Source organism: Buteo buteo, chromosome 12 (genome assembly GCF_964188355.1).
Source record: "Buteo buteo chromosome 12, bButBut1.hap1.1, whole genome shotgun sequence".
Lineage (NCBI taxonomy): Eukaryota > Metazoa > Chordata > Aves > Accipitriformes > Accipitridae > Buteo > Buteo buteo.
In genome coordinates this window covers 43,088,417-43,346,876 of record NC_134182.1, presented here as the reverse complement: position 1 = coordinate 43,346,876, position 258,460 = coordinate 43,088,417, and the positions used below count along the sequence as shown (strand labels likewise).

General features: G+C 61.5%; 33 protein-coding genes and 1 pseudogene across 64 annotated transcripts in view; 18 read left to right on the top strand and 16 right to left on the bottom strand.

Moving 5' to 3' along the window:
• Positions 1-14,144, top strand: part of CAMK2B (calcium/calmodulin dependent protein kinase II beta) — a 19,213-nt gene extending 5,069 nt beyond the window's left edge. The window contains exons 3-22 of one of the 7 annotated variants that reach the window (XM_075043788.1): positions 837-896; positions 1,420-1,474; positions 1,581-1,646; positions 2,545-2,617; positions 3,348-3,420; positions 4,016-4,118; positions 4,575-4,658; positions 4,924-5,018; positions 5,246-5,368; positions 5,467-5,550; positions 5,918-5,960; positions 6,518-6,592; positions 7,983-8,319; positions 8,404-8,475; positions 9,622-9,666; positions 9,998-10,046; positions 12,604-12,679; positions 12,759-12,853; positions 13,615-13,849; positions 13,943-14,144. In XM_075043788.1, coding sequence (XP_074899889.1) covers positions 837-896; positions 1,420-1,474; positions 1,581-1,646; positions 2,545-2,617; positions 3,348-3,420; positions 4,016-4,118; positions 4,575-4,658; positions 4,924-5,018; positions 5,246-5,368; positions 5,467-5,550; positions 5,918-5,960; positions 6,518-6,592; positions 7,983-8,319; positions 8,404-8,475; positions 9,622-9,666; positions 9,998-10,046; positions 12,604-12,679; positions 12,759-12,853; positions 13,615-13,847 — 1,841 coding nt within the window. In that variant the 3' untranslated portion in view covers positions 13,848-13,849; positions 13,943-14,144. The remainder of the gene's footprint in view (positions 1-836; positions 897-1,419; positions 1,475-1,580; positions 1,647-2,544; positions 2,618-3,347; positions 3,421-4,015; positions 4,119-4,574; positions 4,659-4,923; positions 5,019-5,245; positions 5,369-5,466; positions 5,551-5,917; positions 5,961-6,517; positions 6,593-7,982; positions 8,320-8,403; positions 8,476-9,621; positions 9,667-9,997; positions 10,047-12,603; positions 12,680-12,758; positions 12,854-13,614; positions 13,850-13,942) is intronic. The other 6 variants (XM_075043791.1, XM_075043790.1, XM_075043789.1 and 3 more) reach the window with 6 other exon arrangements.
• Positions 14,145-15,733: 1,589 nt separating this feature from the next.
• On the bottom strand, positions 15,734-23,654 carry YKT6 (YKT6 v-SNARE homolog). 2 transcript variants are annotated; one of them, XM_075043779.1, is made up of 8 exons: positions 23,560-23,654; positions 22,876-22,998; positions 19,934-20,016; positions 19,014-19,114; positions 18,340-18,444; positions 18,082-18,147; positions 17,425-17,526; positions 15,734-16,947 (listed from the first exon to the last, which is right to left on the bottom strand). In XM_075043779.1, the coding sequence occupies exons 2-8, from the start codon at positions 22,977-22,979 to the stop codon at positions 16,912-16,914; spliced, it is 597 nt and encodes a 198-aa protein (XP_074899880.1). In that variant the 5' UTR covers positions 22,980-22,998; positions 23,560-23,654; the 3' UTR covers positions 15,734-16,911. The 2 variants fall into 2 exon arrangements, with proteins under 2 accessions (XP_074899880.1, XP_074899881.1); XM_075043780.1 differs by having other exon boundaries at positions 22,876-22,993; positions 23,560-23,611.
• On the top strand, positions 21,107-31,760 carry GCK (glucokinase). 2 transcript variants are annotated; one of them, XM_075043770.1, is made up of 10 exons: positions 21,107-21,456; positions 28,168-28,330; positions 28,473-28,627; positions 28,874-28,993; positions 29,084-29,179; positions 29,428-29,527; positions 30,361-30,544; positions 30,859-31,014; positions 31,284-31,517; positions 31,616-31,760. In XM_075043770.1, the coding sequence occupies exons 1-10, from the start codon at positions 21,310-21,312 to the stop codon at positions 31,758-31,760; spliced, it is 1,500 nt and encodes a 499-aa protein (XP_074899871.1). In that variant the 5' UTR covers positions 21,107-21,309. The 2 variants fall into 2 exon arrangements, with proteins under 2 accessions (XP_074899871.1, XP_074899872.1); XM_075043771.1 differs by lacking the exon at positions 21,107-21,456 and adding an exon at positions 25,473-25,517.
• Positions 31,761-32,706: 946 nt separating this feature from the next.
• MYL7 (myosin light chain 7) lies at positions 32,707-36,031 on the top strand. 3 transcript variants are annotated; one of them, XM_075043781.1, is made up of 7 exons: positions 32,718-32,761; positions 33,974-34,084; positions 34,166-34,241; positions 34,813-34,917; positions 35,014-35,092; positions 35,200-35,248; positions 35,868-36,031. In XM_075043781.1, exons 1-7 carry the CDS (start codon positions 32,759-32,761, stop codon positions 35,967-35,969), a joined length of 525 nt encoding a protein of 174 aa, XP_074899882.1. In that variant the 5' UTR covers positions 32,718-32,758; the 3' UTR covers positions 35,970-36,031. The 3 variants fall into 3 exon arrangements, with proteins under 3 accessions (XP_074899884.1, XP_074899882.1, XP_074899883.1); XM_075043782.1 differs by having other exon boundaries at positions 32,744-32,761; positions 33,974-34,066; XM_075043783.1 differs by lacking the exon at positions 33,974-34,084 and having other exon boundaries at positions 32,707-32,761.
• A 127-nt stretch (positions 36,032-36,158) lies between these two features.
• GNLY (granulysin) lies at positions 36,159-38,291 on the bottom strand. Of its 3 annotated transcripts, none has more exons than XM_075043785.1 (5): positions 38,232-38,289; positions 37,588-37,722; positions 37,189-37,313; positions 36,934-37,059; positions 36,159-36,834 (listed from the first exon to the last, which is right to left on the bottom strand). In XM_075043785.1, the coding sequence occupies exons 2-5, from the start codon at positions 37,625-37,627 to the stop codon at positions 36,667-36,669; spliced, it is 459 nt and encodes a 152-aa protein (XP_074899886.1). In that variant the 5' UTR covers positions 37,628-37,722; positions 38,232-38,289; the 3' UTR covers positions 36,159-36,666. The 3 variants fall into 3 exon arrangements, with proteins under 3 accessions (XP_074899886.1, XP_074899888.1, XP_074899885.1); XM_075043787.1 differs by lacking the exon at positions 38,232-38,289 and having other exon boundaries at positions 36,159-36,355; positions 36,662-36,834; positions 37,588-38,004; XM_075043784.1 differs by having other exon boundaries at positions 36,160-36,834; positions 37,588-37,770; positions 38,232-38,291.
• A 30-nt stretch (positions 38,292-38,321) lies between these two features.
• POLD2 (DNA polymerase delta 2, accessory subunit) lies at positions 38,322-45,135 on the top strand. The gene is made up of 11 exons (XM_075043769.1): positions 38,322-38,441; positions 39,261-39,530; positions 41,786-41,907; positions 42,806-42,929; positions 43,007-43,121; positions 43,373-43,571; positions 43,709-43,789; positions 44,181-44,338; positions 44,458-44,585; positions 44,683-44,784; positions 44,892-45,135. Exons 2-11 carry the CDS (start codon positions 39,311-39,313, stop codon positions 45,047-45,049), a joined length of 1,407 nt encoding a protein of 468 aa, XP_074899870.1. The 5' UTR covers positions 38,322-38,441; positions 39,261-39,310; the 3' UTR covers positions 45,050-45,135.
• Positions 45,136-45,189: 54 nt separating this feature from the next.
• Positions 45,190-51,937, bottom strand: AEBP1 (AE binding protein 1). Its single transcript, XM_075043753.1, has 21 exons — positions 51,633-51,937; positions 50,977-51,408; positions 50,674-50,745; positions 50,477-50,548; positions 50,254-50,340; positions 49,631-49,729; positions 49,351-49,440; positions 49,139-49,216; positions 48,985-49,056; positions 48,776-48,885; positions 48,556-48,695; positions 48,370-48,454; positions 48,131-48,275; positions 47,935-48,023; positions 47,718-47,841; positions 47,423-47,619; positions 47,158-47,337; positions 46,737-47,079; positions 46,489-46,628; positions 46,304-46,403; positions 45,190-46,215 (listed from the first exon to the last, which is right to left on the bottom strand). The coding sequence occupies exons 1-21, from the start codon at positions 51,880-51,882 to the stop codon at positions 45,665-45,667; spliced, it is 3,456 nt and encodes a 1,151-aa protein (XP_074899854.1). The 5' UTR covers positions 51,883-51,937; the 3' UTR covers positions 45,190-45,664.
• A 696-nt stretch (positions 51,938-52,633) lies between these two features.
• On the top strand, positions 52,634-59,492 carry CAPG (capping actin protein, gelsolin like). 3 transcript variants are annotated; one of them, XM_075043772.1, is made up of 10 exons: positions 52,634-52,876; positions 55,165-55,227; positions 55,292-55,464; positions 55,544-55,698; positions 56,126-56,293; positions 56,973-57,122; positions 57,219-57,311; positions 57,576-57,708; positions 57,789-57,877; positions 57,964-59,492. In XM_075043772.1, the coding sequence occupies exons 1-10, from the start codon at positions 52,653-52,655 to the stop codon at positions 58,027-58,029; spliced, it is 1,314 nt and encodes a 437-aa protein (XP_074899873.1). In that variant the 5' UTR covers positions 52,634-52,652; the 3' UTR covers positions 58,030-59,492. The 3 variants fall into 3 exon arrangements, with proteins under 3 accessions (XP_074899873.1, XP_074899875.1, XP_074899874.1); XM_075043774.1 differs by lacking the exon at positions 52,634-52,876 and adding an exon at positions 54,369-54,531; XM_075043773.1 differs by lacking the exon at positions 52,634-52,876 and adding an exon at positions 54,428-54,513.
• A 134-nt stretch (positions 59,493-59,626) lies between these two features.
• DBNL (drebrin like) lies at positions 59,627-75,320 on the bottom strand. Of its 2 annotated transcripts, XM_075043766.1 has the most exons (14): positions 75,213-75,320; positions 74,119-74,174; positions 71,489-71,601; positions 70,861-70,935; positions 70,236-70,382; positions 68,947-69,024; positions 68,176-68,327; positions 66,971-67,025; positions 66,254-66,328; positions 66,050-66,152; positions 64,494-64,643; positions 62,901-63,007; positions 61,370-61,475; positions 59,627-60,815 (listed from the first exon to the last, which is right to left on the bottom strand). In XM_075043766.1, the coding sequence occupies exons 1-14, from the start codon at positions 75,293-75,295 to the stop codon at positions 60,676-60,678; spliced, it is 1,440 nt and encodes a 479-aa protein (XP_074899867.1). In that variant the 5' UTR covers positions 75,296-75,320; the 3' UTR covers positions 59,627-60,675. The 2 variants fall into 2 exon arrangements, with proteins under 2 accessions (XP_074899867.1, XP_074899868.1); XM_075043767.1 differs by lacking the exon at positions 64,494-64,643.
• A 3,781-nt stretch (positions 75,321-79,101) lies between these two features.
• TCF7L1 (transcription factor 7 like 1) lies at positions 79,102-99,025 on the top strand. Of its 2 annotated transcripts, XM_075043752.1 has the most exons (13): positions 79,102-79,184; positions 80,160-80,291; positions 80,377-80,437; positions 81,229-81,359; positions 93,323-93,406; positions 93,564-93,696; positions 94,330-94,432; positions 94,731-94,814; positions 95,258-95,401; positions 95,484-95,643; positions 97,253-97,360; positions 97,695-97,755; positions 97,829-99,025. In XM_075043752.1, exons 1-13 carry the CDS (start codon positions 79,143-79,145, stop codon positions 98,293-98,295), a joined length of 1,710 nt encoding a protein of 569 aa, XP_074899853.1. In that variant the 5' UTR covers positions 79,102-79,142; the 3' UTR covers positions 98,296-99,025. The 2 variants fall into 2 exon arrangements, with proteins under 2 accessions (XP_074899853.1, XP_074899852.1); XM_075043751.1 differs by lacking the exon at positions 79,102-79,184 and having other exon boundaries at positions 80,017-80,291.
• Positions 99,026-106,162: 7,137 nt separating this feature from the next.
• On the top strand, positions 106,163-113,222 carry TGOLN2 (trans-golgi network protein 2). Its single transcript, XM_075043750.1, has 4 exons — positions 106,163-106,310; positions 106,797-108,172; positions 108,883-108,966; positions 109,946-113,222. The coding sequence occupies exons 1-4, from the start codon at positions 106,250-106,252 to the stop codon at positions 109,949-109,951; spliced, it is 1,527 nt and encodes a 508-aa protein (XP_074899851.1). The 5' UTR covers positions 106,163-106,249; the 3' UTR covers positions 109,952-113,222.
• Positions 113,223-115,572: 2,350 nt separating this feature from the next.
• On the bottom strand, positions 115,573-118,666 carry LOC142037668 (caspase-3-like; annotated as a pseudogene).
• A 770-nt stretch (positions 118,667-119,436) lies between these two features.
• RETSAT (retinol saturase) lies at positions 119,437-127,207 on the bottom strand. The gene is made up of 11 exons (XM_075042148.1): positions 126,910-127,207; positions 126,178-126,360; positions 125,248-125,489; positions 124,407-124,608; positions 123,617-123,814; positions 123,399-123,518; positions 122,484-122,622; positions 122,208-122,317; positions 121,760-121,926; positions 121,257-121,416; positions 119,437-120,784 (listed from the first exon to the last, which is right to left on the bottom strand). The coding sequence occupies exons 1-11, from the start codon at positions 127,076-127,078 to the stop codon at positions 120,639-120,641; spliced, it is 1,836 nt and encodes a 611-aa protein (XP_074898249.1). The 5' UTR covers positions 127,079-127,207; the 3' UTR covers positions 119,437-120,638.
• A 680-nt stretch (positions 127,208-127,887) lies between these two features.
• ELMOD3 (ELMO domain containing 3) lies at positions 127,888-136,026 on the top strand. Of its 10 annotated transcripts, none has more exons than XM_075043739.1 (11): positions 127,888-127,946; positions 128,179-128,284; positions 128,707-128,776; positions 129,111-129,176; positions 129,544-129,635; positions 129,864-130,044; positions 130,743-130,865; positions 132,316-132,446; positions 133,085-133,161; positions 133,328-133,455; positions 134,276-136,026. In XM_075043739.1, the coding sequence occupies exons 2-11, from the start codon at positions 128,210-128,212 to the stop codon at positions 134,482-134,484; spliced, it is 1,152 nt and encodes a 383-aa protein (XP_074899840.1). In that variant the 5' UTR covers positions 127,888-127,946; positions 128,179-128,209; the 3' UTR covers positions 134,485-136,026. The 10 variants fall into 10 exon arrangements, with proteins under 10 accessions (XP_074899840.1, XP_074899846.1, XP_074899841.1 ...); XM_075043740.1 differs by having other exon boundaries at positions 127,898-127,946; positions 128,207-128,284; XM_075043745.1 differs by lacking the exon at positions 129,544-129,635 and having other exon boundaries at positions 127,892-127,946; positions 128,207-128,284.
• A 692-nt stretch (positions 136,027-136,718) lies between these two features.
• On the top strand, positions 136,719-138,507 carry ADRA2B (adrenoceptor alpha 2B). The gene has a single exon (XM_075042147.1). The coding sequence runs from the start codon at positions 136,983-136,985 to the stop codon at positions 138,126-138,128; it is 1,146 nt and encodes a 381-aa protein (XP_074898248.1). The 5' UTR covers positions 136,719-136,982; the 3' UTR covers positions 138,129-138,507.
• A 5,826-nt stretch (positions 138,508-144,333) lies between these two features.
• Positions 144,334-151,990, top strand: LOC142037664 (glycerol-3-phosphate acyltransferase 2, mitochondrial-like). Of its 2 annotated transcripts, XM_075042145.1 has the most exons (20): positions 144,334-144,531; positions 144,771-144,844; positions 146,097-146,207; positions 146,724-146,852; positions 147,782-147,881; positions 147,965-148,101; positions 148,253-148,352; positions 148,556-148,762; positions 148,866-148,976; positions 149,248-149,333; positions 149,421-149,539; positions 149,917-149,987; positions 150,102-150,366; positions 150,447-150,595; positions 150,712-150,789; positions 150,949-151,077; positions 151,166-151,286; positions 151,482-151,535; positions 151,674-151,729; positions 151,811-151,990. In XM_075042145.1, the coding sequence occupies exons 1-20, from the start codon at positions 144,418-144,420 to the stop codon at positions 151,925-151,927; spliced, it is 2,328 nt and encodes a 775-aa protein (XP_074898246.1). In that variant the 5' UTR covers positions 144,334-144,417; the 3' UTR covers positions 151,928-151,990. The 2 variants fall into 2 exon arrangements, with proteins under 2 accessions (XP_074898246.1, XP_074898247.1); XM_075042146.1 differs by lacking the exons at positions 144,334-144,531; positions 144,771-144,844; positions 146,097-146,207; positions 146,724-146,852 and adding an exon at positions 147,307-147,513.
• On the bottom strand, positions 151,951-154,361 carry LOC142038352 (oxaloacetate tautomerase fahd2, mitochondrial-like). Its single transcript, XM_075043738.1, has 8 exons — positions 154,272-154,361; positions 153,404-153,595; positions 153,106-153,322; positions 152,948-153,007; positions 152,704-152,863; positions 152,443-152,551; positions 152,268-152,355; positions 151,951-152,143 (listed from the first exon to the last, which is right to left on the bottom strand). Exons 2-8 carry the CDS (start codon positions 153,586-153,588, stop codon positions 152,081-152,083), a joined length of 882 nt encoding a protein of 293 aa, XP_074899839.1. The 5' UTR covers positions 153,589-153,595; positions 154,272-154,361; the 3' UTR covers positions 151,951-152,080.
• Positions 154,362-155,253: 892 nt separating this feature from the next.
• Positions 155,254-159,369, bottom strand: KCNIP3 (potassium voltage-gated channel interacting protein 3). Its single transcript, XM_075042144.1, has 8 exons — positions 158,625-159,369; positions 157,175-157,299; positions 157,008-157,077; positions 156,803-156,873; positions 156,217-156,324; positions 155,938-156,042; positions 155,750-155,812; positions 155,254-155,530 (listed from the first exon to the last, which is right to left on the bottom strand). Exons 1-8 carry the CDS (start codon positions 158,725-158,727, stop codon positions 155,483-155,485), a joined length of 693 nt encoding a protein of 230 aa, XP_074898245.1. The 5' UTR covers positions 158,728-159,369; the 3' UTR covers positions 155,254-155,482.
• Positions 159,370-159,773: 404 nt separating this feature from the next.
• Positions 159,774-160,795, top strand: COX5B (cytochrome c oxidase subunit 5B). The gene is made up of 4 exons (XM_075043737.1): positions 159,774-159,932; positions 160,064-160,137; positions 160,294-160,393; positions 160,497-160,795. The coding sequence occupies exons 1-4, from the start codon at positions 159,839-159,841 to the stop codon at positions 160,607-160,609; spliced, it is 381 nt and encodes a 126-aa protein (XP_074899838.1). The 5' UTR covers positions 159,774-159,838; the 3' UTR covers positions 160,610-160,795.
• A 1,545-nt stretch (positions 160,796-162,340) lies between these two features.
• PURB (purine rich element binding protein B) lies at positions 162,341-163,535 on the top strand. The gene has a single exon (XM_075043736.1). The coding sequence runs from the start codon at positions 162,349-162,351 to the stop codon at positions 163,390-163,392; it is 1,044 nt and encodes a 347-aa protein (XP_074899837.1). The 5' UTR covers positions 162,341-162,348; the 3' UTR covers positions 163,393-163,535.
• A 7,480-nt stretch (positions 163,536-171,015) lies between these two features.
• LOC142038349 (histone H2A.V) lies at positions 171,016-176,020 on the top strand. The gene is made up of 5 exons (XM_075043734.1): positions 171,016-171,195; positions 174,636-174,713; positions 175,186-175,299; positions 175,434-175,563; positions 175,811-176,020. Exons 1-5 carry the CDS (start codon positions 171,040-171,042, stop codon positions 175,870-175,872), a joined length of 540 nt encoding a protein of 179 aa, XP_074899835.1. The 5' UTR covers positions 171,016-171,039; the 3' UTR covers positions 175,873-176,020.
• Positions 176,021-177,829: 1,809 nt separating this feature from the next.
• MAT2A (methionine adenosyltransferase 2A) lies at positions 177,830-183,143 on the top strand. Its single transcript, XM_075043732.1, has 9 exons — positions 177,830-178,035; positions 179,892-179,969; positions 180,056-180,178; positions 180,262-180,374; positions 180,453-180,596; positions 180,717-180,935; positions 181,010-181,192; positions 181,271-181,404; positions 181,802-183,143. The coding sequence occupies exons 1-9, from the start codon at positions 177,945-177,947 to the stop codon at positions 181,902-181,904; spliced, it is 1,188 nt and encodes a 395-aa protein (XP_074899833.1). The 5' UTR covers positions 177,830-177,944; the 3' UTR covers positions 181,905-183,143.
• GGCX (gamma-glutamyl carboxylase) lies at positions 183,039-188,646 on the bottom strand. Of its 2 annotated transcripts, none has more exons than XM_075043730.1 (15): positions 188,542-188,646; positions 188,207-188,434; positions 187,439-187,597; positions 186,857-187,022; positions 186,337-186,415; positions 186,136-186,242; positions 185,882-186,045; positions 185,422-185,681; positions 184,720-184,851; positions 184,484-184,635; positions 184,237-184,406; positions 184,011-184,141; positions 183,772-183,919; positions 183,499-183,694; positions 183,039-183,420 (listed from the first exon to the last, which is right to left on the bottom strand). In XM_075043730.1, exons 1-15 carry the CDS (start codon positions 188,558-188,560, stop codon positions 183,264-183,266), a joined length of 2,268 nt encoding a protein of 755 aa, XP_074899831.1. In that variant the 5' UTR covers positions 188,561-188,646; the 3' UTR covers positions 183,039-183,263. The 2 variants fall into 2 exon arrangements, with proteins under 2 accessions (XP_074899831.1, XP_074899832.1); XM_075043731.1 differs by having other exon boundaries at positions 184,484-184,623.
• On the top strand, positions 188,629-191,357 carry VAMP8 (vesicle associated membrane protein 8). The gene is made up of 3 exons (XM_075043733.1): positions 188,629-188,909; positions 190,412-190,600; positions 191,130-191,357. The coding sequence occupies exons 2-3, from the start codon at positions 190,433-190,435 to the stop codon at positions 191,271-191,273; spliced, it is 312 nt and encodes a 103-aa protein (XP_074899834.1). The 5' UTR covers positions 188,629-188,909; positions 190,412-190,432; the 3' UTR covers positions 191,274-191,357.
• A 632-nt stretch (positions 191,358-191,989) lies between these two features.
• LOC142037662 (vesicle-associated membrane protein 5-like) lies at positions 191,990-194,584 on the top strand. The gene is made up of 3 exons (XM_075042143.1): positions 191,990-192,024; positions 193,267-193,398; positions 193,817-194,584. Exons 1-3 carry the CDS (start codon positions 192,022-192,024, stop codon positions 194,021-194,023), a joined length of 342 nt encoding a protein of 113 aa, XP_074898244.1. The 5' UTR covers positions 191,990-192,021; the 3' UTR covers positions 194,024-194,584.
• Positions 194,585-194,948: 364 nt separating this feature from the next.
• On the bottom strand, positions 194,949-196,374 carry C12H2orf68 (chromosome 12 C2orf68 homolog). The gene is made up of 4 exons (XM_075043729.1): positions 196,239-196,374; positions 195,990-196,105; positions 195,442-195,563; positions 194,949-195,172 (listed from the first exon to the last, which is right to left on the bottom strand). The coding sequence occupies exons 1-4, from the start codon at positions 196,331-196,333 to the stop codon at positions 195,050-195,052; spliced, it is 456 nt and encodes a 151-aa protein (XP_074899830.1). The 5' UTR covers positions 196,334-196,374; the 3' UTR covers positions 194,949-195,049.
• Positions 196,375-196,447: 73 nt separating this feature from the next.
• USP39 (ubiquitin specific peptidase 39) lies at positions 196,448-200,752 on the top strand. The gene is made up of 12 exons (XM_075043728.1): positions 196,448-197,051; positions 197,345-197,414; positions 197,537-197,631; positions 198,226-198,362; positions 198,448-198,600; positions 198,707-198,932; positions 199,014-199,091; positions 199,186-199,253; positions 199,339-199,670; positions 200,125-200,260; positions 200,356-200,442; positions 200,550-200,752. Exons 1-12 carry the CDS (start codon positions 196,448-196,450, stop codon positions 200,595-200,597), a joined length of 2,034 nt encoding a protein of 677 aa, XP_074899829.1. The 3' UTR covers positions 200,598-200,752.
• A 253-nt stretch (positions 200,753-201,005) lies between these two features.
• Positions 201,006-204,712, bottom strand: SFTPB (surfactant protein B). Its single transcript, XM_075041980.1, has 8 exons — positions 204,658-204,712; positions 203,955-204,079; positions 203,243-203,311; positions 203,038-203,163; positions 202,469-202,573; positions 201,824-202,147; positions 201,142-201,249; positions 201,006-201,041 (listed from the first exon to the last, which is right to left on the bottom strand). The coding sequence occupies exons 1-8, from the start codon at positions 204,710-204,712 to the stop codon at positions 201,006-201,008; spliced, it is 948 nt and encodes a 315-aa protein (XP_074898081.1).
• Positions 204,713-204,969: 257 nt separating this feature from the next.
• LOC142037522 (antimicrobial peptide NK-lysin-like) lies at positions 204,970-208,268 on the bottom strand. Its single transcript, XM_075041979.1, has 5 exons — positions 208,229-208,268; positions 207,378-207,526; positions 207,098-207,193; positions 206,447-206,622; positions 204,970-205,080 (listed from the first exon to the last, which is right to left on the bottom strand). Exons 1-4 carry the CDS (start codon positions 208,266-208,268, stop codon positions 206,452-206,454), a joined length of 456 nt encoding a protein of 151 aa, XP_074898080.1. The 3' UTR covers positions 204,970-205,080; positions 206,447-206,451.
• Positions 208,269-211,735: 3,467 nt separating this feature from the next.
• Positions 211,736-213,570, top strand: LOC142038342 (small ribosomal subunit protein uS3m-like). Its single transcript, XM_075043727.1, has 4 exons — positions 211,736-211,785; positions 212,494-212,562; positions 212,636-212,747; positions 213,230-213,570. Exons 1-4 carry the CDS (start codon positions 211,753-211,755, stop codon positions 213,511-213,513), a joined length of 498 nt encoding a protein of 165 aa, XP_074899828.1. The 5' UTR covers positions 211,736-211,752; the 3' UTR covers positions 213,514-213,570.
• A 10,932-nt stretch (positions 213,571-224,502) lies between these two features.
• Positions 224,503-236,616, bottom strand: MXD1 (MAX dimerization protein 1). 3 transcript variants are annotated; one of them, XM_075043776.1, is made up of 6 exons: positions 236,484-236,616; positions 236,289-236,382; positions 232,033-232,062; positions 229,307-229,421; positions 228,270-228,429; positions 224,507-228,182 (listed from the first exon to the last, which is right to left on the bottom strand). In XM_075043776.1, the coding sequence occupies exons 1-6, from the start codon at positions 236,554-236,556 to the stop codon at positions 227,992-227,994; spliced, it is 663 nt and encodes a 220-aa protein (XP_074899877.1). In that variant the 5' UTR covers positions 236,557-236,616; the 3' UTR covers positions 224,507-227,991. The 3 variants fall into 3 exon arrangements, with proteins under 3 accessions (XP_074899876.1, XP_074899877.1, XP_074899879.1); XM_075043775.1 differs by having other exon boundaries at positions 224,503-228,429; XM_075043778.1 differs by lacking the exons at positions 236,289-236,382; positions 236,484-236,616 and adding an exon at positions 232,698-236,035.
• A 914-nt stretch (positions 236,617-237,530) lies between these two features.
• On the bottom strand, positions 237,531-240,106 carry SNRNP27 (small nuclear ribonucleoprotein U4/U6.U5 subunit 27). The gene is made up of 6 exons (XM_075042142.1): positions 240,022-240,106; positions 239,248-239,368; positions 238,980-239,092; positions 238,746-238,825; positions 238,555-238,619; positions 237,531-237,939 (listed from the first exon to the last, which is right to left on the bottom strand). Exons 1-6 carry the CDS (start codon positions 240,056-240,058, stop codon positions 237,885-237,887), a joined length of 471 nt encoding a protein of 156 aa, XP_074898243.1. The 5' UTR covers positions 240,059-240,106; the 3' UTR covers positions 237,531-237,884.
• Positions 240,107-243,000: 2,894 nt separating this feature from the next.
• Positions 243,001-249,978, bottom strand: ADD2 (adducin 2). Of its 2 annotated transcripts, XM_075043726.1 has the most exons (14): positions 249,719-249,978; positions 249,101-249,239; positions 248,566-248,717; positions 247,828-247,908; positions 247,581-247,730; positions 247,342-247,485; positions 247,123-247,221; positions 246,535-246,711; positions 246,168-246,425; positions 245,567-245,686; positions 245,372-245,461; positions 245,109-245,265; positions 244,888-245,016; positions 243,001-243,855 (listed from the first exon to the last, which is right to left on the bottom strand). In XM_075043726.1, exons 1-14 carry the CDS (start codon positions 249,899-249,901, stop codon positions 243,554-243,556), a joined length of 2,181 nt encoding a protein of 726 aa, XP_074899827.1. In that variant the 5' UTR covers positions 249,902-249,978; the 3' UTR covers positions 243,001-243,553. The 2 variants fall into 2 exon arrangements, with proteins under 2 accessions (XP_074899827.1, XP_074899826.1); XM_075043725.1 differs by lacking the exon at positions 249,719-249,978 and having other exon boundaries at positions 249,101-249,707.
• A 1,458-nt stretch (positions 249,979-251,436) lies between these two features.
• FIGLA (folliculogenesis specific bHLH transcription factor) lies at positions 251,437-257,018 on the bottom strand. Of its 2 annotated transcripts, none has more exons than XM_075042141.1 (4): positions 256,741-257,018; positions 252,439-252,591; positions 252,024-252,179; positions 251,437-251,749 (listed from the first exon to the last, which is right to left on the bottom strand). In XM_075042141.1, exons 1-4 carry the CDS (start codon positions 256,909-256,911, stop codon positions 251,729-251,731), a joined length of 501 nt encoding a protein of 166 aa, XP_074898242.1. In that variant the 5' UTR covers positions 256,912-257,018; the 3' UTR covers positions 251,437-251,728. The 2 variants fall into 2 exon arrangements, with proteins under 2 accessions (XP_074898242.1, XP_074898241.1); XM_075042140.1 differs by lacking the exon at positions 256,741-257,018 and adding an exon at positions 253,263-253,487.
• Positions 257,019-258,460: the final 1,442 nt, after the last annotated feature.

The window sequence follows — 258,460 nt, the reverse complement described above, 5'->3', positions numbered from 1 at the left end:
GGTACAGCTGCACGGATGCACAGCTGCACGCACAGTTACAGTCACATGCAGGCACATGTATGTACACCTGCATATACAGGTACAACCGCACACTCATACAGTGGCAAACATGGGTACACATGTGACACGTGTGGCCACACATAGGTACAGCTGCACACACACAGAGGTACGCTCGCACACACAAGTACAGCCACATACAGAGGTACACTCGTGCACACTGGTCCAGCTGCACACATGGGTGCAGCCGCACACAGGCACACCTGCGCACACAGGCGTGCCTGCACATGTGTGCGTAACTACATGTACAACCCCCCTCCATGTACCTGGGCAGCCACGCATACATCCACACCTGCACACCTGCAACACATACACAACCACGTGCACACGCACACCCATACACACGTACAGCCGTGCATGCTTGCACACCCACACCTGCACACCCATCCGTACATGCACAACCACACAGATGTATATCCACACACACATGCACAGCTGCATAAACATGCACAACCACATACGCCTGTGCACACCAGCATACACGTGCACACCCAGACACACCAACACCCACGTGCACGTGCCCACAGGTGCACGCACACACACACTGGTACAGGCATGCACAGTCCCCATCGACACCCCCCACACCTGCACCCTTGTGCATGCCTGCACACCTGCACCCACCCACAGAGACGTGCACTCACACATGGGCACCTGCAGGCTCCTCCAGCCAGGGACGGGGACAGGGATGGGGAGAGCTGACCCCCCCGGTGCATGTGGGGCTGGGGGGTCCCAGGGTGGGGGCGTGGGATGGGTGTCCTGGCTGACCCCTGTGTCCCCAGACCACCAGAAGCTGGAGCGGGAGGCCCGCATCTGCCGGCTGCTGAAGCACTCCAACATCGGTGAGTGACGCCTAGCCCAGGACACGCGGGTGCCCCCCCGGGGGTCACCCTGGGGGTCTGCTGCGTGCCACGCTGGGATATGCTGGGTGCACACCTGGGCACGTGTGGAGTCTCACCCCTGGGGTCCTGCTGGGCGCCACCCCAGGGACGTGCCGGATGCCACCCCGGGGGCACGGCGGGTGCCACCGTGGGGGGGGTGCCACCCTGGGAACACGTGGGGTCCTGCTGCGTGCGCATCCCGGGGAGACGCTGGGTGCCACCCTGGGGATGTGCTGGGTGCTCCTCTGGGGACATATGGGGTCCTACCCTTGGGGTCCTGCTGGGTGGCATCACTGGGACATGCTGGGTGCCCCCCTGGGGTCACACTGGGTGCCCCCCACCATGGGACACGCTGGGTGCAGGCGTGAGGGCTGCGTGTGACACAGACACACGTGTGTCACACATGGCAGCTGCCCCGGGGGCTCCTGGGGCCGAGGCTGAGCCTGTCCCCGTCCCCATCCCCGTCCCCGTCCTGTCCCCACAGTGCGGCTCCACGACAGCATCTCAGAGGAGGGTTTCCATTACCTCGTCTTCGACCTGTGAGTGCGGCTGGGGGGGTCAGGGGGTGTCGGGGGGTCCTAGGGGCTTGGGGCCGCCTGGGGCACTCGGGTCCCGGGGTGACGCGGTGCCCCGGCTGCGTTGCAGGGTGACCGGCGGCGAGCTCTTTGAGGACATCGTGGCGCGGGAGTACTACAGTGAGGCTGATGCCAGGTGAGCCCCCGTGCCCCCCCCAAACACCCCTGGACACCCCCAGCCCCCCCCGGTGCCTTCCCCCACCCGGGGGCTGCAGGGATGGGGCAGCTCCAGCAAGGCAGGCAGGGGGGGCACCCAGTGGGTGGGGGGGTGCCCCCCCATTATCATAACCCCCCCACTGGCTCCATTCTGCTGCCGGGTGCTCAGTGGGCCCCCTACACGTCCCACCCCACCCCCCACGCTACCCCCCCTGCCGCTGAGGCCTGGCGCTGTCATGACATGTGCTGGGGGGAGGCTGATGGTGGGGGGGGCCCCCAGGGCCCCCCCCGTGCCGGTGCTGAGACCCCAGTGCCCTGTGTGCCCACCGTGTGCCCGTCCCCGTGGTCTCTGGGCTTTCACAACATTGTTTCTCCCCCTCTCTCGTTCCCCCCATCTCCGCCTCCCCCCCCGTCCCCGCCCCGTGCCCCCCCCCCGTTCCCCCCCCCCGTTCCCCTGTCCCTGCCCGTCTCCCATCACGCGTCGCTCGGGCTCTGTGCGTGTCCGTGTGTCCGTCCGTGTGTCCGTCCGTCCGTCCCACCGCTGCCCTTCTGCTCGCTGCCCGCTCCCCCCCGCCCCGGCACCCCCTTCCCTGTGTTTTGCCTCCTGCCCCCCAACCTGCCCCCCACCCTGGCCCACCTCCTGCCCCTCTACCTTCCCATCCCCTCTCCTGCCCCCCCGCCCCCCTCCCACCCCCTGCCCTTCCATCCTGCCCCCTCCCTTTATCCCCGTCCTGCCCCCCTCCCATCCCCTTTACCCCCTCCTGCCCCCCATCCTGCCCCCCCACCCCCCTTACCCCATCCTGCCCCCCTCTCCCACCTCTTCTCCCCATCCTGTCCCCCCAACCCCTGCCCCCCCGCCCCCCCGTTTTGTTTTGCAGTCACTGTGTCCATGAGCTATTAGCACGCGTTTCTCCCACCCATCACTTTGCCCCTGTGCAGAGGGAGCCGCAGGTCAGTATAACGGGGGGGGGCCGGGGGGGCCGTGCCCCCCGCGCTGCCCCCCGCCCGCCGGAGCATCCCGCTTCCCGGCCCCCCGCTCCCCTCGCCGGGACCCCGCTTTGGGGCTCTCTCCTCCCTCCTTTTTCTGACACCCGGCCCCACTTTTTTTGCACCCCCTTGCAGGGAGGTTGCCCCCCGCCCTCCATGCCCCAGCACCCCTAGCCAGGCGGGGGCCCCCCCTTCACCCCCATTTCAGCCTCTCATCCCCCTGCTCCTTCCCTCTTTCTTTCTTGTCTCGTCTCCATCTGCCCTCCCCGCACCCCCCGTCCCGTCCCCCCCCCGTGAGTCCTGTCTGGGGGACCCCGGCGTCCGGGCAGCAGCAGGGCTGGGAGGGGTCCCCACGGAGGGGGGGGCACAGCAGCATCATTAGGGTGACCCTCCCATGGCTCCATGCCAAGATGGGAGCACCCCGTGATGGGCGCCCAGGGGTGAGCCCCCCCGCCCCAGGCGGGGGCACGGGGAGGGGTGCCAAGCTCAGCACCCCCCCCACCATGTGAGATCACTGCTTGTTTTTGTAGGGTCCCATCCCCCCCAGGGTGCAGCGCGGTGCTGGCAGCGGGGCAGGGGGCTGGTTTGAGGGGGGGCACAGGTCCAGGCGCCCCCAGGCAGGGGGGGGTGCAGGAGGTGGTGGTGGTGGTGGGGGCAGCGTGCCCCTGACCCCCCCCTCGACGTTTGCACGCAGCCACTGCATCCAGCAGATCCTGGAGGCTGTCCTCCACTGTCACCAAATGGGGGTCGTCCACAGGGACCTCAAGGTGAGTGACCACCCCCCGGCCGTCCATCCCTCTGCACAGGGCACTTCTCCCCCCTCCCAGGTCTCGGGGTCCCTGGGTCCCCACAGCTTGGGGGGGGGGCCCAGCTCAGTGGGTTCCCGAGCCCCCAGGTCCTAGGGGTGGGGGTTAATGAGCTCCCCCTGGGGCTGGGGGGGGTCCCCTCTGCTCTGAGTGCCTCCAGCTGCCACCTCCCCTTTTTGGGGGGGGTGTGTCGTCCCCCCCCCCATTCACGGCACACTCTTGCGCCGAGTTGGGTGTTCACAGCGACCCCCGCCACCCCAGCTCGCCCCCGCATCCCCCCATTGGGGTGCGGGGTGGGGAGGGGCTCGAGCTTGGCTGTGGGGTGGGTCGGGGACACACACGGGGACAGGGTGACGCTGAGCTGTGGGGTTCTGCCACCCGGGGCACCCCCCGGCCATTCGGCACGGGGCTCAGCCCCCCTGCCCGCGGCACGGGGGGGGACTGGCAGGTGGGCAGGACCCTCTCGCTGGTGGCTGCAAAGCCCCCTCTGCTTCCCCCCCCCGGCCCGGTTCCTCCTGTCCCCCCCTCACCCCGTGCCTGGCGCTGCCCGCGGCAGCCGGAGAACCTGCTCCTGGCCAGCAAGTGCAAAGGGGCGGCGGTGAAGCTGGCCGACTTCGGCCTCGCCATCGAGGTGCAAGGCGATCAGCAGGCCTGGTTCGGTGAGTGCCACCGCCTGCCCGTGCCCACCGCGTCCCTCTCCTGTGCCCACCGCGTCCCTGTCCTGTGCCCACCGCGTCCCTGTCCCGTGCCCACCACGTCCCTCTCCCGTGCCCTCCGCGTCCCTCTCCCGTGCCCACCGCATCCCTCTCCTGTACCCACCGTGCCCCTGTCCCGTGCCCACCGTGTCCCCCCATTCCCGCCCTGTCCCTGTGCCATGCCGCATCCCTGTCCTCTGCCCACCGTGCCCTGCCCCATCCCTGCTGCATCCCTGCCCCATGCCCACAGCATCCCGCCCACTGCGTACCCCCCGGTGCCCACCGCGTCCCTGTCCCGTGCCCACCGTGTCCCTGTGCCATGCCCACTGCATCCCGCCCTGTCCCTGTCCCCGTCCCCGTCCCTGTCCCTGCCCTGCCCGCCAGGGCGGCTCGGCTCAGCTCCTGCCGTCTCCATCCCAGGCTTTGCGGGCACGCCCGGCTACCTCTCCCCCGAAGTCCTGCGCAAAGAGGCCTACGGCAAACCCGTGGATATCTGGGCGTGCGGTAAGAGCCCTTCCCTGCCCGACTCCTGCCCGAGCCCTGCCTGATCTCCGTCCCGGTCCCACCCCGTCCCCATCCCTCTCCCCATCCCGGGCCGCGTGCCCCGGCCGTGCCGCGCTCTCCCGGCCGGGTGGGTGCTGCCGGGGGGGACGGTGCCGTCCTGGCAGCACTGGGGAGGCTGGCGCGGGGACAGGCCATCTCGGGGACACCGCTGTCCCGCGTCCCCAGCCCCCCCACCCCAGCCCTGACCCCGCTCTCCCTCACCCAGGTGTCATCCTGTACATCCTGCTGGTGGGCTACCCGCCATTTTGGGACGAGGACCAGCACAAACTCTACCAACAGATCAAGGCCGGTGCCTACGACGTAAGTCCCCGGCGCCAGGCACCCCCCGCACAGTGGCTGGCTGGCCCGTTAACTCTGGAACCTACTGAGGGATGCTACAGCTGGTCACCACCGGGCAGAGCCTGGGGGATGGCTTTGGGCCACGTCTCCGGTGGCTGGTTGGGGACATGTGGGCAGGTGGAGGGACGTGGGCACTGTGGGGCTGCCCCTCCCCAGCCATCACCCCCCTGTGTCCCATCCCCCCCCAGTTCCCTTCACCCGAGTGGGACACGGTCACCCCCGAAGCGAAAAACCTCATCAACCAGATGCTGACCATCAACCCCGCCAAGCGCATCACAGCCCACGAAGCCCTCAAGCACCCGTGGGTCTGCGTAAGTGCTGTGTCCCCCCGTCGTCCCCCTGCCCTGGTGTGTGTCCCCCGGCCCGGTGGCCGCCGACACCTGGCGCTGATCCCCCTTGTCCCCTGCAGCAACGCTCCACTGTGGCCTCCATGATGCACAGGCAGGAGACGGTCGAGTGTCTGAAAAAGTTCAACGCCCGGAGGAAGCTCAAGGTGAGATCTTCTCCAGGGGGGAAGCCTGGGCTGGATCCGACCCTGGCCGTGCCCGGTGTTCCCCCACCCGGCACAGCACCATCCCTTTCCACGAGCACAGTCCCACTCTGCCCATGCCCGGTGCAGTATGGTCGCATCCTGGCAGCGCCTGGCGCAGCACCGGCCCGTCCCAGGCACCCCACGGTCCCATCCTGGCCACGCTTGTTGCTTTGCCAAGGGCCACAGTCCCATCCCAGTGGTACCTGGTGCAGCATGGTCCAATCCTGGCCCTGCCTGGCACATCACCCCGTCCCATGGCCCCATCCTGCTCCCCCCCATCCCACTGCCCTGTCCCAGGGCCTCATCCTGCACCCCCCCTCCCTTGCAGGGCGCCATCCTCACCACCATGTTGGCCACCAGGAACTTCTCAGGTAAGGGGGGGGGTCCCGCTGGCCAGGGGGGGCCGGGGGCCACAGCCCCCCTGCCCGCAGCCCCCGCCGAGGCCGGTGCCCCCCCTCCCCATCTCTCTGTCACTGTCTTTCTCTCTTTTTCCCACTCCCCCACCCCCTTAACCCGCCCCCCCCCTTTTTTCCCTGTCGGCGAGGATGGGGGCATGCGTTAGCCAAGGGGGGGGCAGGATCCGGCCCCCCGCCCCCCGCACACAGCAGCAGGTAGTGCCCCATCACTGTGTCGTCCCCCCACACCCCCCCCACTCCAGTGGCTGGCGGTGGAGGTGGCGGGGGGACACACACACGTGGAGGGGACACACACACACACACACGACGACGGAGCGGTGTCAGCCACCCCCAGGCCTGAGGCCAGGGTGATGGACACCCCAGGACTCGGTGTTGGGGCGGGTGGCGGGGTGGGAAGGTGGGGGTCCCGGCTGCAGCCCCCCCCCAACCTGCCCCCACCTCCCTAACAGGAGCTCTGCTCCCTTTCTCTCTCCTCTCTCTCTCTCTGTCTCCTGCCCGTCTCCTGCCCGCAGTGGGCAGACAGACCACCGCTCCTCCGACCATGTCGGCGGCCGCCGCCGGGGCCCCCCTGGGGCTGGTGGAACAAGGTAGACGCGTCCGCAAAGGGCCCCCCCGGCCCCCCCCCACCGGCCCCGCTTGGTTTCTGTGTGTCCCCCCCCAGCTCCCAGCCCCAGATCCTTTGTCCCTTGTCCCCCCCCAACCATCCTCTTCCTCACCTACACCCCCCCCAACGGGTTTCGGGTGCCCTCCTCGGAAATCGGAGCGCATGCATGGCCCCCCTGCATTGCCCCCCCCCCCGCACCCCCTCCCACTAGCCTCTCCCCCTCCCCACGGGGACCGAGAGATGCCACTGCCCCCACCCCCCACTGTCACCCCCCCCAGCTGGTCCCGGGGGGGGGTTCTGTGGCAGCCCCCACCCCCAGTGCTTGTCCTCCCCAATCCCAGGGGGGGCTGCTTGGGTGCTTGTGCCCTGCTCTGGGCCAGTGGTCCCTGATGGGGGGGGGCACTGTGGTGGCACCCCCTGGGGACACCCACCTGGGTCAGCAATGGGGAGCTGGGGGGAGCATAATTTTAGGGTGGTCCCCCCCCCATTGCTCCCACCCCATGGCACTGCCTCCCTGCCCCCCCGCACACAGGGGGGGCACACCGGCACGTGGAGGGGGGCAAACCCACTGCATGTCCCATGTGCCCCCCGTGCCCCCCCTGTGTCCCCCACCCTGCACGCCTGCCCCCCCGCATGTGCACCCCCCTGCATGCCCCCCCCCGCACAGCTTCCAGAGAGCTGCAGCCAGTGTTCGTGGCGCCGCGAAACACTCGGCGGGTCTTAAACCGTGCCCCCCCCCCCTCCCCGGGCTATAGCTGGCCCCCCCTGCCGGGGATCCCCGGCCCCCCCAATTCGGCTCTGGTTTAAACCCCCACCTCTCAGCGCCCGCCTGCTTTCAGAGGAGGGACCGGGACCCTTGGGGACACCCCGCCAGGGACCCCCGTGGGGACATGGGTCTGCCGGGGGGGCAGGGGTGTCCCCTTCCCCCCCCCATCAGCCCCCCCTCCCCATTGGGTGCTGCTCCGTGCCACCCTGCTGTCACCAGACTCGTCACTGCACAGCCCCCCCCCCACCCCATGATGCTGGTGGGGGGGGTGTCCCCGAGCTCAGAGAAGTGATGAGGATGCTCGAGGTGACACCCCCCCCCTCCCGGCCACTTGTCCCCCCCCCCATGTCCCTGTCCCCCCCCCCCCCCACTGGCCAGAGATCGCGATAGCAGTGACAGATGGTCCCCCTGCCCCGTCCTTGTCCCCCTCCAGGGTGACACTGGGGGGGCACAGGGGGCTGCCCCACGCCTGGACTCAACTCATCTTTTTTATGTTTTTTTCTTTATGTTTTCCCTTTTTCCTCCTTCCCCCCCCCCCCCCGTTTCTCTCTCGCCCCCCCTCTCCTCTCTCTCTCTCGCTTTCCTCTCTGCATTTCTCCAAGGTAAGCCAGCCCTGCCCCCCCCTGCGGGGGCCTTCAGGATGGGGACCCCCCCCAGCTCATGTGTGTGTGTCCCAGGATGGGGACCCTCCCCCAGGATGGGGACAACCCCAGAATGGGGACACCCCCCTCCCAGCGTGTCCCCCCCTCCCCCCCGACACCGGGGTGGTGGGTGCTGCCAGCACCCTGGGGGGGGCATCAGGGTGGGGGGCCGGGAGGGGGGTGTTGGGGGGGACACACACACAAGGTGTCCCTTGTCCCCAAAAGAGGAGTCAGCTGCTGATGCTCTCTCCCCCCCCCGCAGCAGCTAAGAGCTTACTGAACAAGAAGGCGGACGGCGTGAAGGTGAGGGGCCGGGGGGGTGGCGAGGGGGGGCTGCCCCCCCACCTCGTGCCACTGAGCCCCCCCTCTTTTCTCTTCCCCCCCCAGCCCCAGACCAACAGCACCAAAGGCAGTGCCGGTGTCACCAGCCCCAAGGGGACGCTCCCACCCGCCGCGCTGGTAGGTGCCCCCCACCCGTCTCGCACCCACCCACCCACCCTCCCACCCCCCCAGGCCAGATCCATCCCGCCAGCCCATCCCATCCATCGCCATGCGCCCCCCCCGCCCCCCCCAACCTCGTCCGTCTGTCTGTCCGTCCGGCTGTCCCTGGTGTCACTGGGGATGGGGGGTTGGCACGAGAATGGGGAGGGGGAGTGCAGGATATGGGCACGGGGGTGCCCTGCAAGATGGACGGCAAGGTGGGTGCAGGATACGGCCATGGGGTGCCCCATCACGCGGACGGCGAGGTGGGTGCAGGATACGGGCACGGGGATGTTGCGCCGTACAGACAAGGTGGGTGCAGGATACGGGCACGGGGATGCTGAGCACGACCCCGCCGGTCAGGTAAGTGCAGGATACGGGCACGGGGCGGCCTGGCTGGCACAGCGGGTGCAGGATGCGGGGATGACCCGGCAATGCGGACAGCAAGGTGGGTGCAGGATACAGGCATGGGGACGCCTGGCCGGCACAGCAAGTGCAGGATACGGGCACGAGCGTGGCTGGCTGGTTCCCTGAGCGCAGGATACGGGCAGAGGGATACCCAGCCCACACGGCAGGTACAGGATTCGGGCATGGGGATGCCCAGCCGGCACAGGGAGGGCAGGATACGGCCATGGGGATGTCTGGCTGGTTCCGTGAGTGCAGGATATGGGCATGGGGATGCCCGGCAGGTACAGCGAGTGCAGGATGCGGGCAGAGGGATGCTTGGCTGGCACAGTGAGTGGAGTACGCAGGCACAGGGATGCCTGGCTGGCACAGCAAGTGCAGGATATGGGCACAGGGCTGCCCTCCACGACCTGGCCGGCTCCTCCTCGACCATCCACGGGGTCCCGCTGCGTCTCTCTCCCCCGACTCTCTCCCCTCTTCCCGCCCCCCCCCGCCCTCCAGCCTCCGTCTTTCTGTGAATTAAACCATTTCGCTTTCGCTGGACTAATGACTCTCTGCTTCTCTCCCCCCCTCTGCCCCTCCCCGAATCCGGTCTGGGTCTCTCTTCGCCCCCGTCCGCGTGCCGCTCGCTCCGTCGTCCCCCCTGCTCCGTTGTCCCCCCTCCCGGGCTCTCGCTTCCTCCCCCCCCCCCCGCCTCTGTCTCTCTCCCTTCTCCCATAGGAGCCTCAAACTACCGTAATTCATAACCCCGCGGACGGCATAAAGGTATTGCTGCCTCTCTTCCCTTCTCGCCTCGCCCGCGTTCGTTAGCCCCCGGGGTCATTTGGGGCCCCGCTTTCCACCTCCATCTTCCCCCCCCCCCCCAGCATCAGCCATGGCGCAGGGCAGGGAGGGGGCTGACGTGGCGCTGGAGCGGATGAGGAGCGCGCTCGGGGCGCGGTGACGGCGGGGGCTCCCCTGCCCCGCAGTATCTGGCATCGCCGGGGTCCTGCCGAGTCCCAGCCGGGCTCATCCCCCCCTCCATCCCCAGCCCGGCCGGATTCTGACCCTCTCTGTTTGTCTCTCTCCCCCCGCACTGCCGCTGTCCCGCTGGCAGGAGTCGTCCGATAGCACCAACACCACCATCGAGGACGAGGACACAAAAGGTGATGGGGGAGCAGGAGGGCTGTGGGGAGCGGCTGGCGCTGGGATGCACTGGGCTGCACTGGGAGGGTGCTGGAACGCACTGGGATGGAGCTGGGATGCACTGGGAGGGTGCTGGAATGCACTAGGATGGAGCTGAGGTGCGGTGGGAAGGCACTGGGATGGCAGCAGGGTGCACTGGGATGCACTGGGATGCAATTTGACGGTGCTGGGATGGTGCTAGGGTGCATTGGGGTGTGCTGGAATGGCACTGGGACAGCACTGGGATGCACTGGGAGGGTGCTGGAATGCATTGGGACGGAGCTGGGAGGCACTGGAACGGCGCTGGGATGGCACCAGGATGCATTGGGGTGTACTGGAATGTAACTGGAATGCATTGGGACACACTGTAATGGCACTGGGATGCTCTGGGATGGCAGCAGGATGCATTGGAGTGCACTGGGATGGATTGGGACACACTGTACTGGCACGAGAACGCATTGGGAAGGCACTGGGGTGGGCTGAGATGGCACCAGGATGCATTGGGGTGCGCTGGGATGGCACTAGGATGCATTGGAGTGAACTGGAATGGATTGGGACACACTGCAATGGCATAGGGGCAGACTAGAACAGCACTGGGATGCATTGAGATGGCACTGGGATGCACCAACATGCACTGGGATTCATTGAGATGGCCTGGGATGCGCTGACATGCACTGGGGTAGCGCTGGAATGCACTGAGATATATTAATGTGGCACTGGAATGGACTGGCATGTCACTGGGATGCACTGGAATGATGCTGGGACACACTGGGATGGTACCAAGATTAACTGAGATGCACTGGATAGAACTGGGCTGTACTGGGATGTACTGGAATGGCACTAGGACACAGTAGATTGGCGCTGAGATGCAGTGGGATGCACTGGGACAAACTGGAGTGCAACAATATGCTCTAGAGCAGTACTGGTACACACTGGGATGGAACTGGGCTGTATTGGAATGTACTAGGATGCAATAGGATGACGATGGGACATACTGGGATAGAACTGGGCTGTGTTGGAATGCACTGGAATGGCACTGGAATGCACTGGGAAACATTGAGATGCACTAGGATGGCACAGAAGTGGCATTGAGATGCACTGGTATATAGTGGTGTGGCACTGAGATGCAGCAGAATGGCACTGGAACACAGGGTGACACAGGAATGGACTGGGATGGTACTGGAATGCACTGGGAAACAGTAGGATGGTACCAAGATGAATTGAGGTGCGCTGGAATGGCAGTGGGATGCACTGGATGGAACTGGGGTGGGCAGGAAGGCACTAGAATGGTACTGGGAAGCAGTAGAATGGTACTGCAATACACTGGAATGGAACTGGGATGTATTGGGATGCGCTGGAATAGCACTGGGACACAGTAGATTGGCACTGAGATGCAGTGGGATGTACTGGTGCAAAATGGAGTGTAACGATATGCTCTGGGATAGCACTGGGACGTACTGGGGTGGAACTGGGCTGTATTGGAATGCACTGGAGTGGTACTGGGGTGGCATCAGGGTGAAATGAAGCATTGGGATATAGTGGAGTGGGCTGCATTGGAATGGCACTGGAACACACTGGGATTGCACTGAGATGCACTGTAATTCAACAGCATGATGCTGGCATGCACTGGGATAGAACTGGGGTGAACTGGAATGCTTGGAATGGCACTGGGACACAGTAAGCTGGAACTGGGTTGCATTGAAATGCACTGGGATGGCCCTGAGATGTACTGGTGTAAACTGGGGTGTATCAATGATGCACTGGAATGTACTGGGGTGTCACTGGGATGCAGTAGGATTGCACTGGGATGGAACTGGGGCATGTAGGATTGCACTGGGATGGAACTGGGGCATATTGGAATGCACTGGGATGTATCGGAGTGCACTGGAGTGGCACTGGGATGTGTTGTGATGCACTTGCATGGAACTGGGATCTGTTGTAATATACTGGAATGGCACTGAGCCACAGTGGGATGGCACTGGGAGACACTGGTATGGAACTGGCTGTATTGGGATGCACTGGAATGGCACTGGAACGTGCACGGGTAACATTGGGATGCACTGGGACATGCTGAGCTGGTACTGGGATGGCACTGGGCAGCACTGGGACATGCTGGGAGGGCCCAGGACACCTGGGCCATGGGGGTGCTGAGACCGGTGTGGCAGAGCTGCGGGGACCCTGGGCACACGGACGTCCCTGTGTCTGTCCGTCTGTCAGTCCCCATGGCCCATGCATCTGTCCCCATAGTCTCTCTGTCCCCAAGGTCTGTACGTCTGTCTTCACGGTCTGGCTGTCTGTCCCCATTGTCTGTGCCTGCTCCATGGGCCATCTGATTGTCCCCATGCTCCCCTCGCCCCCCCCACATGTCCCTTCTCCATGTCCCGTGTCACCATGTCCATCCCCAAATCCCTTCCACCCATCCCCACAGTGTCTGTCCATCCCTCTCCCGCCCCCCCCCCCATCCCTCCCCTCCGTCCCAGGGGACCCCAGCGTGGGGACAGGGACGGGGTGGTGACACTGGCTGTTCCCCCCCCCCAGCCCGCAAGCAGGAGATCATCAAGATCACGGAGCAGCTCATCGAGGCCGTCAACAACGGGGACTTTGAAGCCTATGCGTGAGTGGGGTCCCGTGGGTGGGGCAGGGCGGGGCAGGGCGTGGCCGGGCAGGGCTGCTGCTCACCCACTGCCTTGCAGGAAGATCTGCGACCCGGGGCTCACCTCCTTTGAGCCCGAGGCCCTGGGCAACCTGGTGGAGGGCATGGACTTCCACCGCTTCTACTTTGAGAACTGTGAGTGCCCGGCGCTGCCCGCGCCCTGCCTGTCCTCTCCCTGTCCCCTGCCTGCCCAACCCATCCCCGTCCATCCTGCCTGTCTCCTTTGCTGACCCCTGCCTGCTCCCCCCCGCCTGTCCTGCCTGCCCCTCTTGCCTGTCTCCTGCCTGCCCGCCCATCCTGTCGGTCCCCTGCCCATTTGCCTTACCTGTTCCTGTCTGCCCCCCCCACCTGCCTGCCAGGCAATCTTGTCCATCCCCTCCCCTTTTTCTGCCTGTCCCTCTGTCCAGCCAAACTTCCCAGCCCTTGCCTAGCCCCTGCCTGTCCCCTCTCTGTCCCTGCTCGGTCCGTCTGTCCATCTATCCTGCCCATCCTTCCTGTTCCCCTGCCCATCCTCTGCCTGGCCACTGCCTGCTGCCCTGCTTATCCTGCCTGTTCCCCACCTGGTTCTCTTCTGCCTGTCCATCCTGTCTGCAGGTCCATCCGCCCGTCTCTGCCTGCTTGTCCCTCCTGCCTGCACCCTCCCTGCCCATCCTGTCTGCCTGTCCATCCACTCCTCCCTGCCTGTATCCCTCCCTGCCTGTCCCTCCTGCCTTCATCCCTCCCAGCCTCCCTATCCATCCTGCCTGTCCCGTCTGCCTGTCCATCCACCCTGCCTGCCCGTCCTGCCCGCTTCCCCGAATCCCTCCCCGCCTGCCCAGCCCCGTGCCTGCCCATCCATCCGCCCGCCCTGCCACCCATCGCCCTCCCTGCGCTGCTGACGGCCGCCCCCCCCGCAGTGCTCTCCAAGAACAACAAGCCGATCCACACGACCATCCTGAACCCCCACGTCCATGTCATCGGCGAGGACGCCGCCTGCATCGCCTACATCCGCCTCACCCAGTACATTGACGCCCAGGGCCGGCCTCGCACCAGCCAGTCGGAGGAGACCCGCGTCTGGCACCGCCGCGACGGCAAGTGGCAGAACGTCCACTTCCACGGCTCGGGGGCCCCTGTCGCCCCGCTGCAGTGAAGGTGAGAGCGGGATCGGGGTTTGGGGGGGGTGCGGTACCGGTGTACCCCGGTTCTGGCTCACCCCGGGGCGGGGGGTCCCCCCCATCCCCGCAGAGCTCGCGGTGGCTGTCCTGGTTCCAGCCCGACGGAGACGGCGATGGGAGCCGAGCCGGCAGCCGGAGCTGCGGCCCCGAAGCACGCGTCCGCATGCCTGTCCCCCCCTCCACCCCGGCCCCTGATCCTCCCCCCCTCCAGTGCCTGTGTTTGCAGAAAACAAAAAGACAAAAAAAAGACAAAAAAAAAAAAAAAGCCAAAATGACAACAACAACAAAAAAAAGGCAAAAAAGAAAAAAAGGGGGAAAAAAAAGAAACCAAACCAACAAACCCCAACCCAACCAAACACACACCCAAAAACCAACCCAGCCGCTCGGCCACAGCCAGGGGGCCTGGGGGGGCGCTTCTGCGCCCAGACCCCCCCGCCTGTCTCTGCCTTGGGGGGGGGTGTCTCCTGGCTGGCGGGGGGCGGTGGTGGTGGTAGCGGGGGTCCCGACCCCCCCGGCTGTGCTTGTGGCGTTTCGCTGTTGCTGGTGGTGGATGTTGTTCTCTGGACGCCGCTTTCGCTCTTTCCCTCCCTGGTCCCTGTACATAGAGAGAGCTCTTTATTTTTGAATTCCCACGGGGGGCCCCAGCCCCGGGGGGGGCTGCTGGGTGGTAAGCGAGGTGGTGGGGGGCGGAGGGACCAACACCCGACCCGCTCCCCCCCCCCAAAGTCTGCTGCTGCCCCAGGAGCGATGCCCACGGGGGACCGAGGCTGATCGTGGGTGCTGCTGGGGTGGGGGCACGGTGGGTGCCTTTGGGAGTGTCCCCCGGCAGGCACCCCCGTGTCCCCATCCCACTGACAAAGACCGGGCACCCAGCACCTTGCTTTTCCCTCCCCGGGCAGGCGGGTGGCTGGGTGCCAGCGGCTTTTTTTGGCAGGGGTAATGGGGTTGGGGGGAGAGGGGGGAATGTGGGTGCCACGTAATGGGGCTGGGGGGGGGGGGCGGCCAGGGGGCTGCGGCCCAGGCGGCGGGGATCGGGGCGATCCAGCCAGCACTGACGCAGCATCGAAAGCACTTTAGACTAAGAGAACGGGTCTCTTAGGGGGCACAGGCTGCTCCGCCGGGTGCCAGGGGTCCCCCCGCCGCTCCCCCCCCCCCCCGCCATGGCACGGGGCACCGGGCAGTGCTCCCGGCTCCGGCCAAGGGCATTTGCTCCCCTCCTGCACCCCTCCCCCCCCGGCCAGCACCCGGGGGGACCCCATCTCCCACAACTCCCCTTCCCCGGGGGAGGCATCACCCCACTCTGGGCGCTCCCCAGCTCAGCCACGCATTTTCCCCGGGGGTTCCCCTTCCTCCATCTCCACGTCCGGAGGCGCCATGTGTTGCTGGGGGCTGATTTTGGCTGGGGGGGTGGGGTGTGTGGGGGGGTGCAAGGGCGGGAGGGCCGGGGGATTTTTTTTTTTAAATTATTATTTTTTTCTGCATGCCCTTTGCGCGGGAGCAAACCTCGGGCGCTAACGCTGTATGTCGAGGAGCTGAGCTGAGCTGTTACTGTCCCATGAATGCTGGTGGATCGTTGCCAAATTTTTCTCTTCTCCTCCCCTTTTCTCTCATTCTTTTTCCAATCCCCCCACCCCCGGCATATTCCCCCCCACCCGACCCCTTCGTCTTTTCTTTCTGAGCCTTGTAAGTGTAAAAGATGACTCTGATTTCGTTTTTGTCTCGGGAAAACTGCAAATAAATTATGAGGAAAAACAACTGACAAAAAAAAAAAAATAGCTGAAGGGAGAAGGCTGAGTGGATCCATACCCAGGACAGCCCGTATTCCGCCGCCGGGAAACAGCAAAGAGAGGCAGAGATGGGCGACAACTGCCAAAAACAACTTTATCCCCGCCTGGCCGGTGCAGCCAGCGGCACAGAAACAATAGGCAACACCAATCACGATACAGTCTCAAGCGAAAGCTTTTTCCCTTCCGAAGGAGGAGGAAGAGGAGGCAGCGAGGGCTGTTGGGCAACTGGCAGGCGCTGTTGCCCCCCCTGCCCCAGGCTGATGGGAGCAGGGGAGAGGTGGGCTGTGAGGCGCAGGGAAGCCAGGTGAGCCCCCCCGGCTGTCCCCAGCCCGGGCCCTGGGAGCCAAGCACTGGGGCTGGTTTCCAGCCAGCCCAGTGCTGCCCCAGCTTCCCTTTCCCCACATGGCAGCTGGTAAACCAGAGGGGGGGGGGGGGGGGGGGGGCCTCAGACACATCCGCAGCTGGAGCAATGGGGGACAGACTGCCCCTGCCCAAACCAGCCAGGGAGACAGGGGGGCCACAGGGAGTGTGGGCTGCCCAAGCCCAACCTGGCTCTTTTCCACATCCCCCCACTGAAGCAAGGGAAGGGGCCCAGAGGTGACACCCCCCAGTCACCCCCTCGGTCCTGCCCCTTCCCCAGGGACAGAGGCCACAGCTTCCAGTTCACCGGCACTGGGAAAAGCTGCCCAGGGAGGCAACAGGTGATAACCCAGCAGCAAGCATCCCCCACCAGAGGATAGCACCTCTTCTTCCCTTCCCACCCCTCTCCCACCCCCCCGGGCTTGTTCTAAGGACACAAATACATAAAAGACCCCCTCCACAGCTCCCCCTAAGCAGCCCCACGCATCGCAGCGGGGAGCCCCAGCTCCTCTCTCCCCAACTCCCCCGGGCTGGCAGTGCTGGGACGCCGAGGCGCTGGCTAGTGTTACAGGTGTAAAGGCAAGGGTGGGCGCATGGCCGGGCACCCCGTGGTCCAAGTCACCCCGGGGAAAAGTGAGGGCGGCGGGTCTCCAGCACTTCCCCCCATCCCACAGGGTGCCAGCCTGATGCCGGCCTCGGCATCCCCTCGAGATGAAAAAAAACCAAAAGTCACGTAAAACCGCAGCGCCGAGGAGGCCCCGTCCTGTCCCTGGCCTCTGCAGTGCAGCCCAGGCCCGGGAACCCGCCCCCGGGCTTCTGCTTTCTGTCCTGGGTGAGGTCCAAAGGGGAGCGAAGGCCTGGTGGTCCAGAGCAGGAGACCCTGGGGTCCGCGTCACATGATTTCACAGCAGGAATTCTGCTTTCGGGCCTGGAAAGAGAAGGAAAAGCAGCAGTGACGCTCGCTGCAGGTCCCCAAGGGCCAAGGGGGGGCTGCAGAGCCCTCCTCCCACCGGAGGAAGCCAGCACGGTCCCAGCCCTCACGGCTCGCCACGAAGGCAAACACCCTGTGCCCCCACGCCGAAGGCTCGTGGCACAGATCTAACCCCCGCAGCCATCGCCCTAGCTGGAGCCTGCGCCAGGCATCACCACAGCCGGGATCGGCATCACCCTCTACTGGCCACAGGGCAAGGAACAGCCTGAGCTAGGGGCCAAGGAGCTCCGCAGGCGGAGTTTGGGCAACCAAGTTCCCTCCAGGTCCAAAGCAGCTGCGCCAGCGGATGGTGGTCCTTGCCTGGAACCCACATCCTCTGCCCCGGGAGTTTGCTCTGCCCTTCCCCAACCCCAGGCCATTGCTGGCTCCTCAGGGAGGGGGTGACCCTCCCCTGGGATGAAAAGCCGCACTCACAGTTTTGTAGAAGGCTTTGGACTGTGCCCCGAGCACCTCCGATTTGGAGACCAAGTCGTCCAGCTTCTCTCCTCGTTCCAGCAGCGACTCCATGGTGTTGTGCTGCCAAAAAAAACTGGCGCTGACCCACAGTGCTGGTACCCTGGGCCCTCCCCACTCCCTCCCCAGCCCCCAGCAGAAGATGGAGGTGCCACCGTGTCCCCATCCAGGAACGAGCCTCTGCCTTCCCACGGCCACCCCAGCTCCGCAGCAAGGGAGGGGGCAATGCCAGCCCCAATAAAGACGGGAAGGTCATAGAGACTGGGAGAAGAGCCCCCGGTGAAAACAGCAGCGCATGCAGGTCATTTAAAGCAGAAGACAAGTGAGAACGTGACACTGCGCAGGGAAGGGACCGCGGTTTGGAGGAGGGAAGCGGAGGTTGGGGAGGTGTCAGTGCCCCCAGGGTTGTGCTGGGCCAGCTTGGAGGAGCCCAGAGGGAAGGGAAGGGGAGAGGAAGCTCCCACAGCACCAGGAATGTCTCCAGGGAACAGAGAAGGCAGGATGGCCCCATCGCCCTGATGGCCACCCTACACCCCAACCCCCAAAAGGGCGTCCCCACGGCCCCGAGCAGACATGCCAGCCGGAGCATCCCGGTTGCGGGCCCTGCATCCTTCTCACCAGGATGATTTTGGTCTCATCCAGCTCCGCCTGCACTCTGGTCATCGGGTCGGCATCACGGGGGTTCTCAGAGAGAAACAAAACTGCCTCGGTACCACCGCCGCAGGGACGTTGGCGTCCCCTGGGCTGCAGTCCCGCAGCACCGGTGTCCCGGCACACGTCGGGGCGTCACACACGCTTCCACCTCCAGACCTGGGGGCCGTGGGGAGCGTTCCCGGTCTCTGCGTAGGATCTGCGGGGGTCCTGGGGAGGCCATACCTGGTATTTACTGAGGTATCCATCCAAGGCCGCATAGCTGATTGTCGCTGGGGATCCTGAAGGCCAGTCTATTTTGCTGACCTGCCTGGAGAATTCATCCAGCACCTGCGACACAAGGAATCGGGCAGTTACTGCCTGGTGGTTCTGCTTGCGGGGCCATGGCTGGCAGAAAGAATTTTCTCCTGGAAAAAGGACATTTTTCTTCTTGTTTCCTTTTGAACAAGCCAAGGGAAGAGACAGAAATCAACTTCTTCGGCAATGCCCACGCCAGGTAGGGGTGGCCGTCCCCAATCATCCCCAAAGCCCTGTGCCCTGCCAGGGCGGCCAGACATGTCATCGCCAGTTTTTGGCAATGCTGGGTGCATGGTTACACCCGGTTTTCCCACATAAAACCCAAGCCAGGCAGGGAGGATGAGGTGTTTGTGAGACCTATGCCTGGGCTGGCAGCAGAGTGGAGCTGGGACTAAGTCCCAGCAGGCAAAGCCAAGTCACTGCATGGCTTGGAAGTTCTTGGGCTGGCCAGATCTTGCTCAGCTCAGCTCTGATGTCCCCCAGCTAATGAGCAGGAGGGTCATTTCCTTGTCAGAGCATGAGCAAGAGATGTGGAGCTGCTCCCCGGAGCAGCCCCACTGCAGCCTGTCACCTCCAGTGCTGCTCCCAGGTCGCATGCTCACCTTGTCCAGCAAGGTGAAGCAAACCCGCTGCGGATACTCATTATCTGCAATCACCACTCCGGCCAGCCCGTCGTTCCGGACGTACACATGGCAGAGGTACTCTGGGCAGAGAATTTATGTCAGAAAGGCAGTGGGAAGGTCCAGAGCCTGGCCCAGCACCCGCTACCTCCTGCCCGGCCCTGGCAGCTCTTCCACAACCCACAAATTGCCCTGGAAAGTTTCATTCAGCGACTGCATTTCACATGATTTCATTAGGAGAGCGGGAAGGGCTCAAGGGAGGATCAAAATCAGCCCCACATTGTGCTTCAGCAGGTTACGGCAGCCTGGCCACATGACATGGGACACGACGCTAGCTTTCCAGGGCAGCAGGTACTGCCAGAGTTAAACAAAAACAGAGGGTGAATTGCTCAGCCTGATTTTAATAAATAACAACTTGTCACAAGCATGGAGTGTCATTAAAGAGGCTGCAGCGGCCAATTCCGGGCCGCACCCTGCATGTCTCGGGGTTCGGGAGGCACGTGGAGCAGGGTGGGGAGGCTGGAGATGAGGCCAGAGATCGGGGTACAGAGCCCAGACACATATGGCAGAGCTCAAGGGAGAAGGGAAGGAGGCTGCGCCGGCACAGCCACCCCTCTGGGAACAGGACGAAGCCAGCAAGCTGAGGGGCGGCGGGAGCACAGTGTCCCAAGGGTGGCAAGGAGAGGAAGAGAGCCCAAAGGCAGCAGCTGGCTGTCAGGCAGGTCCCTGTTCTTCCCATAACCTCTCTTGCAGGGCGGGCTGGGCTCTCGCCCGGCTCAGCAACCTCACGCCTTTAGTGCTACTTGCCTGGGTGCTGTTTTGAAGTCTCTTTTTTTAATTGTAAACAGACAAGAAAGGAAGCACGTGCGCCTGCACGTGCTGACCCTGGGTTGTTCTCTTACCTTGCTCCTTGACAGAGGCTCTGCTGCCCAGCTCCGAGCGCTCCACGATCAGCTGGCTTGTGAAGGTCATGAATTCCTGCACGCTGCAAACACAAAGCGTTGGCGCTCAAGTCTGCGAGGGGACCTGGCTCTGCGGGAGCTGCATGTGGCCCAGTGAGCTACAGGGGGTGCTGGCGCAGCAATGATGGGGGAGATCATCTGTCCCAGAGGCCCCCGGCATTTTGGGCAGACTGAAACCCTTCCCCACGACCCCACCACCACGTTTAGGTAGTGGGGACGTAGCTGAGCTGTGGGTTTTCCTCAGGGAAGAGGTCAGCCCCTGCACCTACGCAGAGCTGCAGCCACCACCCAAACACCTCCAGCTTCGCTGGGCCCAGGGGAGCACCCACACGCCTCCGGCCGCGGCGAGGGACTTGCATGCTTGGGCTGAACTTGCTTTTTGGTGATTAAGCAGAAAGTAAAACACCAGGCTAAAGCCTGAGGAGCAGCTGCGCCCTGCTCACGGCAAGGGGCTGCATGGGTGCTCCAGCCCCTTATCCTGCCTGAGCTTTTATCCTGTGCTTGGGGCCTTCTGGCATCCCAGGGAGGCTGTTTGACCCACAAATGCACCTCAGCTCCCTACCACATTGAGTCAAAGTTAAGGAAGATCCTTAAGCCAGACTCGCTCTAAGTATGGAAAACATTCCTGAGCCCAGACTCGAGTCCTGCCAAACAGGCTTCTTGCGTAAACCCTCCTCCTCACCCCACAGTAAAGGAAAAGAGGCCAAAAATCACAAGCAAGTGCAAAATAAATCTATTCCCAATGTACGCCAGGGATTAATGAACGTGAGGCGACAAATTCCCCACTTCAGCTGGAAAGTCCCAGGAAGGAAAACCTGTCAAAGGTCAGATTACAGAGTTTGCTCAAACACCCCCCACACCAACAGCTCCCACTTGGGAGCTTCACGTGACGAGGAGACGTCAACGAACATGGGCACCAGCGCGGCAAAGACCGTGGTTTCCTCCCTGCCTTCCACTGCTGGAAGCAATTCCAGAACGGGGATTTGCTTCTCACAGTTTACTTATTCTTTAGAGGTTTTTTTGCATTTCCCCCAGCCTGGACACCACGCGATCAGACACCGGCTGCAGACAGACTCCGAACCGATGGGTTTCCAGGCACTGCAGAGAAAAGACTGGCCCAAAGATTTCTTAACATCCAAGTTTAGCAGAAACAGAGGACCGAAACATTCCTCCTGGTCTGGGGGATCTGCTGGGAGCCACAGCCCCCACTGTCGCAATTCCATTATTTCACAGTATTCCTGGAGAAATCAGCCACCGAAGACTTCATTCCCTCATGCCATGTTCCTGACCCTGCCAAATGATACAGCAGAGGTTTGATGGCAGACACCCTGTGCTGGCACGGCCAAGCTGGCCCTGTCCCCCTGCCCAGCAGGCTCTCACGGCTCCCAGGAACCACAACCATGTTTATCCCAGATTCAAACCCCCAACCCAAGTCTCTGGTAACTCCACAGCCTCAAAAAAAAGTACATGCAGCATTTTTAACCCAAACTTAACTTAATTGCACCTTAAATGTCACACCTAGGTGGTGCTCACACAGGCACCGAGGTCCAAGCAGCCCCTCCGAGCACGACCAGGGAACCAGCTCAGGACAAGGATTAACTACCGGAGAAAAGTTGCGAGACTAACAAGCGCAGACACCACCTCACCCTGCACAAACAGCATTGCTGTTCCCCAAAAAACAAGACTTTTTTTAAGCAAAGAAACAGCCTGCTACCAGGGAAGTGGCTCTTTCAGCCATAGCCAACGGCAAAACCACACAGGGAAATTTCTCAGGATTTGGAAAAAGGAGAGCTGCGCCTATGAAGTGATTTGTGTTTTTAAGAGATGACTTCACCTGGTGCAATCCATCCTAGTTGCGTGTGTTGGCAGCACTGGCACAGCTTTTTTAATTTGGCTAAGAAAGTATTTTTTAAGACAATTTTACTTCAGTATTTTTCCTTTATCACTGGAATTGCAGAACCAAATGTACTCAAGGCTCCATAAAATCTTGGCAAGGATGGGGCATGGAAAATTCAAGTGCCATAGGTGAGTATTTCCTAAAGCCTTTATCATCTGGAGCTGGGTGCTGGGAAACAAGCTGTTTCACAGCAGGCACCTGCTTTATTTTACAGCTTTTGGAGGTTTTTGGGAGCTCCCTTCAGCTGCAAGCTCAAGGGCAGCTGCTGAGAGAGCTCTGCGATCTCTCTGTGTGCACAGAGCAGGCAGTGGGACATCCGGGAGCCCAGACTGGTGTTCAGGGTTAAACTGACTCACCCAAAGCCATCAGAATAACCCGAGCAGAGGTTTGCAGGCTGGAAAAAGTTTAAGATTAGACCAAACACCTAATTAAAAAGATACCGGAGGTGTCACGCGAGCCTTGTTAGTCTGACACAAAGACAAGCCTCTTCCCACTCGCCTCTCACACCCCAGAAGCCACCATGACTACTGGGTTTAGGCACTTGCTGGAGGGAGAAGAGCTGACCTGAGCACTCGGGGTGTTTTCCTGCACCCAGATTTTATCACTTGGCTATGGCAGGTGATTTACCGAGTCAAAGCTGACCTCCTGCTGCTGGCTGCGAGTGGCTTTTAGGCGAAACGAGGTTTCACTGTTCCTGAGGCTGAAAGATCGCTTAAAGTGGGTTTTGCAGCACTGAACGGCATGTGTAGGGTTACAGCTCCCCAGGGGAGTGTCTCTGGTGGGTTTATCCCTTAGGAGAAGCCTGTTACCTCTCCCACTGCACATCTGGTGACACAGGAGCGGAACAGGCAAGAAAATCCCCCAAAAGCTTCTACTTCCTCTCCCCAAGGTCCTGCCTAAGCCATGTGCCAGCCCCGCAGAGCACAGAGAAGATTTCCCCCGACCCCAAATCTCGCTGGGAGGTTCTGGCACCCCATGCACCCACCTGGACCTCTGGAAGAAGTTGAAGGTGGACACATCGTAAGCAGCTTTCAGTAAATGCACTTTGGGGTCACCTTTGTAAAGGACACTTAGGCTGTAGAGCCTCATCGTGGGGTCTCCCGCTGTCCTGGGCGGAGGAAGGAGACCCGGTGGGTGAGACGGGGGCCAGGCTGGGAGCCCAGGCAGCCACTGGGACCCCCCCCGCACGGCCAGGCCTCTCCCCTGGGCCTTCCCGGGACCCCTCCTCCTGCCCCTGGGACTGGGGGTCCCCCTGCTTCACCCAAACCTCCTCCATCCTTTAAATGCCAGCCCCAGGTACCCTGTGCTTACCTGCCCCACACCGCAGAGCCTGCCCCGACCCCCCACCCCTCGCCTCCCCCAGCCTAGCCAGGCCCCAAGCCCCGGCAATGCCCCCCACGTCTGATCTCCCCCTGTCCTCAACTAGCCCAGCCCCCCCAGTATAACCCAGCTAGCCCAGCCCCCCTTCTTCCAGTAAAACCCAGCTGGCCCAGCCCCCCCCCCCCAGTAAAACCCAGCTGGCCCAGCCCCCCCAGTATAATCCAGCGAGACCAGCGCTCCCCCCCAGTACAACCCATCTGGTCCAGCCCAGCCCCCCAACCCAGTACAGCCCAGCTCAACATCCCGTTCTCCCCACCCACCCCCCCGTGGCTAAACCCCGGCCCGGTACCGGCGGCTCCGGAATGGGCTGTGAGGAAACGGCGACCGACGAGGGGAAATGAGTGCGACCCGGAAGCAGAACGGCAGAGACCGGAAGTGACACTGGCCCCAGGCAACTGCCACGGGGCCTCGCCTGCTCTGCGCACACGCTAGCTCCGCTCCGCCCCCTCAGCCTCTTGACCAATAAGCGCCTGCCTCTCTCGCCGGCCTCGCCCATCGCCGCTCGTGGCCCCGCCTCCGGGCTGGGCGACCAATCAGCGCCGCCCTGGCGTCATGGGGCGGGGCCTCTTCCGCGGGACCTCCAGCGGGGGGCGCTCTATCCCGGCGTCCTTTGCGCGGGCGGGTCCTCCATGGCGGGGGGTGTTCCCTGTGGGTCCCGTGAGTGTGGTGGGCTTCTCGCCCCGGGGCACTCTGTAGGGCTGGCCTCTCCCCGTGGCTTGGGGACCTACCTGCGGGGTGAGGACCCCTCCGTGGGGCTGTTCTGCCCATGGGTGGGACCCCTCTGTGGGTCGGGGACCCTGCTATGGGGCTGTCCTCTTCCCCCATAGCGTGGGGGCCCACTGATAAGGGGCGGATGCACCCCCAAGAGTTTCGGACCCCTCTGTGGGTTGAGGACCCCTCTGTGGGGCCAGCTCCCCCCACGAGGTGGGCACCCATCACTGGGGCAGGGATGCCTGTGCCCTCCCTTGCCCCCCGGGTGCTCCGACTGTGAGCAGGGTAGGGATGAGGTGCTGTGGGGTGACCTTGTACCCCCCCAGGCCCTGCCGTGACACCTCCAAACCCTCTGCCCTCCTCAGAACACCCTCATTCCCCCATGGGGCTGGCAGCCCCCCCTAGCATCCATCCAGGGTTCCCAGAGACCCTTCCTTCTCCCTCCACAGCTCCATGTCCGAGGGGACGCTGCCACCACAGACGGATGCCGGGAGGTTTTGGGGTCCGCCCGTAGCCAGGAGCATCTTCTTGCCTGTCGGCACCCCCATAAACCACCATTTCCTCAGGTGCCCCCCAGCACTTGGCTGACGGCACCAATCTGGGGGTAGAGGGGGGTCACCATGTCCCCATTCCCCAAAACCGGCGTCCCTCCACAGTCCGCCGCGGCGCCTGGCATCGATCCCAGCACCGCCAAAGCTTTTCCCATCCTAGGGGCACAGAGCACTTCCCAGTCACCCTCGCCCCTCGCCGGGCGGCCGTAACCTTTGTCATCCAGCCACCGGCTCCTCCGGCCCGGCGCGGTCTCCATGGGAGCGTGCCGGGTTGCTAAGCCGTCCGGTGGAGTGCTTGCCACCACTGCCAGTACATCGAGCCGTTGATATGACAACTGGAGCGGGGACACGGGTGGCCCGGGGCGTGGTGCTTTGCATGACGGGGCCAGCGGCCCCCGGCGGGGAGGGGTCCCGGCCAAGCCTCGTCGCCACGCCGGGACTTCCCCGCTGGCTGTAAAAACCCACCAGGTTGGGCTGGCGACCCCTCGCCGTGCTGAAAACCATCCGGCACGCCAGTAAATAAATTTACCGGTGAAAGGAAGCGAGCGGGAAGAGCGTGACCTGCATCCTCCCCCGGCGCAAAGGGCCACAGCCCCAAGATGTGGGGTGAGAGGGCTGAGCCTGCCGGGGTGCCGGGCCCCTCTCCCTGCCCCTCCGCTTGAGGGTACGGAGGCCGGAGGGAGAGGGGGGGGAAAGATCAGGACCCGTCCTCAGCGGGTGCTGGAGAAGAGGCGGCTGCTGCCCGGCGTCGATGAGATAAAGCGGCAAAAGTGGAGCATCCCCCTGCGGAGCGAGGGACGGAGCAGCCCAGCGCCGGCCAGACGACTGCCGGGACGGGGAAGGGGGCTTGCTCCCCGGGCCAGGCACCGCGGCGGGGTGCCCGGGGATTGGGGGGGGGACGGCTCGGCCCGCAGCCCACCCCGCCCCGACGGCTGCCCCCATGCTGGATCACCGAGCCAGGATGGAGAGTGGCAGGAAGGAGAAGGTGAGGCTGCTGCCGGGGCGATCCCGGGGGGGCCTGGTGGGGACATGGGGTGGGGGCACATGGCAGGTGCAGGGAGCAGTGCAGACCCTCCTTGGGGTGCCAGCCATCCCTGTGGCAAGCGGCCGGGCGCTGCGGGCGTCTCCTGCTGGGCAAGGTTGCTGTTGGGGACAGACGTAGCTGGGAGGGAGGTTGGCTGGCGGGGAGGACACCAGCTCCAGGGGCAAAGCCGTGCAGCCTGGGGTCAGCCCCGATGTACCCGGGGGTCCCCGTCCCTGAGGTCACCCCTCGGCACGCTCCAGGAAGGGGGGCCAGCGCCGTAAGTCAGGGCTCTGCGTTTTGGTATGTTGGGTCTTGGCGCGGCACGGGTTGTGCCGCTTCCCCACGCTGCCAAGGACTCGGAACAGAGCTGGGAGTGTCTGTGGGACCCCGCTGCCTGGCTGGGATGCTCCCGCTGCCCGGGCATTGCCGACGGCATCTTGCTGCCAGCCAAGCGTCTGCCGTCCTCGGGATGAGATGGGGCCCATCACCTCCTTCGGCTGCTCATCACGTTATCACCAAGGCACCTGGCTCATCCCCAGCAAAACGTCGGCTGGGGGCAGCTGCTCCCATCTCCTCTCCCGGATGGATTGAGCTCATGGGGCCATGGGCGAGGACAGCGAGATGCTTCCCTGCTGTGGACCGGGACATCCAAGGGGACACTGAGGGGACACGGCACGTGCTGGGGGCAGGAGCGTGTGGTTGGCAGTCGGGCATTGCCGGCCACCACAGCCTTTGGCTGTGGAGTTTCCAGCTTTGTCCTCTTTGTGGGGTGTACCAGAGCAAACAGTTTCCTTGGGAAGTCGAGAGCCAGTTTCGATCACATGGGAACAGCCAAATCCTGCCAAGGAAGAGCCAAACCCATCGTTCTGGTGGCAAGAGAAGGGATGAGTTGGGGCATGCGGTGCCTGAGACGGAAGAACTATTGAAGAAATAAAACTCAAACCCTCTGTTGCCATCCTCGGGTGCCAGCCCCAAGGATGGGGACACTCCGGCTGCAGCAAATTTGGTGTTCGTGTGCTGAACGATGCTGCAGGATGGCTTCTGCATTGTGGAGCGCCAAATGCCTTCAGCCACCGGCTCTGGCGAGATGGTCAAATCCGGCCCTACGCTTTTCCTGGCAGGATTTTTCCAGCTAGCCCAGGCTGAACACCCTCAGGGTCATGGCAAACCTCACCACGGTGCTGCCTTGGGCTGCCCCAGCCCCTTTCTGGGGTGGCCGGCGTCATCCCGCAGCACAGCAGCATCCCCCATGGTGTAGCCGTGTCTTGTCTAATGGCACCTTGGGGGTTCAGTGTTAATGGAGCCCCGGGGCTCTGGCATCAGGGCAGACCAGGGAGGATGCCTGGAGAGGTGCTGGGGTGCTGGGATCAGGGGGGATCGGCTGAAGACCCCCAGGCATGAGGGCTCTGCAGGGCAGGAGCTTTTGGGGTGAGGACATATTTGGGATGAGCCCTCGCTTGGGGGGCTGGAGACTGAGGGGTGGTGTTTGGGGCCAGGTGATTTATTGGGATGCACTGGGGGGTCAGGGTGAGCAGCCGCAGGTTTGGCTGAGCCGAGGTGGTGGGTGTTCTCCCAATGCCAGGATGTTCCAAACCACAATACAAAGCGTTTTACAGAGCCCCCCAACCTGAAACACATCGGGAAATGGCAGCAGCCTCGAGGAAAACATCCGTCTGCCGGCAAAAGTGCAAGCGGGAGCATTTTAAGCTTGCCCGGATCCCGGTGACTAATGAGCCCTCTAATGCCGCCGGCTACATCTGGCCGAGCAGCGAGCGCTCTCTCCCCCCCGGCTCCATCTGACAGCTCGGGGCTGCCTGCCCCCGATTACGTGCCGTGGTTAATGGAGGCTGCGCCAGCGGCGGAGCCCGGGGTTGCTACGTAAAGGGTAAATACAGGTCCTGCTTCCCTTGAGTGGGCCCTGCGATTCTCCCTGGTAGCGAGGCAAGGGAGCATTTCCTGATAATACTCTTTATATCCTGCCTCCAGTCCTGCCTGCCTGCCTGCCTGCCCTCAGCCCCCCATTTGCACCAAGTTTGATAGGTAGAAAATGGTACCCGCAGTTCCTGGGGGGATACAGAGAGAGGGATGCTCCTGGCTCCCGGGGGACCAAGGAGGGTGCCAGCATCCTCATCACAGACATGGAGGGGTCCCACGTCCTTGGTGGGAGCCGCTGAGCTCCTAAATAGCATCGCTGGAAGTGCTCCTTGCTGGGAAAAACCCTGGGATTGGATGGGATGGGACGTCCCATGTCACTGGTCCGAGCCCTGCTGGAATGGCACCAGCTTCAGTGCAACCAGCTGAGCTCATGAAACTTCAACTGGCTGAAGGTGACAGCACGGGGACCCCTGTGCCGACCATGGATGTCTCGCAGGCAGCACCGGGAAAGGATTTGGAGCCAGCAGTGGCTCATGCTGGTCCTGCAGTTTCACTGTCACGTCTGTTAGGTCGGAGGCAGGATAGTGGAGAGATGGGATAAGGTGTTTCAGGGTGTCTGTGTGCTGATGGGGAAAACCCAGGCCAGGGGAAGGAAAATTTGGATTATTTATTGTGGTTCAGGCCACCTGCATCCCATAGCTCCCGTCCCCAGCTGACACCGTCCGTCCCACCACAGGTGGAGCGGATCCTGTCAGAGTTTCGGCTGAAGGAGGAAGACCTGAAGAAGGTGATGTACCGGATGCAAAAAGAGATGGACCGAGGGCTAAAGCTGGAGACGCACGAGGAAGCCTCTGTCAAAATGCTGCCCACTTACGTCCGCTCCACACCTGAGGGCTCAGGTACGGCTCTGCTGGCCTGGACGGGCATCGCTCCCAGCCCTTTGCACCATCACCTCTTCCCTGGACATCGCCAAGCTCCGTGTGGGAGGCTGAGACGCCCCCTGAGCTGGTCACCTTGTGTCCCCCTTCCCCGGCTTTGCAGAGGTCGGAGATTTCCTGTCACTGGACCTAGGCGGCACCAATTTCCGCGTGATGCTGGTGAAAGTGGGTGAGGGGGAGGAAGGGCAGTGGAAGGTGAAGACGAAGCACCAGATGTACTCCATCCCAGAGGATGCCATGACAGGGACGGCCGAGATGGTGAGCCGGGCACACGGGGCATCCCATCCCCTCCCGCATGGTCCCCTGTCACTGGGCAGGGACACACCATGCCGTGTTTCGGTGGGGACGCTGGCAGGTACATCCCTCATCCCTCCAGCTGGCAAAAGCCGGAGGGTGGTGGGGAGGTGGCCACGCTTGGGGGACCCGTGGTGAGAATGGTGGCCAGCTGCAGGCAGTGGGAGGATGGGGACAGCCCCGGTGAAGGCTGGACCTCCTCTCTTCCAGCTCTTCGACTACATCTCCGAGTGCATCTCTGATTTCCTGGACAAGCACCAGATGAAGCACAAAAAGCTGCCCCTGGGCTTCACCTTCTCCTTCCCCGTGCGGCACGAGGACATCGACAAGGTGAGGGGGTGGCTGGGCAGCCTGAGGACTCGGGGGTCCCCATGACCCAGCTACACCCACAGCCCCATTTTGGTCTTACCCTCTCTCTAGGGCATCCTCCTGAATTGGACCAAGGGCTTCAAAGCCTCTGGCGCGGAAGGGAACAACGTGGTCGGGCTCCTGAGAGACGCCATCAAACGGCGAGGGGTGAGATGATCATATGGTTTGTGCCAGTGCCGCAGCGGCGGGGAGACCCCCGCACCCCCAGATGTCCCCGCAACGGGGCTGCTGGAGCCCGGCGTGTCCCCGGGAAGGTCGTTCCATGCGTGTGCACACGCATGTGTGTGACACATGCATGCATCCTCACCCTCGGGGACCCCCCCACCCCAGAACTGCCTGCCGCGGCACAGCCCAGACCCCTGGCGAGACCCCGATGGTACTTCTCCCCTCCCCAGGACTTCGAGATGGACGTGGTGGCGATGGTGAACGACACGGTGGCCACGATGATCTCCTGCTACTACGAAGATCACCGGTGCGAGGTTGGGATGATTGTGGGTAAGACGGCCCCTTCCCACAGGGACACGCGGCAGGCGAGGTGGGGGGACCGTTCCCACGGCCCCAGTTACACTCCCCTGCTGTGAGCAGGGGCTTGTCCTTTTGCGGGGGGACACACCGAGGACAGGGGGGTGGCAGCAGCACCCTGCCGAGGCCTCCTGAGGTTGGGGTGCCGGACAGCATTGCCTGGCCCTGGCACGGTGGTGGGGGCACCTTTGGGGTAGAAAGGGGGTGGTCACCGTAACGGGTCTGGTCACCCATGGCACTGGTCCTTTCTCCAGGCTGCTGGTTGGCTCCAGCTTCTCACTGTATGGGTGGGGACCCACTGATGGTAACCAGTGCCGGCTGTGCCAGGGAGCCCGGGAGGTGGGGATGAGTTTGAACCCCGCAGACTCCTTTGCCCCCCCCCCCCAGGGGAGCAGCCCCCCACCACCCCATAGACCCACGCTATCTTTAGCGCCATCAACCACGCGGCCATCTGGGCTTTCCGCACCAGCTCGCACCATCCCCTCAGCCTGGGTAAACACGGCGCCGCTGGTGCCGGGCTGTTTATCAGCTCCTCCAGAAGCCGAGCTGCCCTCGCCACGCAGCAGCCGGAGCCCCTGGGACGCCACGGTGGGCGTCCCTGACACCCACTGGGGACAAGCAGCTGGCCGGGGCTGCAGGAAAGGACCAGGGGAGAGCAGAAGCCCTGAGCTTCCCTGTCTGCATCAGGATGGGGACACTGGCTGCCTCATGGAGGCTTCAGGGTGGGAGGGACGTGGATGTCCGTGGGTCAGCATTGTTGTCCCCCCCCGCCACCACCTGCTCCCATTCCCGGTTCCCACTGGCAGGGACAGGCTGCAATGCCTGCTACATGGAAGAGATGCAGAACGTGGAGCTGGTGGAGGGCGACGAGGGGCGGATGTGCGTCAACACGGAGTGGGGGGCTTTCGGCGCCTCGGGGGAGCTGGACGAGTTCCTCCTGGAGTACGACCGCGTGGTGGACGAGACCTCACTTAACCCCGGTCAGCAACTGTAAGGAATAGGACAGATCCAGTTCCTCTGGGTGTCGCCCCCCCACTCCCCGTCCCCAGCTGCGTCCCCTCTGCCCACCCTTCTCCTTCCCCCGGCCCACCCGCACCATGCTGGGCTCAGCTGAGGCCGGAGCAACTCATCACAGGTACCCCCAAAGCGGGGGTCCTTCGCCCAGGCCACTGTGCCCATGCGCAGGGACGTGTCCAGCAAGGGAGTGGGGGGGTGGGGAGGAAAGAGGGGGTGCCATGGGACGTGGCCCCCCCCTCCAAGTCCCAGCCCTGACGGCCGCCCCCTTGCCTGTGTCCCTCCCCCAGCTACGAGAAGATCATCGGGGGGAAGTACATGGGGGAGATCGTCCGGCTGGTGCTGCTGAAGCTGGTGGACGAGAACCTGCTCTTCAATGGGGAGGCCTCCGAGAAGCTCAAGACCCGTGGGACCTTCGAGACCCGCTTCATGTCACAGATCGAGAGGTACGGGGCCGACGGGGCCGCGGCGGGGGACCGACACCCCCAAACCAACGCGTTATGCTGCTCTGCGCTGGGGCTCTTCCATCCTGTCACCCCACAGCAGGCTGTCCCACATCGGGGTCCCTATGTCCTGTCACCCCGCAGTAGCTTGCTCTGTCCTGTAGTGGGGTCCCCTGTCCCGTCACCCCGCAGCAGCCCTCTACAACTGCCCCATATTGGAGTCCCCGTGTCCCCCGTCCCCTGGCCGATGCACCCCTCTCTCCCCGTCCCAGCGACTCCGACGACCGCAAGCAGATCTACAACATCCTGACGGCCTTCGAGCTGCTGCCCTCGGGGACGGACTGTGACATTGTGCGGATGGTCTGTGAGAGCGTCTCCACCCGCGCCGCCCAGATGTGCTCGGCCGGGCTGGCCGGCGTCATCAACCGCATGCGGGAAAGCCGGAGCCAGGAGACCCTCAAAATCACTGTGGGGGTTGACGGCTCCGTCTACAAGCTCCATCCCAGGTGAGGATCCCTGGGAGCCTTCCTCCTGCCACCACCCCCTTCCTCTTCCTCCTGCATCCCCCAGGCCTTGACCCAGTTCTTTTTTTCTCCTCCGGCAGCTTCAAGGACCACTTCCATGCCACGGTTCGGCAGCTGACGCCCGGCTGCGACATCACCTTCATCCAGTCAGAGGAAGGCAGCGGCCGCGGGGCCGCGCTCATCTCGGCCGTCGCCTGCAAAATGGCCTGCATGATGGGGCAGTGAGAGAGGACTCGGGGGGAGGATGAGGATGAGGATGGTGGGGGCGGGGGGGGGGAGGACGGTGGTCCCACTCGGAGCTCTGCGAGGAGCAGAGATGGACGCGGGAAGGGATTTGCCGCCGGCGGAGGCGGCTCCTGGCTCCCCAATAAACGGGGTTTGCGTGGACTTCTCCTCCGGGGCCGCTTGAGTGCTCCTAGTCTCCCCCATGCTCGCAGGCAGACCCCCCCCACCATGGGGCAGCCCCACACATGTGGGGCAGCCGAGGGTGTTCCTGTGTCTCCCCAGCCCCCTGCATCCTCCCCCAGCTGCAGGGAGTGGGGCTTCTGCACGCTCCCCCAGCCCCTTCGCTGGGGGTGAGACCCCCTTGGGGGGATTGGCCAAGAGAGAAGGGGCCGGTTGGGGGATACTTAGAGGTGAGGGGTGGTCGGAGGGGGCAAGGCCAGCCCCCACTGGTGAGCCCCAGGGGTGCAGAGACTAACCGGGATGGACCAGAGCTGTGCCAGATGCTGCAGGGCACCGATTTTTGGGGATCCCCTCCAGCCTTGTCCCCACAACGGGGACAGGGTGGGAGGCAGAGCCTGGGGGCACCCCAGCCTCCCCCCACCAGCACTGACCCCCCCAAAAGAGGGAACAGACCCCCGCTGAGGGCTAAATCCCGCTCCCGCCAGCAGCGGGACCCCCAAATCCAGCGGGTCCCAGCCCACGCCAGACAGGGGGGCACATGGGTGACCCCTCGCCCAGGGCTGTTTCATGCTCCGGGATGCCATGGCTCGGCCACCTTCCCAAGCAGCCAAAAATAGCGTGGCCCCCCCTCCAGTGACATGCGGGGGACCTGGCCTGGCTTGTGTCTGGCACAGCCCAGCGGTGTCAGCGCCCGGTGCCAGCACCAAGTTTGGCTCGGCTGCCCGCCCGCATCCGCCGCCCGATTTAGCTCGGGGTGATAAGGGGGGGAATAAAAGCCGGGGCAACCCAGGGACCCCTGGCCCAGGGCTGCGGCAGGGATGGTGAGTGCGGCCGGGGAACCCCCCCGGGCACTGGGGAGGGGGGCACCCTGGGGTGTGGGGATACTGCAGGGGGGACTGGGGGAACCCCAGGGTGTTGGGGTCCCTCTGGGTCTGTGGGAGCACCCCAGGGAGTTGGTGTCCTCCTGGGGCACCCCAGGGTTTCGGGTCCCCCAGAAGGTCTGGGGCAGGGTGTTGGGGTCCCTCTGAGGGTCTGGGGGCACCCCAGGGAGTTGGGCCGCCTTTGGGGGTCTGGGAGCACCCCAGGGTCTGAGACCCACTCAGCCTGTTGGACTCAGCCCCGGGGCTGTGGGGCCACCCCATGGGATGGGCCATCTTGGGGGTCAGGGGACACCCTTGGGCATCTGGGGCCACCACATGGGTCTGGGCCACCCCAGGGGGTCTGGGGCCACCCTGGGCCACAGGGGCACCCTGGGATCTAGGGACAGCTCAGGGTGTTGGGGTCTCCCAGGGTCCTGGGGCCACCCTTGGGCCCAGGGTCTGGGGTCACCACAGGGTGTGGGGCCACCATGGGGATCTGGGGTCACCAGGGGGGTCTGCGGCCAACCCAAAGGGCAGGGTCACCCTGGGGCTGGAGGGGGCCGGTCACCCTGGGGGGCTGGGGACACTGGGGGGGGTGCGGGGCAGCCCTGGGGTCTGGGTCACCCCCAGGGACGGGGCCACCCCAGCGGTGCCGCCCCTGAAGCCCCCAGACCTGCAGGTGGCAGCGCCGGGATCCCCCCACCTCATTGGAGGAGGGGAAGGGGATTCCTTCTGCTCTGATTGGCTGCAGCCAGCAGGATTCCCTGTGTTCTGATTGGCTGCGGCCAAGGGTTTCCCGTGCTCATTGGCTGTGGCCAAAAATGGATTCCTTGCGCTCTGATTGGCCAAAGCCAAACAAAAGGGAATCCCTGTGCTCCAGTTGGCTGTGACCAAAATAAAAGGGGGTGGTCCCTGCACTCTGATTGGGTGGGGCAAAAAAAAAAAAGGGATTCCCTGTGCTCCAATTGGTTGGGGGCAAACAAAAGGGATTCCCTGCACTCTCATTGGCCGGGCCCAAACAAAAGGGATTCCCTGCGCTCCGATTGGCCGGGCCCAAACGAAAGGGATTCCCTGCGCTCCGATTGGCCGGGCCCAAACGAAAGGGATTCCCTGTGCTCTGATCGGCTGAGGCTGAACCAAGCCTTCCCCCGCCGCCCCGGTTGGCTCCCGCAGGCCAGCAGGAGGGCAGGCCGGCGTGGCGTGGCGGCAGCCCGGCGGGCGCAGCGCGGCTCCTCCAACGTCTTCTCCGTGTTCGAGCAATCGCAGGTCCAGGAGTTCAAGGAGGTAGCGGGCGGGGGGGGCCAGGGTGGGGGGACCGGGGGCTCGGCCCCTCCTGATCCCCCCCCCTCGCCTGCTCTGCTCCAGGCCTTCAGCTGCATCGACCAGAACCGGGACGGGATCATCACCAAGGCGGATCTGAAGGAGACCTACTGGCAGCTGGGTCAGCGGGTGCTGCGTGGGGACAGGGACCGGGACCGGGATGGTGACAGTGCCAGCGAGGGGGGACAGTGATGGTGCCAAGTGTGGGACAGTGACAGGGCCAAGTGGGGAGGCAATGGTGATGCCAGACTGGGGACAGTGGCAGTGCCAAGCGGGGGACAGTGACGATGCCGGTTTGGGGACAGCGACAATGCCAAGCGTTGGGACAGTTGGCGATACGGTGTGTGGGACGGTGACAATGCCAAGTTGGGGACGGCGACGGTGATGCCAGTCACGGGGCAGTGACAGTGCCAAGGGTGGGAACAGATGTGGTGCCAGGCACGGGGAAGGGACGGTGCCAGGCATGGGGAAGGGACAGTGCCAGGCGAGGGGACAGTGACGGTGCAAAGCCCAGGGCACTGACAGCCAGGGCCACCCGGTGTGTGGGGAGGGAACCACTCCCTTTATCCTCCGAGGGACATGTCCCAGCGCTCCAGCTGGCATCGCCAGTGGCTCCCCTCCCCTCCCGGGGCCAGGCTGTCCCCCGTGCCCAGTGCCACGTCGCCTCGTCATCGTGTTCCCCACCCCACCAGGGAAGACGAATGTGAGCGACGAGGAGCTGGAGAAGATGCTGAAGGAGGGGAAGGGGCCCATTAACTTCACCGTCTTCCTGACACTCTTTGGGGAGAAGCTGAATGGTGAGTGGCCCCGGATGTCCCCCGACGTCCCTCAATGTCCCCCGACATCCCCAGGGGTCGGCCCCAAACTCCACCTAACACCCCCCCTGCCCCCAGGCACCGACCCCGAGGAGTCCATCCTCAACGCCTTCAAGGTCTTCGACCCCGCCGGCACCGGTACCGTGAACAAGGACGAGTGAGTGGGGGGGCGGCAGGGACCCTTGGGGCACCCGGCCGGATCCTGCGTCCCCTGGGATGAGGACAGGAGCTGGCCCCGGGCTCAGCCGCTCCCTCTTCCCACAGGTTTAAGCAGCTTCTCCTGACCCAGGCAGATAAGTTCTCCCCGGAGGAGGTGAGGCAGCTCCCCTGGCTGTCACCGTCACTGTCCTGGTCCCCTGCTCTGGCCTCTGCCCACCCTGTCCCCTCATGTGTCCCTGCACAAGAGGGGAAACAGGACCCTTGGGGGAAGCGGGCGTCCAGGACGTCCAGCTCTGCCTGCCCATGGGGAGACATGGGGAGGGGGACACAGCCCTTTATCCTCTGAGGGACATGTCCCAGCGCTCCAGCTGGCATCGCCAGTGGCACCCCTCCCCTCCCGGGGCCAGGCTGTCCCCCGTGCCCAGTGCCACGTTGCCTCGTCATCGTGTTCCCCACCCCACCAGGGAAGACGAATGTGAGCGACGAGGAGCTGGAGAAGATGCTGAAGGAGAGGAAGGGGCACAGCCCCAGATCCCTCTGTCCCCCCCAAAGACCCTGTCCCCAAGGTTCCCCGTGTGCCCGGCCCCATCCCTGCAATCCCACATGCCCCACAGGGATCCTGTCCCCAAGATTGCCATGTGTCTCCCACGATCCCTGACCCCAAGATCCTGGACCCAATCCCCAAGGTCCCTGTGTGTCCTCTGAGGTCCCTGTCCCTGCGTGGCACCCCACAGGGACCCGTCCCAGCCCCCCGGGTGTGTGTCCCCACGCAGGTGGAGCAGATGTTCGCAGTGACACCCATCGATGTCTCGGGGAACATCGACTACAAGTCCCTGTGCTACATCATCACCCACGGGGACGAGAAGGAGGACTGAGGGGACAGCAGGTCCCCTGCCCCCCGCCGCTCGCTCTGGCCAAATAAACCACCAAACCAGGGGATCTCGTCTGTCCATACCATCCCCAGGGAGGGAGGTGACTCTGCTCAGCCTGGGCTTCGCACCCTCGCACAGCTCCTGGTGTCCCCTTGAAGCTGGCATATCCCCAACACAAGGGACAGCCCACCCCCCCCGCAAAGGATGGGCTCCCAGGGGACCCCCAGCACAAGGCATGGCAGGGCCACTGTCCCCAGGAGATGCAATGGCCCAGGGCAAGATGCTTTATTGCACAGGGAGGGGGATCCGGGGGCCGGGGTGGCAGGTGGCGCTGGGAGGGGGTTCAGGGTTCGGGGGGTGGCACTCGGGGCCAGCTGCAGGGCTGAGCCCTGTGGAAGCAAGGAAGGAGTGGTGAGTTGGGGGCCACCGTCACCCCGTCACCCCAACTCAGGTGCCAGCAAAAGTGGCTCCTCCAACCTTCCCCCTGCCTCCTCCGGGATGCGTTTTGGGGTCCCCTGTCTCACTTCCACCCTACAGAGGCGCAGGCAGGTTCTCTCCTGGAGACACAGGACCCCCAAGTGCCCTCCCACACCCAGGACAGGCGTGGGGTGTGAGGTGCAGGTTACGGGGTGTGGGTGTGGGACGGAGGTCAAGGGACGGAAGATGAGGGACGGACACGGGACGCAGGTGCTGACCAGGCTCAGGACTTGCAGAAGCCGATGGCGACGCAGGTGTCCTGGGGCTCGTCGCCATTCTGCAGCGCCTCGCTGATCTGCTCCCGGTACTTCCTCACCAGCCGCTTGCAAAGGCGGCCCAGGCGTTTCCCCAGGGCCCGGCAGGCCTTGCCCAGCGCCGCCTCCACCGCTGCCTGCCAGGACCGGCCCTGGCGGCATCAGTGGGGCCCTGTGTGGGGCGACAGCCCCCCATTCTGCTCCCCCAAGCTCCCCCACCCCGGCCGCCCCCTCACCTCATCGGGGTTGTCGCCCGCCATCGCCTTGATCTGCTCCAGGATTTTGGTGCACAGGCTGCACTTCTTCCCCTTGCCAGGCACTGTCGCGGTCCATTCGGCCACATCCCCTCCAGCCACGGTCCACTGCGGGGTGGGGGACACAAAGCAGACCCTCAGGGCTGGGCTGGGTCCCCCACAGCATGGCCCCAACACAAGCGGGGGGCTGCCCCACGGCTGGTGTCAAGGCCATGGGGCAGCAGGGCTGGTGCTTACCAGGTCCAGGCTGTCCCAGAGGTCGAGGCAGTCCTGCTCCCTGTGGCACCGGGTGGCGGTGGCCACATCCTGGCACCAGGACGCGGGGCCACCCTGGCAGGGCTCGGGGACCGTAGCCTGCACCGCTGAGCGGGTACAGGGACGGTGAGCAGGGCCGCGGGAGTGCGTGCCCGTCACCAAGGTCCCTGTGTGCCCCAGGGGTGCCCAGACCCCGTCCCCACCAGCTCCGGGTGCTTGACCCTGCTCAGCCCCCGACCCTGCCATCCTGCCTGCTTGTCCGCCTGTCCTCCTGTCCCCCCATCCCCGGGTCCCCATGCCTCCCCCTCCCCTCCACCCCGGGGTGCCCGTCCCCCCACCCCCTCCTCCTCCAGGACTCGAGGCCAGAGGGACCCCCGTTACCTCCCACTGCCACCAGCACCAAGAGGAAGGCGGCAGCCATGGCGAGCCCACTCGAGAGGGTGACAGCGGGTGACAGCAGGTGACAACAGCCAGCGCGTGTCCCACCCCGACGGCTTTTATAGCCCGCCGAGCAGGCTGCGGGGACAGCTGCACCACTCAGCGCCACCGAAACCCCAAAAAACCCTTAAAATGGAGCGACGCCGGCTCGCCAAACCCCTTCCTCCCTCACACCTCCGCCCCCGCGGCCGGAAGGGGAGACGGGACCAGGGAGGGGGTGGGGAGCCTGGCCTGAACCCCGGGACCCCCCCAAAAAACCCACCCGCGGGACCCCCAGGGCGCAGGAGCGGGAGTGCTGCCGGTGGCCCCCAACCCTCAGCCACCCACGAGCCCCCCCAAAGTGTGGGACGGGACGTGGGTGTGGGGCCGGACCCTCCTGGGCTCCGTCCCGGTGCTCCCCCCGCCCCGTCCCCTCCCGGGCCCTGTGGGGTCCCGGGGCTCGGGCCCAGTGTCCCCGTCGTCCCCCCCCCGCAGGGCTCGGGCCCGGTGTCCCCTGTGCCCCGCCACGGGCTCCGTGGGGTCCTGGGGGTCCGTCGCGGTGTCCCCCCCATCCCCTCCGGGACTCCCTGAGGTCCCCGCTCCCCCACCTCCCCGGTTCCCACGGTAACGGCCTCGCGCCGCCGCCACCAGCGGTTGCCACGGCAACCCGCCTCCTTGACGCCACTTCCGCCCGGCGGCCACGCGACTTCCGGGCTTTACGGCGTTCGCGCCTTTTCCCACCCCCCCTTCCCGCGCCCCCCCCCATGGCGGGTCCGTGGTGCCGGGCTGGCGGCCCCCCCCTCCCGACCTCTGACCCCGTACGTGACCTGCGGCCTGGGGGGGGGAGCGGGGGGGCCCTGAGGGACCCTCCTGCCGGGTCCCGGGGGGGCTGTTGCCTTTTGGGGGTCCCTGGCGGGGGGGTGGTGTCTGAGGGGCCCTGGCCCGGGGGGGCTCCCGGGGGGACCCTTTGGCCTTTGTGATGGGTCCTGGGGGGACCCTGGTTGGGGGGGGGTCCTGGTGCCCCGGGGGGCTGGGGGGTCCCTATAGGGTCCTGCTGCCTGGGGGGGGTCTTGGGCCGGGGTGATTTTGGGGGGGGGGGTGGTGTTCTCGGGGGGGTCGCAGTGCTAGAAGGTGTCTTGGGGGGTTCCCGGTGCCCGGGAGGGGAGCTTTGTGCGAGGGGGGTTGTTCAGGGGGTGTCCGGGGGGCTGGTGTCAAGGAGTGTCCAGGGGGGCTGCAGAGGGGTCTTGGTGCTAGGGGGTGTTGTGGGGGGTCCCGGGGTGGTCCAGTGTCCAGGGTGTATTTTGGGGTGGGGCTAGGGTGTCCTGCTGGTAGGGTGTGATGGGGGGGCGGTCCTGGGGTTTTCCTGGCACCAGGATGAGTTTGGGGGTCCCCTGGTGTTGGAGGGGAGAGAAAGGAGGGGGGTGCTGGGGGGGGTGCAGTGTTCAGAGGGGCTAGACCTAGACCTGGTTTGTGTTTTGGGGGGCGAGGGGGTCAGTTTGGGGGTGGGGGCCACCTCCAGGGAGGGCTTCACGGCATTTCAGGGTGACGGTGATGGCCGAGGGTATGCCAGGCTTGGGGTTGTGCCATGTGCCGGCCTTAATTTGCTGGGATCCTTAATTTGCCCGTTTGCTTTCCAGTCCTGCCATTAAAATCCTCCTGTGTCTGCTGCTCCAGCCCAGCGCCCACCATGTTTTCAGAGCAGGCGACCCCCACAGCGCAGGGTTTGCTTGCCCCCCCCTCCGCCGAGGCCTCCACCTTCACCAGGGTGCCGGTTTCGGCATATGCCGACTGCTCCCAGCCCTTCCGGCTGGGCGAGCGCAGCTTCAGCCGCCAGTACGCTCACATCTATGCTGCCCGCCTCATCGAGATGCGTCCCATCCTGGAGGAGCGGGCGCGACAGAAGTGGGGTGAGTCGGTTTGGGGAATAAGCCCCCCCCTCTTCGGGGAAGGAAGGCAAAGCTTTATGGCCGACGCAGAGCCTGCTGGAAGCTCTTTGGTGATTTTTTTGGCACGTGCTGGCCATTGGTTCCTAAACTTACACACCCATTAAGGTGTTGAATAAGCCATGGGTGTTTTTTGGGGGATGTTTTCTCTGCCAGATGGTATCTGACCCAGCTGGGAGCATCCCTTCAACGTTTCTAAAATCACCTTTAAACATCAGCTGCGTGGGCAAAATTTTTTTTTTCTCGCCAGGCCAGGTCAAAGCTTCCACTCGCTGTCGTGAGCATGAGCTAAAGCACGAGGTCTGTTGGGGTGAGGGGCTGGCGGGTGCCCCGGCCAGGAAGCGGGGTGTGGGGGGCGGGAGAGGCGCCGCTTGCACCGGAGGGGGGGCCGCTTCCTCGCCTGGTGGGGACGCGTTAGCGGTTAGCGGGTGGGATCCTTGCGCTAGAGAGTTTCCATCCGAAGGCGTAACGGCAGCGCTGGATGAAGCAACTGCCTCGCCGCTGCCAGAGCGTGGTGGCTGAGCTTTCTGGCAGGCCTTGGCGTGGCACATGGTTCCCTGAGCGTGGTGAAAGCCTGTTATCGAATTTCACCCTCTCAGGCCAGCCAGGCTTTCGGCTTTGCCCTTCTATGGAGGTTTTCGGGCTGGCTGCTTTTTTTTTCTTTCTCTCTCTGGCCCCGTGGGCTGTGCGGAGCCGAGGGGAAGCAAAGCCCGTGCCGGGCTGTGCTGGTTCCACAGCGGATGTCGTTCCTTGGCCGGCCGCCCTGCGCCGTAACCCTGGATTTTGCCGAGGGTGGCAGGAACCAGTGGTTTTGTAAAGCTCTACTTCCCGGAGTCATGTGATGGGACGAGATTTCTGGGGTTTGTCTCACAGCAAAGAGCGCCTGCAGGCAAAATCTGGAAAGCGCAGCCCCCCTCCCCCTAAACACACACATTTGGGGGGTTAGAGCCAAGAATAAGAAACTAAAACTGGATTGTTTTTTCTGACTCCGAGTGTTTGCATTCCTGGGACTGATGAACCCATGTTTCCAGCTCCGCTGAGCCTGGGGTGCCTGTGATCACAGCGGGGTGCTTTCCACCGGACAGGAGTCACGTTCACCAGGCGCGTGATTAGCAAAGGGAGAGTTTGGAGGGGGAAAACCGTCACCCACCTGCCCGCAGCCAGAAAGGATGACCTGACAGAAGAGCTGGCATGGCAGCGGGCTTTCGCAGTGCTGTTCTGGGAGAGGAGTCCAGCAGCTCTTGCAGCACTAGCCCAGCCCGGCAGCCAGTCCTCCTCCCTCCAGGGCTTGAGGATCAGGATGGATGGGCTTCACAGGCTGATTTAAACAGGGAGGAATAAAAGTCCTATGTAAAGGATGGGGCTGAAGCATCTCTGGGTCCTCGTGGGTGAGGTGAGAAGTCTTGGGCTCAGCTTGTGGTGAGGGAGATGCATTTTTTGCTGTCTGAAAATGCTCCCCAGCCACAAAGGTGATGAAAAGTTGGGGCTGCAATGCTCTTTGCACCTCCTGAGGCACATGTTGGTTCCCCCAGTCCATATCGCCCTGGGACCTGTCTGTGCCTTTCAGGCAGAGGAAACCCTGCCGATCCCCAGCGGCCTGTCTTCATGCCAGGATCTTCCCAAACACCTGGTTGCAATGGGGATTCTGGCTTCCAGCAGGGATCCCGGGCGGAGGATCTGGCCCTGGCAGAAGCAGAGGTCAGACCTGGGGGTGGTGAATGATCTCTCCTGCCTGTCAAATCCGAGTGGGATGTTTGGGTCGTCTCCTGGATGGGGAGCAGGAACACCAGCCCCTCATGCCCAAGCACAAGAGTACCAGCTCTGTCCCCTGGCGGGACAATCCTGGACCCGTGCGCCCTCCCTTCCCGGGCAGAGCTGGACCTATGGGCCTAGCGGGAGCTCTGCACACTGTCCTGGGTGGTGGCTGGGAGCTGTGGGCCCCCCAGACCCCGGCATGACCCAGCTTTTCCCCGCCTTAACGCAGAGGAAATGCCTGCAGGCAGTGCTGGCTCTCTGGTATGCTCCCTTGGCCCTGTCTGGCCTACACATGTGGATTCGGCTCCGTGCCTTGAGGAAAAGTGAGAGGCTTTGCAATGTTCCCCCACCACCTCTTGCTGGCCTCGATGTTCAGGCCCTTTCAGCTGGTCCCGGCCAGCCTCGAGCCTTGCCTGCCCTCGCAGCCATCCCCGAGGCCGCCTGAGCCCTGTTTCTCTCTGCAGGGAACGACGTGGCACTGAGGAAGCTCTGCGAGCTGCGGGCGGGCGAGAAGTGCTGTGTGGTGGGGACGCTCTTCAAGGCGATGCAGCTGCAGCCCTCCATCCTGCAGGAGATCAGCGAAGAGGTAACAGCGGGAACATTCCCTCCTGTGGGCCCCCCCACCTCCTCCACACAGCTCTGGGGACATGCCAACACACATGGGGACCTCAGCCGGCTTCCCATTGTTTCCCTCGTGCTCGCTGTGGCTGAGCAAGTGGGAACTGCCAGGGCTTTGACCCGGGCAGCCGATGTATAATCTTCTCTGTGCCTACCCCATCCTTAGATGCCGCCACTCTTGGTACCACCCTTTTGTGCCAGCATGTATCATGTATGTGCCTGCTTAGTGTTGCTAATTCCTGCCTTTCGAGGGTTTGGATCTAGTGGGGTTGGCAGAGCAAACCCCCTTTTCCTGCTGCAGGGGAGGAGGATGAGGGGGGCATCCAGGGAAGCTCCACCATCCCCATGCAGTGCCAGGGGCCCATCTGCTCCCAGCCAACTCTCAGGGAGCACGTTGGGAAGTTTGGAGCCTGCTCGTCACGGCATGAGGTTAGCACCGTGCCTGCCGGGCAGGGTTCAAAGGGAGCGGAGTGCTTGCCCGGGCGGTGATTGCAAACACGTTTCCCAAGGCGAGCCAGAGCGCCGTCTCCCACTGCCTGGCTGAGCCGCTTCCTCCTTGGCCGAGGAGACGCGCTCGTGTTTGCTTCGCCGGGGCGCTGCGGGGAAGCGTTAAGTGAAACCAGCTCGTCCGGGTGGCGTGCAGCTGGCGAGCAGCGCCGAGAGCTGCTGGGGCCTCCAAAGTGCTGCCTTCAAAGCAGCAGCGGAGGCGTTGGCTGGGCCGGCGGTGGGGGGCCATGCCGGTGGCTCTTGTGAGTCACGCGCCCGCATTCTGGTTTCCACGAGCGGGGTTTGGCAGGAGGGGGAAAGGCCCTTTGGGGCAGCTTGGCCTTGCTGAGGCCGTCACAGCCTGCCCTGTCCCACCCCAGCACAACCTGGTGCCTCAGCCACCCCTGCCCAAGTACATCCACCCCTCCGACGAGCTGATCCTGGAGGATGAGCTGCAGCGGATCAAGCTGGAAGGAGCCGTCGAGGTGCAGAGGCTGGTGACAGGTAGGGAACGATGGCTCCTCAGTGGGAGCCACCTCGCGGGCCCTGGCCAGGGGCTGACTGCCTGCTCTCTGCCATAGGGACCATCTTTGCTGTGTACGGCTCTGAGCAGGACGACGGCAAGTTCCTGGTAGAGGATCACTGCTTTGCTGACCTGCCCCGGCCGCTGCCCTGGAATGGCCCCAGCTCAGACCGGTGAGTCTGCAGCAACAGGAGCGGGGCTGGCACCGTGTCCCCTGCCGTATCCCCAAGCCCTGGGGACCGTTTGCCCCATGTGCCCATCGGAGTAGGCGCCTCATGCCAAGTGAGATCATGGACAGGGGCTCATCCCCCCCCCACACCTGGCTGTCTGAAGCCCCTTGGTGTGGGCAGCCCTGGTGTTGCCATGCAGGCAGGGATTGGTACAGGCAGGGAGCACGGCATGCTGCCCAAGCTGCTCTGCCTAGGTTTGTCCTGCTGGTGTCGGGGCTGGGGCTGGGCAGCGGGAGCGGCGAGTCCCTGCTGAGCACGCAGCTGCTGGTGGACGTGGTGACGGGGCAGCTGGGCGCAGAGGGCGAGCAGAGCTGCGCTGCGCAGATCTCCCGCGTCATCCTGGCAGGGAACCTGCTGAGCCAGAACACGCAGAGCCGGGACACTATCAACAAGGTACAGTGGGGAAGGGGTCTTCAGCATTGACTGTGCTTTCCGGGGCCTGGATTGGCATGGGGAGTCCCATGGAGGTGGGGAGGGAGGAATCAGAGGGTACATGGGCTTGTTCCCTCACTGTCTCCCCGCTGACCCAGGCCAAGTACTTGACCAAGAAGACCCAGGCTGCAAGTGTGGAGGCTGTGAAGATGCTGGATGAGATCCTGCTGCAGCTTTGTGTGAGTGCTTGGAGCAGGATAGGGTTGGCCGGGGGATTGGGTACCTTCTGGGGGAGGGAGCCTGGCTCCCGAGGCAGGGAAGCAATGCTCTGCCAGCAGCCCGGGGGTGTAGGGTGGCAAATACCCCTTCCCCGGCCCCCAGCTTCCTTTTGAGCACCGCATATGGTGCCGTACAGGAACGCAGCAAGAAGGGGAGGCAGTGCGTAGCCCAGCTTCAGATCCCTCTCCTGGCATCTGGTCTCTGCAGTGAAGCCAAGCGGGGCTTCCTGCAGGAAAGTGGCAGGAGCCAAATGGGGGAGCAAGGCAGAGCCGGCAGCAGGCCACCTTTGCTCTGAGCCCCTTTGAAGGAAGGTGGTTTGGCTGTCCCTGGTAATCCCTGCTCTGCCCACAGACCTCCGTGCCTGTGGACGTGATGCCTGGTGAGTTTGACCCCACCAACTATACGCTGCCCCAGCAGCCGCTGCATCACTGCATGCTGCCCCTCGCCAGCGCCTACTCCACGCTCCAGCTGGTCACCAACCCCTACCAGGCCGATGTGGATGGCATTAGGTAAAAAAGCCTGGTGTGCCACCAGCTCTGTGACAACTGCTGGCAGCATGGGATTGCAGGGCATGTCACGGCAAGCACAGCTATCCGAATCTCTCCTTCCTTCCCCCAAAATGTTGTAGGTTTTTGGGGACATCAGGGCAGAACGTCAGTGATATCTTCAAATACAGCAGCATGGACGATTACCTGGAGATCCTGGAGTGGACGCTGCTGGCAGGACACATCAGCCCCACAGCCCCGGACACCCTGGGTAAGGCAAGGGCTGGGTGGCCACTGAGGCTGGGGGGGTGTTTCCCCTCTGAAGGGGCACAGGTGCAGGTTCCTCTCCTAATTTCCGTCCCTCCCAGGCTGCTACCCCTTTTACAAATCGGACCCTTTCATCCTCACCGACTGCCCTCATGTCTACTTCTGTGGCAACGCTCCCCGCTTCCAGTCCAAGCTGCTCAAAGGTGAGTCCTGCAGCCTGCAGCACTCCCCGATCCTTGCTCGGGGCTGGGACCTCGTGCCAGGGTGCTGACTGGGGGCTCGTCCGCCTTACGCCCGCCTGTCTTTGCAGGGGAGCACGGACAGCAGGTGCTGCTGGTGACGGTGCCCGCCTTTAGCACCACGCAGACCGCCTGCCTCGTCAACCTGCGCAACCTCAGCTGCCAGCCCATCAGCTTCTCCGGCTTCGGGACCGAGGATGATGACGGGGACATGGAGGTTGGGCACTGACTGAGCAGGCAGGGCACGGACTTGGTAAACCCCTGGCCCCTCAGAGGGTCCTGGCACCCATCGCCTTTGTGTCATTCCCATTTGGCCTCCCGGGAGGGCTGGTGTGGAACTGCCGGGGTGTGGGAGAGAAGAGATGCTCGTACCAATATAACTTGATTTATTTGTATAACAAAAAACTGTGTGGAGGGGACAGGGGCTGCGCCTGCCTCCTTGTGGGCCCTGCCCTGGAGAGCGGGACCACCCCTGCCAACCCTGCTGTGCCAGGAGATGGGGATGGGGCGAGGGCTAGGTCCTGCTTCACCCCCTCCCTTGCCAAGCAAGGGCTGGCACCGCCCAGCCCCGAGGGATGGGGCAGCATGTCCTTTCCCGTCTGGCTCTGGAGCCTGGCACGGGGGAGGCGCTGCAGCCGCCCAGCCTTTGGGGTGAGCATTGGCATGGCGTGCCCTGCAGTCCTAGGAAGCAGTGCGGGTGAGGAGCTGGCGCCCACCCGGAGCGGGCTGCCTGGGGCTCGAGGAAGACTTTAGAAGCGGATGCCGGAGCCTGTGGCAGGCGGAACCAAACTGGCTGCGAGCGTCCGGCCTTGGCTTGAGGCAGGAGCGAGGGGACAAGCATCTCCTAGTCACCAAAGTTCACGGTGTAGGTCTCGGCTGTAGTGAAGGGCTGCGCTGTCCCCGTGCCCAGCTCCCAGGCCTCTGTCTCCGTCACCAGCTCGGTGACCACCTCTGTTTCGGTCTCCATCTCCCAGGTGCCAGCTGTGGGTGGCTCTTGGCTCCAGGGCACATAAGCAGTACTGCTGAAGGGGAGGGGCAGGGCTGTGGTGGGTGGCAGGGCTGTGGGGCTGCTGGCAGTTGTGGTGGCATTGAGACGTCGCAGCCTCATCTGCTGCCGGAGCCGCATGCGGTGCCGGAGGCGCATACGCAGGCGCATGCGTTCGCGGGGTGTCATGGGGCGGCCAGGCACAATGCGGCGGATGGGTCGGTTCCCGTTCATGGCCATGATCTCCCGGATGCGTTTCCAGTTGGAGCGCGACAGGACGAAGTTGCACTGGGTGGCCCCAATGTCATAGAAGACGCTGCAGGTCTTGACACTGGGGTTGTAGCCCTCAGCCCGAGCCAAGACACGGTACTCGCCCGGGTTCAGGATGCGCCAGTAGTCCCCGCCGCTGGCTGCAGACAGTGAGGGGAGGCAGTGGGGTGTGAATGAGGTAGCGCGGTGCTGCCGGCACCCTGCCTGGCACCCAACCCTGTGCCCTACCTGTCTTGATGTTGTGGTTGATGCCCCCCACGACGATGGTGGCGTTGGCGATGGGTTCTCCCTGCTGGTCCGTCACCAAGCCCTTGATGCCCCGATGGACCTATGCAGGGAAAGGGAATGAGAGAAGCTGTGTGGGGCAGGCAGGGCAGCTGCTGGCTCCCTGCCCGGCACATCCCAGCACCTACCTGCTCCATGAAGGTGAGCAGCGACTCCTTGTTGTTCTCCCACTCCTGCTGCAGCTCGCTCTCGTGGGGGAACTTGTCGCAGCCCAGGTAGATGGAGAGCTCCAGGCAGTTGGTGTGCAGGTAGCTGAAGTCATTCAGGCCTGCAAGACAAACAGCCAAGTGCCCACCCAGCCGCTCGCTCACACTTTCACGTGGAGGGAGCATGGGGTGAGAGTAAGCCGACGCCATACGGCGTGGCACCCACTTACTGCCAGTCCGGGGGTGCCACTTGGCCCCTTGCACGATGCCCATGGCATTGGTCATGTCCTGTGTGTGGCAGCCCCCGCGGAAGGTCTCGGTCATGGTGAGGTGGGCTGAGGCGTAGGAGATGGCAAGCCAGCGGAAGATGGCGTGGTCGGGCGTCTCCTGCAGTTCAGGGTCATCGTCCTCATAGTCATCCGGTGGGCGAGCGGCAGCCGCCGGTGTCTCGCTGACAGGCCGGGCCGTGTCGAAGGGGTAGGACACCAGCTTCTCCCCACCCTGCAGGTTGGCTCCCAGCACGAAGGGGTTCTTGTCCATCCACGCCATGACGGCCCGCGTCTCCACTGCCACCTGCCGAGGCGGGCACGATGGCATGAGACATCACCTCCCCATCACTGCCCCGCTGCCGTGCCCTGTGCCATGGCTCACCGTGGCATCCTCAGTCAGGTAGTGCTCCGGGATGGGGATATGGTGGTTGGGGAACTTGTGGGGCACCAGCTTCCTCTCCTCGGCCGCCCACAGTGCCGAAGCCAAGTCAGGGAAGTTCTCAAAGAGGTCGTAGCCCTCCTCCGTCCAGTGGCCCAGTGCCCAGTTGCCCAGCTCAGAGCCCTGCGGGCAGCCCGGGGCAGCGGTGAGCCTGGGGGCTGCATCCCACCGCCCCGCCATCCCATCCCCTGCCTTGCCGTCCCCTTACCGCCTCTCGGGCCAGTTCATAGCCATCGGGGTTGAGGGAGGGCACGAGGTGGATGCGGGTTTCGGTCACCAGGCTTCGCACCCGGGGATTGCCGTCCTGGTACTCCTTGCACAGGAACTGCATCAGCAGGAGCAGCAGCTCCCGGCCCAGCACCTCGTTCCCGTGCAGCCCCGCCGTGTACCTGAACTCGGGCTCGCCTGTGGGCAGGTTACGGGCAGGGTCAGCATGCTACCCATACCCCTGCCTGCACCAGGGGCTTGTGGCCAGGTCCCCCCCCTCCCCTTCCTTTCCTCACCTGTCTCGTGCTCGCCCGGGTTGTCGGAGATCTCCATGGCGTAGATCTTCAGCCCCCGCGAGCTCTTGCCAATGTTGTAGATGCGGGTGATGGTGGGACACTCCTCGTTCACCACCTTCATCAGCTGTGGGCACAGGGGGGGTGGGCGGTGGGGGGCAGCACTCAGGGGGCTGATCCCACCCCCCTCGGAGGTGCCCACCACCATGGAGGTACTCACCTGCCTCATGTCCTTGTAGGTATGGTGGCGGAAGTCCAGGTTGTCGGTGGAGGTCACCTCGTTCTGTTGGGTGTAGTAGCTGCTGACAGCTGCAGAGGGGATGAAAACACAGTGGTGGGGGGCCAGGGAGCCGTAAGTCCCCCCCATAGCCCCCCCTATAACCCTCCCCAGCTGCTGCTTTGAGGGAGGCTCTTACTGGAGAGAGGGCAGCCTAGGACCTCGAGGCGCAGGCAGAGGCTGCCGTTCCACGTCTGGGGGTAGATGCGGATGTAACGGGCCACCATGGGCTCGGGGAACTCGGTCAGCACTGGCGTGTCCTTGTCCACGTTGCCATAAAACATCTGCCGAGGGAGGCGAGATGTAGCCGAGGGGTGGGAGAGGGTCCCTATTGTCCCTGTCCCCACCCCCCAACCAGCCCATTTTGGTGTGCTGTACCATCTCCTCGTAGCCGTTGGTGTACATCACCCAGTTCTGGCTGTCGTTGCTGAAGCCCACATAGAAGCTGGTGACAAAGTCCTCGCTGCAGGAGGAAGGGGACAGGTTGCAAGGGGGAGTCCCCAAGCCGCTCTCCCACCCCATCTCCCTGGATCCGTCCCCTCCCGCTCATCCCTGGCCCCGTACTGGATCTGGGAGTCGCGGCCCTGGGTGATGACGCCGGTGAACTTGGTGGTGCGGCGGGTGTCCACCTCGATCCAGTGTGCCCGGCTGTCATCCTCGGCACACCAAGCCCCATCAAAGAAATCATCCTCGTTGGTGCCTGCCTGGGGTGGGGACAGAGAGGGGGATGTGGGTGGGGGGGTCCGCCAGTGCAGGGGGTGGGTGCGGGGTGGGTGACCCTCACCTGCATATTGAGGCGACCGCGCTGGGCGCCCAGCCCATGGCGCAGCATGGAGGAGGCCAGGATCTGGTCGTCCTCGATGCGGTGGGACTCCAGGCCGATGGGGGGGCATCCTGGGGACAGTGGAGAGGGGGCGGGGAAGGTGATGGGCATCCCCCTACCCAGTGGGGTGCCCGCTCCCCCCCCCCGCCCCCGGGAAGAGGGACACTCACTTGTCTTCTCCGGAGGGGTCCATTCATCCTCATCTGGCTCCCACTTCTTCCCCCCTGTTTTCTTGGGTTTTCCTGGAAAAGGGGCACAGTGGGGGGGGGGGGAAAGCCCAGGGGGTCGGGTGCGAGGGGATGGGCGGGGGGGGCTGGCACCCACCTTTGCGGTCCCGGCCCTTCTCCTCTGCCCAAGGGTCCTCCTCCTCCTCCTTGCTGCTGCTGCCTTTCTTGGGCTTCCCTGGGGTGGGAGAGCGGCTGTTGGGGATGTACCACCCACCCCTGGGGACATGCCAACCACCATGGGGACATGCCACCCACCTGCCCCGGGGACATGCCACCCATCCCAGCACCCAGCCCCTGCCCATCTCTCACAGGGTTTGAGTTTCTCCTCATCCGTCTCCATCTCGTCCCCTTTGTCCGGGTTTTTCCTGGGCTTCGGTGGGGGGGGCAGCCCGTACGCCACTGCGGGGTGCAAAAAGGGAGGGGGGGCTGGGACACCCCTTTAGGGCCGGGGGAGGGCAGGGGCGGGTGCCACCAGTTGGAGCCCAGCTGGGTCCGGCGGGGGGAGATGGCTACCCGTGGGGCCAGGCAGGGCTCCCCAGGGAGGGGGGGTCTGGGGTGCCTTGCCCCCCTGCCCTGGCTTGTCACTCACAGTCATCGTAGTCGGGTCGCTCAAATCCCTCCTCATAGTCCCCTTCGGTCACCGGGATGGGCAGTGGGGGTGGCTGTGGGGGTGGCTCCTCCGGCTTCACTGGGGAGGGTGAAAGGGGCCGTGCTAGGGATGGACTCGGGGTACCCCCATGTCCCTATGGGGTCCCCCATGCTCCTGTGGGATCCCTGTGTCCCTATGGGATTTCCCATGCCCCCATGGGATCCCCACACCTCTACTGTGCCCCCGAGGGTCACCCATGCCCCTACAGGAACCCCATGTCTCTGCAGGGTCCCCTATGGCCCCATGGGGTCAGCATGCCCCTATGGTACCCCCATGTCCCTATGGGGTCCCCTGTGCTTCTGTAGGACCCCTGTGTCCCTATGGGGTCCCCATAGGATCCCTCTATATCCCCATGGGATCCCCACGCCCCCAGGAGATCCCTATGCCCTTCTGGGGTCCCCACACCCCTATAGGGTCCCCTGCAGCCCTCATGCAGTCTCCATGCCCGTCCCAGCTCCAGGCTGCCCCAAAATGATGCTCCCCCTGGGTCCCCAAGGCTGGGGACTGTCCCCCCCACCCCGAGTGCTGCCAGCCCCCTGTTTTCCCACTGTCACCCCACTTACGTGGCTCCTCGGGCTGGGGCCAGACTCTCTCGGGTTTCTTCCTGCTTGGGGGCTTGCGGGGTTTCTGCTGCCGCCGGATGTACTCGACTAGGGACAGAACGAGGGGGGTGGCACTGACTTTGGGGGTGCGAGGCGGAGGAGGGGGGGGACGACAGCCCCTCCCTCCCTCCCTCCAGGCTGGTGGACCCCAGTGGTCCTCCTCGCCTGCCCCCTGGCACCGTACAGTCCTCGTAGTCCTCCCGCTCCAGCTGCTCGTTGTAGTCCAGCGTCGGTGGCTCCGGCTCCTCGGGCACCTCTGCGGGGAGGGGGCACATGGGGAAGGGGTGCAGGGGGTGGCCCCAGGGTGCAGGGAGGTGGCATTGGGGCACAGGGAGGTGGCCCTGGGGTGCAGGGAGGTGGCCCCGGGGACAGGGCACTCACCAGGCTCGGGCTCAGGGCGATAGTCCTCCCGGCCCAGCTCCCAGGGCTCCCTTGGTGGCTCCTCCAACTCCCCTGGGGACACGGACACAGAGCGAGGGGCTGGTGGAGCCCCGCAGCCCCCAGCAGCCCCAGACGAAAGAAAATCCCGTTGGGGAGGAAGGCTGGTGGGGGCGGAGGGGGTGACCCCAGCCGGGACCCCCACGGGGTGCCATTGGGGAGCTGAGCTGGACACAGGGTGACACCATGGTGTGGCAAGTCCCCCCCAACCCGGCTGGTGGTGAGATTGGGCCCCCGAAGACTCACCTCGGCCACCTCCATCCTCCTCCTCCTCGTAGGGCAAAGGCTGCTCCGGGAACCAGGGTCTCCCTGTGTCATCCTTGCCCCGTGGGGGCTGCGGGGTGGTGGGGGGCTCCGGGGGGGTGGTTGGTGGCTCTGGCTTTTTGCTGGAGGGTTTTTTGGTGGCCTTGGGTGGCTTCTCTTTGGGCTTTTTGGAGCCTTTTGGGTTTTTTTCGGAGCCTTTGGGGGGCTTGTCCTTGGGCTTCTTGGGGGGCTTGTCCTTGTCCTTGCCCCTGTCCTTGTTCTTGCCCCGGTCCCGGTCCCGGTCCCGGTCCTGGTCCCGGTCTTTGTCCTTCTTAGAGCCCCGGGGTCTCTCCTTGGGCTTCTTGGTGGGTTTGGGAGGTTTTTCCTTCTTCCCCTTCTTGGGTTTCTCAGGCTCCGTCAGCCGCCCAGGGGAGCCTGGGGAGCGGGCAGCCGCCCCGCGGCAGGGTGAGGGTCGGCCAGGGCCGGCCTGGGGGGGTCCCCACCTCCCGCTGCCGCCCCCCAGCCCTGCCCCGCTTCCCGCGGCGCCCCCCCGCCAACCCCCGCCCCAGCCCCGCCGCTCCCCCCCGTCCCCCGCGGGACGCCGGCGGTGCCCGGTGCCGAGGCAGCCCCGACCGCCGGCGCCGGTGCCGTTCCCTCACCGGTGCCGGTGCCCGGGTCGGTGCCGGTGCCGGTGCCCAGGTCGGTGCCGAAGCGCAGGTCGGTGCCCTCCCCGTCGCCGTCGCCGTCGCCGCGCTCCCCGGGGCCGAGGAACCCCCGCAGAAACGCTTCGATCTCGGCGTCGGTCAGCGCGGGCGGCGCGGCGGGGCCCGGGGCGGCCCCGGGCGGCAGCAGCGGCAGCAGCGCGGCCGCCAGCAGGAGGCAGGAGCGGGGCGGCCCCGCCAGCCCCATCGCCGCGTCCGCCGCACCGGCCCCGGCCCCGGCCCCGGCCCCGGCCCCGGCCCCGGCCAGCCCGGGCGGGCGGGCCGGGGGCGGGCGCAGGAGCCGGGGGCGGCACCGACCTGCAGCGGCCCTGCGGGACCCGCTCGGCACCGGCACGGCGCGGGAACGGCACCGGCACCGCGCGGAACCCGGATGGCACCGGCGCTGCACCAGCTCCGGGACTGCCCGGGACTGGCATTGCACGGGGAACCCACGCCGAACCGGCGCTACGCAGGCCCGGCGCTGCCCAGGGCCCCACGCTGGCCGGGGACTGCATCTGGATTGCGGGGGGACTGGCACCGCGTCAGCACTGGCACAGCGCGGGAACGGGCGCCGCGCAGGACCTGGCACTGCCCGGGGACCAGCACCCCGCTGGCACCGCACAGGGCCAGCGCCGTACGGGGACCAGCACTTGCACCGGCGCTGGCACCGCGTGGGCACTGGCACCGCGTGGGAGCTGGCACGGCACTGGTTGGGAGCCAGCACTGCACCGGCACCGGCACCGTGCAACCACATCAGCACCGCGCGGGCACCAGCGCTGGCACCACGGGCAGTGCGCTGGCCTGGCACCAACGCTGCACCGGAACGGGCGCTGGCACTGTGCCCGCAGCGGTGGCACGAACACCCCGCGCGCCGCACAGCGCGTGCACACGCTGCGCCTCTTTGCGCACCCACTGCAGGCGTCGCAGACGGAGACGCTGCGCCCTGCACGCGGCCCGGGGTGCGGCCAGCCCGTGCTCATGCACTGCAGCCCCGCACGGACGCAGGGGCGTCGCGTGTGCAAATGGACACACGCACACACGGAGCCCAGGCGCTGCAGCCTTGCACACGCGCTGCACACAAACATCTCCAACCGGCACGTGTGCCGCTGCACGCACGACACGTGGGAACCCCACCACGGCGCAGAGCAGCGCGCTGACACGCTGCACGCGTGGAGACCCTGCACACGGGACACGCACTACATGTGAGTCCCTGCACACGCATCGCGCCCCGGCACACGGGACACACTGCGCATAAGGAGGGACCGTGCGCTGCACGTGGGATGCAGCACACATGCGCGGCACACGTGTGACCACCCTCCCCCCCGACACCCCCCACCCAACCCGCTCCTGGGGAAGCGGGGGCGGGACGGGGTGCACCCCCCACGTTGCCGACCGAAGCGCTACGGGGCTGCGGTGGGTGCCCCCCACCCACCCTGGCCCCGCAGGCTCCCCGGGCCGCGCGGTGGCCGGTGGGGCCACGTGGCGGGCTCAGGCCGCCCGCACTCGTCACACGCATGACCCCCCCCCCCCCCCCCCCAGCCGTGAGTCACTTCCCAGCAATGCTGCGGCTAGGGCCTGTGGGGAACTGGGGGGGGAGGCCCCCGCCATGCGCCTCCCAGTGAGCCTCTGCTGCAGCCCCCCCCCATGCAGTCCCCAGTAGTGCCCCCCCTTCCAGCTCTGCTCCCAGTACAGCCTCCCCAACCCATTATGGCTCCCCCAGTAGAGCTCCCCCTCCAGTACAGCCCCACCATTCCCAGTACAGCCCCCCAGTACAAACACCTCCCAGTGCAGCCCCACCAATACAGCTCCCATAATACCCCATCCACCCAGTTCAGCCTGCACAGTATAGTCCCGACCCAGCACAGCTCCCCCATTCCCAGTACAACCCCCTCCCACTGCAGCCTCACCAGCACAGACCAGTACAATCCGCCCCCCAGTACAGCCCCACCCGTACAGCTCCCAGTATACCCCCCCCAGTGCAGCCCCCTGTATAGAGCACCTAGCACAGTCCCTCACCCAGTATAGACCCCTCCCAGTACAGCCTTCACCAGTGCAGCTCCCAGCATACCCTTTCCAGTTCAGCCCCGTCATACGGCCCTCCCAGTATAGTCCCCCCCACCCCTTCCCAATACAGCCCCCCAGCCCCACAGACCTGCCCCAGCCCCTGGCAGGGTGGAGGGCTGGGACCCTCTCTGGGGGGGGTGGCCCACGGGTGGCACTGGGTCCCCTGGGTGATGATGGGTCCCAGGGGGTTGGGGGGGGCCCCAGGAGGGTGGGTGTCCCAGCAGGATGGAGCAGGGGCTCATCAGGGTGGCAGGGGTCCCAGGAGGGTGGGAGGGTTCCAGTGGGGTGGGGTCCCAGCAGTGGGGGGATGTCCCATGAAGGTGGGGGTCCCAACAGAGTGGAGAGGTCCCATAAGGGTGTGGTGGTCCCAGCAAGGGGGGGGGGGTGTCCCAGCAGTCGGAGGGGGGGGCAGGAGAGTGTGTGGGGGGTCCCAGGAGGGTGGGATGGTGCCAGCAGGGTGGGGGGTCCCAGAGGGGAGGGCGAGCCCAGTGGGGTGGGGGGTCCCAGCAGGGTGGGGGTCCCAGGGCTCGGTGTCCCCATCCCTAGTGTGAGGGGCCCCATGGAGGCTACGTGCACCCCCGGGGGGGGCCCACGTGGGGCGAGGCCCGTCCCCCCCCCCCGTCCCCACCCTTTCCTGCTGCCTGAGTCACAGCCGCTGCCTTCCGGGTGTCCCACGGCTGGCAGGAGTTTCTGCGGCTGTTGGGGTGTCCGTCTGTCCCGCCACGGCCCGCTGCCGTCCGTCTGAGCGAGGGGCTGTCCAGCTGTCCATCGGGGTGTCCGTCTGTCTGCCAGGGTGTCCGTCTGTCTGTCTGTCTGTGTGGTTGTCTGTCCATTGGGGGGGGGTGTCTGTCAGGGAGTCTGTCTGTCCATCCGGGTGTCCTGTGGGGTGTCCATCTGTCTGTCCATCATGGGATGTGTGCCTCTGGGGGTGTCCATCTGTCTGTCCTGGGGGCTTCCCACCCACTGGGGTGTCTGTCTGTCTGCCAGGGCATCTGTCTGTCCTTCCAGGTGTCCCCCTACCCATCAGGGTGCCTGTCTGTTTGTAGGGGTGTCTGTCTGTCCTTCCAAGTGTCCAGCTGTATGTCGGAGTACATCTGGCCATTGGGGTGTCTGTCTGTTGGGGGGTCTGTCTGTTCCTGGGTGTCCGTTTATTGGGGTGCCTGTCTGTCCATGGGGGTGTCCACCTATCCATAGGGGCATCCATCTGTACTTACGGGTGGCTGTCCATCCTTCTGGGTGTCCACCTGTCCACTGGGATGTCCATCTGTCCATTGGGGTGTCCATCTGTCCTTCTGGGTGTCTGTTGGGGTGTCTGTCTGTCCTTCCGGGTATCCGTTAGGGCGTCCATCTCCCTGTTGGGTTGTCCTCGACCTCCTGGCTCTCCAGCCCTTGCGCCGGCCATCTCATGGTGTCCCTCCATCCACAGGTCGATCCATCCACCCCACCATCACCGCCTCCCCGACGCCATGTACACCGCGCTCCCCAAAAGGTACCACCGCCCCCTCCCCACCTCCCCCCGCCCTCCCCAGCTCACGCCGCCTCTCATCCCGCAGCGGTTCCCCCTTCGGCCCCTCCGTCACCAGCCCGGGGCTGCACATCTGGCGGGTGGAGAAGCTGCGGCCGGTGGAGGTCCCCGAGGCGACGTGGGGCGTCTTCTTCTCGGGGGACGCCTACCTGGTGCTGCACAACGGGCCAGATGAGCGAGCCCACCTCCACCTCTGGATGGGTGAGCTCTGAGGGGGGGTGAGGGGGTACGGGGAGGTGGCGGCGGGAGCAGGGGGGCTCAGTGCTGGCTGCCGCCACAGGCCGGGATTCCTCGCGGGACGAGCAGGGTGCCTGCGCCCTCCTCTCCACCCAGCTGAACACGCTGCTGGGCGAGCGCCCCGTGACGCACCGTGAGGTGCAGGGCAACGAGTCCGATGTCTTCATGGAGTACTTCCCCCGCGGCGTCACCTACCAGGTATGGGTGCTGGGCGTCCCTGACAGGTGCTTGGGGTGCTCCCGGTGCTCAGCATCCCAGATGGGTGCTCAGCATCCCGACCAGGCTCTCAGCGACCCAATCAGCCTCTCAGCATTCTGGATGGGTGCTCAGCATCACCACTGAGCTCTCAGCACCCTCACCACCCTGCTTGTTCCCCACTGAGCATGTGGGACCCCCTCTGGGTGCTGGGCATCTCCAGTAGGTGCTCAGCCTCCCTAGTGGGTGCTCAGCATCCCCTCTGGGTACTGAGCATCCCTGATGAGTGCTCAACAACTCTACCATGTCCTCAGCATCCCTGATGGGTGCTCAGCATCATCTCTGGGTGCTCAGTACACATGCTGGGTGCTTGTCATCCCAGTTGGGTGCTGGGCACCCCACTGGGCACTCAGCACCCCCATGCCAGTAGGAGGGCGGCGTGGACTCGGCGTTCAAGCCCACCCACCCCAGCGCCAGCGCCAGCCCCGTGCACAAACTCTACCAGGTGAAGGGCAAGAAGAACATTCGGGCGAGCGAGCGGGACCTGAGCTGGGCCAGCTTCAACACCGGTGACTGCTTCATCCTCGACCTGGGCGAGGTGGGTGGGGGTCCTTGGGTGGCCCCGTCATCGCTGTCCCTCTCCCCGTCCCCCAGGGCCTTCTCACCTGGTGCAGGACAAAGGGCAACATGTCCTTCTGGGTGTCCATCTGTCCCCTGGGGTGTCCATCAGCTCATTGGGGTGTCCCTCTTCACTGGGGCATCTGTCCACCTGTAGGGCTGGCTGTTTGTCCTTCTGGGTGTCCATCCATTGGGGTGTCCATCTGTCTGTCAAAGCAGCCATCCATCCATTGGGGTGTCTGCCTGGTTTTCTGGATGTCTATCTGCTGGGATGTCTGTCTGTCCTTCTGAGTATCAGTCTGTTGGGTTGTTTGTTTGTCCTTCCAGGTGTCCAGCCATCCACTTGGTCACCTGTCTATCCATAGGTGTGGCTATCTGTCCTTCTGTATGTCTGTTTCTTGGGGTGTCTATCAATCAGTTGGGGCATCCTCCTGTCCGTAGGGGTATCTGTCCTTCTGGGTGTCCATCTGTCCATTTGGGCAGCCATTTATCCATCTGGGTGTCTGGGTGTCCATCTGTCGGGCTGTCCATTTCGCCATCAGGGCACGTCCCTGGGCCATCTTCAACCTGAGCGACTGCTTCACCCTCAGCTTGGGCTAGGTGGGTTGGGGGCCGCCATGGGATGGCTCCATCACCACTGTCCCTCTCCCCGTCCCCAGACCCTCTTCGTCTGGTGCGGAGCCAGGTGCAACGTGCTGGAGCGCAGCAGGGCGCAGGAGCTGGCCGCGGCCATCCGGGACGGCGAGCGGGGTGGCAAGGCTCGCCTGGAGATCGTGGCGGACGGTGAAGAGCCACCTGAGATGCTCCAGGTGCGTCAGGGCCCCAACGTCCCCCCTGGGAGGAGAGGGGGACCCGAGCGTCCCTGGGGGTGGCTCTGTGATATCCCCCATCTCTTCACCCGGCAGGTGCTGGGCCCCAAGCCCACCTTGCAGGAGGGCAGCCCCGAGGAGGACATCGTGGCCGATCAGAGAAATGCGGGGGCAGCTGTCCTCTACAAGGCAAGGCCATTGCGGGACACCACGGGGGCACCAGGGGTGGACGTAGCCACGGGTCAGCATGGTGGTCATGGGGCTGGGCATGGCCGGGGACACTGTGGTAGCCCCAGGGGCTAAATGGGTCTGGGCATGGCCGGGGGACACCGCAGCAGCCCTGGGGCAGAGCACGGACGGGCGATGCTGCAGTGGTTACGCGGGAGGACACAGGGGTGGGCACGGCCGAGGGACCCCGGGGTGGCCCCGTAGTGACGTCCCGTCGGCGGGCAGGTGTCGGATGCGACGGGGCGCATGGACCTGAGCCAGGTGGCCGCCAGCAGCCCCTTCAGCCAGAGCCTGCTCTGCTCCGATGACTGCTTCGTGCTGGACAACGGCGCCGGCGGGAAGGTCTACGTCTGGAAAGGTGCCCGGGGACGGGGACAGGGAGGGGGGGCGTGGGGACAGGGGCCCACCCTGGCGTGGGTCTGACGTCCCCGTCCGCAGGGCGCAAGGCCAATGAACGGGAGCGCCAGGCGGCCCTGAAAGTGGCCGAGGAGGTCATCGCCCGTATGGGCCACTCGCCCCGGACACAGGTGGGTGCAGGCGGCGAGGGGCGCCCGGGGGCCGGCACGGGCGATGTCACCCCGTCCCCGTCCCTTCTCCATCCCTGTCCCGGCAGGTGGAAATCCTGCCCCAGGGCCGCGAGACGCCCCTCTTCAAGCAGTTCTTCACCAGCTGGAAGTGAGGGAGCGGGTGCCCGTGGGGCCAGCGCCCAGCCCAGGGCATCACCAGGCTTGTGCCGGCTGTGCCAGCTCCCTGCCAATGCCTGCGCCCTGCTCAGCCATCCCCATCCCCATCCCCGTGCTTTTGCCCATCCTATCCCTGTCATTCTCGTCCCCGTGCCATCCCCATGCCAAGGCCATTCACATCCTTGTGCCGTCCCCAAGCCCATGCCATCTCCATTCCTGTGCCACCCCTGTGCCATCCTCATTCCTTTGCCCACCCCCTGCCCATGTCATTCCCATCTCCATGCCATCCCCAAGCCCGTGTCATCCCCATCCCCCTGCCTTTGCCCACCCCATGCCCATGTCATTCCCTTCCCCATGCCCATGCCATCCCAAGTCCGCACCATGCCCACAATAACACTGTGCCAACACTGCCTCCCCACCCTCGCTGCTGCCGTACCTCTGCCATCTGCACACCCTCACCACCTTGCTGACAATGCCCACACTGTGCCACCTCTGTGCCCCATAATTGTGCCCACGCTGTCCCCCTGCCCGCATCATCTTCTTGCCCACGCCACCTGTGCCCACGCCAACCCTGTGCCCACGCGTCTCCCCCATCCCGCGCTCAGGCCCTGGTGAATAAAGGGACGGTGCCGAGTCCTGCGTCTCGCTGCTCTGGGTGCGGTGCCAGCCCTGGGGATGGGGTGACACAGGCAGGGCTGGGCACAGGAGGGGACGCAGACAGGGCAGGGCTACAGCAGCGCGGGGGCCATGGCAGCAGCAGGAAGATATCCCCAGCACCCCGGCATTGTGCCACCCCACACGGCATCCTGTGTGTCATGAGTGCACCAGACGTCTGCCCCATGGGGTGATGCCCCCTGCTGTACCATGTCCCCAGGGGCTGGCAGCACCCATGGGTGCTAAAGTGACCGGGGAGCCCTGGTCCTTGCAAGAGCACCCGACCCTAGCATGGTTGGGAAAGGTGGGGGATGGCCTGTGGCACGCACCTGGCTGCCAGTCCTGGGTCCCCAGTGTCCCCACATCACTGGTGTCCCCACGTCCGCAGATGACCCATGTCCCCAGGCCCCTCATGTCTCCAAATCGCCAGTGTCTCTGCATCCCCAAGGTCCCCTCATGCTGGTGTCCCTGCAGCCTCTACATCCACATGTCCTCCAAGTCCCCCCCTCCACCATCTCCACAGTCCCTGCGTCCCCAATGTCCTCAGTGTTCCCAAACCCCCAGTGTCCCCCTACACAGCCATCCAGACCCCAGGACCCCCATCACTCCCTGCCCACCTCTGCTGGCCACTGCCTCCAGCTGCTTTTCTGACCGAACCTCCCTCGTTAGACTCAAATAACTAGGGCTGAGGCCAATTATTTATCCCATTAGCCCTGCCTTCGCTCCCTTCTCTGAAGCATAAGCCTGGTCACAGTGACCCGTTATGAAAACACGTGGTGATTCTCACACATGGCTTGGCTTCGCCTTATTAAAAGATTTCGTGTTAGCGCTCACGGCTGACATTAGGAATACATGAGCTCTGCCTGTCCCCGCACCAAAACACCGGCATTTCACCGCAATTCCTGCCTGGGAGCGCATGACCAGATCCTGCTGCATCCATCACCAAAGAAAAGCCCTTTTATTGTTACTGGGAGAGACGGGGACGGCACGGGAGGAGTGAGCGGTGGGGAAGGAGCCCACGGGACCCCGGGGGAACGGGCTCGGAGGAGCCGCTGCATCCCCCAGTGCCCACGGGAGGGGTGGGTGAGCCGGGACCCCCGGCATCTCCAACCCCCGTCCTCTCCTGCTACTTCTAAAGCAACACCCAGGAAAGAAACTTAACAAAGGGAGAAGGTGACAGCTGGGCTGGGCTCTTCCTTGTTCACAGTGAATTTGGGGTGATGGAGGAGGGGAGGGATCCCACGCTCACAGGTTTTGCTAAAAAAAACCCCTCAAACACCCACTTTGGCCTCGCTGGATCTCCTCTGCAGGGGAAGCTTGCTCACACATGATTTAAATCCCCAAAGCATGGTTTGGGGAGAGGGAAGGGAAGAGAAAACCCCTCCCGTGGGGACAGTAGGGAGAAACACACAGGGACACATGTGGCAGCCCCACTGGCGAGCTCTGGGATGCTCGGTGGGGCAGTGGCAACACTGCAGAGCTAGGTTTTGGCTCTCCAGGTGATGTTAGACCCTGTAAAATGCTAAAATCAATCCAGTGAGCTTCGTCAGCGAGCCGAAATGGGGAAAGTGGTTTCTCCATCACGGCCACGCCAGTTCTGAGGCCACGGGGTCAGAGGAATGCAGGGGAAGAGGCAACTTGTTCCCTGAAAATGCCCTGTAAGGGATTTGTCATCCCCTCCTTCAGCCCTGGAAGAGAATTCGCACTCCAAACCAGAGGGGGGAGGGGGGAGATCAGCACTGCAGGGGCTCAGGATGGGATCGGCCCCTTCCTCCCGACCAAGGACCAGCTACGGGGGACGGGAGAGAGCGGAGGAGAGCAGCGCCTGGGTCAGCCCTGCTGCCGAGAGAGCAGGGCAATGGCACTTCACTTGGAGAAAAGAAAAAGAAGAAATAAAAGCCACACATCGTTTGGAAGAATCAGGCAGGAGCCAAGTGCTCCAGGGGACGACGGAGCGGCTCTGGTCCCCACAGCCCCTGCCAGCCCCCTTACTCTATCAGTTCCACATAATTGGCAGGGAACATGCCGAAGTGGCCGTCGGGACCGTAGCCACGCCACCAGCCTTCGTCGATCATCTCGATGTTGGTGATGATGTTCTCTGGATCAAACGAGATCTCAGTGTCATCAGCTGGAATAAGACAGAGCGAGGGAGGGGGTTAAAAACCAAGCCGATCCCCACCAGGGACACACCCTGCCAGGCACGCAGCCCCCCTGCCAGACACCCCCTTGCTTAAAGAAAGGAGTCTGTGACACAGCCAGCTGCCCTGGGGCTGTGTCCTGCTGCAGCCCAAACCCCTTGACAGCCACTTTTCACAGGAAACCAGCATTTTTATGGCTGGAGAAAGCAAAGGCAGCTCAGCCCCACTGCTGCTGTGAAAGGCTGGGGGTTTAGTAAATTGTAAGATGTGAATATCCAGGTAAAACAGGCTCTGAGGCAGGAGGCAGGGGAGGGGCGACAGGGAGGAGAGCAAGAAACAGATGTTAGGGGGAAAAAGAGAAGCCAATGGCTTCCTTCACTTGCTCTTCCAGCTCCAAGTCGGGTGGAAGACACTTTATCTAGCACCCTGCCGTGGGATTGCCCAGCATGATGGGTGATGTCTCCGGTCCAGCTATCTGGAAACAGGCTGCGCCCAGCAAACCCCCAGCAGTTCAGAGAGAAAGCCAGAACTCTGCAGGTCTTACCAGCCTGATAGTCGTAGAGCGCCCGGGCACACAGCCCCTTCCCCGTCAGGTCCGGTGGCTGCTGGTACTCAACCGGGTAGTCGTATTTGGCATCGTCAACTTGTTCCTTCAGGAAGGAGAAAGGCAGAAAAGGAGTTACTAGCATGAACAATGCTGTGCCAGGCAGCTCGTGCTTCAATAGCCACAGCAAGGGTCTGCAGTCTGGGGTCTTGCCACGCCAACGCACGGCACACAGGGTGCACATCGCCCTACTCTGCTTCTTGCAGCTGTGCTTGGTTTCCCAGGTGGATCAGGAGGCGTTGCACGCTGGGAATTGCAGCAGAAAACAGTGGGAGGGAGGAGTACAACACCATCCAACACCCAGAGATTTAGATCAGCCCCCCCGAGCCTCGGAGAACCGCGTGCAGCAGGTCCCAGATGCCCCCCCCCCCCCCCCCGAATAAAAACACTGGCTCTGGGAGCTCCACGTGTCTCTGCTAGGAGATAAAGGAGATGAGTGTGCAAACCAGCCTTCCACCAAAGAGTGAAGGCAGCCAGCTCTCTGGTTCAACTCACAAACCGGCACCGATCCTGCAGTGCCTCCAGCCCAGCAGCCGGCACCACAACCAGAAATACTGGAGACCAGCAGCAGACAACCCTTCTGGAAGGCGATCCCTTAGGATCTCTGCTGCAGACAGCGGTTCATCACCCACACGTTTAAGACCATGGAAGCTGGACAAGCTCCAGCTCCTGTTTTCCAAGCATTTCTCTCTCATTTTGAGACCTGAGCTGGCTGCTTTTTACTTTTCTTTCGTAGAGAAAGACTGAGGTGATTGTTCAGCCCATCTCCCCACCCCTTTTGAACCAGCTGGACACTTCCAGACAAATTCAAGAAAGAGAAAATTAAGTATCTTTGAAATGCTTATGGTTTTGTGAGCTGGGGGGGGGGGAAGATGGATGAATAGAGGAGAGGAAACCAAACGGCCACCACATCTCCAAGGGAAACACTGCAGCATGACACAACCCCGCGATTAGATGCTGGAGAATCTGATACAGCACGCCAAGAATAGCTGGGCTTTGTCGGCTCTGCTGGTTTTGGACGTGAAAAGAAGGAGGAGGAGAAAGTCCTTTGGCAAAGAGGCTGACAAGAGCCTCTCCCCTTGCCCCCTCCCAGGGCTCCAGGGACGGGGGGGGGGGGGGCAATGACCCCAGCCAGAGTGGCCCCAGGGCACGGGACAGGTGACAGGGGCTCAGCACCAGCGTCTCTCGCTGTCAGTGCTGGGAAGGGACGCGGCAGCATCCCCTCGCCGTGCAGCTGCAGCCCCAGCACGTGTGAACTTCAGGGTATCTCAGTTTCAGACTGATTTTAGCCCAGGCAGCCGGGCTCCGAGCACCGGAGTGTTTGTACCCAAAGAGAAGAGACGCTCATGAAAGGGTTCCAGATGCATCCTAAAAGATGAGACAAAGCCACATTCTCTTGCATGAGGATCCTGGCCAACTCTCGGGTGCCCTTTTCCCTCTTGGGGTCCTCTATCGTCCCTCATGCACCAACCTGAGGGGGTTCTTCATAGATGGCCGAGGGGTCTGGTGGCTCCTCGTACAGATTTGCCTCTTCTGCATGGGAAGCCGGGATGCTTGAATTGTACACAGAATCTCGCCCTGCGGAAGAAACACACGGTATCTCACCATGATATCCGTCACCAAAACCTCTCCCTGTCCCCTTGTTCATCCAAATCCTGCTCCAGGCTTAAATGCCACCAAACCTCCCCCGGGTCTCCTGTCCTGCAGAGGGGACGGGGTCCAGCAAGCATGAACCCAGCTCTGGGGGGAAGCAAGGGTTTAGGGAATGATAAAAAGGACAAGGGAGAGACCCAGGATCTCCGATAGGGAAAGGAATAACCTTGCTCAAGATGAACCATTTCCAAGCTGCTACTCGTGGTGATGGGGAAGGGTTGGCGCAGAGACCTTGGCCGAGAGCAGCATCTAGTGGTGACTGCAGCCTGGGGACCGCCGGAGCTCGGCCGTCCTTGGACCCCAGCTCGTCCCTAGCCCCCAGCTTGTCCCTGGCCCCCAGTTGCTGGGGTGGACGGGAGCAAAAGCATAACAAGCTGCTCTGAAAAAAACGCTGGTTTTGCTCCACCAAAGAAAATCTATTTCTGGCTGAAGCATTTTGCTGAACCCAGTCACTCAAGAGCTTTGGGTTTTGACCAGGTACATCTTGGCTTATTTGGAAAAAGGCAGCTTGGAGGTTGTTTCCCAGCTTCCACCTTCCTGAAGCAAAGCTCCGGGGCAGACTCGGGAATGGGGCAGGGAGCAGCTCGGTGAACTGGGGCCAAGCCAGCACAGACATGAAACCACACAGCCCTTCAAGGACAAGGCAACTCCTCCATGCCACCCACAGAGACATTCCGGACACAGCCAGCCCTCCTCCAGACTCACTCTTCCCACCCAAACCACCTGAAAGGGGACAGAGCATCTCACTACAGGCAGAGAAAGCTCTTCATAGCCCGGCTCCCTCTCCCTGCCTTGCCACCCCAGTTCTGGTGGCGAGGGCAGGGATGCCCGGGCAGATGGGCACTGCCAGCCCTTGGATCCCTGCATCGACGACACGCACAGATCCTCTGGTCTTTACTAGGACGGCGAGACAGCCCTGTCTACCTGCTAGAGCTGGCTGCTGTCACCGCACTCTGCTGCCCAGAGGGAAATCAGTGCGTGGGGGATAGAAAGCCTCCCTTGCTAGGTCTCAAAGGCATTTTGGGAAGATCTGAGGGCAAACCTCAAAGCCCCTGCAGCGGGAGGTCTGGAGAGGGGCTCTGGGGGTGCACGTAGCTGAATTTCAGCCTTTCAGCCAGGAGATGTCCTCATCCCCTCGGCCACTGAACCTCCTGCTAAGGCTGAGGAGGAAATGAAAGGACCTTTCCACCAGGCAGCAATAGCTCTCCTCCTTTCCCAACCTCAGCATTGCACTCAGCCCTTCCCGTCCCCTCCGGCTGGTGACAAAAGCCTGCAGGTTTCTGGCTCTGCCGAGGCATGGGAAACCAAAAGAGAAACTCGGAGCCTGGCCTCAATTTGCCCAATTTTGGGGATCCTATTTGGAGAGGCGAGCTGTAAAGCTTTGGTTAGGCGAGGAAGCAAAGCCACGCACCTGCTGCAGGTACTGGAGAGGCTGGAGGGGTCCCCCAAGCAGAGGAGGGGGCAAAGGAGGCTGGGGGAGCATCCCGGGCAGGAGAGACGGGAGAGGCAGGACTCGGCACAGAGTTCACCTCCTTCTGCAGGAAAGGGCTGCGAAGCTTGCCTGGAAAAGGAGTTAAACATGTTGCAGGAGCCGGGCACGCATCGAGGCTTCCAGCCGCATGGCGACAGCCCCGTGACTCCCCAGGAATCACAGGAGTTAGTCACCGAAGGGAGTTGTCGGATGCTTTTTGCCTTAGGAGCCCCCTGCTCGGTTATCCTCCTGAGCAGGATTTTCCAGCTCTAATCCTGGTTGGGGAAAACAAGTTTGTCTACTGGTTACAGCAGTCATTGCAGTCAAGCGAAAAAATAAGACATAATATTGGGGAGGAAGAGTAGCTGGAGGACACCGCCAGCCAGGTCCTGCTCTCTGGGGTCTCCATGGTCATTTTTGGAGCACCCTGAATTTCACAGACATTAGGACCAGCAACCGGGAGGGGTACGATTCAAACTGGTTGCTGCCAGTCTTCTAAGCCAGCGCACTCTCCTTTGGCAGAAGGTAACTATTCGCTGTTATCTCCCCCATCTACGCCTCTGAACGCAAACAAAAGCAAAGCAGGAGAGTTAGGAGGCAAGCTCTACTGGAGTGCAGCAGTGAATAAACACCAAGACTTGCCAGCCTACCCTTAGCCTGTGGGTTTTACCAGTGCCAGGGCATTTTTCTTCCTTTCCTCCACTGAAAAACTAACGAGGGAAATCCCAAGGGATTTCTCACCCTCAGAAATCAGATTTCCCCCCATAGTGACGTTTAAACAGCAAGAAAGACATTTTCCCACCATGGCATTTCATCCTGTCCCACCGATGACTTGCCTACCCAAGAAAGCGTATTTGTGCTCATATCACAACACAAAAGTGCTTATTCCAAATTAATTCAAGCTACTTTCAAGGAGGTTGAGCTGACTGAGGAGGAAACATCCATCCAGGGTTATCACGTGTTCTCAGTGACTTCCTCAGCTAGTTTCAGCTTTGGTTTTCACAGCTTCCTGGTTTCTACCTGATAGATCAGATCGGTCTCTTCTAAAGGGACACACTCCTGCTTGGTTCAACCAGTGCAAAAAATTGGGGGGGGTTTATGACAGTCAGGATAGATTGTGACAGTGGTCTCTTTCTGGCTTTAATATATTTGATTTTCATTTAAAAAATGAAATTTAAGCTACACAAGTGGAGTCAAAGTATGGAAAACTTCAGTCTCGGCTGTTAAAACCTGGCGCAGCCCGCAGCAAGAGCCTTACCGTGGAAAACCACACAAGCTGGGTGTGAGACATTGCTCTGCCTACGGCTGAGAACACCGGGTGTGATGAGAGCTACCTGTGCTCAGCAGGAACCACGGCCTCACAAGTAACACACCCGTCCCAAACACGTGCTTCCCCCCATCGGGAGCACTCTCTGTGCACAGATTTACCCGGTGCGGGCACTGGGAAGCGACCCACGCTGCCCGACCCACTGCGAGTGTTGCATCTCATGCCGTACCTGGCTGGGAAGCCGTCACCGTGTCCACTGGCACTGACTTCTCCCTCTGCCTGAAGATGTCCCGGGGGTTTACCGCTCTCTGCGCTATCAGCGACGCAGCCTCCTGCGAAGATGAAGAGCACAGTCAAGGCACGGCAGCCCTGAGGCGGGGAGCTGAGCCGACGCAGCCCCCCCAGCAAAGGGCTCGGGCTCCTGGCAGCGTACCTGCGCTTTCTCCACTGATTCGCTTCTTTTGAAGCCCTTCCGCTGCCTGGCCTCGTACTCCTCGGCTTGCTCCTTCTGCAGCACAAGAGAGGGTCTGCTACAGCCTTGGTGGGTGCCAAGCCAGCCCCCTCCTTCCCCATCCAGCCCCCTCCTTCCCCATCCAGCCCCCTCCTTCCCCATCCAGCCCCCTCCTTGCCCATCCAGCCCCAAGGACCGGAGAAATGGTAACAAGGAACAGACATGGTGATGGAGGGTGAACGGGGAGGAAACCCCCTGGATCTGGGAGGGAGATGCAGGAGGTTTGCTGGGCTGAGGATAAGGGCTTGATTTCCTCCAGTGTCCCCAGGCTCTTCCCCAGAAAGAGTTTTTAAACTCTGCTTTCCCCAGAGGCTGTAGCTGGACCGGCCGTCGGGAGCATGCGGCCAGCGGGAGCAGAGATATGAAGTGAGATCCAAAGAAATCGAAGCCCATCCAATGAAACCGAGGATGGAGCAAGAGACCTGGAGAACCAGCCCAGGGCACCTCTTCTGCCAGAGCGTGTCTGTGGGTCCTTCCACATCCCCCACCAGCCACAACAGTGCGTGGGGACACCCGGGGTGCTCCTCCATCACCCTCCTGCCCCTGCCCGCAGCATGGTCTGCACCATGGCACCCTGTCCTCTCTGTTGTGGCGGATGCGTGAAGAAACCTCACCATGGGGGACAGCACTGAAGCTCACCCATTGCTGCTGCTCCTTGTCCCTGTTCTCTGCCTCCTGCTGCTGCTGGAGTCTCCTGCGGTGACAAACAACAAACTGGGGTTAACACGCAGGCAGGACGAGCAGTTTGCTCTACATAGGGCTGCTCTGGCACCTCACCCTGCTGCAGCTACACGGGGAAGACCAGAGGAAGGACATTGCCCCTCACCTCTGGGGCCAGATGAGGAGCCATGGGCCACCCCCGGAGCCGTGCAGGGGGCAACACAAAGGAGAGAGGGGCAGAGCAGCAGGAGCTGCTTCAAACAGTGGGACCAAACTGGGGAAATCTCTTCCTTCAGCGGCATGGACAAGAGCATCCGGCACGGAGGGGCCGGGCAGACTTCCCCATCCGAGCTCAAAACAGGAAGGCAGTGCCCACTGCTGTTCACAGAAGTGAGCTCCACCACCTAATAAGGCTCCCTGGGGTCACACCAGGCTTGGAGAGGAAGGAAATCAGCAGAGAGAGCACAATGCCGGTCCCTGCACACACCACCTCCTCTCTGCAGGGCGCAGAGCCCTGCACCGGCCGGCCCGGACCTCCGGCACCCCACAAACAGCGGCCACAGGTTTCAGCAGCAACCTGCAAGGGGGGGGTACCTGGTCCTGAGGGCAGGATCTGCAGGCAGGGGGACCCACGGATGATGCTGGACAAGCAGCCCAAGCTTGTCGGCCGTTGGGCCAGGGAGATGATGATCTCTCCACCCCAGGGGCTTGCTGGGGGACACCCAGCCGGAGGAACCCACGGGCCAGCCAGATCAGCCAGGCCAAACCTCCACCACCGCTCCAGGAAGGTGAGCGAAGGCGAAGGCAACTCATTTGCACGTCGGCAGGAGCAGACGGACGCTCGGGTTGCACGGCGGCTATCGGGAGGATCGGACCTGCGGATCGCGGTGCCCGAGGGCAGTGTGCCGCGACCCGGCTGAGCCTGCCCCAGCACAAGCCGAGGCAGAGCCCCTCCGCATCTCCTGCCTTCAAGGAGGTTTCCTGGACCTGCAGCGACTGCAGTGGCAGGGAACGCAAAGACACGATCTGCTGCTCCCTGAGGAACAACCCTCCGCTGGCAGCACAGGGGCTGGAGCGGGGACAGCAGCTCGGACGAGGTGGTGACAAGGATACACTGAGAGATCCCGGACAGTGGGATGGGGTCCAGGCACCATTACAAACAGTTGCCAGTGGCAGGGACTCACTTCTGGGCTTCGATTTCGTTGGATCTCGCTTTGTATCTCTGCTCTCGCCCTGCCGCTTCCTGCAGCTCCCGTTCCCGACGCTCTCTCTCTAGCCGCTGCCTCTCCTCCTCCGCTCTCCTCTTCTCCTCCAGCCGGCGGTTTTCTTCATCTTTCTGATGAGAGATGTGCAACAAGTCGTGGGTTTAATGCTGCCAGGTCTGAGGAACCCCCCCAAGCTCTTTGCACGCCATGCCGTGCCACCAGCCAGCACGGTGGATGTGCCGGCAGCTCCCAGGGCACACGGTGCCCGTAACACTTCCGCACCCTGACGGTTCATGCGCTATTGCTAAACCACTGTAAAACCCTGATGTAAAGCAACCTGAATGTGCAGCAAATACAGAGCAGACTTGCCCTGCTGTTCGGTCTCAGAGAGCTGCCTTCAGAAAGGTTAAAAACCAGCCCCCTCACCCAAATGGAGTTTGCCATCCACTGGGAGCCAGGCTGCAGCCCAGCTCTCTCCCCCTGCAACCACCCCAGCAGCCCAGAGCCAAATTAAGATGAGATAAAAAGCATCTTGCTCTTCAAGACCAATTTCCTCCTCCCCTTGTACCCCGAGGCAGCAGGACCTCAGCAGACAGCCTAGCTCTGCGCTGCTTGAGGTCTGGGTCCCTGGCTCTGGGCAGGAGAATCCAGGTTAGAGAGGGAAGATGCAGATGGAGAGAAATCTCCGGCTACATCCAAATGCCTTGTCCTACTCATGCCTGGCTGCTGACGAGAAGCGGCAGCACTCACCTCAGCTTTGGCCCAGAAATTATCTTTATTGACTCTCTTGATTTCGGACATTGCATTTGTCTTCTGGTAGACAGAGCCCTGAGGGGTGAGAGAAGGCAGCACATGTGAGTGGTAGTCACTGAGCAATCACAATTCTTGCATTCCTCTGCAGAAATTTGTCCCCGCAGCTTTCTGGCAGCTTTCTCCTGCTGCTACAGGTCCGGCTGGACCCTCTTTGCCTTCCTCTGGCAGAGGGCACCCAGTCCCACACAGCCATGGGCCAGCTGGCTGGGTTGAAAGGGTCAACGGAAGATATTTAGCATGAAGAATAATAAAAAAAGACACTTTGTGATAGAATATAAAAGCAAAACCAGCACGGTCCCACATTCAGCACAGTCTGTGACTTTTCAGAAGTTACTATAACCTGATGCTTTGCCCCAGACTTTAAAGAAGGGCCGGCTGAAGCCCAATGACGTGCATGTTCCCAAAACCAGGGACTTCCAGCCTAGTTTTCCTCTTGCCTCAAGCGAAAACCAGGTTGCTAAAGTGCTGCAGGGCCCAGGCTGGAGCAGCCAGCAAAGAAGTGACCAGGACACATGGGAAACCTGGCACTGCCACACCAAAGCAGGGTCATGGGGAGAGCAAGGGTCTTGCACAGCTCAGGTTTGCTCTTTACCCACATCTCAGAGCAGGGTCACGCGATTCACAGTCGGAGGGCATGTGCAGCTGAGCTTCTCCTTTGTACAGCTGAGAAACGTCGTTTGCTTGGTGTGTGTGTGTGAAAAACACACCTTCCTACAGAACATTTCCATGTAGACAGAAAGGAAGTTGCTGAGATCTCTGTGAAGTGTCAAACTTCACAGCACCAGGGGAAGCCTCAGTTTTCGTTTGCAAGCAGGTCAAAATGCTGCTGCACCGAAACGTCTTGTTCCCTGTCCCTCGGCTGCACCATGGCCTCGGAGAAGCCCCAGGCCTTGCAGATACTCTGCAAATTTGAAAAGCTGGAGCTTTTGTGTCTCTAAAAACTTGAATAGAACTGGGGGAGAATCAGTCCTGCTTAAAAAAGTGGCTGGGCCTATGGAGAGGAGGGCTTAGGCTTGCAGGTTTGCTGCAGGGACATCTCAGCTCTACCACCACCCCCATGCTCTTGCCCTGATTCACTCTGCAACGAGCCGGAGAGAGGAACCAGCCCTGCACACAATCATCAGGGCTTCCACAGCCACGCCAAAGCACGGGGAGGGTGATGTCGGTCCCAGACTGCCCAACTGCGAGGCCAGAGGGACCAGAAAGCCCCCACGGAGCCAACTCACCACGGGAGCTTGAGGGCCCGAGTCCTGGAACTTGCTGCTCTCCTTGTGGAAGTTGTAGTTGGCCCCAGAGGCCTTGGCAACCTTCTCCATGATGAGTTCAGGCTCCACGTCCTCCTCGGCACGAGCGTTGATGGTGACATGAGCCCCCTGACCAGGGAAAAAGCCGGCGCAGGAGTGAGAGTGCGACTCTAGAACGCACCATGCTGCTCCGATAGGTCCCGTCCATCCTCCCGGAGCTCCCAAGGGAAGGAAAAGGGCCCAGGTGAGAAAGAGGGGTCACCGGCCGCTCTAAGATAATGCAACGCTGGGAAAGCAAATGTTTGTTGGGGGGAGAAGAGGCTCGTTTTGCCCCCTCTGCAGTCCCCAGAGCTATTTTTGCCAGCAAGAGGTTTGTGTTGTGAATCAGCTCTGTAACGCACGCCTGGGCTTATCCTACAGCACAGGGAATATCGAGTGCCAGGGCAGCACTCCCCAGCCTCGCCTGGCCACAGTTCTGCCTGCAAACAGATGCCTCTGTGCCACCCCAAAAAGCAGCGTGAGCCACGCAGGGCGCAGGGTCCCTACGGCCATGACCTAGCCCGGAGCCCACCGATCCAGGGAGGACACAATGAAAAGAGGACCAGACCTTTAGGAAGTTTGCTACAGTGCTGACGTGGTTGGCGCAGGCTCCTTTTCTCACGTCATTCACGCCTTCACCGGTCTGCAAAGAGAAACCATCGGCACCTGCTTACCAGAGAGTCCCATCCCAGGCTGTTTTTATAGCAGCAGCACCTTGATTTAAGTCTGCAAATCATCCACGCTGGCCATGGTGAGGGCTTCACCAGCGCTTACTGCATGGGAAGAGACTCGGCTCTGCAGCAAGCGCTGCCCAGAGGGACATGGCAAGCCTCCTGCCCAGGGACAACGGCCACGCCATGAGGGCTCCCGCTGACCCTCAAGCACTTCATTCGACCCATCCTAGATGGGTTCAGAGCCATTTATCAGCAGCCTCGCTGCCAGCCGAGTGAGCTACATGGCCAAAGAGACGTAACGGGGACGTGAACCCTCCGTTCACCTGTGTCCACGGGGTTTGGACTATGCACCCACAGCGGTGGGCACGGTACGTCCTCGGTATTGCAGCTTGGTGGAGGGGATTCAACACGCTGGCTGCCGAGCTTGCGGCAACTACGATTCAAGAGAGAATTGAAGGGAGAAACCGTGATTCATCTCCACCAGGTCCCTCCTGGGAAAGGAGGAGGTCTGTCCCCACTCACCCAGTTGACGAGGACGTATTTGGGCAAGCCGGAGTTGGGATCCTTCACCCTACAGAAGGCATACATCACCTTCCCGCTGTTGAGCTCCTCCACCATCTCCTCCAGGCCACCATCTGCCCCGGGAGAGAAAGAAGAGGGTGCTAAAGACAAGCAGATCACACACACGTGGTGGGAACGGCAGAGCCCACCGAGGTTGCAGCCTCCCGGAGATTATTCCTGTTAGATTTGGAGTTGTCCTACACCAAGAGTATTTCGTGTTTACCCTAGTCCTTCCGTCACCTGCTTGTTTGTGCGGGAGCTGAGCCTCAGCCCGCTCTCGCCCATGCCCCCGTCCCCAGCAGCCTTTGCCACCAGAGATCTTCTTCCTCAGATTTTTGCTGTGACAAGCGCAAATCCACGTACAGAAAGATCCCGGGTCTGTAGCGCAAGTCAAGTAACGATAGAGAAGGGAAAGGAGATGCTCACGTGCCCCAGACTAAACAGAGGTTTTAAGCAGAGCAGGCAGCTGCAAACTCTGCCCACAGGTTCCTACACGAAACCGCACTGCGAGGTCTCCGGCGAGCTACTCCACTGCCGGAAAACAGCTCAACGAAGATTGGAAAGGTCCCGAAAAAGTGGCGGAGGAACCAGCTACGCCTCGTTCCCATCCCACCTTCTAAGTCTGGTGGCGGCCATGAGGAGCCCTGCTTCATCAAATGGGAAGTAGACAAGAAACCGAGAGTCTGGTGCAGGGTAAGGTCACGCTTGCCGACCGTAGGAGGAAACTCCTGCTCTCACGCTTTCCTCGCTGCTCTTAAACCCACAGGGCCCCTCCAGGCAGGTCTTTGCATGGGCTGCTCTCAGCTACGAGCCTGGGGACAAAGGAGGAGAGCCCACCTCTGCACAGAGGAAAAAATATTGTGCAAGGCTCAGCAGAGGGGTTGTGCAAGACGGGCGAGTGATGGAAAGTGCTATGGTGCCCCAGGAACCACAGCATTGCTCCTGCTAGAAGTGTATGCCAAAAAACTACCAGAAAAGGAGGAAAAACGCAAAAAACATGTGCTCTCAGTTCAAAAATATTCCCACAGACCACGATTCCTCCTACTTTGGTTTGTCTGACCCCTCAAAAGCAGAAAACGAGCTACTGCCTACCATCAAACACCGGCAGCAACTGCACAGCTCAGTCTGTTTTGTTCTGCACTGCAGCAGGACCTGAGATCGTTTTCTTCTCCACTATCAAATATTTATGCTTTGGCTCTAAATTTGGCACGGTGGTTTCCAAGCCCGGCAGAAAAGTTTAAGGCTGGAAGTCTGAAGCCTGTCGGCTCCCAAGGGCCGCGGGGCTGGGTGTTTGGCGGGTCAATGTTTAACGCTGTGGCGGCGGGTATGGAACGACACAAAGGGAAGTGCTGGGAGGAGCGGAGCTCTGCGGGGAGGTCAGGGCTCTGCTAACAAGGAGCGGCAGAGTTACACCGTGCCTAACTAAGCGGGGTCCCGTAGAAAAACCACACGGGACTTTTAACTTACACACAAAACTCACCAAGCAGCTAACGCCTGCACGGGCCCTAAATTCAGATCTCTCTTCCATACACACCTAACTCTTCAAGAGCGGCAAATCTGCACCTCGGCCCCACCGACAGTCCCCCGCAGCCACTCTCTAGCGCAGATCTGGTGCCCAGGCAGTCACATCCTCTGCAGCCTCCCTGAGGCTCCCTGCAGCCCTCATCTGCAGCTCGGTAAGAGCCTTTTGCTGAACAAAAGGGCCCAGCACCAAACCACCCACCACGGGGGCTTCGCTGGACTCTGCAAAGCTACCCAGAAACGTCTCACCTGACCACAGTTGCTGCAAGCTTCGTAGGTTGTGAGAAACACTTGCAAATGAGAAAGACAGCCAGCAAGGCAATACAGCCGAGCGCTGGAGGATGCAAATCTAGAGAGCAGAGAAACCTGCCTGGATGAGTTGCTTTTGAGCAGCTTTAGCTTTGCGTTGAGAAGCATTTGTGTGGGAATCAGCAGCCGGATAAAAAATTAAAAAAAGTCCCAGGAAGCGGGGAACCAAAGAAAGGAGAGGCACTTTAGCAGCAGCAAGCTGGAATCCCCAGCCTGAGAAAGCTGGCTTTCCGCAGCCTGAGAAAGCTGGCTTTGAAGTGCTTCGTGGTCCTTCCTTCATCCTGCGCTGAGGCCAGCTAGGATCTAAATACTTCAGGACTGCAAAGAGGTACAAGGACCCAAACTTTGGATCCTTCGGAAAAGAGGAAAATGAAAGGGAAGGAGAAGGCAGAGCCACACATGTGCCTCTCCCACCTGCCACCAAGACTCTTCTCTATTTTCCTCGCTCAGAAACCGCACCAAACACCCCGGTGCTCCCAGACGTGCTCTCTCGCCCTCATCCCACCGCCAAGGCCGCCCCTCACCAGAGTCAAGGGGTGAGAATAGGCTCAGGGATTAAAAAAATTAAATCAGCCCTTAGGGAGGGGAGAGGGAGCGAGCACAGTTTCCCACCGCTGGAGCCATTCCAGGCAGAGGCTGGATGCCACCAGAAGGACAGAGCGACAAAAGCCAGCCAGACCTCGTGAGCTGAGCCCTGCGAACAACCCCAGACTCGGCCGGCGGGGCCAGGCGAGGGGGGTGACGGTCTCTAACACGCTCACCTCCGGAGCCAGCCACTCGCAGGTCATTGCTGTTGCCTTCATAGGTGAACAGAGCCCTGAAAACAAGTCAGGAGCGGAGGTTTTAGCCGACCCGGTGAGAAACGTTCACCCCCAAACCTCACACCCTGAGAGCATCTCCTCTCCTGCACCAACTCTTCTGGAGCGCACCCCAAAAACTCCCCCATGCTCACGGTCCCCAACCAGGGTGTCCACACACCCCCAATACCCCGATGCACACAGCTCCATGGGGGTCCCCACCCCACACACCTCCTGCCCCACATCCCAGATACTTCCTGATCCCCCCTATACACCCACAACCCCCCCAGACACCCCACATCCCTGATCCCCCCTATACACCCCACACCCACCCCACAGGCACCCCCCACTCCCTGATCTCTATACATACCACCCCCAACCCCCCTGCTTCCCCTACACACCCTGCACCTCCACTCCAGACACCCCCACACCTCTGATCCCTCCTATACACCCCACATCCCACCCCCAGACACCCCCACACCCTCGGATTGATCCTTTCCACCCCACATCCCCACCCAGGCACCGGCCCAGCCCTAAATCTTCCCCCATACACCCCCAGGCCCCCCCAACTCCCTCCAGACACCCCCCCAGCCCTGACCTCTTCTTTACAACCCCCACCCCAGACACCCCCACACATCCCGGTTTCGCTTCTACCCCACCCCCTCAGATCCCCCCTATACACCCCAAGCCCCCACCGCAGACCCCTGCCAGACACCCCGATCCCCCCTATACACCCCAGACCCCCACCGCAGACCCCTGCCAGACACCCCGATCCCCCCTATACACCCCAGACCCCCACCGCAGACCCCTGCCAGACACCCCGATCCCCCCCATACACCTCGGAACACCACCCCAGACCCCCCCCAGGCACCCTGATCCCCCCATACGCCCCAGACCCCCCCAGACATCCCGATCCCCCCTGTATACCCCTCATCCCCCCTATACACCCCACAACCCCCCTCCCCGGCACCCCCCACCCCCCGATCCCCCCCCAACACCCCCCATCCCCCCCCCGGCACCCCCCAATCTTCCCTTGCGGACCCTCCCCCGCCCCTCACCAGTCGGTGGGGCTCCCCGCCGCCACCACCCGCCCGTAGGCCTCCTGCAGAGCCCGCCCGTTCTTGCTGAGGTTCAGCGCCATGGCAGCGCCCGCTCCCGGCCCCCCCCCGCGCCGCCACCGCCGCTCGGCCCCACCCACCGGCCCGCCCCACCGGCACTACCGGGACCGCCCCGCCGCCGCCCCGCCCGGCCACAACCACGCCCCCTCCGGGGGAGCACGCCGCGCCCCGAGGCGCCAAGCCACGCCCCCCGAGCAGCAGGTCACGCCTACGAGTCGCCAAGCCACGCCCATGGAGCGTCCCGCCCCGTCCCGGGAACTCCCCGCCCCTTGGACCCAGAACGCCACGCCCCAGAGCGGCCACGCCCCACGAGTGCCCCGCCCTCCCCACCCCGCCCAGGCCCGGCTCACTCCGGCCCCGCGCCCGGGGACCCCCCACCCCAGGGCAGACCTGGGGTGCCCCCAGCCTAGCCTGGCCCCACATCCCGCACCCCCAGACATCCAAACAGCACCCCCACATGGCCTCCGTGCCCTCCCCCCCCCAATTCCAGGGGGCCCAACGCAGCCTCCCCAAACGCCAGGTCCCCCTCACCCCCCGGCCAAGAAAATCCGCATTTCCCTGGATTTCCCCCATTTCCCCACCTGGCGAGCGCGGGGGGGACCTGGGTGGGTCCCCGAGCGTTGCAGCGGCTTTGAGCCCGGAGCTTTTTGGAGTGCAAACGCGCCTCGATGTTACCCCAAATCATCAAAATTCTGCTTTTTTTTCCAGGTAAAGCACCAGTTTGGCGTTCAGAAAGGGGGATGTTTTTGCAGATTTTTCCCATGCTGGGCATGGAGGGGGGTACCTCTCCTCTGCCCCCCCCCGAAGAGTCACCCCCAAAATTAGGTGCTGTGAGAAGGGAAGGGGGTTCAGGCAGGAACTTGCTGAGTTAACCCCCCTGCTTTGGGGATGACTGTCCCCCAGGTCTGGTGGCCTCATCCCAGGGGACCGTGGGGTGGCCCCAGCACCCACAGCTGGCAGGAGCTGGATGGGGTGGGGACGCAGAGGTGGGGGGACCCCCCATGTGGGGCAGGGAGTGCTGCTGCCGGGGCCGGGGGGGCCACCCTGCGCCCCTCACCCCCTCCGTGCCTCAGTTTCCCTGCTCGAAGCAGGGCGTTGAGACCCCCCCCCATTTACATTCGGGGGTGGGTATGGGGGTCTCCCAGCCGCCCCTTGGGCACAAGAAATCCCAGGGGGGCTCAGACTGGCGAGGGGGGGACGGGGACGACACAGGAGGTGGCCTCATCCTGCCCTCGGCGGGGGGGGGGGGGGGGGGGGGGGGGGCAGGTACTCCCAACCAGGCATGCCCCCAGCATGTGTTAATGGGCCATTTGCAGATCGTCTGTCCCCCCCAACCCGACCGTGCCCTCAAGACGACCCCCCCCCAGCCCCGAGCCAGCTGCCAATCTCTGGCTGGGGCGCTGCCCCCCAGCTGGGGGATTCTTGGGGTGGCCCTCCCGGCTGCAGACCCCCCCCACCACCCAAATTGTTTCCTGCCCCATAATGGGCTTTGCTCTGAGCTCTTCCTCCAAGCCTTCCTCTGCACTCAGGGTCACCCTAAAGGGGGACAAGCTGGGGGGGACATGGAGGCAGGAGGGTCTCCCCAAAGAATCTCACAGTGTTTTGTCCCCATCCCACCTGTCTCGGGGAGACAACGTGAGAAAAAAAAACCACCCATGAGCCACCACTGTCATCCACTGGCAAAATAACCGGGAGCTCCCACCTCCCTGGCCTCCCCAGGAGGGTGAGGTTGGGTTTAATGAGCCCCCCCAGGACCCCCATTTGTCCCTGGTGATGGTGACGGTGATGTGCCGGGATTTGTCTCCTTGGGGCTTCAGGCTTTGGCTGGGTAGGTGGGGGGGCAGGGGGGATGTGTGTGTCCCTGGCCCCATCTCCCCAGCCCCCAGGGGAAAAGGGAGACTGAGGGGGACCCAAGGGGGGTGGGATGGGGGTGGGAGATGGTGAATGGGGTGATCGAGGGTCCTGGGGTGGCCAAGTGTCTCAGCGTGGCTGAGGGTCCCGGGACGGCCAAGGGGCCTGAGGTGGCTGTAGGTCCTGGGGGGGTCCTGGGAGGGCTGCCAAGGGTCCCAGAGTGTTCATGGGGTGGCTGAGCATCGTGGCTTGTCCAAGGATCCCAGGGTGGCTGAAGGTCCTGGGGTGGCCAAGGGTCCTGGAGCAGCTGAGACTCCTGGGGTGGTTGAGGGTCCCGAGGTGGCTGAGAGTCCCAGGGTGGCTGAAGGTCCCCAGGGTGTCCGATGGTCCCACCTTACACCCCCCCCAGCTGCAGCACCTTGCTGGCCAGACTCATTTCCAACCACTCCATCTGCAGCAGCATTCCCCCCGGCTCCTCCTTGCTGTCCCCGCTCCAGAGACTCATTTTTCCAACATATCTTCCCCAGGTCTCCCGACGTCTGCTCCCCTCGCCATCCCCCACCTCGTGGCACCTTTGGGACACGGTTGCCAGGATCCCAGCAGCTTTTACCACCAGGACATGCTGGGGCAAAGGCCAGGTGATGGGATCTGACCTAGAGGCACACGTAAGTGCCCATAATTGCTTTTTGCTTTGGGCTGCACAGCGACAACACATCGCGTGAGATGGTTTTGAAGGGCTCTACCCTGCCATTGCCTCCTTCTGGACATCTCATGGACATCCCATCCCACCATTGTCCCCTACATCTCATGGATGTCCCATCCCACCTGCCCAGCCAGGATGCTCTTAATTATCACTTAATGGGGCGGGGGTGGGGGGGGTGTCTTGGGAACCTCTTGGGAAATGAGTTGCAATGAGGTTTTGCCTCCAGAGCACCAGTTGCCTTCTGATGGCGACCTTCAAACCCATCGTAGAGGCTCTCCTGGGTTTCTAGGACATGCAAAAAATGTTGGGAAAGACCCCAAAACTGCAGCACTCCCATGTTTTTGCTTGGGGTCCTGCAAAGTTGGGGGTCACATGGGGAGCGCTGGGTGGTGTGGGATGGTTACCCTCCACGTGCCCTGTGCCAGGAACCAGCCACCTCCTCGCTCCTTCGTGGACTTGTGCTGCACACTTTTTATCTGCCAGCTGGGAGAATGTTGGGAAAAATAACACTTTAAGTGGTTATTTATATTTTTTAGCAGCCTGGGGTTCCTGCAGTTCCCCAGACACATCCAGACCCTGCATGGAAGGGCTGTCCTCAGCGCATCTACCCTTAAACACAGGGCAAAGAGCTGCCTGGGAAGGGGCAGATGTGAACTCCCCATTCAGCACATAGATGGAAATGTTAATTAAAAGCAGGGTAATAAAACATCTGGAGGACTGGGAGCTGGGAAGGGCCAGCCAGCCTGATACCCTGCAGCTGCCTCTTGCTGTTCCTTGAGAAACTTGGGCAGGGGGGGACCGGGGTCACCAGTTATTTAGATGTTACAAAAGCCTTTTCATGAAGTATTTCAGGCAAAGCAACTGAAGAACCTTTGTGGAGCAGAGCGAGGGGCTGCTGGCCCAGCAGGGAGGGGTGGGGAGAAGTTTGTGGCCCCAGGGACCCAGGATTTGGGGACTGTTCCCCCCGGTGTCTGGTGAAACAGGGAGGTGGCAAGTGCAGCTGGAGGTTGGGGTTCACGGTCAGGCTGTAGGGGATGGGATGGGATGGGATGAAGGCAATTGCTTGGAGATGCTGGATGAAGCCCCGTTTGGTGCCATCCCAGCAGCCTCTTGGGTGATGGGCTGCAGGTTGAGCACCCGTCCCAGCTGTGTGTTCCCGTCATGGGGGAACGAGCTCACCCTGTGAGAAAAAGGTGGGGTAAAGGGTTTTCCAATGGTTCTCTCTTCCAGGCTGGCTCGGAGCTACCATGATGGGACCCTGGCATCCTGCTCTCGGTGTGGGGTGGGATGGGGACCCCTCTCTGAGAATCCCGCTGATGTGGGTGAGGGGGACACCCAGGCAGATCGGGGACACTCAGGTACAGTGGGACACATGGGTGGGATGGGGTCACCTCAGTGGGATGGGGCCACCCTGGAGGTCACCCTGGGTGGGGTGGGGGGTTATCCTGTTACATGGAGGCACCCAGATGGGATGGGGGCACCCCAACAGGACAGGGGCACCCTCAGAGGATGAGGGCACCTGAAGAGGATAAGAGAAGGTAGGGACAACCTAAGGAAGAAGAGGGTACCCAGGTGGGATGGAGTGTCCTGGGTGGGATGGAGACACCCAGATGGGAGAGGGCACCCTGGATCTGGTTGGGGGGCCCCTGGATCTGACTGGAGGGACCCTGGGTGGGATGGGGGGCCCAGATGGGTTGGGGCGCACCGGGATGGGGAGGCGCCGGACAGGATGGGGGAAGCAGGGTGGGATGGGGGGACCCAGGACAGGATGGGGGTCCTGGATGGCATAGGGAAGCACTGGATGGGAGGTGGGGGAACCAGGATGGGACGGGGGGGACCCTGGATGGGGGGGACGGGACCTGAACGGGGGGACCCTGGATGGGATGGGGGCACCCTGGAAGGGATGGGGGTCCCGGACAGGCCGGGGGGACCCCAGATGGGCCGGGGGGGTGCCCCGTGTGGGACGGGGACCCCAGGACGCGCCGGGGACTCGCCCGGAGGTGGCGGGCACACGCCGCCGGCCGACTCCCGGTGAGCTCCGGGCGGGCGGCCGGGGCCCGATCCCCTCCGAGCGGGGCCGGGCCGGGCCGGGCCGGTCGGCGGAGCCGGTGGCGGGCGGCGGGGCGGTGCGATCGCCCTGCCCTGCCCCGCGGTGTCGGTTTGCAGCCGGGCTCCTCCTCCCCCCGCCGCCCCGCGCATTCCCGACCCTCCCGGGCGGCGGCGGCGGCGGCGGCGGAGGAGGGGGGCGGCGGGGCCGGACCCCCACCATGCCGCAGTTGGAGCCGGCGGGGGGGGACGACTTGGGGGCCCCCGACGAGCTCATCGCCTTCCAGGACGAGGGAGAGGAGCAGGACAAGGGCGCGGGGCGCGGTTCGGCCCACGGGGACCTGGACGAGCTCAAATCCTCCCTGGTCAGCGAGACCGAGAACCGCGGCACCGGCTCCGGCTCCGGCTCCGACACCGAGGTGAGTCCCGGGGGGGGACGGCGGAGGGAAGGAGTGGGGCGACGCGACCCCCGCCCGGCCCCGCTCACCCCCCCTCTCCCCGCAGGCGGAGCGGCCCCCGCAGCCCCGGGAAAGTTTCCAGAAGCCGCGGGACTATTTGGCAGAAGGTACCGGCTCCGCTCCCGGCCCCCCCCCACCTCCCCCCCTTCCCCGCTCCGGTCCCTGGTCCCCGCCGCATCCCCCCGGGACCATCCGACACTTCGCAACTTCTTTGTTTCCGCCCCCGGTTGCGGGCGGGACCCCCCCGTGCCGTGTCCCTCCCCCCCTCCGTCTCGTCGTCGTCGTCCCCCCTCCGTGTTCTTCCCCCCCCTTTCCGTGTCCTCCCCCCCTCCCCGGTGTCCTCCTCCCACCCACCGGAGGAACCGGTCCCGACCTCCGCCCCCCCCCGCGGTGAGCCTGGCCCCCACCGGCCCGAGGTCCCGCCCTCGCCCCCCCGAGGAACTGCCCCCCCCGGGACCCCCCATGCAGCCGGCATGCCCTCCCCCCCGGGGGCGACGGGTCCCGGGACCCCCCCCCGCCGCCAGCTCAGACCCCCGCCCCTCTGCAACCGGGACCCCCCTCCCGTGGGGACCGCGCCCTCCCCGCAGCTGGGACCCCCCCAGAAGGACCAAGGACACCCCCAAGGGACTTGGGCACCCCCAAAGGGACCTATACGCCCCCCCCCAAGTGGGGGGCTCAGACCCGTGATGACCCCTGCCTCTGCAACCGGCACCCCCCTGGGAGGAACGGGCGCTGGGACACCCCCCCCCCCCGCAGCTGGGAGCCCCCCAAAAGAAGCAAGGACACCCCCCAGGGACCTGAGCACCCCGGGAGGGACCTACCCATGACCCCCCCCCCCATGCCCGCCCCCTCCACGGGCCCCCCCCGCCGCCTCCTGACCCCCCCCTTCTCTCCCCAGTGGTCAGACGACAGCAAGATGGGGGTTTTTTTAAGGGCCCTCCCTACCCCGGCTACCCCTTCCTGATGCTCCCCGAGCTGGGCAGCCCCTACCTCGCCAACGGAGCCCTCTCCCCCGGCGGCGCCCGCACCGTAAGTGCCCCCCCCGACCCCCCCACCCCTTCCTCACACCCTGTCCCGAAGGAAGGCAACTGCCTGATGCTAACAAAAAAAAAAGGAAGAAGTTAGGTTTATTCCCCTAATAGGGGGACCAAAAAATATTTGGTTCACTTTGCCCCTTCCCGGGGGACTGCACCCCGGTGGGGGGGGGGGGTTGTGGGGAATTTGGGGGGGGGCGGACCTCGCCCCGGGCACCCAGCCCCGAAACCTGACCCTGAGCTGTGCAGCTTTTCTCATTTAAAAAGGGCTCCCTTCGACTTTTTAAAGCTCTTAATGGGCTGACATTGTCTGTCCCTCCTTTGGCGTTTAGAAAACTGATTAAGCAAATTGAGCGAGCTTTAGATGGGGGGGTGAGGGTGGGGGCACAAAGGCGAGTGGGATTGACACCCCCCCCCACCTCCACAGCATCCCTCTACACCCAAACCATCCCAAACACCAACCTGGTCCAGAATCATAAACCTAGTCCGGAAATACAGACCGGTTTTAGAAATACAGACTGCTTTTACAAATATAAACCTATTTTAGAAACATAACCTATTCCATACACATCGCTTACCTGCCTCAGTTTCCCATCCCGGTACCCCTGATGACATCGCCGGGGGGTTCTTTCCCAGCCCCGGGAGGGATGCGGTGCCCGGCCGTGGTACCCGCCGCATCCCGGGCCGGAGCATCGTGCCATGCTTGTGGTTTTTTGGGTGTATTTCTTGTGCCGGAGCCGCGGTGGTGACACCTGATGGTTGTAAGCACATTATTTGCCCGGGCTCTATAGAAAGCTGCGTTACCATATGGAATATATATAGGATGGCAAAAGTTGTTGCAATTAAAATGGCTTAAAATCCCCAGCATGGGCTTGCCGGCTGGGATCCTGCTTTCTGGTAGCATCGTGCGGGGAGCTTTCTATATTTTGGGGGTTCTCTTGCTTTTGCTTTATTGGAAGCAACTGGTTTGAATGGCCGTCGAGCGTAAATCCTGGGCTGGGGAGGGCGGGGGGGCCCTGGCCGGTGGATTATATAAATATTCCTGTGTTTGGCTGGCAGCTGGGTGCTGGATAAAGGTTATATTCCCAATTTGTCACTTTTGGTATTACTATGGTTTGGAGATGATGCACAACTGGCCACGATCCCAAATAGCGGCAAGGAATAAGGAATAATTAAAAGGGACCGGGGTTGGGATTCGTAGAAAACAGCCACTAACAATGATTTAATGAATCCCAGAAAGGGGGATTAATTAAAAGGGGCTGGGAGAGGACCTGATATCGCATCCCGGTTTTGGACCTGGGCTGATGATGTGCCTGGAGAAGGGCTGGAGGGATGAGTGGGGATGGGAAAGCCCCGGATTGGGGCCAAATCCTGCCAGATTGGGGTGTTTCTGTGTGGAGCTGAGCCTGGGGCGCCGAGCAAGTGAGGAGTGTCGTGGTGGGGCCAAACTTGGGGTGTTGGGAGGATTTTGCGGGCACGTGGAATGTCTCAATGGGACTGGGAGGTCTCTTGGAGCCAACTTTTGCTGTGCCGCTGGAGCAGGGTGAGGCCCTGCCATATCCTGCAGCCACTTGTGCAATGAAAGCGTCTGAGCTCTGCGCCGGTCAGCACCACCCCCCCCCCCCCCTTTTCCACGAGCTCCCACCGGAGCGCCAGCGCAGGGATCCCCTGGATCCCAGGACATCATCATGCTGGTGAGCCTGGATGGGGTCCAGCCGTACGCAGCATCCTCAATCCCGTACCGGATCTGGCTGGGCGCAGCATCCTCAATCGCGTACCGGCTCCAGCCAGGTGCAGCGTCCTTGATCCCATACTGGATCTGGCTGGGCGCAGGATCCCTGCACGACAGCATCGCCTGAGGGCACCGAGCTCTGCACCAACAAATCCGCCGCCTGCCCTCAGCCAGGGAAGCTTCAAGACAAGACCCAACACGTGAAGCGCAGAGGTGGTAGGAGGCGGGAGGCCACCGAGCAGACCTGGGAGCTTTTTTTCCTGTTTCCTTTTTTTTTTCCCCCCAGCCACTGGAGGAAATGGGCTGATCCACAGGATCTGGCCATCCTGGTGACTGTGGCATCCTTGCCATCCCTCAGCCGGGCTGCCACGGATTGAACCACGTGACTGTGCCGCGTGAAAAAGGAAGATTTTGGGGGAAAAAAACCCAAAAGGCAAATAATCTCTGTGCCCAGGAGATGCTCTGAGGTGGCAGCCTGGGAGGGCGAAGGATGCCAGGGCTGGACGTGCCCGTGGATGCAGGTGTTGGACCCAGCAGCAGTGAAACCACTGGAGGACTTGTTTTGGGGTAACAGACAGGGTAGCCAGGGCTCTTGCATCTCTCTGCTCCAAAATATTTATAAATCTGGAAAAGCGATGCCTTCACACGCCCTGAACCAGAATAATCACCTCCATACCTGTGCAAAGCTGCCAGGCACTGAAGCAATAGGATGCTCCTGCCATTCATCGGGATTAATTCACTTTGCTCCGATATCACCTGTGGTATTTCCAAATGGGACCCTGAAATTTGGGGTGTCCCCACCCCAGTATCTCTTTTCTGGCAATTCCTGGCCAGGGTGGTATTTTTGGGGGCTCCTCTAAGCCAGTGGAGGAATTTGGCAGGGTCTAATGGTGGCATTACTGTTCGGAGCAGTGTTTTAGCCTGGTTTTCCCCACGGGTGCACCGAGAATTGGGAATTGGGGACCCCCAAGGCTGAGTTTAGTTCCCTGGGATCATGGAGCCACGATTCCCAAAAATACGAAGGTACCCAAGGCGGGATGGAAAGAAAAAGCTCTGGGTATGCACCAGCACCGCACCGTGAGCTGGACAGATGCAAACCCCTGTTGCTGCTGTGCCAGATCCATTCCATCAGCATCATTTGGAGCTAGCGTCTTTTATCCCAAGCCCAGAACAAGCTGGATCCGTACTGGGGCAAAATCACACCCCGGCATCCTCCTCCGGCTCGGGGAGGGACGGGATGGGAACTGGCCACTCAGCATCCCCAAACCAGGCACAGCACTGCCAGGGAGGTGAAGGCAAGACCACGCATTAGCGGATAAGAAAAACCTCGCATGGGATTGTCATTATTTCCCCGCAAAAAGGCAGTTTAACCCCAGGAATTTGAGTCTGGAGGTGAGTATTTAAATAAACCTGAACATTCCTCAGGCGTGGAAATTCAGCCAAGGCACCCAAACAGCTCCCTGTGCCCCGCAATGATGCCATGCTGGTGTAATTAATGCACGCCAGTGTAATTAATGCACATTGGTGGGTTGTGGTCCCAAAATAAATCAGAAAAAAACCTCATAACCTGGGCTTGTTTCGGCTTTTTTTTTTCCCCCCCCCGTTCCTGAGATGAGCTCGCGATCCCCGCGTGGGCTGCAATACAGAGGCATATCTGTCTGCAAAAGAAAATATATCCTCTTAAATGCGTGGCTGCCAAGAAAAATGATTAAAATACAGATTTTTGGCAAGAAAAAGGGTTGCTCCGAAAACCGGGCGGGTCTTGCCGGAGGCTCCGGCGGCGGCTCTGGCTGAGCAGGGAGGGTTTTGGCATGCGCTCGTCGGGATGCAGGATGGAGGTGTTGGGATGTGGGGGTGGATTTTTTCGGCTGCGGGGCTCGCTCGGTGCTCAGCATCCTCTAACTGCGGCAGTTCGTCATTTGCCGGTTGAGGTCCGGGCACCTCTGTGAGATTTGCTGGTTTATTTGGGATTCCCCCCCCCCCAGCAGTGCAGGCTTCCTTCCCCACCTGGAAAATATTAAGAAAAAAAGGATTTTTCACACTTTTTGGCTTCTTCATCTCACCCCATGCAGCTGCCAGGCCGATCACATCCTTCCCGGCAGCGAACCCTCCCCATGCCTCAGTTTCCCCACTCCGAGGTGCTCCTGCCTGTTGAGCCTTCGCACACAATGGCCCCTTTATGTCTCCTCCTTAATTATGCTATTCGGCTAATTACCCTGGGTTTTTTGGGGGGGGTGCTAAATGAGACCTACAGGACGTTTCCACTACCCCCCCCAACTTCTCCCTCCTCCCTCCCTTTTCCAACACGATTCCCAAATTAAAGCAATGAAGTAAGCGCTCCGGGCGACTCTCATAAGACCTGGTTTTGTTAAGGGGACTTAACGCGCATTCATCATCTTTCTGGTATTCTGAGCAGCTGCTTTTCATTAGTTTTTCTTCCTTGAAGTCACTGGCGGGAGCGAGGGAAAGAGGAACCCAGAGAGAAGCGCCCGGCGCATCCCGGCCAGAGGAAGAGGAGGGTTAAGGGCAGGGGGGAGGTCGGGCTGGCGCTGTGTCCCATCTTTCCACGCTCGTAGTGGGGTTTGAGGGTGTTTTGGGGGGAGAGGGGATGGGTTGGCGTGTGATGGGCTGGGTGATGGTACCCCAGAGAGGAGGAGGAAGGCTTGATGGTGATGTGCGGCTTCATGGCTTGCTTTGCGTTTTGGGGTGGTTTTTGGCAGCAATGTCACCCTGCGCGTGCACCCTGGGAATCCCTGAGCCCCGGGAATCTCACCCAGAGCCACGGCAGAGGCCAGGGGAGGTTGGCAGGCTGTGAGGCCAGAAAAGCAGATGTCCCACGGGTCCTGCCAGAGGGTGGGGGGGTACAGAACCCCCCAGTGTCCCATGGGTGCTGCTGGGGGGAGCACAGGACCTTCTTGGTGCTCCCACGAGCCTGGGTGCAGTATTGCCCGGCAGGATGCAGAGATGCGTCTCCGGAGGTGTCAGCCCCCAGAATCATGGAGTTTGTGGCTGGTGGGGGCATGGCAGGGCAACGGGACCCTCTTTGTCCCAAATTTCTGCGGCAGCGTGGCTTCCAGCGACTTTTATTGTCGTCCCCGTACCTTGGATAGGATCTTAACCATTTTACATGTGCCAAAGTCCACCCGGGGGCTCGGAGCACTGTTAAAACACGCTCCCCATCCAGGCATCGCATCTTGCGTCTCCCTGAAACCGGGGATGCTCGGGGGGGGGGGGGTTCGGAGCCGGTGGGATTTTTTTTTTGCCGGGGCGGGGATGAGCCCTTTGCACCCGCTGGGATCCCCCCGGCGCGGATGCAGCCGTCGCCTGAATGCGGGATGAATGGAGCCATTCAGCGTGATGGACGGGAGCTGAAAGCTGCAGACAAAAGCCTCGGGGCAGCGGGTAAAACTTGTTGCCGCCAGGTTTGGGGAGCAGGGAGGGAACTGCTGGCAGTCGGGGGTCCTGGCTTGCACCGATCTTGTCTTGCTTAGCGGCTGGGTGTGCGCACAAGGGATGCTTGGGGTACCCACGGGTGAGGGGTGCTTGGGGTGCCTATGGCTGAAGGATGCTCGGGGTGCCCACAGGCGAGGGATGCTCAGGGTACCCACTGGTGAGGGCTGCTCAGGGTGCCCATGGCTGAGGGATGCTCAGGGCATCCCCCTGCCAAGATCACTTTGGGATGAGGCTGCACCCACAGGCTGCCCAGGAGCCGGCTTGGCCGGCATCCTGGCATCGCTCCAGCCCCTGCAAGCCTCATCCCGCTTCCTTCCATCCCTCCCATCTCGCCTTTCCTCTCACCGCCTTCCTCTGTGGAGCCGTGGCCGGGGCCAAGCTGTTTAGCAGATGCCAACCGGCATCGCCGGTGCGGCGACACGGGGATCTGTGGCTCGAGATAAGGGCAGCTTCAAGCGCCGCCTCTCCAAGCTCATCCCAAATGGGGTTTTGGGGGGTTTATTTTTCAGCTCCCAGCTACTTTTTCTGGTTTCCCATCCTGGTGCTGTTGCCATTTCCCACCCAGTTTGTGCCAGTGTCATTGTGCCGCTGACTGAGGGATTTAGGCTGCATCATGTGAATGGTTGAACATCCTTTATCCAGGGCTTGTGAATTCCCAGTGCTGCACCCATTCCCACTCCCAAACTGGTGTCCCCGCCAGGGATGGCCTTTGCCTGCCTTGTGTCTCCCTAGAAATGCCAGGAGGGGACACTGCGAGCCATTGGGACAACCCAAGACGCAGCATTGTGCCCCATATTGCCCCTTTGCAGCCCTTTAAAAACCCCAAACCCCTGGGAAAAGAAATAACCCCACCAGATATTTTGGGGGTTTGCCTTGGTGGGATGCAGGGATGCAGGAGACCCCCCAAAAGGTCTCATCCCCGCTGGAAACTGCCATCCTGGCGTTTGCGGCCAACATCTGGAGGAGATTATTTGGCTGGGAAGCAGCTTGGAGGGGAGCGAGGCGGGGACGGGGGGGCGGTGAGGATTTACGGCTTGTTTCTTGGGCTGTAAATCCCAGCTGTAATTGGGATTTCTCCCTCCCTAATTATCCGCGGGGAAGCGGAACGCAGCGGCTCCCCGCGCGGGCATGCGGGACGGGTGATGGGCTGTGCGGGGCTGGGATGCTATTCGGTTTTCCCTCCTTTTCTTTGGCATTAAGGTGATTTATTTCAGCTCGAAGGACACCCGATACCCAGCACAGGAAGACGAGAAACTGAGTCCTCTCTTTCCATTTCTTTCCGGCCCCTTCACTGCGTTCATTTCCAGTTCCACGGGGACAAAAATCCCCGTGGCTGGTGTATCACCGGTCTGTTCATTTTCCTTTTCCCCCTAAGTGGCACTCACTTTCCATGTCCCGTGATTGCCTTTGAGAAAGAACTTTTTCCCCGTTTCCCACCCTTTTTCCCCCTTTCCCACCCTTTTTCCCCCTCCCCCCTTTCCCCCTTTTTCCCCCTCCTTCCCCCCCCTTTCTCCCCCCTTCCCCCTCTCTTCCCCCCCTCTTCCCCCCATCTTGCTTTGCACCAAAACCTCCTTCACAGCAGCTCTGGGTTTTGCAGCCGCAGGACCTCCTGCCGGGGAAGATTTGGGAATTTTCCAGCTTTTTGCTCCCAGGCACAGAATTTTATCAAATCAGACGAAGCATCGAGCCTAGAATACCCATTCCTGCAAAAATCACATCTCTCTTTGACCCCCTAAGCTGTTAGGAGCCAAATTTGGCTGGTTTTATCCCAAATGAGACAGTGATGCTGCTCAGTGCTAGGATCTTGGGATGCAGCAGGACCGCAGCATCCAATACCCGGACAAAGATTTTCGTTAAACATCCTGCAAAACCCTATTTGCTGTCCCGATGCTTGGCCTTTCCCTTCTCCCCCGACAAGGTTTTGGGATGTATTTTGGGGAAAAAGGGCTGGAGTGGAGGCGGGAGGGGGAAGGGCAAGCTGTCAGTTATCCTGCAGCTGTGTAAACAGGCTGGGAGTGAGGAGGACTGGGGGGGCTCGGCGGGGGCTGCGGTGGGGCCACGTTCGGGCTTGCCAAGCCCAGAGGCTTTGCAAAGCCCCAGGAATTCAGGCTGGAAAAGGGGATGGTGTGGGGACAGGCGATTTGGGGTCATCGTCCCCCACCACCTGCCCCAGGCTGCTCCCAGGGATGGAGGTGGCATGGGAGGGATGGACAAGTGGGGATGTGCCAACGGCGTGCTTCTCTGGATGTTTTCCAGCTCACCCATGGGTTTTTTTGGGATAGGGATGAAGTGGCCGGCTGCCGGCATCGCGTGGATCTTCTTGCCGGCACCGGTGATTCCTGCAGGGTCATCTCTGGGCTGGAGCATGCGCAGGCAAAGGGAAAAGCCAGCATGGAGGCTTTCCACCCCCAGCGCCTGCCGGTAGTGTTTTACCCAGAAAAGTGGCAGCGTGGGTCCCAAACAGACCTTTTCTCTCCCAAAATGAGAGGCTGGTGGTCGCCAAGCCTGAGCCTTTGAGCCCAGCGGACAGGAGCACGCTGCGACCCCATGCCGTCTCACCGGGACGTGCAACATCAGGACAAGTGACATCGGGACGGGCAATGTTAGGATGTGCGACGTCAGGAGGACAGGCAGTGTCTGGAGATGTAACACCAGGACCGGCAATGCCGGGATGCGCAGTCCTGGGATGTGCGATGCCGGGAGATGCAACGCTGGGACACGCAACGCTGGGACACGTGATGCTCGGGCATGGAAGTCCAGGACTTGAGATGCTTTGACATGCAACACCAGGACACAAAATGCTGGGACATGCAATCCTGGGACGTACGACGCCGGGATATGCAATCCTGGGACATGAGATGCTGGGACATGTAACACCGGGACACACGACACCTGGACACGTGATGTCAGGACATACAATGCCAGGACACACGATGCTGGGACATGCCACACCGGGACACACAACAGTGGGACATTTTATGCCAGGCCATGCGATACTGGGACACGCAGCACCAGCCCTGCTGCCAGCCAGGACTTTTTCCAGCAGCACTTTTCCCTCTTCCCAGGGAAAACATCTCAGCCAGGATCGAGTCCCACGTGCGGAAGAGGAGAGGAAATCCGCTCATTAAAGCCCCTAATTGGGTATTAGGGGATCCCACGGCGTTTGCATCTCCTCCTCGAGCGTGGAGGCGAAACGCCGCCGCTGCCGCCACACGGCACGACCCCCCCTGCCCCGGCACGCTGGCTCCTGGCATGCCACCGCCACCACCCCTTCCTCCAGCTGCTGGGGCCACAGGGCGGCCACCGGCGGGGGCTCACCCCACCCCAGGGAGGGGATGGACAGATGGACAGGAGGCTTCATTGTGGTCCTACTGCTCTGGCAGGGAAGGGGTTAACTCCCTGCTTTTAATTGGGGGGTGGCTGGTAACGAGGAACCAGAACTTGCTCTAATCTCTCTGGAATGTGACCGATTTTCAACTATTTTCTTCTTCTTTTTTTTTTTTTTTTTAATAGCTCCAATCTGCCGCTCGCGCGCGGTTCCCGCACGTGGTGGTACAGTGGGAGCTGTGTCCAGGCTGGGGCCGAGGGGAAGGGGGGGGCTTCATTTTTCCACATTACCACTGAACCGTTCGCCAGCTCCCCCCCTCTTTGTATATTTTGAAAGGGTCCCCCCCTTCCTCTCCCCTCCCCGGCCTCCTGAAACGGCTTCAAAATGAGAAGCAGCCTTTTATATACCCGGCCTTTCCCCAGCCGCCGTCCCCCAGCGGCTTCTCTGCTTACAGAATAGACGAGAAAGCCCCCTTTGTGATGGGGGCAGTGGGCAGGGGACGGCGAGGCGGAGCCGAAGGCGCCCATCGGGGATGCGGGGGGCATCTCCTGCCTCGCCCCGGCACGGCCCCAGGGATGGCGAGGGACTGCGTGCGGCGGTGGCCTGGTGTGGTGGTAGGGGTGGCGGGGCACCTCGCACAGCATCCGAGCGTGGCTACAGGGATGCTCAGGGCATCTCATGTATCACTCTGGGCACGGTCATGGGGATGTCGGGATATCTCGTGTGTTGTCCCAGAGCAGCCGTGGGGATGCTCAGGGTGTCTTGGACCGGCATGGCCACGGGGAGGTTGCGATGTCCCATGCGTCGCCTTGGTGTGGCTGGAGGGATGCTCCAGGCATCTCGTGCCTCACCCCAGGCGTGGTCGGGGGTGTCGGGACATCTCGTGCGTCAGCCAAGCACAGCCATGGGGACGCTCTGGGCATCTCATGCGTTGGCTTGGCACAGCCATGGGGATGTTGGGGTGTCCTGCGTGTCACCTTGCGCCTCACCCCAGGCATGGTTGTGAGGGTGTCGGGACATCTCGTGTGTCACCCAAGCACAGCTATGGGGATGCTCTGGGCATCTCATGCATTGCCCTGCGTACCATCGTGGAGACGTCAGGATATCTTGTGTGTTGCCCCGGTGTAGCCGTGGGGATGTTAGGGCATCCCCTGCATCACGCCAGCATGGCCATGGGGATGCTCAAGGTGCCTTGTGCATCGCCCCACTATGGCCGTGGGGATGCCGGGGCACCTCAGGCATCACCCCAGCTGCGGATGCTGCTGCATCCAGCCTGGGAGCATCTCTAGCCGAAACCCTCTCCCCGTCCACACGACGCTGCAGCTTCGGTGGCGCGTGGTGCGGCAGCGACGGCGCTCGGCTGTTTGGAACCAGCCCGGAGTTGTACGGCAGCCAGACCCCGGGGCTTCCCCGCCGCAGCCCGGCCGCTTTGATCACCCAGATTTGGAAGATGCATCAAAGCCAGCGCTTCAGGAAACGGCTCCTACTGTACCGGGGAGCGCAGGGTGTGTGGCAGGTCACGGCGCGAGCCCGCACGGGTCACGGGGCCGCTTGCATACCAAGCGTGCTCCGAGCGCGCACAGCACCCTGGCTCCCTGCCTCCTCCGCGACCGGCCTTCGGAGGAGCGGCCGAGGGCTGGGTCTGGTTATGGCTCCCCGGCACTGACGGGTCCCTCTTGCCGCTATTTTCCTAGTAGTGCCAAAAATCTCCGCGGGGAGAGCGCGCAGAGGCATCGGGACCAGGATGCTGGAGCATCCCTGTGTGCGGGATGGTGATGGGACTTGGGGTGCCTGGTTTAGGCAGCGAAGCAGATTTTTGGGGGGATCCCCTGTGCCGGTGGCTGCGGGAACAGTTGGCTCCCGGGAAATCCTCATCTCGGGCTTTGTCAGGACCATGCTGCGGCCAGTGGGGTTTCCTGCAGTGCCTTTGTGGCGGTGCCATCGGCACGGGGTGGCCCGGGTTTGCCAGCGGGATCGTCCCCATGGCTTGTGGGCTCCCGGCACGCCCTGGCAGGTAGTGCCGTGTCTTCACCTGGGTTTGCCAGGCTGCTGGGATGTGTTGGTGAGGTTGTAGCTTACCCAGAGGTGCGGGTCCGAGTGCTGGCAGGATGGGGGGTGCTGGGGGCATGCTGGAAGAAGTGCTGGAGATGGAGGGGGAATACGGGAGATGGGGGGGGAAGATACTGGAAATGCAGGAGGGTGGCTACTGGAGATGTAGGAGGGACACTGGAGAAAAAGGGGGGGATACTGGAGGTGCGGGAGGAGATGCAGAATGGATGCTGGGGGTGTACTAGCGATGCAGGAGGGGATGTAGGGGAGATGTTGGAGGGGATGGGGGGTGCAGGAAGGGATGCAGGGGGGATACTGGAGATGCAGGAGGGGGTGCTGGAGACTGGGGGAAAGTGGGAGGTGATGCGGGAGAGGGATACAGGACACTTTTGGGGGCTGCAGGAGTCAGTGCAGGCAGGGATGCTTCTGTCCAGCCGTGGAAGGATTAACGCTCCCCGCAGCTCCTCTCTGGGTTTTCCTTCCAGCTGCTTCAGATCAGGAAGGTTTGTATGGTGGCAGGGAAATTCCTACACGCAGCTGCAGCCCGTCCAGGCCACATTCCCCAGCCCCGGCATCTCGCGGGACGCGCCTCCCTCCCGCCGTCTGCCGGGAAATGCCTCCGGCCCCCCTCTGCCGAAAAACACAACACAAAGCACCTTTCTTTCAGGGGCCGCTTACGTCTAGTGCCAGGGAGACAAACCCGTGTGTCGAAGCAAAGTTTAACCCAAGGAGGGAGAAAAGCCCCCCCCCAAGCCCCATATTTGCCTCCTTCCACCCCTTGTTGCAATATGGGGCTGGTTTCTTGCACTCCGGTAATTCAGGGTTGGTGCTGGTACTCTGAGGACTGGGGACCGGGGACAAGGAGGGCACCCCCTGGCATGGGGACCACCCCGAGGCTGAGCCCCACAGGCGATTGCAGCTCGTGTCAGGCATCACCACATCCCCAAAAGTCTGGTTTTGGGGTAGGGTAAGAGTAAGGCAGCATCGGCGCAGGCGGGTTGGAAATTGCGGGGAGGGAATGTGGGGGCTCGGGGCTCCCCAGCAAGACAGCACCATTTTGGGGCGGTGATTTGGGATTTAAGATTTGGGGCTTTGCACCATTTAGGACAGAGATTTGGGGTTTGGGGTTTTGCACCATTTGGAGCAAGGATTTGGGATTTAGGATTTGGGGCTTTGCACCATTTATGGGGTCTGTAGGGGCATATAGGGCTGAAAACAGCCCCGTGTGCCCCCAAAACCCCTTTGCCACCAGCCCATGGTGTCCTCCGTGGGTTGGGGTGTCCCCGGCTGAGCATGCAGCTGGGGCTGGGGGAATGTTTTGGGGCCAAGGGGTGTTTTGGGGCTGGGGGGGGGTGTTTCCGGGCTGGCAGAGGGCATCAGCCCGGCTCTCCTGCAGTACCTGCAGATGAAGTGGCCGCTGCTGGACGTGCCTGCCGGCGCCACGCTGAAGGACAGCCGCTCGCCCTCGCCCGCGCATTTGGTAAGAGCAGCCAAGTCCCACAGGGGTGATGGGTTTCTTGGGGGAAAACCCCACTCTGGCCACCCGTCATGCTGATACGACGCCCATGGGGGTGGGTTTTTTTGGGGGGGTGGCCATTGTTTCACCCTCCCATGTGCTCTCCCTTGCTGCCACGCAGTCGAACAAGGTCCCGGTGGTGCAGCACGCCCATCACATGCACCCGCTGACGCCGCTCATCACCTACAGCAACGACCACTTCTCACCGGGCTCGCCACCCGGCCACCTCTCACCGGAGATTGACCCAAAGACGGGTGAGCACGGGGATGGGGGGCACACAGCATCGGCCAAGCTGGGACACGTTCAGTTGGGCAAAGGGACCGTGACAGTATCGGTGCCGTGCTGGGAGTGGGGTGCTCTCCCTTGGACGGTCCCTCTGCTTGCCGGATGGTTTTCACATCCTGGTCCCTGCGTGGTGGGAAGGGGACGCAGCCGGTGGCCAGGGATGGGTCCTCACCTGGTCACGGCTTTGGTGGGGGTGCGTGGGGATCCCTCCAGGTCTCCGTTATGGTTGTCTCAGCATCCTCTCCCTGTGCTCCAGATGGGCAGATGGGTGCTGGGAGAGAGATGGGGTGCTCAGAGGGAGATGAGATGCTTGGCAGCAGATGGGATACTCGGAGAGAGATGGGGTGCTGGAAGGAAATGGGGTGCTGGGAGGGAGACAGAATGCTCGGAGGGAGACGGAGTGCTCAGAGGGAGGTGGGATGCTTGGAGGGAGACAGGGTGTTCGGAAGGAGATGGAGTGCTCAGAGGGAGGTGGAGCATGCAAAGGGGGGATACTTGGGGAAGATGGGGGTGCTCGGAGGCAGACAAGGTGCTCGGAGGTCAACAGAGCGCTCAGAGGCTGCCATGTCCATGTTTTAACACCAGTTCCCCTTCGTCTGCAGGAATCCCACGGCCGCCGCACCCGTCCGAGCTGCCCCCCTATTACCCACTGTCGCCAGGAGCCGTGGGCCAGATCCCACACCCGCTGGGCTGGCTTGTGCCGCAGTAAGGATGGGCTTGACCCTGGGCCGGGGGCTCGCTCCCACCTCTGCGTCCCTGTTCCCGGGCAGGTCCCGTGAGCTCCACATCCCTCTGAGACCCTCCTCCTCTTCCCACTTTATCCACTTTTTTCCCTGTGAGCTCAGTGGGATGCTGAGGGCTCGTGTGGGGTCTGGGAATGGAGGGGTTCCCCACCGCTGGCCATAGTGGGAATCATCAGGATGGAGATCGGCCGGAGACCGGTCCAAGGGCCCCTGTGAATTGGGGAGAGATTTTTTTTCCACTAAAGCTTGTGCTTTTGCAGGCAAGGACAGCCCGTGTACTCCATCCCACCCGGCGGCTTTCGGCACCCCTATCCCGCCCTCGCCATGAACGCCTCCATGTCCAGGTGGGTATCGGCAGGAATGAGGGGCCCTCCTTGGGTGTCCCAGAGCTGGCAGCGGGTTTTTGGCCGCTTCCCTGAAGCTGATGCAGGACTCAGCCCTGCAGCGGCATCAGCAGTGGGTGCTCCTGGGGAGACCCTGCTCTGCATGGGCACAGACCAGTCCCAGGGGGTTGTGGTGGCCTCCTCAGCCACAAATGCCCCCAGGAGGGTGCGGATGGTCCCCATGGGTGGGGAAAAAGTGAAATCCCGTAGGGTCAGGGAATGGCTTAAGTTGGGTCCATGTTACTGTCCTGCACAAGCTGGGGCAGGATCCAGTGTAAAACCAGACCCCCAGCTGGGTTGAGGCTGGCGGTTCCTTAACCCAGGAGGGTTTGGGGTAGAAACTGGGGGCTGTTGGTGCCCGCGGGGAGCTGATGAGCCTTCTCTTCCCACTCCCTCTGCTGCAGTTTGATGTCCAGCCGTTTCTCCCCGCACATGGTCCCACCACCCACCCACGGGCTGCACCCCTCGGGCATCCCGCACCCGACCATCGTCTCGCCCATCGTGAAGCAGGAACCCACCCAGCCCAACGTCAGCCCCGGAGGCAACTCGTGAGTGGGGGGCGGGAGCTCATCCCCTGGGTGCCCTGCACGGTGCAGTGCAGGTCCTGACCCGCCGTCCCGCTCGTTGCAGGAAATCCCCTGTCACTGTGAAGAAGGAGGAGGAGAAGAAACCCCACATCAAGAAGCCGCTCAACGCCTTCATGTTGTACATGAAGGAGATGAGGGCCAAGGTGGTGGCCGAGTGCACGCTGAAGGAGAGCGCTGCCATCAACCAGATCCTGGGCAGACGGGTATGGGCATCGCCCTTGGCATTAGCTTCGTGCCCACACGCTGCCCCGTTTGTGACCTTAAAATGGCTTTCAGCCCCCTTTACCTCTCCCCACGGCTGGGTCCCTTGACCTGGGGCATTGCCAGCCCAGGAGATCCCAGGAAGCTGGTGGGGACCTGGGTGGCAACAGGACAGGGTGGGCTGGGAGCTCTGCAGGCCCAGGGCAGCGTGTCCTCCAGGCCAGCAGCGTGGCTTTGGGGCTTCTATCGGGGTTTTGGGGTTTGCAGCATGGCTTTGGGGTTTGCAACATGGCTTTGGGGTTTGCAGCATGGCTTTGGAGTTTCTATTGGGGTTTTGGGGTTTGCAGCGTGGCTTCGGGGTTTGCAGCGTGGCTTTGGGGTTTGCAGCGTGGCTTCGGAGTTTGCAGCATGGCTTCGGGGTTTGCAGCGTGGCTTCGGGGTTTGCAGCGTGGCTTCGGGGTTTGCAGCATGGCTTTGGGGTTTGCAGTGTGGCTTTCGGGCTTCTAGCGTGCCTTTGGGGTTTGCAGCATGGCTTTGGGGTTTGCAGCATGGCTTTGGGGCTTCTAGCATGGCTTTGGGGCTTCTAGTGTGGCTTTGGGGTTTGCAGCGTGGCTTTGGGGTTTGCAGCATGGCTTTGGGGTTTGCAACATGGCTTTGGGGTTTGCAGCGTGGCTTCGGGGTTTGCAGCGTGGCTTTGGGGTTTGCAGCGTGGCTTCGGAGTTTGCAGCATGGCTTCGGGGTTTGCAGCGTGGCTTCGGGGTTTGCAGCGTGGCTTCGGGGTTTGCAGCATGGCTTTGGGGTTTGCAGCGTGGCTTTGGGGTTTGCAGCGTGGCTTTGGGGTTTGCAGCGTGGCTTTGGGGTTTGCAGCATGGCTTTGGGGTTTGCAGCATGGCTTTGGGGCTTCTAGCATGGCTTTGGGGCTTCTAGTGTGGCTTTGGGGTTTGCAGCGTGGCTTTGGGGTTTGCAGCATGGCTTTGGGGTTTGCAACGTGGCTTCGGGGTTTGCAGCGTGGCTTTGGGGTTTGCAGCGTGGCTTTGGGGTTTGCAGCGTGGCTTTGGGGTTTGCAGCGTGGCTTTGGGGCTTCTAGCGTGGCTTCGGGGTTTGCAGCGTGTCTTCGGGATTTGCAGCATGGCTTCGGGGTTTGCAGCGTGGCTTCGGGGTTTGCAGTGTGGCTTCGGGGTTTGCAGCGTGGCTTTGGGGTTTGCAGTGTGGCTTTCGGGCTTCTAGTGTGGCTTTGGGGTTTGCAGCGTGGCTTTGGGGCTTCTAGCATGGCTTTGGGGCTTCTAGCATGGCTTTGGGGCTTCTAGCGTGGCTTCGGGGTTTGCAGCGTGGCTTTGGGGCTTCTAGCGTGGCTTCGGGGTTTGCAGCGTGTCTTCGGGATTTGCAGCATGGCTTCGGGGTTTGCAGCGTGGCTTCGGGGTTTGCAGTGTGGCTTCGGGGTTTGCAGCGTGGCTTTGGGGTTTGCAGTGTGGCTTTCGGGCTTCTAGTGTGGCTTTGGGGTTTGCAGCGTGGCTTTGGGGCTTCTAGCATGGCTTTGGGGCTTCTAGCGTGGCTTCGGGGTTTGCAGCGTGGCTTCAGGGTTTGCAGCGTGGTCTCTTCTCCCCCCTGCAGTGGCACTCACTGTCGCGGGAGGAGCAAGCGAAGTACTATGAGCTCGCACGGAAAGAGCGGCAGCTGCACTCGCAGCTCTACCCGACATGGTCGGCGCGGGACAACTATGTGAGTGTGGCCCCCCACAAGCCCCATGGCCCCAGGGACTGGCCGGGAGGAGGTCTCCCCTCCTGTCCCCTTGCCGGGTTCCTGGATGGTTCCTGTCCCAGGGGGTTTGGCTGGTGGGAGGTTGCTTGCTGTGCTTGGGGAGGTCGGTGTTTGGGGTGCTGGGGGCGGTGGGTGATGGTGCTGAGTCGCTGGGGATGCTCTGCTGCCGTCAGTGGCTCCTGCATCCCCGTGAGCTGCTCTGGGACACCGTCAGCCCCATTTCTCATCCGTCAAGCAGCCGCCAAGGGCTCTCTGGTGGCAGAAAGCCACGTAGGGACTTTATAATATTTTCCAGGGCAAGAAAAAGAAGAGAAAGCGAGAGAAGCTGGCCCAGCAGCAAAGCCACGACACAGAGAGTGAGTATCCCCCCTGCCAGCCTCCTCCCTCCTCCGGCTTTCGGCCGCTCACGCCGTCCTCCATTGTTCGCAGGCTCCCTGGCATCCAAGAGCAAGAAGCCGTGCGTGCAGTACCTGCCAGCCGAGAAACCGTGCGACAGCCCCGCGTCCTCCCACGGCAGCATGCTGGATTCGCCCGCCACGCCGTCGGCCGCCCTGGCATCCCCGGCTGCACCGGCTGCCACCCACTCGGAGCAGGCGCAGCCCCTCTCGCTCACCACCAAGCCGGAGGCCAGGGCTCAGCTCGCCGTGCATTCGGCCGCCTTCCTCTCGGGCAAAGCCACCTCCTCTTCTTCCTCCTCTTCTTCCTCCTCTTCCTCCTCCTCGAGCCTTGGCAGCCCACCCTCGCTCCTCTCCAGACCCATCCCCTTCACCTCGGTGCCCTCCACGGCTCTCCTGGCCTCGCCTCCGTCCTTCGCGGCCGCCATCCCGTCCCCGCAGGCTGCCCTGGCCGTGCTGCAAACGCAGCCCCTTTCCCTGGTCACCAAACCTGCTGACTAAGGGAAAAACTCGTGCCCCCCTCGTCCTGTCCCGTCTGTCCCCTCCCTGCTGTACATTGCAGAAGCCACAATCAAGATTCAAACGCAGCCAAAACCATTATTGGTCAATATTTGACCCTTTCTGAACTCTTTTGTAAGCAGACTCTGGAGGAAGGGGCTTTCTGCTCAGAGCTGCTGCCAGCAGTCGACCTAAAGACCGTTTTTATTAAAAAAAATGAAAAAAAGGAAAAAAAAAAAGAAAATAAACCCTCCACAAGCTGCCGACGATGGAAGTCTCCTGCGAGCTGACCATGGGCGCGAGCTGAGTGCCCGTCGCTGCTGCAGGGCACGGTGCTGCTGATGGCCCGGTGCTCCCACGCATGGGCATGCCAGCACCGAATGCGGCGGGCGCTGAGCTGGGGCCGGCGCTCCGTCCTGGAGGCAAGAGCAGAAACACCGGCTACCGACCCGGTGCCTCTGGATGCTCCCGAGTCCTCCCGTCCTGTGGCTCTGCTCCCAGCCACGGTGATCGCCTTCGCTCCGTCCTGGCGAGGAGCCGGATCCTGCCCTGAGGATGCTGCACCGTCGGCCCTGCTCCTTCCCGTGGTCGTGCTGGGGTGGGCAGGATCTGGGGCTGAGCCCTGGGGGGGGGGGGGTTCCCCTTGAAACCCTGTTATTTTTCACAAAAGGAAATAAAACTACAGCTGCAACTTGCTGCGTGAGCGTGGTCAGTGGGGGAAGCACTCGCTCCTTGCCCATCACCACCTTCTCCACACCAGTGTCGCTGTGCCCCAGGAAGCATCTCGGGATGGGGCTGCGGTCCAGCCCCAGAGCGGGGCATGGGGCCAGGCATGGCCCCAGCCTGAAAGCACCACCCAGACGACTCCATCAATGGGTACAGGGTGATTTTGGGGTGTCCATCACAAACCTGTGATGGAGCGAGTGGGCAGTGTACGGTTTGCTGGAGAGATAGAGGCAGCAGGATGCAGGGGATTAGGTAAACCAGGTCGGGGGGTGCCTGAGCAGCCAAGGAGTGCGAGTTACTGGTGCGTATCTCATGGCCAGAACTGCAGGATGCCCTGTGCCAGCTTCTTCCAAACCAGGAATGAAGACAGATTAGGATGAAAAAGGACCTGCACAAAAGCAACCCAGGGTCACCCAGTGGATTTTCAACCAATCTTAAGTTTTCTGTCAGTTTGACACGTGAGCTAATCAAGACTCTTTGTCTCGCTGTTTTTTTAACAGGAAAAAAACTACCTCCAAGTTTTCCTGTTGAAAGTCACTATTTTATTTGCTTTTGCAGGTTTAATTCCGACCTGCGCCTGCCCAAAGGTGATTTGTGGTGTTTATAGTCCTGTTTTGTTCCCCTTTCTGAATTTCTTGGCTAATTTCCAGTTCCCAGGACCCTGCCTGGCTCCTCTCTACCTGTGCCAGTACTGTGCTGTGGGGACCATGGTGTCCTCAGGCTCCCAGCCCGTGGTGGTGGGCAACGTCCAATCCATCACTATTGGTGATGGGCTGAGCCCTTCCTGTGGCTGCTGGCCCTCTGGCTCTCATTTTGGTGGGTGTCTTTGCTCATTTGGTGGAATAAATGATGCCTTTGCCTCCTGTTGTGACATTTCTCTTTTCCTTTCCAGTGCTGAGCTGGTGTGAGAAGCCACTGGGGAAGTATTTTTAGCAAACTGGAGGAGCAGCAGATGTCCATCTGCAGGTAGAGGGGAAAAGGGACCATCCTGGTGTCTTGTCCTTAAGGAAGACGGCGTCCGCATTTACCAGATGTTGTGTGAGACAAGTGCGTGCCATGGGATGACGCTGGCGTCTGTAACCCCAGTGGATGACACCTGGATTCAAGGATTCCTATTTCCATATTGGAGCTGGGCGGAACTACCAAAAAAGTACAGCCAAGTGATGCCTCCAGCTATGGGTGCAGACAAGAGCACAGCCTCGAGCCCTTGCATGAGCACCAGGGACACGTTCTGGGCAAACACTAGCTCACGTAACCTTGTGAAAGCTCCAGATGACTTCTGCAAACAGTGTCAGTACCTCCAGCAGGAGCACAACTTCTCCCACCCAGCGGAGGATCATCTTCTGGACTGGAAGTGACAGCTTAAATTCACAGCTCAGAGCATCCCGGCTGGGTGGTAGCTCCCAAAATCTTTGCTTTAAGGGGTCCCGGCTAGTTGAAAGCATCAGCAGTGAGAGGAGCCTGCAGCAGACCCAGCTCCTGCATACCGGTTTCTTGGTGGTGACCACCAAAGCCTCTGAGCATGACAAAGTGCCTGGAGCATTTTTGTTCATTGTTGCACCCAAGACAGCCCCGAACTCAGTCAGCGTTTCCGTTCCACGCACAAAATTGTTTAAAGTTCCTGCTTTCAAAGCACAAATTTGTAAATGCTGGGATAGGGCACGATTGCTCCACAACAGCACCCAAGAGGACCAGCCACAATGCTTTAATTAATGGCATCCTGATAGCATGTCGCGTGGTTGTGCGAGATCCAGGACTGAGAGGATTAGAGTGTCACCCAAAACGTGCGTGGCCATCATTTGAAAAGAGGCAAAACATAGCTTTTTTTAGAAAGGCTGTTCCAAGAAACTGGTTTTCTGCAAGGAACGTCTGGATCGCATGCAGCCTTGCTCTCTCCAACACCAGGAGCAGGCTGCAGACAAACAACTTCTTGAATTAGATTTCATGGGAAATTAAAGGCATGAAGAGACCTGTCACAAGAATTAAAGTCTGAACCGGAGCCAGACAGCTTCAAACAGATGTTGGACTTCAGCAGGAGAATATTTCTTTGTTTTACTCGGCATTTTCCCATACAGAAAAGGAACATCTGTTCTGATGCTTTCGCAGTGCTCCTAAACTGAGATAGGTTTATCCCTAGATTATCCCCTGCTAGAAGAGAAGCAACTGGCCACCAAAGCCCTCTTGGCTTCGCCCCTCCTGCAGAAGAGGGCCAGACCAGTTACATGTTGCTCCCGTCTCAATGAACACACTGAAGCTATCTGAACCAGGTAGCTGGTCGTGGTATCTGTATATCCTCATGCTCGCAGCGGTGCAGCTAGATGTAAATGTTGCATGCAGACTGATTATCGATAGAAAACTCATTCCTTAGCAGGGTTTTCTTTGTCCTCTTGGAGGTGCTTCAATAAGAGGAAAATTCTGGGCTTTGTTGCAGAAAAACCTGAATATCCAGCGTGTTTCAGTTTGGGCTGTTGTGGCAAGGAGGTCTGGTAGCCCCTCTCCTCTTTTTTGGACAAGTTTTGGACTACATTTCTCACGATGCTTAACTTATCCTCAGACCTGGGAGCTAAAATCGAGCCAGGCAGCCCAGGGTGCAGGAGCAAGCCATGCGTGGAGGTCCTGGGGAGCTCTGTAGCAGTATTTCTCAGTTACAAGAATTCACTTTTCAAACTTGCAACAAAAAAAACAACTTTGTGGCCAAAGATTCCTGATTTTTCCTTTGGTCCCCTGAGAAAATGAGGCGTCTGCCACTGCACCCTCCCTGGTCCTGCATCATAGATTACTTTTTTCATAGGGTGCATCTCAACCACATCCAACAAAGGGGAAAAGCTCAGGGAGGGAATGAAATGGTGTCCCATGGAGAGTTGGCAGCAGAAGGAAGGGATAGCATGGTGTAAAGAGCAGGGAGAGGTGGGACAGCCAGATTCTGCCTTAGCTGAGAGGCATGAAACAGCTGGGACAGGGGACGTCGTGCCAATGACAGGGTCCCCGTTGCTCTCCCAGCTGCAGCAGACGTTGCCGTTTGAATGCACAGGTCAAGACAGTATGAACACCACGCGGGGCTAAGCCACAGCTGTGCGGAGGTGGGGTGAGGTGGACCTACTCGTTTGGGCTTCACCATCATCTCCAGTGTGCAGGTCCACGGAGAAAGGCCAAGAAGCAGCAGGAGGTACGGCCAGGTGGGAGAGCTGGGAGCAGCCGGGTGAATGATGAAAGTGGAATTGGGCGGCCGTGTTCTTGGGAAATACACATTCACTATCATTGCCACCCACTCCCAGAGTGAAATGAAGTTCAAGATGTGCCTGATGTCTCCTGGGTGGGAATACTCCAGCTGAGCACTGGGCTGCATTGCGGCACATAGGCAGCACCAGGAATGGCAGAGGGAGAGGGGAGGATGCACCTGTGAGTCCGTCCCTGTCCAGAAACATGATGTACAGTAAGAAAAGATTTAAAATCTCAATTAAAAGGTGCCATTTTTATGATGAGCCCAGCCCTAAACTCGCTGCAGCTATGGTGGGGTTTTTATTGCCGGGAGCTGGCAAACGTCTCGTTAAGAGCTTGTCAAGAGCAAACTTCTGGGAGACCTTGCTCTGGTGTGCCGATAGCATCTGGGAGCCAGCTTGGTGCTTTCCCCACTTTTTTTTGGAAGTGGGGTTACTTCTGTCACCTCTGTCCGCTTGCTTAATTGCAGCCATCTTGATCAAACGGCCCCCAGCCCCCTCTCCCTCCGCAGCTCTGGCTATTCACTAATTGAAATGCCTAATGAGGTCCCAGGGGTCTCCTGCAGAGATGGAGCTAATTAGGGGCTCCGCCATGAACCCGGCGAGCAGCAGCAAATGAAACGAAGGTTTCCTCGAACCTGCTTTTTTGCGAGGGGCCGGGGGGAGGGCGCACCAGATGTCCTGTTTCCCTGCTCCGCACCGGGGTAAGGCTGGCGCTCCGCAGACTCCAGGCTCCTGCCAAAGCAGCTGGTGCAGAGGCAGTGGCTACACTTAATACATTTTAATTAGCATCATTAAATTCTTCCATTTGCTAATTGTTTCTCCTTTTGATCCTTTATCCTGACCAGATTAGCCCTCGGGGGAAAGGGACAGGATGGGGGATGCAGACACTCCTGACAAGGTGAGGACTTTATTATCTCCGAGTGCGGGGTTGTCACCAGACCTCGGGACACCATGCTAAAATGCCCTGGATGGTGCTAAATTAAAGGCCAGATTTGTGTGTCCAGCCTGTTCTTGGCTGTTGTGGCTATTCTCGGAAAGAGTCATCCCCAAAAAAGCGACATCCCACAAGGATTTATGAGAAGAGACAGTACCAGACTAGGAAACTAACCAAAACCTTGCTTAAGTTTGAATGTAAAGGAGTTGTTTTTCAGGCAATAAAGGACCAGCAGCTGCCATTACATTGGGAAGCAGCTGGGTGGGACCAAAAGAGAATTCCTCCTTCTGCTTTGTAGCAGGCACAGATAATAATCCTCAATCCTCCTTCTTTTCCTCCTACTAGTCTACATCCGCGTAATCATGCTGAAGCCAGAAGCAACTTCCTTTTTGTCCACAATGATGGCAGCTTCCCGTTCCTCGGGCTGCGCGGAGAGGGTGCAGCCACACGGAGGTTAGGTAAGGTCGCTGGTCCTGTTTATCACGTTTTAGCCAAGAAAACTGTTGAAGGAAAATGAGCCTGGTGTGAGCCACCAGGCGCTGAGCTGATGTCAGCCTCGTACTTGGTATTTTGGGCAGAATTCTGTTCCCAGATGCATTGTTGTAAATCCAGAGGAACTTGGCCTCTGTTCAGTTACTCTTGACTTCCAGGGGTGTGAGTGAAAGCTGAACTGGCTGGGCATGAGAAATAGCCTCGCTTGTCTGTTTTAAATCTCAGTAAAAGCTTTGGGCCAACTGTTCTTCTGTCTCCTTAGAAAGGCAGGCATGGGCAGAACCGAGCTGCTAGGATTATTGGAATGTATTGAATTGAATAGAGGATTGGAAAAAAAAAAAAAAAAAAGAAGAAAAATCAGCCACATAATCCATCATGCTCTGAGGCCAAGTCAGGATTATTCCCCAAAGTATTATCGCTGTGCGGGACTCATTTGGTTTGCATGTTAAATGACATCGTGATATTTTTCTGTGTTTTAGCGTTACATGGACCGACTGGAGCAGCTAACAAATTCGTGATGTTATTGTGATTCCTTCTGGAGCCATGTGAGACTTTGCTTCTTGTCTTTCAGCACTCAGTGCTGCAGGATGCCGTGTTACGGATGAGACAGCTCCGGTGACGCCAAGCAATAGTGGGAAGCACACATGGTCTGGAGTGGTTAAGCACCAAGGAAGTTCATCCTGGGCAGAGATGAAAGCAAATCCATTGATCTAAAAGGAAAGAAGTGAGATGATGGGGAGGAAAGATTGGCATTGTTAGTAAGAAACCAAATTACAGAGACCTGATGGCATAATTCATGCATCTGGAAAACTGGTATCAAAAGTCTAGCTGGTTTGGGAAGGACAGGCAGGGAAAAAGCTGGAGATGATAAAACTTTTTGCAAAATGATGTAACCCTGTGCCGACATCCCTAAACAGAGGGAGACGGACCTGTGCAAGGTCACTGCGTAGCAGTATATAAACACGAGGAAAACCCAGGAACTCCGAAAAGCCATGGCTCAGCAGATATATGCTGGAAAAGGAATACAGCAGGAGGCAAACCCTCTGAGAAAGTCTTGGACAGCAGGTGGGGACAACTTTTGGACACAGCAGGTGACGTACAGCTGCAAGACAACCACAGATGACATCAAACAGCTCAGGGACACCCAGTGCCACAGCCACCTTGACTTGCTACAGTAGGTTCGCAGTTCATGGACCTGAGGACATCAAATCCACCTAAGGAGCTCAACTACGGGCTCCAGACCCCTGCAGCTGCTCAGACGATGGTAGAAGGTTGATAGGTGGATTTGGGGATCTTTCTACATTTTGGGTTTATCTGCATCAAGTACAGGTCAGTTTCTATTCTAGGCAGTAGAGAAGGAGGTTGGAGATAGGTAGGATTAGCAGTAACACATGATGAAATCCTTATGTTTGTTGTGCTGAACAGGCTGGAGGATCATCCTCAGTTTTGGGCAGTACCCTTCAAGGTGTGGAGCGCCTGGAGAAAGCCCAGAAGAGAGCAAGAACACAACCTACAGGAAAATATGGACATTCAGTCCGGAGAAGGGAGACATAACAGTCTTCAACAGGTAAATTATCTACAGAGGAAAAGAATAAATAGTCTTCGGTGCCCACGGAGAGCAAAAAGCTGATTTTCTGCTGCTAGTGGGAAGACGTGTAGTTGAACAGGACATGTCTAGCCTGTCCGAAAAGAAAAATAAAAGGTTATCATCAGAGCCATTGGACTGGCCACACTCCCCTGATGTGGCTGTCGTCCTCAGGAGCACTTTTGGGAAGCAGTCCTGAACCAAAGGAAGGGAAATTAGCCCCAATTTCTCGCCAGTCACCACCCTGCACGGACTGTTTCCTCCCCCATAAGACGGGGGCAGCCACAGGGCCAGGCCACCATCCAAACTGGGTCGAATTCGGGGGCGGGCGGAGAGGACCCGGCCCTCAAAGCGTGTCTCAATACCCTGTTTTGGGTCGCTGCTCACAAAGTCCCAGCACTGTTTTGCCAACGCCTGGAAACAGACCCCAAAATGGCAGGTTTTATCTCAAAATGCTGCTTTTACCCCAAAGATGGAGCAGTTTCGCTGAGGCAGCCGTGCCCGCAGCACGGCCGGCGCTGCGACCCACGCCTGGCACACGCCGTGGACAGTTAAGCCCCGCCCTCAATTTGCATAAGCACCACCCATTTTGACAGACCATTCGCCTATTCCCCCTAGCCCCACCCCGAATCTCCACAAGCCCCGCCCCGATTACCACAGGCCCCGCCTCTACCCTCCCTAAGCCCGCCTCCGCCTCGCAACAAGCCCCGCCTCAGCGTCTTGCAAGCCCCGCCCCCGGCTCGCCCCAAGACCTGCCCCAATCCCCTCAGCTCCGCCCTCTTCCGCTTAAACCCCGCCCCAGCGGCCTCAAGCCCCGCCCCAATCCCCTCAGCCCCGCCCCTTCCCTTGTCTCACACCCCGTCCAAGCCCGCGCGCGGCCGTTCTCGCTCCCGCCCTCCTTCTCGCGAGATCTCGTCCCGGAAGTAGCACCTGTCCTAGCGGAAGAAGCGGGCGGGCCGGCCGGTCGGTGGCGGGGAGCGCCGTTACTCTCGGGCCGCCATGCTGCTGCGGCGGCTGCTCCTGCTGCTCTTAGCGCTCTGCGCCGCCGCCCGGGCCGAAGGTGAGAGGCCGGCGGAGGGCGGCTAGGGCGGCCCTGGGGTGCCCGGGGCGGGGGAAGGCGGTGAAGAGGGGTCTGTAGCCGGGGAAGCCATGGCGGGGGTTGCTGGGCGAAACCGGCGGGGAGGGCCGCGGCCCGGGGCGGGGGGTCGCTGAGGGGGAGCGGTTAGGCTGGGGGCTCGGCAGTGCCGGGGAACGGGAGTAGCGAAGCCGGGGCAGCGCTCGCCCTCGGGCCGGGGCTGGTTTGGGGGGGCTCTTCTGCTGCTGGGCCCCTCCTGCGTGTGGTGGGAGTCCCGGGGGGGGCTCCCTCGGGGGCAGCCTGCCGCCGGGCTTCTTCCCCTCACCTGTCTCCCTTGCGGGGGAGTTTCCTTCCGCTTTTGGCAGCGGTGGGGCCACGTTGGCCGGGGAGGTGTCTCAGCCAGCCAGGCATGCTGCTTACACCGACCGCAGGGGTGGGTGGTGACTGTGCGCTCTGTGTGTTTGCTGACAGCCGAGGAGCAGAAGGCAGACCAAAGAGAGTCCAGCAAAACGGCGGCAGACACTGGGAGATCCCTCCAGCTTGGAGCACGTAATGGCCAGGAAACCCAGGGGGATGAGCACCTGGATGAGTCCAGAAGGAACAGAGAGACGCGCTCTGGATCAGTTTCACCCAGCGAGGGAAGCTCCACAACAAACACAAATAACAGAGAGATGACAAATAAGGAGCAGAAAGACATGGATAAGCCTGGCCACAATAGCAGCCCGGAGAAGCAGACCAATGGCCAAGACAGCAACGCAATAACCACCAACAAAAAAGGCAACAGCACTGGTAGCCAGGCCAACAGCCAGCCTAGCAACCCCAGTAACGGGGCTGGCAGCAACCAAGAGCAGGGCAACAACCAGGAGCAGGGCAACAACCCAGGCAGCAACAGTGGGAAGCAGGGCAACGACCAGGACAGCAACAAGAAGAATGACGACAACAACCAGGACAGCAGCGACAAGAACCATGGTGACAACAAGGACAGCGATAACAAGGACCAGGTCAAAAACCAGGACAGCAACAAGAAGAATGGGGAGAACAACGGGGACAGCAACAAGAAGAACGGGGAGAACAACGGGGACAGCAACACGAACAGGGAGAACAACGGGGACAGCAACAACCAGAACAGGGACAACAATGGGGACAGCAGCGACAAGAACCAGGGTGACAACCAGGGCAGTGATAACAAGGACCAGGGTGACAACCGGGACAGCAACAACAAGAACGAAGGCAACAACCAGGACAGCAGCAAGAAGAATGAGGACAGTAACAACAAGAATGGGGAGAAGAATGAGGACAGCAAGAAGAATGGGGAGAACAACGGGGACAGCAACAACAAGAATGGGGAAAACAACAGGGACAGCAACAACAAGAACGAGGACAACAACCGGGACAGCAATAATAAGGACCAGGATCACAACCAGAACAGCAACAACCAGGACCAGGGCAGCGACACAAACCAGACCAACGACCAGGACACCAAAACCAGGAACCAGGAAAGCAACATCGAGAACCAGAACAACAACAAGAACCAGGGCAGCAATGGCAATAACCAGGTTGACAACCAGCCTAATCAAATGGGCTCACAGAGAGATGAAAATGCATTACTACAGTCAACTTCCTCCGCTACTGAGGGCAACAGCTTTTCAGACAATGAAGAAGGCACCAGAGAGGAAGAGGATGAGGCTAAAAAAGGCAGCAATGCCTCCTCCTTTAATAAGGAGAGAGAGAAGAGCGTTCCTTCTCCCCCCAGGGACCAGTCAGAGAGCAGCCACTTCTTCGCCTACCTGGTGACCACGGCTATTATTGTTGCTGCCTTATACATTGCGTATCACAACAAACGCAAGGTGAGTGGCTGTGCTCCTTACCCAGGTTCTCGACGTCTCCCCTGTGGTTTAGGAGCTTCCTTTCTTCTTGCTGCAGATTGGGTCCTGCTTGGTTGAAGACCTTTCCCCGCACCCTGACTTTTGCTTCTCAGCAATATCTCACCCTTGCTGCATGGTGTGGGTTTGATTAATATTAATTTGAGCCTTGGTCTCAGCAGCTTTGGGAGGAGCAGAGAGGGTATTGTAACTAGGAAAGGGGTCAGATCTCTGGAAATCGGATAGCTTCTTCTCTGGTGGTTATTTTCATCTGACAGAAGTGAAAAGGAAAAGGTGTGAAGTTACCCTGTATTTTGTTCGATCGCAGTGAGTTTTCTATAGCAGGTTGCAGAAGACTTGTTCTTAAATAGTCTTGCATGGGAGGATGTAACTCAAATGCTCTTTTGCTGTTTTTTTTGTTTCTCCTGCAAAGCTATTTTTGAAGTAGGAGAAAGAGAACAAATTCTTATTGTTTTCTGCATGTAAGGCAAACCTCATTATCACTTGCTTTCAATCTTAGCTGGGTTTAAATATTGGCATTTATTTGAGTGCTTTTTCAAATGAAGTGTGGTCATTAGAAGGAGTTAAGTGAAGCTGGTCTTTGGCCCATTAGAAAGTGCCTGCGTTTGAAGTGAGAAAGAGCTTATTTGCTTACTACTGTCCCACTCACCTTGTCCCAACTTCTTTCTCCAAAGATCATTGCTTTTGCTCTGGAAGGGAAAAGGTCGAAAAGTGGTCGACGGCCCAAATCTGGCGATTATCAGAGACTGGATCAAAAGGTAAGATCTACCTGAAACGGGTGCTGCCTCACCCCGGGAGCCGGGCAGGCTGAGAGAAGGGGCTGCAGTGCCTGGTGTATGCTGTAAATGCGATATATTGGCCTTTCACATTAGAAACGGTCACAAAGCCCCTACTTGGTTGGTATGGAAAGCAGATTTTTTTTGGTGTTTTGTTTTTTTTTTTTTTTGTTTGTTTTAGCAAAAAACCCTCTCTCAGTCTGGAAGTAGGGTTTTGGCAGAAAGTGGAAGCAATAATGTTGAGAAATGATGGCAGAGCTAACATGGGGCAGAATTTTGTGCGTCTCAAGGTCAGGTGTGCTTAAGAATAGTTTGTCACTGACTCAAATGACTTTTTCAAAGTTTTTAGCGGGAGAAGGGTAGGACATGGGGAGAAGTCGTCGTCTTCTTCTCCTTGAAACTTTTTTTCACCTGCTGTCCTTGAATTCAGAAGTGTCTGTAGTTATTTTCTGCAGTGGGAAGAGGAGGAAGAAAATTTTAAAAAGTCACCCGAAGCTGAAACTTAGTCTTTCAGAAGGTTGTCAGCATTTGGGGGATCGGTGACGATCCATTTCCAAATGACATTAGAGATTTTGCATATAAACTCAAGGCAGTGTCATCCGGCTTGCTTTTGGCTCTGCAGAGGCACTGTGTGCTGTTGGGAGTGGAAGCTCAGTTCTCTCCCTTCCTGAATTGCAGCCATGTCTGGCTGGGGAAGCTGTCTGAGTGCCACGGAGACAATTTGCCTGCTTGAGCTTCCCTATTTAGTCTCACCTATATTTTGGGAATTTGTTTCCCTTGCCAAGAATTTCCTGACTTGTCCCTGAGGCACAGTAAAGCAGCCAGGCAGTTAGAAAGAGCTTGGGTTTTATTTGAAAGCACATCAGAGATGCTCAGCCTGCTCAAACCCTGATGCTTTGTCAGAGTAGAAAAGCAATGCTGAGCTTTCAAATTTTTTAAACCTTTCTTTGTGCCTTTCCAGATCTAGATTCCTCCTCGGATATTCAGCAGAATAATGACAGCTGGCAATGAAAATGCAGGAACACTGGGACACCCACCGACTCCCCTGCTGTAACGCTCTGAGTTGTAGTTGTGCTGCCGTGTTCAGATTTCAGACAACAGGAAGAAGGGGAAATGGTTTTAGTTTTGCACCTGCACCTTGGTAACGTTAAACCTCTCACTTCCTCGAAACATGTTTCTCCTTTCCCAGCTGCCTGAAGATGAACTCGTTTTCCGCTTGGGCATCTGGCTTCTAGCCTGTGGCCCAGGAAAAAACAGTCCCCAGCACTTGACAGAACTTTTGTGTCCAAATGAAATGGAGTTCGCCATCTACTGTACTGACGTCACCTCTTGGGAGGGGAAAAAAAAAATCTGCCTGCAAAATGAGCCATGTGACTCTTCCCCTTCCAGAGTCATAGAGCTGCCTTTGTAACCAGCACAGTCTTGCTTGAGACACAGACGTTCTCCTCTTCTGTCCATTGTATTTGGATGCTAAAGTTCGAAGCGTGACTGATTGCACTAGTTTGGAAATGATCTGCCAAGGACTCTGATTTGGTTTGATTTTTTTTTCTCTCTGTGATGAAGACAATGTTAGAGTTTATCATCTAGATTCTCTCTTTCATGCACATCTTTGGAAATGCTGGAGTAGTCTTTGGCCCTTGGGTTGTAGCTTAAATTTCCTCGCGCATGTCTTATGCTCCAAGCGGGTCTTTTCCCTCCCAATCCCCAGAGTTCAGATGTTTGCACTAAAGGTGACAGTTGCAGTTTGATGCTGTGAAGGAGGGCAGATTAGGCTTAGAAAGCTTCGTGCCAAATTGCTGCAGTGTAGTTGTAGCAGACTTTGCCTTGGAAGATTGCTTTCCTCCCCCTTGTAAAGTGTAGTTATGTGGTAATGTAAAATGTATGGTAAACCTGAAGGGTTTGTGATGAATGAAACTTGCAGTCCTTCAAACCTCTTCCTCAAAAACGCAGTATTGAGGCCCTGGAGTATTCCGCTCCACGGAATAGAGCCTCCATTGGTTGTAGAGCTCGCCACGACTGAGCACTCAGCGTTGGCTCTTGCTGGAGAAGTGCTGCTTTCTTGCCCAGTTGAGAGGCAACAGGGCTGCTCGTCCCCTCGGTTGCACAAGCCTTGGCAGCGCTGCGCCTGCCGAGCGCCTCTTGCCTTGGGAAACCGTTGTAGCCCACAGCGCGGGCGCCGTCTTTTTCTGCCTGTGAGTCACCACAGGGCGTCTTCTCCCCGAGGTCACCTCCTGAGCAGGTGACTGACTTATAAAAGGGCTTATTGTATCACCGGCACAACCTCTTCCTGCTCTTCCATGGCTCTGCTGGCCCTGGCTTTGAGAAGTTTTGTGTGGTTGAGTGTACACATTACCGGCTGCTTGTCACTGAGCTGGTCACTTCGATATTACTGTGGAGCACTTAAACTAGGGCCTGGGACATACTGGTTATATTTAAGGCTGCAAAATGTGTTGATTCACAAGTTATAGCTGTGAGGTTGTTTTTATTTTTGTAGTTCTACTCCAAAGATGTTTGTTTGAGATGGGACGTTTCTCAAGAGGGCATGAAGTGCCTGCCTGGCTCATGCTTTTGTTTTTTCCAATATGGGCAAAAAAAAATTGGTATGAGGCATCTAGAGCTCTTCACACGGGTACCCATCTTACACCCAAAGCTCATGGCAGCTGCACGTGAGTCGCCCTCTCTGTGCACTTGCTGACTGACTGCACAGGAAGAATCCCGGTGGGGTTAACTTCCCTCCAGCCGGCTGCGAAAGCGACTCAGGGGATGAGGCCGGCCTTTTTCCGGCCTTCCCGAGGTTGTGAACAATTGGTAATCTGCCCTGTGGTTGCTAAAGATAGTCACGTTTGACAAGGGCAAAGACATTTCCTTGTCTGGACATGAAAGCTACAGCTGTATTTTTCTTTTCCTAGCGGTTCATTCCCCACGTAAGAGGGGAGAAGGGGCTTGACCGTCTGCTAAAAGAAAAATCCTCTTTCTTTTTTTTCTTTTTGCTGGCTGTTAGCAAGCACAAAGAGTGGGAGAAAGTCCCGCTTGGCTTTAAATAGCTTTCAAGGTTTCCGTAGTAAACTTTTCTGATGCTAAAAGTACTTGCAGAAGCTATTTTGGTGAACAGGAGTGTGAGGTGGAGGGAAGAAAAAGGAAAACAAGTCTGGGAACATAACCCTTCGGGGAAATGTGCCTTCTGAAAAGGGTGGGAACTCCTACAACAAGACTCCACTGTTTCAGAGATCCCATAGGATAAGTCTGAGGCTCACTGTTGTGTGGTTGATTTATGGACAGGATGCGGGGTGGGAGGGGGTGCCTTTTGTCTAATGACAGCGGGGGAAAAAAAACATTCCAACATGTGAAATACCATATGCTTCTGAGCTGCTCATTCCTGAATTTTTAGAGTGTGCGCACTGTTTTCCTGCTTTGTCCTATTTTTTTTTAGTTGAAAAATAATTTACAAAGGGTTTTTTTCACCATCTGCTTGCTTTTCTATCCTGTGAGCTTTTTCAAATGTCTTTCAGTCCTCTGTCATTCCAAGTTGTGTTGGAAATCCCACCCCCGTTACCAGCAGTTAGCTATTAACAGCAAGCTGAAGGGAGTGAGTTCTTTGGAGAGCAGGACCGTCATACCTCAAACATCAGGCTGGACTGAGCATGGGCTCGTTCATCAGGTTAATGAGGACATACATCAGGTCTCCGTGGGAACTGTTGGTTTGCTTGGTGCCTGGTGTGGCTTTGGCAAAACAGAAATGCCCGGTGCCTGGGAAGTGCAGGTTTTGGGGAGAGGCAGAGCTCACACCAGGCTAAATCGAGGGGACTCCCCCCTAAATCTCCTCCTGCCCAGCAGTTCCCGAGGGCGGCGTGTTTCTGGCAACAGTCGCTGTAATTGTCCAAGCTGTGTGAAACCTCTGGGAATGAGTCCCAGTTTGTTGATTTTTATGGTATTTAAATTTATGCAATGTGTTTCAAATGGGTCAAGGTGCGTGTAACCTTTTCCCTTTGGACAAAATGTGTTTCTTGAACGGATGGTATCTGTCGGTACATAGATTTTTTTGCCAAATGTTACTACTTTTAGGCCAGCTGCCTTGCCGGTTTGATTCAGCAAATGTTTTTTTTTCTGCTGCAGTGAAATGCAACTTGCTTTGAAGGATCAGAATTTTTATATTTCTTTGTACTTTTTTTTCTGTGTGGTGAAATCAATAAATGGATTTAAAAATAAAAGCATTGAGTTTTCACTTTTTTTTTTTTTGTGTTCTTTGTATGGTCTGCTTTGAAACCTGATGACAACAGTGCACATTAGTTCCTCTTTCTGCCAGAAAAAAAAAATTGTTTTAACAAAAACGACACTTTGAGCTGAGTGGTTTGTGTTCAAAGCTTTGTGTGCTTGATTTGCACATGCAGACTTGGCCCTTGTGTGACGAACTATCCCTGCAGCCGGAAGGAGCCGAGACAGGTTTCACCTGAGAGCGGATTTGAAAGGTTTCCAGTCTGCTTCACGATCACCCTGTACCGGCAACCCCGTTCCTCTTGACCAGCTCAGTCCCTCGTACGTGTGGGAGTGAGCAGGTTATTTAGGACCTGACCTTAAGATAGAGTTTAAACTGCTTTTAACAGCTCAGCTGTGGATCTCTCCTGTTGTATTTCTTCTTTCAACCACAGGGAGGCTCTGAGGAGGATGCAGCCCGGATCCCAGCACAGCCTGCCTCTCCTGAGCAGTAGAGACTGGAAAAGAGCGAGCCCAGTGGTGCCCCTTCTGATCCCCCACGGCGAGAGCAGCCTGCGTGGGATGCTGCTGCCCGACCAGCTGTGGAAGGGGGAAGAGAAGGTGCCGTGATCAACAGCAGATGATGAGGGTGCTTCTGGGTAGCATCTGCTGCTTCCTGCAGTAAATGGAAGAAACTTTCTCCTTTTCCCCACTTTTTCCCTAAAAGGAGAAAATCCACCCTCCTGCACTCTCCTCCAACTTGGCTGGACACCAGCTCCCTGGCAGTGAGTGCAAAGGATGGGCTAGGAAAAAGGGAGGGCCACTTGTTTTCCTGTTGACAGCATTGCTGAGAGCTTGGGGGGAGGAAAAATGGTGGAAGTGGGGGATTAAAATGAAAATTCACCATTCATCTGCACGTGGGGTTGTCAGATTGAGCGCCCATCCAGGTCTTCCTAGGAGGAGATCAGAGTGCCTCTCTGCTGTGTGTCTTTGGGGTGATTTCCTGAAGAAACAAGAATTACTGAATTGTGCTCCAGGAGCTCTTTGAACCCCTTGCCCACTTCCACCCTGATTTGAGAGTGCTGTAGAGGTCTCAAAGCTATTTTATTCCTACAGGTAGAGATAATGTAGCAGGGAAGGAACAATAATGCAGGTTGCTCAAAGGGAGAGAGGCAGCAGCGTGAGCATCCCATCATGTGTGCCAGGATGCAGTGAATGCTGGGCATGGGTTGTGTTGGGGTGGCTGTGCCGCACACCTACCTGTGAGTCAAAGTCCAGGCGTGGAAAAAATGCTAAATGAAACCAAAATTATCTGCCCGGCTGGGTTGGGCTCTGCTTGCTGGAGCTGAATTGCTCAGGGCTATGCTGAGAAATACCAATAGGGCCAGGGTTTATCGGAGAGGCCGTTAGGGTGGAGGCAGTGGAGGTTTAATGCATGAACTTAATGCATGAGCACAGGGCGAAACTCAGCACGCTTTGATGGAGATCTTTGTCCCTTTAACCCCTTCCTCCCTTGTGTGGCTGGCTGAGGTCTGGTCCCCTGTCTCACACACCAGGGATGTCCCTGCATTCTGCACAGGAGCCCTTCGGGGTTTTTTATTGATGTGGCTTTTATGCTTATTCTTGGTACCAAAGAGACAATGGGAGGGGAGCATCTTGACCAAATACATGAGGTCCATGAGGTGTCCCAGCCCATCCATCCCCTCCACTCATATCCTGGCTGGAGCTTTTCCCCTCTCCCCTTCCTCACCTAAGAAGGAAGGTCACAAAGACCCAGTTATCTGTTGTGAGCTCCAAGAGCTACCTTAAGCAAATGCTCCCAGATCTGCTCCCTGACTTCCGCTCCAGGTCCCAAGTTAACCCACCAACCTGCAAATCCTGCTAGCTATCCTACTTTTTTTTTTTTTAAAAAGCTTTGAATTCTTGAACAGCCTTATGAATAAACAGCTTGAATATGAGGTGATCTTTGCAGCAGGGCAGCAGTATTTTCATTATGGGTAGGGCACCAAGTAAACACAGCAGCTTTGCCTCTCTAAGACAGAAGTCCATGGCCTGTGAAAGTTTGTTTAGATTAAAAGAAACCCAAATGGGTGAGATTGCATTTGCAAGGTTGGAGCTCTTTCGTGTAAGAAAATTGGGGAGAAGGAGGTTTATGTCCCCCTCCAGAGCTGTGGGTAGCCGTGGTGTGGGGCTGCTGCCATAGGGTGTTTGGGTGTCACTGCACCGTCATGTGCTTAAATCAGATGCTTCTGCTCTGCAGAAGCTCCAGCTGCACTTGGCTTGTTAAAACCTCCCCCTGGTAGCTCCGGCACATCCTGGCTTAAGCCAGTCGCCTTTCCAGAGGGGTTTTCTTGGTTTCTTTCTTTGTCTTTTTTTCTTCATGCATGGCAGGGGACTTCTTGCAGCCCAGCTGCTGCTCTTCACCCCTTGGGCTTTTCTGAAGAGCTGGCAACTCTCAAACACCGTCTGCCTCCTCTGCGATGGGTGCCGAGAAGGGGAAGACCTCCTGCAGCAGGTTGGTGACGAAGCAGGGCATCTCCTTGCATCCCTCGTAGGTGCCCCTGGCCTGGCAGCGAAAGGCCACCTCCCAGTTAATGCGGGTCATGAGGCGGTTGAGGGCCAGGTGACGTTCCTCTCCCTCCAGGACTTTGAGCAGGGCCTGGAGGAACATGGATCCAAAGACATTGAGGAAGGCCACGTAGCCTGCAGAGTGTAAAGGAAGGAAAGCAACGTTGGCTGTGCTGTGGCCCTGTGATGGCAACGTTTCCAAAAGGAAACTTTTTCGGACGGTGTTGGTGCGTCGGGGGCTTTCCCTTACCTGGGCTGCACGCGAACATCGCAACAGTTTGGGGAGGGAGGGAGAGGTAGTCTGAGAAGCAGTCTGGCTCGCAGTCTGGCTTGGGCTCTCCGCTGTCACATTCCACAACCACCCCCTGGTCGAATTCTGCCCCCCGGCAAGCCTGCGGGCAGAACAGCTGTCATGAGCTTCCCCCTGCTTTGCTCTCTCCCTGTTGTCTGTGTCCAGGGCAAGCCTAAAGCTCCTGGGGTCTTTAGGGGCTCCCTGTGGGCCTGTAGCCCCCTCCCCAGGTCAAGCCTACAACCCATCCCATGGTGCAGAGCCCCTCCTAGCTCCCGTTCCCCAAGTCCTACAGCCCCACATCGTTCCTCTCCCATCTCCATACCCTTCCCATCTCATCCGTCTGCCATCCTCTTCCCATCCATTGCAGCTCAGCTTTTCCAGGCCTCTCTTGCAATGAGCCTAGAGATAGGGCTCCCTCCTCTCTTCCCCATGCATTTCTCGTGAACCTGGTTCCCCTTCTCTTTGCATTTACCCCTCCCCTCCATGGAAAATGCGGTGCTGCATGTGCGAACCCAGAAATACACCTGGAAACACAAGAGTCCACTGGGAAGGTGCTGGCAGAGATTCCCCTTGGGTCTCACCATGCCGGCAGCCCAGTTCGTGCACAGTCCTCTATTCTATGTGATGGTTTGGTCTTTCTTGCAGGGATGGAGTACTGGGCTGGTGTTGGGAAGGCACTGGAGAGGGACTAGAGCTCTGAGGGTATGTTTCACACCTACCTGGAGCCACCTCTGCTGTGACATGTTGGTTGGGACCAGACCAAATGCCAGCGGTGGACATCTCCCAGCATTAGGGAGAGGGGAGCATGCCCTCACCTCTCCCCGTGCAAACTCCCTGCCAAATGCCAGCAGTAAATCCTTGCTCAGGATGTGGCCCGCAGAGATGCCTGCAAGCAAACGGGCTGCAACACCCTGGCACTGAACAGCCCAGAGAGGTGGATGGAGGCCACCGGGAGCCATGGGGACCCAAAAGCCATGGTAAAGCTGAGAGGAAGCACTCCTTCTCTTCCAGCCTAGGTTCTGGGCACCCTCAGCCCTACAGTGTTTGCTCTACGAGGACGGCGTTCGTCAGCAGGAGCACAGCTTTCGCCTTCTGATCGAGGTACCCGGACCAGTCTCTGGGTTTGTTGGCTTGCCTGGAGGATGCCCCCGGCTGTCACTGCTTCCTGAACAGCAGCCAAGCCCCTCACCAGAAGAAAACGAATGCTGTGAGTGATTTATACTTGCTTTCAGGTGAAAAGATTTCTGTGTATTTGCATAATGTTTGCAGAGCTCACGCTATCTGCTGGTATCCATCCAGTTGCTGAATTATTTGTTTGTTCAGTGATCTAATCCTCCCTGTCAGATCAGTGTTAGAGCGTACTTCCAGGGCTCCTTTCCTGCAAGGGCATGTTCACACTCCTCTCTGCTTTGCTGCTTGGGAACCAGATGTGGGCTTTATTTTTTTCCCTACCACATCACCAGTTCACAGCTGGGCTTCTCCCAGCCCTACCCCGGGACTTCGCTGTGCCCAAATGTCACAGTGATGGGATCTGAAGGCAGTTTTTACTGATTCATCTATATCCTGATGGTGTCTGGGAGGAATATTTGATCCCAGCAATGTCGTATATCATGGTGAACAATTTGGTTTCAGCACAGGCAGTCCAGAGGGTGCAAATCACTGAGAGAAATGCTCCTGTCTGGAGACACTGGGGAAAGGCCAAGGCTGTTTATCAAAGAAGGGCCACATGTATGGGTGATGACAGGCTGTGAGAGCAGCGTCTGCAGTGAGCAAAGAAACCTCAAAATCAGTGAAAGCATGAAAAAAGAGGTCTGGAGGGTTGTGGTAGGAAGCTGGGGAGCGACGAAAGGATCAAGCTCTCACATGGGCGTAGCAAAATCCACAATTAAAACAGACATACCGGCAGCAACCTCAAGCCTCATGCTTGTGCCAGTCTAATTCTGCACAAACTTAGCAAAAAAGGGATCAGATTATCATCCAGTAGCTGTGTTACCTGGATAAAGAAGATTTTGGGTATTTTGCTGAGTGCCAGGCACTTCTCTGAGGATAAAATCTGGAAAATCCTGGTCAGTTTAACCGGCTCTGAGTCGCAACCGAATATGACCCCTTCCTTTCCATGGCTGGAGATGACACTCACAAAGTACTCCCCGTGCTCGCAGCAGCATTCTGCAATGACATGGCCAAAGCGATGCCTTCGAGCATCGACTCAGGGTGTCGTGGAGGTTACTTAGACCGAGAGGTGGGATATGAGAGACGGCTGGGCTTGGGGTAAGATGAGGAGGGGGTTTAGGGGCTGGCAGGGGGACGCATACCTTGCTGGTAAAGGTCTTCTATCTCCTTGGCTGTCTTGTTATGCATCAGTTTCACCTTGTAGTTGAGCCGTGAGAGTACATTGGAAAGCTTTTCCGCTTCCCTCTTGGCTCCTCTCCGGGTCCCAAACACCACATCACCATTGCTGCTGCAGAAATCGGTGTTGACGATGACAAGAGCCCGGCTTTGCCTTGGCTGGGACATGCTGGGATGTCCCCTCGGAAGGGTAGGTGGTCTCCAAACCCCCACCACGCCAGCAGGGACCTCAGGCTTGTGTAGCAGTGAGCCCCGAGTCCTCCTTCAGGAAGTCCAGGAGAGCATATCCTGCTCCGCTGGCTGACTCAATGCTGGCGCGGCTGATTTTCAAGGGCAAGGCAGGAGCAATGCCCTGTCACCTGCGAGATGGCACCGGGCATGAGTCACGGGGGGAGAAGGGCCATAGTTCGCCCCTGGGTTCGGCGGGCATCACCGGCTGCAAGAGGGCTGGGCTGGCACCGTCCAGCCTGGAGCATGTGGGGCATATGTTAGGAGGAAAAAAAAAAAAGAGGATTTTGTTGTTGTTTTTTTTTTTTCTCCAAAGGAATGGTGGGGGAGGTTGGATGGGGGATGGGATGGGAACGCCTGCATTGCGGGAAGCACCAGGAACAACAAGGCGATCCCTCCCTGCCTTTCTCACCCTGTCTCTGAGTCCTGGTTTCCCCCAAAAGCCAGGCAATTCCTGCTTCCCATCGCTAACCCCAGGGAAAACGGCCTCTTCCAGCTTCCCCCACGAGCTCCTCGCAGGGCTTTTCGGACAGTGTTGCCTAACCCTGCCCACTCCCAGCGAGGCAGTAGGCACTTGCCAGCTGGTTTTACCTGCTTGGAGTACCCATTTATGGCACTTCTGCAATTATTCCTCCCCAAAAGCAGGTCTGTGCTGGTGCAGGAATAGACCCCAGCAACCTGCTCACAAGGATGAATCTCAGCTGCATCCTTTCTCTCCTTCCCTTCCCAAACTTGCTGACCTGGAGTCTTGAAAAGCAGCCCTCTCACGTCACCCTAACCCCAGGCCTGCTGATCCCACATCACAAGGTGCGAATCACAAGATGCTTGTTATTATTTTATTTCTTTCTGGTCTTGTGCTTCCCTTCCCATTCGGAGAGGGCTTTGATCGTCTTCCCAAGCTTTTCCCACCAGACAGAAAGGCTATGCTTTTTTTAATGCTAAAGGAGTGGGTGTTTGCACCGTCGCACGTCTCTGAGCGATGGGGGGTAAAGCAGCACCAAAATATCAGCAGCATTGCAGGGCTGAGGGGCTGCATCATGGTCCTGCTACTCTGCTGCAACAAGGTATGACTTTGAAAGCACTGTACAGCTAGCAAGCACCGTTGCTTTTAAAGAGCTTTAAATCTGGCTTAAATCCCTTCACACCTGGCCTTGGCCTGCCAGAAGGACCCACTTGCTCCACCAACCCATTGAGCCAGGAGCTGGCACCTTCCTGAAGGACCACGTCTGTGAGCCTCACCTGGGCACCTTCATTAAAACACAGCGATGCGGCTTGTGTTGGTGTGATTTTTTTTCCCCTTGCTGAAATGCAGACGGTGCCCGTCCAGCAGCTTGCAGGGGTTTACCAAACCTGCCTGCTGCTGCCCGGACAAGCCCATGCACGGCCCCGTCTTGGGGAGGTGCTGCTTCCTCTGCCTCCGCAACCCCCAGGGCTGCCGAGCCCCACATGGAGCTTAATGAGGCCAGTGAAGCTTCAGGAGCCCAACTCGATGCCAAAGCTGCTGTCTGAAAGGGGGAAAGCATCCCCATGGGGCTTGCTCCCCTTGACCCAGCAGGTCTGGGGGTTGCAGGTGAAGGTTGATGCTCTTCCGATGGTCCAGGCAGCTCTTGGACACTGGGGGGGATCAAGTGACCATGGGTGTTGTTAGTAGAAGCTGTTGTGTTTTGCCTTCTGGTGCAGCCTGGTTTTTGGGGTTGCCTTGACTTCTCTCCTGGCCACTGCTGCACACGGCAGCTCTTGGAGCACCTCTCCCCTATGCTGGGAGGAGAGTTTTGCCCCCAAAAGGGCGGCCAGGGATCAGCACTGGCTTTTACTTGCTAGTGGTGGATGTTGTGGTGGAAGGAGGTGAGCTCTAGGTGGGTAAGGTCCAAGGCACGCTGGCTGGAAATGGGAATGGCGTCTTCCTGGGCTGTAATCCTTTGGCTTTGTGTTAGAGAAGGATGTGCTACAGGTGATTTACAGAAGAAAATAAGGGGGTGATCCGGTGAGCTGGGGTAAAGGGAGGTCCTGGCTGGTGGGACAGCAGGCACTAGTCCTTCTTCTTAGCATCGTTAGCCTGCGTGCGCTTTTTCAGCCGTGCCACGTCGACATAGATGTTGCGCTTGAGGACAGCGCTGGCGCAGATGAAGGCTCCTTGCAGGGCTCCCATGAAGCCACCCAGGCACAAATCCTGCCCTGGAAGAGAGTGGAAGACAGTGATGGCAGTGGCTGTGGTGGGTACCTGTGGGCAGCCTGCGCTCTCTGTTCCCAACTGACCCTCAATGCTGCTGGACACCACCATCCATCATCTGCCCTCCCCACCCTCCAGCTTCCCACATGCCATCCCTTGGGTGGGATGAAACCCCTCCATTCGACCCCTTCCTTCTCCCCAGCAGGGACAGGGTCTCATGCTGCCCAGTTAAAATAAATCAGCGCTGGGCAAGGAGACAACATCCAGGAGCTGGAGGAGGCACAGCCTTTTCCTCCTCCTGTTGGGACCATGCAGCTCCACTTAGACATGCTCCAGCGGCTCTTGCATTGCCCTATGGCATGGCAGCATCTTGTCCCCTTATTTCATTGAAGGATTGAAGGTTTTCTCCCCCTGTATCCTGCTTCCCCAGAGATGTCCTAATCTGAAAGCGTGGTGTCTGGGTGGAGGCCATGGTACCTGTCAGGTAGAGGTTGGGGACAGCTGTCTGTGCCCTCACGGTAGCAATGGCTTCAGCTTGCAGGCGGGCGATGGTGTGGTCAATGCCGTAGATCTCGCCCTTGGGGCTGGCAATGTAGTGCTGGTTGGTGAGGGGCGTCCCTCCAGAGATGTACTCGATCTGGGGGGGGACAAGGGGACAACATGGTCTGCCTGGGGTAGGTGTGATGGTGTGGGGTGTCACACTGTGCTCCAGAAAGCTGTTTTCGTGGGGTACAGGCTGGGATGGGTTTCCTTGCAGACCCTTGAATGGTGGTTCTGGCCAAGTTTGGTCCCAGGATGGTCCTGGAGGATCATCATACCCCCAGCTTGCACCATGTGTGGTCAGGAGGCAGCAGCGATGGGTTGGTGCTGGACCTTATGTCCAGCAGACCCGGACCCTGCTCCTGTGTTTGCAGGATGGGCCGGGGTAGATGGGACCCAGGAGAGGAACTGGAGGACCTGCAAACCCCAGGTTTCCTCACCCTGTCCTCGATGCGAGGGTAGAGCTTGAAGACAACCTGCATGATGGTGTCCACAAAGGTCTTCTTCAACTCCTCGTAATCATCTCCCCGTTTTTTGACCTGCTCATCCTTCCACTCCTCAAACCACTCATATTTGGTGAAGGTCACGATGGCCAGCGTGGATTTACCTGCAGCAGGACAAGGTCGGGGCAGTTGTCCCTCTGACCACCCTCATGCCACCATTTCCTTGCCCCAAACCCAACCCTCCCCATGCAAACCCAGGGTCTCTGTGGTCCCATATCCTTCATCCAGTTATCTTGAAGACCACTTTCCATAAGCAACCTGCTCAGCAGCTTTGATCATGGCTATTTTAAGAGAAACTCCTCATTTGCAGTCATCAAACAAACCAAACCCCAGCAAGAGTTTTCAAGCTGCTCACAAGTGTTCATGGTTGGGCTTCAGCCTTTACCTGGGTGCCTTGTTTCCCAGGTGGGGTCCTTGGCCGATGGGCAGGTGACAAATATGACAGGGATGTTCTTGGCAGCTGCTTCTCTGGAAGAAGCCAGGTAGCGATTCATTCTGCGGAGAGATGCGAGGGTTTGGGTGGGTTTTGCTGAAAACCTTTCCCTAAATACTTGTTATGGCCAAATCCCCGTGCAGCAAGGATCTGCCAAGAGCATTTTCTGAGTCACCACCCCATCTCCTTACGCTTAATGAAGCACGTCTGAGGTGAAGCCCAACCTACATTTCATCCAGGTCATTTCCTGGGTACATGAAGTAGTTGGTGGGCTCCAGCCCCAGCTCTTCTCTCGAGCCATTAAGACCTACGAAGACGGTGAAACCCCCTTCGCCATGTGTTGCCATGCGAAGCTGAGACTGGATCTCTGTGATACAGAGGGAAGAAGAGGAAAATTAGTATTTTCTGGGATCCTCAGCTACAGAGAAGTGGTTTCTCCTAGAAGAAGCCCTCCTCATATCTACATTGCTTGCATGTTAGCTTATAAAACTGGTTTATCTCAAAACATCCCGGGTGTGCTCAAGGGGTGGGACTGCAACTCCTGCAAACTCTAAGGAAGGCAGTGGCACTGCGATTTGCTATAGGGGATGGTTTAGGGTACCCTTGGCTTGAGCTTTTGCTGGATTTAATGACCTTCTCAGATTCAAATGCGCTCCTGCTCTGCAAACATTGAATGGTTGTAGACCAGGACCATAGCATTGCCCAGAAAGCTTCCACCCAACCATGCCCACTTTCACCCAGCTGTGCCTTCTTCTACCCAACCATGCCCCTTCCCACCCAGCCATGCCCACTTCCACCCAGCCATGCCTCTTCCAAAGCAGCAAGTAGATTTTGTGGCAGCACTAAACCCAGCTTTACATGGACTTTTCACCAACTTTCACAAGTTCTGGGGCGCTATGCTGTGGTTTTTTGAGAAACTGAGCAGCAAGCCAGGGCTTTACTAACTATGGCTAGTTTTGGCAAACTAATTTAGGCTTGATTAAAAACGCTGCAAAGAAACATGTGGCCAGTGATGGTTTTGAATGCTGCGACACCAGCCATGGGGTTTTGCTGATTTCTAAGAAATAAAGAAGCCAGTTTCTGAAGTTGCTCAGAGGGGGATTAATGCCATAACCCCAATGAAACCCAACGCTGCCATTTTACCAGGCAAAGCCCGCGCCTCCGCCGGCAGGAGCCGTTCGTAGGTGTTGAAGATCCCAGCATCCGAAATTATAACAGGAGCAAAGATGTTCACCAAATCTTGGCCTTTTTTGACGCTCACACCTGGAAGGGAAAGGTGAGGTGGGGAGGAACGGCTCGGTTAAAAAGCAACACCATGGCGGGGAGAAGCCACGTGTGCCCCATCCTGTCCCAGCACTCACCGCAGGCTTTGCCCTGGGCGTCCAGCAGGATCGTCTGCACTGGTGCCTTTCCGAACACATTTCCTCCAGCTTTCCGGATAACGGGAATGATGTGGAAGGCAATTTCCCCAGCCCCCCCTTTGGGGTACCACGCGCCATGGAGGAAGTGGTTCACCAGGATGCTGTGCATGGAGAAGCTGGCCTTCGAGGGGACCACGCCTGAAAAAAGGGGCAGCTTAAGATGGGTTTGTGGTGAATCGTGGTTTTGTGGCTTATCCTGAAGTTTTTAGGATGAGGAACGCCTTGCCCTTGGCTGGACATGATGCTCTAAGAAAGGATGGAATGAGAAACGATGGGTCATCAGTACCTGGAGGAGCAGGGAGGGCATCAGACGTGGGAGGCACGTGGCTCTTTTGCAACTGGGAGCCACGAGCAAACCCCCATGGCAGATGGGAGGAAGGGAAGGGGAAGGCTCAGGGTGAAAGCGTTATGGTGAGGCCAGGGTGGTGCGTGCCAGCGCAAGGTCAAGGGTGGGTAGATGTTCCTTTGTGTAACAGGAGCAATGCTGCCATGCTGTGAAGCTGAAGGATGCGGAGGGAAAGAGATGAAAGCTAGCAATGGGGACAACCAGCTGCTGGCTTGGGGACAAGGATGCTGGCAGAGCATCCATGCACGTAGCATCCCTCACCCACAAACCGCACAGCCATCACCCTTATAAAAGCAAAGAAAAAAGGGTTTTCTTGCTTTTTTTTTTGTTCCTAAAGGGTTTACCTTCATCTCCACAGCACCCTGAAGCCTCCTGGCTACCTACCGTAGGTGGGGAAGATGTAGCTGAAGACAGCCCTGAGCTCGCGGTTGGTGGTGAGACCATCCACCACCTCCTTCAGGCTGCGTGATGCCAGCCGGCAGAAGGGGCTGAGCCGTGGCAGCAGCCCCGAGCGGCACAGCAGCATGGCCAGCACCCGGGGGATCATTTTCAAGACACCCACCAGCATGGTCCCTCTGCCGACGCTCTGCAGGAGGGGAGGATGTTGCTGAGCATCTGCCGCCAGGGGGGCTGCGGACAACCCCAGGGTGGGCTGGAAAGATGCTCAAAAGCATCTTTTTCCCCTTAAATTTATTGCTTGGCCAGCAGAGAGGCGACAGCATCTCTTAAGAGCCGCATCCCGGCAAGGTGAATGCTTCCTCCCCCAAGAAGCTCCCCTGCAGTGCAGGCGCTCAGCCTTTGCGGTGGTTTTGAAGCATAATTAATGTTAATTTAGCACTGTTTTGATAACAATTGCAATCACCCCACCGGCTGGGAGGTCCCAGAGCATCATCCCATGGTGTTCGGGGAGGGGGTGTGTGTCAGGTCTCATGGGGGTCCCAGCACATCCCGTGGGACCACAAGCATCCACGGGGAGTGGAGTTACAACTCCGGGTGCAACGCCGGGTTTTTGAGGCAGAAAAGGGAGATTTTTTATGTGTTTCCCAATGCTTTTGGAGCCGGGTGGGGGTGGATTTTGAAAGCCACTATTCTCTGCAGTTGCCCAATATCTGGGTGTCGGGGGGGAGTGGAAATTTCCCCTCCTCGCTTGACCCCTGCAGAGAGGGACCAGAGCCAAAAAAATCCCCCCATCCCCTCCCTGCAGTGAAGCCAAAGCACCCTCTACCTTCACCAGCCGCTCAAACTCATCAATAGCAGCCCCCTCCCCAGGAAACTGCTCCTTCAGGCCTTGGAAATATTCCTCCTTCCCCGAATAGATGCGATATGTCCTGCCGCTGCCAGGCTCCCCCAAAACCACGGTGTCGTAGACGGCCGGCAGCTGAGCCCACTCCAGCTGCCCCTCCGTCAGCTGGTCCACCATGAAACGGGTGATGGAGCCCTCCTGCATCTGCCCCACATAGTGGATACCTGGAAGATGTATTTTTGGTTTATTTTGGGTTTTTTTTTCCTTTTTTTTTTTACATCCCATCACATACCCCTGGCATGCACAGGACCCTCCTCTTATTTCTCCACCCCCACCCCAGCAGCTCTGTACAGAGGGGAAAGGGAAAAGCTGGGAAACACCCGCCTTCCACTTTAGGTCAAAGGGAAAACAAAGCGCTCGCTGTTGTGTTTTTAAGCAGCTTTTAGGAATTTTGTTAAACATTGATATTTTTCCTTTCTGTATTGCCGTAAATAATTAATCCCATGCAGTTCAAGGGATGTACAGAGCTGGACTTTGTCTTGCTGCAAGGAGTTTGCCAAGGGAGATGTGTACGGGAAATTCTATAGGGGCTGAGCTGGATACCGGGAATTTTATAGGGTTTTGGTGTTACAGCGACCGGGCGTGACCAGCAGCACCTCATCCGTCAGCAGGAGGATATTAGGGCAAGGGAAGGTGTGTGATACCACGTCGCTCAGGCAGAAGAAGCGCTTGTATAACGCGGGGTGGGTGCTGGGGATGCCCGCTCTGGGTTCCCACGGGTGTTTTGGGTGCAATTCCCACCACGGTCATCCCCCCCCTCTCCCCAGTGCCCCCACCCTGTGGCTGAGCCCCCCACCACCACCTTTGAGCCAGAGGTGAATCTGGGACCCCAAATGCCGGCGGGGGCCGTACCGGTGTCAAACTCGAAGCCCTTCTCGCTGAAGGTGTGGCAGCAGCCCCCCAGCTTCCCGTGCTGCTCCAGCACCAGCACCCGCTTGCCCGCCTTCGCCAGCAGCGCGGCAGCTGCCAGGCCCCCGATGCCGCTGCCTACCACGATGGCATCGAGCCTCTCGGGGACTTTATCTGCTGAGAAAACTGGGGGGGGGGGGGGGGGGTGTGGCATCCTCAGCGGTGGGATGTGGCACCCCCCCGAGTGGGTGCACAGTGCCCGGCGGGTGACCCCGAAACCTTGCTGGGGGGCGATGCCACCCCTGGGGGGGTGATGCCACCCTGGGGGGTGATGCCACTGTGGGGGGGGTCACGCTGCCCCAGGGGGTGATGCCATGCTGGGGGGGTGATGCCAACCCGGGGGGCGATGCCACGCCGGAGGAAGATGCTGTGCTGGGGGGTGATGCCGCTTTGGGGGGGTCATGCTGCCCCAGGGGGTGATGCCATGATGCTGGGGGGGGTGATGCCAACCCGGGGGGGTGATGCCGCACCGGGTGCAGATGCCACTGTGGGGGGGTCACGCTGCCCCAGGGGGTGATGCCGTGCTGGGGGGAAGATGCCACCCACCGCAGCGGGTGATGCTGTGCCAGTGGGTGATGCCACCCTGGGGGGTTCATGCCGCCCCGGAGGGTGATGCCGCCTCGGCGGAGCTCCGGGACGGGGCGGGGGGTCCCGCGGAGGGGGGGAGCCCCGTACCTGTCTTGACGACCGTCCTGCGGGCAGCCTTGTCCGTGACGAGCGGGGCGGGCGGGCGGCGGGTATCGGCGGCGAAGGGGCTGGGGCCGCCTCCCGCCCCCCACGGGAACCGGGCGAGGAGGAGGAGGAGGAGGAGGAGGGCGACGAAGAGCAGCGCGTACAGCCACATGGCGCTGCGCCCGTCTGCCGCCGCGGCCCCGAAGGCAGCCCCGCTCCGCCCCGCCGGGAACGGGCGGGCGGCACCGGAACGGCCCGGGGCGGGCGGGGGGGGCGGGCTGGGAGCTGGCACCGGGCACTGGGAGCTGGCACCGGGCACCGGGAGCTGGAACTGGGCCCTGGGAGATGGCACTGGGCACTGGGGGATGGCACTGGGAGCTGGGAGCTGGCACCGGACACTGGGAGCCAGTACCGGGCACTGGGAGATGGAGCCGGGAGCTGGGAGCTGGTACTGGGAGATGGCACCGGGCACTGGGGGATGGCACTGGGAGCTGGGAGCTGGCACCGGACACTGGGAGCCAGTACCGGGCACTGGGAGATGGAGCCGGGAGCTGGGAGCTGGTACTGGGAGATGGCACCGGGCACTGGGGGATGGCACTGGGAGCTGGGAGCTGGCACCGGACACTGGGAGCCAGTACCGAGCGCTGAGAGCTGGCACCGGGCACCGGTACTGGGAGCTGGGAGATGGCACCGGGAGCTGGTACCGGGCACTGAGAGCTAGCACCGGACACTGGGAGCCGGCACCGAGCACCGGCAGCTGGTACCGGGCACTGGGAGCCGGTACTGGGGACTGGGAGGCGGCACTGGTCCCTGTCCCCCGGGCCCAGGCAGCCCCGCCCCGCCCCGCGGTCGCGTTCCCCGCCGTCTGACCCTCCCGCGCCGCCGTCGGCCGCCCCGCGCGGCGCCTGCCGGGCGCTGTAGTCTCATGTGTTTCGGGGGGCGGACTACAACTCCCGGCATGCAGCGCGGCCGCGCCTGCGCACTGCGCGGCGGCGGAGCGGGCCCGGCGGGCGGGCCGGGAGGCCCCGCCGCCGCTTCCGGTGGGAGCGGGGTCAAAGGGCGGCGGTTCCAAGGGCGGAGCGGCCCGGTGGGGCGGGAGGGTGATGGTCGGGGACCGGGAACGGGCGGGGGCCGCGGGAAGGGGCGCCCCGGGGCCGGGCCGCAGGAGAGGCCTGAGGCCTCCAGAGGGGCCGGGGGGGTCCCTGAGGGGCCGTCACCCCGCCGGGGCCACCGTGTCCCGCCGCCTGAGGCTCCGCTGCGGCTCCCGCCGAGGAGGGGGACGCCGCCTTCTTCCCCGCAGGGCATGAGCGGAGGCACCGGAGCTGAGGAGCGGCCTGAGGAGCGGCACCGTTTCCCCCCGCCCGGCAAGTCCCTCCCCGTGCGTGTCAGGCCTGAGCCTTGCCCCTCGCTGTGCGCCCCCCCCCCCCCCCCCCCCCGCCGTGCCCTGGCCGGCACCCCGCCGTGCCCCGGCCTCTGGGCAGCACCCCTTGGTGTAAAACAGCTTCCCCCCCTTCCCGCTATTGCTTTATTTCTCCATTAATGTCCGTATAAAATGAGCTTTCGGGGTACCGAAAGCGATCTTCCCGTTACCTGAGGTGGTAACGCGACAAAAAAACGTGCCCGAAGGGGTCTGAGCCGCTCTCACGCCCTTCCAGCTAGCTGGCACGGTTCTGAGCCTGTGAGCAGAGTATGGGGTCGGTTCCCTGAGGGAAGAGGTCAGGGTTTTGGGGTTCTCTGGGGAGCGGTTGGTTCTTTGGGTCTGTTCTGGTGGGTGACATTTGCATCTCTGTCTCTGCTTAGATCTCAGCTCTGAGGCAAAATGGTCTCCTGCAGGCTCTCGTGCAGGAAGCGGGGCAGCCTGTGGGCGCCGGTAAGCTTTTCCTCTTTTCTCTGCTTCCTTCGTATTGATCTCGTTGTTTCCTGGTGGGGGAAACGCCTGGGGAGCTCAAAGGGAGCCTGAGGAACCGAGCACTGGGCTCACAGGCAAAGCTGTTTGGCTCCAGCTTGGTGAAGCCTTAGCCTTGCTTTGTCCCATATTTGCCGAAGAGAAACCTCGCAGCATCTTGGGGGATTCTGATCGGCGTTTCTTCCCCAGGGAAGGGGAAATCCTGCCTGGACATGTCCTGAGCAGTGCTGGGGAAGGGAGCAAACAACCTCCCGGGGCCTCCCAACTGACTCTAACCTCTAACGTGCCTTTCTTCCAGCAGAGATCAGCGAGGAGCTGCGTCGAGCCCAGGAGGAATGGGAGGCTGTGGAAGAGATACAGTCAGGTACAGCTGGTGCCAGGGATAAGGGGGATCATTACAGAGTTGGACAGAGAAGGTCTGGGCAGGGGAAGGGACCTGGGTCCCAGAGGGCAGGAGCAGGTGGGTGTGCAGCTGGGGGGATTACTTGGGGATGGGGAGAGAGCTGGGGAAAGGGCTGGAGGGAGACAGAGGGAGCAGGAGACCTGCTGCCTTCCCCCAGCTCCCCAAGTCTTTGCCCTCCTGCCATGCCAGAAGCTGGGAGTGAGCTCCCTGTGCTGGAACGGCCCCTCTGACCTGAGGCAGGAGCTTGTTTCGGCACCAGGAAGCTGGAGCGGAGGAGCAGGGCTCATGCTGGGGCAGGGAGCTAACCCTGTTGTCTGCTTCCCTGCAGGGCTGGGGGGGACATCAGCCAGTGCCGCACCCCCAATCTCCTTCAATGAAGCGCTGCAGTACTTCCAGACAGCCGACCTCTCTGAGTGCAGGGTACGGGCAGGGCCCCGCGCTCTCGCCCTCTCTCGGGGGTAGTTTTAGTAAGTAGGAGAGGAGAGCGTGGTGGGATAAGCACAGCGCTCCCCTTTTTCCCTTCCACCTTCCTTTGGCTTGTCTCTTCATGTGGTCCCATCCCTCCCGGCTTGCCCATGGGTTTCTTTCCTGCCCAATTCCCCGAGGGACCAGCCCTAATCGTTTCTTTGCATGGTTTCTCCTCCGCAGAAGAAAGTTCGGGCAACAGCACGCAGGCAAGGCCTGGCTGCTCTGGTTCACTTCCTCTTCGGCCCTCCCCGGCTCCAGCCACAGCTGCAGGGAGAGCGAGAGCTGGCTCTGGCCATAGCGCAGTGTGAGTGTCCCTTCCACCCCAACGCAAGCTGCTGGCCCGGCCGACATCACCTTTATTGTGAGAGCTTTGTGGGGGGGCTCAGGGGTTTTGTGGGGTCTCTGCCCGCTTATCCCGTGGCAGCTGCTTGTCCCAAAGGATGCATTCTCCATCTCCTTTGCTCCCTTGCTGCAGGCATATTCACTTCTAGTGGGGAACAGTGGATCTCTTGACCCCTTTCTGTCGTGCCACAGTAGCCGTTCCACATGTACACCTTGACATGGCACCGGGCAGGTGCTCCATGGCTCTACAGCCCTTCCCACTCCTTGTTTCATGACCACAGCAAACGAGATGTGAATCTTCCTGGTGCCTTGGCATAGTGTGTGTCCTGTCTGGCTGTCCCATGGTGGATCACACATGCTGAGCACGTGGAAACTCCTCGCCTGTGGTTCCCTGGGCAGTGCAGCTTTGGCCAGCAAAACTTCACGTGATGCCAGAATTATTCATTCCCCCCACGCTCATACAAACGCAGTCATATTAGTTGTGTTTCTGCACCTCTAATACATTTTCCTCTCCTTCCCTTCTCCCCTCCAGCAGGATAAACATAGCCCGAACATTCTCCTTGTCACCATAAGCCGTTCTCAGCTGCGGGATTTCATTTCCAGCTGGGCTCTGGCTTTACCCTGCAGCTGGTGGTGGTTTCTTTCCCTGCCATGTCTCTGTGCCAGTGTTTGAGGGTAGTGGGGCAGGGATGCTGAGGGGTGTTTTCTCTCCACCAGGTGGTTTGGATGATAATGAGAGAGTGCACATGAGAATCCTGCAGACCATTTACAAGAAGCTAACCCGCTCCAGCTTGGGCTGCCCACGCTATGGGGCGCACTGGGAAGAGCTCGGCTTTCAAGGTAGGGCAGAGGGAGAGACCTCTGGAGCAAACCTTTGCCAAGAGGGATCACGCTGGTCCCGTTCCCTCCTCTGGAGGTGGGATCTAGAGGCAGCGTAAAGGGTTTGCCGCTCGTCTCCCTTTACACGGTCCCTGCTGCTGTTTCATAGACTTGTTGAGGTTGGAAAAGACCTTTAAGATCACTGAGTCCAACCGTTAAACCTAACACTGCCAAGTCCACTACCAAACCATGTCCCTAAGCGCCACATCTACATGTCTTTTAAGTATCTCCAGGGATGGTGAGACTACCACTTCTCTGAGCAGTCTGTTCCCATGTTTGACAACCCTTTTGGTGAAGAAATTTTTCCTAATATCTAATCTAAACCTCCTCTGGTCCAACTTGAGGCCATTTCCTCTTATCCTATTACAATTCCCTCAGGCGCTCCTCATAAGACTTGTGCTCTAGACCCTTCGTGATCTTCATTGCTCTTCTTTGGACACGCTCCAGCACCTCAATGTCTTTCTTGTAGTGAGGGCCCCAAAACTGAACACAATATTTGAGGTGCAGCCTCAGATCAACACTCCCACCCAACTTGGTGTCCCCTGCAACTTACCAAGGGTGCACTCGATCCCCTTGTCCAGATCATCAATTAAAATATTAAACAGAGCTGGCCCCAATACCAAGCCCTGGTTTTGTAGCAGATCTGTCACTGCCCCAGCCAGCTGTCACAGCCAGTACAACATCTGGACTGGCTGGCCAGATGACACCAATACCCGCTGCCATGGTTGCCTGTGTTCAGATGACGTGGGCATAACAAGAAGTAGTTGGTGTAACCGCTTTGCCTGGGCCATTAATGCTCTTCATTAGCAAGCGATCTCTGCGGCTAATGAGCCGTCTCCAGAGGGCTGGTTTATTAACGAAGCGCAGGTCAGGGCTCTGTCACTAAGGTTGCGTTGCAGGTTGCTTTCAGCCTCGGCTGTGTAAGACAAACAGCGTGATTAAAGCTGTCACATGTGGCCTCGCAGGAGTTTTCGGGCTGGTTGACTCGCAAGTTAAATAGGCCGGGTTTTAATGAAGCCTAAAACCCTCAACGGGAGGGAAACAGCTCCTGCTGCTCTGTCCTGTGGCGTACACAACTGGTTTTAAGGGTTAATTTACCAGACAAATGTGCCCTGGGGTGGGTAGAGCTTAAAGCTACTAATTCCTAGAGAAGGTATGGGAATGGGTGTGTGGGTGGGAGAGCAAGAGCTTGTTAATGCCCATGTGAAAGAGGCGATGGCACCCGTCCGGCCCTGGTTAGGGAAATTCCCTGAAAGCTTTCCCTCAGGATGCAATTCCTGAAGGGAATCACCAGGGTTCCTCCGCTCTCGAAATATGGTGACAATGTATAAACAGCCTGCGGAAGTGGGGAGGTGACCAGAGAGCGACTCCATGCTGTCCCTCACTTCTCTGGGCTGTCGTGCCCTTCCAGGTGCGGATCCTGGGACTGACCTGCGAGGGACAGGGATGCTGGGCTTGATGCAGATGCTGTACTTCGTCATGGACTCTCAGACACTGCCTCTGGCTCAAGAGATTTTCAAGCTATCCCAGCATGAAACCCAGGCATGTCCTTCCAACTCCTTCGCTTGCTCCCTGCAGTGGTATCTACCTGTTAATTTCTAACGCTCGGGGAAAGGGAGGCATGAAAACCTTCTCTTCAGAGTTAAGGGCTTGATTTTTTTTTTTTTGCTGTTTAATCCCCCTCGCACTGGTAAGGGGAAGAAGGTGGTCCCCAAAGAGCTGAGGAGTTCCGACCAGCAGCTGGAGCCAGACTCCAGGTGTTGGCTTTATTCTGGGAATGAGATTTTAATGTCCTGGTGGAAATCAGAGATCTGCTCCTGGGATCCTGGCTTGAAGCTGAACTTGTACAGATTAAAAGGGCTAGAGAAGTGGGCAAAGAGCAGCGTGGCATGAAAATGGGAGCGAGTGGAGCCCGTCTCAAACTTGGCGTTTTAGTCTCAGATATGGTTGGGTTTAAGCCTGGCTATAAGCTCGGCTTGATGCACAGCATCCATCTAAGCCTGTATCCATACTATTATTATCCCCCTACATGGATCTGTTGCCTGCAGCCACCATCCCATGAGTTTGGGGCCACACGGATGTGGCATAGAAGGGCCGAAGGTGTTGTCCGGGCCCCTCTGTGTGCCGCAAGAGAGGAGGCTTTTTCCAGCCAAGCTGCGATAATGCTCATTCTCTTGCAGAATTTCCCCTTCTGCATCATGTCCGTGAACGTCACCCGCATCGTCATCCAGGCCCTGAGGGAGGAACGTCTCTCCAGGTGAGGTCCGGAGCGGCCGACAGCTCCATAGCTGGGCTGGGTGGTGGTTTTGGGGTCTCAGACAGCATCCTTGGCTGGTTCCCGCTGAGCGGGGTCCCTGCCCAGTGGGTCCCTCGGCTGCTGGGACGGCAGCCGTGTCGGCTGAGCCCCTCTCTGCCTGTTTCAGGGAATGCAACCGCAGGCAGCAAGTCATCGCCGTGCTGAACGACCTGTATGCGGCGGCCTTTCTGCAGCTCTACCGCGTCTGGAAATGGCAGCACAAGACCATTGTCGACTCCGGCTTCCTCCTGAAGGGTTTGTTTCCCCGAACTTTCCTCTCCTTTCCCAGCTGAGGAAAATAACCCAAGGCCCAGAGGACAAACCTGGTGTGTTCTCAGCACATTCATGTCGTGCTGAGACCAATCCCAAGGGGTGTAACACCCAGAAAGCCCCAACCATTCATCATTTAACCTTTACAATGACATTTTTCAACAGTGTTTAAGTACCCAAGTTCCCCGTGGGGTGTTTTTTTTCCCCCCGTTTTGCATCTTGAATCTTAAAGACGAGCACTCGTGGAAGTGCCTGCCGTGTTCAGAGGGCTGCTGTGTTGTGATGGCTTGAGGTGGGTGACAAATGGGGATGCTTCTTGCTCCCCAGGCTTGCTCATGTCACGCAGTGTGGTTGCATAAGCCCTGTTTGTGGCGTGGGGTGTAAGCGGAGTTGCCGACGGCGTGTTTTTCGCAGTAAGCGCTAAATTAACTGGCGGGGTTATTTACTCCGGAGGAGACTGATGTCAACAGAGCTGCTCGGATGCGCCGTGCTAATGGCTCCCTCTTAAAACGGGGTCCAGCTGTTGCAGTCAGGCTCAGCTTTGATCTGCTTGCCCTGGGCTTTCCCTCCCGGGCGGATTTCGGGGGAGCTGAGGCTGATGCTGAGCTCAGCTGGGGGTTTTGGCAAAAAGCTTTTCACGCTCTGTCATCCTGAGCAAAACATAATTGTGCCCTTTCCTGAGGGGATACAGTGGGACACCAGAAATAATACATGAGTCAAAAACTTACCTTGGGAGTGCGCTGTGTCCCTGACACCATCGAGACCTCGCTCTCTGTCCTTATGCATTTCCCTCTGACCTCCCCAGAGCTGGAGTTATCCACCAAAAAGAAACCAAAGCAGCTCCTGAAATCCCTGGAGGCCTACGTGAACCGAAGCCCCACAGCAGACAGCCTTCAGCAACCATCCTTTTCCTCTGTCTCCGGCGGCAGCGGCAGCCGGCCCGGTGAGGAGATCCACTTCATGGGCGTTTGTGACCTGCAGGTTGAGCTGGAAGGAGAAGCCCGACTGATCTGAAACGGAGGGAGATGCGCTGCAGGGAGCACTGCTCATGGCTCAGCTCTCGGTGGATGCCTGGCCGCTGTCGCTTCTGGTTAGGGGGGAGCTCAGGATGGGCCATGCAGGTCGAGGTGGTAGACACAGAGTGATGGGAGGTGGCCGCTGCCCTGAGAAGTGCAGCGAGAGAAGGGTCTGGGACCAAGCTGAGGGCGGTTGGGAGCCTGGGATGCCATTGAGGGTAGATTTTTGCCCTAAACCCCCAGAAAGGGTGGCCCGGTTCTTCCCCCTCTTGCCCTGCAAGCGTCCCGGCTGCGGTGTCAGCATTGCTCGGTGCTGTGGGAGCAAGCTGCAGGATTTGACCCTCTCCAGGCAGAAATCTCCTGAAGCAAAGGAGGAAAACGTGGCAGAGTGAGTGGATTTTGTGAGCCACTAGCCTGGGGACTGGGATAGTCTGTTTGCCTGTCTCAAATCCATGCTCCTGTCTCTCTTTACCCCCAGCAGGAAAGTCTTGTGATGTTCCATGCAGAGCTGGAGCATGGTGACAGGGCTCCTGAATCAAATCACGGCTCTGACAGCATCTGGGAGGGTTTAAAACCCCCTGGCTTCGGGCCACAGCACCTTAATTTTGCATTGATGGCAGGGTAAGAGCACAAGCACAGCCCTGTTGCTGGGGCAGTGGGGGCAGCTCATCCCCCAAGGTTTGGCGACCCCCCCCCGAAGTCCCCTGGGATGTTACTGTGTGTGTCAGCTCCTAAAGAAGTTACTAAAAGGAGGGAAAAAATGCTTTTCTTGGTGTAACAGAGACTTTTGGACTTGGATTTGCTTCTGGTCTTTGTGGCTGGGTAAGGGGAGAGGGTTTCTGCTGGCAGGGGGCTGCTCCAGAGAGCAAGGAGGGGCGAAGCGGGATCAGCCTGGCGCCGGGGAGCCAAATTTGGGGTTCAGCAGTGGAAAAGCTGCTCTGGAGGACAGAAACCAGGGTTGGATTCTGTCCCAAGGCAAGACGAAGCCAAGAGCAGGAAGAAAAGTCCCTCCTAGTCTGCAAGGGCAGTTGCTTGCTTTCAGGAAAACCTTGTTGAAGAGGAGGCAAGACTTTTGCTCAGGGGTTCCCAGAGGCTGGGGTGTGGTTTCCCAACATGCTCCCTCCTTTCCCAGCCCTCTGTGCCTCAGTTTCCCCCTTTAGGAAATCCAGTTTACAGCCCTGTCCCGCCCCGGGTGCAGCAAGGGGATGAGCTGGGAGCGGTAACGACCGCTCCGTGCCTGACGTGAGCCCTCAGCAGGTGCTTAGAAATGCTTGAAAAGCATCTTCAGCCCTCAAAAGAAGGCGAGGGGAATAAAAGCCCCCAAAGCCCAGATCTGGAGATAAAAGATGTGTTTGAACAAGAGAAGCGAGGAGCTGGTGGGATAAGAGCGTGGCATGGTGCTGAATGGGCCCTGACAGCTGCCTGGTGCCGTTACCTCTCTGAAAAGGCAATGGCCTTCCCCGTGGGGCTGGAAAAGGCTTTCCCTGGCCAAAAATTAAAAAAAAAACCCAAACTAATAAATGGGCAAAACCGAACCTCATGCTGGTTTTTTTTTTCTTTCCTAATCCTGAATTATTGCGTAAATCATTTGGAGGTGTGGGAGGAGGGTGGGACGGGGGCAGCCAGGCTCTGAAGAAAACAAAAACCACCTTGGGGCTGGTTTTGAGGGGGACGAAAGGGAGCGTGGGCTGGGCTCCCGCTGGGGCTGGAAGGGGGAACTCCGGGCTCGGCTGTTTTCCCTGGCTGCCTGGGCCCGGTGAGAATGGGGGTGCTGGGGAGGGGAGGTGGGTACGAAGCGGGGGGGTGCCGGGGAGGGATGTGGGGTCCCCATGGGCGGGAGGATAGGGGTCCCGGGGGAGGGCTGGGGGTGCCGGGGCAGGGCTGAAGGTGCCCGGGAAGGGATGCGGGTACCGGGAAAGAGGGGAGCGGGCAGCGGGAGCAGGAGCGGAGCCGGGAGCCGAGCCCGGCCCCGCCGGCGGACGCGTGTTCCCCCCCGCCCGGGTCCGCCCCGGGGGCGGTGGCTCTGCCCCCCCGCGGCCGCTTAAAACCCCGCGGAGGCGGCGCCCGGCAGCGCAGAGCCCGGTACCGGCAGCGGTACCGGTACCGGCAGCGGCAGGCGGGGAGGCGAGGTGGGCAGGGTGCGGGCAGGGTGCGGGCAGCGTCGGGGACGGCGGGCAGCAGAGGGCAAGGGGGCTCGGGAGCGGGCAGGGCAGCGGTGCGGGCAGGGGAAGGCAGGGCTGCGGGCAGGGCAGGGGTGCAGGCAGGCTGCAGGCAGCCCGAGGGGCTGCGGGCAGGGCGGGCACCACAGGGCAGGGCGGCGGGCAGAGGTACGGGCAGCACGGCGGACGCGTGCCGGCGGCAGCGGGCACCGGCGGGCAGCCGGGCGGGCAGCATGGCGAGGGACGCCGGCGTCCCCCAGCGCCCCGCGGCCTCGTCCTCCCGCACCCCGGGGCGGCGGTGAACGCCGGCGGCCGGACCCCGCGACCCGGCGGGACCATGGAGGGCCCCGAGGGCGGTTACTCGGTGCAGGCCGCCGCCGCCATCGCCGCCGCCATCACCTTCTTGGTGCTCTTCACCATCGCGGGCAACGTGCTGGTCATCATGGCCGTGCTGAGCAGCCGCTCGCTGCGGGCGCCCCAGAACCTCTTCTTGGTGTCGTTGGCGGCCGCCGACATCCTGGTGGCCACCCTTATCATCCCCTTCTCCTTGGCCAACGAGCTCCTGGGCTACTGGTACTTCGAGAAGACGTGGTGCGAGATCTACCTGGCTTTGGATGTGCTCTTCTGCACCTCGTCCATCGTCCACCTCTGCGCCATCAGCCTGGACCGGTACTGGTCGGTCAGCCGCGCCATCGAGTACAACGCCAAGCGGACGCCGCGGCGCATCAAGTGCAGCATCTTCATCGTCTGGACCATCGCCGCCATCATCTCCCTCCCGCCCTTGGTCTACAAGGGGGAGAAGAAGGCGGCGGTGGGGGGGCGGCCCCAGTGCAAGCTCAACGAGGAGGCCTGGTACGTCCTCTCCTCCAGCGTCGGCTCCTTCTTCGCCCCGTGTCTCATCATGATCCTCGTCTACCTGCGCATCTACCTGATTGCCAAACGCCGCCACCGCTCCCACCCCGCCAGCACCAAACCACCGGGATCGGTGCCGCCAAACGTCACCCCCCCAGCCGGTGTGGAACCCCCGGGGACCTGCCCGCCGGCGGACAGGACCTCGCTGCTGAGCCCCGAGGAGCCCCCAGCGTCCCCCAAGCCTGGGGCAGGGACGTCCCCGCAGCCCGGGGGACGCCCCAGGGACACCTTGGCCACCGGGACGGGGCGGGTGGTGTTGGCACATCGGCCGCCGGCATTGAACCCTTGGAGGAGGAAGACTCAGATCAACCGGGAGAAACGTTTCACCTTCGTCTTGGCCGTGGTCATCGGCGTCTTCGTCCTCTGCTGGTTCCCCTTCTTCTTCCTCTACAGCCTGGGCGCGCTCTGTCCCCAGCGCTGCAAGGTCCCCGACGGCGTGTTCCAGTTCTTCTTCTGGATCGGTTACTGCAACAGCTCCCTCAACCCCGTCATCTACACTGTCTTCAACCAGGACTTCCGCAAGGCTTTCCGACGCCTCCTCTGCCGCCGCCGAGCCCCAACGCCCTGGTGAGGGGCTCCGGTGAGGGGCTCTGGCTACCCCCTTCCTTCCTCCTCCTCCTCCAGGCTGCGCTCGCTGCCTGGAGCATCCCTTGGGTTTGGGGTGGGGGAGGCTTCGAAGCCCCCCTCCCAAGAGACGATGGGTTCCCCCCCCCCGCCACTGGCGCCTGCCTGCCCGCTGCCTTCTCTCGCTGCCAGATTTCCCATGGGGACCCCTAGAGACCCAGGGAGGGGGAGCAGGGGGGGAGGCACATGCCACCATGGTGCAAGCCCTGCCACCAAGCCCGGTGACATCCCAGCAGACCCCCTCCCAAAAGGCGGTGCCGCGGCCTTTTAACAATAAAAGATATTTTGTAATAAGAAAAAAATTCACTTTTTTCAAGGGGGGGGACAGGGTGTCATTGTCGTGTCGTTCCCCCCCCATCCCTGGGGACTGCTGGGGACAAGAGCCACGGCCCGTGACAGCCGGCAGCACGGCTGGGAGGAATGCATGCTGGCGGAGCGGGAACACGATGTCTGGGAGGGGGCAGTTATTTATGGCAGCGCCCGGGAAGGAATAAATAATAATAATTAAAAAAAAAAAAAAAACTAACCCCAAACAACCCCAAAGAATAAATCTCTGCAGCTGCCGGCCCCGAGGACATTCAACCGGATGGGGGACGGGGACAGAGCCCAGTGTCGGGGGACTCCAGTGGCGTGGGGATTCATGGGTGGCTCATATCGGGGATTCGCAAGGGTCTCGTATAGGGTTGTGCTGCCCACCCAGGGTGAGGGTGACTTGTGTCAGGGGCCACGGGGGGGGGGTCGTGGGTTGTGACCCACTCTGGGGTGTTATAACCCACACCAGCATGACCCACACTGCCATATCATGACTGACACCATGGTATCATGACCCACACGGGTGTAACCATGGGTCACAGTGGAGCATCGTGACCCATGCTGGTGTATTGTGGTTCATGATAGTGTATCGCGACCCACAGCAGGGTATCGTGACCCACACTGCTGTGTCATGCCTCACCATGGCATGCTGTGACCCACACCGACGCGTCGTGATTCACACTGCTGTACCATGACTCACAGTGGTACACGGTGACCCATGCCGGCGTATGGTGACCCTCACCGGGTTATCATGACCCACACCGAGGTATCACGACACACACCGGTCCATCGCAACCCAGGCTAGTGCATCGTGACTGATGATGGTGCGTGATGACCCTCACCAGCATACGGTGCCCCACGCCAGTATACGGTGACCCACACCAGTGCATGGTGACCCACAGCAGTATACGGTGACCCACACCACTGCACGGTGACCAGCATGCTGGGGGATACGGCCAGGGACAGCTCGCCTCTGCTGTGGCGGAGCCAGCCCCATCTCCCTGCCCCTCTTCGGGACTTCACCTCCATCCACCCCGAAACCGGCTGAACTTTTGGGAAGCCCTTTCCCAGCCCGGCTGCTCTCCTCCTCCCCAGTGAGCGCAGCACGGCCGGTGGCCATTGGCCCCTCCAGGCGCGCTGGGAGGATGCTCGGGGTGGGAGAGGTCGTGCGAACGGGGCCGGGGCCGCGGGGCTGCGCACGCCGAACCGCTGGACCCCCGCCAGCCCAGCCCCGGGCCGGCTAGACCCGATCCCGGCCTCCGGCGCCGCATCCTGCTGCGGCTCCCTCTGCCCCACGGCTGCACCCGTGCCGGCCACTTGGCACCCCACGTCATGGCGGGGGGCAGACGTGGGGCTGGGTATGGTCTTATTGGGATGTGGAATTCTGTGGGGCTGGGCATGGCCCTATGGAGCTGGGCATAGTTGTGTGGGGCTGGGGGTCTGAGGATGGTCCCATGGGGCTGGATATGGTTCTATGGGGCTGGGTATGCTCCTGTGGGGCTGGGCATCATCCTATGGGGCTGGGCATGGTCCTATGGGACTGAGCATAGTCCTATGGGGCTGGGCATAGACGTGTGGGGCTGGGCATGGTCCCATGGGGATCTGAGCATCGTCCCGTGGGGCTGAGCATAATCCTATGGGGCTGAGCATAGTTAGGTGGGGCTGGATATGGTCCCATGGGGATGTTCATGGTCCCATGGGGATGTGGATGGCCCCATGGGGCTGGGCATGACCCTTTGGGACCAGCCTGGCCCCAGCAGTTCCCGATCCCCCCCACCGGCCCACCCCAGCCCCCCAGTGCTGCCGGCTCTGACCCCCCCCCCCAACCTTCCCCCCTCCTTCCACTCCCCACTAATTCCCCCAAAACAGCCCACGGGTTGCCATGGCGATTCTTTAATTTCCACCACCCCCCCCGCCCCGTATATTGAGCGGAACCAGGTTTGCTGCAAAAAAAGGACCATGGAAAATCAGGCAGGGTGAGCCTTTTTCCTGAAAAATAGGTTAAAATGGGTTTATTCCCCCTCCCACAGCACTCGGGGCAGCACCTGACCCCTTGTGCTGCTGACCCACCGGCCCCTGCGTTATCGCTGCCGGATTAATTGCCATCCCCTCATTAATGCTGGGGAAGCAGCAGGAGGGGGAGGTTAATTGAGCAGAAATATTAATTGCTGACATCCTTCCCCAGGTGCTGCTCTGGTTTTGAGCTGGGGAGGAACGCTCAGGACCCAAACTAGGACCAGTATGAAGATGCTGCCTTAAACGGGTGTGGGAAACCCTTGCAGGGAGCTTGGCTGACACTGCGAGCTGCAATGAATTCTTGCCAGGGCTCAGCCTGCTTCTGCTGGGCTGCTCCAGGGCTTGCCCGTGGTGCAAGGCTTTTAATTAACATGGTGAACTATATGATGAAATCTCATAATTTGATAGACGTGCCAAAACCCCCGGCGCCTGGGATGATCCCTCCTGCAATCATTTATTTTATTTTTAGGGTTTTGACAAAATTTGGCCACTTTCGCTGGCGGACGAAGGTCAGGCGTGAAGCCGGTGGGGTGGAAATAATTTCTTTACAGGGGAAAAAATGTGTGTTCCCATTCAAACATTTAAAAATAAGGAGCTGGGAACGGCTGCGAAGCTTTTTATTTGTATTTGGTTTTAATGGCAGAGCAATAAAAGCTGGGGAAGGGAAGATATGGTAACCATAGCCACCACGGGGAGGGGGGGCCATGGCAGCCGATTTATGCTTAAAATATTTAAAAATTTAAAATGAAAAAGGGGTTGGGTTGCCTGAAATCTCCCCGTTTCAGTGATATTTGAAGGGGTCTCTGGGTGATGTGGTGTGAGGATGCTTTGCTGTTATTGGGGTCCCCCAGAAAGCGAGAAAAGGCCAGAAAAAGAGTGAGAAAAGGCCAGAAAAAGTACGAACAGGCCCGTTTTCAGAGAAGATGGGCTCAGGGCAGGCAGGATCTGGCCAAAACACCGCCTCCCCCATTTCTTGCCCCCTAAAAAGCCCCCCAAAGCCCACGGGTATCACAGCAGCCCCCCCCGGGGATCTCCCTCCTCCTCTTCCCTTCCAACAATATTTTTTTTCCTTATGTTTTTCCTTTTTTCTTCTTTTCTCCCTTTTTTCTTGTCTTTTTTTTTTCCTTTTTTCTTGTCTTTTTTCCCCCCCCCCCCCCTTATTATTTCCCCACTAGAAGACGATTAAGGCATAAAAGCTCTCAGCTGCACTTAAAGGCAGATTTGCAGCACCAGCCCCCGGGGGAGGGGGGTGGCAGTGGGATGAGAGCATCAGCCCCAGCAGGCAGGTGAAAAACGTTGCCTTTTTTGGGGTGTTTTCAGGCAGACTCAGCCCCTTTGGGCTCTCCTCCTGCCCCTCTCCCAGTTCCCTGCTGTTTCCTGGAGGTGTTTGAGGTCTGGGGTGGCGGCCCTGGGGGTGACAGGGTTGGGGACCGGGGATGGGGGGGCCGGTGGGTCCGGGAGTGGTGGGGACATAGGTTGGGGTTGATGTCCCCAAGGGTGTCGGGGACCTGGGATGGGGCCGATGTCCCCAGGGGTGTCGGGGACCTGGGATGGGGCCGGGACCCCGGGATGGGGCTGGTGCTGGTGTCCCTAGGGGTGACGGGGACGGCGCTGGGACCCCACGATGGGGCCGCGTCCCTTGGGGTGACGGGGACCCGGGTGAGGAATGGGACCCCGAGTTGGGGTTGGGGCTGATGTCCCCAAGGGTGATGGGGACCTGGGATGGGGCCGATGTCCCCAGGGGTCTCGGGGACCCGGGAAGGGGCTGGGACCCCCGGGAGGGGCTGATGTCCCTGGGGGTGACGGGGATGGAGACCAGGGTTGGGGCCGATGTCCCCAGGGGTGTCGGGCACCCGGGAAGGGGCTGGGACCCCCGGGTGGGGGCTGGGGCTGATGTCCCTGGGGGTGACGGGGGTGGGACCGGGGATGGGGGGCTGATGTCCCCGGGGGTGTCGGGGACCTGGGACGGGGCTGGGACCCCGGAAGGGGGCTGGGGCTGATGGCCGTGGGGGTGTCGGGGATGGGGACCGAGGGGGGGCCACGTCCGCAGGGGGGACAAAGGTCCGGGGGGGGGGGGGGTGCCGCCCCTCAGGGCCGGGCTCCTCCGGGGAAGGAGCGGCAGCGGCCGGGCCTGCGGCGGTGAGAGCTGGGGGGGACGGGGACGGGAGCACGGGGGGGCCTGGGGGGCTGGCGGGTGTTCGTTACCCCCGGGCCCTATGGGGCGGAGGCCTTATACAGCACGTGGGGCATGTTACCCCCCCCATGTCCTATAGGGCGTGTTATTCCCCCCCGCAGGTCCTATAGGGGGTGTGAGGTGTGCTGTCCCCCCCACCAAGGCCCTATACGGTGTGTGTGGGGGGTGTTATGCCCCCCCCCCAAAGCCCTGTAGGGCAAGTGGGGCCCACACGGGTGTCCCCTGCCAGCAGCCCCCTCCGAGTGATGGAAACCTTTCAAAATAACACTTTCTGCCCATTTCTTTCTCCTTTTTTCCATGACCCTCAAGCATCCCAGCACCTCTTCTCCCTTGGTTTGGGGACGTACCCCCACCCTGACCCCAGGCTGGGGGCTGCCACCGCTGTTGTCCCCCCCACCGTGACAGCCTGTCCCAGAGGTATGTGACTCCCTGGGGACGAGGACAGGCACGAAGGGGATGCTCTGAGCCCCAAACGAGGGGGGGTGACCCCATTCCCACCCATACCCCACGAACACCCCCTGGTAAATCCGGTCCCAGCTTCATGCTGGGGGGTTTCCAAGTGGGTCCCAGACCTTGCTGGGGTTTCCTTCCCTCCAACCTTGCTCTTCGTTACCCCCCCAGCCACATTTTCAAACCAAATTGTTTCTGTTTTCCTCCCTCCTCTCTTTTTTTGGGGGAACAAAATTCCTTAAAACTCTACTCCAAAACAGAGGGAGGGGGCAGGCGTGATTTAAAAGCCCCCGATACCTTGCTGGGGGGGGGGTGTCTCTCATACAAGCATCCCCTCTCCCAGCACCGGTGGGCAACACCAAGTGCCCCCAGCCTGATGTGGGGGGGGGCTGAGACTGGCTGGGGGTTGGGATCTCGGCGTTTTGGGGCAGGCTGCATGGGCGCTGCAGGGTTTTTGAGTACAGATTGGCATCTCCTTGCCGGGGGAAGGAGGGTGTGGGAGGGAAAAGTCAATTGTAGCGGCACCGAAGCTTGATTACGAAGAATAAATTCTTTTCCCAAGGGCTTTTGGCGCATTGGTTGCTGGGTTGGTTTTTTTTTTCCCCCCCTCTCTTTTTGTGCTATAAACCATCCATTTCCCTGCCAAGGAGCAGATCCCTTCCCTTCCCTGCAAAGGCCTGAAGCGGTGAGAGGGGCTTGGTGCCTTCCCACCCTCCAGCACCCTGCAGGTCCCATCCTGTGTCGTCCCGTTGCCCCATGGCTCTGGTTATGGCGGTGGAAGGGTCTCTCGCTCGCTGCTGGCCTTGGTTGCTGCAGGCAGGATGGGAATGAGGGATCCGGGGTCTCCCCATGTGCCCCCCCACCTCTCACTGACCCCCTCTTGCCATATCTCCCCAGCCAAGCTCCGTGGGCCGGTGCCGGACACATCTCCGAGCGCTTATCCCTGCGCAGAAGCCTCTGTCTGAGCCCCCCCGGGGTGCTGATCCCACCAGATCCTCCAGTGACAGAGAAAAGTAGGTGACTCCTCAGCTGGGGAGGAGGGCAGTGAGCCCTTGGTGGGGGGGAACCAGCTTGAGTCTCCCCTTTGTGGTTGGCCCTTCGATCCCAGATAAATTTGCTTTATTTCTCCCCAGTAAGCCCAGTAACAGGACTTCTCCCCGCAGTGCAAGTGTGTTTTGGGGACAATTCACCAACATTTGGTATTTCCAGGGTAAGCAGGATTTGTGTCCTCCCTCCCTCCCCTGTCTTTCTTTTCCCTCCTCAGATGAAAACCTGGGTCTGCGATTCGGGGCAGAAACTGGAAATTTTCATCCCTTTTCTGGGCAAATACCGTCCGTTCTCAGGGCATTGCTGCCAGACCTGCACGCCGAAGAGCTGGGTAAGAGCGTGGCTCTGGAAGCTCTGGGCTTCCTAGAGCTGGCTGGGAAGAGGGTTTGGGGTCCCAGGATGCTGGTGAAGAGGACAAGCCCCATCCGAAGGGTCTCGTGTGCCTGGGGGAGAGGGCTGGGGGCTGGAGTGGGGCAGGCGCAGCCAAAACCTCCCCACTTCTCCAAGCTGTCCTCCTTCAAAAGCAGACCCGCTGCTGCCGTAAGAGCTGACCCCGCTTTCTCCTTCCAGGATGGCTTCTACCACAAGCAGCTTTCCTCTCTCGGCTTCCGCAATGCCATCCGGGTGACAGAGCAGGACACACGGTGAGGATGGGACAAGCTCTGTGCCGGGGAATACTGGGCAAACCACTTTTTTCCCCAGGTTTTGTCCAAATCCCCGTGGAAATCCCTTGAGCTCCTGCGCAGGAGTGTGGGGATGTCTCTCCATCAACCTTGCTCCCTAATTAGTCCAAAAAGGAGTTACGTTAATTATATTTTGAAAGGCTGAAAGCTGCATCTCCAAGTGCAGAGCGTTAATAACAGCAGAGGGGAGAGGGCTTGGTCTGTCCCTCTGGCTACAGTCACACTCGGGCTGGGAGGAAAAGTCAGCCACAGAGTCGAGGATTTGGGGTTGTTTCTTTTTTTAAACAAAACTTGGTATCTTGATGCTGTTGGGAAGAAGCTGGCGGGGGGGCCGGGGGTGTTTTCGTTCTCCTCTCTGGCTCCGGCACAAGGACAAGCTCACGCACGCAGCACTTGGAGCAAGCCTGGCTCCCGGCCCCTGGGGAGAGGCGAAATGGCCTCTTCCCCAACCCGTCCTGCTCTTCCTCCTCCCCATGGGCCCTAACTCCAGACCTCCAGCTGGTGTCAACCAGCCTTTTCCACCGGCCCAGGAGCTGACGTGGAGCCCAGGAGCCGTTTCCTTGCCAAATGCTTGATATTTTTTGTTCCGGAGGTGCTGGACTCCTTCGGTTCCTCTACCCTTTCAGAGCAGTCCCCAGTGGCTTAGCAATTTTGCACTGTATTTTTCCAAATCGGGTCATTATATTCCATTCAGCTTGAAATATCCCAGCTCCAGCTTTCAAACTCTTTGAATAATTCATCTCTGCTCACAGCGACTCAGGAATTGCGGGATGGCTAAAAAGAGCCCAGTGATGGGTGGCTGGGATCACGAGTGGAAAGACGAAGGTCTGAAGTTCCTGTGTCCCTCTCCGGCCACCTGCAGCCCTTTCGCTGAGTTGCCGTACGCTCTGCGATATTTAAAATCTCACTTAGGTCCCTTTCAGATGCTGCCTAGCTCTGATTTGGGGGCAGATTTGGAAAAGTCCCTGATTTGGGACCTCTGCAGCATCCCCTGCATGTTCCTAGCAATTGCAGGTTTCCTTCCTGTGTGAGGAGCGATGCTGTGAGGACTGGGGTAGGAGCCAGGAGCATCGCTCTGCTGGTGCCTCCATTTTCCCAGCTGTAAAATGGGGAGAAAAATCTCACATTCTTGCAGACAGCCAGTTTGAGGGAGGCTGAGCACCCTGCAAAAGCCTCTAACCACCGGGACATCACTGTCTGCCTCCCTGCCCAGGTACCGGGGCTGGCTGGTCCGACGGATCTGTGGTTTCCTCGCTGTCTGGAACTGGAAAGTTCCTGCTGACACCCCTGGAGACCTCCCGGCGAGGGTCTGCCGCAGTAAGAGGTAGGTGGGAGCAGCCGGAGGGGCCCTCCGGGGTCGCCTTCACCCCTCGCAGGACCTGGGTCCTGTAGCATCGTCCCCTAATCCTGCGGGATGCCATTCGGTTGCCGAAGCGAGGGATGTGCTCGTCTGCTCCTGGCGGAAAGAAATGCGCCGGTTCCTCTTCGCTGCTGCACCCTTCCCGCAAGTTCACCCCGAGGAAGGGGCTTTGCAGTTGCTCTCCCCGGGCTCAGAACTCCCCAAAAGGAGCCCGTACCCCAGTTTGGTGGGGAACCGGCTCTCCTGTCTCCGGGCTCTGCCCTAGGATGCCGCCGAGGCTCTCCTGGTCTCACCCTGTCCTGAGCACATGGCGTCTGGGGTGACATGGCCTTGTCAGGCAACTGTCACCTAACTGGTTGTCATCGCTAATTACACAGCAGGAGGCTGGCAGCCAGTACATTGTAATTACTGTAATGCAGAATGCTTTTTAACCCCTTGCTCTGCCTTGTGCTTCCCACACCCTCTCCGTCCCCTTCGCAGGGTACGGGATGTCGCTACCGGCTGGTCCCGTGGCTCGAGAGGGGATGGCGAATCCCACCGGCGGTGGAAGGAGAAAATAATCAAGATCCTGGCTGAAATCCAGGCCCCGCTCTCCCTTCTCATGCTGAGGTCTGAGCTTCCTCTCCGGGGAAGGTTGTGGGTGCGGATCCTCCTTCACAGGCATCTCCTGCCTCCTCCTGGGGGGATCCCAGTTCCTGGTTGGGGCATTCCCGGTCCCTCTCCTCCACTCCAGGTCTCTCATGCTCTTAATTTGTGCATTAAGCCCCTGCGGTGGCTCCGTGCCTGCGAGCCATCCTTTGGGGGATATGCTGGGATCCTTTGGGGGATGCACATGGATCCTTTGGGGGATGTGTGTGCAGAGAGCCCCGGGCGACGCCGGCAGGGCAGGCAGCCCTTGGGGTCCCGTGCAGCTCCCTGGGGATATTTCCCCCAATTCCTTCCAGGGAACTGGAATCTGACACCGGAGTGGAGAAGGGAGGGAGGAAAAAAAAAACAAAACCACTGGGAGGATGGGAGTCAAAGCAAAGCAAAAGGGAACTTTTCCTTTCTCTCTCTCTCTCTCTCCTCTTCTCTTTTTTTTTTTTTCCCTCCTGTCATTGAGAAATTGGCAATTAGAGGTTGCATTGTAGCCTAATTGCTTGTCTGATTGAGCTGTAATAAAAGAACCCTCTGAGCAGCATGAAGTATTTAAAGGGAAGAAATTACCCAGGGGATAAAAGCGTTTGGATCCTTCCTGTAAACAGCATGCGGGAGGACGGGAGATGGAGGGGTAATTGACTTCAGCTTTTGTTGCTGGGGGGAGGAGGTGGTCTTGTCACATCCAGCCTTTAATGTTTTAACTTAATTTATAATAAACCTCTGTATTTGCTTTACGGGCACTGAGAAGTGAGATTTTGAGTCGAGCTGTCTCACGCAGCCCCCTTTGCTGCCCAGGTGGGGAAACTGAGGCAGGGAAGGGTGGCCTGGATGAGGTCTGTGGGGGGGGTTGGGGGCAGCCACGGCCCCCTGAGGTTGCTCACTTGCTTGTTTTCTTGCAGGCTGTGTAACTGGGTGCTGCTCAAGCTCCTGAATCGCCTCTTCCTCAACGTGCAGCTCCACCAAGGGCAGCTGGAGATGGTGCTGAGGGCCGCCAGGATGGTAGGGAGCCCAGTTTGCTGCTCTCAGCCCCGCGCCTTGCTGCCGGCACACCGGGCGCTGAGCCCTGGCCGCATTCCTTGCAGTCTGGCGTGCCGCTGGTTTTCCTCTCGACTCACAAATCCCAGCTGGATGGGCTGCTCCTGTCCTTCGTCCTCTTCTCCCAGGGGCTGGGGGTGCCCAGGGTGACGGTGGGCGGCCAGGTCTGCAGCCCTCACCTCCGGTAAGGCACGGCAGACACCTGCTCGAGCCCAGCAAGCGGCCAGGTCTTTGGATTGGGAGGAGGGAATTGCACTTGCAAAGCCGAGGTGGGGAATGGGGGGGACGTGGCCCCATGCAAGGTGGGCGCCCGTGGTGTCCTCTTTCCCCTGCAGAGCCCTACTCGGCCGCCTGGGAGGGATTTTCCTGCCTTCGAGGACAGGGCAGATGCCGAGCGACCAGGATGAAGGGCTCCCGGGGGCTGTCCTGGCTGCGGTAGGTCCAGTCCTGGCTTTCCCGGGGTGCTGGGAGTGATGAAACATCCCCCCGAGCTTCAAAAGTGCTCGGTGAAGGCGTCTAGGGATGTCTCAACTACTGGCTGGCTGAGACTTTTGGCCATCCGATGGATGCGGGCAGCTCCCCTGTGTCCCTGTGGTGCTGCTGGTACCCCCCCAGCCTCACCCCGTCTTCCCCACCAGTACGTCGAGGAGGTGCTGAGGAGCCAACAGCCCCTGCTCATCTTCCTGGAAGAGCCCCCCGTCGCCCTGTGCCTCTCTGCCCCTGCCCGCGAGTGGCTGTCCCTGGTGTACCGCGCCGTGCGGGACGGTGCCGTCCCCGACGTCCTCCTGGTCCCCGTGGGCATCTCCTACGACGTGGTCCCTGGCGCTTTGCTCCGGGAAGGAGCGGTGAGAGGTCTTGCCGGCGTGGGCGCAGCACCCAAATTGCCACCCCGGGGAGCGGTGCCCGCCTCCGTCACCCCGTTAACGCTTTGGTTCCCTCTCCTCCCAGCACAGTGCTCGGCTCTTCGGCCTCGGCACTTGCCTCTGGGCAGCGTGCTGGGCCGTACGCCGAAACCTCGGCTGCGTCCGTGTGGACTTCGCCCAGCCCTTCTCCTTACAGGTACGGCAGCAGGGTTTCCAGCTCCTGCCTGGATCCACCCCGGCCCTGGAGGGTTTATTGCTGTGATGTTGGTGGCTGCGCAAGCCTCTGCGGGTTGGACGGAGGGGTTTGGGGTGGCTGGGGGGATCTGGTGTGCTCCAGGGGATCTGGCAAACCCATCTCTAGGGGAAGTTGGGGGCTTGCTGGGGCGCTGGGGACCCAAGGGATCAAGTCGGCTTGTTGGTGCTGAGGGCTGGCGAGCACCGACAGGCTCGTTTGTCCTCGTTCCCAGGAGTTTGTGGCCAAAAACCTCGTCGGGCAGAGCTGCACGGGGAAGCCGCTGGAGGAGCTGCTGCTGCCCACCATCCTCGGCGTGTGGTAAGCGGGAGCCTTGGGGCAGCATCTCACCTCCGAAGTCTGCCCCCAGCCCCGCTTTCTCACCCCTCTCGCCCTGTTTTTTTCCAGCCCCAGCCAGCTGGACGGCAAGAAGGCAGGGATTTGCGGTCCCAGCCCTGCAATGGTCGCCAGCTTGGAGGCAGACGAGGAAATGTTGGTGACCAAGCTGGGCCTGCATTCCCTGAGCGGTGAGAGATCTGTTTTGGCAGGCGGGAGTCCGTCCTCCAGCCATCTGCGGGTCCGTGCAGGGCTGCGGGTCAGCCTCACTTGCCCGGTCCTGCCGGGGTCACCCCTTGTGACGGCATCTCCCCCCTCCCACCGGCGCGGAGGCGGCTGTGCCGTTACCGGTTATTTCGCTGTGCTGTGGCGGTGCAGCCAGTGGGGTGATGGCTGCCTGGCAGTGCACGTTCCCCGACTGGAGACGGAGAGCGTAAACAATGGGGGGCTGGCAAAGCACCCCAGCATCTGTTGGGTGACATCCCTTGGGATGTCACCACCGCTGCCTTCTCTTCCCCTTGGGCTCGCGGACGGGGGCTAATCTCCGACCCCTCTCCCTCCCTTGCAGACGGCGTTGCCTGCTCCGCCGTCATGGCTGTGGGGATCACGTCCGCGCTGCTGCTGCTCAAGCACCGGGAGGTGAGAGACAAGGAGGTGTCCGGGTTTCTCGTCTTTTGGAGCAAGATTTCTGGAGCCCCCCCCGCCCCCGCCGCCATGCAGAGGAGGGGGCAGCTTCTCCTCCTCTTCCTCCAGGGCGTCTTCCTCTCCCGGCTGATGCTGGACTTCGCCTGGCTGCTGGAGGAGATCCTGCTGCGCCAGCGCGATGTGGGCTTCTCGGGGCAGCTCCGTGCCCTGGTGCAGCACAGCCTCGTCCTGCTCAGAGCCCGTCTCGCCCTCTACCACCTCTCCCCCGTCGGCGATGTCCTGGTGGTCCCCGAGGTCTCGGCGGAGGCCCTGAGGGAGCTGGGCCACCGCAGCGCTGCCATCCTGCCCGTCTTTGCCAGCGAGGCGGTGGGAGGTACGGAGGGAGGTTTGGGGGATCGGCGACGCCGGGGATCAGTGACGCTGGGGCCGTCGGTGACACGGCTTTCCCGGCAGCGTGCGCCATCCGCGCCTTGCTGATGGAGATGCTGCCCTTCCTGGGGGCAACCGACGGACCCTCCGGCATCGTGCTGAGCCAGGACGAGCTCCACCGCAAGACCCTGGAGCTGCTCCAGCTGCTGCCCCCAAACCTGCTGGGGCTCCAGGTAGGGGCTGGCGGCGCGGGCTGGCGCTGCCATCGCGTGGAAGTGGCCCGTCACCGCCGCCTGCGTGGCTGCGGGGCGTCCGGCTGCCGGCCAGCCCCTTTCCTCCTTTCCCCCAGCCCTGCCAGCCCCTCGACTGCCAGAGCCGGGACATCGTGGACAAGCTCCTCCTGTGCGGGCTGCTGGAGGCCGAAGAGGTGGGTGGGTGCCCCCCGCCCAGGGACCCCCTCCCCGCGCTGGGGATGGGGGGCTCAGCCCTTACTGCACCCTCCGGTCCTGGCCGGGAAGGCGACGAGGGAGCGGGTCCCTGGGGGGTGACGGGACGCCGGTGGGGTGGCGTTGGCTTGTCCCCGCAGCCGGAGAGCGAGCGCTGGGTCTGCGACGTGGCCCCACGGCCCTTCTGCAAGGGAGCGCCCTGGGCCGGGATGGACTTCACCGACAGCGACAGTGACGGCGAGGACGAGGTCCCCAAGCGCTGCTTCAAGGTACTCGGGGTGTCCCCCGATGCGCCCCAGCTGCCTTCGTGGCAGGGTGAGGGTGGTCTCGCCAAACTCCGGCTTCCCCTGCCCGCAGCTCAGCGAGCCCCAGGGCTCGCCCGGCTTCCTCCTCTTCCTCTGCCGGCTCCTGAGCCCCATGCTGAGGACCTACGCCAGAGCCGTGGCTTTTCTGGACCGACCCAGCTGGCCCCAGCCCGGTAGGACCCCCTCGGGGTGGGCAACCGCTTCTCCAACCACACTAGCCCCCCTTGGCTTGGCTTTTGGGGAAACTGAGGTGCAGCCAAAGCTCCCTTGCCGTCCTGGCTCTGCACTGAGACCGGAGAGGGGCTGTACCCCCCTGGGACCTGGGGACGGTGGGATTTGACCCCCACCTTCTCTCCCCCCAACCCCAGAGGCAGCTTACGTGGAGGCACTGCTGCAATTCCTGGCCGAGGAGGACAGTTTTGGTGAGTCGGGGTGGGGGACAAAGGGAGCGTCCCTCCTGCTTTGGGGTCAGCATCCCCCCCCCCCCCCCCTCAAAGCCAGGCTATGGCTGCCTGCAAGGTGGGATGCGGGTGCTCCCTCGGGGATTTCTCTCCCTCCAGAGTACCCAAACAGGAGTCTGGCCCTCAGCTCTCTGCAGACCTTCAAGGAGTTGGGGGTAAGCATGGCCAGGCTCTGCCAGCCCCCGCCCCCAACCTCGAGCTTGCCCCCCACCAGTGACGCTCCTCTCCCTCCCCAGGTGCTGGAGGAGGTGCGGAGCCCCACCGGACCCCTGCTCCACCTCGCCCAGCCTTTCCACTCCAGCGTGAGCCGGGGAAAGCTGGAAGCCTTCATCCAGCAGTTCACCCAGCCATAGCTGCCGCCACGGCCACCGCTGTGCTAATAAACCTGGGAGCAGGTACCCAACCCTGCTCGTGGATTTATTGAATGATGCTCGTGGATTTATTGAATGCCACAGAGGGAGGGGGGCAAGGCAGCCAACTCGGGGTGAGATTTGGCGTCTCCCTCTTCATACCACCTTGTTGCAGATGGTGCCCAGCTCCTCGATCTCGCACTGCACCTCGTCTCCTCTCTGCGAGGGGCAGGGAGATGCTGGCAGCCCCCCGCTCGCCTTGTTCCCGGCAAGGGGGGGGTCCCTTATGTCCCCGCTTTGCCACCCCAGCCCTATTTTGAGCCACCCACCCCCTTCCCCTCACCTTAAGAAACACGGGTGGCTTCTGAAAAGCCCCCACACCAGGAGGGGTTCCCGTCAGCAAGATGTCCCCGGGGACCAGCGTGACAAACCTGGGGCAGGGGACCGAGGGGACAGGAGCTGTCAGCTGTGGTCCCCTCCCTCCTCTGGTGCCACCGGCCCCCCCACTCCGTGCCTACCGGGAGACCCAGGCGATGAGTTTGGGGAGGCGGAAGATGAGCTGGCTAGTGCTGCTGTCCTGCATCAGCTGCCCATTGACGCTGCAGCGGATCCTCAGGTTGTGGACGTCTGTGGGGATGGAGGGGACACGTCGCACTGAGGTGGAGGGTAGGGGAACCCACTCTTAGGAAAAACATGGATGCTTGGGGGCAAACTTGGCACCCACCGCCTCCTGTGTTAGCCATGAAGGAGCCTCCAGCCTGTCCCTGTCCTGTCCTCACCTGCCACCGCCTCCTTGGTGACAAGGGCCGGCCCCAGGGGACAGAAGGTGTCGAAGGTTTTCCCCAGCAGCCACTGCCTCCCGTTCCTCATCTGCCAGTCCCGGGCACTGACGTCGTTGGCCACCGTGAAGCCCACAACGTGGTCCAGGGCCGATGACTCCTGGGGTGGGGTGGGGTGACAACTGGGGTGGGGGGACACACACAGACCCCACCGAACCGAGGAGGAGGACGGGGCAGGGGTTACCTCAATGTGCCGCCCCTTCTTCCCAATGACAGCAGCCAGCTCTACCTCCCAGTCCACCTCCTGTGGGGGGAGAAAATGGGCTGCTGGGGGGGCTCAGAGGGACTGTACCCCATGGAGGGGGGAGACGGTGGCAGGGTGGGGGTCCCCGGGGTGCTCACACTGCTCTCCTCTGGGTGCACGATGTCATCGAAGGGTCCGATGATGGTGCTGGGGAACTTGTTGAAGATGATGGGCTCCTTGGGGATCTTGACATTCTGCTCCAGGCAGTGGTCGCGGTAGTTGAGCCCCACGCAGATCACCTTCTCCGGGTCCCCGACGGGCGCCAGGAGCCGCACCGTCTCCCTCGGCAGCCGGTGCTGGCTGGACTCCAGCGCCCTGTGGGGCCGACGGGTCTCAGCACTGGCGCCAGATCCGGCAGCGGTAAGGGTGATGCCGGCGGGTATGAGGGGGACCCACCTTTGGGCGGCAGCCAGCCCGCTCTGGCCGCTCTCCAGGAAGGCACGCATGGAGCGGGGCAGCGCCGGCTCTGCCGCGCTCAGGTCCACCACGTTCCCCCCGGCTGCCTCCTCCAGCCCCAGCCGGGGCTTGGCTCCCCCAGCCCCCCGGAACCGCACCAGCCGCATGGCCCCCAGCAGGCGCATCCGTCACCTGTGGGCACCGGGGACCAGATCCTCGGGATCCTGCCCGGAGTGGATCCCAGCACCAGCCGTGACTCCCACCCTGGGGTGCCGGGGACCCCCTTTGGCTGGGGCTGGATCCCTACGGCATGGCACGGGGCTGACACCCTGCAGTGGGGCGAGGAGAGGCCGCATCCTGCACAGGCCATCGGGGAGAGGGGGAAGGGACAGCTCCTGGTGCAGGAGGGGAGATCCCGGCACCAGGGGCCCGGGTGGAGGCAGAGTAGATTCCGGGGGGGGCTAGATCCCAGCATAGGACAGATTGGGAGGGTGGATCCCTGCGGGGCGGAGGGGGCAGATCCCAGCACAGACCAGATCCCCAGCATGGCAGCACAAACACACACGCCCCCCGGGCAGGGAGTGGATCCCAGCGTGGCACAGATCCAGGGGAGAGGTGGGAGCAGATCACCTGCTCCCACACATCCCGGTCCCTGGGGGAATCCCTGTGATCCTGCACCCCCCGGACCCCAGGGATCCCCCTGATCCTGCACAAACCCGGTCCTGCGGGATCCCTCCCCTCCTCTGATCCCACACAGCCCCAACCCTGGGGGATCCCCACCCCGATCCCGCTCAGCCCCAGGCCCGGCGGACCCGCAGGGGATTCCCCGGTCCCGGGGGTCCCACAGGGGGATCCCGCTGCCACCTACGTCACGTGCCGCCGCGTCACTCCCCTCTCGGCACGCGCCGACCCCGCGCCACCCGCGTGAAGGTCGCCGCGCCGAGTCCCCGCCCCCGCCCTCGGGCAGACCAATGAGAGCGCGGCGAAAGCGGGGCCGCGCCTGCAGCACCGCCAATGAGAGCCGGCGGCGCTCGGCCACGCCTTCCCCCCTCTCCCCGGGCTGGAGGGAGAGGGGCGGCGGCGTTGCTAGGATACGGGGAGCGGCCGCCATGACAGCGCCCCGCCGCCATGACAGCGCCGCCATGACGGCGTCGAGGCCGGGGCCGGCGGAGCCCCTGGCCGGGAGCGAGCCGGGCCGAGGCGGGTGTTTCTCACCTTTATTTCATGGAAACACGCAGTGAGTGAGCGAGCAACAGGCGGCTGCGGAGGAGGGGGCCTGGCCGGGCCGGGGAGGGCTGGGGTAGGGGCCTGGCCGAGGCGCGGCCTGGTCTCGCCAGCCCGTTTGTGAGGAGAAGAAAAGCAGATATAACTCAAATAACCCTCCCGGCCGCGTCCCGCCGCTTCGGTGAGTGAAGCCGCCTCTGCCACCGCCACCCCAGGGCTCGGGGTCGCCCTCTCCGGCCCCCCCGGGGATGTGTGTGGCCATTGCTTCCCCCTCAGCTCCCCAGGTGGCACGTTTCATCCCTAAATCATCGCCATTTCTTTTATTTAGAAAATAAACCCTCTCCTCCTGTACCGCCGGAAGGTGGGGAGCGGCCTCCTTTGTCACTGCGGATCCCCTTAAGCGATGCGGGAGGCGGGAGGGGAGAGGAGGTTCGTGTGCTTTCAGTCGAACTTCAGGAGCTGCCGTTTCACGGCTGCGATACAGAGACCCCCCTCCCCAGAGGGTCCCCTCCCGGAAGGCTTGCTTCCCAGGGAAAGGGGTCCGGGTTTGTGCTGCGGTGAGGTCTCCTGTGCCACCCAGGGCAGAGGGATCCTCGTTGGGAGGGGGCTCAGCCCCCCAAAATGGGTCCGGCTGGCAGGGCGGGCATCACCAGGTGCCGTGCTGGGGGGAGCTCAGGCAGACGAGCTGGCAAAGTCATCTGTATCTCTTCTCGTCTCTTGTAACTAGAGTGCCGGGAGCCAGGTGGATTATTTTCTTCTTTCTTTTAACCTCTTGTTTTGACTGAAATAGTAGAAAAAAGTTCCCGTAGGGCGCTCGCGGAGGCGCTGGCAGGGCCGAGCAGGTGGTTCTGGGTTTTAGATCACGTTCTCGAAGATCTGCATGGAGCTCATGATGTCATTGTCCTGGTTGGGGTGGGAGGGAGAGGTCAGAGCTCCCGGTCCCCCTCCTCCCATCGGCCCCAGGGTGATCAGAGCTGTCCTCCCCCATCTCTCCCAGCCCCCCCCCCCCGGCATGTCATTTTGGGACGGGATGCAGAATGGGCTTGTGTCTCGGACTCGAAGACCTGGCAGTGAGGAGGAGGAGGATGGCGGTGATGCCAAAGCCCACCCGAAGCTCCTCACCTTCTGGCAGGTCTCCAGGAACTCCTCAAAGGTCACCACGCCGTCGCCATTCCTGTCCATCTTCTGCAAGGGAAGAGCAGGGGCTCAGCGGGGACATCCCTGTCCCCGTTGGCAGTGACAGCCTCCAGCCTGTGATACACGGTGGGTTTTGGCGGCTGCCAGGAGGGGACGAGGCGGGACGGTCTCACCTGGAAGAACAGCTCCACGTGCTCTGCGGGCGCGCTGTCCCTCAGGGTGGGGTGGGTGCAGCGCCCCATCATGTCGTAGATGGACTTCATGATCTCCAGCATTTCCTAGGAGGGTACAGAGGGCAGGGCTCAGGGTGACAAGAACCCTCTGAATGAGGGCACCTTTGTCCCCCCACACCTCTTTCCACTGTCCCCATCCCTCTCTGGGTGTCCCCTGCCATGCTCCCACCCTGCCCCGCCTCCCCCAGCCCTCGTGTGTCTCCCCTGTCCCAGTGTCACCTCCTTAGTGATGTAGCCGTCTTTATTAATATCGTAGAGGTTGAAAGCCCACTTCAGCTTCTGGTGCACTGTCCCCCGCAGCAAGATGGAGAGGCCGACGACAAAATCCTGCCAGAGGAACCATGGCTGTGAGCAGAGATGTCCCATGGGTACCACCGGCTCACCCAGACCCCAGGGATGGACCCGTGTCCCCCCTGGCTCGGCCGTTTGCCCCCCTCCAATGGTGCCGCGGTGCTGCCATCGATCGTGGGATGCCCGGGGGATTTTTTTTCCTATTGATCCCGTTTCTATTCTCGCTTGTAGCTATTTTTAATCACCACGGTAAAACCAGCACCGGCCCCCCCACCAGCCACCCTGCCGCAGTGCCTGGAACTCTCCCGGCACAGGCTCCTGCCATCGAGGAGACCAAAGATTTTGGCCGTCGCTGCTGTGCCGAGCTTTTATCCCCGACCGCACGCGGGTAAGGAAGATCTGATGAATCACGCCGCTGGGCACGCTTACAGCCGGCCACAGCTCGAGGAGCACGGCGCTGGCATGGCTTTTCCCGGCAAGAAGCCGGGCACGGAGGCGGCGCCGGGACGCTCACCTGGAAGCAGAGAGCCCCATTACGGTCAGCGTCGAAGGCGTCAAATAAGAAGTGCGCGTAGGTGCTGGCGTCTGCGAGGGGAGGAAGGCGAGAGCTGGTGAAGCCCCCACCCCGGCACGCGCCGGGATTGGGATTTGGCGTTTTCTCCAGATACAGCCCCCCCACCAGCACCCCCACGCTGGCCTTGGGGGTCCCCCCAACTCACCGCCTTGGGGGAAAAACTGCGAGTAGATGAGCTTGAAGGTCTCCTCGTCCACGAGGCCACTGGGACACTCCTGGGGAGGAGAGCGGGCACCCGGTGAACCCCGGCTCCAAAATCCACCCACCAGCCCTGGCGGTGGGGGGCCGGGGCGAGGGTCCCCCGACACTCACATTCTTGAAGCCGCGGTAGAGGGACTGCAGCTCCTTCTTGGTGAACTTGGTCTGCGCCAACAGCTGCTCCAGCCCCTCGGGTTGGTGCCGTACGGATGAAAGCTCCAACTCGGCATCGCCGCCGTCTGCTGGGAGATGCCGGCAAAGACTCCCGTGGGGGTCCAGCAGCCTCTCCGCATCATCCCACACTTGATCCCGGGCTGTTGCCGGCCCGGATCTGACCCTGCTTAAAACCAAACCCCCCCAACCCGGTGGCGGACCCCAAATTCCCCTCGTGCCTGGAGGAAAACCGGGGAACTCCGGGTTTCACATCCCGAGGGAGAAGACGGCCGACTCAGAGGGTTTCCCCAGGAGCTGCCGAACCCGTGCCCGCCTCCGGCAGCACATTCCCAGGGCGCAGAACATCCCGGAGCCGCCTCTCACCCCGACCCCGCTAATGCTCCCTCCCGCCCGCGCCTGGCCTGGCGGAAGGTAATTAATAAATGATGGTTCGTTAATAATTCCAGCTTGGGAAGCCCCCGCGGACCCGTTCAGTGCCGAGACGGGGATATCGGGAACTTCGGGCTGGGAAAACCGGGCCAGGGCTGGGGAGAGGCTCCGCCGTGCCGCATCGGTAGGGACACCCTGGAAAACCCTGGGGTCTCCTGGGTGCTGTTATTGGGGGGTGGGTTAACCCCCCAAGTCTCTTGCCGAGCCAGCTTTGCCAGGGTGTGAAGGGGCAGCGCCGAGCCCCTTCTGCCCAGCTGGGGTGGGGTTGGGATTGGGGGGCTCCAACCTCCTGTCTAAGGGGGGTTTTGAGGGTCGGTGGGGGATCAGGGGTCTCTGGTGTCGCATCTCAGGGGGGTTTTGAGGTCAATGCAGGATTTGGGGGTCCCCGGTGTCCCGTCTTCAGTGGGTTTTGGGGGTCTTTGTGGGCTCGGAGGCCCCTGATGTCCAACCTCAGGGTGGTTTGGGGGTCGCTGTGGGCTGGGGGGGGTCCCTATCAGCCTGCCTTGGGGGGCTCAGGGGTTAACAGGGGCACAGAGACCCCCAGCATCGCCCCTCAGGAGGGGTTTGGGGGTCGATGTGGACTGGGGGGTCCCCAGCATCCCCTCAGTGGGGTGTTTTGGGGAGGGGGGGGCTGTGCTGGAGCCAGCCCAGCCCCTCGGGGAAGGTCAGAGCAAGGCTGGGCCATGACGCGGCAAGTGCGGGGGGCAGGGCAGGGGGCTGCCAGCTCCCTCCACACCCCCAAACCCTCAGGCTTCACCCCCAAACCCTCTTCTGGGGGAGTGCCCCCCAAAAAAGCAGGTTTTACCCCACAGGGACCATTTACGCGCCCAACAGGTCCTTTAACTGGGGTGTGGGGGGGTATGGAAAGATGGGGATACCCCAAGATGAGGTTGGGGGGGCTGAAAATAAATACATTAATTAAATTTAATGAAGGGGAGGGGGGTTACAGACGCGGGGTTACCTTCCACGGAGATGGGCTCCAGGATGCCAAACTGCTTGAGGACGGCGATGAAGAGGAGGATGACCACAGCCACGGCGCACAGCTCCATGCCCTGGATGCCCATGGCCGGCGGGGGGGCCCACAACCGGTGTCGGGGTGTCCTCTCCTCTGTGTGTGCTTGTGTGTGTGTGTGGGGGGGTGTGTGTGTGGTTTTTCACCCCCCACCCCCCCGCCCCAAAAAGCGGGGCACCCCGGGGTGGGGGTGAGGGTGTCGGCGGGCGGGTGCTGTCCCGGTGAGCGCTGGGGCGGCTGCCGCGGGGCCGGCCTGCGCCCTCCCTCCTGCCCTCCTCCCTTGGCACGCACCCACGGCCCCCCCCATTGCGATCTTTTTTTTTTTTTTTCCGTGTTTATTTATTTTATTTTTTTTTAATATCACACTCCCCACATCCCCACCAACAGCAGCACCCATGGGTGCCCCCTTCACCCCAGCATCTAAAACCAGGAGGGGTCCCAAACCGGCGCGGGCCTTAAAATTGGGTAATTAAAAAAAATAAATAAATAAAGGTTGTTTTGGGCTCTCCCCCCGGGTGGAGGCAGGCGGCGCTGACCCCCCCAGCCTTGTTGCCCCTTGGGGGGGTTTTAGAACCTGCCGTGGGAGGCAATTAGCGGCGGGGATGGCTAACGAGCGGCGTGGGGATCGGTGGGGATGAGTAAGCAGCCGAGCCCTGAAAAGCGGGGCTCCCCGGGGTGGGGCAAGCAGGGGGGAAACTGAGGCCGGGGGATGTGGGGGGGCTGTCCCTGCCCCCCCCCCCGGGGATGTCTCTGTCCCCATGGCCATCTGTCCCCACCACCTGGGGGACGTCTGTCCTGGGGCGTCCCCATCCCCAAGGCGCCGGGGACATTGTCCCTGCCCCCCCCAAAGTGTCCCTGCCCCTCCCCCCGGGTTGTCCCTGTCCCCAAGTCCCCGGTGACACCGTCCCCGTCCGTCCCGTCCCCGCCCCGAGCGCCTAGTGACCCCTGGGGCCGCGGAGAGGGGCGGGGCTACGCCGATGGGGGCGGGGCTTCTGTCGCCCATGCGGGCGGGGCCTGTTGCTAAGGGCGGGGCTCTGGTCGCTGCGGGGGAGAGGCGCGCCCACAGCCCGAGGGGCGTGGCTCAGCCGCACGCCCCGCCCCACCCCTTACCGCCACTTCCGCTTCCGCCGCCGCGCCCGGAAGTGCTGTTCGCCACCGCCGCCATGGCCTCAAGGTTACTGCGGGTGAGCGCGGCCCTGCGGCTGCTGCCCGCCGCCTCCGCCCGCGCTGCACCCGCCCGCTGCCTCGCCGTCCCCGGTGAGCCGGGGGGGAACTGGGAGGATGCGGGGGGGGGGGCGGCGGCGGCGGCGAGGAACGGGGAGGTGGCGGGGGGATTGGGGGGCGTGGCGTGGCCGCGGCCTCCCGGTCTGACGGCGGTGTCCCCGCAGGCGGCCTCGCCAGCGATGAGGAGCAGGCGACGGGGCTGGAGCGGAAGGTGCTGGAGGCCATGAACAAGGGCCTGGTGAGTGCGGGGCGGCCGGCGGGAGAGCTCGGAGCTGGGGGGGGACCCCAGGGTATGGCGGGGGGGGGTGTCTCGGGGGGGGGTGTCCTTGGTGAGGGGGTGTGAGGGTCTGGGGGTGCCCCCCCGCTCACCTCCTCCCACTCCCCGCCCCCCCAGGACCCCTACAGCATGTTCCGACCAAAGCGCTATGCGGGGACCAAGGAGGACCCCAACCTCGTCCCCTCCGTCAGCAACAAGCGCATCGTGGGCTGCGTCTGTAAGTGCCCCAATTCCCTGTGTGTCTGTCCCACCCCCCTCCCTCTGTCCGTCCGTCCATCCCATCCTCCTCTTCCTCCTTTCCTCCTCACCCCCCCCCCCAGGCGAAGAGGACAACAGCTGCGTCGTCTGGTTCTGGCTGCACCAGGGGGAGGCCCAGCGCTGCCCCTCCTGCGGTGCCCACTACAAGCTGATCCCCCACGAGCTGCCCCACTGAGGCCCCCACGGCTTGGGGAGGGGGAGTTGGGGGGGGGGGCTGCACCGACACCCCCCCTCCCCTCCCTGGCACCCATGAGTGACACCGACCCTCCCAGCACCCAGTGGGTGTCTTCTGGGCTGAGCTGAGCCGAGCCATCCCCGCCCCTGCCATGTGTGCCCCCCCTATAAAGAGTATGTGTGTGGAGACCTGGACTCTGTCTGCACTGGGGGGAGGGGGGGGGGCAGCACCCATGGGTGCTGGGGGGATGGGGACAGGCTGGGGGGGGGAATTTAAAGGTATTACTGTCCTTGTGAGTGGGGAGGGGGCATGGGGGGGAGGTGCTCGTGACCTTGGAGTGGTATTTGGGGTGGGGGGAGCCCACCTTCACTGTCCCTCTGCCCTGGGGGGGGGGCGCTGGGAATGGGGGGGGGGCCCTGGGGTGTTGACTTTTGGGGGTCCCCCTGGTTGGGGGGCTCCAGAAGTAAGGCTTGCTCGGGAACCTGGGCGAGGGACCCACCCCCTCCCCAAAATACCCACCCACCAAGGGGGGGCTGGGTTTCCCCCGCAGACCCCAAAGAGGATCATAGCCACACGCACACACACAAGGTGTCCCCCAAAATGGAGGTCTGGGCTGCACCCTGCCCCTAGCTCCACACCCTGGGGGCGGGGGGGGGGGGCTGTCTGTCTGTCTGTCCGTCCGTCTGTACTGGGGGAGTTACAACTGGACACAGTCCTCCAGGGTGGCCTCACCACATGGCCAAGGCGGCACCCACCATGGCGGCAGAGGACCCCCCTGAGGTCCAGGTAGCTTCCTACACCCCCCTACCCCCCCCCCCCCACCTGCCACTGCTGTGTCACCGTAGCAGGTGACGGCTTTGGTCAGGCGTGACCTCGCCGCGGTCACCCCCGGCCCCTGGAGATGATCTCCAGCCCCTTCTGGGGGCCGAGGGGGGGCTGAGTGGCTGCTGGTTCCCCGGGTCCTTCTGGGCGAGCTGGGGCCCGTCCCTCCCCCGCGGGGACCTCCCTCCTCAAACGGCGTCCCCGTGGTCTCAGAAACCGCCGGCGCCGCGGCCGCTCCTCGGACCCGTGGTCCCTCCTGGGTCCCGCCGGCTGAGGGGGACGGCCGCCCGTGCCATGGGTGCCGGCCTGCCGAGGGGCCGTGGCTCTCCCAGCTGCTGCATCTCGGAGAAGACGCCGGTCCCGGGGGTGGCCGTGGGGCCCCGGGAGGTGCTTAAGGGTCCCCGGTGGGTCGTGTCGTTGTCGTCGTCGTCGTCCCCCGGGGAGGGCCCAGAGGCTGCCAGATCCCCAGCGTGACGGCCCCCCCTCCCCCCGTGCCACTGACGTTGTCGAGGACGTCAGGCGGGCCGTCCGTGGCGTCACACGTGGCCCGGGGCGGAGGGGGGGCGGGGCTCCGGGCCTCCCCGCCCGGCCGGCCCGCCCGCGGCCAATGGGGGCTGCCGGCGGCCGTTGAGTGACAGCCGGGCGCGGCGGGGCCGCGGGTGACGTCAGGGAGCGGCGCTTCGGGGCGGGGCTCCGGCGGCGGCAGAGGGCGCGCGGGGACGCGGCGGGCGGGGCCTTCCCCGCGCCACGTGACGCGGGAGGGCGGGGCGGGAAGGGCGCCCGCGGCGGCGCGGCGGAGTGCGGCGGTGACGTCACCCCTGTCGCAGAGGGGCGGGGCGGGGCGCGGGGCCGCGCGCCGGAAGCGGGGCGGCGCGCGCGGAAGGGCCGGCGCGGCGCGGGGCGGGCGGGCGGACAAGATGGCGGACGGGGACAGCGGCAGCGAGCGCGGCGGCAGCGGCAGCGGCAGCGGCGGGTTCGCGACCGCCCGCGGGGGCGGAGGAGGCGGCGGCGGCGGGGCCGGGTCCGGGTCCGGCGGGGGGTCCGGCGGCGGCGGCGGAGGGGCGGGCCCGGAGCAGGAGACGCAGGAGCTGGCCTCGAAGCGGCTGGACATCCAGAACAAGCGGTTCTACCTGGACGTCAAGCAGAACGCCAAGGGCCGCTTCCTCAAGATCGCCGAGGTGGGGGCGGGCGGCTCCAAGAGCCGCCTCACCCTCTCCATGGCGGTGGCCGCCGAGTTCCGCGACTACCTGGGCGACTTCATCGAGCACTACGCCCAGCTGGGCCCCTCCAGCCCCGAGCAGCTGGCCCAGGCCGCCGGCCCCCCCGGCGAGGACGGCGCCGGCCCCGGCCCCCGCCGCGCCCTCAAGAGTGAGTTCCTGGTGCGGGAGAACCGCAAGTACTACCTGGACCTGAAGGAGAACCAACGCGGGCGCTTCCTCCGCATCCGCCAGACCGTCAACCGCGGCCCTGGCGGGCCGGGGGGCTTCCCGGGCGGCCCCCCCGGGCTGCAGAGCGGCCAGACCATCGCCCTGCCCGCCCAGGGCCTGATCGAGTTCCGCGACGCCCTGGCCAAGCTGATCGACGACTACGGGGGCGAGGAGGACGAGCTGGGCGGCCCCGGGGGCGGCGGGCCGGGCGGCGGGGGGCTCTACGGGGAGCTGCCCGAGGGCACATCCATCACCGTGGACTCCAAGCGCTTCTTCTTCGACGTGGGCTGCAACAAGTACGGCGTCTTCCTGCGGGTGAGCGAGGTGAAGCCGTCCTACCGCAACGCCATCACCGTCCCCTACAAGGCCTGGGCCAAGTTCGGCGGAGCCTTCTGCCGCTACGCCGAGGAGATGCGTGACATCCAGGAGCGCCAGCGGGACAAGCTCTACGACCGGCGCGCCGGACCGCCGGGTCCCGGCAGCGGCAGTGGCGCCGGCGATGACTCCGACGGCGACGACGTGGACGACGACTGAGCCTCCCCCGCCCTCGACCCTGCCGCCGGCCCCCCCACCCCCCCACAACTCCCCCTTCCCCCCTTCCTCCCCTCCCCCCCCCCGGGCTCCCCCCCGCGATGGGGCGAAGGGGTCCCCAAGTGCCCAGCGCTCCCCTCCCTCCCCCACCCCCCACCGCCACCAGAGAGAGAGAGAAACCGGCCCGACCGTGATGCCGCCACGTCCCTCCCTCCCTCGCACACGCCCCACTGCCGCCGGGATGAGCCACCACTGTCCCCCCGCCATGGGGGACCTGTCACCGGCACCCTTCCCTACCCCCCCCCCCCCCCAGCCCCGAGGACTCCCTGCTTTTTGGGGGGGTGGGGGGGTGGAACCGCCCGGATCCTCTCTCCTCTCCCAAAGCCTGGCCCCTGCCGACATGGTGCCCCCCACCACCATCAAAACCAGCATCCCGGCGCCCGCGCCGAGAGGAGCCGCCACGCGCCGAAACCCTCACCGAAACCCTCACCGGCGGAAGAGGAGCCGGGCGGCAGGAGGGGAGAGCAACGGAGCTGGTGCTTTCGGAAGCGAGAGCCGGGGCAGGGGGGCCGTATCTGGACCAACGTCCGTTCTCTCTTTATTTTTCCTTTTTTTTTTCCTTTTTTTTTTCCTCCCTTCTCCTTTCCAGATGTTTTTTTTCTCCTCCTTTTTTTTTTGGGATGCAAACTGCTAAACTCCGGGCGCCCGAACTGGAACCTGCACCCGAGCCAGCACGAAGCTGGCAGGTTCCCGAAAATTAAGGAATTAAGGAAGACTTTCTCAGTTTTGACAAATTATTACTGCCCCCCCCCCCCCCCCCCGTTTTTCCTCTGGCTGCGGGGGGGTCGCAGAGAGAGGCAGGTTCATGCAGGCACAAAGCACAAGGAAAGCTCGACGGGGCGCAAGATCTTCCCCTTCTCTCCAAATAAGGCGGCCTCCGGCGAACGCCGGCTCCATACCGGGAAGGCCCGGCCAGGTTTCCTTCCCGTTTACCGTTTTGCCAGCACAACTGGCACCGAAGGCGGCGCCACTGGGACCCTTGGGCACCAAAATCCGCCCCTTCTCCTCTTCACCTGGATTTTATTTTTCTTTAGCAAAACCGACTTGCCGCCGTTCCCCAGTACCTGACGCCGGCAGAGATGACAGCGGCGGCTCGGTGGCACCAGTGGGACTCCGTACACCGGCAGCTGCGGCCTTCGGTGTTGGCGTTTTGGGGGGTTTGGGGTTTTTTTTTCCTCTTTTTTCTTTTTTTTTTTTTTTTTTTTTTTTTAAAGCACCTGGTCGTACCAGCAGGGACTGGCTCTGCCGCCTTGGCCAGTGCGCCGGAGCCAGCGGCTCCCTCCAGCCATCGCCTCTCGTATTAAATGGATTTTTCCGCTCTCAAATGGTCTTTTTTTTTTTCTTTTTTCTTTTTTTTTCTTTTTTTCGCTAAATCGGGTCAATCCTGCCCTTTCCCAAAAGGTATTTTTTTAGCCATGTTATCCCAGGAACTCTGAACTGACCGGGGTTCGTCGCTCTTCATTCCAAAGTTTCAAGGTCTTCTTGTCCAATGGCTTCTCCAGTTTTAGGACTTGTTTTAAATTAATATTTTTCCGCTTATCTTTTGGGAGCCTGTGCCCGCCCGCCCTCCGATCTCAGCTGCCTCCTTAATTTATTGTCGCGGATCCTGGCATCTCCCTCTCTCCACTCGCTCCGTATTTATTGGGAAGCGAGGTACGGCTGGCAGCGACTCGTCTTCGCGAGGCAGGAGCAGGGGGTCAGACGCCAACTCCATCCCCCTCCTCGCCCCAAATCCCAGCAGAGCCCCGGGGGATGTCGTCTGTCCGTCCGTCCGTCCTGCAAACCCTATCCCGCCCTTTCCCACCTCCATAGCTCTTTTTAAAGGGATTTTTAAGGCGAATTTCTTCCGTTTATCCCGTTTTTAATTCTCCGTCGCAAAGGACTGGGTTTCCTCACTCACACGGGAGCAATAGTCTTTTATCTCGATGTCCGAACCGCGTCCGTACTGTATTTTGTACCCTAAGGCAGCTCTTTCCAGTGACGTCCTGCTGTATCCACCCATCCGTCTATTTTTTGTGTTCGCGCGCCTTCAGTTCTTTGCCGCGGAGAAAAAAATTGACAAAACGCCGCCTGGAAGGCTCCGGATCGGGGGAGATGGCGGCCACCGCTCAGCCGCTGGGGGGGACGCCTGGCTCCACGGTGATGGACTTGCCAGCGTTCAGCTGCCAGGAGCCGGTTGCGAAGACGCAGGCGGTACCTCTCCTTTTATTTTTGAAGAGGATGAGATATATATATATATATATATATATATAAAAATATATATATATTCTTTTTTTTCCCTTTTTTTTTTTTTTTGGCTGAATAGCGGTAATTTAGCCTTAACCTTTCTACGCTGGGGTAACGGCGGGGTCACTGCCAGCCCGGCTCGGCTCTCAGTAGCCACCTAGGAAATACGTGGAAGAGGAAAAAAGGCAAATAATGCCAAAAAAAAAAAAAAAAATCATAACAACCATAAAAACGGGACCCAGTGCCGCAGCCGGCGTTCGCTTTGGCAACCAGAACCCTTTCTCCTGCGGGAGAAGCAATGTATCTATGTACAGAAACCTTCCGCAGCTCCATTTGACCTTCCAGCAAACGGGTGAGAAGAGCAGAGCGCGTCGGGGGAAGAAATCTCGCAGAAAAAAAAAAAAACAACAAAAAAACATAAACAAAAACCCCATCCAAAAAAAAAAAAAAAAGATAAAAATCAGAAAGAAAAAAAAAAAGGTTTTTTAACCTGCCAGTGGCCGGCAAGAGCGATTCGGAGAGGTGGGCAGACACACCTCAGGTGTGAGCGAGGACTCGGGTGGTTTCTGCGAGGGGGGAGATGGGGTTTTTTGGTGAGTTTTGGGGTTTGGTTTTTTTTTTCCTTTGCTTTAGCCTGCGGATGGCGGGCTGGGGCTGCTGAGAGGGGGGAGCTGGCAGGGAGCCCCCCCCCCCCCCCCCACGCACAGGTGTGCTGCCCAGGATCGGGCGGAGAGTTTCCCTGAGGAAAGCGGGACGACGGTTATGCCGAAGCCGGGCTCCTGCCCGCGCTGGAATCTCTCCACGGACCAGACCTTGCCGAAAACGCCTGCCCATAGCTGGGGCACTGGGAATTCGGTGGCGAGGCGGCGGCGCGCGCAGCAGGTCGGAGGGTTTGATTGTTCCCTTATATATATATATATGTATATACACATCTCCGCGCGTGTGTGTATATATATGAGATTTGGTTGGGGGGTTTTTTGGTTTGGATTCTGTAGAAAATGGGCAAATTGCTTTTTTTTTTTTTTTTTGTGTTTGGGTTTTTTTAACCGGAAGGGGGGAAAAATATCCCAAATTCTTGGAGCTTCCAGATTTCTGTTGCCCCAGAAGGGATGGGTTGAGAGCGCAACTATCGCTGTACAAAATAGAAATCGTGTATATCTTGTATAGCGCCCCAAAATCGATGTAAATACCCAAAATGTCCGGGCTGAGAGCCGGGAGCCGTCAGCGGCTCTGTTAAAAGTTAAAAACTGCTTCAATTTTTTTCCCCCTCAAGAGAAAAATATGGAAGAAAATCAGAATTATCCTGCCTTGTTTCCAGCCGTTTTGGGGTCACAGGCACGAGAATGCCCTCCTGGTCCCTCGCTGCCGGCAGAGGATGAACCAGGGGAGGCGACCAGTCCCCGGGGCTGCCGTGCCGGGGAGAGCGGCGGTTTCTCTTGTTGGTGATAAAACAAAACAAACCCCCCCTCGCCGGCTTCTCTTGTAAAAAAGAAAAAAGTTTAAAAAAAAAAGAAAAAAATAGGAAAAAAAAAAGAAAAAAATAGAAAAAAAAAAAAAAGAAGCGTGAGCGAGTGATGACGGTACTTGAGCTGATGCACAAGGAATCTCTCAGCAGATATTTGCCGCCGCGCTTGCTGGGAGAGGGTTCCCAATGGGAAATCTGAACCAGCTCGGCGTCGTGGCGGCTCGCTGGCGTCTCCATGGATGCTCAGAGAGATGTTCCACGTAGGGTGAGGCTCGGCCGCGGGCGCTGTTGCCCTCCTCTTCCTCGCGGAGCCGGTTGAGCTGGCGGTGCCTGTGCCAAGCGGAGCTGGCGTTTGGTGCGTCGGCGTGAGATCCCGAATCCAGGTGCCAGAACGGATCTTGGATCAAGCCAAGATGGGAGAGGGATGGCTGGCAAAGAGCATGGCACCGGCAGCGGTGGCTTCTCGCCACGGCGGTGGCGACCATCAGGCTGGCGGTTGTAGGCGAGACCTCGGAGTCCCCGCACCGGCGTCTCTCTGGCACTGCGCTCAGCGTCTGCTCCCACCAGAGGCGGTTTGTGGCTGCTGGTGGCATCAAGGCCTCAAAACCACGGCGTTACCAGCGGGCAGGAGAGGCCCTGGGGATTTCTGGCCTCGGAGCGGCACCAATGCTGACGCAGCGGCCGAGAGCGGGTCCGGCACGGGTGGCTCTCCCATCCCCGGCACGTGTTTCACCCCAGGCAGAGACGGAAACGTGCCGGCCGGTTGGTAAAGCATCGGCATGGGAGAGAGCCGGATCCTCCTCTGAGAGCCACCGGGGCCGGGACTGGCTTCGGCCAATATCTGCTGAGAGACCAAAACATTCACCCCGAAGTACCTTGACGAAAGAAGAAAGTTTTATTCCTCTTATTTTTTTAATGAAAGAAAAACAAAAAATAAAGCAAACCATGCACTTTAGGCGGCCCAGCGCGGGGCTGCCGGCGCCCGGGGGGGGTCCCGTCCCCCCCCTCCCTTCCTCTGCGGCCGGCGGGGCGGCTTCGGGAGACGCCGGGGAGCGGCCGGCGGTTGCCGAAGGCAGGTCCTGGATTTTACCACTAGCAAAGATGACGCCCGACGTGACGAACTCCTCATGCTAGCGAGCACTCCTTACCGTAGCAGATTTTTGCAAATGGAGTTTTACAAGTCTATATTTAAAGAATTGTATGTTTGTAACAAATAAAAAGTATGCGGAAAAGTGAATGAAAAACCCATCCCGGCCCTGTCTCACTCCTTAGGGGGGGATTGGGGGGGGGATCCCCAACTGTCCCTGGGCAGGAGGGTCTCACCAGTGCCACCATCTTGGTAAGGGATGGGGTGGGCAGGGGCAGCAGTGGCATTGTGGGGGTGTCTTGGGGACCTTCGGGGCTCTGGGGGGGAACACACAGGTGTCCTGAGGGTTTGGGGTGGCACAGAGGGGGCACACAGGGTCCCCAGCACGGGCACGTTGAGGGGCCACCTTGTCCCCAAGCAGGGCCCTGTCCCCAAAGGGGGTGCCCGGAGCCGGGGCAGCTGTGGGGAGCACCGCAGGGAGCCGGGGGGCACTTGGGGGTGCAAGGGATTGGCACCATGGGGAGGGAGGAGGGTTTGGCACGGCACATGCGTGTTGCATGTGTCACGGCTCACACACGCACGCTGGTGTGCGCAGACCGGCCCGGCAAGCCACGAACGCCGTGCACACGGCTGCATGGCGTGTGAGCAGGTGTAAGGCATGCGTGCCCTGCACAAGGCGTGTGCGCTGCGCGCACAGCTGCGCGGCGCGTTCACCACCATGTGCACGGCGAGCGGCCTGTGCCGGGCAGGGTGTCGGCAATCCCATGCCGCCCCCAGCAGCGAGGCGGCCCGCGTCTGGCCGGCGTGCGGTGACGCAGGCGCCGCAGCCCGCGCCGCATTTAGCTCTGCGGCTCCCTGCGGGCACGGGCTCATCTGAGGACACGAGCGGGAGCCGCCTGCGCATGAGCTGCTGCCGCCCGCCGCGGCACCGCAAACCCGCCACCACCGCCGCTGCCTGTCCCCGACGCCACAGGCAGCCAGGGCCTGGCCTGACCCCATCCCTGGCGAGGCGGGGGGGCAGACCCTCTCCAACCAGGGTCCCTCGCCCCTCGGGGAGCAGCTGGCCGTGTCCCTGGGGACCCCATCCCCCACGTCCCCCGGATGCCAGGGTGGGCAGCTGCTCCGGCCCTCCCCGAATGGAGCCGGGGGGCTGTCGGGGGACAGCTGGGGGGGGCCTGGATATGCAGCAGTTGCTGCCTGTGGGGCAGGTGCAGGCAGCATTCCTTCCAAGGGGGGAGCAATAGCAGCTGCGGGGCCAGGGAAGGGCTCAGGGCCCCCAGCAGGGTCACAGAGGCACCCCCCCACAGCAGCTGCAGCGAGGGGCAGGGGCCCCCCCATACTCTGCCTGGCACTGGAGGGAAACTGAGGCACAGGGTAGGGCGTGAGCCAAGGCGTCTGGGACACCCAGGGTGGGACAGCGACAGGGCAAAGGTGCCTTCCTTGTCCCCCCTCGTCTCCTCCTCCTCCCCAGCCTGGCGCTCCCCTATCTGGGGCAGGGCAGGCTTGGGAGCTCCTTCCAACATCCCCTGGCAGGGGCTGCGCCGCGCAGGGGCTTAACGCTCCCGAAACTGCTCCTGTTAAGCAATCAACCCTCACTCTCTAAAATCCAAATTTTCTCCTATAAAATTAACCCTGGCATGTAAATCGGGTTCAGTTTGATGCTGGAATGGCCTCATCCTGAGAAATTAAAGGTTTTATTTCCCGTGACACGATCTTTCCTAGCACACCCCCAACCCTCCCTGTCCCGTGACAGTCTGGACCAGGAATTTTTGGGGCTTTTTTTTGGCTGTATTTTATCCCTGCTGTTACCAACGTCCATCCCTTTTCCTTTTCAATGTCCCCCCCATGTCATGAGCCCCGGCCCAAATCCCTCCCCCGGGGCTGAGGGGACAGCCTGTGTTACCTCACTGCCACTGTCCTTCTTACCCTACAGGAGGGGCAGGAGCAGCCTTTATTTCTGCATTTCCTGAAAAACACACGGGGAAGGACTCAGAGCCACCACCGGGCCCCATTGTCACCTGGGAAGGATTCCCCTCACCTCAGTGGTGCCTGTGCAGGCAGCCGCCTCCTCCGGGCACTGAGCTGGCACAGGCAGTGGCCGGGCTGGGCCGAGCGCAGCGGTTTATAAGCGAGGTTTAAGTCCTTCTAGGCTGCGCCTCAGGCCCAAGCCCTTCAGTCGGCTGTGGAGGTGATGACAGGGCCTGGGTCGGGCGGGGAGTGGGTGGGAAGCTCCGTCCACCCCCGAAGCGGGCGGAGGGGAGAAGTGGGGGGACGATACCGGGGGTGTACGGAGCGGTCCTAAGGCCTACAGAGGCGGCGGGCCCCGGGTCCTGTCAGGAGCCGAGCCCCGGTGCCCGGGGAGACCCGGCGGGACCCGCCAACGGCCCTGACGGGGACGGGGCCCGCGTCCGCGGAACGGGGCCCGGGACGCGCCTGGAACGGTGGCGGAGCCGGTCGAACCCCCCACCTCCGCCCCGCTCCCCTCAGCGCCGCATCCGCCCCCTCCCCCTCTCCGCGCAAACAAACAACACGGGGGGGCGGGGGGAGAGACTGGGCGGGAAAGGCTTCTCTCCTTCCATTGGCTGCGCGAACTGTCTGTCTGCCCGGCCCCGCCTCTCGCGAGACGGCCGGCTCTTTCGATTGGTAGGCGATCACGTCACTCCGCTGCACCGCCCACCGGCTCGGAGCTGCCGGGCACGCCCCCCGCCCTCACCCCTGCGTGCCGTGTGCAAACGAAAAACAGCCGTTAAACGGGCCGCGGGGCGGAGCCAGTGAGGGGGCAAGAAGCAGCGCCTGGATTGGTGGTAGCCGGATGTTCAAACAAGTATGGGACGCCTTGATTGGCTTGGGGCCGCCGCGGCAGGCCGGGCTCCCTCCTCGCGCTCGGGCGGGTTATTGTCTGGCGGCTCCTGAGGCGGCTCCAGCGCGGACTCGGGACCGGAGCTCAGGCGGCGGCGGCGGCACTATGGTGAGGGGCGGGGGCGGCGGCCGGGCTCGGTCCGGCTCCTCTGGGGGCTCCGGGACCGGTAGAGGAGCCGGTGGGAGGCCGAGGCCGGAACGTTCCGCTTCCCCGCTGGGCCGGGGCAGCTGGCCGCAGGCCCGGAGGTGACAGGGCCGCCCGGCGGGGGCCGGAGCCACCGCTGTCAGCGGGGACCCAGGGTCGGGCATCGGCTGCTGTTCCTCTAGGCGAGAGACCGGGGCCGCGGAGGCGGGGGAAGGGGGGGGTGGGGTTGGGGGGGGGGGAAACGGGCGGCTCCTGTGCCGGGTTCTGTCACCGATCCGTGACCTTGGGCACGGCGCCGCTCCCTGCCCTTCCCGCGGGGCTCCACCGGCAGCCTCCCGTTGACAGGGCGCCTGGAAATGCGCCGAAAACCGCTTCGGTTCGCTGTCCCCCCCATACGCCCCCCCCCCCCCAGCTCCGCGGTCCCCGGGGCCGCCACCGTTGTGTAACCGAAGCTTCTCGCCGACGAGGCCCCTCGGGAGTGGATTCGTGCCGCTTCCCGAAAAGCCGGCCCCGCCGATCGGGCCGGAGGGAGAGCGAGCGGCGGAGCCGGTGACTCCGTTGTGCTGTCAAAGCTTTCCCGGGGAGGCTGGGAGACACCGAGACTGCCTCTATTTCATCGGCTTTTGGAGGGAAACTGCCTCTATTTCATCGGCTTTTGGAGGGAAACTGCCTCTATTTCATTGGCTTTTGGAGGGAAACTGCCTCTTTACAGCTACTTTCCGTGCTTAATATATTTTAAAAGTTGATTGTGTAGTAAGGAAGTGACTGTCAGGGGTGTAAAACGCGTCAGAGTGGCCTGAAGGATGCTTGTCAAGCGGCCCGGCTGCCTTGCCCAGGTAGCCCCTTCCCCAAGGAGCATTGGATTTCCACAGTTTAGATTCTAACTGACATCTCTGTGCACGTTGGCTCTCAGTAGAGCCTGATTCCATGGCAACAGTGGCGGGAGAAGGTTGGGGTTTAATCCTCCCTGATGCCTTCTTCGTGTGGCTTGGGGTCTGAAAGTTGTGGAAGTCACAGTTGCAGGGTCTGTAACTGTCGGTTAGGATACAGAGGAGACGAGGTTCCCAGGCGGGAGATAAGGGCCCCGGGTTGCTGAGGGTTGATGTGGAAACGCTTTGAGATTATGCAACCCTTGCCGGAGGGTATCTCGGAACTTGTGGCAATAGATAAAAAGTTGCTTTTTGAATTATTTTAGTTGTGTTTGAGGCAACAAGAAAAAAAAAGAAAAAAGTCGTTTGCCTGCTGCGAGAGATCCAGTGTGTTAAATCTGGTGGGGTTTTGGTATGGGAATGTGCTTTCAGTGAGTGACTTCTGTGGGGAGAAGGGAAGGAGACGTCGCATTCCTGTGCCTGTCAGCGCGGTCCCCTCCAGATGAAGAATCGAATCACTGCTGTTTCCGACCCAACTTAGCCCCTGCAAGCGCTGCTTCCCGAGGAAGAGAAGGAGATCTGTGTGCTGTGAACGCTATGTTTGTCAAGGAGCCCTCGTTCCTCCGCTGGGACTGCGGCCGGGAGGGGGATGAGCTTCCGCAGGGAGCCGGTGGCGGCTCAGCTGTGGGAAACTGTTGCGGTGTTTCCTCTGCAAACCCAGAGGGTTTTGACGTTGGTGAAGATGGAGACAACCCTCGGTACTTCCGCTGTGAGACTTTTCTTCCCTCTTTTTAGTCAAATATCGTGTAAAGAACCATCAGGCGGGCAGCTGACAGCTGAAAAACTTGACGGAGTAATGGGAAAGTTCACAGCTGGCTGATAAAAGCCCTCAGTGTGAACAGCCAGGGCTTTTCCCAGAGCTGCCTTTTATTTCTAGAGCAAGGAAATATCCCCAAATACCCCTTCCTGATTTTTTAAGTTTTACTGAATGATGTTTTCTACTGATAAAAGCAACTCTTGATGCTTCACTGCAGTGAAGGCAGCGTCAAGTTGGTGCTTCAAAGTGATTCTAGACACGTCTCCAAGTCATCCCTCAGCCGCTCTCCTAACAAACGAGAGCCAACTGCTTCTACAGACACTCCTGTCCGGGTGTCGGCTGCCAAAACACCGAGCGGGTTTGCCAGGTGCCAGCATTCCCACAGCCGGATCACCGCTGGCAGCCTCGGGGAAGAACCCACCTGTGCTCGGTGCTGCGGGATGCCGGCCTGGCTCTCCTGCCAACCTGGCCCAGTGCCGCTTCGTGCTTTATCACCTACAGATTAAATATTTCCCCCTTTAAACTGGGCTGGCGCTCCCCAGCCAGTGCAAGCGCATGGTGTTAACTCCCACTTCACTGGGACAGGACGTGGATCTTGGACATTCCCGTGTTAAGCTGGTGTCTTATTTTAAGGATTAATGTGCTCAATTAGCGTCACCTCTGTCTCCTGGGTATCTCTGGATCCTGCGGTTTTTCCTAAATGAGTGGGAAGGCCTGGTGGCAGCTTTCAGCTCCCTCACAGTAAGCCATAATTCCTTCTTTTAGAAGGGGATGGGGATTGTGGGAATCAATATGTGGTGTAAAAATAGGGATTACCAGTATCCAGCTTGTTTTAGGGCCCCGCTTTCCCTCTGCAGTTCTCTGCTCGTCGTGGGCTGGGAGACTTAATTTTGTGGGTTATAGTTTCTGTTGTTTCTTAAAAGGACCAGATTTTGGGTTGGAAACGTGGTTTTTCACGTGGAGGGCGCAGGCTCTTTCTGACTGGCCTGCTGCGTCCATCTGCTGCTCTCACCTTCATTAGAAATGGCTCTCCTTAGCTGTTAGTGACATCACGGTTTCTTTCAATATCCCTTGAATCGATTGATTTCCTTAAGGCGGATGTGAGAGAGCCTGGCAAACCCACATTTAGTTCTTCCTCATTTCTTGGTGGCTTCCAAACTCTTGCACTTCGGGGTTTCAGCTGCCCCCTACAATGCAATATTTTATTAAATCTGTGATTTCTGGGGCTCCCTGATGATTTTCCGCTGTGGAGCAGGAAGGGGATTGCCCTTGAATTCCACAGGCCTGGGCTGCAAATTCCTATGTACAGAAACAGCATCCTGCCGTGCGACCTGTGTCAGTGCGTGCCTTCAGAGCAGAGCAAACGAGTCTGAAATCAAACCATTCTCACAACTGCTGGAAAAAAACCCAACAAACCAACAACCAAACCACCAAACCAAACGGGTTCTTTTGGCTGGTTTTCCCCCCGTTTGGTATTACTGGAAAATAATGGGAATAGCAGTAGCAGGAAATGAGAGAGGGAGACGCCCAGGGCGATACAGCAGCTGCTGCACCCCTCAAGCCCCCACCTTGTCCCCTCGAATTCACCTCATTTTGGGTTGTTTGAGAGGCCACAAGTTTCCTGCAGCGCCAGAGAGTGTGCTTGCCTCTGGATGACAGTGCAGCAGGTCTCTCTGGCTTCATTAAGATTAATTAATAGGTGTGTTTCTCTCTTGCAGGCTGGTGGTAAGGCGGGGAAGGACAGCGGGAAGGCCAAGGCGAAGGCGGTGTCGCGCTCACAGAGAGCCGGGCTGCAGGTGAGGCACAGCGGCGCCCGCTGGTTCCCCAATCTCATCATAAAACGTGAATTTCTGAGTAAAACCTCCACTTCCTGCTGGGCAGGTTGCCCCAAACCCTCTTCTTTTATTTTTCTTTTTGGGTAAAAAACTTGATGTTTTGTGATTTGTGTCATCATCATGGAGGGATGAGGACCACGGGGGCTGTTTGTTCCCAGCTGTGTCCTGACTTGGGCAGGATCCGTCTCTCCTACAGAGAGGGTGTGAGGATTAATTTGGATAATTATGATGGAATCCCATGGGGAAAAGTACGGGGAAGATCTGGCTTTGTGTCTCCCTCAGCCGTGCCCTCGTTAAAACTCATGTTAACGTCATTAACATCATTCTAGGAGCTCCTGGAAGCCGTAGACACACAGGGTGGGAAGTCGCTTGGGGCCTATGGCGTATAGGGGGGCTATAGGTGTTAAGGAGGTGTTGATTGCTCCCACCCCAGTTCCCGGTGGGCCGGATCCACAGACACCTGAAGACTCGCACCACCAGTCACGGGCGAGTGGGTGCCACTGCTGCCGTCTACAGCGCCGCCATCCTCGAGTACCTCACTGCTGAGGTAGGTCCCCACGCTTTGCCTTCCTCCATTTAAAAAAAACAAACCAAAACAAAATATAAATAAAATAAATTAAAAAAAAAAAAATAAATCCTGCGTCCCTCGGGATCCCGAGTGTCTTCCCGATTTCTCGGCAGGTGCTGGAGCTGGCGGGAAATGCTTCGAAGGATCTCAAAGTCAAGCGGATCACTCCCCGTCACTTGCAGCTGGCAATCCGTGGCGATGAAGAGTTGGACTCCCTGATCAAAGCCACCATTGCCGGTGGAGGTGGGTATCGTCCTTGCTGCCCTTTCCCTCGTTCCTGTCCCTAACTGGGAATTTTAGTGAGAAGGGGGGGGAAGAATACAGGAAAACACATGGGAATTTGGCATAAATACCAGCGGCTCACTGCTTTCCCAGATCCGACTGGAAGGAAACGTTTGTGCCGGGTTATCACAAAACTCCGCTGGGAATCGAGATTTTCTTGGAGCTTTTTGGGAAGTATCTGATGGGAATCCTCTTCTTCTCTCTGCAGGTGTTATCCCCCACATCCACAAGTCTCTGATTGGGAAGAAGGGACAACAAAAAACGGCGTAGAGAGGAGGAAAAAAAAAAAAAAAGCAGCCGTCTCCCTCCCGTCATCGTACTGTACCTGGGACAGAAGAAATCTTGGGGATACGTGGAATTTTTTTTAAGTCATAGTTCAAAGGAAGAGCATAGACAATTGACTGTAGAGAGGAGAAAACATTGGTATGGGCTTTAGATTTAAAGTTTGACACAAAGTTGTACCTTGCCAGGCGGGAGCAGTCGGGGTGGGGGGGGGCTCGGGGCTCGGCTGCTCCCCTGGGTTTTATACAAAAATGGAAAGGATAAACCATTTTTTACAAAAAAAAAAAAACCAAAACCAAAACAAAACCACGCCTCTCCTGTGGTGTTGGCGTGGGGGAGGAAGGCTCCGGGGGGGGCTGGTGGGGCGGGGGGGGGTGTTAGTGTAAGGGGTACACGATAGCCGGGGCTGGGCTGGGTCCCAGCACGGCGCTGTCCCGCGCCAAATGCAGATTTGTCCCCGCCCCCTATGTAAATACACCCTCAGCTGCGCTGCCCCCGCCCCCTATGCAAGTGGGCGGTGGGAGGGGCGGGGCGTGCCCCCAGGGTTCCGCCCCCTTGGCCCCACATGGCCGGGGCTCCCCCGTGGGCCGGGCCCCGCCCCTGCTGGCACTGAGGCACGGCTGTCCGTCTGTCCTGGGTATCAGGGTCCCGGCTGTCTGTCTGTCCAGGGTGTCAGTCTGACTTGCCTCTGTGGGTCCTGGGGGTGTTCCATTTGCCCCACACACAGGTGGGTGCCAGGCGTGTGTCCTGGGCCTGGGGGTGCCGGGCGTCCGTCTGTCCTAGGTATCAGGGTCCCAGCTGTCTATCTGTCCAGGGTGTCTGTCTGACCTGCTGCTGTGGCTCCTGGGCGTGTCCCATTTACCATGGGCAGGTGGGTGCCAGGTGTCCGTCCATCCTGGCCACGCAGGTCCTTGCCCAGCCCACCCCTTGCTGCCGCCCATCCAGGCTGCCAGGGAGCCCCATCCTGGCACACCCCGCGCCCCAGGGAGACGCCGGCGCCAGCAGCCGCATCCTGGGGCTCTGCATGCTGGCACCTGACCCCGGGGAGGGGCCGAGCTGCACCTGGCCGGCAGCCGGGCAGGTGCCACGGGCCGGCAGGAGAAGGAGGAGGAGGGAGCTGGGAAGGCTCCAGCACTGGCAACACTGACGGCTGGTTGCATCAGGCACCAAGAGGCCCCGATGGCCGCTGGCCCTGGGTGCTGTCTACCACTCTGCCGCAGCCTCGGCCCCCTCCTACCAGGCTGCAGCGCCTTGGGCAGCCCCGGGGAGCCGGTACCGGGCGGTGGGGCTCAGCCCAGCCCGCGCCACCTTGGCCGTGGTGGTGCCGCTGTCTGTTGTCACAAGATGGCGGCAGGAGGTGTTGGGGTGGGGCAGGAGGTGTCGGGATGGGGCGGATGGGTGCGAGGGGCAGCCAGGCGGCCTGAGGAGAATAGCGGGGCGCGGGGAGCCGGTGCCGGGGAGCGGGGAGGGAAGGCGGGCGGCGGAGGCCCAAGGGCCGCACAATGGCGGGGCGGCTCAGCCCGCAAGATGGCGGCGGCGGGGAGGGGCCGTCCTCCCTGCCCGCGGAAAACGCAGTGCGCATGCGCGTCCCGCGGCGCCAAAAGGCGCGTGCGCCCACCGTCCCGCGCCTCGCGCCGCCGGGCCGCGCGGGAGGTTCCATGAGGCCGCGCCGGGGGGAGAGCGGCGGGGGACGCCGGTTCGCACCCGCTCCGCCACGCCCTGGAAGGAAGGCCGGAGAGCCTGACCGCTCTCTCGGTCCCGCTCGACGCCCGGTTGACGCCGGGGGACGGGAAGCAGCCGCAGGACGAAAGGCCACGCTCGGCGTTACGTAACGCACTTCCCCCACCCGCCGGCAGTGGTTCCGCCGCCTCGCCCCCGCGGCGCTTTCGGCGCTCGCCATTGGCAGGGCGAGACGGCAGGGCGGGGCGAAGAGGATATAAATAGAGGCGGGGCGGCGGGCGCCCCGCTTAGTCCGCCGCGACCGTTCAAGTGTGCTGCTGCTTCTCGCTGCTCTCCGGCCCGCCACCGCTCACTCCTCCTCTTTCTCCTCCTCCGCCGCCATGAACGGCCAACTTAACGGCTTCCACGAGGTGTTCATCGAGGAGGGCACCTTCCTCTTCACTTCCGAGTCCGTGGGCGAGGGGCACCCAGGTGCGGGCCGCGGCGGGTCGACGAGCGCGCAGGCGCGGCCCGGCGGCGCGCGGCTGCCTTGAGGCGGGTGGGGGGAGAAGGAGGAGGAGGAAGGAGGGGGGGGGCGGGGGGGGTCGTGGCGGTCAGGTTGGGGGGGGTGGGGAGGGGGTTGTGGTGACGCCACCGGGCGCGCGCGCAGTGCGGGACGGCGCGCGCCGCATTGCGGGCCCCGGCGCGCACGTGCTTCCCGCGTGGGGTGGGCGCGGGGGGGGGGGCACGGACGAGGACACGACGACACACGGGACACGACACGCACCGGGGGGGAGGGGGTCCTTACCGGCTGACGCAACGAGATGGGGGGGTCGGGGGCCGCCGTGACTCAGCCGTGACGAAGCAGCTCCCGGAGGGTGGCGGCGGCGGGACCAGGTGTGTCCCGCCCCCCCCCCCCCCCCCCCCCGCAGTGTCCCCGGTTCCCCGTGGGCTGCCCGCCTCCGCAGCCTGGCCGTCCGAGGGGGGGTCCTGGCTGGCAGCGTAGCTGCTGGGGCCGTGACAGGCCCAATGAGGGACAACCCTCCCCCCCTTCCCCCTCCGGGGCAGGGTCCGGTGGAGAACCACCGCCGGAGCACCCTGCTCCCACCACCGTGGGTGTCCCTGGGTCTGCTGCCCCCCACCCAGCACTGGGCTGCCTGGGTGGTGATGGAGCACCCTGCCTGCCCGCCCTGCTTAGGGTTCCCCAGATGTGCCCCCCCCGCCCAGTAGCTGGAGGGTCAGGACCCCCGTGGGGGCTGTTTTAGGACACACACCCCCCCCAGCCCCTGAGCTCCTAGGCCGTGTTGCAGTGCGGTGCCATGGCGTGCCGGCCTCCCTCCCTGCCTTTGTGCTCGCCGGTTTTGGGCACATGACTGGAAAGCTGCGCAGGCAGCTGCCTCCCTTTGCCCGCAGGCGGCTGCCAGCACCCACTGCCTGGGCGCTCCTAGCCAGCCATCCCACCCAGCACCCTGCAGATGTGGTTTTCCATCACCCTACAGCGTAGGTAGCTCTGGCTCGGCCGCCAGCACCCACATCGCCTGATGGCGTAAGCAAAGCCCTGTGGCCGGTCTGGGGGTACCCTTGGGGCTTCCTGCCCTCCTTGTTGGAAGGGCTCCCTGTACCTGAGATCACGCACTGCCCCAAGGGAAAAGGGAGTTTGGCAACCGCGTGCGGGTGTAAGGTCCATTCCTTCGCTCTTTCACCCCGAGAAGCAGGCGGGGGAGCCGCCTCCTTTCGCCCCAGCGAGGCGCTGCCTCATCCTCTCCCAAATCCGGCCCGAAAGGTCGCCGCCAAGGACGTCCGCAATTCCAGAGAAGTTGCTTATTCACCACTCAGCCCCAAGCGGCCTTTGGGAAGCTCCGGGAGCAGGAGGGGGCTTTCCCTCTTCCAGAATAAAACATCCCGGGTACTGGAGGGAACTGGGTATCCAGTGGGAGTTGGCCGGGTGTGCTCCGAGGCAGCTACCAGCATCAGGCACCCACCCGGGAGCCAGGGGCAAAGCTGCCAGGAAGCTGGCATGCTCTGGATTCAGAAAGCCGGGGCTGGAGAAGGGGGTGCCGGGCCCCTTCAGTGGTGCCGTAGGTGGCTGAGCCCAAGGCCTGACCCGGCTGTAACTGGAGCTTAACTGGTAAATGCCTGAAATTCCAGGCTAATAACCCGGCGCGGGGACAAGGCAAGGGCTGTGTGCGCTGCGGGAGGCTGCCAGCTTAAGGGGCGGCTTGTGCTCAGCTGCGGCTCCAGTTCCCGGTTTAGCATGGACTCAGCTGTGCCGAGGGACAGCGGCTCAGGAAGGAAGGGCTGTGCCGCGCTGCCGTGATGGCCTCCAGCTCTCTGTCCCCCTCCCCCAGATAAAATCTGCGACCAGATCAGTGACGCTGTCCTGGATGCCCACCTCAAGCAGGACCCCGATGCCAAGGTGGCCTGTGGTGAGTCACTCCCCGGGGACGCTGGGTGGGTGACGCCAATGCTGGGTGGGTGACGCTGGCGCTGACGTCCTCCTCTTTCCCTTCAGAAACGGTGGCGAAGACGGGGATGATCCTGCTGGCGGGGGAGATCACCTCCCGGGCTGCCGTCGACTACCAGAAGGTGGTCCGGGACACCATCAAGCACATCGGTTACGACGATTCCTCCAAAGGTACGTGCTGGGGCAGGTCGCCAGCTCACCGCCGGCGTGGGGATCAGCGCACCGGCCTCATCGCAGCCTCTGCTCTGCCCCAGGCTTTGACTACAAGACATGCAACGTGCTGGTAGCCCTGGAGCAGCAGTCGCCCGACATCGCCCAGGGCGTCCACCTGGACCGCAGCGAGGAGGACATCGGTGCCGGAGACCAGGTGAGTCCCCGTGCCACGTGAGCCACTGCGGTTCAGCCAGAGGAGTCGTGGTTTCATCGCCCCCTCCCTCTGCCGCAGGGCCTGATGTTTGGCTACGCCACGGATGAGACGGAGGAGTGCATGCCCCTCACCATCGTCCTGGCTCACAAGTTGAACGCCAAACTGGCAGAGCTGCGGCGTAATGGCACCCTGCCCTGGCTGCGCCCTGACTCCAAGACGCAGGTGAGGGCCCCGCCAGACCTCACTGGGAGCCCCAATACCTTGGGGGTCCCAAAAACTTCTCCCCTGAGTCCCCAAACCTCTCACTGAGTCCCCTGACGGCCCTGGCGTTCTCCCCGGCAGGTAACGGTGCAGTACATGCAGGACCGCGGCGCTGTCATCCCCATCCGGGTACACACCATCGTCATCTCGGTGCAGCACGACGAGGAGGTGTGCCTGGATGAGATGCGGGACGCGCTGAAGGAGAAGGTGATCAAGGCGGTGGTGCCAGCCAAGTACCTGGACGAGGACACCATCTACCACCTCCAGCCCAGCGGCCGCTTCGTCATCGGTGGCCCCCAGGTACTGGCAGCTCTCCTGGTGAAGCTGTGCCAGCGTGGTGGCGGCACGGCGGTGACGGTGTTTGTCCCTGGCAGGGTGACGCCGGTCTGACCGGCCGCAAGATCATCGTGGACACCTATGGGGGCTGGGGGGCCCATGGCGGCGGCGCCTTTTCGGGGAAGGATTACACCAAAGTGGATCGCTCGGCCGCCTACGCCGCGCGCTGGGTGGCCAAGTCCCTGATCAAGGCCGGGCTGTGCCGCAGGGTGCTGGTGCAGGTGGGTGTAGGCGGGTCTCCCCCTCCCCGTCATTTTGCAGGGGGGCTCCTCGGACTTAATTTGTGCCCCCCCCCCCAGGTCTCCTATGCCATCGGGGTCTCCCACCCCTTGTCCATCTCCATCTTCCACTACGGCACCTCGCAGAAGAGCGAGCGGGAGCTGCTGGAGATCGTCAAGAAGAATTTTGACCTCCGCCCCGGGGTGATCGTCAGGTAACGGGCGTCGGAGAGGGGGGGACACGCGCCGCTGGGAGAGGGAAGTGGGGGGACACTGGGGCGGTGGCAGCGTGTGGGGGTCCCCTCCCCAGAGCAGCCGCGGTCACCGCCTGGTGCAACTGGAACCGGCAAGGAGAGCCACTTATGCCGGAAGATAAAGCGCTTTCGGGCGCGGACGGGGGTAAGTATCCGCCGAGAGCTGAGCGCTTGGAGCTTCTCCGGCTTCTCGGGAATTGGGGGGTGGGGGGGTGGGGGGGCAGCCGGGGAAGCTCCAACCGCCCCCCCGGGGATGGGGAGGAGACGGAGGCGATGCCGCAGACCCCCCGGCCAGGCAGGGAAGGGGCGAGCGCGGGGCCGGATCCTCTTTACTGAGTTGAGGACTTGTATATTCCAGGGATCTGGATCTGAAGAAGCCCCTCTATCAGAGGACCGCAGCCTATGGCCACTTTGGTAGGGACAGTTTCCCTTGGGAAGTTCCCAAAAAACTAAAATACTGAAAAAAAAAAAAAAAAAAAAAAAGCCTTGTTAGGCTTTTTCCCCCCACTCCTGCGGGCGTAGGTTACAGAGAAGCTCGCGGGCTCTGGGGGAAAGAGCTCCTCAGCCCCCCCAGGTTCTCCTGGCCCCGTGTCTCCCCCCCACACTCCCTTTTTCTCTCTCTTTCTCTCTCTCTCGCCATCGTTTCGGTTGCGTGGGGACCACGCGTGGCCTCGTGCCTCTCCCCGAGCCCCCCCACCCCGTGTCCCCCCCACCTCCACGGCCGCCGATCCCTCCGGCTTCTTTTTAAAATCTCATGTGACGTCTGAGCTCAGAGACGGCAAAAGCCCCGAGCGCTTCCCCCCCACCTTGACTCTCGCTGTCCCACTGCGGGGCGGGGGGGAACACGACATTTCGGCTCCCCCCCTTGCCCGCTGGGACCTCACTGGTGCTGGTTTTGTTCTTAACGCAGATTTTAAACCTCTCTTCTCTCGGAGGATGCACGTTTTTGGGGAGTGGGGGGGGGACAGACGGACAATGGCGTTCAAACCGCTCCCCCCTCCCCGCTCTCCAAACCCCCCGTGCGGGTTTGGTACCGGAGGAAAATGTTTTATGGTTCTTTTTTTTCTTTATAAGAAAGCTGAAGTGACTCCACAACTGCACAACCCCCCCCTCCCCTTCCTGCCCCCCAGCTCGGCACTGGGGGGGGGGGGGGGCTCGGCTGAGGTTTATATATATATTTTTTGGGGAAAAAGGGGAGGGATTTGGCCCTTCATACTTGAACGTTTTTTTCTAGCGGTGTATTTATTGTGTGCTGAGGCGCGGGGCGTGAGTACAGAGAAGCCCCCGGGCTCAGACGGCAGCTCTTGATTTTTTTTTCCTGAAAGCCCCCCCCCAGCACCTTCACCCCCCTCCAGCCGCCTTTCCCCCACCCCCAGGAGGCCAAGAGATGGCCTCCAAATCGGGGTAAAAAAGGGGGAAATCGGGTTTATTGATGGAGGGGGAGAGGGGCAGGCAAGCGCTGGGGCTGCCTGGCCCCGGGACTGCGGCGCATTTGGCCGGTGTGGTACAGAGAAGCCGGCTTGTTTACCTGCCCGTCCCGGGGGGGGTCGGTGCCCCCAGAAGTGCCTTGGTGGGGTGGGGGTGATGGCGGGGGGCTTTCTCTTTTTTTTTTTTTTTTTCCTCTTTCTTTTAATATTTTTTCTGGAGGTTTTATTACATTTTGTTTCGGTTTCACCAATTCCAAAAAGAAACTAAAGAAATCTCAATAAAACTTGGGTTCAACCGTACCTGCCTCAGCCTGTGCCTGGAGTGGAGGAAACTGAGGCACTGGGGAAGGGGGGCTGCTGTGAGCTTAAAAAAACTGAGTTTATTTGCAGTGCTCAGAGCTCGGGGTCCCCCTGTCCCCCTCCGCCGCCCTCAGGCCGAGCCTCCTCTTCCTCGCCGCGCCAGTTGGCGAAGGCCACCTCCTGCGCCAGCTGCTGCAGGGGCGGCCGGCCCAGCGCCAGGTTCCGGAGGGAGATGCAGGTCATCAGGGCGCTGCGAGGGGTGGGGGGGGTCAGTAATGGCAGGGGGGAGAAATTAAGGGGTGGGGGGGGAGGTGATTTTGGGGCTCACCTGCGGCGGAAGAGGTAGAACTTCTTGCGGAGGAAGCGGTGGAGGCGCTGGGCCAGGTTGGCCTCCCGCCGCCGGTTCTGCTCCTCCAGCCGCCGCTGCCGCCGCAGGAACGCCATCACCACCGGGTCGGCCGCGGTCCCCACCGGCGGTGGCTCCCCCAGGATGGGCCGCAGCTCGGGGGGCAGCGGCTCGATCTCTGCGGGGACGAGAAGGGGGTGAACTGGGGGTTGGGGGGGCGGTGTCTCCCCAAGATCCTCCACTGCTGGTGCTCACCGGTGCCGTTGCGCACCCGCTCCCGCAGCTCCTGCAGCCGCGTCAGGTTCTTCTCCAGCGCCAGCGCCGTGGTGTTGACGTAGAGGTACATGTAGCAGGACGGCTTCGGTGACACCGTGTGCACCTTGTGGTACTGCCCTGCCGGCAGCTGGATGGACGTGGGGGGGGGGGCTGTCAGCAGCCCCCGGGACCCCCCCCAATGTCCCGTGTGTCGTCCCCCCCCCAGCCCAGGCCCTCACCTGCATCCCCTCTCCCTCCTGCAGGGAGTGGTTTTGGTGCTGCTCCACCAGCTCCACCAGCACCTCTCCCCGCAGCACCCGCAGGCTGGTGTTACCCAGGTCCTCGCTGACAAAGTTCTCCAGGTGTAAGCCTGGGGAGAGGAGAAAAAAAAAAAAAGTGGGTGTCCACCCCTGAGGGTGCCTCCCCAAACCCAGGGGCCCCCCCTCCGGCCCCCGAACCCCATACCGGGGAAGTCGGCGATGAAGACGGCGTCGGTGTGTCCGTCCAACTGACTCTCCAGCTCCTGCAGCCGCTCCCGCCAGGGCGACAGCTCCAGCAGCAGGGGCAGCAGCCACGGCGTGGGACTCCACGGGGACCACGGCGCCCGAACCAGGTCCACCCGCGGGTCCACCAGCCTGCGGGGAAGGGGCTGTCAGCATCCCCCCGCACCCCCCCAGCGTGTCTGTGTCTTGTCTTGCCCCCCTCCCCAAACCTCTGCTGGAAGCGGTCGTTGATGGAGACCCAGACGTCGAAGTAGATCTGGGGCTGGGAGATGTTGTAGCGGGGCAGGAGGTGGCTCAGGCAGGTCGAGTATTGCTTCAGCATGTCCGCGTGGTCCTTCCAGCGCCGGCTCTGCGTGAACACCTACCCTGGCTGTGTGGGCGATGGGGAACCCCCCCCGACACCCCGCTGTCCGTCCCCCCCCCCCGCCCTGGTGTCCCTGCTCACCCCCGGTTTGAGGTAGCCCACCTCCCCGGTGAGCCCGTCCTGGTAGGTGATCTTGACGTGCTGGTGGAAGCGGGAGTGAACCATCATGTCCCAGGAGTAACCGTAGAGGCCGTTGGTCCAGTTGTTGTAGCCCTGGGGGGGGGGACGGGACACAGGAGATGGGGGGGGTTAACACCAGGGGACAGAAGCGTCCCCACCCCACGGTGACCCCTCAGGAGGGGATAGGGGAGCTCCGTATCCCCCCTCCTTCATCCCCTGGGTGAGCCCCCCCCAAGTCCTTACCCCATGTGACCCACCCCCCCAGCAGTCCTCCCTTCAGCCCTGTGTCCCCCCATAACACCCCCTTACCCACCCTGTGTCCCCCCTCCCATGTTAACATGCCCCACCCCAGCACTGCCTTCATCCCAAGCCCCCCCGGCACTGCCCCCTTGCTCCCCAGCATCCCCTCCCCTTTACCACCATGCACCCCTATAACCCCCCAGTATCCCCCAGTCCCAAATGTCCTTTCGCTCCCTCTGTGTCCCCCCAAAACACCAGCCCGTGTCCCCCCTAATGCCCCCCACATCCCCCAAAACTACCCCCACATGCCCCAAAATGCCCCCCACGTCCAAAAAAACCACCCCCCATCTCCAAAAGTACCCCCCCAAATGCCCCTGGCAGTGCCCTTCTGCCCCCCCCCCCCGACCCCAGCAATGCCCCCACCTGGGTGATGAAGTGGGAGTAGGGCAGGAAGAGTTGCTCCAGCACGTAGAGGAGGGTGAAGGCGGCAGCCAGATGTTGGCGAGGCCGAAGGCCCCCCCGCGCCCTCCGCCCCCCGTAGTGGCAGTCGGGGCTGGGCCGGGGGGGCTGGGTGCTGGGCAGCACCCCCCGCAGCCAGGGTGGGCAGCGGGCGCAGAGACGTCGGGGCCAGCTCGGGTGGCAGAAGAGCCCGCTGCTGGCCAGCATGGTGTAGGGGAACATGCCTGGGGGGGGGGCAGGGGGCAGCACCGCTTAGGGACCCCCCCCAGCCGCACACCGGGGTCCCCCAGGGCTGAGGGGAAGGTGTCTGGGTGCCCTGCCCAGGCTCAGGGTGTTTTGGGGGTGCCCGGGTGTCCCTGCCCTGGCTGGGGGGTGCTCCGGGGGTTGGGAGGGTGCTCTGTGTCCCCCCACCCCGGTGTCTCACCGATGCTGAAGAGCTGGGAGTTCATGCAGTGGAAGTAGGTGACGAAGAAGAGGGCGATGGGCCGGGTGGCGTCGAAGAAGAGGAGGAAGCCAGCGGAGAGGTCAAGCACCAGCCCCCCGCCGTGCACCACCAGCAGGCTGGTCATCTCCTCTGACAGCACCAGCCTGCGGGTGGGACCCGTTACCCCTCCTCATCCTCGTCCCGTCACCCTCCTCCTCACCCCGTCAAGTCCCCATCACCCTCCTCATCCTCACCTGAAGGGCGAGAAGAGCCAGTGCCGGGCGAGGGAGCTCATGGAGTAGCCGCCCACCCAGTCGGCATCCAGCTTCTTCAGCCCCGCGATGAAGTAGACGATGAAGATCTGGGGGGGGGAAGGGGTGAGGGGGGGTGAGGGGTGGTCCTGGAGGGGGGACCCAGGCATCCGGGACAGGGGACCCCAGCGTCCGGGCACCCACCTGGGCGCGCAGCAGGGTGTAGTTCCACAGCGGCACGTGGGCATTCCTCTTCTGGGGACGGAGGAGCCCGTCCAGGGACCTGTGGGGACACAGGGCGGTAGTGGGGACACGGGGGGGACCCCTGGAGAAAGGGGGTGACCGGGCCTCCGTCAGCCCTGCTGCCGGTGCCGTGGAGAACACGTGCCACCGCCCCGTGGGGACCCAGAGCCACAGGGAAACACTGGTGCCGTGGGGGACAGCGGGGCCATTCCCCGGGGACACAACGCCGTGGGGACCCCGGGGCCACGGGGGTTCACGGGACCCCATGGGGACCCCTGGTGCTGGTAGGGACACCGGGGTCTGTGCCACCCCATGGGGACCCCCGTGCTGTGAAGGACACCGAGGTCTGCGCCACCCCCTGGGGACCCACCAGACCTCGGTGCCTTGCAGCACCCCGTGCCACCCAGGATCCCCAGTGAAACCCATCTCACCCCATGCCCCCCCACCCCACCCCACCCCGGTAGCACCCCTGGGTGCCCACCCGTAGCGGTCGGCGCCCAGCAGCGCCAGCTGGAAGGCCAGGAGCCCGTAGAGGTAGGAGTGGTTGTTCCAGGACGTCTTGTCCAGCAGCAGCAGGTACCAGTACGGTCCCAGGAAGGCGACGCAGCTCAGGCGGTAGCAGCACCCCACCATGATGCCCAGCGCCCCTGTGGGCACCGCAGCCCTCCTGTCCCCAACACTGTCCCCAGCCCCGTCCCCGGTTCCCCTCCCGGTGCCCGTCCCCACACCCCATCCCAGCTCCTCTTGGTGTCTGGTCCCATCGTGGGGACGTGTCCCCTGCCCCAGTGCCACCCCCCAGTGCCCATCTTGGTGCCCGTCCCCCGATGCTGGTGTGGTACCTGTCCCAGAGACCCTGTTGGTGCCACTCCCGGTCCGTCCTCGTCCTTCCCTGGTTCCCCTCCTGGGCCCTGTCCCCATGCCCATCCCAGTCCCAGTGCTCATCCCAGTCCATCCCAGTCCCCGTCCCAGTCCCTTTGCCCATCCCAGTCCCCGTCCCCATCCCTTTGCCCATCCCAGTCCCCGTCCCAGCCCGTCCCGGTTCCCGCCCCAGTCCCCCCCGTACCCAGGAACATGACGGTGTAGAGCAGGTACATCCAGTCGAGGGGCAGGGGCTGCAGGAAGGGCAGCAGCGGGAACCGACAGACCTCCAGCCCGTCCAGGAACCGCTGGTCCAGGTGTCCCAGTCCCCGCTCCTGGGGCACGTCCAGCGCCATCAGCAGCCCTGCGGGGGGGCCGGGGGGGGCGGTCAGCAACCTGGACACCCCCCCGCCCCTCGGCAGGGGGACCCGGGTGTCCGGGAGGACACTGACCCCCCCCTGAAACTCTGCGGGAACCTTTGCTCCTGCAGTAACGTGTCAAGGCTCCGAGGCCGGGGGTACCCCTGGGTGCTTGGGTGACCCCCCCCCCGATGCCTGAGGACCCCCCCAAACCCCTGGGTCCCCCTCCCAACTCCTGGGCTCCCCCCCAAACCCCTGGGTTCCCCCAAACTCCTGGGTTCCCCCCAAACTCCTGGGTTCCCCCCCAGGCTCCTGGATCTCCCCAGACTCCCGGATCCCCCCTAAACTCGCAGGCCCCCCCAAACTCCTGGGCTCCCCCAAATTCCTGGATCGCCACAAAACCCCTGGGTCGTCCCCCCCAACCCTGGATCTCCCCAAACTCCTGGGTGTCCCCCCCAGACTCCTGGATTCCCCCCTAAACTCCCGGGTCCCCCCAGGCTCCTGCATTGCCCCAAAACCCCTGGATCCCCCCAAAAACCCCTGGGTGTCCCCCCAACTTCTGGGTCCCCCCCCAACCCTGGGTCCTCCCCAAACTCCCCGGTGCCCCCCCTCACCGAAGGCCCCCCGGAAGGCCCCCAGCGCGGCGGGGTCGGTGGGCCGGTGCAGCAGCCGGACGAAGCGGTGCCACCGCGCCAGGTCCCGCAGTTCGAAGCCCAGGAGCCGCCGGGCCAGGCCGGCACCGGCACCGGCACCGGCACCGGGGTCCCTGCCGGGGGGGTGGGGGGAGCCCGGGGGCCGCCCCGCCCCCTCCCCCCGCTCCGGCCGCCTCCGCCGCGCCGGGCCTGCAGCGGGGTCGGGGGTCAGAGGTGAGGGGTCACAGGGCACCGAGACACCCCCCCCCCGACCCCCGACCCCCGGTCCCGGTCCCGGTCCCGGTCCCGGTCCGTACCCTCCGCCGCCGCCGCCATCGCTACGGCCCCGCCCACCCGCGAGCCACGTTACGGGGCGGAGCGATTGGCGGCTCCGCCCCGCCACCGGGGGCGGGAGGGGGTGTCGAGGCGCGCGCCACACCCCTGCCCCCCCCCCCCGCGGCCCCTACCGCCTCCTGACCCCGGCACCCCCGACCCCGCCGCGACCCCTGACCCCCCCGTCACCCCCCCCTCCCCCCGTGGCGACCCCCTGACCCCGCCCCTTCCCGGTGCCGCCGACTCCCGGAAGGGCCCGGCGGGGCGGGGCGGGGTCAGCGGCCGCCGCGGGCAGGAGCGGAGCGGAGCCGAGCGGGGCCGGCCGCGGTGGGACCGGGGGGCGGCCGCGGGGGTGCGCGGGGGGCTTGCCCGGGGCGCCCGGGGGGGGGTCTGGGGTACACCCGGGGGGCCGGGGGGGTGCTTGGGGGGTGTCTCCGGGGTCTCCGGGGGGCGTGGGGGGGGTCTGGGGTACGTGGGGGGGGGTCTGGGGTACGTATAGGGCGCCTATGGGGCGCTTGGGGGGGTGTATGGGGGAGCCGGGGTGCCTGTAGGGTGCTTGAGGGTTGTCTTTGAGGTCTCCGGGGGGCACGGGGGAGGTTTGGTGTACGTGTGGGGGGGTCTGGGGTGCGTATAGGGCGCCTATGGGGCGCTTGGGGGGTGCCCAGGGTGCCTATGGCAGGGTCTGGGGTACGTATACTGTGCCTATGGGGTGCCCAGGGTGCGTATAAGGTGCTTGGGGGGTCTTTGGGGTCTCTGGGGGGCATATGGGGGGTGTCTGGGGTATGTATGGGGTGCCCAGGATGCCGGGGGGGGGGTCTGGGGTACATATAGGGTGCCTGTGGGGTCCTTGGGGGGTGCCCAGAGTGCCTATGGGGGGGGTCTGGGGTACGTATAGTGTGCCTATGGGGCGCTTAGGGGGTGCCCAGGGTGCTTATACGCTGCTCGGGGAAGTGCCTGTGGGGTGCCTATGGGGTGCCCAGGGTGCCTATACGGTGCTTGGGGCATGCCTTTGGGGTCTCCCGGGGGCATATGGGGGGGGCTTGGGTACATATGGGGGGCCCAGGGGGTGTATATAGGGTGCTGAGGGGTGACCAGGGTGCATATAGGGTGCTTGAGGGTGCACATGGAATGCCTATGGGCTGCTCGGGGTGCCTATGGGGGTGCATGTAGGGTGCATATAGGGTGCTTAGGGTGCATATGGGGGGTCCGGGGTACATATGGGGTGCCAAGGGGGTGCTCGGGGTGCCTATGGGGTGCTTGGGGAAGTGCCTATGGGGGCTGCCTATGGGTGCTTGTCAGGTGCTTGGTGTTGATATGGGGGGGCATATGGGGTACTTGGGTGGATACAGGGTGCCTGCGGGGTTCCCAGGACACCTATGGGGTGCTTGGGGGTATGTTTGGGGTGCTGGGGGGTGCATACAGGGTGTGTGTGGGGTGCCCGGGGTGCCTATAGGGTGTTGGAGGAAGTGCCCAGGGTGCCTGTGGGGTGCTTGGGGGTGTGTATGGGGTGCCTGTGGGGTGCTTGGGGGTGTGTACGGGGTGCCTGTGGGGTGCTTGGAGGGTGCCCAGGGTGCCTATGGGGTGCTCAGGGGGTGTGTATGGGGTGCCTATGGGGTGTATATGGGGTGTCTGGGGTGTGTATGGGGAGCTCAGGGGGTGTGTACGGGGTGCTTGGGGGGTGCCCAGGGTACATATAGGGTGCTGGGAGAGTGCGGGGGGTCTATGTGGGGCACTTGGGGGTAGACCCAGGGTACATATGGGGTGCTTGGGGGGGTGCCGGGGTGTAGGTGGGGCGGTGGGGGGTGTCGGGGTCCCTGTGGGGTGCCCACCCTAACACCTGCCCTGTGGTCGCAGGCGGGCAGCGGTGCGGGCAGCATGGCGGGCAGCACGGCGGGCGACGTGACGGGTGGCGGGCGCGTGCGGGCGCTGCAGCAGGAGGTCGAAGGCGTCAAAACCATCATGACCCAGAACGTGGAGCGGATCCTGGCGCGGGGCGAGAACCTCGAGCAGCTCCACAGCAAGAGCCAGGACCTGGAGGCCACGGTAGGGGCAGGGGGTCCCTGGAGCGGGCAGGGGGTCCCCAGGGTGGCACCGCATCCCCCGGTGGGTGCAGCATCCCTGGGTGGGTGCAGCATCGGTCACCCTGGGTGGCAGGGGGTCCCCAAGGTGACACGGGGTGCTGGGGTGGGCACAGCGTCCCCAGAGGGGTCCTGGATTGGGGGCACCAGGTCCCCTGGGGTGGCACTGGGTCCTCAGGCTGGTGCTGGGATCCCGGGGGGGGACACACGACATAGGGCTGGGGCACATGGGGTCCCCGAGGGGGCTCCGGCACACTGGGTCCAGTTGGGCACTGGGGCTGGGGGTGTGGGACAATTGGGTGGCAGTGGGGGTCCCCAGGGTTGCAGGGGGTGTCCCCCGGGTGGCAGGGGGTATCCCCGAGGTGGTAGTGGGGGTCCCCAGGGTGGCAGTGGGGTCCCTGGGGTCACAGCAGGCGTCCCCGGGGTGGCAGTGGGGGGTCCGCAGGGTGGCAGGGACCGTCCCCGTGTGCCCCCCCCGACCAATGTCCCCGCAGTCGGAGCACTTCAAGACGACGTCCCAGAAGATGGCCCGCCGGTACTGGTGGAAGAACGTGAAGCTGCTCGTCATCCTCGGCCTGGTGGGCGCCATCATCCTCATCCTCATCATCCTCCTGGCCACCGGCACCATCCCCACCTAGAGCCGACCCCGCGTCCCCCCACCCGCGGGGACCCCCCAGCCACCCCCATGTCCCCCGGGGAATACAGGGATGACAAGAACCGTGTGAGGCTGTTTGTGTGTGTGTGTGTGCCGGGACGGGGGACGCGTGGGGTCACGCGTGGGGACACGGGACGCGTGGGGACACGCGTGGGGACTGGCGGCGCCAGGGTGGGGGCTGGGGAGCGGTGCCAGGCGGGCAGCTGGCACCAGGGGACAAAGGACACTGTGTGGTGGCACTGCCACCCTGGGGGGGGTGGGGGGGGGACATGGAGGTCCCCAGGGACCCAGGTATGGGGGGGACCTGCAGCTGGGGGCTTTGGGGGACATGGGGGTCCCTGGGGGGACCCATGTCTGGGGGGTGGGTTGGGGACATCGGGGTCCCGCGGGGGGCACCCCCACATCTGGGGAGGGCTGTAGGGACATGGGGGTCCCGCGGGGGGCACCCCCGCATCTGGGGAGTCTTGGGGACACGGGGGTCCCTGGGGGGGGCACCCCCACATCTGGGAGGGGGCTGTAGGGACCGGGGGAGTCTTTGGGGGACCCGCGCCTGCGGGGCCGGGGGGTGCCCGGGGAGGGGACACACACACCGTCCCGGTCTGCGGCCCCGGGGGACCGGGGGGGGGTCCGGGGGCGGGGTCCGGGGGCGGGGTCCGGGGGCGGGGCGGGCCGTCGCGGTCCCACCCCCGCCCCGGGCACCGCCCCCGGTACCGGCACCGCCCCGCGGGACCATGGTGAGCACCGGGGGCTCTGCCGCCGCTTTCGCTTTCACTTCCCGGGGGGCGTCGACCGGGACCGGGATCGGCACCGGGGGGGGGGTGGGGAGACACGGGACCCCCCCCGGTCCCGGAGTCCCCGGGCTCTTCCTGCTGGCGGGAGGGACACAGCCCCGGCGGGGGGGGATGTCCGTGTCCCCGTGTCCTTGCGTGTCGTTGTCCCCCGCCGGTGCCGGGATCCCCCCCCTTGTTCCCCCGTGCCCTGTCCCCAGGGTCCCCGTCTGCCCCACGGCCGTGGGCTCCTTGTCCCCGTGCGCCCGTTCCTGTGGCGCCCGTGTCCCCAGGGCCCCCCCGTGTCCCCTCCCCACAGCACCCTTGTCCCCATGGTGCCCCTTCCCTGGGGTGTCCCTATCCCCGTTGTCCCTGTGCCCCCATGGAGCCCATTGCCCCCCACTGTCCCCATTGTCCCCACGGTGCCCCTTCCCTGAGGTACCCTATGTCCCCATTGTCCCCCTATGTCCCCATGGTGCCCCTTCCCTGAGATCCCCTATGTCCCCATGGTCCCCTATGTCCCCCTCGTCCCCGTGGTGCCCCTTTCCTGGGGTACCTTTGTGCCCAAGGTTCCTGTGTCCCCTTTGTCCCCATGGTCGCCATGTCCCCCTATATCCCCCTATGTCCCCATTGTCCCCATGGTGCCCCTTCCCTGAGGTACCCTTGTCCCCATTGTCCCACTATGTCCCCATTGTCTTCCTGTGTCCCCATTGTCCCCATGGAGCCCCTTCCCTGAAGTCCCCATTGTCCCCATGATCCCCTATGTCCCTGTTGTCCCCATGGTCCCCCTGTCCTGGGATACCTTTGCGCCCAACATCCCTGTTGTCCCCCCGTGTCCCCATGGTCCCCATTGTCCCTGTTGTCCTCCTCTGTCCCTATTGTCCCCATTGTCCCCCATGTCCCCACTGTCCTCCTGCATCCCCATTGTCCCCACGGTGCCCCTTCCCTGAGGTACCCTATGTCCCCATGGTCCCCTATGTCCCCATTCCCCATGGTGCCCCTTTCCTGGGGTACCTTTGTGCCCAAGGTCCCTGTGTCCCTGTGTCCCCCAAGTCCCCATTGTCCCCTCACGTCCCCATGGTGCCCCTTCCCTGCAGTGCCCTTGTCCGTTTGTCCCCCCATCCCCATAGTCCCCACGTGTCCCCTCCCCGCGGTCCCCTTTCCCCGGGGTGCCGGTGTCCCCCCACGTGTGTGTGTCCCCGTCCCCAGGAGGGGCTGGCGCGGTGCCAGCGCGAGGCAGAGGAGGTGACGGAGCTGATGAAGCAGAATTTTGCCCGGGCGCTGGAGCGGGACGGGCGCCTCAGCGACCTCGACAGCCGGGCCCAGGAGCTGCGCGCCATGGTGGGCACAGGCGGGCACCTATGGGGGGCACACGTGGGCACCTATGGGGACATAGAGCCCTGGGGGGACACACTATAGGGACATAGAGCCCTGGGGACGGACACTATGGGGACATATAGCCCCGGGGGAATATGCTATAGGGACATATAGCCTTAGGGGGCACTATAGGGACATACAGCCCTGGAGGGGGGGGAGATGGCTCCCTAGGGGACACTATGGGGGTACACAGCCCCAGGGGACACACGCTATAGGGACATATAGCCCTGGGGACACACGCTATAGGGACATATGGCCCTGGGGCGGACACTATAGGGACATACAGCCCTATAGTGCCCCCCCCAGCACTATATGCCTATATGGCCTGGGGGTGGGCGGTTACCCTATAGTTCCCCCCCCCCCGACAGCATTGTCTCCACAGGGCGAAACCTTCACCCGCAGCACCCGGGCTGTGGCGCGGCAGCAGCGCAGGGGACACCGGCGCTGGCGCCTGGTGGTCATCGGCCTCGCTGGCCTCCTCCTCCTCCTCCTCCTCCTTATCCTCGGCCTGGCACTATGGCTGCCACGGCCACCCCCCGCCATCATCACTGTCACTGTCCCCCCCGGTACCCCCCCGGGCGGGGACTGAGCCCCCGGCACCGCAGGGAGCCTGCCAGGACTTGGGGGAGACCCTACAATAACAAACCAGTGTGATCTGTTTTGGGGAGACCCTACAATAACAAACCATCAGGAGCAGCTTTGAGGAGACCCAACAATAACAGAGCAGCAGGACCCACCCCAGGGAGACCCCCACGATAAATAAGCACCAGGATCTGCTTTGGGGAGACCCTACAATAACAAATGCGCCGGACCCTCTCCGGGGAGACCCTACAATAACAAAGCAGCAGGCTCTGTTTTGGGGATACACTACAATAACAAACCAGCGCGATCTGTCTTGGGGAGACCCTACAGTAACAAACTGGCAGGACCCTCTCCCCAGAGACCCTACAATAACAAACCGCCGTGCCTTGCTCCAAGGTGACCCTGCAATAACAGCCCCTGGGGGATCGAATTCAGGGAGACCCTACCATAACAAACCACTGTGCCTTGTTCCCGGGAGACCCTACAATAACAAAGGGACCTGATTTGGGGAGACCCTACCGCAATAAACCAGCACAACCCACTCTGAGGAGAGCCGACAATAACAAACCAGCGGGACCAGCTCTGGGGACACCCGGTCTTGTCCCCAGGTGCCACCAGCCTGGGGTGGGGGGGGGACGGATGGACAGGAGGGTGCTGTGGCCCTGCCACCGAGATGGGGGGACCTGGGAGGGGACCCTGGGGACATGATGGCACCTGGGGGGGGGGGGAAGAACCTGGGGAGGGGAGAGGATGGGGGGTCCCTGGGGTCACCCGCACAGGGGGTACCCTGGCACCCACGGCAGGGGATGCTGAGGGGGATGACAGTGGGGGACAGGATGCGGTGACACACTGGGATCCCCAAAAGCCCCCCCCCCCCATACCTGGGTCCCTCCCCTGTGCCTCAGTTTCCCCAAGCGGAGCCAGACACCGGAGCCTCGCAGCACCTTTATTGACAGCAAGCAGTGGCTGGCACCCGTCCCCCGGGGGGACAGCAGCGTCCCCCGGGGGGGGGTGCGTGGGGGGGTCAGCAGCGTCACCCCGTCCCTCGGCGCTTGCTGAGCTCGTCCTGCACCCGCTGGCAGAGGGCTCGGCGCAGGGCGGGTTCCAGCGGGCTCCGGGCGCACACCCGTCGCGTCACCTCCTCCGCACTGTCCCCCTGCGGCACCCTGTCACCCGCCGTGCCCCACGGCAGCACCCCCGTCGCCCCACGGCAGCACTCTCGCCTCCCCCCCCCCCGCGCACCCACCCGCTTCATCCCAGGAAAGCCAGCACCCACCAGGCACCCGCTGCGCCCCACGGCACCCGTGGGTGCCCCAACGCCCCCTGCACGCAGCAGCCCCCCCTCCTTGCTCCCCCCTCCCTGCACCCATGGGTGCCCTCCCGGGGGGGGGGGGGGGCACGGGTCCCGGACACCGGGGTCCCCACCTGGTGCACGATGACGGCGGTGACGCGGCCGTCGTCCCCCTCGTACTCCAGGCAGAAGAGACGGGGCCCACGGGTGTCCGTGGGAGAGGGGGGCCCCGGGCTGGCGTCTCCCCCGGGACCCCCTGCGGTGCCTGCACCCTCAGGGGGCGGCCAGTGCCCCCTCACCCCCCTACGCCCTGGCCCACCCTTGGGTGTCCATCCCCCCCCAAACCATCTCACGGGTCCCCCCCATTCCCATCGCTCCCTTAGGTGACCCCCCCCCGTGCCCCAGCCCACCCCTGGGTGCCCCCCCAGCCCCATCGCTCCCTTAGGTGACCCCCCTCCACGCCCCAGCCCACCCCTGGGTGCCCCCCCCGTGCCCTAACCCCCACCAGGGGTGCCCCATTACCCTCCCCCCACCCCTGGGTGCCCCCTCATGTCCCAGCCCACCCTGAGGTGTGTCCCCCCCCCAATTTGTATCCCCGCCCCAAAACACCTCTTGGGTGCCCCCCACCCCCCCTTGTGTGCCCCCCGTTCCTCCCTTGGGTGCCCCCCCTCCCTCCGCTCACCGGGCCGGCGGGGCCGGTACACCTGCTGGTCGGGGCGGCGGGGCCGGGGGGGGGTCGTGGTGAGCCGACCCCGCGCCCGCCCCCGCGCCTGCCGCACCGCCCGCTCGTAGGCGTCCCTGCGGACCGGGGGGGGACACCGGGGAGGTTACCGGGGGGACACGGCAGGGATGTCACAGGGCGTCGCTGGGCCGGGGCTGGGGGGTCCCCGGGAGGCCCCCGGCCGGTTCAGGGCCCCGCCGGTGGTGGTACCTGGCGATCTGGTTGCGGCGGATGTGCCGCACGAAGCCGTGGCTCATGTCGAGCCGCCCACCCGGCCGGCAGCGCCAGCCCGCGGCCGCCTCCATCAGCCGCCGCCACCGGGGCCGGCCTGCAGGGGGAGGCCGCGGGCGGGGCTGCCCTGCCGGTAACGGGACGCGGTCCCTTTAAAAGCCCCGCCGGCCGCCGCAGGCCCGGCGCGCATGCGCCACCGAAGGGAGGTGGGCGCGCCACACTGCGCAGGCGCGGGAGAGGCGCTGCCCGCCCCGGCGGCCCCGCACATGCGCAGTATCGAGGAAGCGGCGGCGGCCGCCCCGCCGGTTGGCCGCGGTCGCGCTTTCTGCGCATGTGCCGTCGGGACCGACGCGCGGTCCGGCCCCGCCCCTTCCGCCCCGCGCCTGCGCCCTGCCGCCTCCGCGCCTGCGCACTGCGGCCCCCGCGCCTGCGCAGTGGGCGGGATGTCGAGCCGCGGGAAGCGGGAGCGGGAGGCCCGGGCGGCCCCGCGGGGCCCGGGCGGCGGCGGGTCCTCCTCCTCCTCCTCCTCCTCCTCATCGCGGGGCTCGTCGCGGAGCCGCCGGGAGGGGGAGGCGGAGCGGTCCCGGGGGCGGCGGGAGGCGGAGCGGGACCGCGGGCGGCGGGAGGCGGCGGAGCCGGGCCTGGCCCTCCCGCTGCCGGTGGATCCCGCCCGTATCAAGCGGGAACCGGGCACCGGGTCCTGGGGGGGCTCCGCTACCCCCGCCGGCCCCGTGCGGGTCAAGCGTGAGCGTGAGCCTGATGGTGACTCCGATCCGGAGCCCGAGCCCACCGGTGGGGACCGGGAGAGCGGGAGGGGGGGTGACACCGGGGCGGGGGAGGGGGGACACACACCGGGGTGTACGGGGGGACACCGGGGCTGATCCTAGGGGTCCCGGGCTCAGGTGCGAGGAGCGGGGGGGCAGGCAGCGGAGGGGAAGCGGGGCTCAGCCCCAGGGGGGCTTTTCGGGGTGGGGGGACATTTGCTCCGTCTCTGATGAGAGGCGTCACCCTGGCACTAACGAGCCCCCCTTCATTACTGAGCCCCCCTTTGCTATCAACCCCCCTTTCCCCCCCCCCCCCCGCAGTGCGCTATGGCCGTTTCGACCCCGAGGACCAGCGCAGCCGGCACTGCCCCTACCTGGACACCATCAACAAGTGAGTTGGGGGGGTGGGGATCAGGTCGAGGCTTTTTGGGGGTTCCCCTGGGGGCTACCCCCTGAGTCCTGGGCGTCCCCCCGTCCCTGTGGGTCCCACTTGCAGCTCTGCCCCTGTCCCAGGAGCGTCCTGGATTTTGATTTTGAGAAGCTCTGCTCCATCTCGCTGTCCCACATCAACGTCTACGCCTGCCTCGTCTGTGGGAAGTACTTTCAGGGTGAGCCCCCCCGCTCCCGGGGATCGGGGTGCTGCTTGGGGGACACACGGGGTCTGCCTGGGGACCAGGGTGCTGTCAAGGGGGACATGGGGACACCCAGGGGCCAGGATGCTGCTGGGAAGGGCATGGGGGATGCTTAGGGGTTGGGGTGCTGCTGGAGGGGGGACACAGGGGACACCCAGGGGCCAGGGTGCTGCGAGGGGGGGGACGTGAAGGATACCCAGGGACTGGGGTGCTGCTGGGGGACACACCCAGGGGTCAGGGTGCTGTGGAGGGGGACAGAGCGGACATCCCCGGACTGGGGGGAGGCACAGAGGACACCCAGGTGCGGGGGTGCTGCCAAGGGGGGGCATGGGGACACCCAGGGACCAGGGTACTGCCTGGGGGGGGCACGGGGATGCTTGGGGGGGGGCAGAAACAGTCTCCAGATGCAGGTGGGGAATGGCTTCTGTCCCATCTCCACCTTCTCCTGGTTTTCCATTCCCCCTCTCTCCTCTCTGGGGATATGAGGCTCCCCCTGACCTCACCATCTCCCCCTCAGGCCCCCCCCATAGCCCCCACCCCCCTGCTCTGACCCCCTCCTCTCCCCCACAGGCCGCGGGCTGAAGTCTCACGCCTACATCCACAGCGTCCAGTTCAGCCACCACGTCTTCCTCAACCTCCACACCCTCAAGTTTTACTGCCTCCCCGATAACTACGAGATCATCGACTCCTCGCTGGAGGACATCACAGTGCGGCGGGGGGGGTCTGAGCTGCCCTGGGGGGCGTTCAGCTTCGTGTCCCCCCCAGTTTTCTGACCCTGTTTCTCTCTTGCAGTACGTGCTGAAGCCCACCTTCACTGCGCAGCAGATCACCAACCTGGACAAGCAGGCCAAGCTCTCCCGTGCGTACGACGGCACCACGTACCTGCCCGGCATCGTGGGGCTCAACAACATCAAAGCCAACGACTACGCCAATGCTGTCCTCCAGGTATCGCCGGGGTTTGGGGGGGCTCCAGGCTTCATTTTTGGGGTGAAAACTCCCCAAACCCCACTCCTGGGGCTGGCAGGGATGTTTCCCGACTCCTCTCCCTCAGGCTTTATCCAACGTCCCGCCATTGAGGAATTATTTTTTGGAAGAGGAGAACTACAAAAGCATCCAGCGCCCGCCCGGCGACATCATGTTCCTGCTGGTGCAGCGCTTCGGGGAGCTGATGCGGAAGCTGTGGAACCCCCGGAACTTCAAAGCGCACGTCTCGCCCCACGAGATGCTGCAGGCCGTGGTCCTCTGCAGCAAGAAGAACTTCCAGATCACCAAGCAAGGTGAGGAACAGGGTGGCATGGTGGGGGGGTGCTGGATCTGGCCCCCCCGGCCCTGGTTCTGATTTACTCTCTGGTTTGTAGGGGACGGGGTGGACTTCCTCTCCTGGTTCCTGAACGCGCTGCACTCGGCCCTGGGCGGCACGAAGAAGAAGAAGAAAAGTGAGTGGAGGGCAATGAAGGCCCTTGGGGCACCCCCTCGGGTGATGCTCGTCACTCCTGTTGCCCCCCCTGCAACATCTTTCTGTCCCCGCAGCCATCGTCACCGACGTCTTTCAGGGCTCCATGCGCATCTTCACCAAAAAACTGCCTCACCCGGATCTGGTGAGTACGTGGAGGGGCAAAGCGGGGGATTTCTTGGCCCCATGGGGGTCTGCAAGCCCCCCCCTCTGAGCCCCGTGTCCCACAGCCAGCCGAGGAGAAGGCGCAGCTCCTGCAGAACACCGAGTACCAGGAGATGATGGTGGAATCCACCTTCATGTACCTGACGTTGGACCTTCCGACTGCCCCGCTCTACAAGGACGAGAAGGAGCAGCTCATCATCCCCCAGGTCCCCCTCTTCAGCATCTTGGCCAAATTCAATGGCGCCACCGAGAAGGAGTACAAGACCTACAAGGAAAACTTTCTCAAGCGCTTCCAGCTCACCAAGCTGCCTCCCTACCTAATCTTCTGCATCAAGCGCTTCACCAAGAACAACTTCTTCGTGGAGAAAAACCCCACCATCGTCAACTTCCCCATCACGTGAGTGGTGAAGACCCCTTGGGTGGGTGCTTGGGGTCGCTGTCTCCCTTTCCTTGCGCCCCATTGGGGGCTTGAAAGCGTCTGGGGGGGGTTGTAAGCACCTAGAAGGGATTAGTAAGCATCTGGAGGGAGTTAGTAAGCATCTAAGAGGGGTTAGTGAGCGTTAGTAAGCATCTGGGGGGGGGTTAGTAAGCTTCTGGGGGGGGTTGTAAGCACCTAGGAGGGGTTAGTAAGCATCTAGGGGGACTTAGTATTTGGGGGAGAGTTGTAAGCACCTAGGAGGGTTTTGGAGGCATCTGGAGGGGTTTGGAAGCATCCAGGAGGGGTTTGCAGGCATCCAAGGGGGTCTGGAAGCATCTGGGGGGGGTTGTGGGTGGTGTAGGGGTTCCTCTGGGGTTTGGGCGCTAGTGACGCCCAGTTGAGGGGTGTTGGGTGCTCCGGGGGTGTCCCACAGGAATGTGGACCTGCGGGAGTACCTGTCGGAGGAGGTGCAGGCGGCACACACCAACACTACCTACGACCTCATTGCCAACATCGTGCACGATGGGAAACCCTCCGAGGGCTCTTACCGCATCCACGTGCTGCACCACGTGAGTGTCCCTTGTCCCTGGTGGGGGGGGGGGTGTGTGACAATTGTGGTGAACCCCCCGCGGTGTCACCTCTGTCCCCTCCCATCCCCTTGCAGGGCACCGGGAAGTGGTACGAGCTGCAGGACCTGCAGGTGACCGACATCTTGCCACAGATGATCACCCTCTCAGAGGCGTACATCCAGGTGAGGGGCTTCAGTGACAGCGAGGGGGGGGTCCCGGGGGACGCTTGTCACCCCCCCAAATTGTCTCCTTGCCCCACCTTGACCCCCTCTTCCCCGCTCTGCTGCAGATCTGGAAGCGGCGCGAGGAGGACGAGACGAACCAACAAGGCGCCTGAGCCCCTCAGGGACACCCACAACCTCCCCTGGGGGTGCCCGTTCCCCCCTCGGGGGCACCCACAGCCCCCCTAAGAGCACCCATAGCCCCCCTGGAGGCACCCACAGCCCTCCTTGCCCCCAATTAAAGGCCAGCCTATGTATTTTTGTAACCGTTTTCCGCCTTTGCTCTTCTTTGGGTGTGGGGGGCGTCGTGGTTTTCACAGCTTCTGGGAGGTGTGAAAACCTGCCCGCTTTCTGAGAAAACTGCCCCCCCCCACCCTGCCCCCGCACCCCGTCACAGGGCCCCCGCTGCACCCCAAAACACCCCGAAAAATTGAGGACGCTGAGGCAGGGCAGTATCCAAGCTTTATTTGGGGGTTGGGACTGAGAGACACGAGGCAGGGGGGCTCCTTGTGCCCCCCCCACTTCTACACCCAGACGTGCTCCTGGCAGTGCTGCAGGGCCTGGGGGAGAGTGGAGCGGGGTGAGTTGGGGGGCAAGGTGGGCGCCAGGCCCCCCATCTTTGTCGTTGTCGTCGTCCCCCCGCCCTTGTCCCCAACTCACCTGGCAGCGGCGGGCGGCCTCGGGGCTGGAGCACCAGTAGGTCGGGCCCAGGGCACAGGGTCCCGGGTTTGGGGACAGCGCGGGGAGGGGGTGACCCGGTCCCAGGTCCTGCAGGGTGGGGACACGGGTGTCAGAGGGGTGCCCCAGTACCCCCCTCCAGGGTGGGGACACCCCCGGGAACCCCCTCCCCAGGGCCGTGAGGTCCTCAGTGCGTCCCTTGGGGCTGTGGCACTCTCAGTGCCCCACCTTGGGGGGGTCCTGTACCTGGTGGCACCCCTGAGCGTGTCCCCTGGGGGCTGTGACACCCTTGGGGGCCCTGGCACGTTTTCTGGGGGTGTGACGCCTTTTGGGGACCTTGCTGTGTCCCTCGGGGCTGTGACACCCTGGGACATATCCCTCGGGGCTGTGACACCTTGGAGGGTGTCCCCAGGGGCTGTGACACCCCAGGACTTGTCCCCGGGGGCTGTGACAGCCTTTGGGTCCCTGGCATGTCCCCTTGTGTCTGTGACACCCTGGAGCACAACCCTCAGGGCTGTGACACCCTTGGGTGCCCTGTCACGTCCCCAGGGACCGTGCCACCACCCGCCCCCCCCTGCAGGCACATCCCCAGCAGCTCACCCGGCGGTGCCACCCCCACCCTCGCCACCCAGTGCCACCACGGCCACCCGGTCACCCCGCTCACCTCAGTGGTGGCACAAGCAGCTGGTGGGGCCGCAGCGGCCCCGAGGGTCTGCCAGGGAGGTGACGACGGGGCGTAACCGTCCTCGGGGCCGCAGGTGAGGAGCAGGCGACAGAGCAGGCGGGGGGCCAGGCGCCCCAGCACCCCCTCCACCAGCAGCACCCCGTACCGCTGCACCAGGCACTGGCACGCGCCCACCACCACCACCGGCAGCACCCGGCACAGCTTCGTTGCCGCCTCCGCCACCGCCTCCTTGGGGATGGCGGCCTCGGCACGGGCCAGGAAGGTGCGGCACAGCCAGCACAGGGGCAGCGGTATGGGCAGGGCCTTGCCGGCGGCGACCTGGGGACAGGTGTTCACTCTGGAGACTAATGGTGGGGCTGTAGCCGTGCTTGCACCCACAGAGGGACCTATGAGTTCCCAGCCGTGGCCGTGCTTATGCCCGTGTAGGTGCCCACAGCGATGGCCCCAGGGCTGCCCGTGTTCATGGCGCGTAGAGGCCCTTAACGATGCCCATGTGAATACCCGTGGGCGTGCCCCTGTAGAAGCCTATGTAGATGCCCCCGTAGATTCCCATAGTTATGCCCACAGAGATGCCCATGCCCATGCCGGTGCCCCCGGGCACCCACCGCCCCTAGCCCCGAGGACCCGTACCTGCAGGCGGGTGCCGAGCGCCCTGAGGGGGGGCATGGCCGGGGCACCCCCCGGCTCTCCCGGGCACAGCTCCAGGCGGGCGCAGATGGCTGAAGGCTTCTGGGGGGCAGGGTGAGGGCACCCAGCGTGGGGCACCCCGCACCCTGAGGTGACCCGGATGGCACAGTGTCCCCAGCACCCATAGGTGTCCCCGGATGGACAGTGGCCCCAAGCACCCCGAGGTGACCCAGATGGCATGGTGTCCCAAACCCCAGATGGCACCCCCCGGTACCCCAGTTGGCATGGTGTCCCCACTCCCCCCAGCACCCCTGAGGTGTCCCCAGTTGGCATGGTGTCCCCAATCCCCCCAGCACCCTGAGGTGTCCCCAGTTGGCATGGTGTCCCAGCACCCCAAGGTGTCCCCAGATGTCATGATGTCCCCGATCCCCCCCAGCACCACCGAGGTGTCCCTGATCCCCCCCCAGCACCCTGAGGTGTCCCCAGCCGACGTGGTGTCCCCGATCCCCCCAGCACCCCGTGTCATCCCCGTCCGTCTGCCACAGCACCCATGGGTGCCCACTCACGAGGTGCCCCTCGAGGTCGAGGAGGAGGAGGCTGAAGTACTCGTGCACCAGGTTCTGGCAGGGTGGCACCATGCTGGGCACCGGCAGCGCCGCGCACTCCCGCCGCAGGAACCCCTCCACGGCCGCCTGCGCCCACAGCCACCATGGCACCTGCGGCAGCACCCACGGTGGCCACCCCGTGCCCACCCCCCATCCCCACGGGCACCTTGGTGGCCGACTCGTTGGCCATGCGGGTGAGTAGGGTGACGATCTGCTGGCAGTCGGCGCACACGTCCTGCGAGAGGTGGCACCGGGCACGGGGACGTGAGACGTGGGGACGCAGGGACGTCTGATGTGGGGACGTATGGCGTGGGGTGTGGGATGCGGGGAAATGCGCTTGGGGACGTATGGCGTGGGGGAATGGGGACGTGGGGGTTTGGGGACACCGGGGCATGGGGGCTTGGGAGAACGGGGACACGGGGGCTTGGGGGAATGGGGACATGGGGGCTTGGGGGAATGGGGACACGGGGGAATGTGGACATGGGGGCTTGGGGGCTTGGGGAAATGGGGACACGGGGGAATGGGGACACGGGGGCTTGGGGACACGGGGGCTTGGGGGAATGGGGACGTGGGGGTTTGGGGACACCGGGGCATGGGGGCTTGGGAGAACGGGGACACGGGGGCTTGGGGGAATGGGGACGTGGGGGTTTGGGGGCTTGGGGGAATGGGGACACGGGGGCTTGGGGGAATGGGGACATGGGGGTTTGGGGACACCGGGGAATGGGGACATGTGGCATGGGGACATGGGGGACAGAGGTGTGTATGGGGACATGGGGGGGCATGGGCCGTGGGGACACGGGTGTATTGGGACACGTGGGGGGAGTATGGGGCCAAAGGGCGGGGGTCCTTTGGGGGTTTGTGGGGCGGGGGGCTCTCACCGTGGCGGGGGGTGCCCAGGCGTGGCGGGCGCAGTGCTCCAGGGCCCCGCAGCGCAGCGCCGTCTCCCAGCTCTGGCACCAGGCGGAGGGGGGCACCCCACAATGCCCCCCCGGCACCCCCAGCCCTGCGGCCACCGTCAGCACCCGGCATCCCCACCCCGGCCTCGCAGGGGACCCAGGTGTCTGGGAACCCCCACCTCAATGCTCCCCCCCTGCTGTCCCATCCCAACCCAAGACCCCAAGAGGGGACCCGGGTGTCTGGGACATCCCCCCCCGCTGCCCCAAGCCCCCCCCCAAGAGGGGACCCAGATGTCTGGGTCCTTCACCCTCAGTGTGGGTATCCCCCCCTCCCTCCACCATAGGGCCCATGGGGAGCGTGCACCCAGCTTTGGGGGGGGACGAGCCAGATTTGGGGGGGCACCCAGCTTTTAGGATGCACCCAGCTGTAGGGAGGGGGATGACCCAGCTCTATATGGTGCACCCAGTTCTAGGGACACACACCCAGCTTTAGGGGGGCACCCAGCTCTGGGGGGGTACCCAGCTTTGGGGGGGGGGCACGCAGTTTGGTGGGGAGGGACACCCAGATCTGGGGGCGCAGCCAACCCTGGGGAGTGCACCCAGCTTTGCACGGTGCACCCAGCTTTGGCAGGAGGGGCACCCAGTCTTGGGGGGGCACCCAGGCTGGTGTTGCGGGGTTCCCTACCTGGGGTGGCACAGAGCAGGGTGAGGAGCAGTGCCAGCACGGGTGACGGTGCCATGGCGGTGCTGGCAGCGCCAAACCCCGCCGGCCTCTTATAGCCCCAGCGGGAGGTGGCCGCTGGGTCGGTGCCAGCACCACGGGGACACGTGCGCCACAGCCACGGGGACACCTGGGGGCTGCCACCCTGTGTCCCCCCCCGTGGCCCTGCTGGTGTCCCCACAGCCCCGTGTCCCCCGTGGCCGCGTCCCCACCAGGGTCACCGTGTCCCCATCCCACCCCGGTGCCTACGGTGTCGGGGGACAGACACGGTGCTGCTCCTGCGGTGACAAAGGCTTTATTGAGCTGGGAGGGACGGGGTGGCCTGCGGTGGGGGGACGGGGTGGGGGGACGTTGGTGACATCAGGTGCTTTCGGAGCCGGCTGGTGCCTGGGGTGGGAGAGGTGGCAGCATGTCCCCATGTCCCCGTCCCCCATGTTGTCCTCGTGTGCCCACACCCCTGTGTCCTATGTCCCCTCACATCCCTGTGTCCCGTGCCACCCCCCCATGCCCCCCCATGTGCCCATGTCCCATACCGCCATGTCCCCAAGCCCCCATGTCTCCCCATGTCCCCATGTTCTTACACCCCCATGTTCCCATGTCCTCGTCCCCTCACGTCCCCCCGTGTCCCCAAACCCCCATGTCCCCCCCATGTTTCCACGTGCCCCCACGTCCCCTGTGTCCCCATACCTCCATATCCACGTGTCCCCATACCACCATGTCCCCCCACATCCCCCCAAACCCCCATGTCCACGCATACCCCCATGTCCCCCCCCACGTCCCCATGTTACCATGTCCTCCCATGTCCCCATACCCCCGTGTGCCCCCCTGTCCCCCCAAACCTCCATGTCCGTGCATACCTCCATGTCCCCCCATATCCCATGTTCCCACCTTGTCCCCGCATCCCCCCAAGCCCCCATGTCCCCACGTCCCCCGATACCCCCATGTCCTCCCATGCCCCCTTACCCCCCTGTCCCCCCCATGTCCCCACACCCCATGTCTCCCCCTTGTCCCCACGTCACCCCATACCCCCATGTCCCCCTGTCCTCCCATGCCCCCTTACCCGTCCCCCCACATCCCCCCATACCCCCATGTCCCCACGTCCCCCAATACCCCCATGTCCACCCCACATCCCCCCGTACCCCCTTACCCCCCGTACCCCCATGTCCCCACACCCCCATGTCTCCCCTTGTCCCCACGTCCCCCCATACCCCCATGTCCTCCCATGTCCCCTTACCCCCCTGTCCCCCCCACATCCCCCCATACCCCCACGCCCCCACACCCCCATGTCTCCCCTTGTCCCCACGTCCCCAATACCCCCGTGTCCACCCCACATCCCCCCGCACCCCCTTGTCCCCCTGTCCCCCCATGTCCCCACCCCCCATGTCTCCCCCTTGTCCCCACGTCACCCCATACCCCCCATACCCCCATGTCCTCCCACGCCCCCTTACCCCCCTGTCCCCCCCACATCCCCCCAGACCCCCCTGTCCCCACCTCCCCACGTCTCCCCCTTGTCCCCATGCCCCCGCACCCCACATTCCCCCACCCCCACATTCCCCTGCCCCCCCCGTTCCGCTCCCACCCGCCGCGGCAGCACCCACGGGTGCGCCACCCCCCCCCAACCCCCCCGGCCCCGCTTTCCCGTCAGGGCTTTGAAGCGCCGCGTCCCTGCCCTCCGCTCGAGAGCCCTCGTGGGCCGGGAGCGGCCGGGACGCCTGGGTCCCCGGGGGGGGGACGCGGGACACGCAGGACTCACCCGCCTCAGGGTTGCGGGGAGCACCAGCGCAGGCTGGTGCAGAGGCGCGTCGGGCTCTCGTGGTGCTTCAGAGCCTCCTCGATGGGTGCCAGGGCGTGGTGGAGGAGGCGACGGCACAGCCCGGCCCCCGCCGGCAGCCGCCCGCACACGCGGTGGGCGACGCGCGCCACCCCCGCCTGCCGCACACGTCAGCGCACGAGGGTCTTGCACGAGGGCGTCGCGCGGGGCGGGGAGGGCCTCGCGCGAGGGTCTTGCGCGAGGGGCGTCGCTGCACACGGGGGTCTTGCACGGGGGGCGTTGCCTTGCACGAGGGCATTGCATGGGGGGGTATCGCCTTGCACGAGGGCATCGCACAAGGGGGGTAGCACCTTGCACGAGGGTCTTGCATCACTGTACGCGGGGGCCTTGCACGGGGGGCATCGCCTTGCACACGAGGGCATGGCACGGGGGGGATCACCTCACACGGGGGCATTGCACGAGGGGCATCTCATGGGGGGCACCACGGGTGGGGGGGGCAATGCCTCGCACAGGGCCATGGCCTCGCACGGGGGCACGTCGCACACGGGGGGGGCTTCGCACGAGGGCAGCGTCTGGCACGAGGGCACCGCGTGTGTCATCGTGTGTGTCCCCCCCGCCCCCCCCAAGTCTCACCTTGTCGTTGGGGTCGACCACAACGTTCCGGAGCGCCTTCACCACCCGCTTGCAGAGGGCGCAGCGCACGATGCCGGAGGGCACCCCCTCCCCGCTCTGCACACCCACAGCACCTCAGCACCCAGCGCCAGCCCAGTGCCCACCATTGCCCGCCCGGTGCCACCCCAGTGCCCTCATGGGTGCCCTCCCAGGGCCTGCCTGGTCCCCCATGGGTGCCCCCCTGCCCCCACGGGTGCCCCCCCCTCCTTGCACCCCTGTCCCCCCCCCCGTGTCCCCTCACCATGATGTCATCGTCGCTCAGCTGGAGCCCATCCTCATCCTCAGGGTCGGGGGGGGGGTGGTGGCCCCCCAGGGTGCCCGGCCAGGGCCCCCCAGCACGCACCAGCAGGGTGCCCGGGAGGGGCCCCTCGGCTCCCACCAGCAGCAGGGCTGAGCAGTGTCACATCAGGGGACACGTCCCCATGCCCCCCCCCCAGCCTCCGTGTCCCCTCCTGTCCTTGTCCCCCCATGTCCCTGTCCCCCCCATGCCCCTCGCCCTCCTGTACCCCTATGTCCCCATCACCCCCATGTTCCCATTGTCCCTGTCCCCCCCATGTCCCCATTGCCCCCATGTTCCCATTGTCCCTGTCCCCCCCATGTCCCCATCGCCCCCATGTTCCCATTGTCCCTGTCCCCCCCACGTCCCCATCGCCCCCATGTCCCTGTTGTCCCTGTCCCCCCCATGTCCCCCCCATGTCCCCATTGCCCCCATGTTCCCATTGTCGCTGTCCCTCCCACGTCCCCATCGCCCCCATGTCCCCATCACCCTGGTCCCCATCGCCCCCATGTCCTCACATCCCCGTCACCCCTCATGTCCGCGTCCCCTCTTTGTCCCCAACCCTCCATGTCCCCATCCTCCTGCCCCCCCTTCCCCATGTGCCCCTATGTCCCCATCCCTCCATGTCCCCTCTGTCCCCCCTCTATGTCCCCCCCATCCCTGTCCCCATATCCCCATCGCCCTGGTCCCCACGTCCTCCATGTCCCCACGTCCCCATTCCTGTCCCCCACAGCCCCATGTCCCCTGTTCCCCCCATGTCCCCATCCCTGTCGTCCCCCCCCACCCCTCCCTGTCCCCCTGGGGGGGCTCCGCACCAGTGACCCCGGTGAGCAGGGCCAGCAGCAGCGGGGCCATGGTTGCCTGTCCCCAAACCCCAGGGGGACTTTTATATCCCCGCAGGGTGGGGTGACACCCGGGGTGATGGCAGGAAGGGGCCCCCCCAAAAACCACAGCGGCTGCAGCGGTGGGGGGGGATGTCGGGGGGACGCACACATCCGGGAACAGCGGCCCCCGCTCACGTCTGCTGGGGGGCTGCGAGCTTCCCCCTGCAGTGCCCTGGGGGGGACATCAGGTGGCTGGGGGGGACGGGGGGGCTTGGGGGAATGGGGGAGTCCTTGGGGACCTGGGGGGACATTGGGGGGGGACAAGAGGAGACCATGGGGACTGGGGGGGACATGGGGAGACAAGGAGAGACCTGGGGGGGGTGACATGGGGGGACAAAGGGGGATGGAGGAGGGACCTGGGGGTCTTTGGGGGATGTGGAGGGCTCTGGGGGGGGGACAAGGGGACACTGTGGAGACCTGGGGGGACTTTGGGGATCGGGGGGGGGGACAACAAGGGGACACCGTGGGGACCCAGGGGACGTGGGGGGAGCAAGGAGAGAGCAGGGGGACGTGGGGGCACTGGGGGGACATGGGGTGCTGGGGCGGGCTGGGGGGGGACAAGGTGGGCTTGGGGGGATGTGGGAGGACAAGGGGGGGAGACTGGGGGGGACATGGGGGAGGGAGGAGGGACTTCAGGGACCTGGGGGGATGGGGGGGGACAAGGGGACACCGTGGAAACCTGGGGGGACTTTGGGGAGGGGGAGACAAGGGGACACTGTGAGGACCCAGGGGACGTGGGGGGAGCAAGGAGAGAGCAGGGGGACATGGGGGGCTGGGGGGACGGGGACAAGGTGGGATTGGGGGGATGTGGGAGGACAAGGGGGGGAGACTGGGGGGACCTGGGGGGCTGGGGAAGATAAGGGGCGACCTGGGGGGGGCAAAGGGAGCTCGTGGGGGGACGTGACGGGGCAGTGCCACCTGCCAGTTCCCGGCAAGTCTCGGGGCCACCGCAAACCCCAGAGCCACCGGCGGGGGGGGCGACACACGGGGGGGCCCTGTCCCTGTCCCCAGCCCTGCCCCCCCTTTCCTGTCCCTGTCCCTGTCCCCCCTCCCCCCGTGAAGCCACAAACCTCCGTCAGCCAGGGCCCCCCCCCTTCCCCTGCGGCACTGCGGGGGGACAGGGCAGAGCCCCCCCGGCTGCAGCCGGGGATGCTGCCGCGGCCGGCGGGGAGGGGACCCGTCCCACCGCCCCCCCCGCCACTCCCACGCCCCCCCGACCCCCCGGCCCGGACAAATGCAGCCCCCCCCCAGTGCCCCCAGTATCCCCCTGCCCTCATTTCTCCCCAGTGTTCCCAGTACCCCCAGTATTCCCAGTACGCCAAGACTCCCATTCCCCCAATACCCCCAGCGCCCCAATTACCCCCCAGTACCCCCCCAGAACCACCCGTGCTGCCCAGTATGTCTCAGTACTCCCAGTACACCCCAGCACCCCCAGTGCCCCCAGCGTCCCCCAGTATCCCCATTACCACTATTACCCTCAGTTTCTCCAGTATTCCCCACTACCCCCAGTACCCCCCAGTACCCCCAGTACCCCCAGTATCCCCCCAGTACCCCCAGTACCCCCAGTACCCCCAGTACCCCCAGTACCCGCAGTATCCCCCCATTACCTCATGTACCCCCCCAGTACCCCCAGTGCCCCCCAGTACCCCCCAGTACCCCCAGTACCCCCCATTACCACCAGTACCCCCAGTACCCCCAGTACCCCCCAGTCTCCCGCCCCAGTGCCCCCAGTACCCCCAGTACCCCCAGTACCCCCCAGTCTCCCGCCCCAGTACCCCCAGTACCCCCCATTACCCCCAGTACCCCCAGTACCCCCCAGTCTCCCGCCCCATTACCCCCATTACCCCCAGTACCCCCAGTGCCCCCAGTACCCCCCAGTCTCCCGCCCCAGTACCCCCATTACCCCCAGTACCCCCAGTACCCCCAGTACCCCCAGTGCCCCCATTACCCGCAGTATCCCCCCATTACCTCCAGTACCCCCCCAGTACCCCCAGTGCCCCCCAGTACCCCCCAGTACCCCCAGTACCCCCAGTACCCCCAGTGCCCCCAGTACCCCCCAGTCTCCCGCCCCAGTACCCCCATTACCCCCATTACCCCCAGTACCCCCAGTACCCCCCAGTGCCCCCAGTACCCCCCAGTACCCCCATTACCCCCAGTGCCCCCAGTGCCCCCAGTACCCCCAGTCTCCCGCCCCAGTGCCCCCATTACCCCCATTACCCCCATTACCCCCAGTGCCCCCAGTACCCCCCAGTCTCCCGCCCCAGTACCCCCATTACCCCCATTACCCCCATTACCCCCAGTACCCCCAGTACCCCCCAGTATCACCCCAAGTACCCCCGATTACCCCCAGTACCCCCATTACCCCCAGTATCCCCCCATTACCCCCAGTACCCCCATTACCCCCAGTATCCCCCAGTACCCCCCATTACCCCCATTACCCCCATTACCCCCAGTGCCCCCAGTACCCCCCAGTCTCCCGCCCCAGTACCCCCATTACCCCCATTACCCCCATTACCCCCAGTACCCCCCAGTACCCCCAGTACCCCCCAGTATCACCCCAAGTACCCCCGATTACCCCCAGTACCCCCATTACCCCCAGTATCCCCCCATTACCCCCAGTACTCCCAGTACCCCCAGTATCCCCCAGTACCCCCCAGTACCCCCATTACCCCCAGTACCCCCAGTACCCCCAGTATCCCCCAGTGCCCCCATTACCCCCACTACCCCCAGTACCCCCAGTACCCCCCAGTATCCCCCAGTACCCCCAGTACCCCCAGTATCCCCCAGTACCCCCATTGCCCCCAGTACCCCCATTACCCCCCATTACCCCCCAGTACCCCCAGTACCCCCAGTATCCCCCAGTACCCCCAGTACCCCCAGTATCCCCATTACCCCCACTACCCCCATTACCCCCAGTACCCCCAGTACCCCCATTACCTCCATTACCCCCATTACCCCCAGTGCCCCCAGTACCCCCAGTACCCCCAGTACCCCCATTACCCCCATTACCCCCAGTACCCCCATTACCCCCATTACCCCCAGTGCCCCCATTACCCCCAGTGCCCCCAGTACCCCCAGTGCCCCCAGTCTCCCGCCCCAGTGCCCCCATTACCCCCATTACCCCCATTACCCCCAGTGCCCCCAGTACCCCCAGTCTCCCGCCCCAGTGCCCCCATTACCCCCATTACCCCCATTACCCCCATTACCCCCAGTACCCCCCATTACCCCCAGTACCCCCAGTGCCCCCAGTGCCCCCAGTGCCCCCAGTACCCCCATTACCCCCAGTATCCCCATTACCCCCATTACCCCCAGTACCCCCATTACCCCCATTACCCCCAGTACCCCCATTACCCCCAGTGCCCCCAGTCTCCCGCCCCAGTGCCCCCATTCCTCCCCGCGGCCTCCAGCCGCCAGGGGGCGCCTTCGCCGCCTTCGCCCCGCCCCGCCCCGCCAAGATGGCGGCGCCCACGGCTGCGCGGGCGCTGCGGGTGAGGGACGGGACGGGACGGGACGGGACGGGACGGGGCCGGGGGGACACCGGGGGCTCCAGGCCCGGGGCTATGGGCTGTGGGGGGCTCTGGGGACACCGGCTGTGGGGGGAAACCGGCTGTGGGGGGGCACTGGGGACACTGGGCATAGGGGACACCAGGCCTGGGGGACACTGGGGACAGCGGCTGTGGGGGGCTCTGGGGACACTGAATGTGGGGGACACTGGCTGTGGGGGACACCAGGGACATTGCGTATGGGGGACACTGGGCATAGGGGATGCCACGCATGGGGGACACTGGGGACACCGGGTGTGGGGGACACTGGCTGTGGGGGGCACCAGGACACTGGATATGGGGAGACACCTGGTATAGGGGGGCACTAGGGACATTGGGCGTAGGCGTGGGGGACACTGGGTATGGGCGACACTGGGTACGGGGGGACAACAGGCGTGGGGGGACACCAGGTGTGGGGGGCACTGGTCACAGGAGGCTGCAGGGACGCCGTGTCAGGGGGACTCCGGCAGTGGTGGCCCCGCTCTGGGGACAGCGGCCAGGGGGTCACAGGGCAGGGTGGGAGGGCTCCAGGCATGGGGGACACTGGGGACACTGGCTGTTGGGAGCATGGTGGGCTGGGCAGGGCCAGACACCCCCCCCTCTGCCCCGGCCACTGTGGGGTGCCCGCTGTCCCTCACCCCGTCACCTCTCCAGGCAGTGCCCCGCATCTGCCCCATCCCCGAGGGCCTCCGGCACCTCCACACCACCCCCGCCTGCCTCAAGGTAAGCCCTGGGGGTGCCCCCTCCCCGCCTCCCCCGCCGGGTCCCCCCGCTTCTGACGCCACCATCCCCACAGACACGGGCGGCGCGGGTGCGCGTGGGCAAAGGGGACAAGCCGGTGACCTACGAGCAGGCGCACGCCCCCCACTACATCGCCCACCGCAAGGGCTGGCTCTCCTTGCACACCGGTGGGTCATCCCACGTCCCACCCCCCCACACCCCGGGGATGGGGAGAGGACCGGGATGGGGCGGCGGGGACGGGGGTGTGTGGGGCACGGGGGGCCTGTGGGCATCGTGGGGATGGGGTGTTGTGGGGACGGAGATGTGTGGGGCACACAGGTATTGCGGAGGTAGGGATATGTGGGGCACACGGGCATCATGGGGGGCGGGGACAGGGGCACGTGGGGCACGAGGGCATCTGTGGGGATGGGCCATGGGACTGCGTGGGGACAGGGACGTGTGGGGCACGTGGGCATCGTGCAGGCAGGAGCACGTGGGGCACACGGGTATCGTGGGGATGGGACACACGGTCATCGTGGGGACAGGGACGTGTGGGGCACATGGCTGTGGTGGGGCCAGTGACGTGCGGGGCGGGCACACGGTGACGGTGTGGCCGGCGTGACCCGGCGAGGCATGTCAGTGCCGGCGCCGACCCTCTCTGTGCCCACAGGTAACCTGGCCGAGGAGCCGGGCGCGGCGGAGCGGGCGGTGGAGGACGCCTTCCTGCGCCGATTCTTCTACGGCACCTTCCCCGGCGTCCTGGCGGACGAGGTCGTGCTGAAGCGCCGCGCCAACCTGCTGGTGGTCTGCCTGGTGCTGGCGCGGGGCCTGCCGCCCGCCAAGCTCTACTTTCTGGTGGGCTACGCCGAGACCCTCCTCTCCCACTTCTACAAGTGCCCCGTGCGCCTGGAGCTGCAGACGGTGCCCGCCAAGGTGGTCTACAAGTACCTCTAGTGTCCGGTGGTGCCCCGCCAGGGTGGTGGTGGGGAATAAAGCAGGGGTTTGTGCTCACCCTGCCTCGCCTGTGGGTCTCAAAGGGGTTGGGGGGGGCACCCCATCGCCGTGGGGTGGGCCTGGCCCCGCGACGCCCCTGTGCCCTGAATGGCCCCGTCCCTGCGGTGCCCGTGTGCCCCCCGTGTCCCTGTCCCGGTAGTGCGCACGTGTCCCCCACAGCCCCAGCCCTGTGCTGCCTGTGTGCCCCCCGTGTCCCTGTCCCCACAATGTCCACGTGCCCCCCATGTCTCTCTCCCGATAGTGCCCATGTGCCCCACATGTCGCTGTCCCCATGATGCCCATTGTGCCCCACACGGCCCGGTGATGCCCTCGTGCCCCATGTGGCCCCATCCCTGTGGGCCCCATTGCTGCCATGCCCACGTGCCCCACATGTCCTTGTCCCCTGTGCCCCCCACGGTCCCAGCCTTGGGGTGCCCGTGTGCCCCACGTGTCCATGTCCCTGTGATGCCTGCGTGCCCCACAAGGCTCCATCCCTGCCATGCCCTCGCGCCCCATATGTCCCCATCGCCCTGGTGCCCACGAGCCCCACATGTCCTGGTCCTGTGTCCCCGTCCCCGCACAGACCCCGTGACGCTTCAGAGCCAAGATGTGGTTTCTATATAGAGGTGCCCCTGCCCCTCCCTGGCCATCCCAGTTAAACCCAGTCCCGAAACTGAGAAAACCAGTTTAAATACGACAGCAGTAGAAAAAGCAGCAGCAGGAGGGGGCGGTGAGGGGCAGCGGGGCTCAGCCCTGCCTGGGGGCCGTGGCCTCGTCCTTGTCCTCGTCCTTGTCCTCGAAGCAGGGGTTGCTGAGGGCCAGCCCCACACCCTGCTCTGCGCCGGCTGCCGTGTCCCCCACTGTGTCCCCCTCCGTGTCCGCCGTCGTGTCCCCCGCCAGCACCCGTGGGCTGGGTCTCTGTGGGGATGATAGGGGACAGCAGAAGGCTGCCATCGTCCTCCTGGGGGGAATGTCAGGGACAGGGCACTGTCCCCAGCGGGGGCAGGGGGGTCCTATCCATGTAGCTGAGGAGGACAGGGAGGAAGATGAGGCCGTGGGCCAGCCCCACCAGGGTGATGATGAGGTTGAGGCGGAAGAAGATCTGGATGAGCTGCAGCTTGGTGAAGGCCAGCACCACGATGCCAGGCAGGTAGGTCATGGCCACCCCAGCCACCACCTGCATCCAGGACGGGGTCAGCGATGGCCGGGTCACCCTGTCCCTCCTGTCCCCGGGGAGGGAATGGGGTCCGTGCGGCCGTCAGCCCCCCATCCAGTGCCCACCTTGCTGCCCATGTTGACGGTGGCCTCGGCGGCTCGTTCCACCCGGTCGGGCTTGGTGCCATGGGCGAAGGCGCAGGTGATGTGGGACACGAACTCCACCGAGATGCCCACGGCCTGCGGGGACGGGCTGTCACCCAGGGGCACCCGTGGGTGCTCCTCCGGGCTGCCACGGGGTGGGGTGGGGGCCCATGGCTGGGCATGGCTGGTGGGCGCCCATCCCGTGCTTCTGTACCCTGCGTGTCCCAGTGCCCTGTGCCACCCTGCACACCCCATGCTGCTCTGTCCCCACGTCACGCTGTGCATCCCATCTCCTGCCACCTCCTGTATCCCCAAAGCCACCCCACATGCCCCAAATCCCGGTGCCACCCCACATGCCCCACACCGTGATGAGGTCGATAAGGGACCACGGTGTTGTAGGGGACGTCCCAGCAGGGCCGTGGTGTCCACGAGGACCACGCTGATGGTGACGACGGTGGCTGGAGCCGCCTTCACCCCTTCTCCTGTGTCTGCACCTTTGCCGGTGATCCCCTTGCCTGCGACCCTGGGATGGAGGGGGGGTTGTGGGGGAAGCAGAGGGGGGACCCCGTGGGTGTTGGGGGCCCATGTCAAGCTGATGCCACCAGCTCGTTCCCAGCAGCTGCCTCGCTCTGCCTGTGCTGCCCTCACACCTGCTGCCTGTTGGTGCTTCGTTAGCTGGGGCTTAATTTCCTGCCCTGTCCCTCGACAAGCAGAGAGTTGTGGAGGGGGGTGGTCCCTTCTGGGCTGCTCCTGGTTCCTGGTGTGTGGGAGCAGAGTGGGGTGCTCCCTGTGTCTCCCCAGATCATCTCACCCTGCCTTCAGGTACTCAAAGGTGAAAAATCTGTCCTAATGGGAGTGACTGGGGGGATAGGAGTGGATTAAAATCACCATTTGCCTCAATGTCCCACCCAAAAAACCTGTCTATGGGGCTGGGAGTGCTTTGGGGGTTCTGAGGACCTTTGGGGTGTGCTGGGGAGTCTTGGGGGGGGGGGACAAGAGACCCCCATGTGCCTGCAGTGCAGCTGCATGTGGCTGAGCTGCTTTTAAGGATGGAGGCTTGTTCTTCTGAGGGATCGTGGTCCCACAGTTGGTTGGTGGTCCCGAATCTATGGGGTAGGCTGGGGGAACGTGGGACAGGGGGGATGTGGGACAGGGGGATGTGAGCTGAAGCCGAAAGCCATCGCCCGGCTGGCGCGACCGCAGGAGGTGCAGCCCCACCGTGATCTGCCAGACTTGCAGCCGGCCGTGTGCTGCGTCCGGTGCCTGGTGGGAGCTTTGGGAGAGGCTCTGGGTGCCGGCACGCTCCTGCCCCGAGTCCAAGCGGGTCTTTCGTGATTGTTAGTGGTGTTAAGGTGGAAGAGCTCTGGTGAGAGAGGTGATTCCTCCGTCCCACCCCTGAGTGGGCAGGTGTTATATTAAAGCTCTCCTAAGGCAATTAAGAGCCCTTCTGGATAAAACATAGGCGGTGAAGACCAGGCAAAGCCACGAGCTGGTTTCCATTGCTTTTTTTGCCCCTGCTAGTGTTTGTAGCAGCTCTTAATATTCAGAGCTGCTGGTGGGGGGGGACTTGTCATGGCCAGAGCAGCTGTGGGTTTAGGAGAAATCCCTGCTTGGAAGCTCCGTCCAGAGTCTGGGGAGCGTGCCAGCTGGGAAGGCGATGGGAACTTGAGTCACCCTGGCTGCCTCGGGGAGATAGTTGTGGGCACAAATGTAATAACTGTCGTCTCTGATGACTGCGTGTTTGTATGTGTTTATATGTGATGTTTGTGTTTATATATGATGTTTGGAAAGGGAAGGGTCAGTCCAGTGCCATGAAAACCTGTGAGTTTTCCCAGAGCCCTTTAGAGAAAGCTGCTCTCTGTGCTGGTAGCGGTCTGTGCCAGGGTAGGAGCCTTTATTTAGTGCTTTGTTTCCTCTTAGCTTTAGTTTTGGCCTAGAAAGTGTACAAATCTCTCTCCTTTTTTTTTTTTTTTTCTTTCCCACCCTGCCGCCCTGAGATAGAGCGCATTCATCTTGCCCCGCAGCCTGTGATGGCTCGTTTGACTCCGGCAAATGCCTCCGTGCTCCCCAGTGAGCATGTCAGTGCTCTCGGGGGAGTGAGGACATGTCAGGTCCCACTCCTGGGGATGGTGGCAGTCGAAGAGATGGTGTAATTGTACCATGGTGCCGAGGCGGCAGCTCTTGCTGAGAGTAAATGGGGGTTTTAAAACCAGATGGCTGCAGTTAAAGCAGTCCTGCTTTTCTAAGCCCTGGGAGTGAGGTGCCAAGGCAGGGGCACTGGAGCCCTCGAGGTGGTGGACAGGCAGTTTGGTTTGTGGTCCTGAGTGCTGTTTAGCAGAGGCCGCTGCTGGGAAACTTGTGCAGGTAAAATGGGGAATGCTGGGCTGGAGATGTGGCCATGGGGCAGCTGGTGCGGGACAGGGATGTTCCCAGTCTCGGTTGTTTCTCCTGCCTGTCTGGCTGTGTGTGCATCTTCACTTGTGTGCATCTTCACTTGTGTGCCGATGTGGATTCCGATTTCCCTTCCCTTTCTCTTGCAGGCTGTACCCAGCTGCTGAATGAGCTGCAGCTGACTCTTTCCTTCCTTCCAGGACTGGCTGGCCAGCATCACCCAACCAACCCATCCATCCCCGGTCTGAGGGTAAGGCTTTGGGGACCACCTCGGGAGAGCCTTCGGGCTCCCCTCCCCACCTCTATCATTAAGCTCTTGGCAGCATTAAGTAACTGTCAGCCCCAAGGGAGGTGGGCACTCTGCCTGCCTTGGAGCAAATGTTATTTTGCCCTGGGACATTTCCATCTACTTTGATTTGTTTCCTGAATGTGGGCTTAGTGCTTATCAGCAGCCTGGTGCTGGTGTTTATCCCTTGGAAGGGAGAATTTCCCTAAGAGCTTATCGATGCTTGAATTCAAACTGCCTGGGGTTGTGCAGAGGAGGTAAAGTAAGATGAGATGCCTGATGTGGTGTGAAGTCTGAAGTGCTGGTAATGCAGCTTGCCAGAGTGCTCTGCTGTGCCCCTACGTACCCTGAAGGGCAGGGCTGAGATGCTCCTCGTGTACATACACTGGTGTATGGGTGATGGCTTGTGCCTGTAATACCTGGGAGTGGGGGGGCTACTGTCACCTGCATCCCTCTGCTGCCCCAGCAAGCAATGGGGGGGCTTGTGCAGGCAGTGGGGCATGTTTCTGGTCCCTCCTCCAGACAGAGGTGGTAGTTTGTATTAGGGCTGTAAAAGTCCTCATTGGGGATGGACTGCACGGGCTCCCCTGGGGAGAAGGACCCCAGAAAATGCCTGAAGGGGAATAGCTCTTTCCAGGCAATGTAAGAGCAATATAAATGTGTCACATAAGACAAAAGCACAGGTCCTGCTAGCCAGCAGCTGTCCCTGCAAGGTGTCATTAAGCACAGTCAGTGTGCAAGTGCACTGGCCTCTCTGGTGGTGATGGCTGAGAGCCGGGGGCTGTTGTGCTTCAGCCCCTGTTGGACTTGATGATCTTAAGGGTCTTTTCCAACCTAAATGGCTCTGTGATTCTTGCAGTCAGCGACAGTGCTGTCTCATAGCCCCTCCAGCAGCATCACCCCACCTTAGCAAACAGTAACTGAAAGTCTCAAGGGGCTCAGCCCCCCCACTGCACCCCCCAGGACAAGGCAGACAGGGACACACTGGAACAGGGGTCTAGCACAGGGTGACAGAGGGACCAGCTCTAGTGTGTGAGCCAGGGCTGCGTCACCTGCAGCACAGTGTGTGGGGAGGTGTCACGGTATAGAAAGCTGGTGCTGTTTTGCTCTATCTGGTGGGGGGAAGAGAGGTGACAGGCCCAGGCTCTGCTCAGCAGAGCCCACAGAGGGCACAAGAGGCAAAGGACAGGGAATGAAGCACCAGACTCTGAGTACAAGAAAATATTTTACTGTGAAGCTGATAAACTGCTGCCAGTCCACTTGCAGCCAGCTGGAGTTCTGAATATCTCCAGCACTGGAGCCCCCAGCAGTGCCCTCCATCTGCCCTCACATTTCTGCCAACACAGGCAAGCCGGAGCTGCTGCTGTTCCACAACCCTTGGGCTCTCTGACACACTGCACCAGAAGGTCTCACTCCCCAGAAGCACACAGCAGCATGTGCCCCACTCTCCTGCAGTTGAAAGGAGCAGGCTTGGACACAGACAGCCCTTGGTACACAGGTGAAGGCAGGCTGCTTTGGGGGGGGAACAGCAGCAGCAAAAAAGATTCCTAACTCACTCTCCTTTTCCTCTCCCTGCAGCTGAGTGGGAAACACAGGAGCTGGACGAGCAAGCCCCAGGGCAGAGGACATGAGCCAAGTGGGACACACAGCCTCTGCTACACAGGGAAATGGTGACAAACTCCAGCCTAAGCCCACAGGCTCAGTGCCCAGCCGTGGGCAGTGGCTCTCTCACCATTTAGCTTAGCATGAGCACAAGTCCAGGCTGCAGGAATAAACCCAGCCCCAGCAGCACTGGGACAAAGTTGAGACTTTGTGCCCTAAGCACTGCCTTTGAGCCAAGGGGAGCACACAGCCCTCCATGCTGGCACATGTCCTTGCTGCTTTACACCCTCTCTCCTGCACTAGCATGGACTATGAAGCCAGACTTCAGCACACACTCAGGGCTGGCTGCAAAGTTAAGTGCAGCATGTCAGCACCGCAGGAGCACAAGTTGCTGCCTCCACTGCAGCAAGGCCTTAGGACCACCAGCACCATTTGTACCATCTATCCGCAGCTGAACATCAGCATGAACAGAGACAAAACACTTCTCTCAAGCCCAGGACCAGCTAAGATTCACTTTATTAGCAGCTCTGGCTTAACAGAGCCCTGGAGAAGAGCCCACAGGCAAAGACAAAGCCAGATACTCAGACAAGGGAGATGCTGCAGGCTGGAGAGCTAAGGAGGCCAAAGAAAAAGGGGGAGAAGAACAGGGTGAAAACAAAGCACCCCAGGTTTCAGTGAGCCACAGCCCCCCCCCCTTCGCTGCCCTTTCCCTCCCCACAGCTTTTGTCCACAAGGACACCCTTCCCCGGGCACCTTCTCCAAGTCCACACAGCCCATCACCAATATCCTGCAGGTCAAGATGATCTTTGATACACCCAAGGTAAGGGGGGGGAGGCAGCCCCCCAGCCAACCCTTAAGAGCTTTATCCAGAACCAGGACAGGACCTACAAGCTCTTCAGGTGCCCCAAGGTAGAAACCATCATGTGGAGAAGCAGCCAGCCATCCAGCCCCTGGAGCTCAAGACTTTCCTCAAAGTGGGTAAGTGGGGCAAGCTCAGCTCCCAGCCCACCTTGGGGGGGAACAACCCCCCCAGCCCAGCCAGGCAGCCCCAGTCTGAGGTGCCCTGGCCCAAGACAACTCCCCCCCCAGTGTGGGAACAACAGCCCAAGGCTCCTGCCAGAGGCCTGGAGCAGCAAGACACCTGCAGAGCTAGGGGGGGGCCCCAGGCCCACCCCCCTCCTCTACTAGCAGCTCTAAGTGCTGCATTCTTCCTCCATGCCTGGGACTGGGGGGGTGTCTCCTCCACCCTAGCAGACCAGGGCTTAGGGGGTACAAGCAAGAAGGGGGTACAAGCAAGAAGGGGGTACAAGCAAGAAGGGGGTACAAGCAAGAAGGGGGTACAAGCAAGAAGGGGGTCCCCCCACCCTGGCAGGCCAGCCCCCAAGAACAAGGTGGATCCCCCCCTTGTTCCTACCTACACACAGGGCCCCCAGTCATCAGGGGGTCCCTCCCCCCCCAGACCCCCACCCAGGGGGGCCCCGAAGCCCAAAGGGGCCCCTCCCAGACCCCCACCCAGGGGGGCCCCGAAGCCCAAAGGGGCCCCGAAGCCCAAAGGGGCCCCTCCCAGACCCCCACCCAGGGGGGCCCCGAAGCCCAAAGGGGCCCCTCCCAGACCCCCACCCAGGGGGGCCCCGAAGCCCAAAGGGGCCCCTCCCAGACCCCCACCCAGGGGGGCCCCGAAGCCCAAAGGGGCCCCTCCCAGACCCCCACCCAGGGGGGCCCCGAAGCCCAAAGGGGCCCCTCCCACACCCCCACCCAGGGGGGCCCCGAAGCCCAAAGGGGCCCCTCCCACACCCCCACCCAGGGGGGCCCCGAAGCCCAAAGGGGCCCCTCCCACACCCCCACCCAGACGAGGCGGCCCCTCCCAGCAGAGGGAGGTCCTCCCCCGGGGGCGCGGCCCCCGTCCTGGGAGGAGCCCCCCGGGGCGGGGTCTTCCCCGGGGGCGGGGTCCCCGGGCACCCGTCAGCCCCCGGTGCCCGCCCTCCCTCCCAACTTAAAAAAAAAAAATTTTTTAAATAATCTCAAACACTTGAGATAGGTTCGGCGGACCAGAGGGGCCCCCGACCAAAAGGGGGGACGGGAGAACAAACCCGTCTGCCTCACTGCCCCGAGAGCGGATCCTCCTCAGCACCTGCAAAAACCAACCCACGATTAACACACACAAAACCCACCAACCGAGGGAAACACACCTCAAGGGCAGAGCACCCTCAGCCCACCCTCTCTCTCCCCCAGGAAACACCTCCCCCACGCAGAAGGAGCCCACCCCCTTCATCATCGAGTGGATCCCCAACATCCTCCCACAGTCCCGCATCGGCGAGCTCCGCATCAAGTTCCAGTACGGCCACCACGGCGGGCCCCAGCCCGGCGCCCCCCGCCGCCCCCGAGCCGGCGCTGCAGCTCCCCCCCCTCACCGCCATCGCCTTCCCCTGAGCCCCCCGGGGGGGCGGCACCCACCCGAACACGGACACACGGACGGCCCGGGCCGACTCCGCAGCGCTGCTGCTCCGCCGCCACCTGCGAAAATAAACACTGACACAGCACGGCCGCCCCGAGCCCCCCTGCACCCACCGGGGGGGGCGGAGCGGGGGGCTGCGGGAACCGGGGAACCCCCCCGGCGGGGGGGGGCTTCGGCCAACACCGAGGAACGGGGGGGCACGGAACGGCGGGGCTCCGGCCCCCCCGGGAAAGAGGGGAGGCAGGGGGAGGGAACACCCAACCGCCACCCCCCGGGGGGCTCCGAGGGTCCTTACCTGGGTCTCCCCACCTTGCAGAGCCCACACCCGCTCCGCAGCTGCGGGAGCCGCACCGGGTCCTGGAAGACAAAAAAGACAGCCCCCCCCCGGGGGAGCCGCAAAGCCCCCCCCCCCCCGGGGGAGCCGCAAAGCCCCCCCCCCCCCGGGGGAGCCGCAAAGCCCCCCCCCCCCCGGGGGAGGGTCACCGACACCCCGACCAGGGCCAGCAGAACCAAAGGCACCTTACCCGGCAGGGGGGGCGGCCCCCCAGCAGCAGCCAGACTTCGTCCATCCGTCCATCCTCCAGCAGAGCCGAGGCCGCCCACCCGCCAGGCTGAAACACAAACACGCGGGACCGCTGCGTGCTGGGGGGGGCCGGCCGGGACCCCCCCCACACACACGCTCCAAAGACAGGGCCGAGCCCCCCCGGGCGTCACCTGCTGCCTGGGAGACAAGACCAAGGGCCCCCCCCACCCGCGGCGGAGCGGCTCCACAAACCGACTCTGCCGGGGCACGGAGCCCCCCCGCCCCGGCAAACCCCCCGGCCCCCCCCCGCTGCGGGAACCCCCGGGGGTCGCTCATCCGGGGCCGAGCTCCTCACTCCACCTGCGAGAGAAGAGAGCAGGCACCCACAAAGACACCGAACTCCAGCCCAGCGACCCCCCCCAAACCCCCCACTCGCCACCGTCACCTTCCCCTCGGCCCCACAACAGGGCTGGGGGGGGCACAGCACCCACCTGCACATAAACATCCTGATCCGAGCCCCCGGCTCCGCTTCTCCGCCAACACAAGCGCCTGCAAAAATAAAAATTGACACATCCTGGGTGCCCCGAGCCTCCCTGCACCCACCATGGGAAGGGGCAGAGCTGGGGGCTGCAACAACCCGGGAACCCCCCAGGCAGGGGGGGGTCACACCGAGGGCAGCCCAGGCTTGAAGGGGGGGGCTTGGACCAACAGCCAGGGCTGGGGGGCACCCAGGGGCTGGGACACCCCCCCAGGGAAACCCCCTGCTCACAGCAGGATGGGGACACAGCACCCCCAAACCCACCTGGGAGGCAAGAGCACCCACCAATGCCCTCCCCAGCAACTCTCCCATGCAGCAGCCAGCACCCACACAGGATGGGATCCCCTCAACGGCAGCACCAGCCAGCACCCAGCACCTCCCAGTCACTCCCAGCAGCCCCCACAGGGGTTTAAGAAGCCCCCGGATTGGGCCCTGCCCAGGCCCCCAATGGGACACAGCTGTGCTGAGGGGGGGGGCCCAGCCCCCAGCAGCTGGGGCTCATTGCTTCATTAGCACAGCTGGTCTCGTTAGCACCCAGCCCTGCACCCAGGCACCCTTCCCGGGGGGGGGGGCTGTGCGTGTGTTTGTTCTTTGTCCCCTCATCTCCCCCCCACGGATGGCCCGTCGCCATCCCAGGAAAGCCACGTCCTGGCGCTGGGGACCCCTGGCAAGGTCGGCAGCCCCCGTCTCCCCCACAGCACGGCGGGGCTGGGGGGCCCTTCCCGGGAGCAGCCCCCCGGCACTGTGCAGGACAGGGTGGCAGGGGCATGGCGGGATGGGGGATGCAGGATGAGGGATGGAGGCTGCAGGATGTGAGATGTGGGATGGAGGATGCGGGATGCAGGATGGGGGATGCGGCATGCAGGATGGGGGATGCGGCATGGAGGCTGCGGGACGCCGGATGGGGGATGCAGGATGCAGGATGAGGGATGGAGGCTGCAGGATGCGGGATGTGGGATGGGAATGCGGGATGCAGGATGAGGGATGGAGGCTGCAGGATGAGGGATGGAGGCTGCAAGATGGGAGATGTGGGATGGAGGATGGAGGCTGCAGGATGGGGGATGCGGGATGGGGGCTGCAGGATGCCACATGTGGGTGCCAGCTGCCGGATGCTGGCTGCAGGATGCCGGCTGCTGAGGGCGGGATGCACCAGGAAGGCCACGGGATGCAAACTGCTGCCTGGAGTCGGTGGGTGCAGAGGGAGGACGCTGCCCGTGGGAAGAAGGGCGAGTACGGGGGTGCCGGTGGATGGTGCAGGATGCGGCGGTGGACAGAGCCTGCCCGTGGCTGCCTGCAAACCGCACCGCTCCGCAGAGGAGCCGTGGCCGGATCCAGGACAACCCTGAGGGGATGGATTCGGGGGGGTGCTGAGCCCTGACGCGGGTCAGTGCTGGCCATGCCTGTCCTGCACCCTTTGCAAGGCGAGCAGCCGCCATGGCATCAGGGGCTGCGGCCAGGGACAGGACGGGGCCCCCCCCAGCTCAGGGGCACCAGCACCCAAAACCAGAGCTCGACCTGCCCAGGGACCCTCGACTGTGGGGCAAACCCCCTCCATTGTGAGGCTGGGGGGCCCTGGACCCCTCCCAGCAGCGAAGCTCTGCCCCATCAGGTGCCAAAAACGGGGCTCGGGCCATGGGACAGGGAAGGATGGGATGGAGGTGACCCTCCCTTCAAATAAAAGCGATGCCAACAAGGTGCCAGCGCTGCCGGGCCCTGCCTTCCCGGGGGGTCCAGATCACCCCCGCTGGCGTCTCCCCTCTGAGTGACATCCCTGGGAGCCTCCCGCTCACTTCTCGAGGCACACGCTTCTCTTTCGTAATGAAATAATTTATTTTCTAACAGTTGAACAATACAGAAGTATCCATATACACAGCAAAGGTCTTCTAAAACACATACTTTCTAAAAATGCGTGTGCTAACTGTAATAAAAAGCACCATTAGATGGTCTTGACACAGGATTCAGAATGACAACGTGGTATTTACAGCAGGAACCGAACAGCTGGAAACAGAACTCATATTCTCCCATCTGCCGCTCCCCGGCTCTCGACTGCCCAAAATAAAGCCGATGCCGGAGCGGGTTCTCTTCTTGGGAAGCAAAAAGAAGAAACGAGAGAAAAAGAAAAGATGGAAAAGCGCAATTAAAACATGCCACACACCCCACCCCACCCCCCCAAACCAATGCCCAGACGGTTCTGGCTCGGATGTTTTCGGACGGCTCATGTGCCGCTACGCCGGATAAATTAAAAGGATGAAACAAAGCTCATGGCTTTCGGCTGGTGCCATGGCAGAGAGAGGACGTGACGCTTCCCGGGGAGCAAGCGAAGGCAGGCGATGCCCAAACCTATTGCTACACGGGGGGAAAAGTTGGGGAGCAAAGCGCCGGGGCGGCGATCAGCTCCGGCACGTTTTGGATAGAGCCCCGTTGCCGGCAGCTTCCCGTTCTCTGCCTGGAGGTGGGTGCCATCTCTTGCCACCCAGGACGGCGGTTCGGGATCTGCCTTCCACAAGGAAAAAGAAGAAAACCAACCCAAAAAAGCGTGTTTTCGACTCACGCCCGTCTGTGCAATGATCTGTCGTAAACGCGGGGTGCGCGAGCGGCTCCTCCCGCCCCCTTTTTTTAATCACAATCTACAAAAATGTCCTTCCTGCAGCTTATTTCTTAGGAATGCTGGTGGATCAGTGAATTCCAGGAAAAGGCTGGCACAGCTGCTGGGCGCCTCAGCTGACGAAGGGGGGACCTGGAGAGACCAAAAGCCGCCACAGATGGTCCCGGCCACTCGCCAGGAATCAACCACTGGATTTCCAGCCTCGTTCCAGGTTAGTGCATCATTTTGGAGGGTTCCCGTTTCTCTTCGCCCTCAGGCTGGAGAGGAGCACATCCCAACAGTGCAAAGGTCCGACAATTATTAGTTCGGGACAGAAAGAAAAAGGGGGGGGGAATAAAAGCAACCCCCATGCAGCGTTTCACTAACAGAAGTAACTCAAAAAGGCACAACACTGAAAAAAATAATAATTTATGCCGAATCAAAACCTTAAGACTCGGTCTATCTAAGTGACATCCAAAAGTCAACTGTTTTCTACCTCCCATTCAACCCCGCCGGTGCTTTCCCAACACCCTTCCCTGCTCAAAGGTAGCAAGATCCATGGCTCCAACGGAATTCCCGAGGCAGCTTCTGGAAGAGGGAGAGGGAGGGCTCTCAGCAAACGCCTACCAGAGCCACTGGCCTCAAAGTGCTGATATTCCACTTCCTTTTTCTCTGTGCTTTTCATCTTTTTGCTCTTTTTTCCTCTTTTTGAAAGCTTAGGGGTTTTGAGGTTGCACGCCGAAGGCTGGCTGCCGGGACTCAGGCGTACCAATGCTAAAGGCATTCAAGCCGTGGGTCAGTGTGAATCTGTTGGACATTGGAAAGTTCTGGCTGTTTTAAAATAAAAAATCCCTTGTGGTGTTGATTTTCTCTCTTTTAAAACCTAACATGCGCAAAAAGAGCTGAAACTTCAGAGATTTTAGCAATCCGCTACCCCGTCTCCTATCCTCTCACTTCTCAAAGACTTCAAACGATCCAAAAATCAATTTAGGGATGTTAAAAAAAAAACAAAAAAAACAAAAAAAAACCAAAACAAAAAGAAAAAAGAAATTGAGTTTTACATTGTTCATTCGCTCGCACTTTGCAGTAGCGACGTCTCGGTGACCGTGTTTCTTGAAGGGATTTGTACAGACTGCAGGCGCGGGGGGACGCCTGGTTTTGTCTCCCACCGCTAAGAAAAGCCCTTGAAGAGCGAAGCGGCTCCTCGCCGGATGCCAGGGCCTCGCCGGGTGCCCAGGGGGAGCTGGTCGGGGTAGGGGATCGAGCGATGGGGATCGAGCGGGAGGTTTGCCGAGGGGGTGGAAAAGACCTTCGATGAGTTCAAGGGGAAAAGAAACGTCTCCCTTAGCAGATCTCTACATATCAAAGTTTCCAGAACATCTATAAAAGCAGAAAGTCGTAAGAATGTTATCTCCAGTACATCGGTTTCATAGAAAAATGAATAAATACTATTTATAGCTCGCGTGTTTTCTGTACATTTCCGTCTGCTCTCAGGTGAGAGCCCCGCCCTGCCCTGCTGTCAGGGTGATGGGAAGGGCTCTGGCCCTTTCTTGGCGTGTTCGGGTTTGTGTCCCTAAGGCGGCGACCGAAATCCTTCGCGAGCCCGTTTGAGTGCCTGAAAAGATCCCCACCGGCCAGAGAAGTGCTTCGGACGTGCCGCTGAGATCCGTGGGGTCCCCTCGGGCGCCGACGGCCAGAGGCTGCCCCGCTCCCCCTCACCGTCGGGTTATTGCTAAACTGTCGCGCGATGGATTTGAACGGGGCCGGGCATCGCTTCTGTAAAACAGATGAGGCATCATCTTTGTTTTTTGTGCTAAAGGGATGGAGATAATCTTTGTTCATCTCTCCGAGGTAGAAAAAAATTGTCCCCGAGACAAGAAGCGTGAAAAGGAAATTCCAGGAGCGCTCGCCTAGAACAGCGATGTGCAGCCGTGACGCAGGAGGTGGGATGTCACACGGGACGGGGACGGGGACCGTTTGGCTTTAGGTAGGACAGAAAACTTCCCAGACCGAAGGCGCCCGACCTGAAGCTCTGCGAGAGGGGGGACGATGGCTGCCGAGCCCCACAGCCCCCCCGAACGGCATTCCCCCTGCCAGTAAGGCTCCTGCTCTGGGAAGATGGCAGGGCCGGGCTGGGGTGTATATGGCTGCGCTACTACCCTGAATATTTAGAGTCGGCGGAGAGGAGCCCTCCGACTAACGTGCCGGTGGCTCGCAGTGCAATTCCGAGATGCGACGCGGCTGAAACACTCCGTGTGCCGATCGCTGACTTGCCTCCACTCTCTCCCGGATGTAAACTACGCTAGAGGCTGGCTTCGCCTTCAGATCCTCACCCAAAAACTCTACATTTGGGCCCTGCCGCCGACTATCGGGTATGTGATGTTCCTGGGCAAATGCGGAGTAGAGCCAGAATACCGGGCGGTGACAGCAAGCCAAAAAACCCAGGGGAGGGCTTTTGAGGTTGCTGTTACTGCTGCAATATTCTCGGGCACTTCAAAATGTGGCTGGAATGTACGGTCTCGCAGAGAAGAGTTTCCAGACGGGAAGAGAAGCCGGCAGATGCAAGCGGAAGGGCGCTCCGGGGAGCAGCTTCCCACCTGCAGCCGGACACGGTGTTTTGGGACTTGGGCAAAGCTCAGCTTCATTTCGGTCGGCGGTACGTTAAGATTTTCTTACGTGCAAGAGAATGGTGGGACAGTCCGGTGTGCTACCTAACGAGATCCAAAAGGGAAAGAGCGACGGGTGATAAGGGAGTTGCTTCTTATAGACCGAGAGAAGGCTTGCGATTGCTCTGCAACTTCAACCTCTTCACACCAGAGCTGGAATAGCCCTCATCGCTACAGACGCTCTGCAGGCTCCCTCTTTCGTCCGAGTCGCTCGGGCTGCTGCTGCTGCTCCAGTCGAGGTCCGCGGGAAGGTCATCCGTGCTCTCCACATCCACGTCTATCTCTTCTGCAAGAGGAACGGTTAGTGTTACAACGCGACAGGCCAGACCTCTCGCCGGCCGGCCCCGCTCTGCCCCGAGCACGGGGGTCTCACCTCTGTCCGAGTCGGAGCGCTCCGAAGAAACAGTGGAGCCAATACTGTCCATCCTTATCCTCTCTATCCCCAGCTTCTCCAGCTGCCTTTTCAGGTGCCGCTGCTCCCGCTGCAGCTGGTCTATTTGGTGTACGGCTTTCCTGTCATAGTCTTCAAGCTTCTGCAGAGGATGAGATAGAAGGCACCCTGAGCTCCCCAGCCTCCAGCCACACGTGAAACATCGCTTTCGCTACCTGAGCCCTCTAAACATGACTGCTACCAACTACCAAGGGGCTCCCCGCCTTCAACACGCTCAGGACGTCGAGCACGTGAGCTGTATGGACGCAACTTTATCCTCCCGCAAGCCGAGGGACATCAAAGCAGGGTGTGGCATCTGGCCCAGGAATGGAGAGTTCCGGACCTGGCCCGAGGCTGCCGGAGAAGGCACACAGAGGACGCTTCCCCCTCCAAACCATTTATATGAGCAGCTATTTATATATTTTCAGAGCCTTTGATAACCAGGCAGTTGAATGCAGCCCGACGCCAGCGTTCCCCCAGTTATCTCTCAGTTCGTGAAGCTTTAAATACACCTAGCGAGGAAAGCCCTGTTGAGTCAAAGTCTGAAGGACAAAGAGCGAAGTGGGAAATACTCTAGAAAAGAAAGGAAAAAAGCAACTGTCCTCCAATCCTGCAGCCAGTCTCATCTCCAAGGCCTCTGGGCATCGCTGCGGTGTAGGGTACAACGCAGAAAAGCAGCGCGGCCACCCTCTACGAGCCCATCGATAAGGAGAATCGCACGGACTTGCTGCGCCAAGTGCAAGAAGGGCAATACTGACCCACGACAGCATTAACCTCCGTCGGTATTCCCAAACCAACGTCTCGACCCGGCCGTTGCCTTCACCCCACTCAAGGATTCAGATGCCACGAAGACCCTGTGCCCCGTGCGCCAGTGCTGCTCTCGAAGCCGAGCTCGGTACCCACCCGATGGGGATGGAGCCCGACTTATTGCGTCTCCCGCAGCGGGTGGGTTCAGCGGCACCGAACGAGCCCACGCTCACCTTGATGTGCAATTTAGCCTTCGTTAGTAAACTCAGCGTGGTGTGTCTGCTGGCTTCGGGTCCCAGGGGTACCAGCCCCTTCAGCTTCTCCAAACACAACCGCAGATGGGCACGCCTGTAAGAGGATCACACAACACGCTGAGCGTTCAGGTACCCGCTTCCCAAGCGGCATTTCACCCCTGCGAGAGCAGATAATCAGGGTGGTTGGAAGCCAAGTCGAACCAGATGCCTTCCCACCCTCTGCCGGCTTCCATGCATCGGGAGAGAACTGCAGCCAGACAAAAGAACATCTCTGAAAAACCCTGACTCCAGCTTCGGCTGACCCCACTGACAAAACCCTGTTGGCACCCTTCGGGCTGTCGGGATGCTTGCTTGGCGAGGAGCTGCCAAAGACCTCGACTTTTTGGGTGAGGGTATCCGATTTTGGTCTTTCTCCTGCTAAAAAGCTTCACCGCAGGGATGCTGTTCAGCCGCCGCCTTGCTCCACTGACAGCTGAAGCCATCCGGGCTGACACCACGCAGCTGTAAACCCAGCGTGTCCCTTGGGAACACTTCCTTTCCCTATTTTTAGTAGGAACGGGCCGGTTTCGGATCCACCTCCTTGGCACACGCAACTCCGGTCAAAACAAAACCGGGTCCCCAAGGGAACGTCGGCCCCAAGCAGCACCATGCTCCTCAGCTGTCCTGGCACAGGAGCCTGGCAGGAATCCCTCTCTCCCTGTGTTACACCCAGATTTTGTCTGCATTAATACATAGGCTAATGCTTTACTACTTGCACACCACTGCCGAGGGAAACTGGTTGCTCGAGGAAGTCCCTTTACCTGTCGATAACCGAGATGCTCCCAGCATGGATCCATTTCCCTTGTGTTTGGCACTCCAACCCCAAGATTTAGGTCACATTCTTGGGCATCGGTTGCAACACCTGCCTTTGAAATACCCGATCGACACAGGCAGCTGCAAATTGGGATTTTGCAAGTACCTGCCTATCTTGTTTTGGGCGCGCTAGGCGTAAACAGGCATTTGCCTACACAAAGTACCTTCTGAATTACAATGCAAACAAAACGTGTGGTCTTTACTCTTTGGGTAAATCCCAAACACTGACAGGCTCGAAGATGAGCCTTTGCAAAGATTATTTTCTTGAGGAGGGGGAGGAAGAGCTGCCCGGAGCGGTGCAGACCTGTCCGACCGTGCCGTGCCGGCTTACAAGTGATTTAACTGCGAGATCTACCTGCGGATAAGGAGCTAGCCCAGCCTCGCAAAGGCTGCGGCAGCAAAATCGAAATCCTCAGCTACCTCTGGTAAAAAAAAAAAAAAAAAAAAAGCCTTGTCACCCTGGCCGTTCACACCAGAAAAACAACGAATGGAAAAAACCAGCCCGCCCCGCCTAGCAGAAGTTACGCAGGGGGGAGCGCAGCAGCAACCCGCCCCGCTCGGCCAGCACCGAGCAACTTTCTGGATTACACAACGCCAACACCAGAGTCAAAACTGGGGCTTCCGCTTCGAAGTTAGAGGCACAGCATCTATAAAAGCGCATTTCTGCCACGCTTCGCACAGCCGAAACTGCCGTTGTGCTTAAAACCCCCCAGAAATCCCACTGGCTCGTAATAATAAAAGAAAAAAACCCTCAAAGGATTCAGTTCCCGGGCAAAACACCTTCCAAGCCCATCGGCTCGTTTCATTGCGCTTGTCCTCACGCTCTGTGAGATATCTGTCTTCCCATCGCTCTCCCTCCCCGTATCAAGCCAAGCTGTTCCTCGTGCCAGGGGGGGAAAGCAGCAAACTTTGGCCGAGGCCAAGATTCACCGGCTCGACCGCCACAGCATGGGATTAAGGTATCTCTAACGAGGAGCGAAGGAAGAAGGGGTGCTTAATCTCTGTCCAGAGAGAAGCTCATTTCTCCAGCCTCTTCGAAGGGGCGGAAAAGACGGAGCATTTACTGCGCTCGCTTGTGCAACGTTACCAACGAGATTTCGACATGGCTTTGGTTTAAACAAGGCGAGAGGGATGCAAGGCGAGCCTGAAGTAATCAGATGCTCATTTTCTCGGTCTTTTCAAATGAGAAATAAACGTCCCTGGCCTTTTCTAACTCATGGCACCTGGGACACGGGCAGTTCTGCCTTTTAAGAATCAAACCGACCGAGTTCACACCAATCCTGCGCTTGCAGCAAGACACGGCAAGATTTGAGCCGCGTCCAAGCCACGCCGAGAAAAAGAGTAGCGTATCAAGGACACAAAGCCATCTTTCAGCTGGACGACAAAGACCACACCGGTCTGTCACCAATGATCACAGTTACATGGAGGCACGGCTCTGGCCACATACCTACACCCCGACTGTGGGTGAGCAGAGGATGACGGCCATCCCATCGGCACAGGATTGCCCCTGGGAATTGGCAGAGGGCTTGAAACCCTTCTTGCTAGCAAGTCGAGAGGTAGGATGAAGGGAGGCACGCTGCTTGGGATTTCACCAGCGAACCGGGAGCTGGCAGAGGAGATAAATATCATTCCCACCTTCTCATTGCACAGCTGCTCCAGCGGCCAAGGACAGGAAAAGCTTCAAGTCCGAGCAACGTCAGGCACCTCCTCGGCGGCCACTTTATCCAGCCGTCCCGTCCCTTCCCTCCTGCTCCCCATCTCAATGCAGCCTCGGCTCCCCGACCCCAGTTCTCAACCCCTGGAAAAGCAGTGATTCACCCAAACCCGGCTCCTAAAAAGCCTCCACCACTCACCTGTTCTTTTCCATCTCGTTGTGTGTCGACCTGAAAAAGAAAGAACACGTTATTAACTCCTCTGTCTGACTAGGTACACCGCAATTAGGCTTAACACGCGGCATTAGTAAATGCTCCCCGGAAAAGTTGCAAACCTCGGGGGCTTTCAGAGCTGCCCGCTACCCTGGGGATGGTGAAAATGGCAGAAGGGATGCAGATGGTCTGGCGCAACAGAGAAATTACCAGATAAATGGCAATAAAAGGACCAGTAAAACCGTAAGGTGGGATTTTAATGTGGAGAGGCTCAAGTTTTAGAACGAGCACTAGGAAGAAGCAGCTGTATCAGTGCCACGACGCCAGTCAGCGCATGCCATCCAAAAGCGAACGCTCCCCAGGCTCGTGGTGGAGAAGGGGAAGCGGCGGCAGCCCCGAGAGCCACCGCACGCTCAGAGCAGAAGGGCTGATCTCTGAGCAGGGGGAGGAAAGTTGCTCCATCTCAACGCAAACCTGCAACCAAGCCTCCATCGGAAAGAAAGTGGGTTTTCGGACAGCGCAGGTGCCCTGGAGAGCTGCTTTTTAAAGCAGCTTTTTAAAGACTTCTTGCACGAGAAGGGCAGAGAAAGCAAGAGGAGTATCTGCAAGATACTGAAGAGACAGGAGCCGACAGCTCGGGTGCTTGGTGCCACCTTTGGGGAAAGCACGCTGCTTTTCGAAGGCTGCGCAGCATCCGAGCAGTCACGTGTCATGCCACAGTCCCCAAACCAGCTCAGGACACGCCGGATATACAAGATGGCGACCGGGAGCCCCCAAAGTCTCGATGACATTCACGCCAGTCTCCGCTGTTCAGCCAGTTGTCTCTCGGCAAAACTGGGGCGAGCTGTCAGGAAGATGACGTGTAAAGAAAAGATTCCCCGCATCCAACAAGGGCTTCGCCCCTCCGAACGAGAGACGCCAAACGTGATGTTGAACCCCAGGCAGGCGTTGAGTCCATTTACAAATTCCCCTGAAGCTCCTAATTTCGACAAAGCTAAGAAAAGGCCGAAAACACAAGCTACTACTACTTTTCTCTCCATTGAAACCCGGGACAGCTACACGAGGCTGCACTGCCCATGTCACCAGGACCGACGCTCTGAGGGGAAGAGCCCATACTCTCCTTAAAAGCTTGAGAGGCCAACTACTGTAATTCAGGACAAACGTTGTTACGTGCCTGAAAACTTAAAAGACGTGGAAAACCCACAGGCTGTTCAGATAAGGACGTCTACCTGGAAGCCCCCATCGGCTCTGGGAGCGCCCGTTTCCCCCAGGCCCCGACGCCAAAGGATAAACAAGGGATGCCACCGACGCACCGGTCGAAGACACTCGCCGGGGTCTTCTTCGCTTCGCCGGCAGCGTTTTGCGACAGATCACCATTGCAGCCCTCCTCCCGTCTTTCTGACAAGATTCACCTTAGCCTGGCTCCTTTTGTTTGCTTTGCGGTGGGGCTGGTTGAAGCAATCCATTCCCAAAGGCCAGTGTCCCGCTCGCAGGCAATTGCAGGGAGTCCAAAAACGTTTGATTCCGGTGGAGACATTCCTCACTTAAACAGACAGGCGTTATCCTGACATGCAGGGGAATGGCGAATTCTCCCGAGCAGAGAATCTGCAAACAGCCAGGAAGGACTCGGGTCTTTGGCTCCTGTGGGATGTCTCCATTAAACTTTTTTCTGAATAAAAGTCCCGCATTTTACACCGAGGCCTTCGCTACAGCGCTTGCAAACCTCACACGAGGTGACGAACTGCAGCGAGCCCGAGTTCTACCCCCGATCATAAATAAGCCAAATCCTTTTTGAGCATCAGTACTGGCAGAGATGAAGGCTCCCATCACCACTACGCTTTTATTAATAACAAATTCATTCCCTCGTCCACGCCTTTGTTTCAACATCCTTCTTAGCATGGATTTTTTTTTTGGTTGTATCCACAATCACTAATATTTAGAAAAAGGTTCCTTAGTTGATGGACTTTAATTTTAGATAAAATGAAAGGGGACAGGGAACCAGAGGGAACCGCAGCTTCACCCCGGGGCTGGCAGACCGCTTCGCCGTGTGCCCCCAGACCCCTCTCTCAGTGCCTTCATGCCCAGGGAGCCGCTGATCGCGCCTCCCGCTAACTCAAACCTCGCCTGTCAGCCCCAAAACTTCAGCTGATTGCCAGCGTTGCCTTCGAAACCCGGTCTTTTCTTCTGCAGACCATAACAACAGAAGGAGGTAATGACGCGCTGCAGCTACCCGTTCCCTTTTTAATACAACGCAGACCTTTGTTCTGCTGTTCTGATTCGCCTGAAGTGAAGAACAAGCTCCAAATCTGCCGAAAAGGAAATTCAGAGCGTGTGCAGGAGCGACAAACACCGACAAATTCACTGGGAGCCTGCTTGGGACGGGACCGGGAGACGTCACCTGCCTTCTGCTCCTTCAATGGGAGGAGCCTGACGGCCCTAAAACCCCCATGTGGGAGGGAGACGGAAACACCCCGGCTCGGGGAGACACCAGGATTCAGGGTACGAACAAAAATCTTGGGGCGTTCCGGGCGTTATTTGTTGTTACGGCAAGATATCAAGGGTCAGCTGTCACTGCGTCACGCAGATGAGTTTGCTCCCAACCAGGAAAATGTGACATATCTGGTGACATCGCCGCGTTGCTCCTCCCTGGGCAAACAGCCTAAAATAGGCCAGTGAGAAAGGAAGCGATCGGCCGCCGGTGACGTGTCGGGATGAACCTGCTCAGGCTTCGCTCTCTGCCCGACAAAGTTTCCCTCGTAGCCGTTTCGAAGGGCTGGACGTGCACGTCCTGGTGCCGGAGCCAGCCCTCCTGAAAGTCAGCTGATTTCACCTCGATAATGACCCAAGTGATTTTAACATTATTAAAGCGACTGAACGAACCACGATGGGTGCTGGAAAGAAAGAAGTCAGCACGGCGACTCCAGTTTGCACCGTGACACAAGCGCCAGCTCCAAGGTGGCCGTTTCTGTTGTACAAAACAGAAGAGGGAGCAAATCAAACAAGACACAGGGAGCGTTAAGCAATTAATCCACGGGCCTGGGAGGCATAATTAAGTACTCCCTGAAAAAAATAACAAACCCCGGGCTGGTGGGACTCGCTCCTGCAAAACAACGCAGCTGCTTGGAGCCGACTTCAACTCGGACAAAAGGCGTTTTAGAATTCCCGAGAACGGGCTGTGTATTTAACATCAGTGAGGAGTAACCTGCTTCGAGGCTCCGGATGGATTTCGGGGAGGATAATTAAGGAATTTCCTTTTTTTCAAAGGAAAGCAGGACTAGGTGATATAATTTAAGCATCGAACAAAACTCTGCCCTCGGCCAAAAGCGTATTAGAAAAATTTTGCTTTCTTTACAGAGAATCCTGATGGACTGAGAGCGGTTTCACTTCCCGAGTTTGGGTGGCGCATGCCTGAAATCAAAAGCTCAACTTCCACATTCCCTTCAGCAAACCCATCCGCCACGTCAAACGATTGCACGTTCCGTACCCAAGTTTGCCCAAGACATGAGGTTTCCCCTCACGTCTCGCCGGGATGCTCCGAACAGACACCGGCCCCAGCACGGTGGGCGCTCGTCAATCCGAATTTGGGGGCAGGCGGTGCCAATGGGAATCTCTCGATGGAAGCGTGAAGGGGAAAGGGGCGGCAGGGTGGTGGTGGAGGACCTTGGGGCTGGCGGGTGCGCCGTGACAGCAGGATCGGGGCTGAGCACCCGCTGACAGGAGGGTCCCCCCCAGCCCTGCCACACGCCCCGTGACAGTGGGACCTTACTGGATCCGGGCACCCAGTGACCGGAGGGTCCTGGCCACACGCCCCGTGACAGTGGGACCTTACTGGATCCGGGCACCTGGTGACCGGAGGGTCCCGGCCACACGCCCCGTGACAGCGGGACCTTACCGGATCCGGGCACCCCCCATGACAGGAGGGTCCCCGTCCTCCACCCAGCCCGGCCAGACACCTTGCGACAGCAGCACCGTACCATATCCCAAGCACCCGGTGACCGGAGGGTTTCCCCCCCCCGCCCCAGCCCTGCCCCACTCCTCCCCGTGACAGGGGGCCCTTACCGGGACACCCCCCCTCTCCCCCAACCCTCCCGGATCCCAGCACCCCGCAACGGCCGGGCCCGGCCCCGCCAGGCCTCGATGTGTGTGTGGGGGTCTGTCCGTCCGCGATCCCCCGCCCAGCTCTCGGTGCAGGGCCTCGGGCAGACACCCCCCCCCCCAAACCCCCGCCCGGTACCGGCCGTTACCTGCTGCCTCCGCCGTTCTTCTTGGCCTTGGCGCGTCGTCGCAGGGCCTCCCCGTGCTTACCGGGCAGCAGCGAGGCGTAACCGTGCTCGGCTTCTGCGGAGACACAACCGGGGACAGCCCGTTACCGCCGGGCCCGGCTGAGGGGAAGGGGATTGGGGGGGAAGAGCAGGCCCGGGGGGGGGTGTAACCGGCACCTCTCTCCCGCCGTTCCAGGTACTCGGCCGCCTCCAGCAGCATCTGGATGTTGAGGCCGCCGCCGGCCGCCATCTCGCCGCGCTGTGAAGGCCGGGCCGGGCCGGGAGCGGCGGTTGTTGTTGGGGGGGGGCCGTCTGTCCGCCTCGCTCGGCCGCCCCGCCCCCCGCCGCCGCTCATTGGGCGGCGCCCGCCGCCGCGCTCGCCGTCATTGGACGAGAGCGCCACGCCCTCCCGCCGTTGGTCCGCCCTCACACACACCCCCGTCTCCCCCCCAGCTCCGCGCGGCGCCCCGCCCACCCCAGCCGTCGGCCCGGCCCCCCCCCTTCCCAACCGCCTCGCCCCATTGGGCGGAACGCCCCGGCCACACCTTTCGCCCTGACTCACTTCCTGCCCGGGCAACCAATAGCGGAACGGGAAGCGGAAAAGAGGGCGGGGCGTCGGCTCCAACTGGCAACGTGGGGCCGGCAGGGCGGAGCGGGGACACCCCCCTCCCGAGGAAGGAGCCCCCCCCGGCAGGGAACCCCCAGGCAGGGCTCAGGGCCCGACCCCCCAATACCCCCTCCCCGGGGTACCGCCCCCCCCCCCAGACAGCAGGCGACGAGGGGGGGCGCCCCCCCGCCCCGCTTCCTCCCTGAACTGATAACGGGGGGGGTGGGGGTGGGTGGGTGAGAACCACCCCCACCCAGCACCTCCATTTTTGAGCCCAGGGCTTCCTTCAGCCCCCCCCCCAAAACAGGCTAAGCCGGACATTAATTAGCAAAAGAGGTTAATTAGCAAAAGCCGGAAGCCAAAAAAGGGAGCGGAACACCCCCGGGCCGTCAAAAAATAAGCAAAAAACCCAACCAAACAAAAAAGGTTTCCTGCAATAAAAGGGCCCAAACGGGCGCCAGCGCAGCCAGGCACATTTTCATCCACCGGTATCAATTTATCCATGTTTGCACGACGCGGGAGTTGAAGGGTTTTGGGGTGTAAAGTTCCACATACCACACCACCACCCCCTCCCCCCCAACGGTGGGAAAACAACTGGCCGGAGGCTTCCGACAGGCTCGTTGCTCGCACTTTATTCCTGAATTATAAAAATAAAAGGAAAAATAGATACGGGGTTTTATTGTAACAGGGAACACGGCGTGACGTCAAACAAAAAAAAAAACAAACCACAACACAACGAAATCCCGGCGAGGAAAGAACCGCGAGGGATAATGTAAAAAAACAAATCTGAAGACTCCGGGAAATGGCGACTCGTACCCGGCTCTGGCTGTGGGGCAGGGCGAGCGCAGCCGGATTTGTTGGGAATAAGCCCAAATTCCTCTGAAATCCGGTCTCTCGGAGCCGCCCGGGCGCACGTGAGGAAGCGAAGTCATTCTCGGCAGGTGGTTGTCCCCCCCCGAGGGATCCCAGCGTCAAGCGATGAAATCCAGGGGTCTGTTGAATCCTCCTTTTCTGTTCATGTACTGCCTGCATCCAGAGGGGAGGAACTGGAGTCAGTGTTGGGGACAAACACCACCCCCTCAACCCCAAAGCTCCCAGCTCTGAAGAAATCTGTCCCAAAAATACCCGAGGGCGGCCTGTAGGAGAATCGAATTCCCCAGGGATTTGCGCAAAAAAACCCCCAAAATCAAGGGTAGGAAACCTTGGTTCGAGGACTAAAAACAGGTGCCGGAGGTGGGCAGCATGGCCTGGCTGTACGCTCGACTTTTCCATCAAAAAGGAAACACAATTAACAAACTGAGTGGGGGGTTTTTGGGGGTAAGAAACAGGAAAACGGCGTTGCTTAGGCAGGCCTGCTGCTCTGATGCCATTCAGGCCGCACCTGGCACGTCCAGCCCACGTGCAAGGTGCTCATTTGCTCCTCATCTCTCTGCTTTTGCCATTTCCAGGAGAAACCAGAGGCCTCTCGCATCCGTTTGACCGTAAAAACCACAAAATTGGCCTTTTTCCGAGAAGCCAGATCGCCCCCCCGCACACACTGAGAGATGGCAGCTTCGACATAGGGCCGTAGAGTTTCCTCTGTGCTACGTTATCTCGTCAAAGAAATTCCCTTTCTGTCAGAAAAAAAGGCAGGGCACAAACCTGTACTTCCTCTTCTGGGACACATTGATGGCGTATGCGTTTGCGGCGCCATCCACCTTCTTCCCCTGAAAGACAAGAAGCAAAAAAAAAAAAGTCCCCAAACTCAGCGTATTATCCCCCAAATGGGCATGGCAACACCACCGAGCCCGTGAGAGGCAGCCACCGACTCCACCGCGCTGATCTGCACTCACTTTTGTTGTGTCGAAAGAGGCGAAGCCCATTGTTTTCATCATCTCGATTTCCTCTTCTGTCTTGCCCTGCAAATCTTCCTCTGCCGAGGCAACAAAATATGACAATTTGACGAAGGCACCCATTGGGGTTTGCCAAAAAAGCATTTTAAATAAGCACCCGCATGTCCCTGGGACTGGTCCCCACCCAAGCGGGGAACCCAGGACATATTTAACGAGGAAAATGTACCCCCTCACCCGTGATCTGACGCTCTTTGCCTTTGGAGTCCTTTATCTCCTTCTTCTCTTCATCGCGCCTCTCCTTCAGCCGCGGCGGGGAGGAGGAACTGGATCGGTGCCGTCTCGGCGACCTGACGTTGCAAACGCAGGTGGGTTTGCACCTTCCTGGCTCTGCCGTTACCGCAGACGGTTTTATAATGTTAACGAGTTCCCACCATCCCCGTGCTGCCCTCGCTCGGGCTCTCCAGTTCGTCCCCACCCCGGCGTCGGCATTTCTGTCCCTCACCTGGACCGTCTCCTGTGCGGGGAGCGAGAACGGCTCCTCCTCCTGTCCCTGTCCCGGGACCGGGATCGCTCTCTTCGCCTCCTCTCCCTCTCCCGGGAAGTGGACCGTGAACGCCTGCGCTCTGCTCGGAGAAAGGCAGTGCTGGCTTTAGTTTCTGCTTCGTTACGTCTCTCCCCCTTCGCTGCTCGCTTTACAAAGAAAATCCCCATTGACGCCGTGACAGGTCCCAAGTGCAGACGCCGTAACAACCCCCTCCCGCCGATCCGTCCGTAGCTGGGCTCCGAGATCCCCACCAGCACCCACAGAAGTGGGAAGAGAGGCAGGAAAAGCCCTTCACCCCACAGTGGGGTGACCAACCTGTCGGCAGATCAGTCCCTGAAAAGCTGAGGTGCGTGCAGGGGGACGGGAGTCAGTGTGCGTGAGGGGGAGGAAGAGGAGAAGGACGAGGAGGAAGAAGGGAGCCTCTACTCTACCCAGAGCGAAGAACCGAGGCCTCATCACCGCCCCCCCCCCGCCCTGGAGGGGGTTCACCCCCTCGCCCAAGGGTTGGGGGAAGCCCCAGGGCCCTCTCCTGCCCCTGGACCGGGGGTCTGGGCTCCCCGCCCTGGGCCTGGCTCCTCCACCATCCCCCCCCGGGCCCGGATCCTTCCCCCCGCCTCAGCTCAGCCCCGTCCCGTCGGAGCCGGATCCGCCCCGGGGCCGGTCCCCCCTCGCCCTACTCCCCTCTCTCCCAGTTTCCCCCCACCCGGTTCCCTCCCCTCCATCCCCTCTCACCGCGCCGCGGCGGCGACCGGGAGCGGCTGCGGCCCATGGCCGCCCCTCAGCGCCCGCACTTCCGGTTCAACCGCCCCCCTCTTCCCCGCCGTCCCCGTTCCCCCCCGGAACCGGTCCCGCCGCGCTTTGGTTCCGCAGCGAAAACGGTCCGGGCGGGCTCTCCCCCGCGGCGGCGGCGGCGGCGGCTGAACCCCCCCACCCCGCTCCCCATCCACAGCCGGGGGGTGCGGGACCAGAGCCCCGGGCTGGCTCCAGGCCTAGCCCCAGGCCTCAGCCTCAGCCCCAGCTCCAGGCCCAGGCCTCAGGCCATGACACCCCCTCAGCCCCCCCCCGCAACTCCGCAGCGCTGGCGGGTGCCAAACACAGGGTTTATTTACAGACAGGCGTTACACAGCGCTTTCCAGCGACGATTGTCAGACACCGGCGGCTGCCCTGATCCAGCCCGCAGTGCTGGGGGACACCCCGCTCCCACCCGCTCGTCCTCCCCTCTGGCCGTGGTGGCAGACCCGGGGAGCGGGGGGGGCCGGGCGACCTCCTCTCGGCCTCATTTCGGTGGGCGTTCAGCAACCGCAGCTTCGCCGGGGTCCTCCGGGCTGGGGCCGGGGGGTGTCCGCCAGCCCCAGGTGGCAAAACAGGTGCTGAATCCGGTTGAAACCCCGGCGTCGCCCTCCTTGCCTGCGGCATGTCGGCGTATCTGTGGCCAAAGATGGAAATCCAGCCTCTCTTCTGCTCAGCTGAGGGTGCAGATACGGAGGGCGACGAGTGCCAGGCCCGCGGGCAGCAATCGGCACCTCTCGGGGCACCGGATCAACCATTTGCCTTGCAGCCGGGAGCCAGGGATACATCCCTGCCTCCCTGCCGCAGAAAACCCACACCCAGAGCCCGGCCTGGGGTGCTTGGGTGCAGGCAGCCTTGCCAAAAAGAGATGAGAAGAAAGCAGAGTAGATGGGGGGCCTGCCTGCAATTGGCAGGCAGCGGGCAAAACACTGGCAGGGGAGAGGGGGAAAGTGATCTGGAGGGGTGGTCCTGGGGGTAGGGGGGACGCCCTGACAGATTGGGGAGCTGTGGCATCGATGTGATCCTGTATCTGTTTTCTTCTAGCTAACCGGCGAGGACCCACATCACGGTGGCGGCCATTTGAGCCTTCCTCCCTGCTGAAGGCACCGGTGTCTCTTGCTTCCTTATGCTGCACGAGACGCCTAACACACCCCAGATTTCCATAGTGAGGGGAAATAAATCCCGGTCCCCTCTGCAAAGCCCCTGGCCCTTTGAAAAAAGCAGTTGCAAAGCCCCTGGGGACAGACCCTCGGAGCAAAAGGGGCCACAGCCTCCCTGTGGCAGCACTAGCCGGTCCGGTAGTGGGGTGTGTGGCAGTGTTGTAATTCACGTAATCACCCCGGGAGCGACCGTGCCATCTTGGGGAGGCAATGCAGCCACCCCTGTGGGGGCTTTTGTGGCCTGGGTGATACAGGGGGACAGGCTAGATGACAAAAATGGCCTCAAAAAGCCTCAAAATCAGTTGCAGTAAACAACACCCCACGGGGAATGGTGACAGAGCTGTGGTTCGCGTCTCAAAGGCTGTCTGCTGAATAGACACTGAATATAGGCACGAGCACAGGCTGGTGTTCCCGCCTTCCATCACAGATGGTGAATTTAGGAGCTCGCCCCCCCCCCCCCCCGCCCCAGTCCTTGCAGGAGCGTGATGGGGAGCTGCGGCTCTAACCCCGGCCCTGGAGCTCAAGGCAGACATCAGGCAGGGCAAACACCCTCCCCGAAAACCAGGCTCATGTTGGCCCTGGGGCTCCGGCAACATACCTGCCAGCTGTGTATTTTTGCAATTTTTAAAAGCTTTTGACGTTTTACTTTTCAATTCAGAATTTGCCTGGCACGCCCCATATCACAGCCCTGCAAAGAAAACCAACCTGTGTTTACAAACCTCCTCTCTTTGAGCCACAGTTGCCTGCACAGGCCCCGCTCCCTGCCTGCAGCCCGCTCCACCACATGTCCTCGCTACCCCCCAAAATTGCGGGCCCATGGGCTTTCTGCTCTTCCAGAGAAAACAAAACCCGAGAACTGCCTCGCAGCAGTGAAAAGGCTTTGAAAACATGGTGGTGGTGCATGGGAAACTCATACTGGGGTGAGGAAACCCAATGCCCTCGGAAGGGGGGGTTCTGGGGCTCCCCACTTCAGCCCAAGCCCCCGGCAGACGCTTGGGCTGGGGCAGGGAAGCCCTGTCCCCACAGGCAGTGCTGCCTATGCAGGCAGGCTGCCTGTGCAGGCTGGCTTGGGGCAAGCACCCCCGGAAAATGGCAAACCCCTGTGGTTTGCGGGACGATGGGGGGTGATCCCGTTGGTTTTGTCCCCCTAAATACCAGTGTTGGAGGAGCTGCGGGGCAAATCGGCATCACCAGTTTTCTTCGTCTCTTCGGGCGCAGCCAGGAGGTTGTAACGATGGTTGTGTCGCCGTACAGAGCGCGCTGGAGGCGGGGAGGCCAGGCTGGGTGGGAAGGAAATGCCAGGGAGGATTTTAACTTGTGCTCGGGAGTCCAGAGCTGGGGAAAAGCAACGATCCGGCCTCGGCCGGGTGGACGGGCGCTCGCTGAGCCGGCGTCGCCGTGAAGCGATGGCAGGGATGGGGGCGGTGGTGTCGGCAGTGCCTCTGACTGAAGTGAATCGGCAGCATGTGTTCATCCCGAAGTAGCACTTAGTGAGTGAAGTTTTGCTCAGTTTTAAATAACGCAGACACTTCCCGGAGGCTCTTTTCTTCTCCCTTCTCAGGTGCGGTTGGTGCAGTGCAGCAGGGGCTTTCCCGGCAGCGTGAAATCCTTGTAGGGTGAATATGTGAGACAGTGGCACGAGGAGAAGGGGACTGAAAGTGGCTCTCCAGCCCGGGGAGAAGAAGATTACAATCCAGGAAAGAAAGGCTGCCAGGCCCACAGCCTCGGCCTCTCCTTCGGGGAGAGCAATCCCCCCCCCCCCCCCCCCCCCCCCCCCCCCCCCCGCATTCAGCTTGATCCAATTCCCCTGGCTAAGCGGTGAACAATTTTGCCCCGGGGGTGAAGCCAGCGCCATTCCAGCAGAGCTTGAAACAGAATGTAAAAAAACCCCAAACAAACAAGAAAACACCCTTTTCTTCCTCAAACCAAGCAGATCTGGGCTGCGCCCCACATTTCACGAGGGCTCTGCAAGCGGCGAGTGGGGAAAAAAACCCCCAACCCTCAGCCCATTCGTGGGAAGGGGCTGGTGCCCAGGAGGGAGAAGGGAGAGCTCGTGGGAGGAGGGAGATCGCAGCGGGTATTTCCCCAAGCGGCAAACAGGGGCCACAATCTTTCGTAAGCTCGGTGACCGCCTCCAAAAGCGGGTGACAGGGGACGAGGTGCCTCGTGCCAGGAGTACCCGGAAAACAACTCGCCTCCGGGGTTTTCGGCTGCGCCTTGGCCAGACGCACGACGCAGGAGCCGTCCCTCCGCCTCGGCGCCTCCGTCCGGAGAGGTTCCCGGCCGCCGCTGCGGCGGGAGGCCTCGGAGGAGACTCAAGATTCGATCTTTTCCTTCTTTTTGCCTTTTTTCAGGAAAGACGGGGTCCGGAATTTCTTCTTCTTCTTAGAGGGTGATTTGGAGGGTGAACCTTCAGGGGAGACAGGGCTACTGGTTACCGTCTCCTTCTCCTTGGGGGCATCCGGGTCGGCGTTGGCGGGGGAGGTCGTCCGGCCCTCCCCTTTGCCCAGGCTTTCCTCGGTGCTTTGCTCCTCATCCTTCCCATTCACCACTGCCGGTGGCTCCTTCTCGGCGGTGGAATCGGCCGGCGCTTGGCCGCTGTCTGCCTTCTTGTCACCTTGGCAAGGGGAAAGGGGAGAGGTGAGGCTTGGGACAGCAGTAGCCAACGCTGTGGAGGTTTAAATCCACCCCCCCAGCTCGCTGGTTTGACCTGGGCAGGAGCAGGATTTGGCCCCTGCAGACGGAGAGTGCTGGGACCCGATCCCCTCCTGCCGCAGGTGCCGCTTTCCTGAGCCTTCCCCTCCCACCTCCCCGCAGGACAAGCGACGGTGGGATGGAGAGCTGGGAAGAGGCAAGCAGGGAGGGCGGCTGGCTCCGTCCCGGCCTCGCCACTGGAAATAAAGCGGGCAGCAAAGAAAACGAGGCAACCCAAGGCATTTCCTTCTGCGAAACCCTGAGCGGGGCGCCGCTCCCCGCGGGAGCGCGCCTGAAACGGGCCACGGAGAGCAAGGTCACCCCGAGCTAGCGGGGAGCGCGGTCGCCCGCGTCCCTCCTCCCGCAGCGAGGCTCAAGGATGGCCTCTCCGTACTTACTACGGTGACAAGTATTCAGAGTCAGAGGTAACTCCTTGGGTGAAAGCCACACGTGGAGGGAAGAGAAAGGAAGACGTTGTGGAGACAGACAGACACACACCATGAGACACAATGAGAAAGCGAGCAGCCGCGTGCTCCCGCTGCCCTCGCCCGCACCCTGAGACACGCCGCGGTTTGTAGATGCCAAATTTTGCACTTTGGGACGTATAATAACGGGAATATCGCACCCGTCAGCACCTTAGGAGGGGGACGGAGGTGTCCCCTACTGCCCCACAAAGCCACCGGCAGACGCTTAGGTCCTCCTGCTGTGACGTTCAAGGCAAGCGGCGGCTTTGGTGCCTTTGCGGTGTGAATCCCCATCGGTGTTCAGCCCCACTGGAGCATGGGCCCCCCCCGGGGAAAGGCAAAGGGACATGGTGGGGGATGATATTTATCCGCATTTCAGCAGGGTTTGGCTACAGCCACCCTCATCCCCCCCCCACTTCAGTTGCTCACTGGAGACCCTGCTCCTCATCTCTGCTCAGCTGGTGAGCCCGGGCACTCGCCAGCCCACTCACCCTCCGAGGGCTCCGCAGGCGTCGGGGCCGGGCTCTCCGCCGGTGCCACGGCCGGGCTCTGCGGCGGGGAGGCGGGGGGCGATTTGGCGGGGGGAGCCTGGCTCTCCTCTGCCGCGGCGTCCTTCTCGCCTGCCAGCGGAGAGACGTGCTGGCCCCGAGGTCCGCCATGTGCCGGCCCCGAGGGAGTTTGGGGATCAGGGCTCCCCCCGTACCCCTCCTACCCTGCAGCCCCAGCTTTTTCCTCTCCACCTCCTGCTTGTACTCCTCCAGCTCCTGGTCGGTGAGCTGGCTGAAGGGGTTCGGGGGCTCCGGCTCGGGGGGTGCCTCCTCCCGGGATGCCTCTTTGGCCTCCGCATCCCCCAAATGGCTCTCTGTGGACTGAAACACCCCCCCCCCCCGGGACGGTGTCATCCCTCTGAGCAGTGGAATGCCGGGGAGCCAGGAAGGGCTGGGTGCTCCGGGGAGGGGACACGGGGGGACCTACGGGGCTGCGGCTGGTCTCGGCGATCACACTGGCCAGCAGCTGCGACTGGGGCCCGGCCGACTTCACGTCCTGGCGGTTTTGTTCCCGGATCTGCAGGCGAGATGCCGAGTGAGGATGGGGAAAAAGCCTCCCTCTTGCTGAGACCCCTGCACCCACGTCCAAAAGCCTCTGGGTCTTTCAGGATACGGACCGTACCTTGTTCCTCATCTCCAATACCTCCTGTGGGTCTGTGTAGAGGGGCACAAACTGGTTGGGGTTCTCGATTCGGATGGGGGTCCCGCTGCTGCCTTTTTCCATCTCGTCTGCTTTCAGCCACTGCATGTCACAGAGATGAAACCCCGATAAATACACATCATGGAGAGAGGAGACCCCCATAACTGTGTGTTGCATAGAGGGGAGACCCCCGTAACTGTGTGTTGCATAGAGGGGAGACCCCGATAAATGCAAGTTGCATAGAGGGGAGACCCCGATAAAGCCTGTGGCGCTCGTTCCCCTGGGCTGGGGATGTGGGATTTTAATATAAATATTATTACAGGGGGAGAAACAGAAGCGGAAAGGAAAGCTTGTGTTAAATAAAGGCACCAAATGAAGCATTTCTCGCTTCTGGAGGATCCCTGGGCATTTCTGCGCACCAAATTTGGTAGGACCAATAACATCCCAGGCATCTTCCCATCTACCTTTTTTTTTTTGGTACCCAAAGCCCCACCCACCATCCGACTGATGCCTCTCCCCAAGCCAGACCCCTTCCCAAATTAACCCAACAGCCCCCCCCGGGGATGCTGCGGCAGCTCCGCACCGTCGTCTTCGTCTTCTGGCTGCCGGCGCTGCCCTGCTGCTCCTCTGCCACGTTGACCCTCATGTAGGTGTTGGGGGTGTTGAGCCACCGCGTCTTCTCCTTCTGTTGCTTCTGGGCGTGCTGCCGCAGCGCGGGGACAGGGGCGGCCTCCTCCTCGAAGACGAAGGCCGTCACCGTGGCGGGGATCAGCACATCACTTTTGGGTTTGCTCTTCTCCTGCACGAAGGGGTAGCGGTAGGTGTAGCCCGTGCGGTAACCCTGGAAAGGCAGAGAGCGCTTGGTCATCAGTAACATAGGGATAAAAAACGAGGGAGTTTTTGTGCGTTTTGGGGGAGCTCGCCGCATTTCGGCAGTGGCTGGTGCTCACCAGGTTGTCCAGCATTCTCATCAGGGCTTCGAATTCGTGCTCGCCCAAGCGACTCTTCTGCATGGGCCCAAAGGTGCTGCCGGCCCAGCGCACCGAGCCCACCTCGTGGGGCCGGTGCTTGGCGCGCTCCAGGACGATCAGGTTCTCCGCGCCGCCCGCGCTCGCCAGCGCCGACACCTATGGACAAGCCCCGGGAGAAGCAGCTGATGCAGCCGGACGGGGACAGGGACAGCCCCGGACCTGCCCACGGCTGCCGGGCTGCGCTGGTCTGTCCCATCCCGGGCACCGCGCTGGTGGCGGAGACCTGGCACAGCTCGGGACATGGTCCCGGGGCACCACGCCGGCTGCAGAGACCTGGCGCAGCTCAGTGCACGGTCCCAGCACACCGTGCTGGCAGCAGAGACCCGGCACAGCTCAGCACAGAGTCTTGGGGCACCACACTGTCAGCAAAGACCCAGCACAGCTCAGTTCATGGTCTCAGAGCAGCATGCTGGCCTCAGAGACCTGGCACAACTCAATGCAAGCTCCTGGGGCACCGTGCTGGCAACTGAGACCGTACACAGCTCGGTGCACGTCCCGGGTGCTCACCTGGATCTCGCAGGCCGCCTGCAGATGGAAGATGCTGTAGAAGGCCTCCTCGGCAGTGTCGCCCAGCGCCAGGACCCCGTGGTTGCGCAGCACCAGGATCTGCAGCGCCGAGCACGGGGTGGGGGGGACGTCAGCCAGGACCGGGGAGGGGGGGACGGGGATGGCAGGGTAGCCCTCACCCCCCCACCAGCCCACCCCCAGCCGCCCCGGTCCCCTCACCTTGCAGGTGGGGCCGAGGGATTTTTGGAGCTCAACCCGATCAGCTTCGTCCTCCACCTCCCCGCGGAAGTCGAAGTAGGCGACGTCCCCCAGCAGCAGCGCGGCGCGGGAAATGGGCAGCACGCCGCAGCGCATGGCCGACACCTGCGGTGGAACGAGCAGGGTGACAAACACCCCATCCCCTCCCCAAAATTCCATAGTCCCGTCCCCCCCCGCCCCCCGAAACCCCAATATCTTACTGCGGCGGTGGCCGGCGTGTGCAAGCGGATGATGCAGCGGGCATCGGGGCGGGCGGCGTAGATGGCGGCGTGGAGGCTGAAGCTGCGGGCGTCGGGGGCGAAGCCGGTGCTGCCCTGTTCCACCACGGCCCCCAGCACGTTCACTTTGATCTGTGGGGTAAGGGGAGGGGGATTTGGGGGCTCAGAGCTGGCTGGTTCCCCCCGCCCTGGGGAGCAGGGATGGGGGGTGGAGGACAGGGATGCTCACCAGGCTAGCCGCTGTCACCTCGCTGCATGCCAGCCCCTGCGGGGCCACCAAGAAATGCTCCTGCTCCTTGCTGACCCGCAGCTGTGCCAGGGAAAATTTTTTTATACCCATGTAGGTATAAAAAAACCCCCCAAACCAAAAAAACACCAAAAAACCCTCAAGCGCCCCCCAAAAAATTAACCCCCCAAAAACCCCAACTCCCCCCAAATCACCCAAACCTCCCCAAACCCCCCAAACTCTCACCCAAACCCCAGCCCCAAGACAAAAAAAACCCAACCCCCCAACTCCCCAAATCCCCCCCAAAACCAAACCCCCAACACCTCCCAAATGTCCCCCAAAAACCAAAACCCCCAAGCCCCCCCAAACCAACTCCCCCCAAAACCCACCCCCCCAAAATCCCACTCCCCCACAATCCCCCCAAGTCCCCCAAATCCCCCCAAATACCAATTCCCCCCCAAACCCCCAACACCCCTAAAACCGCAACCCCTCCAAAACACCCAAAACCCCTCTGAACACCCTCAAAACCTCTAATCCCTCCAAACCCCCTCAACCCCCCCAAAAAACCAAAATCCCCCCAAACAACCCCAAAACTCTCAACCACCCCAAAAACCCACTCAACACCCTCCAAAACAACCCAAACTTCCCCCCTCCCCCAAAACCCTTCCCAAAACACCCCCCTCTCCCCCCCCCCCCCAAAAAAAAAAGGAGCAAGCCCCCCCGGGGTGTTGGGGTGCTCACGGTGACGGCGGCGTGTCCCAGCTGTGCCCAGCCGTAGAGGTCGAGCAGGCGGTGGATGCTGCCCACCTTGCACCTCATCAGCCGCTCGCCCTTGGCCAGCGCCGGAGCCTCGGGGCCGTGCAGGTCATTGATGGGGGTGACAGCCGCCAGCCCTGGGGACGTGTCACCCCCCCAACCCCTTGGTGAGTGGGAGATGGGGGGGGGGGGAAGTGGGTTTGACCCCAAACCCCGGGGGTTTCCCAGGGAGCAGAGGGCTACCGAGCTGGGTTTGGTGGTCCCCCAAAACCTTGGGGGCCCCCAGGGTTTTGGAGGTGGCTGGTTGGGGTCTGTGGAGTGACACACCCCCCCCCCCCCCCGTGGTCCTGATTCCATCCCTCCCCCTTTTGCCACCTTTTCTACTAGAAAAGAAAGGAAAACCAGAGCCCTGCAGGATGTTTTCTCACCTACAACCCCATAAATTAAGAAAAAACCCTCAGGAGTTTCACCAAACCGCTCCTTTTTGCCCCCAAAAAGCCCTTGGCGGGCGCGGCCGTACCCATGGGCGAGGTGGGGAGGACGGCGGGAGACGTGGTGGCCATGAAGTCGGCGATCTGCCGCAGGGCCCAGACGTGGGACGAGTTGTTCCCCTTCTTCATCTGCTCCTGGATGAGGCTCTCCAGCTCCTCCCTGAAAGACTGCAGCATCCCGGCCCCGACAGCGTCACCTCCCCCGGGGAAGGGACACGGTGACCCAACAGGGACCCGACGGGTAGCAGCGGGGCGGGGGCACCGCCGGATCGTCGGTGGCAGCGTCACCAGCCTGGTGGCACCGATACCACTGGCTTGGTGGCATGGCGATGGTGGCATCACCGGCTTGGTGGCAGTAACACCACTGGCTTGGTGGCACGGTGATGGTGGCATCACTGGCATGGTGGCATGGTGGCAGCGGTGGCACCGGCAACTCAGTGGTAGCAGCACCACGGGCTTGGTGACGGTGACATTGCCAGCTTGGTGGCACCGTGGAGATGGCAGCACCATGGTGATGGTGGCACCGCCAGCCAGGTGGGGACGTGCCCTGAGCCAACACGTGGTGGCATTTGCTTGGGGACAGGAGGGATGGGGTTGGGGACGGGGTTGGGGACGGGGTTGTGGCCCCGAGAGGTGCCCCCCCTCACCGGGCTCTGGAGGATCATGGTGACCCGCTTCTTCTGCTCCATCATGTTGAAGTCCTGCCGCAGGTCGGCTGCCATGTTCCGTGCCCGCAGGTACTCGGGGTCGTCCTCGGCCAAACCCTCCAGATAACGGGGCCCGGGGGCGGGGGGCGAGGGCAGGGGCTCCGGGCTGGCGGCCACGCTCATCCTGCCGGCTGGACGGACGGACAGACAGACGGAGTCAGTCCCCACCACCCTCACCCCCTCCAAAAATACGGATTGCAAAGAAGCCACCGCAGATATCCCACAGCTGCGCCCCGTAGATAAGCCCCGGCCGGCCCCCGCCCTGCCTGAAGGCAGGAACCATCCATGTGATGAGTTGGCAGGCAGGGGACACTCAGCTGGGGGGGGGTCCCCTGCTGCCTGCACCGCCTGGGCTCATTTATTTCCCTCCCCACCCCCCCAGAGGAAGCAGCAGCTGAGAACGGGCAACTCGGTGCACTGATGGGAGCAGCACCAGCGACACCCGCCTTTGGGGCGGCTCCCAATCCGGGCCACGCGCCACCGAGGGGTCGACGCCACGGTGCTGCCGCACGTTTTGGGGACCGGTGCCAGCCGCTGCAGACCCCGAAACGCCGGTGCTGACCCCCACTTCCCTCCCCACCGTGCACTGGCTGAGGGCATCTTTGATGAAGCATTTTGGGAGGGGGGGGCTGCTGCAAAGGAGCCCCCCAAAATACGGGGCTCCGCTTGCCCCCCAAAATATGGGGGGTGCACATAAGGAGGAGCCAGTTGCCCAAACCTCAGCTGCTCCCCCAAATCCCGGGGGGCACCCCCCAACAAAGCTCCCCCCCATTACTCAGTGCTTTCACCAATGCAAAAGCAGACCCCCCTCACCCACCGCAGCCCCCCACATCCCCCCCAGTTTTGCTGCTCTGGTACCAACCTGGGTCAGCAGGAAGCCTTTTCCAGGCTAAAATTCCCGGGGGGGGCTCCCACGGTGGCCCCCAGCCCACGCCGGAGGATGAATGTCAGGCGATGGCGAGATCCTGAGCATCCCAGCAGGATTTTCCCCCCCAAGGAAAAGGAGGGAGAGCAGAGGGGTCTCCAAGGGCCCCCCCACATCACTGGGTGCTGGGGTGGGGGGGTCATCCCCAGGCTGCACACCCCCCCCCCCAGCATCTCCAACCGCCTCCGCCCTCACCGCACCCAACCCGCTGCGGCAGCCGCAGGGATGGCAGAGGATGATAAAAATAATAGGGAAAATTTTTTTGGGGGGGGGGGGGGGGCTGCAGCATCGCACTCCCGCATGGATGGGGATTGATGGGGGGGTCGGGTACCCACCACCCTCAGAGGATAAAGGCCGGGGGGGGGGGGATGCGCTGCAGCCCCCCAGCTTGGGGTGGGGGGGAGACAAAAGAAGGAAAAAAGGTGGAGGGGGGGCACCCAGCTGGTCGTGTCCCACCGCCCCCAGCCCCCCCAACCCTTCCCGGGGGAGGGGGCTGCTGCGGCCGGGAGGATGCTGCCATCACCCACCTCCTCCTCCTCCTCAGAGCATCCTGACAAAGAGCCGCCCCCCCCCCCCCCGCGCAGGTCCAGCTCCCTCTGCCGACACGCCACGCGTGGCCCCGCCCCCCCCCCCCCCCCACGGAGAGGGGGGGTAGAAGAGCGGGGAAGCCCACAGACCCCCCCAGGAAACTCACGCGAGCATCCCAGGCCCCCGAAAAAAGCCATTTTATTTACGAGATGTTAATGGGGAGTCACGCGAAATACACCGGTACCCGGCGGGGAAGGGGCGGCACCAATTGTTAATTGCCTCGTCATTACAATTAATTACTGCTCTCACCTCCCCACCGCGTTTTAGGGGGGATGTACCCCCTGTACCCCCCATTTTGGGCATAGGGCAGGTTGGGGTGCTGGGGGGCTGGAGCCTGCCCTGCGGCAGGAACCGTTACCCTAAAATTCGGTGCTCGAGCAGGGAATTTGGGGGTGACGCCGTGTCCCCCACGGGTCTCGGGGGAACACCCCGGCTCTTCAGGGGTTGGCTGGAAAAACCTTCAAAAAAAAAGAAAAGAAAATTTTTTTCCTCCTTTGGAATATTTTGGGGGGGTAAAAGCTGATTTGAAGCACCCCCCGTTTATGTCAATACAAACCAGAGGCTCCCCAAAACACTGAGCCCATGGGTGGGAGCTCCCTGCAAGGCCCAGGGGTGCCCCCCACCCACCCCAGGGGTGCCCCGTACCCCCACCACCTCTATGGGTGTCCTGTACCCCCCCCCAGGGTCCACCCAACCCCTTCGCCCTTGGCCGGGGCTGACCCCCCAACTCACCAGCCCCCCGCTCTCCTGCGGTGGCCCCAGGCAGGGGGGCAGCGGGGGGGGACCCCAGGGGCAGGGGGGGGCAGTGCCAGGCCAGGTCCCAGGGCCCCCCCCCAGGGGCACCTGCCTGCTGTCACCCAGCTCCTGCTCAGCACCCATGTCCTGCCGCTGGGAAAATGAGGGAGAAGGCAGAAAAAGGGGAATTAAAAAACATTGAAATTGAGGTTTCCCACCCCCCAGCTTCTGCTCTGAGGAACACCCCCCACCCCCTCCAAAAAATAACTCCATTTTAAAATTTTTAAATCAATTGCAACATGGAAAATGCCAAACAAGAAAATCCCGATCAGGCCCCCCCAAACCCGCACACGTCCTGGAGGGGGGTTTAGGATGCAGGGTCTCTATTTTGGGGTGATCCCCCCCCCAGTACCTTGAAGCCCCCCGTTTCTTCCAAAACCAGGCGCAGCAGGCGGATGTATTCGGCGGCGGCTTTCAGGGTGTCAACTTTGCTGGGCTTGCGGTCGCGGGGGATGAGGGGCACGATGGTCTTCAGCTTCGAGAAGCCACTGTTCAGGTTTTTAATCTGCCAGGAGGAAATAAATCGAGTTACGCCCCATGGGGATCCACAGCGGGGGGACCCCAGGATTAAACTGGGTCCTCCTAGAATTAAACTGGGGCCCCTCCAGGATTAAACTAGGTCCCCCAGGATTAAACTGGGGTCCTCCTACGATCAAACCAGGGTCCTCAGAATGAAACTAGGCTTCCCAGGATTAGGCCAGCCCCCCCCCCCCCCCAAATTAAACTAGGTCCTCCAGGATTAAACTGGGGCCCCTCCAGGATTAAACTAGGCTCCCCAGGATTAGACTGGCCTTCCCCAGGACTAAACTGGGTCCTCCTAGAATTAAACTAGGTCCCCCAGAATTAAACTGGGGCCCTTCCAGGATTAAACTGGGGTCCACCTAGGATTAAACCACCCCCCCCCAGGATTAAACCAGGCCCCCCAGAATTAAACTGGGGCCCTCCTAGGATTAAACCAGGCCCCCCAGGATTAAACTAAGCTCCCCAGGATTAAACCAGCCCCGCCCCCCCCCCCCCCCCGCAAAGCACCTCAGGGCAATGCTGCTGGGTGTCCCCCAACTAGAGCAGCCCTGGGGCGGCCCTGGGTGCCACCATGACGGGACATCACTTGCAGCCCCCTGGGATTTGATTTTGGGGGGGATGCAGAGGGTTTTTTTAAGGGGGGTGTCCCCTCACCCTCTCACGCTCCTTGGCGTTGGCCGCCTGCCGTCGCTCCAGCACCTCCGCCAGGTCCCCGGCTGGCTGGTAGCCCCCGGCCGGTTGCTTGCGCAGGCGAGCGATGGCGGCGGCACGGGGCAGGGGGCCGTAGCGTTGGCTCAGCACCCCCTCCAGCACCTCGGGGGCTGGGGTGGGTAACAGGACCCCCACCGGATGCCCCCCGGTTCCGCTGGCCTCCCCCATACCCAGGAAAGCGGACAAATCCTGCAGCGCAACCTCGCCCCACCTGTGCTGCCTCCAAAAAGGGGGCAAATAGGTAAAAAAGGCCTTTAAATACCCTGGGAGCCCAACGAGCTGCAGGTGGGGTCGAGCCCAGCCTAACGAGCGGGGTGGGTGCAGGGATGGGATGGGGCTTACCCTGTGCCTCAGTTTTCCCACTCAGCAGTTGAGCCCCCAAAGCCGGCGGCCACAAAGCCTTGACCCGAAAAGGGACCCGAAAATATTCCCAGGAGCGCAGGGGGGGAGCCTTATGGGAGGGGGGGCGATGGATAAGGCCTGATGCCCTGGGGATGGGCAGCTGGCATTGCTCCACAGGGAGAAAGAGGGGTTTGTTTGGGAGGCTTCGTGTGTCCCTAAAAAGGTGGGAAACTCTTTTGGGTGGAGAAAATAAAAATATGAGGAGTTTAATAACGGCGGGAGCTGTTTCGGTAGATGGCAGTGTTAGTCCCTGCGATGCTGGAAACCTCTGGGTGGCCGGAAAAAAGAGCAAAATTCCCCTTTTGCCCACCAAAAACCGAGGCCAAAGGTCACCCTGGGTTATTCGCTGTGGCGGAACCTCATTCCAGACCCATTCCCGGGATGGTTTTCCCCCTCCCGAAACACTGTCCATCCTCCCCTCTGGTGCTTTTGGGGAGAAAAGCTCCCCCAAGGCGGCTCACCCTGCTTTTTTTAGGGAGCGGGTTCCCCGTGGGATGTGTGTGGGGGACAGACATGTTTCCCTGTGCGGGGCTGCAGCCGTTGTGCCTCAGTTTCCCCAAACATGAAAACACCTGCGGGGGCTGAAAACCATCCCTGGGCTGCAGCAGAGTCCTGCCATTTTGTTCCTCACCCGGAGGGAGACTGGAGCTGGAGGAGCAAATTGCAAAGAAACCCCCAAATGAGCCCCAAAATGAGCTTGGAGACACCTGGAAGGCAAATGAGCTTTTATTAGAACCTCAGAAAACCCTATTTTTTCCTCTTTAATGCTCCATAATGAGCTTCCCCGTCCCGCAGCCGGATCTGGATAATCACATTATTACTGCCCAGATCACGGGGGGGGAGTGGATCTTACAAATTAATCCAAGGGCAAGTGGGTTTAAAGACACCCCCCAAAAAAAGGTCTGTGCACTTTTATTCGAAAGTGGCAGCCTCCAAGGGGGGAATTAGGGCTGCTGAAATCCTCTGCTTCCCAGCAGCCGGGGTTTGCTCCTTTCCCCTTGTTTTATAGTTGGGAAAATTGCCCCAGTTTAGATGTTTGTGGATTAAAAATTGAGGGGAAAATGGGAAGTGGGGGGAGGTGTGGCGGGGGTGGGTGACAGAGGTATTTGGGGGTTGCTTGTGCAAATGGGATTTCCAGGGGTCTTGCCGTGATGGTAAGCAAGCGGATGTGGAGGGCTAAATTATTGGGAGTCAGGGTTATTAGGGGTCACAGTTACTAGGGACCATGGTTTTTAGGGGTCACAGTTATTAGGGGTCATGTTTTTTAGGGGTCATAGTTATTAGGGGTCACAGTTATTAGAGGTCATGGTTATTAGGGACTGTGGTTTTAGGGCTCATTTTTTAGGGGTTGTGTTTTTTAGGCGTCACAATTATTTGGAGTCATGGTTATTAGGGACCATGTTTTTAGGGGTCACAGTTATTTGAGGTCAGGGTTATTAGGGGTCAGTGTTATTAGGGCTCAGAGTGATCAGCCCTTGCTCACAGCAAGCGCAGGGGAGCATCTGCAGCGGATGGGGATGCTGCAAAGTCAGACAGGAGTTTATTTTCGGCCCCTCCACTCCATTTTCTGCTTCTGCCAGCCCGATGCACAACGAGTGCGGCCGGATGCAGCCCGCTGAAAACAGCAGCAGCCTCACGGAGCCGGCGTGAGCCAGGGGAGAGCAGTGGTGAAAGGCCGGTGAGGGAAAGGGCAGAGCTCCTCCAGCAGCGAAGCCTCTCCAGCGGGTTTGGATAACAGCTCGAGTCGCCCCAACCCGGGCTTAGGGCATACCCAGGATTTCTGAGTTTTGGGGGTTTCTTCCCAATTTCTGCCCCCCTGGGGTCGCAGCCTGCTTTGCTGCAGGCCAAGCATCCTCTGTGCAGCTCCTGGCAGGGGTGGGAGCTTGGGAAGCATTCAGGGCTGAATTCCCGGAAAACAGCATCCCGGCAGCCCGGGGGTGATTGGCCCATTGGGAACGCTTTGGACCGAGGCGGTTTTCCAACCCTTTAGGCTCACACGTCCCCAGGTATCCCTTTCATTTTCCCTGCTCTAAGCGTGGCCAGAGCAAGAGCCGGCCATGGGTCCCAAAGCCCCAGCACTGGCTGCCGCCCCCGGGATGCTCCCCAAAGCTGGGTGCCTTCATCCCATTGAATTCACCCCATCCCACCGGGCCAGCAACGCTGATGCTCTGTTGGGATCTGACATTTGCTGTTATCACGAGACTGGAAAAGTTACCCAGCGGTTTCTAATTACTGCGGCGGGGTCGCTGCTGGGAAGGTCAGGGAAGAGGGTTGGTGCCAGGGCTGCGACGTGGCCGGATACTGGCGCAGGGCAGCTGTTGACATGTGACTGAGCCCAATCTTTCTTGGCACGGCCCCAAATGTCTCGGAAACAGCCGGTCCCTGCTGGAGCCGCCGGCCTCGTGCCGACTCCGTGCTGCCCGTGAGTGCCCGAGATGGGCTGCGGGCCGGCTCCTGGCCACAGGTGGGGAGCGCCTTAATAAAACGCTTTGAGGTGCTTTACTGAGCGTTGGCATCCCCTCCGGCCGTGGCAGAGGATGCAGGAGCTGTGACCGGCATTTCCACCTCTCCCTCCTCCTCCTTTTGCCATCAAACGTGTCCTGAGACACCCGCTCTCCTGGGTAGCTGCACCCAGGAATTCGTGGCATCATTTGCAGCTGGGAATCCTCACCGGGCTGCCGCCGACTTGGCAGATCCTGGTCCCCGAGCTCGCCAGGGGTCAAGCCTGACTTGGCATCGGGACCACCCGTTCTGCTTCCAGTGGGTACCGGGTGCCTGGGGACAGGGCTCGCAGCCGACAGTATGGGAAACGGGGGAGCGTGGGTTACCATATGGCCAGCGAGGCCTCCTTAAAACCTTTTATCCTGCCATTAAAACCATAAAATCATCTCTCCTGATCCCATCAATGCTGCTGGCAATATTGGTATCTGTGCCTCCTGAATGCCTTATCTTAGCAAAATATCACTGTGCACTGGCGGGAGGCAGAGACCTCTGTCTCGGCCGAGTTTTCCCGGCTCACCTGGCTGTTTGAGCTGGAAATTTGAAGGTGTATTTGTGATGGAAAGTCCAGAGGCTGCTTTCGCACCCAGCCGTGGTGTTGACATTGTGGGAGTTGCAGCTGGGCGGGTTCCCCGCACGATGCCTTGGAGGCCGGGGGGGATCCCAGGGGGCATCGACGTCCTGCCCGCATCCTGGCCGGCTGCTCCTCCGTCGCCTCTTTATAAAAAGGTTTAATTAAAAGCAGGAGGTGAATGAAAATGCTGTGCTGGGGAGGTGGAGATGGTCCCCGGCCACCCACCAAGGTCCCTGGGGGGGGTCCCACACTGGCAAGGGGCAGGTCTTGCCTCCTCCATGTGCTGAATTATACATGAGGCAGAAGGGACAATAAAGGGGTTTATCGGCCGGGTCCGGAGCCCGCTGCAATGAGGATTGCAGCAGGGACAATGTGAGTGGGGTGGGAACGGCTGGGCGATGGGGGTCAGCATCACTTGGCTCCCATCAACCCGACCCTTAATTACATCAGGAGATGAAATAATCCTGGCTTGGTTAAATAAAAATAATAATTCAAGTCCTGCTGGGACTGGTGGTGGGGGGGGAACAAATACCTGCCGAGACACCCAGCGATGACCCTGGCCCCCCCACCTCCCCAGCCCCACTTGTTCCCTGGCACATCTCCCATCGCCCAATGCTCGCAGTTCATTTTATTTTCCCTTTCCTGGAGATTCCCAGTGCGGACATGCCAGGAGGTGGATTGTAAAGCCGCCGGCGCCGAGGGCTCGGTGACATTTCCTCTGTGCCGGCAGCAATAGGAGCGGGGACGGAACAAAGGTGGCTCTGTCCTTCCCGGCTTGAAGAAGTCTTTTTGTAAAAGCTGGCGGAGGGAGGATCCCAGCCTGGAGCAGCCGGAGTTTTCCCTGTCCAAGCACAGAGGAATTTTTGGAGATAAAAGAAGTTTCCGTCAGCCAAAGGCAGTGCCAACCTCCCTACCCCGGCACAAGGCAGGTGGCTCATGGCACGGCTGCCATCGCAGCCGGCGCGGCTGTGAGCACGCTGCGGTTGGATTCTGGCTGCCGCTGGCCCCCAGCGACTGTCCTGGGGTCTGGATTAGTCCTGGGCTGTCACCGTCAGCCACGTGCCCTAGGGATGGGGGTGAGATGGGGACAGGGACCAAGGCAGGGATGGGGATGGGACAGGGAAGGGGATGGGATAGGGACAGGGACAGGGATGGGGAAAGGGATGGGATGGGGTCAGGGATGGGGACAGGGACAGGATAGGGACAGGGATGGGATAGGGACAGTGACCAGGATGAGGCCAGGGCTGGGCTGGGGCTCAGGCTCTACCTCGTTCTCCCCAACCAGCGCAGCACCTTGCAAAGGGAAGGTGCCCAGCTTAGAGCCCAGACTAAGATTTAGGGCTGGGTTTAACCTTCAGCACATCCAGGCGGTGCCTGAGCCCGGGGGGGAGCGCGCTTCCCCCAGAGACGAGCCTTGCCCCTTCTCTCGAGCCCCCGTCATGGCCCAGCCGCCTGCAACAGGGAAATGTGGGGCTGCAGCTTTGTCGCCCTCCTCTCTGACAGCAATTTCTGCCTTGCCTGTCCTGGATAACCGTGCCAGCGCTGGTTGCCAGTGCTGCCCGGCCCTCCGAGCTGGATAATCTCCATCTGATAGAATTAATAGGTGCATCAACCTTAAACCTCTTTGCTTGGCAGCTCCTCTCTGGCAGTGGGGAGAGGGGACTCA

Bases quoted from the DNA above. Each gene is read 5' to 3' on its own strand.
- GCK (XM_075043770.1), top strand. From the start codon at position 21,310: ATGGCAGACACCCTGTGCTGGCACGGCCAAGCTGGCCCTGTCCCCCTG. The intron at 21,457-28,167 runs GTACATGCAGCA...GTCCCACCACAG, and splicing joins CTCCACAGCCTCAAAAAAAA to GTGGAGCGGATCCTGTCAGA. The intron at 30,545-30,858 runs GTAAGGAATAGG...TCCCTCCCCCAG, and splicing joins CTTAACCCCGGTCAGCAACT to CTACGAGAAGATCATCGGGG.
- YKT6 (XM_075043779.1), bottom strand. From the start codon at position 22,979: ATGAGGCTCTACAGCCTAAGTGTCCTTTACAAAGGTGACCCCAAAGTG. The intron at 19,115-19,933 runs GTAAGAGAACAA...TTCTCTGCCCAG, and splicing joins AGCCTCTGTCAAGGAGCAAG to AGTACCTCTGCCATGTGTAC. The intron at 18,148-18,339 runs GTATGGCCTCCC...TTTCTCTCTGAG, and splicing joins GATACCTCAGTAAATACCAG to AACCCCCGTGATGCCGACCC.
- MYL7 (XM_075043781.1), top strand. The intron at 34,242-34,812 runs GTCAGCGGGTGC...CCACCCCACCAG, and splicing joins GGAGACCTACTGGCAGCTGG to GGAAGACGAATGTGAGCGAC. The intron at 34,918-35,013 runs GTGAGTGGCCCC...CCCTGCCCCCAG, and splicing joins CTTTGGGGAGAAGCTGAATG to GCACCGACCCCGAGGAGTCC.
- GNLY (XM_075043784.1), bottom strand. From the start codon at position 37,627: ATGGCTGCCGCCTTCCTCTTGGTGCTGGTGGCAGTGGGAG. The intron at 37,314-37,587 runs GTAACGGGGGTC...GTACCCGCTCAG, and splicing joins GGTGCTGGTGGCAGTGGGAG to CGGTGCAGGCTACGGTCCCC. The intron at 36,835-36,933 runs GTGAGGGGGCGG...CGGTCCTGGCAG, and splicing joins CGGGCGACAACCCCGATGAG to GCAGCGGTGGAGGCGGCGCT.
- POLD2 (XM_075043769.1), top strand. From the start codon at position 39,311: ATGTTTTCAGAGCAGGCGACCCCCACAGCGCAGGGTTTGCTTGCCCCC. The intron at 43,572-43,708 runs GTACAGTGGGGA...CCGCTGACCCAG, and splicing joins GCCGGGACACTATCAACAAG to GCCAAGTACTTGACCAAGAA. The intron at 43,790-44,180 runs GTGAGTGCTTGG...CTCTGCCCACAG, and splicing joins AGATCCTGCTGCAGCTTTGT to ACCTCCGTGCCTGTGGACGT.
- AEBP1 (XM_075043753.1), bottom strand. From the start codon at position 51,882: ATGGGGCTGGCGGGGCCGCCCCGCTCCTGCCTCCTGCTGGCGGCCGCG. The intron at 49,217-49,350 runs GTGAGAGATGGG...CTCCCACCCCAG, and splicing joins TGAGGAGAAACTCAAACCCT to GGAAGCCCAAGAAAGGCAGC. The intron at 47,080-47,157 runs GTGAGCCATGGC...CCGCCTCGGCAG, and splicing joins ACCTGACTGAGGATGCCACG to GTGGCAGTGGAGACGCGGGC.
- CAPG (XM_075043772.1), top strand. From the start codon at position 52,653: ATGCACTGCAGCCCCGCACGGACGCAGGGGCGTCGCGTGTGCAAATGG. The intron at 55,228-55,291 runs GTACCACCGCCC...CTCATCCCGCAG, and splicing joins TACACCGCGCTCCCCAAAAG to CGGTTCCCCCTTCGGCCCCT. The intron at 57,709-57,788 runs GTGCCCGGGGAC...CCCCGTCCGCAG, and splicing joins GAAGGTCTACGTCTGGAAAG to GGCGCAAGGCCAATGAACGG.
- DBNL (XM_075043766.1), bottom strand. From the start codon at position 75,295: ATGGCGCTGAACCTCAGCAAGAACGGGCGGGCTCTGCAGGAGGCCTAC. The intron at 64,644-66,049 runs GTACGGCATGAG...CTCCTTTTCCAG, and splicing joins GGTGACGGCTTCCCAGCCAG to GCAAGCTTCGCAGCCCTTTC. The intron at 63,008-64,493 runs GTGCGTGGCTTT...TTTCTTCCGCAG, and splicing joins CTCTCCAGTACCTGCAGCAG to GGCGAGATTCTGTGTACAAT.
- TCF7L1 (XM_075043751.1), top strand. From the start codon at position 80,094: ATGCCGCAGTTGGAGCCGGCGGGGGGGGACGACTTGGGGGCCCCCGAC. The intron at 93,697-94,329 runs GTGAGCACGGGG...CTTCGTCTGCAG, and splicing joins GGAGATTGACCCAAAGACGG to GAATCCCACGGCCGCCGCAC. The intron at 95,402-95,483 runs GTGAGTGGGGGG...CGCTCGTTGCAG, and splicing joins GTCAGCCCCGGAGGCAACTC to GAAATCCCCTGTCACTGTGA.
- TGOLN2 (XM_075043750.1), top strand. From the start codon at position 106,250: ATGCTGCTGCGGCGGCTGCTCCTGCTGCTCTTAGCGCTCTGCGCCGCC. The intron at 106,311-106,796 runs GTGAGAGGCCGG...GTTTGCTGACAG, and splicing joins CGCCGCCGCCCGGGCCGAAG to CCGAGGAGCAGAAGGCAGAC. The intron at 108,173-108,882 runs GTGAGTGGCTGT...CTTTCTCCAAAG, and splicing joins CGTATCACAACAAACGCAAG to ATCATTGCTTTTGCTCTGGA.
- RETSAT (XM_075042148.1), bottom strand. From the start codon at position 127,078: ATGTGGCTGTACGCGCTGCTCTTCGTCGCCCTCCTCCTCCTCCTCCTC. The intron at 123,519-123,616 runs GTGAGTGCTGGG...TTTCCCTTCCAG, and splicing joins CGCCCAGGGCAAAGCCTGCG to GTGTGAGCGTCAAAAAAGGC. The intron at 122,318-122,483 runs GTAGGTTGGGCT...ATCTCTCCGCAG, and splicing joins GGAAATGACCTGGATGAAAT to AATGAATCGCTACCTGGCTT.
- ELMOD3 (XM_075043739.1), top strand. From the start codon at position 128,210: ATGAGCGGAGGCACCGGAGCTGAGGAGCGGCCTGAGGAGCGGCACCGT. The intron at 128,777-129,110 runs GTAAGCTTTTCC...CCTTTCTTCCAG, and splicing joins GGGGCAGCCTGTGGGCGCCG to CAGAGATCAGCGAGGAGCTG. The intron at 130,866-132,315 runs GTAGGGCAGAGG...GTGCCCTTCCAG, and splicing joins GGAAGAGCTCGGCTTTCAAG to GTGCGGATCCTGGGACTGAC.
- ADRA2B (XM_075042147.1), top strand. From the start codon at position 136,983: ATGGAGGGCCCCGAGGGCGGTTACTCGGTGCAGGCCGCCGCCGCCATC.
- LOC142037664 (XM_075042145.1), top strand. From the start codon at position 144,418: ATGAAAACCTGGGTCTGCGATTCGGGGCAGAAACTGGAAATTTTCATC. The intron at 150,790-150,948 runs GTGGGTGGGTGC...TTGTCCCCGCAG, and splicing joins GGCTGCTGGAGGCCGAAGAG to CCGGAGAGCGAGCGCTGGGT. The intron at 151,287-151,481 runs GTAGGACCCCCT...CCCCAACCCCAG, and splicing joins ACCCAGCTGGCCCCAGCCCG to AGGCAGCTTACGTGGAGGCA.
- LOC142038352 (XM_075043738.1), bottom strand. From the start codon at position 153,588: ATGCGCCTGCTGGGGGCCATGCGGCTGGTGCGGTTCCGGGGGGCTGGG. The intron at 152,356-152,442 runs GTAGGCACGGAG...CCCCTGCCCCAG, and splicing joins CTCATCGCCTGGGTCTCCCG to GTTTGTCACGCTGGTCCCCG. The intron at 152,144-152,267 runs GTGAGGGGAAGG...TGCCCCTCGCAG, and splicing joins AGCCACCCGTGTTTCTTAAG to AGAGGAGACGAGGTGCAGTG.
- KCNIP3 (XM_075042144.1), bottom strand. From the start codon at position 158,727: ATGGGCATCCAGGGCATGGAGCTGTGCGCCGTGGCTGTGGTCATCCTC. The intron at 156,874-157,007 runs GTGAGTTGGGGG...CTCCCCTCGCAG, and splicing joins GCAGTTTTTCCCCCAAGGCG to ACGCCAGCACCTACGCGCAC. The intron at 155,813-155,937 runs GTGAGACCGTCC...CTTCCCTTGCAG, and splicing joins ACGTGGAGCTGTTCTTCCAG to AAGATGGACAGGAATGGCGA.
- COX5B (XM_075043737.1), top strand. From the start codon at position 159,839: ATGGCCTCAAGGTTACTGCGGGTGAGCGCGGCCCTGCGGCTGCTGCCC. The intron at 160,138-160,293 runs GTGAGTGCGGGG...CCGCCCCCCCAG, and splicing joins AGGCCATGAACAAGGGCCTG to GACCCCTACAGCATGTTCCG. The intron at 160,394-160,496 runs GTAAGTGCCCCA...CCCCCCCCCCAG, and splicing joins GCGCATCGTGGGCTGCGTCT to GCGAAGAGGACAACAGCTGC.
- PURB (XM_075043736.1), top strand. From the start codon at position 162,349: ATGGCGGACGGGGACAGCGGCAGCGAGCGCGGCGGCAGCGGCAGCGGC.
- LOC142038349 (XM_075043734.1), top strand. From the start codon at position 171,040: ATGTTCAAACAAGTATGGGACGCCTTGATTGGCTTGGGGCCGCCGCGG. The intron at 174,714-175,185 runs GTGAGGCACAGC...CTCCCACCCCAG, and splicing joins CACAGAGAGCCGGGCTGCAG to TTCCCGGTGGGCCGGATCCA. The intron at 175,300-175,433 runs GTAGGTCCCCAC...ATTTCTCGGCAG, and splicing joins TCGAGTACCTCACTGCTGAG to GTGCTGGAGCTGGCGGGAAA.
- MAT2A (XM_075043732.1), top strand. From the start codon at position 177,945: ATGAACGGCCAACTTAACGGCTTCCACGAGGTGTTCATCGAGGAGGGC. The intron at 180,597-180,716 runs GTGAGGGCCCCG...TCTCCCCGGCAG, and splicing joins GCCCTGACTCCAAGACGCAG to GTAACGGTGCAGTACATGCA. The intron at 181,405-181,801 runs GTAACGGGCGTC...TGTATATTCCAG, and splicing joins CGCCCCGGGGTGATCGTCAG to GGATCTGGATCTGAAGAAGC.
- GGCX (XM_075043730.1), bottom strand. The intron at 185,682-185,881 runs GTGAGACACCGG...CCCCCCCCCCAG, and splicing joins CTCCCAGCTCTTCAGCATCG to GCATGTTCCCCTACACCATG. The intron at 183,695-183,771 runs GTGAGCACCAGC...TCGTCCCCGCAG, and splicing joins GCGGGTGCGCAACGGCACCG to AGATCGAGCCGCTGCCCCCC.
- VAMP8 (XM_075043733.1), top strand. From the start codon at position 190,433: ATGGCGGGCAGCACGGCGGGCGACGTGACGGGTGGCGGGCGCGTGCGG. The intron at 190,601-191,129 runs GTAGGGGCAGGG...ATGTCCCCGCAG, and splicing joins GCCAGGACCTGGAGGCCACG to TCGGAGCACTTCAAGACGAC.
- LOC142037662 (XM_075042143.1), top strand. The intron at 193,399-193,816 runs GTGGGCACAGGC...TTGTCTCCACAG, and splicing joins CCCAGGAGCTGCGCGCCATG to GGCGAAACCTTCACCCGCAG.
- C12H2orf68 (XM_075043729.1), bottom strand. From the start codon at position 196,333: ATGGAGGCGGCCGCGGGCTGGCGCTGCCGGCCGGGTGGGCGGCTCGAC. The intron at 196,106-196,238 runs GTACCACCACCG...CCCGGTCCGCAG, and splicing joins CGCCGCAACCAGATCGCCAG to GGACGCCTACGAGCGGGCGG. The intron at 195,173-195,441 runs GTGGGGACCCCG...AGGGTGCCGCAG, and splicing joins CCGCCGTCATCGTGCACCAG to GGGGACAGTGCGGAGGAGGT.
- USP39 (XM_075043728.1), top strand. From the start codon at position 196,448: ATGCGCCACCGAAGGGAGGTGGGCGCGCCACACTGCGCAGGCGCGGGA. The intron at 198,363-198,447 runs GTGCGGCGGGGG...TCTCTCTTGCAG, and splicing joins CCTCGCTGGAGGACATCACA to TACGTGCTGAAGCCCACCTT. The intron at 200,443-200,549 runs GTGAGGGGCTTC...GCTCTGCTGCAG, and splicing joins TCTCAGAGGCGTACATCCAG to ATCTGGAAGCGGCGCGAGGA.
- SFTPB (XM_075041980.1), bottom strand. From the start codon at position 204,712: ATGGCACCGTCACCCGTGCTGGCACTGCTCCTCACCCTGCTCTGTGCC. The intron at 202,148-202,468 runs GTCCTCGGGGCT...GCCGCCGGCAAG, and splicing joins GCACCCGCCTGCAGGTACGG to GCCCTGCCCATACCGCTGCC. The intron at 201,042-201,141 runs GTGAGTTGGGGA...ACTCTCCCCCAG, and splicing joins AGGCCGCCCGCCGCTGCCAG to GCCCTGCAGCACTGCCAGGA.
- LOC142037522 (XM_075041979.1), bottom strand. From the start codon at position 208,268: ATGGCCCCGCTGCTGCTGGCCCTGCTCACCGGGGTCACTG. The intron at 207,527-208,228 runs GTGCGGAGCCCC...GACACTGCTCAG, and splicing joins CCTGCTCACCGGGGTCACTG to CCCTGCTGCTGGTGGGAGCC. The intron at 206,623-207,097 runs GTGAGACTTGGG...CGTGTGCGGCAG, and splicing joins TGGTCGACCCCAACGACAAG to GCGGGGGTGGCGCGCGTCGC.
- LOC142038342 (XM_075043727.1), top strand. From the start codon at position 211,753: ATGGCGGCGCCCACGGCTGCGCGGGCGCTGCGG. The intron at 211,786-212,493 runs GTGAGGGACGGG...TCACCTCTCCAG, and splicing joins CGGCTGCGCGGGCGCTGCGG to GCAGTGCCCCGCATCTGCCC. The intron at 212,563-212,635 runs GTAAGCCCTGGG...CCATCCCCACAG, and splicing joins CCACCCCCGCCTGCCTCAAG to ACACGGGCGGCGCGGGTGCG.
- MXD1 (XM_075043775.1), bottom strand. From the start codon at position 236,556: ATGGCGGCCGGCGGCGGCCTCAACATCCAGATGCTGCTGGAGGCGGCC. The intron at 236,383-236,483 runs GTGCCGGTTACA...GTGTCTCCGCAG, and splicing joins CCTGGAACGGCGGGAGAGAG to AAGCCGAGCACGGTTACGCC. The intron at 229,422-232,032 runs GTGAGTGGTGGA...ATCCTCTTACAG, and splicing joins AACGAGATGGAAAAGAACAG to GCGTGCCCATCTGCGGTTGT.
- SNRNP27 (XM_075042142.1), bottom strand. From the start codon at position 240,058: ATGGGCCGCAGCCGCTCCCGGTCGCCGCCGCGGCGCG. The intron at 238,826-238,979 runs GTGAGGGGGTAC...TTGCCTCGGCAG, and splicing joins CAAAGAGCGTCAGATCACGG to AGGAAGATTTGCAGGGCAAG. The intron at 237,940-238,554 runs GTTTGTGCCCTG...CTCTGGATGCAG, and splicing joins TCCCAGAAGAGGAAGTACAG to GCAGTACATGAACAGAAAAG.
- ADD2 (XM_075043725.1), bottom strand. From the start codon at position 249,581: ATGGTGCTGCCATCTCCACGGTGCCACCAAGCTGGCAATGTCACCGTC. The intron at 245,687-246,167 runs GTGCGGAGCTGC...TGTGACATGCAG, and splicing joins GCCAGAAGACGAAGACGACG to TGGCTGAAAGCAGACGAGAT. The intron at 245,462-245,566 runs GTACGGTCCGTA...TCTCGCCTGCAG, and splicing joins TATTGGAGATGAGGAACAAG to ATCCGGGAACAAAACCGCCA.
- FIGLA (XM_075042140.1), bottom strand. From the start codon at position 253,487: ATGGGGGAGGCCAGCGGAACCGGGGGGCATCCGGTGGGGGTCCTGTTA. The intron at 252,180-252,438 runs GTACTGGGGGGG...TCATTTTCCCAG, and splicing joins AAGAAACGGGGGGCTTCAAG to CGGCAGGACATGGGTGCTGA. The intron at 251,750-252,023 runs GTGAGTTGGGGG...TTTTTTTTGAAG, and splicing joins CGCAGGAGAGCGGGGGGCTG to GTTTTTCCAGCCAACCCCTG.